Genomic DNA, 288,358 nt, shown 5'->3' on the forward strand with positions numbered 1-288,358 from the left:
ATTATCATCAGCACGCAGACGTGTCTTCAATCCCAGGACAGAATATCCTCTGAGGAGTTTACACAGCAGTTACTGATACACATGGACTGTCTGGAAACTTGTTTACAACAAGGATTACATACAAACACGACACAGGCATAAAAAGAGAAACAGTTTTTATTTTGTCTGTGTAATTAAGTCTGTATACTATAATAAAGATGGGAAAATGGCTCTAGTTTTCTCTTAATTGAACTGGGCCAGTCTTTTCCTTTCGCCTAATGCATGCTGGGATACAGGCTCCAGCTCCCAAATAACCCTGAAGAAGAGTAAAAAGGTACAGTAGACTGATAGATCAATGTGTTTGGGATGTTTCCTGTCACTCAGCTTCTGTTCCTATCAGTTCCATACATTTTCCTTCATTTAATTTAAAACATCATACTCATGACTTTTGTATAATTACTTGTGGTATTATTTAATTATCTCTCTTCGTTTTGCACATAATAGATGTAAGTCTAGTTTAATAATACATACACTCACACATCATGCTGTGGTTGGCCCAGGTGTTTCTTTCAACAGTGTGTAACAGATCATTGAACAAAAGACGAACCCAGTATACCTTACTCGCAGATTGAGTTACTTCTGTGTGTTTTTTCTTTGTAAGTGCCACCAGTGCTGACAAAACCTCCCAGACAATGTGTAGGTTATTGTTGTATAAAAGCAATCATGCCCTTAAGGATATTTCCGCTGTGATTATAGGTACTCAGTTTCATATTGCAGTTCCACTGTGGACATAATCACAGCACCAAAAGCCCTCTCAGGTGCTGTCTCCATAATACTTATTTTCCTTGTCATGTTTCCTCTTCTCAGACGAGTAATCAGCTTTTAAGAATAAAGACAACAGAATGTTCTGCTCACACAGAAAGTCTCATCAAAGCTGCCTACAGTATATTGTTACACCTGAGAAAAGAGAGCGACAGGCGAATTTACACCTCAACCTCAATATACAATCCAGCAGACAAACGTGTTTCTCTCTGGTAAATAATTCAAGCGAAATCTTGTTGTTTTTTTTTACTTTATTTTAATAGACTTAAATGTGTTATAGGATGAAATACAAAATTAAAAGAAAAAAAGCACAGACAATCATAGAGAAATAAATTGTTCCAAAAATATCAGGTTGGGTCAATGAGTCACATAGATTGCATTGTTAATGAGAAGGGGTTAAGTTGTGGAGCTGTTTTATTCTCGTCCATTTCTGTACCTTTACTATATTTCCCTGTTGGGGTGATTTGTGTCCTTATATTTAGGTTAATAAATCCACTTGTATTGTCATACAATAAACAATTAAGGTGCAATTCCAATAAAAGTCCGAAGCATAGGGCCAAGGTCCGTTTGTTGTCATCTACTGTATTCACTAGAGGGGGTCTGTTTTCTAGGGCTGTAGTCAACCAAAGAAAAGACCGAAGTCTGAAGACTGAAGTCGTACATAATCTTCAACTGATCAATTAGTCGTGGGGAAAAAAAATCTGCACGTTATTTTTACTTCTGCTGTGGTGTGTCTGTGTCACTCTACACCTCCAAAACACTAGTCGGCGGTGGAGTGCTGTGTTAAGTGCTGTAAGGTTTAGTTGATTCAAAACACACATTAAATATGGCTTAATAGAGACAATTTCAAACACAAGTACGCAAATTGGCTTTACTATAAATCGCAGCATTCACAGACAAACACTTATCTGTCTTTATCTGGACACGCTTCCCCCACAAATACAACATGCTGACATTATTAGCACAAGTCTATGGCATTTTACATTGAATAAATTAGCCTAGCGTCTAGCGATCTTTCCCTCTTCTCATATAAAGCCAGGGACAACAGCAACATTTAAGGTAATGGCACATAATTTGGCTCCATTACAGCTCACAAGGTTCACCGCCAAAACAACTGTCTTATACTAAACATGTTTCCCCACAAATACAACATGCTAACGTTATTAGCACAAGTCTATGGCATTTTACATTGTATAAATTATAAATTAGCCTAGCAGCTAGCAATCTTTCCCTTGTCTCAAAAAAGCCAGGGACAACAGCAACATTTAACAAAGATAATGGCACATAATTTGGCTCCATTACAGCTCACAAGGTTCACTGACAAAACAACTGTCTTATACTAAACACATTTCCCCACAAATACAACATGCTAACGTTATTAACGCCAGCCTATGGCATTTTACATTGTATAAATTAGCCTGGCAGCTAGCGATCTTTCCCTTGTCTCATGTAAAGCCAGGGACAACAGCAACATGTAACAAAGGTAAGGGCGCTCAATTTGGCTCCATTACAACTCAAAACATTCACCGACAAAACAACTGTCTTATACTAAACACGTTTTCTAAACAAATACAACATGCTAACATTATTAGCGCCAGCCTATGGCTTTTTACATTGTATAAATTAGCCTAGCAACGAGATTTTTTCTGTTCATATGACGCCAGGATAAATCCCAAAGTAGCCTATAAATCCCTGAAGGATAAATCACACACAAGACTTAAAATAGTATTTTAGTGGAGGCTTTACTGTCTTCACAATTTATTGTTTCTTATCTGTGAAATACAAGTAAATACAAGCTTCGTTTCCACTGAGGGAAATGGTGTCAGTATCCAAAAACTGACAGAGGTCTGTGTCACCGCGACGCTGAGTGTGAGGGTGGGCGAGTTCAACGTTCACTTCAACTTCAATGTGTAAACCATTTTCACAGGTAAATTAGCCTGATTATGACTTTGCTGCGGTATTATACACACCTGCTGACACCTATTTCTGACTCCAGTGGCCACAACCAACTCGTCAAATATCCCTGCTTTGTTAGTAGATGTCAGCGTCAGACACCAGTGCAACAGGACACTCGTTGTAACAGTAGGATACGCATCGAGCGGGAACTGCCCATTGGTTCGACAGCCCATTGGTTTGACATCCCATTGTTCCGACCATATTAAACTCACTGTTCCGAAGTCCGTTCCGAAATCATCATGATGCCCTGTGGTTAAGGTCTGGTTAGGTTTAGGCACAAAAACCACTTGGTTAGGGTCAGGAAAAGATCATGGTGTGGGTTAAAATGAAAAAGAAAGTGACAAACAAGTAAGCCGTGAGCCTGCTCCGCCTCAAGCTGGTCGCGGTGCACCATACGCCTGCCGCGAGCCGTTCAGCACCGCAGACAGTCGGACTAATGGGATGACGAACCAATGGGCTGTTGAACCAATGACATGGACCCCATCGAGCAGCGGCTTTTCAGGCCGCTAATAACTACCGTAGTATAAAAAGCGAGAAAATCCTGGGTGGGTAGGAGAGGAGGTGGTGGACAAATAAGCACCAGACTTTCACCCATGAGCCCGCTGTTTGTTTCCTGTGTGAAACCAAAAGTCTGTGTGCTAGTATGTGTAGCATGCTACAGTAAAAATGTATGTCACATGACATATGTCGCATGACGTGTAATTACATCAGTATGCACTAGACCAAACCATGATTTTTTTTTTTCTAAACCTATCTGCATGCTTTTGTTTCTTAAACCTAACCAGGGACTATTGTTGCCTAACCTAAGGAAATAAATGGAAAAGCAAAGTGTTTTACCGACATAAGTTTATTTTTAAAGTGTACATTTCCTGTAAAATGAAAATGTATTTTGAAAAGACACAATGCGTGTAACAAGCGCTGATTGAGATGCCATCCGTGAACATCCAAAACTGACGCAGGAGGCTACCCAGCACATTGTATTTTGACATTTAGGGCCACTGACAAAGAGGCACAATTTGATGCATTAATATTCAATTCAGAGTATTGAAGACCAAGTTTACTTGGCATTGTTGGAGATCATTGATTTGCAATATGTGCAGCCCAGACTATAATGGCATTGATTTGAATGTAGCAGATTTGTCAAGCGAACATTAATTCTGTGGACTCTACACCAGCATAGTATAACAAAATTAGGCTTTAAATTAGTAATGCTGTCAACGCAAAATTCCCACCCTACCTTTTATGGACTTTAAAAATAAATACAAATAAAAACAATTTTGGCTCTTTTTAGGTGGCAGGAATGAAAATTAGCCATCGTCAACACGGGTTCAGAATGATGAAGACAGTTGGAGAATAATTATACAAAATTGGATATCAGCTCTACAGGATGGTTTTTATTTCCCTTGGCAGCTATTGTGTTTTTCCAAATGATGTACAGAATCTTTGGCATTCTGTGATCCCACATGCCTTGATAATAGTGCATATAGTCGCCATAAATGGGGAAAAAATCTCCCTGTGGGAGCGTGACCCCAGACCCCCCCTAGATTTGGGCTGAGCCCAGATCATTAATAACGTCTGGCCCCGCCCCTGGTCAGGAGTTGCACATGTACAGCATGTACAGAGATTATTCAGGAACTGTTGCATAAAACCAAACTGGAAACTCAAGACCTAATGGATCAGTGTGGGTAAATTCCAAGAGCTTGTGAGCTAAAGATTATTATCATCAGGGTTAATGATTATATGACACGGCACATCAAGACAGCCCGTGGTTAAATCTGATATGAATGTAGACAGTCTGTTTGCCTAAAGGCCACATGACTGTCACAAACAAAGCTGAATAATCTTTGATTACTGACGGCTGATAATGTTATCTCTGCACTGTGGGCTTTGTTAGCTCGTGCCATGGACATGATGTACAGAGCAGAGCACAGAAGAAGAAATGTAAAAGTACAACAAATCTAAATTGTTGATACAGATAGTGAAGCACTTGGCTAAAGCTGGCCATGAGTAGCATCAGCAAATGTTAGCCAGGTTTGCTTTGTGTGTAGTAGGCCTACATACAGTATACAGTTTTTCTGAGTTTGCTACATGTCTAGAATCATCATTCACATTTGCAAACAGCAAGTCAAGTGCATGTCTTGAAACGATTTGATCAAACAGCACCACACAATGGATTGCAAAAGTAACTTGCTTAAAATCTTTTGTGTATCTCTCACAAGTATTTCTGTCTGTCAACATGCCCGTGTCATCAGCATGACAAGTCCTTGTGTTATTGTGTTTAAACAGGCTGGTAAAAATATATAGCCATGTTGTCATTGTAAATGTACTCTATAAGCACTTTATGATGTATACTGTAGCTAATATTTTGACGACAATGAATGAAAATGCACAAAGCTGCAATTTTTTCTGTATGGCTTATATCCATTTCAGCAGTAGTTACACATTACTCAGTATGGGAGAATAATTGCAAGAGATTGGACAGGACTCACATTCATGCCTTAACTGTTTGTACTGTAATTTGTTTACGGGCATGGCATTGTGATACAGAAAAGAAAAAGAGAAAACTGTTTTACAACACTGCATAGCACAAAGGAATAAATACAAAATGTTAACATAGGAAACACCTCTTGGACAACACTGTATGTGCAACCCTGAACCTGTGAGCTTTTGTAGACAGCTGGTTGATCTGTAACATGAAGAAGAACTGTACTATGAGTATTGAAGATGTTAGGTAACTGGACTGCGCTGGCCTCAGGTTATGACAGGTAACTCTAACAACATGATAATGAAGTACAGGACATCGTTAAGATAATTCATTGATTAGTCAATTGACAGAAAGTTAATCTGCAACTATTTTGATAATGAAACAAACATTTTAGAGTTTATTAAGCATAACTGCCAAATATTTATTGGTTCCAGCTTTCCAAATGTGAGCATCTGGTGCTGCATAGTGAATTGGATATCAGTGGGTTTTGAACTTGAACGAAACAAGACAATGGAAAACACAAATATTGTCATCCTTATCCTTATCCGATCCTTATCTGTCAGTTATCGTCTTAATCAAACAAATGGTAACTTATTTTATAAAATGTCAACAAATTATTCAAAAATATTGCCCATCAGAGTTTCTTTTGAGTGTTTTGCATTTTTGCTTGAAACAACTTTGCATGTCTTTGACTTTGTCATTAATATCAAATGTGGCAGGTGTTTGTCTGATCAGTCAAATTGTACGTTCTCCTCACAAAAATTAATTAATCAGAGCAGCAAGTCAAGAGATAATAACCAACTGGACTTGTCCTACAGGAGTCCATATGATATGTTTTAAATTGTGTGCTTAAACAGTCCATTATTATCAACTGCCGTCACTGCAGTCATGGAGATAACTGAGGAAAATTACTTGATGATCAAGGTAACGACTGTAAATTGATCACCACTGATGATCAGTGTTTCACAATCCTTTTTTCCTGTCCTGTGTGACTTTAGCAGTAGGTGCTTTGGAAAACCAACAGTTTTTAATCAGTCACTGCAAAAAGGATCAGATTCAGAAGGACTTCAAGGATGGAGACAGTGGTAGAGACCCTCAGCTGCCTTCCTGTACTGCTCTCTGGTGGCATGATATGATATTACTTAATAGTTCAGCACAGTGCACACACATACCTGTCTTGACAAGTTTAGGCTAGAGAAGTGTGGATGTGACTGATGCAGCTTTATTTTGCAGTGATATATATATATGTATATATATATATATATATATATATATATATATATATAAAAACTGAATAAATTGTAGTATAAGATCTGAATTGATCTCACTGATTAAGAAACAAACAAACAACTTCTATTATTTGGGACCTTCTAAAAGTCAAAACTTGTATTTGATAAATTGGTATTACCCTGAAATAAAGTAGGCGAAAGGAATAATAGTAGAAGAAGAAAAACTACAAAAGTATTTGCATCAGTGCAAAAGCATAATAATGATAGGGTTGTGTAAGTCATGTAATTATTTGATACATGCATTGATGCCTTGAGATGCACTGACAAGTGCACAGGCCCAGGGGCCCAAAGTATCAGGGGCCCCCTGGCCTTCACCTTCCAAATATTAGTCAAGTTAACACATACTGACCAGGAAGAGACACAAAACGACCACGAGGAGACACAAAGTAACTATAACAACACAGAGGACCAAAAAATATACAACCTCAAAGAGACATACAGATGCCTGAGAGACCAAAAAATGACCACAATAAGACACAAAATTATCTTAAAGAGACACAAAATTGCAACAAAATCACAGAAAACAATAACAATGAGACACAAACTTACGTCAAGGAGACATAAAGTAGCCTGAGAGACAGAAAATTACCTAAATAAGACACAGAACTACTTCAAATAGACACAAAATGACCTTTAAGAGAGACAAAATTGTGTCAGAATTCCATAAAACAACCACAAGGAGAGACAAAATGAATAGACAGACACAAAACGACCAAAAAGGATAGGCCTACAAGATGACCTCAAAGAGACACAATACTGAGTCAAATGGATAGAAAATAATGAGACACAAAATGACTACAAAGATACAGTTGATTTAAAGATGCAGCATGATGACAAGAAATAACCTAAAGGAAACTCAAAAATGACTACAAATAGACACAAAATGACCAAAAAAGACACAATATGACCTTAAAATGATGACCTCAAAAAGTCTTTATGTCTCTTTCAAAAGGTGGTGGGGCCTTATGCATATCTGTGCCCAGAGGCCCATTGTCTCATAATCTGCCTATGTCTGGATGAGAAGTAATCATTACCTCTACAAAACATTGGCAAAGAGTAAAAAAAATTCCCATCACAATATCCAAGAGCAGAACGGTGATATCAATACATGTCTTGTTTTGTCCAAGAAACAGTCTAAAACCAAAAAACTATTCATTATACCAGAATGTAGGATAAAAAAGAAGATATTTGAGAATGTGGAAAAATTGACGTTTTTGTCATTCTTGCTTGAAAACTGTCAACGCGAAGACAGAGAACACACACACATTAAAAATAAAATACAATAAAATAAAATAAATAAAAGCAAACACAATTTTTATTGTCACAAACTAACAGATGGTATTGTTCCTGCAGTGGAGGACTTGTTGATATGGACGTAATGACAACTCTGAGGTCAGACGTGTTGTTAGGACGGACCTGATGGTTCCATGGTTGCTATGTGGTCTCTAAGTGCATCTTTTCACACGTTTAATCATTTCAGTCAGAAGGAACTTTCTGTCGGAGAGACAAGCAGCAACTCAACTTTCACTCGACGTTTTTCTGGAAAACACACCACAAACTGAGACCTTTTGCTCCTGGACCTCATCTTAAGACCTGCTGTCACTGACAAACGGACTGGTTTCAGGTAGACGTGAGATTCTGACACTTTTTGGTTCACCAACTGTCTGTTTTACCTGTCCAACAAATAGCCTAGCATAAACATGCTAATAAAAATATAGCCTAGCTCAGGGGTAGGCAACCTGTGGCTCCGGAGCCACATGTGGCTCTTTAGCCCCTGTCCAATAGCTCCTTGAGCCTTTGAGAAAAGAAGTCTATGGAAATTCATTCTATGAATCCAAATGTTGCTAAACCTTGATAGCAGTGGCTGGTTAGCTATGGATGCCAAATCCCAAAAAGTAAATTGAATAAAATAGAGAATGTAGTAGTGCGTGGACAGATTTGTTTGCTCTCACTGCCAGCTCTGCAAAATTTAAGAACCAAATAATCATAAATAGTGCCATGCACAGTGTCCACCTTGTGGTAAAACATATTAATGACTGCTTATTTAGACCATAAGTATACGCTAATTTAGACTTAATAGGCTGTTTACCTTGATTATAAGGCTCAAACATGTTTTGTAGCTCCACACAGATTTTTTCAAATTATTTTTGGTCAAAAATGGCTCTTTTAATGGCAAAGGTTGCAGACCCCTGGCCTAGCTTATACATTTTTTAACTTCTTGGTAATATAGGTGATGCAAAGAGTGACACAAGCATTGAAGCCTTATTATTTGACAGTGCTCGTAATTCAACAATTTTCTCAATATTTAGGATATTGTTCATTTATGAGTATCATTTAAATATCTTTATGTCATCATACTGTGAGAGCAACAGAGAGGTGTTAACTGCAGACAGAGATTTTTGTCTTATGGTGCTGGCTTTTTCTCATTCAGCAAGAGAGCTTGAAATTGGCATATTGTTGAATACCTGGCAAAAATGTCACTCTGTAAAAGACAGATATGTCTAGTGTATGCATGGGCAGATTATGAGACAAAGGGCCCCTGGGCCCAGATATGCAAAAGTCCCTACACAGGAGCAAGACACACAGAGTCTGTGGTGGTTTTGCCTGTTTTCTTGTTGTTTGCGTCTCTCTAAGGTCATTTAGTGTCTCTTTGAGGTAATTTTGCATCTGTTTTGGCCATTTTGTGTCCCTTCGCGGTAATATTGTGTCTCTCTGAGGTCATGTTGTGTCACTCAGAGGTACTTTTCTCCTCAAGATCATTTTGTGACTTTTTAAGTCATTTTGTCTTTTTTGAGGTCATTATGTGTCTCTCTGAGGTCATTATGTGTCTCTTAAAGACCATTTTGTGTCTCTTCGGGGTGATTTAGTGTCTCTCTGAGGTATGTTTTTGTCTCTCTGAGGTAATTTTGTGTAGCTTTACGGTAATTTTGTGTCTGTTTGAGGTCAATTTGTGTCATTGTAGTTATTTTTTGTGTCTTCGAGATAATTTTGAGTCTGCAGTAGGCCTAATTATGTGTCTCTTTAAAGTCATGTTGTGTTTCTCTGAGGTAAATTTGTGCCGTTTCAATAATTTTCTGTCTCCGAGGTGACAGAGAGTAGCTTACTTAGTGTAAAATGCTGCTTTGGGGGCTTTTTCACCCTGACCAGATAAACATTGTACAAAATATTGTCAGTCTGAAGCTTAAGTAGGCTACAACAGAATCTGTATCTGCACGCTACTTTTTGACAGTCATCAGTTGTTTTTACAAGCCATGTTAGAGTCACATTATTGAAACAGTAGAAGTCAAATGTTAAATCTGCCCCCATGTGCAGGGGCGACTGTAACAACACACTTAATACTTTGATATAAATACCAAAGACAGCAATGAACATCCAAGAGTGTAGATTTTGTTAGAACAATTTAATATCCATTGAACAATTAATTCATTTTTTTCCATTTTGAGGTTAAGTGTACACTATTATGCTATTTCATTAATTTCAAATGTTTTAAAAAGTGGAAAAAAAGAGTGTAATATTAGTGTTTCGCCAGCTACATCATTAGCTATGTTTCCATCCAAAAGTGATTTGAATTATTGGAAAATGCGCATTAAAAGAAATATGAATCCTGTGGGTTTCCATTCAATGTACGGACTTTGGTGAAAACTACGAACTCGCACGAGTTTTCCGCAGAACCGGAAACAAAACAAGTTTCGCATTCTTCTTCTACGTTTTCTGGCGGTTGGCAACCAGCTTGTAAATGCATTACCGCCTTCCCGACCCGGAGCGTGGATATCACCATGGAGAGAGGTGCACTACGTCAGACTTAATTCGAACATAACTGTTTCCATCCCGTTTTGTGAATCAACATTTTTTCGAATCAACCAAAACCTGGCTAAAGCGAGCGAATTTTAGTTTGTGCGAATCAGGGGATTTTGATTCAAATTGTGGCGTTTCCATCATAATTTTCCGATGCGATACTTCTAGCTGCGCATCTAAACAGGCTGATGGAAACATGGCTAGTGTGTCCTGCCTAAAAATGATATAAAAAAGTCAGAGAAGCCATGTTTCCATCAGCCTGTTTAGATGCACATCTAGAAGTATCACAGAAGTATCAGTTTTGCTAGTATTTCCTGTTTTATTTTGAAACTTACCCTTGTCTCTTGTATCAGGCACATTACTTCCTGCCCCTGTGTGTTTCCCTCCTGTGTGATTACCTGCCCCACCCTGATTGGTCTCACCTGTCCCTCGTTACCCCTCCTCCTCTGTGTATTTAGTCCACCTGCTGCCGTTTGTGTGTGCCAGTTCATCTCAGTTGTTTGAGCACTTGTTCAAGGTGTTTCTTCCCAGTGTTTTCGATCTGTTATTTGCATTTTTGCATTCTGCTAAAGCTCCTAGCCTTTGGAGAGTTTCCTCTGTATTTTTGGACTGTGTTTCTGTGCCACAACCTTCAGTAAAGCCTTTGGATTTTTGAGTCCTGTGACTGAGTCCTCTCTGTGTTTGGTACCAGTCTGATAATTATATGTATTAATGCACAGTGCATTGTATTCCTTGCACTACCAGTGAGAAGAAGATTCCCAGCAAGCGCAAGTTTCTGACACCCAAATAATCGCTGCTACACTTACAAAGTAAGGCAACTCTACTCTTTAGTGTTTTGGTTAGATTGCTGCAGGACTTAAATGTGGGTGCTTACTTATTAGTGAGCTGAAATATGAAGCATTCATCTTAAAATCCTGCAATGAAATCTGTGAAGACTTCCATCTTGAGTGGATTAGTTCTGCACTAACAGTCCTGATAGAGTGAAGCCAATCACTGAGGGCCCATGGGCCTCATATGGTACAGTGTCATTTGACTGAATTTTCTACTGCATCTCAAGAGATTTTTTTTTTTCACCTGATTTATAAGACTGATTTCAAATGAATGAAGCTGCACCTGCAACATACAATCTGTAAATTGAAAGTGCCACAGGAAGTTGATCGTTTCAGCTCCTGCAGGGGGATTCTTTATATCAGATGCAAGCACTACAGATAAAGACATCAATGCAGACTTCTACTTGCAAGAACAATTTTTCGCCATGCTAGTGGCACGGCTGTTGGGATGGCAAGGAGTCAAGAAATATCTGAAATATCTCAACAACTGCAGAATTGATTTACATTATTTCTCTACAGACATTCATGGTCCAGAGAGGATGAAGTTTAACAACCTTGGTGATTCCCCTCCTGTTTCTGTAGCAGCACCATGAGGTTCACGTTTGTGGTTTTGAGTAAAATGCCTCAACAACTAGGCTGTTGGATGGATTGTCATGACATTTTATACACACCTTAGTTTGCCTCTCGGGGTGAAATGTACTTCAGTTTGTCACTTGCAAAACAAATCCCATTCCCATCAGCTTCAGCTGTTCTTTGTGTTTATTGCTAATTCACTAATGTTAACATGCTAGCATGCTAGACTAGCAATTAGCTCTTACACTGAAAATAAACAAAACTGGAGGTACTTCAGGTGAATACAGTTCATACTCAGTTGTTTTGTTTAAGTATGTTTAAGTAGGATGTTTTAGCGCTTTTAAGTCACAAACCTCCTTCTAAGCCTTTTGCTGCTCTCTGTAGCATATAAATGAATAAAAAAAAATCAAATGGCAAAAATATATAAACCAGAAACTGTCAAAATATTTGTTTGGCCACAGTAGTCAAAGGAGCTAACATTACGAGTGTGTTTGAGTATTTTTGTACTGTCACTATTTTTAGCCCTAAGTTTGTCACATTTTTAGCAAAATGCCTTCTGGGTTCTTCAGCTTGCAAAGGCATACATGTCAGGTTAATTGGTGTAAACCTGAGTGTGAACGTCTCTATGTGTCAGTCCTGTGATAGCCTGCAGCCTGTACCCCCGACCGTGACCCCCAGTAGGATAAGGCGGTTACAGAGAATGAATGAATGAATGAAAGAAGCACAAATACACAATAGCTCCCACCATGTAGGCGCATGCCCCCCTTTTAGCTACAGTAACTGGCATGAAAACAAATACACACCTTCACACTTGACCTCTAAATATCAGCCTCCCTGGGCAGAAACTATGGCCACCAAAGGTTGGGGAAATTTTTGTGGACTGACAAACCAACCAAACAACCAACACAGCGAGCTATTGAGCTGCTAGTCCCAGCTAATAAAAAGAAAGGTTCACATGAAAGCAAAAATAAAGGTATATTGTTGTAAATAAAGATCCAAAACCTCCTGAAAAAGACAACCAGGATGAAAAATAAAAAACTTTTAAAACATATCAGATAGCATTGCTTTCGCTGAATGGATGACCGTGTGCTGTAGATCATGTCTCACCTCTTCTTGTTAACTTCTTGTGTATCGGTGTGACTTTGCTGAGTTGTGTTTTGAGTGCTAATTGGATGTGAGAAGGAGAAACGAAAGGTAAAGTCACCGGTAATGGGAACTCACCTCCTCTGGTGTCTCATATCTTTAAGTCTCTGAGAGTGAGGACAAGCAGCATCAGTTTCCTGACTTCACACACACACTTCAGTTTATTCCTCTTATTATTGTAATCTTATTGTGGATAATAACTCCTCTTTTATGTGGAACTTTACAACCACATTGTTAATATCTTAAGTTCAAATATACAAACATTGCCTTAATGCAAATACAAAAATGTTAGTGTGATGCCTTGCAGTCGAATTTGTTATTCATTTGTATTCATTATATTTCAGGGTGTGTATTTGCCATACAATAATAACAGTGTCAACTAATGTTATTATGGCAATGTCTCTCACTTCCATTGATGAACAGTCTTTCCCATCAACCTTATAACAACCCAGCTAGCTGACACTCTTCTTCACATCCTCCTGCATCATACCAAGTCAGTCTCCATTCGTGCTGGGAACAGAAAACCTATCCTGCACCTACCTAACCTGTCCGGAGACACCTCCAGCACCTCATTCAGGCCATGGAGCTCCATGTCCAAGGTTCCACAACCCCCTCAGACCCATCAAGCCTGACAAACAACCACATTTTTCTCAGTCACACAGACAATAGGAAACCTGTCCCGACAGTGCTTTAGCAAGGACGAATACATGGGTCACAAACCTGTTCCAGCACCCGCTGCCAGTGTCTTGGACATCAGCCCGAAGCAGGATCCCCAGTTCCCACTGTTAGTGCAGCCCTGCAGGGGGGGAGGAGACAGGAGGAAAGGTGTAGGAGCAGTTCAGAGAAAGGAGCATCACTGTTTGGTGTGTGGACATGGCTGTGGCTGTTGTCCTGGCTATCTTCTCCTCACTGGAAGCTGTGTGAGCCTGCATGGCTGATCTTCAGCTGCTGTAATGTGCATGGGAAGGACGTATGACCCATGGGCTGCATATAAAGATACACATCTTCGAATTACTGTAATAAACCAGGATTAAAACAACGCATTTGCTGTGACATCTGTGAGTGTTTTTTGTGGAATACTAGAATAAATCCAGTTGCTGCCTTGAAAAAAATCTAAAACAAACATGCAGGAGATACTTTGAAGAAATGTTGCGTCATCGATTAATTATTGGAATAAAACTTATAGTATGATCCGTTGAGACAGTGGTGTATCTGTGCCTAACGTGAAATTCAGATGCCTTTCCATGTTATGTGCACCACCTAGTGGCCTCATAGTATATTTGCTCTACTGAAGCTAAATTATATGGTGCCAGTTTACTTTTTACATCCAGTTAATTGTCTACATGCTGCGGTGCTACCCAAGTCCAAAGTCTAGTGCAGGTAATTCAACTGTCAGATAATGAATTTTAATACATAGCACTGATAAAAGAGCTATACTTATGTACAATTTAGAGGTACTTGAATATTTAAATTTTTGTGCTATTTACTTATGAATTTTCAAGGGAAATATTGTACAGCACACTTACCCCAGGCTTTTAAAGTTCAATCAAGACGTTTCAATCCTACTCAAAATGTTTGAGAAGTTGAAACCACAACTATAGTTATACATAATGCACACCAATGGGCTGACAGGCTCTGTGATGGCAGGTGTGGTTACCCAGCTCCACCAAATCTACAAAATATCAGACATATACCTTAATTGATAAAACATATCGACTTCATCAGCCAATATATCAGTCTACATCACCTACGTTCAAAAGTTCGAGGCAAAACAGAACAAGTCTTAATTAATAGAAGGTGTCTAAACCCAGTGTACATGTATTTAAGTCAGTCTTTTTAGGATCGAAACATCTTGATGGAACCGACGTGGAGAAAGTGTGCAGGTGTTACTTTCTTTCCTTCATGTGCACTGTTGTTTCATAGCCTTACACCTGCATGCTGTGCATATAATTACTCTCCTTTAAAATATTGTATTGCAAACATTTTTTCCTGCAATACATTTATTTAACAGCTGTAGTTTCTAATACATTAAAAATTAAACCAGTGGTTTCCAATCTTTTAGGCTTGTGACCCCTTACTGAAAAAAGCAGTGAATAGTTGGGGCCCTTTGTCACATTCCTGATATCTGAGTCATCCAAACCAAACGCCTCAAATTTTTTAAGCGTTTGGGGCCTCAAGATGCCATAAGTTCCAGTATTTCACAAGAAAAATAAAGATTAATGAGTTAAAAATGCGAATACATATTTGTGAAGTAGAACTTTGGTTTTCTTCTTCCAACCCCTCAGATATATTGTAGCCAAGCAGCTATAACTGATTCCAGCCTGACCAGTTTAACAATGCTTATGCAACCCTATGTAAATATCAATAATGTGTCATATTTGTGTAATGATATAGGTCAGAGGTCATTTTTTCTGCATAACGAGCATTTTTACTTTTAATACTTTATGTACATATTGCTGGTGGAGTACTTTCATACTGTTATATTAGAACTTTTACGTCTGCAAAAGGAACAAAATAAAAGTGACCAAAGAAGAATCAGTCTGCATTGTGGATCAATGTTAAAGCCTGTTATTCATTGAAAACATTTATTACATTTTTTTATGATGCAAACAACAGCAAGTCCCACCCTGGTTGGAACAGCTCATCACGTGGTCATGAGGGAATGAAAGAGACACAAAGGGACAGGGACAGAAAAAGTGTATTACGCGCAATTCCATTGTTTCCGTTAAAAAAACATGACAATCAGCTCTCATTGTAAATTTTGGCATCTTTTTCCCTCCTGTTGTACTCTCTGGTATAATGGTCAATAAAAATCAAAAAGAACAAGGCATGCATAATAGTTTCTGGTAATGCACATAGATCAAAGGATACCACTTATAAGTACAAAATCCATGTACGATGTTCATGTACATTTCATATATATATATATGGTCCCTTTTTAAGAGGTGTCTTAGGCCTACCTACCTGTTCCCACTGTGGGACTGTGTCCTTATCTACGCTTGGTCACTAGATTCACCCTGTACAAAGGTCTGCGCCAGAAAATGTATCTGCAGGATGGACTTCTAACATTGGTGATTAGGCTACTAGATGTTACACCCATCTGTTTATTCCTCCCTTCATCTCTTACTGCATGTTATCATCAGGCTATTTATCCCCACATCTCATTTACTTAAATAGTTTTCTTCGCATCAGATGACCATTGTGCCATGTGCACAATTTCATCAAACCATGCCTGGGTTACGGCTCGTATTATTACCTAAAATTCTTCTCCCATCTGTTGAACTACCACCCCATGCATCTCTTTAAAAAGGGGAGTCCACTTGGATCCATTCAATGCTACTGTGCCCACAAAACAGAAGTCAGGAACAAAAGTGTTTTACCTTCCAAGAAATCTAAAGAAATTGGTCTAATTTCTGATTTGCTAAGATAAATGCACTGGTCCATTTTAATAAATGGGTGAAACAGCCACACATCTATAGTGAGGGCTGTATACGTGGCCACGCAGTTTATTTACTGAAATCATGTACAAAACAAAACAAAAAAAAACAAAAACAGGACAAATCAAATGTGATTAAATACAACATTGAATGAATGTCTTAACTGTTAAAAAAGTGTACTGCAATGTATACAACTAAGTTGCTCTCTCTCATTGCTCAAACTGAGTTGAAGAAGGGGAAGAGGCATCAGGGATTGTTGATATACCAATGGAATCATGTACAGATTTACAGTTATAATGCATCTATTGTCACACTCAACAGATGGCAGGAAGGGAGGGAAAGAGGGCAGCAAACGACAGACACAATATAGAAAAGATTCATCCGTTTGAATTTGAACACCCTTTGCTGTGGAACCAATGCTATGTTACTCTCTTAGAAAAAGACAGAGAGATGGAAACGAGTGTGCGCGCGCTCATACAGGTATGAATTCTGTAAGTGCGGAACCAAATGTTCGACCAATAAAAGTCTATTGGGATCAAGTTGTACTGGTTTCTCTGGAGGTGGAGGCAGATTTGTTTAACCAAACATGGGGCTGAGTATGATGGTACTGGTGGCAATGGTGGGCGTCTTGAGTGGTTGGGTTTAGCGCCCCCCTGATGGTGGTGGTGGTGGTGTCGGTGTGTTCCTGGGCTTGGCTGCTTTAGTCGATATACTGGGAGAGCCAGCGGAAGCCATCGCCGTAGCCCTGCCTCTTCAACACGCTGCACATGAACACTTCCAGTGGTCTTGTGTTCAGCTCCTTCATGGGAATGGTGCCCTGAGACAAAAGCAGGATAAAAGTCACACTTAAACTACTTCTTTAATTAGCAAAGTCACTTCATTCTTTATACAATGCTGTCCTCTACACACAAAAAAATCAATTAAAGCAAAACTTCCTGAAACCATTGTGGTGTGGTGAGCGTAGAGTTGTAATTTACAAAGCGATCAAGAGCGAGCTCTGAGTTTGAATGCATTTTTTTGAATATGTAAATGTGTCAAACAGGAGTTTGTGTTGCTCTTAACTTGGCAAATAAATAGAAGGAGGTAAACTCCTGCAAGATAATGCTTAACCTAGAAAACTTAAACTTGATGTTTTCCAAGCTTAAGCTGACTGATACTTTACTTCATCACCGCTACTTCAGTTTGCTTTGACACCGTTACTGAATAACTTGTATGTCAATGTAATGGGGTAGGAACTAATCTCCCCATAGTCCAACACTGGATCTTTATGCAGTCTTTTCTCTGGTCAACTACTGAAAGTGATGTTTTGCTTAACTTCTAATTCTTACGATCAGGTATTAAAAGCCAGAGTGTAGTGTCCCGACAGATCAGTACTGTTTCTACTCACCTTGCCTGTCGTCTGTCCATACAATCCAAAGATTTCCCTCAACTTCTCCTCGCTGATGGCCTCTGGTCTGTCGATCTTGTTGCCCAGGATCAGGATAGGCACGTTTCCAATAGTTTCGTCTGTCATTAATGCCTAATAGGGTAGACTCGGTATTATTATGTGGCTTTGATATTCATCCTTGAAGTCTTAAAGAAAAAAATCTACCCTTAGATACTACAATGCTACACATTTCAAACTGTGGTGATATTTAGTTCCTTCCAGAAGTGATGTTATGAGTATTTACTTCTACTTTAACTGGAAATGTCCTACATTTTCTTTAATTACACTTGGGATATTCCTAAGAAATGAAAAATGTGGACTGAGCAATATGTAAATGATAGACAAAAATTGCACAGCAAGACTTTTTAGTCAGGACAAAGTCAGACAGTAATGGGCTGTGCCTCCTTATCCATATTACAAAAGTGCTACCAAACAGGGCTTTGTATTTCATGCGCAGAGGTTTGTACCTTTGCCTCCTCTGCAACGGATTCCTCTCTGAACAATTATTTAACATTGATGGTGAAAGTTGACTGCAGAAGAAAAAACTTCTTACAGTATGGTAGGTAGGTTTTAAAACACTTGCTTTATTAAAAACATTTATCTCCCAGCGTTGTGCATGAATACCACTGTTTTAAAAAATAGTCCCACATTTTTATTGTTAAATAATTTATATGGAATTAATTATTTTTGATCTCTTCTTTTGCTTTATATACAACAGTGACTGCACATTAGTTATCATTGCAATTTTTCTAATGCAAAAACAGAAAAAATACTAATTTTGATTATGTCTTTGTAATAACTTACTTGGGTACTTTGGGGGGAATTTCATTGTAAATTCTTAAGCCAACTAACCATCAACACCAGACACTAAGCCTTTAACCAGACCTAGCAGGTACTTACGTCAAGTTCTGCTTTTGATTCAGCCAATCTGGTGAAGTCTGCACAATCCACAAGGAAGACAATGCCATTAATGGCAGGGAGGTAGTTTTTCCACACTCTGCGGGCTGTGTGAACAGACAAAAAACAAACAGAGTTTTACAGTCTGGTCTGTCTACTTATGTTAAACAAAGCATGCATTCACTGACACTGCAGTGACATATTGTATGTTAGCAGGAGTATTTGCAGAGGAGAATTTCCTTTATGCAGTGCAAATATAGCTTGGAGCACTTTTCCACAAGTGGGTCAGGTGTGTATAGAAAATTGCCAATATCACTTTTTTCCCAAGATTTATCTTAAGTGAAAAAGTGGTATTGGAGCTTCACAAACACATATCGTGACAAATGAAAACCAAAAACATTAGTATACATATTACACAAGCACACCTTGTGCGTGGCCTCCAAGGTCAAAGGTGGTGAAAGTCATGCCAGCAATCGTCAGCTCTTCCGAGGCTGGAGGAAGAAAAAAAATAATCATGAATAAATCGTACAAGTCAGTGTTTAATGTATTTACATGTGTGCCTGATGAGTGAATATTATAACCATTTTTTTTTTGGGCATGGATGGCTTTGATCACAACTGAGTGAGCATGTGTGGTTGTGCATGTGTGTGAAGGCGTAGCACCAACTCACTCGGATGTAAAGTTGGCACATGCTGTCCCATTCTGTCATCTTTGAGCATGTGCAATAGCGTCGTTTTGCCAGCATTATCCAGGCCAAGAAATACTAACTTGCCGGATTTCTTGTACAGTCCTGAAACAAAGCCAGAAGCAATTCACAAAACAAGCCCTGGACATTAGAAATTGTTTTTTTTAGACAGGCTGCATCATATTATACAATGTTAAGTCACTGGAAATGTCACACATAATAAAAGATCACATTTGAACTCAGGTGGTGAGTCTAGTAGTATTGAAAGTCTGTCACGGCTTAAGAACTTTGGTTTGCATAAAGGTGACACTTGACAAAAGAGTTGCCAAGCTCAGACTTGTTCTCAGACATGCAGTGGACATTCAGCTCATACGTCACTTTTTTTTACTGAACAAGAGGCTGCGCTCAACCTACCGATTCTGCCATTCTCTGTGCTTTATGTCACATAAAGAATGTTAATAAATTAAACAAAACTAAGGCCAAATTAAGCTATGCTCTTGCATACTGTATTGTGTGAACATGGACATTGTAAATAGCAGTTGATTTGTAATTCTATAAAGGAATAGCATTCAGTCCTATTGATAAAAACATACAAACAAACAAAAAAGGTGCTTTCTGCATTGAAGGGAAGCTGACAAGATTTTACTGATATCATCAGTTCTCTAAGACAGATGTATTATCTAACTGAACACAAGAGAAAAGGTGCGACTGAAGTCAATCCTTCCTCAACTTTCCTGACAGGATTACAAGGCTTTGTATTTACCACTCTGAGTCAGCGTAGTGATACCCAGTGGATTTGTGAAATTTCTGACTGAGTCAGCTCTAGTAGACGTCATCATTAGTCACAACGGTACTATGCTACCTGTCTGACAGGAAGAACAGGAACAACTGCTTCTCAGGAGCAGCGCTGACACTGAAACTAGAACAGCACACTTTGGGGAGAAGAGCAGCTGCTACACATGGCAAGATTTAGCACCAGATTTCAGATGGACATAACAAATCAATCAAATCATGTCACCTTTCTGTGAGATATTTCCTTTTGTATGCCTTTCATGTTCACATAAAACTAGGGTTTGGCAATAGTTTGTATTCTCATGTCGTCATTAACAGAAATCGCCTCTGGTTAAGGGAATGTTTATGAGTCTGAATCATGATCAAATTTACTCACTGCCGACGTCTGACTACTAGGGCTAAGCAATATATTGATATTATAACAATATTGTGACGTGAGACTAGATATTGTCTTAGGTTCTGGATATTATACCCATATAGTCATTATATGCACATTACTGATGATTATCAAAAATCTCATTGTATAAATATTTTGTGAGCTCAACAGTCAACTCTGCAGTATCACCGCAATACTGATATCAAGGTATGTGGTTGAAAATATTGTGATATTTGTTTTTATCATATCGCCCAGCCCCACCGACAACAGAAACAGGTCTCTCTCGTTACAAACAATAAAACCTACTTATGTTGTTTATGAGTTAAGACAAAGCCAGTATCAAATGAAATGCTTCATTAAATATTAATTTTAAGTCAACTGTCAATAATTGCAGGCATTTATATGCATTTACAAGTAAATTTCACGCTTTACAGATGCAAGCCAGTCCAGCAAAAGAAGAAGCAGGGTGTGAGGTGGATGCTATAGACACTGGTGCCTTGGTACGCATGCATATGGCGAATGGACATTGACTTTTGTTGGATTGCACAATGCACTTGTCAGGATTGGTGGATGGAAAAGGGATCGCAAACAGGTTGCTTTAAATTAAGGAGCAGAGTCACTTGTGCTGATTCACAGTGATCATGTGTGTGTGCACATGCCACTCCACCTGAAGCATCTTCTGTATGTGCACAGTAGGGAGCAGGCTTTAGATTTTATATGCTATAACAGTTTAGTTCCTTAACATCGGCAGAGAAAGAACACAATCAGCACTTGTCTCACTGATAGTCTATCTGATTGCCTATCGGCACTAGGCCATATAATATATGCCATTTGGAGGATGCTTTTAGCTGAGCCACTTCAGAAACATAAGTAGCAAGTGCGGTCCCAGTGGAAACCAAACCCATAAGCCAGCTTCTTGTGTTTGTGCTCTAACTGAGGAATAATAAGCATTTCAAACTACACAGCGGCACTTAAAGGAACGGCGGTTGCCATAGATGAAACTGGTCAATGTGAAAAAGGCCTTGTGGTGTCTTTGATTATCAAAGAAACTAATACGTTTTGCCTGACAAGGACTTTAGCTGACAAGGCGACTTTGCTACAAACGTTTTATTGCATTAACATTTGTAATGTGGATTAGCAGTTAAGGATGGGTGTCGTGGTATTTGTATTTCAGATTTGAGTTTGTGGGGGACAATAGAAACCAACAACCTGCTTCTTACTATCAACTTCTACCACAACAGGGATAGATTACTCAGGACAAAGCCCACTATTTGCACAATACACATCGCCCCCTTCTCAGTGAACACTTCAGGAGGTGTTAGACAGACCAGTAGTTATAATAATTAAAGCTGCTCCTGTGATCATTGGAGACATTAATTAGATTACACTCACACCACCATTACAGCCACCCACCATCTTACATAACATTTTGAACAATAGCTTTGTGGTTCACACTACAACAATGCCATTTTGATTAAAAACTTAAGATACCAAAGTAGTCATGACGGTTAGCAATAACCTTTTAAGCCTTTCAGCACTGAATTCATGTTAACTCTGAGTTAGTGTGTATGATCGCCAGTACTCACCTAAAAACTGTAGTACGCCATTGATACTTTGATAAAGCCATTCTATTATGCCTGACATATCCGGAGCTGTTGAATCTTGGGAAAAAAAGGAAAAAACAGAGGTAAGAGGATATATGCACACAAGAGGAGAAACATAACAGTTGGGATTTGTTATTTTGACTATAACATCCTTCATAATCATAGCAAACGTTAGCAAAAATTAAGTCATCTGATGTTTGTGCCTTTTTCCCCCATTACCTTCCTACTAATGATTTACCAATAACTTAAGTTGCATTTATTTTTGTAGGTAGTTTGTTACTGGTGTTGTCCACAAAGTCTCTATTCCTACCCATGGACACCATACCATACAGTTAGCATTGAGAAAGAAGTGTCACCATTACACTGTTAGGAGGGAAACTTTGTAAAGGTTTAGAAAGCAGCATCAAAACAGTATCCTTTATCCCCAGCACGAACAGAACACTGAGGTACAAAGAGCTGTGATTCAAAATGTTGGCAAGAGAGTAAATACAAAGATACATTTGCTAATTCCTGTACATACTTGTTAAGATGACATTTTATCCTACTGATGATGATATTGTCACAATACTGAAATTGCTACAACAGTAGCTATTTACTAAAAAATATCCAGGTCTAAAGATGACAGCATTTTTTTTTCAATAGCACAGCTCTGAACAATGACCTAATATTCATTTTCATTTCATGCCTTGAGCCTACAGGGGTAAGTACCTGAAAACACCAGGAGACAAACAGACACAATTAAGAGTATCAGACAACAGGAGACAGACAGTAAGATCAATAGGAAATACTCAGAACCTGTGACCACAAACCTAAAAGTGACACCACTCAACTCCATGAATATGCAACCTGTCTCAACCTATCACACAGATATTGGCAGCTGGTGATAAGAACAATGACTGCCTTTCTACAGCCAATGATTAGCTTGTCCCAGTGGGAGTCTTTGGACAGCAGGACAGGAGATGCAGAGCACTAATCACACGCCATCTGACAGCTCCGCAACAGGCAACATGAGTATGTTGAACAACAACCCATCTGCATGGGCCTGGAAATGAAGCCTAGTCTTTGCCTTTCATGATAAAATAGCCAGATTGTATTTCAATCAAAACAAAATGGATCTGAGGTAGGACCTGCTGTAACTGTGAAGTCAACGGCTTCCTGACTGACTACACGCAACAGCTTGTTGCTTCTGCTTAAGTGAAACTCTTGTTTTGTTCATTTCTCACTCTAGCTCACACAACCTTATTTTTTCCCTCTTGACATGTGATCAAATGTTTCAGCAATCTGAACAAGAGGGAGGTGAAAAAACTTCCACTCTCTGTAACCAAAGGAGAACCTTTAAGTTACAACCATGATGTTTAAGCTAGTACATATACAAATACATAAGCCAATACATTGTTTTTCAACTTAATCTCATTTACTCGCCTTTTCCCTGTGACTGTTAAAGAGCCATCAGAAACAGGTAACCTGCTGTCAGCCTCTTGCCGTAGTTACGTAATCTGCAAACAACTCCAGGGCTAAAGTATAAGGTAGCCAAAGGTCAAGACCACGCAAATACAGCTGAACTACACGTCAGCTGGTGCTACACTCCAATCCCATATGCTCCCATGCCTGCTACGACACTGTGGGCTGGTGTTACAGACTGATGCTCCCACGTGCGGTATTATGCAGCTGTGAATGTGAAGCAGTTTGACAGAAACTGACAACAACCACGGGCAAACACAGGCCCATATAAGACACGTGAGTTTAAAATGTGTGAGGGAAATGAAAAGGCTTTCCCGAAGGCAACAGCCTTAACCTGTTTAAAGGGATCTGGAGTCGGTGTTAACAGAGTTTAAAGGTCTAATGTGTGGGATTAAGGGGAACATAATAAGTATGTTTTCTTTAGTGTACTATCACCTAAAAATAAGAATCATTGTGTTTTCTTTTACTATAAAATGACCCTTTTATATCTACACAGTGAGCATGTCTTCCTCTACGGAGATTGCCATGTTGCACCGCCATGTCTCTACAGTACCCCACAACGGACAGACCAAACACAGGCTCTAGATAGGGCCATTCGCATTTTCACATCGGTCGCTATAGTTATATGCCCTTCCAAGATAAAAGCATCGGAAAAACACTGACTTTCTTACAGTGAAACTGCTTTATTCTGTATTTTACTGGTTTAAATCACCAAGTCCATTTGTTTTGGAGGAGAGAAAACTTGCTGAATGTCTGGATCTTACGTTTTTAGAAAAAAAAATGTGAGCCCCATCTCTGACATGCCAAACAGCATCAGAGAAACACTGATTTGTAACCTGAAACTGTTTTAAATCACTTGATCCATTTGTTTTGGAGAAGAGAAAACCTCTGCAGATATTTCAGCTCCTGGTAAAACCCTCCTGACCATCTGGATCAGAAATAAGGTGAGCACACATTATGTTATCAGGGAAAAAAGTTAAGCATTCTCTATCAGGTGCTGGGCAAATGCTCCATTTTCGACGTGACAAACGGCATAGGAGAAATACTTGTTCATAACTTGAAACTGGTTTATTCCGTGTTTTTATGTATCTTTATCACCTGGTCCATTTATTGTGACGAGGACTAGATCTCTGCGGATACTGTGCTGGTAAAAAGCCCCTGAATAAAGAACACTTGAATTCTACCAGATAAGTCTACGCTGGTTGCAATCTGCAGTCCTCACTGCTAGATTCCACCAAGTCCCCCTAAATCTTACACACTAGATCTTTAACTGTGCAAAATGATCAACAAGCATGATCAGCCACATTAAAGTGTAGTAATCAAAGATATGAGGTAAAACTGTTGGCTGCCACGTTAAGATCATTGAACATGCACAGGAGGCATCTGGATAGAATTGCCCTCAGAGCTAAACTCACCATCAATGAGACATTTGTTATGAATTACATCCATCAGATTAGTTCATGACCATTTCAAATTACACTCAGCACAAGACTGACTAAACAGAAGTGTACTCACTCAAAAATCGCCACGCTACGTTTTGACAGTTTGCCCTTTTTACTATATACCTCAATTCTTCAGTGTCTGAAAAACAACTCACAAACTCACTCACTCATTCACAGTCAGGTGATAAGTAAGACTTGCTAGTACGTTACGTGTGTAGACATAGCGGTGATATTTCAGCAATGTGTTTCAGTTCACAGATTGAGGCGATTACTGACATAAGGACACATATTTTCTTGAAAAGATATGGTCTCTACAAATTCAGCAAGATTCCAGGCAAGTGGTGTGGATCAAATAGATGTCATGAGAAAACTGTAAACTTATAATCCAATAAAAGACACGAAATGTGGTTTGACCCGGCTGTCAAGTAAGTCCAGCAGCTATCACAAGCACTGTCAACGTAGCAGCGAAGTTAGCTAACTTAGCTAACCTTTACCCTAACGGCTAATGTTACATGGATGATTGGTCTCTGGCAAGTTCTGGGTTGGCGTAAAAATTAAAAGGCTTAAATATCATAACACTAAAAATTCACATTAAAGTTAGAAGCATACATTACGTGTAATTTTATATAGATTGGGTGAGGCCGACTAATATGCTGGCTAGCAGGAAGCCACTAGCTACGTGTCATATTCTCCAACAGGCGACGTTGCATCGAGGAGTTACTGGCTACGTGAGCTAATCAGCAGTTAGCTAAAGAGATACTTCATTAATGTACTAACAACACTGGAGACTTGAATTAGTTCGAGTATTTCCCTTCCAATAACAAATCTGAATATAGAAATAAATTTAACAGCGGGTCAGCTTCAGTTTAACTTTAAATCCAACTCAAATCCTGTCGATAATAAGCGAGTTAGCTACATCGGCGTTAGCAATGCTAACATAGCATCGTTAGCAGCCGGGATAATTTGCTAGCCGAAATGCCGAACGTTCACACAGGTCTCTTTTCCTACCATCTTTGTGAAAATGCTTTTAAAACTTACCCGTTGTTTAGATGTAGATTATTTTACCGAGTGTATTTTCTCTTTTAGTCATGTAAATTGGTCTCCCGGTGGCAAAAAAGAGACAGCCTGCGGAATGCCAAGTCTTCCTCTCCCTTTTCGTGTTTTGTTACTGAGCCACGACACTGCAATGGCTGTCCAGCAACTCCCAAAACTCTGCCCAGCCGCTTCCTGTTTATGTTTCACACTCATCTTTCCGATAGGAGAACTGAAATAAACCGAGTGTCTGGTGTTCTTCTTATTTTATAATTTTTACAAACATATTTCACTGGACTTTTTTTCATATCATATTTAATTAAGGCAACGGTAACAAAGAGTAAAGTGTTCGCTATCTAGCCTGTAAAGTCATGAATATCATATTGTTAGGCACTTGCATATCACTTCATCTAGAGGTGGAAATTACTTTTCTGGTCGTTTTAAATCTACATGGTCAGATTGGCAGATATTTTGCCGTTTTTTACGTCATCAAAATAAATGAGTGAATGCTTTAAATACTGACTACATATTCAATACCAAGATTACGCTCTCTTCTCTTGTTTCCAGTACACTGTAAAACCCAGAGCACCGGAGGAAATGCCACGTGTACATACTGCGCATGCCCGACGATTTTTGCGTTGATCCTGCTGGGTGATCCCAACTTCCGGTGAAAGAGGAGAAGTGTCTCACACGATTACTCTGACAAGGCCTATCGTTACTTACCCGTAGGTAGTTGAACGGGGTTTCGGTAATAGCCATGGCTCTGTGATCGCCAATAAGCCATCTAATTAACTTTTTAAGAAATTAGGAGACGTCGCCGTAGACGCCGCTTTGACTAAACGCCACATCGTCAGAGCCACAGGTTTGAACGTTACCCCGCGACTGCCAGCTAGTTAGCTAGCTAGCTAAAGACGCAGCTAGCTATTCGCCAACCAAGCACCTCTAAATTAGGTCCTGGTGTCTATTTCAAGATGTCAACGGCGGGGTTTAACTCTCAGAATGGGACAGGGACAGGACAGACATATACGAATGGTGAGTAACATTCAAATGTAAGTAAAGTTAGGTCACGGCGAAGTAGCTAATAAGAGCTAACTCGCTTTGCGTAAGTAATATGCTAACATTAGCATCAGTTCTTGGACCCTGTTTCTGTGGCTATTTGCTAACTGTTAGCTAACTGCCTTGCTTAGTAACGCTGTAACTATAGGTAGCCAAGCAAGAGCGAGCTGTCAGGTATAGTTATGTCGGGACAGCTGCGGTTAATCTTGACCTTTGTTATCTTAGTGACATAAGATGGCAAAAATAGTGTAAATCGTAAGGTACGCTACCTGCCTTGCTAACTATTTAACCATTGCTGCCTTTGGCTTGTTGAACAGGAAGACCAACAGGTTGACAAATCGAGGGGTCAACAGGCATTATGACTTTTGAGACAAGCGTTGGGTTGTCCCATCTTCTCCCAGTAAACATAACGGGGATCATGATCACACCGCCTATCTGGGACTTGTTATATCCTCTCAAATAGCTGCTCAGTTAGCCCGGACTTCCTCTGTGATGAAGAAAACATCTAACGAGCTTTAACTTGTGTTTTCCCACCTGTCCCCATATAGTTTTTCGTGTACAGTGACATTGTCCGTTGTAAATCCCACCTGCATGTTTATTAGCTCATTCACTGTTGAGCAATACTATTCTTTAGCAGGCTAAACAGCTTGGGAAGCTTTTGCTTTCTGCGTTTCACTGTACATGTGGCAAATTGGGGATGATCCAGATATGTTGCTGCACGGCGTTGTCCAGGCTCATCCAATTACCTACAGCAGTTTGAGATTACCCACACTTTTCTATCGGATTTCCATGAATGCTAGGGAAAAACAATCCGAGCACACTCAGTAACATCTAACAAAAGTGTCATTGTGTGCAGCCTTTAGAAACGTTTTATCGCTGCATGTGAAGGAGCTCCCTTGTACTATGCAGATGAAGCAGTTGCAGCTCGAGTTTAATGCCTCAGGTGGTTTTCTAAAACTGTAGATATACTGTGTTTGTCTGAACTGTGTCTTAACTTCTAATTGCTTACCACAGTCCCCCTTGATCACATTCCTATCTCCCTTGAATCAGATTGGTCATTGACATAAAGAATGTTAATCTAGCTCTGTTCTTTGAGCTTTGAGAAGTTTGAAAACAAAGTCTCACTGACAACAGAAACAAACCATGAAAACACTTAATTAATGCTGGATGCCATGATGATAGAAGTATCTTTATGATGAATCATGAAAAAGTGATGAGTGTGTCCAGAATATGTATATTGTCAAACCAATAAATGTCTACATATCAAATGTATTTTCCACAACTGATGTGCATACAGTAATAAGAAGTGTAGCCAAAAGCATCATATATAAAGGTCACAGTTAGGGATGTCACTTGGCTGATTGATATTTTCTCACATATTCTTATCATATGCCAATTTAATGTTAATGAAGCCAGTTTTAAAATGTTCTACCTTTTAGTGGTTTGATTTTTTTGATTTGCTTAGAGGTCTATCTTCTCCTCTCAGGACGGACAACAATTTGAGGTGGATTATATGCTTTCATCTATCTTTGCTCATTGAGAAGAGTTGTTTTGTAATCCCCTCTCACTCTCACGCTCATTTAGCTCTGCTTCCAGTTATGTAGTACAAGACTAAGTGGATAGGAGTAAGTCTGTTTGCGTAATGTAATCATTTAAGGTGGAAAAAGAGATGCAATTAAAAGTGCTGCAGTTGAAGCACTGTTTCCTGTTGGATTGTTATTTAAGTAACACATTAATTAATATGAGTTGTCACTGTAACCTATTTCTTTTTTTTCCGACTGACCAGCGGATATGTGTTAAAGATGTGTTTTTATGCTGGTGTGAATTCCAAAATCTACCAGCCACTCGACAGATAACCATTGTTTTTTTGGCTGCACTTAACTTTCTTAATTTACCAGCATTTGGCTGGTTGCTGGTGCTAATTTCCAGTCTTGACACTGTAGTTCTTGGTATTAATATTTCACATCCCTGATAAAGCATTCGTAATTGTGCAAAAGTGTCTATGGTGATTAACTACGGTGGTCTGCCAAGTAAGGTCGGACCTGGCTTAGAGCCCCACACTCACTGTCACTGAGGGCAGATGATGGTGAATTAAATCCAGGTAAAGAGATTAGACCGTGAGCTGTGAGTTCATTGGCCGTTTGGTGGATCTGAGTGGTTTTCACTTGGTGTCATCGCTGCTAGTACTTTGCCATCTGCTTTTCATTTACCTTTTTGAACTGTGCTTCAGATTTATCCTGAGGGCTTGTTTGGGTTTAAGACACTTGAATGACAAACTTTTCAGACACAGAATGCATAACAATGTTGACTTTGTCTGTCTGGAAGCTCATGGCTTGGCTTTTTAAGCTTTCAAACGCAAGGCTACCTTACAGAAACTTTCCAGATTTGCTCTGGTCAAGCATAACAAAACCATAAGCCAGAGTGCAACAATCCTTGGTCAGATTTTGGCATTTGGCACAAAAGTGGGAGTGCAACAGCCCGTTGTCCTCTTGTCACAGTGGCAACACTGCTGGACAACATTTAAGGAGTGAGGTGTGTGTCTGAAAGAGCTTTGGTGTAATTTTGATTGCTAGATCTGTATTATCCTTGGTACAAGAAATGCGTAATAATCAAATAAACGTAGTCTTGTTATTTTTGAACTAGAATCTCTAAGATCCCTGGTTTTTTTCTACCTCTCTTCCTCAGGTCCATCACAGAATCCAGTTGCCCTGCAGCAGCTGCCAGGGGTCAGCTATGGCATGACTCACCAACCAACCTACAATCCAATGCAGGCCAAAGCTCCCCCACCTCCCGGCCCTGGACTTTACCCCTCTGGGCCATACCAACCTGTTCCCCCAGGCAGCTCCTACCAGCCTGGCCCACCACTCACTTCCTACCCAGCTCCTCCAGGCCAGTCGCTGTTGACCAGGCCTCTCATGGGAGGTCCTCCATCCCATACCCCTCCTCAGTCTGCCAGCCCCAGCCCTGGTCCTCGGCTGCCCCCTGCACAGGCCACACCTCCCCCTCCTGCTGTATCTTCTAGTAGCTACTACCAAAATCCCCAGCAGCCGCACCCCATGGCGCCAGCATGGCAGTACAACGCAGCTCCCCCACCAATGGGGCCACCCACTTCCATGAGCACACCTCCCCGCGGCCCCGTGGCTAATCATGTGAACCCAGCTGCAAGCTCAACAGCACCGCCACCACCACCAACATCGGCGGCTTACAGCTCTGCACCACTAGCCCATGTGTCGCATAGTGTCACCCAGCCCCCAGGTCCAGGGATCCCCCCCACCTCTCTGCATGGATATACCCAGCCAGGTAGGAACACAAAGGATCCACTGAAGTGTAAACTGTGTCATCCCTATACACAATACGATTTTATTTTCAAAGATAGGATAAGACAAATTCACAGAGATGACGTAAGCAAATGAGACTCCTAATGATGCAGGCACTCCTTGGGTCAATTCAATAAAAAGATGAATCATCCTTTCAAGTTTAAGTAAATCAGATGAGCGAACTTTAGCTCATTAATTCCAGTGTCCCCATTACCCAATCATTGTAACGTGTGTAATGTGTATTTTTTTAAAACATATATTGTTTCTTCAAGACATCCCCTGCTATCCTCTTCTAGTGACCTTTCTATAACTTTGATACTATGTCTTGTCTTTTTTCCTCATCATTGTCTTCTTTCACTGACATGTACTGTAGATATGCCTATCAAGAATGCTGATATGTTGGAGCTGGACCTTGACCTCTGTTCTTTGAACATGTTGGCTGGCAGCTCCCTCTGGCTGCCTCCCAGGCACAGAGACTCATTTACACTGAATCTGAACAAAGTTCAAATCAGAATTTTATTGTTTCAAATGTATTTCTGATGTTGCAGTGTGACGTGGCTTTCAGGACAAGTCCAAAATTTTGTTTTGGTGTCTGATGCAGGCTGTGTTGCTAAAATGTTTGCTCTCTTCTGGTGATATTAGCAGAATGCACACAGCCGAATCTTTTGGGCATTTTGAAAGCTGTAGGTAGTAGTTGAATTTCTTGTTGTGAGAGTTAAAGGGTTGTCTCTCCTGAGAAGTATTTAGCTCTCACTAAGACCACTTATTGAGAATCTCAGTAATTTTCAAGCCAACTAGTCATTCATATTTTCTGCGGAGGAAGTGGCTAAGTTGTTAAGCAATGTGACCATGAAGCTGGTTGTGGAACCGTGGCCACAGTGTCTGAGTGATTTGTCATTGCGTTTTGTAAATTAACCTTGATTTTTAAAAAGCTATTTTTAGTGCACTACTTGTACAGAGAAGCAGAGTTCACATGGTCGCCTCAGTCTCGTTTCAGTTACCAGCATTTCTCTCAATCTTATGGTTTGGCTTGAAATTGCTGTTCACATTCACACCCTTAACAAGAGAGTCTGCTTGGTTTTAGCGACCTTTCCCCCAGCAGCACCATCAGCGCATATCTTCCCCAGTACAATGGTGACAGTGAAAGAAGCAGCTAACTGGAGAAATTATGAGGTGTTTGTGGAGATGTGTGCTCTGTTGACTGGTTTCTTGCTTTAAAATGTCACACATGTCGCAAGCAATTCTCAAATGTCACCCATTTCACCACCAGCCACAATAATCTGTTGGAGAGTTTTGGCTCTGTTGAGCTGCTGAAAGCTTCATAGTCCAGTTAAACATGGTTCAGTCTTCAGTTTTAACAGTCACAAAGTATTTTTTTCAGTAAAATGTTTCAGATTAAATAAAGATGCCACAGTGCCGTTATGAAACGCCAAAAAGTACCGTGCACAATCTGCAGTAAAGAGGATTATCTTTTTAGTCATTATCGTGCAGCTTCATCTCAGTCCAATGTCTAATCAAATTAAGTTTTTATGCTCTGTTTGGCCTTGTGTCCCTGAAATTATATAATCTTTCCTATACATAATCATTTGTCAGTGTAAGAGCCACTTACCATTTTCTGTCACTACTGTAAGAATAATCCACCTGACCCATTATGCATGGTATTCATCATGCCCTCAGTGGACAGTGTCATTTATAAAAATTGCGTATACATCTTTATATACAAAAGTGAGTGCTTATTCATCAATAAGTTAATGAAACATCTGCATTGTCTGATTTATGAGAGATGGACTTGTCTCTGTTGCTGTGACTGTTCTGACTTGAGCTGGCTGTGGGTCAGTAGTGCCACCAGCTGTTGTCACCTCTAGTCAGACCTTATAATATTACACATCAGTGATGCCCCCTATTCCTTCCTCTTGATATGTGGCAATATTACAGAGTGCTCTTGATTTACATGACACAGTGATGTTGACATAATTTTCAGAGTCATAACTCTATATCCTAAATTGCTTCAGTGACAGTGCAGTTTCACCCGAGATTAGGGCTAAACTACAATACATGCACAAAAAGTCAAATTGCGATTATTTTGACAGATCATGCGGTCGCCCCATGAGTCGAAATTTTAGTAGGAATGGTCATCTTTGCATTTCATTTTCACTGAGAATTTTTTTTAAAATGATGATGCTGTGATTTTTGCTGGGGTGTGTACCAAACAAGCGTGTACCCTTATGTCCAGAATATTATTTGTAGGCCGGGGCATCCCTGTAGTACCACATTTATAATGGTTTGTTGTGGCACATTTAACCTTATCAAAAAATTGCAGCTCCTGCGATTTGGATATTGAACTTGACAATATGGTGATTTTGATAATGTTTTGATTAACTGTGCAGACCTGCCTGTGATGATGGAGGGTGTTGGCCAGTGTGTGTCTTCATCTCACAAAAATGACTGCTGAAGCAATAAGTCTATTTGAAAATTATTGAACAACTTTGAAATGAGATTAATTGTATTTATTGCTTTTTCTCTTTAGTAAATTGTGTTAAGCATTGCTCACTCTTTTGTCACATTTTATATACTAAATCTGTCATTGATGATACAGAAAGTAAAATCAAAAGATGAATCTAAATCTGCAATGACATAAAAATAATCATGAGTTGCAGCTCTAAGAAGACTCACTGTTGTTGTTTTTCACCAGGCACTGCACCACCTCCAATGACTCCCATGGCTCCCCACACATACCAACCAAGCAGAGCTCCCTATGGCCCCCCACCCACAGGCCCACCATCAACTATGAAACCCCCACCACCTCCCACTGGACCCCCAATGGCCAATGCCACACCTCCACCCCCCAAGGCAGATGGTAAGGTCTTTTAAAATCTTGACGCGTAACATTTTTGTGCTTTGTCTTTGGGTATGACCACCAATAAAGACTGCAACACACTAATGAGTGACACATCCAATTTTGTTTATACTTGACTACATCACATTGTTTATTTACATTTTGTATTGTCTGATTTAGTTTAGTTTTTAGTTTAGTGATTTAGTGCTCTCAGGCCTAGTTCATGCGTACACACAGGGATTTTTGTAACCATAGCCTTTTCTGTGTGTTTTGGCTTTTCGTCCACATACACACTGCATTTCAGGTCACTGAAAATAAACCTTTTGTTAAACTCCTTCTAGGGTGAAGACTTACAGAAACTATGTTTGCAATGTTGCCACGTACACAGGGAAAACTGAGGTTTTGGCTCGTGACATCAGAGTGTCCGTCTTTCTCTGCTTTTGTGAGGCATCACAAATGAGGCAACATCTTGTGCAATTTTGGATGTGATCAAAATAGTGCCGACTCTAACCTTGCTAACAGGATGTTTCGCATGCTTACGCACAAATGTAGAGTTACTTCTCCACTACATTAAGGGACAGAGGTATCAGAATCAGCTACAGAGGTCACTTCTCCCAGTTACCTTCCAGTGATGGCTTTATTTCAGGCATGCTCTTGACAGCACTTCCATTGTGTTATTATGTTTTCATTTGGACTTTTTAGAAATAGTGCTTGTGTGAATAGGATTTTTTTTTCTGTGAGAATGAAGGATGGAAACAGCTGTGTTAAAAAATACCCATATATGTGTGGACTAGACGTCGGAGGTGCCACCGGCCTGGTATGAACTCAGCAAGCTGAGACTAACAATATATTAGGAAAGCACTTGAATCAGCTGTGTTGGGAGAAAAAAGGAAGTGGAGCCGGTTTTCCATGAGACAGCATGACCAGTCACTTCAGTAGTTTGTATTTCATAATCAGCACAATGTCAGCGATGAGTCTGTATGTCCTTCTATAAGCCTGTCATATTTGTTCTGATCGCCCTCCATTGTTTCCCTCCCTCCCCTCCTTCCTCTACATGCCAGCTCAGTGTGGGGGTGCTGTTAACAGCACCCTGCCCCCCACTGAGCCCGACTGCCAGGAGGGGGATATTGAATGTCCAGGTGTGGCCAAATCTGTCAGTAGCTGTTTGTGTCAGTGCTATGATGCCCATCCTGTCCTCTCTGTGCTGTTGTTCATTGTATCCAGGGATGCACTCATTTTTTTTGTCCCATAAGTTGATAACAAGTATGAAGCTCCGCAGAATCAGATGATAAGGGGCTCCAATCTGTTATTTTTGCAATGTGCAGAGAATAAGTTCAAATAAACAAGATGCTTTGCTTTAATCTCAATCTGTGCTGCTTAAGCCCAGTATGTTTTTTTGCTTGTTTTTTGTATCAGTGCATCCCTGTTAACACATTTCCTGTTGGTAGATTGTTTGCTTCTCTCTGTCATCCATTCCAACCATATGAGCTCTAAATAATCATCTTAGAAGCACCAAACTACAAACATTTCTTAAAACACCGTTCATTCCCATCATCAGTATCATCACTGCTATTGTTTTGCATCAGTGCTCTTTTGTGTCCATCTGTATGTAACTTTTAGTGTAGATCAGATCCTTCCATATCCATCGCCTGTGGTTAGCGCACTGGGATAGAAATAGCAAAGAGTGTCACTAAAATTAATTCACATCACATCTGTGTTTGTTTTGAAACAGGAACTGTGGCTGGCAATGGCCCACAAGCACCAAACAGCTATAATCATGTTGACAACAAAATGGGTAAGGCCATTTTCTGCCACTTATTATATTCTTTTCACACCAACCTCATGTACAGCATAGGCTTACTAAGCAGGGTTTCAAAGCTGCTACACTCTTGCAGTAAATGGGAAAATTTCAATTTACATCACAGCTTTTGAAGGAGGCAGAGATTTTCTAAAAACAGTTTTTCTTATGTTTTTATGACACAACCTCTTATAGTAAATCCCGCCTTCACAACTCTATTAACACTTACAACTTATGACCTTTTTCATTCATTTTTCTGCACCTATTACTAAAAACACAGTGCTTAACAGTGACCATTGCCACTCTAACGACTTCTGCCATAGACTGACCTCATTTCTGTTACCCTTTCTTCCACAGCTGGCCTGCCTCAGCCTGGACCACCTGGTCGGCACTTGGGCCACTACCCCTCCCTCCCCCCTGGGTATCAGAACACCTCAGCTCCTCACAACGCCACCTCCCCCATGCACCCTGCGATGCAGGCCGCCACGCAGCCTTATACTCAAGCACCTCAGCCATACCAGCAGGTGAGTCTCCGCCGTGTGTTGACTGAGTGCTGTTAGAGCATTTTACATAAACTGTTTGTTTGCTCATTCCACTGGGTGTGGAACGATGTGCCCCGCCATTTATGTCATGCATTTGCTTTACACCACGTTCACAGGCAAAGCCCTTCTGTCAGTCCAAGGTGTATGGAAACGTTAAGCTGTCACTGAGCTATAACTTCTGAGCATTTGTAGAAAGCTGACATAAGAAGGAGCAGTATCATAGAACATACATTCAATATTATATTTGTTATGTGATGTACTTGTATTGTTTAAGGAACTAAAACACACACATTTTTAAGTTAATACCACCAAATGACTTTTTTAGGGACCAGGATAATGTGTTGGTTTGCTGATTTATTGGACTGATTGTTTCTTTGTGACATAGCAGATGGTAGTCGATGTCATCCATAACTGTAAACAATTTGTAAATATCAAATTCTATTTTTGTTGTGCTTTAGCTGGGCCGGGACAACATAAAAATGCTGGAGGAAATATTAAATCTTTGTGATGTTTTGGCTTTAGAGGGTGCGGATTTAGAGGCAGTGATTATCCACAGGTGTCTACAAAGCATGGGTGGCCCTCCATGCTAAATGATTTGGCTGTCATAACTTTTTGGTAGGTAGATCCACTGAATAGCTTGTTCCCCCTTCTCTCAGCCACCTGGTGGCCCAGGGCCAGCCCAACTGAGCCCATCCCTGGCAGCCATGAGTCTCCAGTCCAGCACCCCAGAGGCTCTGAGAGTGGTCAACCTGCTGCAGGAGAGGAACCTTCTGCCACCAAGCCCGATCCCTGCCCCAACGCCCTGTCTCCCACAGGACCTGCAGAAGATCAACTGCAACCCAGAGTAAGCCATGACAGACTAGTATTGATAGCATGTTTCTATATTTATCATCTTTCATTTGATAGTTGTTATCCTTTAAAACTGATATTACCATGATATTGACTGTTTACACTTTTTTTTTTAAGTTTTTTTAAAAATCATTATTTATACTTTGTAAAGAAAATTGTAAAATTCACCTTAAGTGGGACTTTTGCATTTTAAGTTATTGCTTAGAGTCAGCAATGAAATGTTAGCTGTTAAGCTGCCATCTCTGCAACTGTACACATTTTGCAGTAGATGAGCATAAACATTAATTTGTCTGTGCAAATGTTTCCCCATGAGGTTTTGGCTTAGATGTTCCTTGAAAACATTTATAAAGCATAAGCAGTTCTAATAACATCATGATCTGATGATGCCTTTTCAAGTACAATGAACTACTGTGTTTGTTTCTCTCCAGGGTCTTTCGTTGTACGCTGACCAGCATCCCTCAGACTCAGTCACTGCTCAATAAAGCCAAGATGCCGCTGGGCCTGCTGCTCCACCCCTTCAAAGACCTCTCGGTAACACCTCGGTTCAATATTTAATGTGCACACACATCAGTTAGTGTAAAATTAGCTTAAATAACCTTCTTACTGTTGGCTCTTTATAATAACATTGTTTATTAGATGTCATGAAACCTGTTTTACTAATTGGGGTTACTGATTAACAGGAAAGTGGTGATCACATTTCTTCCCAGCGAAACCAAATTTTCTGGCAGTGTATGGGCTTAAACAGGCTCCTTACTGGTTTCAGCATGTTAAGGAGAAAGACACGATAAGACCTTATTAAAGTATAGAAAAGTTAGTAATATACCTTTTGCTGTGGCAGCCAGTGATACCTTTGCACAAAGCACTCGGGCCATTTTTGTTGTTGAGGTGATCAATGCTGTTTCACCATTTTAGTACCAGGCATCTCATAGGGGTGTTTAATCTTTATTTATTTCACTGCATCAATGTGAAGGAAGGTGGTGCCAAGAGAAACTAGTATAAACTAGTATTTTTGCTCAACAGAGCTCTTTGCTGAATAAGTTTATAAATAATCTACAGCCTCATCCTCTGCTGTGTTCCTTAGATTTTGATAAGATAACTACATCAGACTTTTACTGATTAAACACTGAGGATCTTCTCAACCCTTTTCCTCAGAACGGGATTTGACTAAAAACACCTCTGGGCAAAATCTGTCCGAATGAATTCATGTTTGTTCCTGTGTTAATCGAGGACGCTGACAGCAGAGATGTTGCACAACTTGGACAGCAACAAGAACATCTTTATTGCAATGCCAGTTACAACGAGTTACAAGGAGGTGAGTTTGCCTGGAGGCACTTCTCACACGGTTTGCTTTTGTCCTGTCGTTTTTCTTGTAGCAGCTTCCTGTGGTGACATCCAGCACCATCGTCCGGTGTCGGTCCTGCAGAACCTACATCAATCCCTTCGTCTCTTTCCTGGACCAGAGGAGGTGGAAGTGTAACCTGTGCTATCGGGTCAATGATGGTAAGAAAGGGGGAGGATTGATGTATGCTCTTTCAAATATGATCAGCTGTAAGAGCCACTGTTAAGCAGCACAAACATAAAACATTTTGGGGATTATATTGACATCTGATAGCCAGCTACTTTTTCAAGTTAGCACAATAAGCTAAGACAAAACTACAAGGTGAACTAACTCAGGTATTTATTTCCTTCTTGATAGCATTTCCTTTTTCTGCTGAATAAATACCAGGGAAAGTTCCCTGAACCTGACACTGAGTCTCAGGGTAGATGGATTCAGTAACAGGAGAAATTTGTGTTTAAGTTATTCTAGGCAGACGAGAAGCTGCAAATGAAGACAGAGCAGAGCTGTTTACTTTTACTGAATTCAAGTTAATTATCCATCAGTTGGCAAATACCACTTCAGTCAAAGCTTTAGCTCGTAATTTATTGTTTTTACATTGTTAAAGATAGTTTGGAAATGTATACATTCTTTTGCATCTCAGATAATACCTGGATATTATTTAGAATCTTCTATATCGTGTAAAGGTTGGATTCACCTGCTGATGTTAAAAGAAAGGAGACATCTGCTTTGTAATATGATGATCTTTATATAGAGATATGATAATACTGATATAAAGGGATGCATTTCAAGTGGATGCTTTTTTTTTTACAGTAATTAAATAACTTTGCATACATAATATTTGAAATGTTGATTATAAATATTTTTGTCTTGGTATTATCTTCTCCTCTTACTTTTTCTTCACCCTTAAGATTGAACATTGAATTACACACAAAATCATACCCTATAACCTCACTGTGTGTGTCTGTGTGTAGTTCCAGAGGAGTTTATGTACAACCCAGTTAGCAGATCGTACGGAGAGCCACACAAAAGACCCGAGGTCCAGAACGCCACCATCGAATTCATTGCTCCTTCAGAATACATGGTAGGTTTCAACAGCTTTAATGACATCTGCATGCTTTTTTATTGTAAGTGAGTAGCTCATTTCCATTCATGTATTAGTGGCAAGGCATTTCTTTCTGAACAAACTAAATAAGACATTTTTTTTTTTACTAAATTACATGTATGCAAAGTGGACAGAAATATGTTTGTGTGATTATGATGGTTTGTTTTTAATTGACCTTGTGTTATGTTTCATGTGTTTGCTTTGATTCACCCAGCTGAGGCCACCACAGCCTGCTGTTTACCTCTTTGTTCTTGATGTATCCCACAACGCAGTGGAGACAGGCTACCTGAATGTGTTCTGCCAGTCACTGCTAGACAACATCAACTCGTACGTACAACATTCAACTTCCAGTTATCAGAGACAGCCGGGGCTTTTTTTAATGTAGGTCTTGTTGTGCATTTAAACTTTACAGAGGGTCGATGAAGGTATTTAGTCGTTTAGAAATACATCAGAAATATACCAGAAAGTGGCAAAATATAGGAGAGTAGTTGTTTTATTATAGCAATAATGTAAAGTAATATAATTCAAGAGATGCAGCATGACTTTTTTTAGTTTAAGTGTGGCTTTGTAAATTCACATGAAAGTAGGTAATTCCTGTCACCTTAGTGCCAGCTTCATTGAAGTGTGCCTGTGTGTGTGTCCCAGGCTTCCTGGAGACTCTCGGACAAAGGTAGGCTTCATCACCTTTGACAGCACCATCCATTTCTACAACCTCCAGGAGGGACTTTCTCAGCCTCAGATGCTCATTGTGTCTGACATCGAAGGTGAGACACAGCTGACAGCAAAGGCCACAGGCTGATTACCACAGCAACATGACACCAGGAGTAATATATAGGATATCAAGAGATCCCCTAAATGCTTTTTAAGAGTGAACTGTTGCCTTCTGCTTTGGGTGAAACTTCTGTGAAATTTCTTAAGATGGATTTAGCTGAATTTCTAAATGTCAGAAATGGTAGAGAAAAATCACCTGGATTACGTATCATCATTTTTTTAATCTACTGATGTCAAGTCAGCTACAGCACAAGCAGTGTCTCTGTTTTATGTTCTGTAAATGAATTACGTCACGGCAGCTGCACTATTAAATATAAGCCTCATCACTGTTATATCAGCGTGTATGTCTGCAGCATATTTGTTCAAATAATAACTGTTGTGCTCCACAGATATATTTTTACCAACACCAGACAGCCTTCTAGTAAACCTCAATGAATGCAAAGAGGTAGGAAATGTATTTTTATTAAAGCTACGTTTATTGAACATTATCTACATAACAGACTAACACCTTTTGGGTTCTCATTATTTCATTTTAAGCTTAGTTTTAGTTGTTTTTAAATATTTCTTGACGCTGTTTAGGAACCAACTTGTACTCACTTCCTGAATTTGTTTTTCAGCTTGTGCAGGATCTGCTGAAGAGCCTCCCAACTTTATTTGAGAAGACTATGGAGACCCAGTCTGCCCTGGGTTCAGCTCTGCAAGCAGCCTTCAAGCTGCTGTCACCCACCGGAGGGCGCATGTCCATCTTTCAGACCCAGCTGCCCAACCTCGGTGTCGGGGCGCTCCAGTCCAGAGAAGACCCCAACCAACGGGCATCTGCCAAGGTGAGAGAGACATCAGTGAGAAGTGTGCTGGACATCATACTCTAGGATGTAAGAGCTGTATACCCTACAGCAGCATTATGTTCCCTGAAAACAGATGTCATAGTAGATATTTCTATAAAATAGGACTACAAATGTTGACCCTGCTCATAATAGTAGTATCAGGCATAATGCATTTATTTAGGGAATATTCACGGCGCAATGCCCCCGAAAGAATAGTGGCATTTTTTTTTAAAAAAAAAAGTCTAAGTGTTTTTTGTTCAATTATGTTTAGGAGGAGACTGGCTTAAGAGGCTTTTTAAAATTAGTCTACCAAAGACAGTATCATGATCAGTTTACTTATGGCAAGTTCATTAGCCATTAGCCAGAGTTTTGAGGACTATATCAGAAAAGGAAAGTCCAAAAATATACAGGATTATGTTCTTTTTTTGGCAGCTTGTTTCACACTTTCATGGCAACTGAAGTCAGACTTTTACTGCATTGAATAACCACACTGACTGAGTTCATGTCGTAAAAGTGCTCTGATTTAATTATGTGAAGTAATTGAAATGTTACTGATTTTTATTTTCATTTTTTTTTCCTGGGACAAGATTTAGATGGAATAATTCAATCTTGAAAAGTGTCATTTGATTTTGACTAGTTTTATGTAGTCAACTTAGATTTGTGATTTTGAGCTCATGGTCCCACCTACTGTGTTTTCCTTTAGGACGTCCAGCACTTATCCCCAGCGACAGACTTCTACAAGAAGCTGGCTCTGGACTGCTCCGGCCAGCAGGTGGCAGTTGATCTGTTCCTGCTCAGCTCTCGATACTGCGACCTGGCATCGCTCGGTAAGTCCCGCACTAAATGGATGGGAAAGTCTAGATGCATATAGAGGGAGGGTTTATTGGACTCTTTACGGTTTACATGTCTAGTGCTCAATAAAGAGTAAAATTTCATAATTTAGGTTCTTGTTAAGTTTTAGTCACATTAAACCAAAGGGGGAGATCATTTTACATTATTGTAGGATAGCTTTATACTTATTTTAGATGTACAGCAACAACAGGCCTTAATTTACAGATACATCAGAAAACCTCTGGGAAAAGAAAAGCTTTGGAAATTTAGTGATCGAACCTGGAGCTCAAAAATACCAACTTGTTTGTGCTGAAAGCATGAATAATCAGTCCGTGAAAAAGGTGAACAACATAGCTTATTTATGAATCATCAGTTATGGCAAAAAGCCAGATACAGAAAGTTTTTCGTAATACCAGATGCAAACACAGGAGCAGTGTGTGGGAAATTAAGCGTTACTCTATTTTTATCCTGTCAGAAACGAGACAATCAGCATCACTTCTCTTGTGTTCCTTCTCTCTCCCAGGCTGCATATCAAGATACTCTGCAGGGAGCGTTTACTACTACCCCTCCTACCACCACCAGCACAACCCTGCTCAGGTGGAGTGCTTCCAGAAGGATCTAAAGAGATACTTAACCAGGAAGATCGGCTTCGAGGCCGTTATGAGGATACGCTGTACCAAAGGTCCGTTGGCACACAAGCTGGTCCTTGATTGAACTTTGACCTGAACATGCATTCCTAGATGTTACTTTGAGAATTTCAAATTGTTCTAAGATGTTTACCTTTTATTAACTTCTAAATGATAAATGCAATGGGAAGAGGAACCCCTTACTTTTCATCTCATCATGTTTAATCATGAAGCATTAGGATTGGGCTATGTGTGGTCTTCCCTGTTGATTGATTTGTCTCTCACTGTCTCTCTGCAGGTCTGTCCATCCACACGTTCCACGGAAACTTCTTTGTGCGCTCCACAGATCTGTTGTCACTTCCCAACGTGAACCCAGACGCTGGCTTTGCAGTTCAGATGTCCATCGAGGAAAATCTGGATGACATGCAAGTTGTTTCATTCCAGGCTGCGCTGCTTTACACGTCCAGCAAAGGTACACACTCACACACACATACACCACCAAGGTTTTGTTTTTTCAAAGCCATTGTTAAAAATGAAAATAATTCATCTCTGCCTCTTTTGTTTAAATAACACGTGTTTTCTCAAACAGGCGAGAGGAGGATCCGTGTCCACACCTTGTGTCTCCCTGTGGTTAATTCTCTGTCAGACATCTTTGCTGGTGCTGATGTTCAAGCCATCAGTGGACTACTGGCTTGCATGGGTAGGTACTAACTATCCAACATCTTTTTAGGATCTCCTCCAGACCTTTATGACATGTTTAAATACTTATTTTGAAATAATTGTTGTTAAAAATTCTTACACTTTGCATCATCCTCTTCTTCATAATTCAAAAGTCTATAATCTGTGAACATGCAAATATTGTTCATTTCGAAAGTTTAATAACTGGACAAGGGATGTCTTCTTCACTGAAAAGTTTGTTCTCAGTATATGCACAGCAGAGGTTTCAAGTTTCTATATCACACTTGTGTAAGTTAGTGGACAACAATTGTTTTTAAAAGAATATCACAGATCTTGCTCTTATGTGCACATGTCAAGCTGAGATTCAGAGTGAGCACAGAGAATCTTTCCTCTTTGAGCAGTTAAATGTGAAGACAGATTGAGAAACAAGATGTTCTGGTGCTGTGTATAATAATTGAATGTCACATTGGATGATTTGCTTTTATTCAGATTATGCATAACTGCAATGACATCTAATTGTCTTACCCCCTAATTTTAACATGAGCCGAAAAAGATTGTGCATCGTAAAACATTTGCCTGTGTATCAGAACTTGTTCTTTAACTTATTTCGTCGATTTATACTGCACTAGTTCTCTCCTGATGTTTGTTTTAACACAGTGTTTGAGTTTACAAGTTACAGCTGCATCACCCTGTGTGTGGTAACTTTAAGCAGGAGTGTGATAAAGTGAAACATACAGATGTCAGTTTTGTGTTTGATGGCTGTGATCATTTTCTGAATACTTGATTACATCACATGAAGTTGGTTGTGTGTGTGTATGTATAATATTATAGACTTGGATTTGTATAAAGCACCATTCACGCAAATTATTCCCCATTGTTGCGGTAAATAGTCTTTTGATTGGCTAGATACTAAATCATGGCAGGGGACTCATCCACTTCACTGTTATTAGAACTGACAGATGGAGATGAGTGGCGACAGCTGTGGTCACCTAGCAACCATCACATGCTGAGCATTTAGATCCGTGCTGGCTCATCTCATAGTCACTCAGAGAGCAGACGCTGATATTTTTGCTTTCTTTAAAATATGACACAAAATGTCACTAGCACTGTTGTTTGCTTCTTATTTCCACTGAGCCCACAGCTGTTCTAAACTGCTCATTAATGTGCACCATGGTACAAGTCTTAAAGTTGCATTTACTTTAAATTTATCAGAATTTTCAAATAATATTTTTTGTTAAATTTTTTTTACAATGGGGACCATCAAAGTCAGAATTTTTAAAGTCCCACACATGTTGGCTTGAAAGAACGGGATTTCTCCTCCTCGTTACAACTGCGAATGTGTCCCTCTCTCTTCAGCTGTGGACCGCTCGGTGACGGCCAGTATGAGTGATGCCAGAGATGCGATGACCAACGCTGCCATTGACTCGCTGACGTCATACCGGCAGTCTGTGTTGACCATCCAGCAGCCCGGCCTGCTGTCCCCAGCCTGCCTCAGACTCTTCCCCCTCTACATCCTCGCCCTGCTCAAACAGGTCAGCCTCTTCCCAAGATGCAGTCGTTACGCAACAGCTGCACTGTCAAACGCTGCTACACTTTAAACTACTTAAATCTTAATATGTCAAGTGTTAGAGGAAATCACAACACTAAAGTTAATCTGTTCAGCATTTTTCAGCACTTATGAAACTGCTTTTACTCCCAGGATTTTGTGTTTTAAACCACTCCTTTAAAGATTTATCGATCCAACTGGTGTGTGTGTGTGTGTGTGTGTGTGTGTGTGTGTGTGTGTGTGTGTGTGTGTGTGTGTGTGTGTACGTGTGTGTGTACGTGTGTATGTGTGTACGTGTGTACGTACTCTGCAGAAAGCCTTCAGGACAGGGACCAGCACCAGGCTGGATGACCGGGTGTTTGCCATGTGTCAGCTGAAGTACCAGCCGCTGGCCTACGCAATGCTGATGATACATCCTGCCCTGTACCGTGTGGACAATCTGACAGATGAGGTGAGGAGGGTGAAAATTTTGCATAGAGTTTCCTTGAAATCATAAGTTTCAGAAAAGGCATGATGAATGACCTTTTTTTTTTTTTTTTTTTTTTTTTTAATCTTTCAGCGTTTTGCATATGGTTAAGATTATGACTGGAATGAAAATGAAAAATCACATTTTTACTGTTTTGAATGGGAAGCTGAGTCATATTTTAGCTGTGAGCAGTGGGCTGAACCTGAAATGTCATCCCAGTACTTAAGTGTCTCCTTGTTACTGACTAATCTTCTCTTATCTTTTGTTTCCTGCATCCTCAGGGAGCTTTGAACATCAATGAGCGGACCATCCCTCAGCCCAGAGTGCTGCAGCTGTCTGTGGAGAAGCTCAGCAGGGACGGAGCTTTCCTCATGGATGCTGGAACGGTACGAAGCTTTACGTGGTGGTTTTAGAATTAGCACTTATAACAAGCCAGCGGAAATTCAAAGCTGCTGTCTCAAACCTGGCTAAATCTGCTCTGAGATGAACCCCTAAGGTGCTTTGGTTGAAGCTTCTCTCTATAGCTGTGGGTTGTAGGATGTTAAAAGAGTGGTAATAATAGCATAGTCAGAATGAGAGATTTCTTCTTCGGAAAAAGTAAAAACCAATGCAGTGTTCATAGTGTGTGAAATTACATTTTGGGCTGTTGATGCTACCGTGTGTCATTATCCGTCTCTGTGCTTTTATGATGGTAAACATTGGCGCTAAGTGGTAGCTCTGTAATAAGGCCTTGACATTTCTACAGCACACTGGAGAAGAGTGTGTAAAATTAACATTTTACATAATGAAGTAACACAGTTATTCAATGGGGCTTTGAATAGAAACATCTGTACAAGCTTTCAGCTTTTATCTTTTATACTTCAGTCTCCCAATAATGAGATGCGACAGTGGTCACAGTGATAGCTCTCACTTACTACAATAAAAGGAAAATAGGAATCTGTACTACACCCACTATTATTTTGTGATTGTATTTAATATATAACATATTTGTGTTCCCTAAAGGTGATGTTTCTGTGGATCGGACGGAACTGCCACCCCAACTTCCTCACACAAGTCCTGGGAGTTCCCAGTTACGCTGCTGTGCCTGATAACCTGGTAGGAAAACTCATGTTGCACCAGGATTGTCCCACAAAACTGGCTTGATGCCACGGTAACAAACAAATATTGGATGATTGGACAGTTGGGTAAAAAGTGACACTTTTGGCCATCAGATAAAGATGCCACATATGCAGCACTCAGGGCAGAATAGACGTGTGGCGTGTCATCACCCTCCTGCTGTCTGTAGCACAGAGTCAATATGCAATGCTGTCATTGCATAGAATTAACAGAATACACAGACCCCAGGCCTTTCTTTTTAACAAGTCGAGACGGAGCTGTCGCTGTCTTCACTGTGTTGTTCTTCTGTGCTGTTAGGTGTTGTCTAACGGCAGACTAGAACACGTGTAGGTGTATTTGTTGTCCTGTCAAGTAAGACTTCCATCCTGGTATCTACGGTATTTGAGAAAAATGAGTACCCTACACATTTTCAGAATTCTGGCATCTAGAAGTGTCCGTTCTCGTGACATCCCTTCTTGAGGATGGCATAATGGCCACATCTGTTATTACACATACAGCATAGCTACACGTTCACTCATCGCATCCTCCTCCCACTCTCTCCTCTCACAGTATCTGCTCCCCGAGCTGGACACTGCCGAGTCGCAGAGAACCAGAGCTTTCATCGGTTGGCTCAGAGACCAGAGGCCGTTCTTCCCCTCCCTGCATGTCATCAGGTGGGCAACAGACAACATCCTGTATAAGAGAGTTGAGAATCAAGTTGGAACAATGTGGGAAATTAAATCAGCCAAAAGCTGCTGGTAGATTTTTGTTTTGGCAGTTAATGAACCGTCATTTGAAGGTCACCTTCTGTTGTACTCGGTGAACCCTGGAGAACCTTGTTGGCTGATAAAATCTTGAAAATTGTGACTGAACAGATCAATTTACAGTTAATATGACAACTGATAAATAAACTCAACTGAAAAATCAGAAAACTGAGCAGCAGTGAGGTTACTCAAGCTTTTGTTTAACTGGAACAGAATTTGGAGGTCATTTATTACAAAAATCGGTAACTTAGAAAACCGTTAAAGGCTGCAAAAGCAGTCTCATAGATTTGAAAGGGATGAACTGAGTTTGTAAGTGTGCAAAAGTTCAGAAGTTTTCATAGTAAAACCAAACACTTGAATTACCTTTGCCATCACTTTGACAATTTCAACAACTACATCTGATGTCTCGACTTTTTTTTTCACTCTTCACCCTTTGACTTTCTCAGGGACGAGAGCCAGCTGAAACCCACCTTTATGCAGAACATGATCGAAGACCGAACAGAGTCGGCCCTGTCATACTACGAGTTCCTGCTCCACCTCCAACAGCAAATCTCCAAATAATTTTCAGTGGGACTGTGGAGAACAGGGAACACTCAAGTGAGGATGTGCATCAGTGTATGTGTGTGTATGTATGTACATTGTGTGTGTGTGTGTGTGTGTGTGTGTGTGTGTGTGTGTGTGTGTGTGTGTGTGAAAGCAGTGGAAGTCAGACTCAAGGATGCCTCTTGCTCAGTCTTCGGCTATGGCCCGCCATCTCTCTGAGGAAAAGCTGAACTGATGTGACGTGTCGCTCAAATCAAACTATGTGACGGACAGTGTGAGGACAAAGAGACGAAGAATCGAATCTGATGCTTATTTGGCACTTTTTACCCAGCTGAAGCAGTGCGTTGGAAGAAGAAAAAAGAAGCAAGAAATCCAAGATGATGATGATTGTGATTATATATGTCAATGATCGAATGAATCAGTGTTTATTCTCAGAGAACAATGCTGTCTAACTGATCGTTCTGATACAGTTCAGGCAAACGGATGTGTGAAGTGTTTTTGTTCAAAAAGCACAGTCGTCTTTACTAAAACAAGTCAAACGTATGTTTGTGTGTGCTTAAGACTAGGTTTATGAGGAAGGTTAGTGTGTCTGCGCTCAAAGACTGTTATTGAGTGTCACCAGGAGTATTTGTACACAGAACACCTGAGCTCTAACAACACTCTTACTATCGTACCTGAAGGACAGAACGTGTGCTTTTTTTTTTAATTTCCCACTCATTATAATTGTGTGTCGAACAAATGCGTAGACTCTGTTGTAAAAGGCAGGAATGTTTAAGGTGTTTGAAGGCGGATCGACCTCGCCGTCATCGCTGCCTTGAATGTGTGGACTCGGCAGTGGAAAGTCTATTTCATTGGTCTGATCTGTCCTTCAGCAACTCTCTGTCATACTTTCTCTCTCTGGACATTCAGAACACCCCTGACAACATCGCTGTTCTGTTTGTTTGTTTCTTCTTTTTTTGTTTCCAGTTATCTAATAATTTATGAGACTCCCAATCTGATTAAATTCTATAATTGCCTTGTATGGGAAGTCACTTTTTATTATTAAACCTCTGTTTAAATACAGACTCTATATATGAAATATTTTAATATAATAGGATATGGGAAATTCTTTAACACAGACATAACAAAGCCATTGTGATCTTTTAATCATGCTTATTGATACTTGTATATTGAAAATACTGCATTATATAAAGGTAAAGAAATGCTGATGGTTTTAGTATAAACAATAAGGTGAAATGACGCTAAGGAAATAAAATGTTTGGGACTTTTTAAATGTAGTTTTGTGTGTTGGTGGGTGAACTGTTGATTCAATGAAAGCAAAGACTACAAAACAGTATGGACCAATAATAGTCAAGTTTTCTCTTGACTCGGCGTGAGTTTTTTTGATTTGGTCTGATTTCATACGGTTTGTAATGTATGTATTATATAAGCAAACATGTATTTAGGAACAGACAGATGTTTTGGTCTTGCACAAAATTGTCTTTCATAAAAAAAAACTGATGAAAATAAAAATAGCCTGTGTTTGTACAGAGTAAATTGCAGAAGTGTGGACTCAAGTCACATGACTTGGACATGAGTCCTAAATGATGTTATAACAAAAAAGTGTGCTGGGTATCCTGACAGAAGATGTGCTTTGAATCAATTCAGTAGCCATTCACTTTGCGTGAGCTGAATGGAAAGGTTTCTAACATGTAACTGTCGCAGGGAAAACAGACCAAAGCATGCCTGCTCATTTTGCATTGAAAGCAATAAATACAGATTCTAAATTGCATTCATTATCTAGGAAAATGAACTAAATGCCGCTCTGTTAAATGGCATTCAATTTGATGATGGTGCACATAATTACCTGTTCAGGACTTGGACTGCAGCTTGACTTTTAATTTGCAAAACTGGCTTTGTCCCTCCTCTGGTAAATTGTGAATAACTGTAGTTCCAGACGGAGAATGACCAAAAAAATGATGCATCAACACAGCTTCTGATGTTAATAACAGTAATCAACATTTTCCCAACCCTATCTGTGAATACCATGTGTACATTTGTAAATCTTTGCGCATGCTAAACAGATAAAGTCAACTGTGAGACCCATGATACGTTTATACTTACACTTAATTAAAGATTCATATTATTAATACAACATATGAATCAGCCAATAAATTATTTTGTATTTTATGGACTGGGATACAGCAGTGTATAAAGCTGCATCACTAATTATAATTTTGTATGTCTGAAATGGACCATACTGCATAATGACAACTTTAAATTTTGATGCTAATACTTTTGTACACTCGGGAGGATAGTGAATGCATGTCTTTTATGTGTCATAAATTATTTTAACACTTATATTTTAATTTTTATGAATGAACTTTTACAATACAGTGTGGTCTGGAACATATCTTAACAGAGTAATACACATACAAATGAATCATCAAGAAAGCAAAAAACAAAACAAAAACAGCACCAAACAGGAAATGACAACAAAAGTAAAACAAATGTAACATAAATTAAAATTAAGATAAAAACGAGAGTGCATGTTGCAGGAGGTTCACTTGAGTAGTGGTCCACCTCCTTCATCAATACAGAAAAAGATGTTTGTGAATATGAAATCTGGTGAGAGGCAAAATTAGATAACTAAGGAAAGAAGCATTAATATCTTTGTAACAGTAATCACAGCACCCATTTCTGCAGTTAATAGTAAAATAATGGAGATAATCAGCTTTACATTTAGCAGTCACAGTCTTCCCATAATGCATTATGTAAAAGTAGAAGACCAAATTAAATGGGAGCACGTTTCAGGATATAATTTACAAAAATCACTGCGTATTATCACAAAGCATCTACCACCATCTAGGCGTCATCGGGCCTGTTTCCTGGCAGTCAGCACTGAGGGCTGTAAAAACCTGCCAAAACTACACTGTCATTCTCTGTGGTTACGTCATCACCGCGCGTCCTCTGCTCAACCAGCGCACTGTCCATTGCGTTGTGTTGTAGCGTTTAATTGATTCAGCGGGGCGGTTTGTGTTGCCGTTGAATCGCTATTGTTTGTATGTATCGTGAATATACTTTGTAGTCGACGCTAACTTATTTCAACATGGAGTCCGGAGAGGCCAACGAGGGGGAGAAGGGAGGCTCTCTGTCGGCGGCGCAGAGGAGGGCAGAGATCCGGAGGAGAAAGCTGCTCATGAATTCAGAGGACAGGATGAACAGAATCGTAGGCTTCGCTAAAAACGAGTCTGAAAACAACGGTATGTTGTTATGAATGATCCGGTGCACACTACGGCGCTGTTAGGCGAGTCTCCTCTATTGAAACGTGTTATATTGACACCTGCTTCATCTCACTGCTGCTGTTTGAGTCAACAAATTACCTTCATCCACAGACACTATCTTTGTTTCATTAATCATATGCAGATAAAACAGAGGGGGGATGTAACTAAGTACATTTACTCAAGTGCTGTACCAAATTACATATTCATAGCCTTCCTGACCTGCCAAAAAATCTTCAAATATAGTGATCTTGAATTTCTATTTTACTTAAAACTGAAGGATGAAGTGTTGATGTAGGGGCTGAGAAAATGCTCCTGCTTCTTCAGCTAAATAAACCAAATAGGACCCTCCTGTGTGAGGTGGAAAATGCATCGTCACTGAGCTGAAAACAGAGCTGTTTACCTGACACCATCAAAAGTTAAATTTTAAGAGATGAGTGGCTCTCCTAAGTAGAACACATAGGAAATGATGCATTATATTAAACTGCCAAACAATACATAAAGGAGTTAAAATCAGTACATCCTTAAAGAGGAACTTCACCCATGGCAAAATTAATATATTTTACTCTTTTGGTCTAAAATAAAATATTAGTAAAAATGAAAAAGTCTCTCAAATCTGAAAATTAGAGTGTTAAAAATCTAATTTGTGTTGTCACTGAGTATAAAGTCTGGAGCTGCTCCACAGACAATGAATGATGTCAGATGTTATAGATGACACTGACAGCACCCAGGCGAATGTTACGAGTGCATGGGTGCATTTTCTGCGTCAGAACTGAGAACACTGCAGTAGGATGAAGCTCATTCTGGTACAAGAAAGAAAACAATCTGCCAGAAGTTTGGCTCCCATTCATTATCTAGGGAGAAGCTCCAGACGTCACTAGTTTGAGCCTTACTTCTCTGGTTTCTGGCTTTAAGAGAAAGTCACAAATATTGATTGATCTTCCCTCGGCCATGGAAATAACATATTGGAATTCTTAATTTAGGTGGTGTTCCCCTTTAAACATCTACAGAAGTAAAATGCAACATACACATGAATGCAGCACTAACATTAATCCAAAAACATTACATGTAATAGTAAAATACAGACAGAAAACATTTTATTACACAGGGAGTACTTTTACTTTTAAAACAGGGCTTTTACTTGAAGTGGTGAATTTCAGCAGTGTGAATTTTGTACTTAAGTCAAGGTTCTGAATATGTCATCCACCACTGAGTATAAACGTGGCACATTATCTCAAGCTGGGATTCAAACCCGCAACAACCAGGTCCCACTGCAGCCGGGCCACTTACAGAAATGGCTGGGCCCCTGAAAAGGTCCAGTGAATAGACCCTCCCCGGATCTGCTTTACTCACATTAATGCATGCGCTTGCTATCTCTCTCTTAATTTAGATCAGCTAATTTCCCAGATCATGTGGCCGGCCACTAATGACTCATGCTATTTTCAGGAGAGGACGTTTTATAATGAAACAGGCTACGTTTTTCTATAGCAACAATTAATACAATGTTTATATTTGTTGTTTAATAAGTCATGGTGAATATTTCGTAACTTAAATATGGTTAACATCACTTATATTTAGGTGTGTGTGTGGGGGGGGGCATAATATGATATAATGATATAAATAATTAATATTACAAATACTAAAAATAATAATACAAATATATTTAACTTTAGGTAATCTACTAGAATAATATAATCAATTGCTTTTCAGTCCAGCAGATACATTTTGCTGCTGCAAAAAAGTTTATCTTATTCGATAAAACAGATGTTGACAAAGTTTTTCTTCTGAGACATAATTTACAGTTGGAAAAAGGTAATAAATCGCAATATATTTTATTGCAATACTCAGCATATTGCAACATATTTTAAATGGCAATAACATTGTATCATGGATCTTCTGGTGATTCCCGCCCCTACTTATATTTAGGATGAACAAGATCTATCGCTCCTAGAAAGCATTCCCCTTTTTACCTTCCCATGGGCAGTCCTGTCCCTCTGTGACTCCAGTGACTCAAGATGGCACTGAGTGGAAACAATCAGTCAAAAATTAATGTTAAGTTTTTACAGTTGATTAACCATCTTTAAGTATTTTATTTAAAGCAAAGTTGCCAGAAATGATCTGGGTTCACCTTCTCAAATGTTGTCAGTGTGCGTGTTTCTTCATCTTTTATGATAGAAAATTTGATATCTCAATCTAATATCTTTTTGGGGTTTTGGACTGTTGGTTCGGACAAAACAAATGATTTAGAATATGTCATCTTGGATTATAAATAAACGATTTACTAGTTGATCAAGACATGGCAGATATTATGGAAAGATATTATCTATGGCAACAAGTTTCCATAGATAATATCTGTCCATTGAAGTTCTTTGTACTACGCCTGTAGCTCAGGGGCAGAAAGGATAGATCCATCTCAAATTGAGCCAAACCAATACAGGAACTTGATTGATATTTTATGGTTAAAGGCCCTGAACTTATTGACTTATAGTACAGTTTCCCATTCATCTGATGTCAAGTCAAGTCAGTTTATTTATATAGCACATAAAAACAACAGGTGTTGACCAAAGTGCTTTGTCACTGATGTTGTCTCCCATCTTCAGCCGGAGCGCTCCGGCGTCCGACAGAACCCCGCTTTCACCTCGACCTCGACAGGACGGAGCCATGGTCGTCGTCCTCATCCTCCCCGAGACCATCTCCCTTCATGTCAGAGGCCTCAGCGCTCGGCAGCCGCTCCCACAGTGCCACCCCAGAGAGGAGGGGCTCACCCCTGCCAGACTGCAGTGAGCCACTCGGAGGCTCTCTGGGAAGCTCTTTGGACGACGACATGGGAGGGATCCGACCGAGACCAAGGGGGGAACGGGCATCAGACGACATCAGCGGTTCCCCACGTCGAGGCCTCCAGAAGTACCTGTCACGTTTTGATGACGCCATGAAACTGCGGGGTCAGCTGGCCAGCGAGAAGCCGGCTCAGGACGGAGGGTCTGACTCAGAGGATTTTGATCCCTTCAGAATCTTCCGACTCATTGGCAGCATCCTCCTGGCTGTTTTTGTTCGAATTTTTGTCTGCAAGTTTCTGGTGAGTGTACTATCATGTCATGTCATTTTGACATGTTTGTGGCTTTGGGTCTTATTTTATCTCTGAGCACTTACTTTTAAATTAGTGCTCAGAAATACTTTTAGTGGCAGTGTCACATATTATATGTAACTAGGGTCTGATATCAGCCCACATTTAATAATAGTGCATCTCACTACCAGAGAAATGACATTGTTCTGTAATTTTTCTTTTGAAATTCTAGTCGATATTTGCTCCGTTTCTGACCCTCGAACTGGCCTACATGGGGTTGTCCAAATACTTTCCAAAGGTGAGTTTGTATCAAATATTTTATAATCCCTTTTCTACTGTTAAAGACTCAAAATTATCATGTATGCAAACAGTGTTGCCTTAGATTTCCAAGAAGTAGTATTGTAATTTTTTATTTTATTATTTTTTGTTTACCCTTTGTTTAACCGGGAGTAGACGACTCACTAAGATTGAAAATCTCTTTGTTGTGATTGTTGTGGCCTAGACTGGCACTAGTGCAAAGAACACAGTGGCAGACATAAAACAAACATATAACAATTTAAAATAAAAACAAAGAACAAATTGCAGAATCCACCGTTTGTCAAGACCTGCCCATGGTCCCAGCCTTGGTTACTGTTGCTGGGTTCAAAAAGCCAAGCCTGGGGGGCGTTCATTCCCACAGGAAACAATGGAAAATACCGGGAGATTTAACTTTCTCGTAATTCGAATTGAATCCATCATTCTGTCCAAAACGCGGTGTCAGTGATACAGAACAAACGTGGCTACAGTTGAGTGAATGGGCATTATATGACATATCCGAAAACTTGTGAAAATTGTTGTTTTGTCCTGATGTCTGACAGTAGCCATGGCCACTAACGTGAGCTACTCTGGGAATATGTTCTGGATATCTCGAGTCACTGTTGCAGACACCCCAAGCACACCTTTTAACCATGTTAAAATAATATAACTCACTGATTTATCCGCGTTTGCCAGCTAGAAAGCTCTGCGTTTCCCCGTGACGCCATTAACAACGAGCCTGGGAGAACACAGCCTGGGGCGGTGTTTGACAAACCCCAGTAAGTTAGCAACTGTTGCTATGGGGAGGAGCACTCTGGTTGGTGGGTCAGCAGACCAATCAGAAGGCCAACAAAGGGTCAACATTCAGAACATCTACAGCCAGATCTGCCTGATTCACAGTCAGTTAAAATCATTTTAGCTGCATCCACTGAAACCAGCCACTGAAGATTTAGATAATTTTGCAACTGATTCCAAGCTGAGGGAACAGCACACTGAAACACCCTGTTTCCCAGTTCAATATTGACTTTAGGGACCGTTAGTATTAATAAGTCCTGGGAGCAAAGACCGTAACTCCCTATACTTTTTGTAGGATGTAGATCCATAGGTAAGAAGGAAGCAGTCCTGGAACACCCTTACCAATTATCGATGTTAAGAGATACTTTGACGGTTTTGATAAAAGTTATACAAGGTTTGATTTGGTTGGTTAATATTCCACTTTTCCTTTTTATACTTAGCAGCAGTGATAGCCAAGGCCAGAGACATTATGTTTTCAGGTTGTCCGTTCCATTCTTGTGACTGCAGCATCTCAAGAACGCCTTGAGGGAATTTCTTCAAATTTGGCACAATGAAGTGATAATCTTTTTAGTGTCATTCTGGTTAACGTGAACATGATATCTCAAGAACACCTTTAGGGAATGTTTTCAGTTCAGTCAGGACCACCTTAGTCAAAGAAAACTTTATCTACATTTGCAGTATTATATTTGGCGGTATGGCTCTGTCCTGGGGCCTCTCTGCCTCTCCTAGGCCCACGTGGAAAGAGAGCACACCTCTCCGCCAGTGTGTTTGCATACGTGGACAGCCTAAGGCAGAGAAATCACACCTCTCCGCCCATCTGTGTGCATATGTGGACAGCCTAGGGCAGAGAGAGCAAACCTCTCTGCCCTTCCATGTGCAAACAAGGAAAGCCTAAGGCAGGGAGAGCAGTGGCAAAGACCCCCCCAGTAACAGTACAGAGCAGCATCAATGACAAACAGAAATGATAAGTCAGACACAACATAAAGAGGAGTGGTGGAGGCAGGTTGGAGGTTGTAGGCAGACCAAAGCAGTTTCAATAGGGTGCTCTGAATGAGATTTGCTAATTGGTTGCATAGAAAGGAATCATGTGATCTGTCAGCAGACTCCCTTCCATCAATCATCTTCTCCATCAGTTGATTTGGGCTGCTTGAGATCAGCTGATGTAGCTGGGATGTGAGCTGAGCTTGACATCATGTCCTGCCTGAACTAACACCAGGCTCAATATTTGGCACAAACGTCTACTTGGAGTCAGTGATGTTATGTGTCAGATTTTGGCATTGAAATGTCAGGGTCTCTGTCACCTCACGTTTGTCTTATTCTCGTGAATATTTCTAGAAGGCCTTGAGGTAACTTCCGCCAATTTGGCACAAACGTCACGAACAATAACTCAGGAATAGAAGGGAAGACATTTGGTCAGAATTGGTGACACTAATTTTGGATGCTCACTTTGAAACTGCTGATTGTGTAGATCTGTGCTGCCAGGTTGAAGATGTGTGTGAAGAATCCATGTTGTAGAATTTTTAGCTTCTGTGCAGCAACATACATATGTGAAACATTGTCTACTGTCATGGCTACATGTGACTCTGGAGAGACACGGATTTAAACTGTAATTGCAACTTGACTGGTTCGCAGAGGCATACAACTGCAAGGCGATAACTATGGAGACTGTGCATTGGTTTTGATAGAAGTTGGGTTCCATCCAGACATGACCTATTGCTCTGACTTCCTTGTGCTCTGGCTGAAAGCCGTGTCTTTGTAGCCACAAACATCTTACTGCTGGCTACACCCACACCAAGTATCACTGGAAGTTTACCAGTAACTTCTTTTAACACAATTTTTGTATGTTTGTATTATGTCTATCACAATTATCTGACATTTTATTGACTAAAGAATTGATGTTATTGAGAATATATTCCAGCCAGGTGTTTCAGTGTCTTTGCATTATACTCCTGTTCCTCCAGGTAGAGAAGAAGACCCAGACCACTGTGCTGACCGCTGCCCTGTTGCTGTCCGGCATCCCCGCTGAGGTCATCAACCGCTCCATGGACACCTACAGGAGGATGGGGGACGTCTTCGCCGACCTCTGTGTTTACTTCTTCACCTTTATCCTCTCGCACGAGATCCTGACGCTCATTGGCTCAGAGACTCCCTGATGGACCCTGATGGAGGTTCACCCCGACCCCCTTCTTGTTTTCCCCTCCCTCTGTCCCCCATAGCAACAAGGCTTGGTCGTATTTGTCGGCTGACATGTTTGTTGTTGACAGTCTGGAAACGAGTCCTCGCTGCCTTATGATCAGGGTCGCGCGTCAGCTTCAGGATTCCACTAATGCTAAGCTACATGTGACCACAGAGTCCAGTGTTTGTTACAGATCTCCAAGTCATTTTTGCTCTGGACTGAACCTGAGAAACAGAAAGGCTTTGAAGAATGTACAGTGGCATTTATCGTACTGAATGATATTTATTTGTCAGGTCGAGCACAGAAAATAGAAAACGTTATACTCAAGAGTGAACACCAGTTTCAGTTCATCATCAGTCTGGCAGCCACAGATTCCATTTAATTCATGAATGGGAAACACTGGAGTTCCTCAGTTTCTGAACCTGACATAACATCATTAACTTGAAAATTCTGATATTGATGCGTATGCAAGTGTTTACCAAATCATACAAAATAGTCAAAAACAATCTGGTGTTCAATGCAATGAGCTGTCTTCCAGTGTTATGCATTACATCAGAAAAACCCTTCACATGCTTAAAACAGGACCTGTAAAGAGTAACTCTCAGTGTTCTGCTGCCCTCTCTGGTTGAACATTTAAAGTGTGTCGCACCTGTCACCACACCAGTAGTGACATCACAGTGTACTCATGCTGCAATCCATTGCAAGTCAAGCGTTAATAAGTCCAACTCAGTATTCCCGACTTCCCATGTGCCTTCACAAGCATCTACAGAAGACCTACGTCAAATACTACAGCGCCGCTAGCAAAGACAAACAGCATATGAAATAAGTCAACAGTCTCGCTCTTCTTTGCTCATTAAAATAGCGTAGAGTGTGTAAACGGATGTCGAGCTAATTGTGTGAACCACAGGCAATAGCGTAAACCTGTTTTATGAAGATGGAGATACATTTGCCTTCAGAGACTTCGGCGAAGAACAGTCAACTTAATGGAAATGGAAATGGCAGCTGCATTGATGTTACAGCGGTTTCACAACAGTAAAAACACTTACTTAAAACTCTACAAAAAGTAAAATAAATGATAAAGATGTCATTCCTCTCGGTTCACTATGTGCTCTGCCATTTTGCTGCGACGTCAGGTTTGTTTATGTTGGCAAACTTGGTCTAGATGAAAAAGTTTCCGACTTATAATTCCGACTTGAATGGCCGCTCCATTGCACTTTTCATTGTTGGAGGCTGTTTTTTATCAAGTTCCGCGTACAATGGATTGCAGCATATCACATCCTGAGTGCACCTCTATACCACTGCAGCAAGGTGAGAAGTTAAACCAATAGAGGGCGGCAAAAACATCTTTTCAGCTGCTGTTAAGTTGTACTTCAAAAACTCAAACTGTTTGAATGAACCCATTAATTTAAAGTGAGATTATGTAACTTTTGCTAAACAGCGGCCTCTATGGCTGCAAGCGGCAATTACAGGAGCATGGTCTATGCTAAAATGTAGTGCAGCAGTAGCACAGGTTAAGGAATAAATAAGTTAGTGAACTCATTCGGTAATACCTGTTATAAAATGAGCCACAATAAGACTGCAGATCCCCTCGGTTTGCTTTATAATATATGAAGTCAGCTTTTCATTTGTGAGAAAATGAATGTGTTATTTATTCTTTAAAAATTACATAGTCTTGCTTTAAAGAACAGATTTACTGTAAGCCGCCCTGAGTCCTTCTCTGTCCTAATAATCTCCAAAGATGTTGCATAACTGGGCAGGGTGTCATATTCTCAGCTAATACGCAGCACACTCCTCAGCAGGCTTTGGAGGTAGTTGATGTCCTACCTCCAAATGATGTTGATATACAGCACTATGAGTATGTTTTTCCTGTAAGTCAGCCTTGCAGTGCATCAGACAAGGTTGGAGCTGGTGCATTTTCAGGTCATGCTATTTCAAAACCTTAATCTAACCTTCATGTAACTCTGATAGCCTGCCAGATAAAGGCAACCTTGTAAGCATACTCATTAATAAGGAAAAAAATTCCACTTCTTTATTGAAATGTTAGTAAACCGAGGACAACTTTGGAGGGAAGGGGTTTGGCTGGAGCTCTCGTTCCGTTATGATTGATAGTCGATGACTGATTAGAGCAGAAAGCTTAAGACGGATTATCATCAGGACTGACAGAGGCAGGTGCTTTCTTTTTTCCCCCTCGTACATAATATCATCTTCTCTGCACCTCAAGCGGCAGATGACCTTGAGGCTTTGCAGTTGCGTCCCAAATGGCAATCATCACGAAGGTCCAACAAAAAGTTTCCTTTGAAAAGTGTTTACATGGAAGTTTAACACCATTTTTTTTTAAAAAAAAACGTGAGATTAGTGTCTGACTTTATTCTCAGGATTCTGACTTAAATCTGTGAATCTTTTTTTTGCATGAATTCTGTGATAAAACTCAAGAGATTTGACTTTTTTTTTTCTCCACATATAGCCCTCCTCTCTGCCATGTAAACATAAACTAGCAAGAAAAGTAGAGTACTCCTTTTTTTTTCGAGATTGTCAAGTTATTTTTAGGTCACAAAACATGAGGAACAGTTACACACATGACCCTGCAGCCGTAGTTTAAATACTTAATAGTATCCAGCTCCTGATGATTTTAAGTGTCTTAAAGGAATACTTCACCAACACATTGACCCTGTGTATATCAGTTATTCTTGTTGTGTTACCTTCAATTCTTGAAGAAAACCTGAATTTCCTCTCACGCCTCCACAGAAAACAGCGAAGATATTGATTGATTGATTGATTGATTGATTGGGGTCCGCGTTTAACAGCAGCAAAACTATATATCAAAACAGTGGTTTACAAACTCACACACAACTCCTGCAGTATAATCTAAGTCTGTAATTAATCTATGGCCATATTGTGGGTGACGTATTCCTTTAAGAACCTGAACTCCTGTTTAATTGGTGGATTCAAATCGTGTGTTTGTGTTGCGACAGATTTCCTCGTAGGCATGCTTTAAGTCCTATCTTCTTTTGCGATCTGTCATCCAGTGTTCAGAAGGGTCCACCCATGTTATGATCAAGTTTTCCTCCTTAGTTCTCAGCTGTGAGAAGAAGCATTTAGTCCTTGAATGTGGAGTATATTATTTTGCACGGCTGTGAGCTTAAAAACACAGTAAACTTCATACAGTGTAACGGAACGTGTGTTAGACAAGAGCGTCTTGGCTTTTACTGGAAAGTGCTGTCACTGCAAATATATGTGGGACAGTGGGAGTTTGTGCGGTTATTTGTGTTGAGTAATTCTGGTGATGTGTCCCGCTTTGCTTTGTTTGGAGCCACATCCATAAATCCTTCATATACTGTATACTCTCTACTTCTGTGCTGTAATGTCCTCTCTCCATACTTTTGATTTCATCCAAATTAATTTATTAATGTGAATTTCTTGTTTTCATGTAAATAATTTGGTGATTTATCCTACGACTTGTCTGACCTACTTGATTGTTTTTGATAACGTTTACAGAATAACTGTTTATAATGGCTCTTACAGTGTCTTACTTCAGTAACAAAGTCAGTGTTGACATGATGTAAAAACTCTCTGATTTAAAACATACAGGAATGAAAAAACTGACAATTCATACCAAATAAATACTACTTGTGTGACATTCTCTGTTTGTCTTTCTTTCTTCAGTACAGCCCATACACAGATTTCAGTATCACTATATTCCAATGCATTATCAATCATATTCCTATTTAGAGGGGACAGCTGGATCTGGGCAGTTATTCTGTATTATGGTTTGTAAATGTCTTATCGGATGAACGTCAATTTGATTACTGGACAACATTTTGCATACATGATACTTATCAACATATGTATATATACTATAAAAATATTCATTAATTCTCCTTTAACATTGTTGTACTGATGTCAGCCATGTCACCCAGCCATATCTTAAGGAAGACAAGAGTGTTAGATTTCACTGTAATCATAATTTTGCTTTCATTTTTTAATTGAGCAAACAGTGGGATTTACAGCTGATAAATGTGTGATATTGGGCTATATGCTCGAATGTGGAGGTTCATGCACACCTTCATTAGCTTGTTGACAGGTACATTGGAGGAAGAGAATTTCTGCACACTGTCCTATTACTGACAATAAACTCTACGTTTCAGTCCTCAGATCTTCATCAGGTAAAGTGAAGGAACAAAGAACATTCCAAAATGCATATAGATAACACCTTTTTAGGTGAGGCCATTGAAAAACCATAAGCTGACACTGAAATCAGTCCCACAGTATGTGTGAATTAGCCTGTAAGGCACCTCCCACTGTCAAAGATGGAGACTGTGGGCAACAACTACATCAATATAAACTGAATAACACAGTTTTAAAAACAATATATCCAAAAACATGTCCAACATGTCAAATCTCAGGGCAAAATCATAACAATTACACATTTTTGGCCATCCCACATACAAGTGACCCACGCTTTTGGGGTAATGCTGGAGTGGGAGAAATAAGTAGACTCCAAGCTGCACAAAATAAGGCTGCAAGAATTATTCTTAGATGTCCAAATGATACTCCTATTGAAGAGCGATACAAAATACTAGAGTGGTCGTATATCAGGTGATATAATAGCTAGAAATGTTCTTCACTTATTTCATAACTTACATGTTAAAAAGAAGCCAAGACTGCTGATAAGCAGGCTCCAGCAGGTGAAAGACAGACATTTAGTCAGCACAAGAGCAGAAGCACAAGCGATTATGTTTTACCCAGAACTAGGCTTGCAACTGGTATAGGATGTTTTGTTTTCGTGCTGTGAAGTTATGGAATGGTTTACCTGATCTCATTAGGAATTTACCAGAAAAATATTTTAAACAAAACATTAGGGGTATTTTTTAAGGAGTATTTGAAGTTTTATTGTAACTGTATGACTGTGATTGAGGGTATAGCTTCTATGTAATATTATCTGTATAGGCTTTGTTGTGTGTGTATAATAACATCCATGTGTTGTATGTATGTTTTTGGTTTGTGTCTGTTCTATATTGTATTGTATTTCAGTTATACTGTATGGTGTTTCTATTAACAAACAAACATACAAATGGGAGGCAGGCAATCACAATATAATTACCAAACAGTTATAATTAATCATATACTAGAGACAGCATAATAGAAAAAATATTTATTAAATAAATAAATAAAAATAAATAATACATATATAAATAATAAAAACATATATATAGATAAAAAAAAGTCAATTTGCAAAATAAGTACTAGTAAACACCATGCAGACAATGTGTACTATTTGTGTTTATAAATAAAACTGACTTGACTTAAAAGCTTTGAAAGTTGAAATTACATTTGGAAGAGACAAAACAAAGCAATGAAAAAAAATCAGAAGGTGTGAGTAATCACTGAGTTTGTATTCAATGCATAACATGAAATACTAGAGTAACAGAGCATGTTATGTTCCACCTATTTATTCTCCAAATGTCTTAGTCATCACTGTTTTCTAGTAAATGTGACAAAGTAAAAATACAGTTCCCTCTGATATTTGATGGAGGAAAAATATAGATATTAAAATACATATTCTGTATGAGTAATAAAGAAAAATACTTATGCAACCTAACATTTGGCACCTCCTGTCAGCTCAGTACAGTGCTGTAGTACTGACCTCCTGCCACGCGGTGGCGCACTATGCTGCCATCCCACGAGTTTGTGAATTTAGCTGTCGCAGTTTTCTGACGTGCAGGTTCAAAGACACAAACAACCGTCCATCGCATGAGAGTGGTTTGTGTCTGTGAACTCATTTATATATTTTTCAAAACATAACTTCGTGGAATAAACATGGGACGTGAGTCAAGGTATGTCAGAATTTCCGAGTTTATGTGGTGTTTTAATTTCCGGTTGAATCCGTTGTGACTAACTCCTGTGGCTGCTAAACTGTAAACGTTTGAATCTCCGTGGCTAATTTCGATTAGCATGCTAGCTAAAACGCACAGATGTGTATGTACATTAAACAACAGTTAATCTCATTTAGTCGTGGATTGTGAATTAAATAATGTTTTTATCGATTAAGTTTGTCATCAGAAGTTTGTCAGCTATTGTGGTAATTATGCTGTTTGGCCCTCAGACATTACAGAAAGCGCTCCGCGTCGCGGGGACGGTCAGGCAGCCGATCAAAGAGCCGCTCTCCGGACAAACGCTCCAAGAAAGACGACCGGAGCAGGAGGGAGCGGTCACGGAGCCGGGACCGCCGCAGGTCCCGGTCCAGGGACAGAAAACGAGCCAGGTGGGTGTTCTCTGTTTAACTGTTGACTACGCGAGTGTTAAAGAGAGAGACCACAGCTATTACACTTAAAGAAACCAAACAGAACTAAAAGAGACGTAGAGGAGAATATTTTGCAGTGCATGGAGCTTGCTGTATCTGTGACATTACGATATCATGATCACCTGTAGCGTCCTTTGAGATGCTGATGTTCATTGCTTCGAAATTATAGAGGCAAAACACACAGTGGGCCGTGTCTGTGTTGTGTTCAATCAAAACAAAGTCATATTAAACCAACTTTAGTGTATTTTAAGAGACTATAAATTTATTTAATGCGCTCTAAAAAGTCCAGGATGTCTGCCACTGTGACAGAGACAATGGACAGTGTGAAAATGTTTTTAGAAGTGACAGTGACTGATGTTATCTTCTTCTTGTCTTATGTGTTTTCATGTTATATGCTTGTCTTTGATGGCCAGGCGCTCCAGGAGCAGAGAGAGGAGGAGGTCCAGAAGCCGAGAAAGGAGGAGGTCGGGCAGCAGGAACCGAGCCAGAAGGTCCCGATCTGGTAGCCCTGGCAAGGGCAGGAGACCAGATGAAAAGTGAGACTTGAAATAAAAATAAATCACACATTTCAAGACATAACTGACAGCGCTCGTAACTAAAACCATGCTACTGCTTTTCTTTTCCTCTTTCTTGTTTCCTGCAGGTCAAGGAGCAAGGAGAAAGACAACATTGATCCTTTATCTGACAAGAAAAAGATTAAAGAGGAGAAAGAGGACGACAAGGTTGAGGATGTAAGTTGCAGAAATGAAGTTCTTGCTGATCTCTAAAAGGTCACTATATAGTAGATGGGAAATATTTCTGATCTTTCCTCTGTGTCCATGCAGCAAGACTTTGACCAGAACAAGCTTGAGGAGGAGATGAGGAAGAGGAAGGAGCGTGTGGAGAAGTGGAGGGAAGAGCAGAGGAAGAAGGCAATCGAAAACATCGGAGAGATCAAGAAAGAACTGGAGGAGATGAAGCAGGGCAAAAAGTGGAGCTTGGAGGATGATGATGGTAAGAAAGCACTGATAAAGATAACCGACACAGTTTAATCCCCCATGTGTTGTTTCAGTGTTGATCACTTCACTAGTACAGACCTTAGCTTTAGCGCTGCAGAGTCTTATTATTGAATCTTCATTTCAGACGATGACGAGGATGTTTCCGCGCCGATGGAGGGAGATGATGATGACGATGGGGATGGAAAAGGGGACAGAAAAGACAGGGACATAAAGGAAGAGGACAAAGAGGGTGAGAAGGAGAAGGAGACTCCCATGGAGCAGCAGGCCGAGGAGGACGATGTGGATCCTCTGGACGCCTACATGGAGGAGGTGAAACAGGAGGTGAAGAAGTTCAACATGGGAGGCATGAAAGGAAACGATAAGGTGAGTTTGGGGGGAGAATACTGCATCACTTTGGCTCAGAGTCCTGCAAGGGTCTCATTTTCAAGACCCACTCCTAAACTGGAATTCTAACATGCAATACTGCACCCGCCCATATGACCAGTTAGTTCCCCACCCTGGTCTGTCCCACTGACACAAGATCCACAGCCCGACCCATAACCATGAATTCTATCATAACCATGCACTGTAAATAATTTGGTCAGGTGGCACGTTCAAAGTGATCATTTTGGGACATTTCATTTGTGTTTAATGCTGTCAGGGTTATGAAAAAATATTTTGATGTTAAAGGACAATATCTAGTTCTTGTTAATTGTTAAAGGGGCTTCGAATAATGTCTTACTTTAGTTAATTTCTATTATAAATCAGTAGGAACTGCAACAAGATTGACAACCACCTCCTGTCAGTTGTCAGCCTCAGTTTGCCTACTAGTGTTGGACTAGATGTCATCTTTGTGAATGTTTTCTTTTCCAGTTTTGCTAGATGACATGCGAGTTGTTTTCCTCTTCAACAGAAAGGAGCAATGACAGTGACCAAAGTGGTGACAGTTGTTAAAACCAAGAAAGGGCCCCACACTCACAAGAAGAAGGGTGAGCTGATGGAGAATGACCAGGATGCTATGGAAGTGAGTTATTTTTATGTTTAATTTATTTTGTAACCACTATAAAACTTTTGTTTGTGATGGAGGTCACATACTCACCTGCTTTTTTTTTCAATACCGATGACTCATTTTATCCCAGAGCAAAATTAATCTTCCCTCAGATTTAAATCACATAACCATCAAATAATAATACAGTTTTTCTGGAGAATAAATGCAGATCTTGATTTAGACTAGTTTCTCCTGATGGAACGCACTGCTAACTATCCAAAATGTAACTGATGTGTTTGACAGTACTCATCAGAGGAGGAGGAGGTGGATCTGCAGACGGCTCTGACGGGCTTCCAGACAAAACAGAGGAAGATCCTCGAGCCTGTTGACCATGGGAAGATTCAGTATGAGCAGTATCGCAAAAACTTCTACGTGGAGGTCCCTGAGCTCGCCCGGATGACTCCAGAAGGTCAGTGCACTGACAGGAGATGGAGATTTTAGTTATAATGACCTCTTAATCCACATCTGAGGTTTTTAATATGGAAACTGCCACATATCCCCTGCCACTGTACACTAATGATGTGAACTGAGAGGCTGCCCATTTTTCATCTGAGCTGTAAAAATGTAACTAAGGCTGTAGACATCCAAATACGAGCTTCTGCTGTCAGGTTTAGCAGTGATATGCCTGCAAGCTTCGCACTTTAGTTTACTATTTGGGCTGGGGATGAAACTGCTAACCAACATGTGTATGTAGCATTGAATATTGAAGGTCAAGTAATTAAAAACGTCACATTTTAATTAAATACAATGTAAGTTTAATGCTTAACGAGGCGCCTTAAAAAGTCTTTAAATGTCTTACACTCTATTTTATACATGTTAGGCCTTAAAAGTCATTAAACTGTCTTAGATTTAAATTCTCGAGGTCTAAATTGCCACAACCATTTTTTCTAATTTCATTTATCCATCTTTAAATTTCTTTTTGTTAAAATACTTTCAGCTCTGCTGCATGAAAGTCCATATATCTGATCTTACTCACTGTTACTTTATACTTACACTTACCTGTTAAATAAATGAAGATAAACTTTAGTCACGCTTTATATTTACCTGCATCTCTTGAATAAGAAAAAGATGATTTGTCTTAAATATGGTTAAGAATGATCCTAAAATTGTCTTAAAAGCATTAAATACAAGTGTCTGATACCTGCAAACACCCTGCTTGAAGAAATGGTTAAACTTGTTTCCTTACTTTTTGTCATAGTCAGCCTTAAAATAAACATTATTAAGGGTAAAAAGAAGTCTGTTTTGAAAGGATAGTATTAAATTATTTGCAACAGAAGCCATCAAGCCTGTATATTTCCGGGATCAGTTAAAGTGACTCCATGCTGATTAAACAAATATAAATGAGTTATCTCAACATAGGTGTGAACAAAATGTGCAAAATGCTCTCCTTCCAGCACATAAACTAGCAATTACTATATATATATATATATATATATTGAGAAACATCTCTTGGTGCCTTTTAGTACTCAGAAGTTGTGTCTTTGTAAACCTTCTCTTCCCATCTAACATCTCTCTATTTGGTTGGTTTTAATCAATACAGAGGTGAACACATACAGGCTGGAATTGGAGGGCATCACTGTTAAAGGGAAGGGCTGTCCCAAACCCATCAAGACCTGGGTGCAGTGCGGAGTGTCTATGAAGATCCTCAGCGCAATGAAGAAGTGAGTCTGACCGATTGTGACTGCTGATGTGACAGACTGTGCAGATTGTTAAGGACAGTGTAGTAATTCTACAATGACCTTAGTAATGATACATGAAAAAAGAAGATGATCAGTTTCATGAAAAGATAGCTAGGCAGTCAGCTTGTGTGTAAATGGCTCGAGCAGTGATGTAGCTTGATGTGTAGTTTGAGAGAAGCTACAGTTTTTAAATGTGAATTAAATAAATTTAGATTCAGCTGGGCATGAAGTTTCAGGTAAAGCAGGAATATCAAAACATTTCTTTTGTTAAAACACTATTAAAGAACATTCAGCTTCTTTAACTATTTAGAAAGTATAACCACTCATATCCAATTTAGTCTGTCTTTGATCTGTATATTAAACTTTATAGCATTTTTTTCTCTGACATCAGCCAAAAGTCATATTCAGATTGTACATGACACTTGTTTTATTCTGACCAGACACTAACACTTGTTATTCGTATTGATTTCTTTTCCCCAAATGCACACAGGCACAGCTACGAGAAGCCCACCCCCATCCAGGCCCAGGCCATCCCTGCCATCATGTCGGGCCGAGACCTCATTGGCATCGCTAAGACCGGCAGTGGGAAAACCATAGCCTACCTGCTGCCCATGTTCCGACACATCATGGACCAGAGGCCCCTGGAGGAGTCTGAGGGACCAATCTGTAAGGAATAGATTGCTTGATACTTTCTTTAGTCACAGTCTGACATTAACAGATATGTTTTCTGTTTCTGTTGAATATATATAAAAAATTAATGAATAAAAATGAATAACTGAAGAAAGTAAGAATTTGTAATATGGTAGGTGGAGTTGTGACGTGCTGCTCCTGTGCGTTGCATAGACTTGGCTGAAATGTAGGTCAAAGGAAGACTAAAATAGAATATCCACTTTGGGATAATAACCCACCAGCTGTTAGGCTTCCACAGCATTTCTAATATTCCCTATATTAACCTTCCTAATTAACCTTGCTGTTAGTTTTCTGAGCAAATCTATTGCATCAGATCTTAGACACTGTGAAAATGTGAGTGCTCCAAATAGTAAAATAGAAAGTATGTTCTTTATCCTCATCCTGTTTTTCTCCCTCTCCCACAGCTGTTATCATGACTCCAACCCGAGAGTTGGCTCTGCAGATCACCAAGGAGTGTAAGAAGTTCTCCAAACCACTGGGACTCAGGGTGGTGTGTGTTTACGGAGGCACAGGCATCAGCGAACAGGTAAGATACGCACACTGGTATTACCTGTTCATTATATTTTTTCCAAGGGCTTTAATTGCCTTACAGTGATTAGATTTTTCAGCAGCAGCAAAGTCAAGGTAAATGCTGAACAATGACACATAATATCGTAGTCGTGGTGCAGGACAGTCCTGTAAATTGTTTGATCTAACCAGAAAGCTTTAGTTGAACATTGTGCCTGTTGTGCTATTTTATAGCAGGGGTTATCAGTCTTTTGTAACTTGAGGCCCACTTGTGATTGTTAAAAAATTCTGAGGAGCACCTTTCCAAATAAATTATAAAAAAATGTAACATGATAAAAAGAAAGGAGAAAAATTAAATGGGCTGTACATATGTGTTATGCCATTGTCAGTTAATAATGTTGTAGTGAGTTGCGGGTAACAGTGTTTGGCTTTGCGACACATCCCGGATGCTTTGTCTTTAAGTGTCCCTGGAGCTTTGATGGTTTTAGTGCCTTATTTGACAGGATTTCACCCCATTAAATACGCCCGCTCAGCATCACTTTCTGCCAATATGTATCCAAATTTAGTGCATTTGCAGTCATGTATCCTCACCATGTGCTGTGGAGCTTTGGGCTGTCTCCCACATCACGACCCATTTAGTTGTCGTGGCATCCAAGGGAACATTAGCTCGCTAAAAGTGATGATGTGTCGTGATTGATGTGGTGATAATCACACATAACTGGTCATCAAATTATGTGTTTTAATTTGACATTTGTAATTTGTGACGTCTTGAGCACATGTAGATATTAAAAAAAAAAAAAAAATTAAAAAAAATCTAATTAATTTGAACTAACCACCTGGCAGTACCTCTGTGGCCCACTAGATAGCACTCTGAAGCCCACTAGCAGGCTGTGGCCCACGAGATTAGAATAGCTGATTTATAAAACACTACAGGACTTCATGTTCCCCATTTATATGCCTATTTTGACCTCCTGCCCATTATAGTTTTATTAACAGTGTTAAAGATCAACTCCACTCTTGGCAGAAAAATGAAACTCAGAGAGTGTTCTCTTATCTTCTTATTTTTATTTCCTATCATTAAATGCAGTTCTTAAAATTTCCTCAATTACAATTTGGCTGCACCTGAGAGGGGCAAACACGTGTGAGTGTACGTTTCAGAATACCTTAAAGGAAAAGCATGACATTTTGGGAAATATGCTTTTTCACTTTCTTGCTGAGAGTTAGATGAGAAGATTGTAAATATTAAGCTACTGCCAGCAGCTGGCTCACTTAGTCAGTTAGTTAATTAATCCATTAATAAAGAGCAGCCCCAACTGATTTATCTGATGACAATAATAATTGGCTGCAGCCCTTGCCTTTGTAGCAGTGAATTTGATTATATAAACTGTAACTCTGTCTCTAAGATAAGTTAGCTCTGCTACTTTTCGTCAGCTGTTATATTTAAACTCTGAACGTTGCATTAATACTTTGACTTGTTGTTGGCTTCCAGATTGCTGAGCTGAAGAGAGGAGCTGAGATCATCGTGTGCACACCGGGAAGAATGATTGACATGTTGGGGGCCAACAGCGGTGAGTTCAAACACCGTGACCCTCTCACTTCTTATTGTTATAGGATGTCAATGCAAGTAAGGATTTGTGATGCCTTGTGAGGCTTTTGTTTATTACCTTGCATGTGATAAATGTTACAATATGATAAAGTATATAATTACTAAGTCAGTACCACTTACTAAACTGTTGACATTATTTGACCACCCTTGGGATCAGTCATATCTACGAGACAGTGGTGTGTTTCCTGAAGATCAGGGCAAGTACAGGTAGGTGGACTTGGTGCTGCCTCCGTGGTTCTTCGACCTTCCAAGCCAGAGATGATCAAAATGTTTAAAAAGAGTATTGTGACGTTGGTGTAAACAGGATGTGTAAATATGTTATATTTCAAAAGAGTAGCCTGAATGCTCAGTCAGGGTTCTACTGTGTTGTTGTTTTAGTACATATACTCATAAATAAATTCATTCATCAAAAGCCACATGTTCATTTTGATATTCAAAGCCATTTGTTTTCACAGATCACACATCTGTAATGTCTCACCTGCCTCCCTAATTATTTCTAATTAGGAGCGCATGTGGCTTCTGGGAATAAATATCACTGTGGAGCCCTGTACAGCACTGAGCATGTGCATACAAATGTGAAGAAATGTGTTTAGGAAGCAGTATTTATTGTATTTGCTGACTCTGAATTGTAAATTGTTTAAGTCTTTCTCAGCAGTTACTATGATAGAAGGGTTTTTGTTGTTTCCACACATGCGAGGTAATCTGTAATATGTTTCCCTTGTAGGTGAAAAGGCGTTTGGTCAGATAATGCTTGATCGGGCTCCGTCTCTTGTATTGTATCTTGAGGCTGTTTTCTGACTTTTACAGGTCCCTCATGCCCATGAGATGGTACGCAAGACCAGAGACAACCAAAAAAAACAACAATTTTGATTATAATAAATAAAATAAAATCCTGGTCACTTGAAGCTAGTCCACAGAAGAATGTGCTGAAATTAGGATGCCTTGCTTTTGAATGTCAAGTAATGTCATGTAGTCTTACCCTGACAAACGTTCTCTCTGTGTTTGTTAGATTAATTTAATGTTTTTTGAAGAAGGCAGAATGCGTGTGAGGACTGGCTTTTCTCGAAGTTAACTGTTTTTTCTCATGCTCCTCTACTTTGGTTTGTAGGTCGAGTCACCAACCTGCGCAGAGTTACATATGTGGTGATGGATGAAGCAGACAGGATGTTTGACATGGGCTTCGAGCCACAGGTGGGTGTCACCCGCATTTATATGTTAGCATCTGTGTTTTATTTTGCACCACTGGAAGATATTTAGAGCGTCCGCTGACACAAGAAGGGCTTTTAACACATTTGTACACCATTGTAGGTGTCATATTACATTTGATAAAATGCTTCCAGTACCCCATATACATTTACAATCACTTTGCACGTGGGTGCAGATGAAACATCATACATCTACTGTTTTAATCAGTGTTGTGACTCTAACATTGCTTGTAAAAACAACTGATGACTGTTAACAAGTAGAGCACAGGCACAAGTTACATACATAAATATTGTATCCAAATAGTTTAAGAGGTTTTTAAGTAATGACATCAAAACCAAAAATTGTTATAATGGCCTCCAGTCTCCCCTAATCCACTCTGCATTTCCAGTCGCAGAATAAAAATGACTGCTCGCTTATCGCTTATCCACCCTGGGGTTGAGAGCCTTCAGCCGCTCGGCCCCCCCGCCTCTGCAACTCTCTACCGCAGGACATAAAACACTCGGACTCTGTCACCTCCTTTGAATCCCGCCTCAAAACTCACCTTTTCAGACAGGCATACTCCGTTTAATCTGGACTGGAATGACCTCGCTGTAGCACTTTACTGCTGTTTTATGGATTGCGTTTTTTGACTGTCATGTTTTATTGATTGTTTTATTACTGTCTTTTGTACGGTGACCTTGAGTGTCCTGAAAGGAGCCTATAAATAAAATGTATTATTATTATTATTATTATTATTAAGAAAGAGCTGGTATACATTAAGATGCCATGTCGTCAGGGCACAATGCAGGACAAACCAAAGCTAAATGTAAACACAGTCAGAAAACATGCATCGCAGCTTCTACAGTAGCGTTCAGTGCTGTGTGTGTGTGTGTGTGTGTGTTGAGAAGAGAGAGACGGTGTGTCTGCCGGCGAGCTGTCAGCTGTGAGCTAGATGTCATGTTAGCGGCAAACTATGAATGTTCAGTGTGAGCTACAGTTTGGCTGGTAGTGATCTGAGCATTCTTATATGGGGGTATCTGATTTATTATCCCTGCTCGTCCCCGACTCTGGCTGCTTAAAATAAAGACGGCAAGTTAATCGCATATGGGGAGATTTTTATATTTTTACAGCGACGGTTCCAAACATCTGCATTTAGGAGCACCATGCCACTGCTTCCCAAATAGTTGAAAACACTGTGTATATATAGTTTCCCATAATTTTTTAATGCCTAATGCTGCAGTTGTCCATTCAGCATGTTTTGCAGCTCCAGAAAGGAAGCAGAAACAGTTGTAAGTTGCTGTCAAAAACAATTATGTAAACAATTATCTCACATAGTCGCAACTAGATGTATAATGGCACATCAGAATCAGCAAAAATGAAAAAATTGAATTGTTGAAAAGTAATTTTTGATAATAAAAATAGTGTTACAACAGGGCAGCTTTCCTCTTTTACCTGGGATCTTATGCTTCCAAAGCAAAGAAACATAACATGAAAAAAAACAGTCTAAAATGAGAATGTATAGACCAAATTCACTAACCTCTAGATGTCATCTGGTTCCTCTTCCAGGTGATGCGTATTGTAGACAACGTGCGTCCAGACCGTCAGACGGTCATGTTTTCGGCCACCTTCCCCAGAGCCATGGAGGCGCTGGCCCGTAGGATTCTGTCCAAGCCCATTGAGGTCCAGGTGGGAGGCCGCAGTATCGTCTGCTCTGATGTGGAACAACACGTGGTAAATCATCTCTATATCATCTCTCTCATTTAATTTTTTTTTTTATATAGGAGGACCATTTGGTCTCTTTGTTCAGTATTTCGACAGACGCCAGTATTCTACTTTAGTTTTTGTTGTTAAAATCAGACCCCTCACTGTGTCTCCACTCCTTTTCTTATTGCACTTGATCCTGTAGCTGGTGATTGAGGAGGACAAGAAGTTCCTGAAGCTGCTGGAGATTCTGGGTCATTACCAGGAGAAGGGCTCTGTCATCATCTTTGTGGACAAACAGGAGCATGCGGACGGACTGTTAAAAGACCTGATGAAAGCCTCGTACCCCTGCATGTCGCTGCACGGAGGTGAGCAGTCACACTTGGGGTTCGCTGATTACAACTCAGTGATAGTTGGATATTGATAATGTTAGATTCAAGATACCTTTGTGACAGTAAATTCTACAGAAATGTAAATGTGTTAGTAAATATATTAATCACAGTGTGAGGAATTAAGAATAACCTGATTATACAGCTGTACTTTTGCTGGAGCAATGGCAGAGCGACAGCTGATTTCTTAGCATCTTTAGCTTGGCAGCATTACCGTATGCTTGATTTTGGAAACAGCTTGATGGAGTATGACAGTATCACAGTAACCGTACTGATCAGATCACATGTAACCTTGGGTTTTGAAGAGCATTTTCCTGCTCTGCTAACAGGAATATAAGATCAGCTATGACAGAATGACATTTTGTGATATTAAAAGTGTACACTATATAGATTGTAATGTAAAGGTCACTGTCAGCCAAATAGGGTAAGTTTGTCCTTGTACTAGATTTCTAGTAAAACTACCGCTGCGTAGAGAATAAATCCTTTCACCATCAAAGGCTCTGATTCCTGCCTTTCTGTGACTCATATATTCCTTTCTTTGCGTCCTCTTAGGAATTGACCAGTACGACAGAGACAGCATTATCAACGACTTCAAGAATGGAGCATGCCGTCTGATGGTGGCCACCTCTGTGGCAGCTAGAGGCCTGGACGTCAAGCAGCTGATCTTAGTGATCAACTACAACTGTCCCAACCACTATGAGGACTATGTCCACAGGGCCGGACGCACTGGCCGAGCAGGCAACAAGGTCAGTTACTTAAAACTGAATTTGCATCGAGTCAAGTGTGTTTCTGGTGTTTATTTGTAGCGTATAAAATTGACCAGTTAACTCCCAGTCAATGGCTTTAACATCCTATGAAAGATTTTATCTTTACATGTCTCTTGTTTTTTCTTCTAGGGCTTTGCCTACACCTTCATCACAGAGGATCAGGCTCGCTATGCTGGGGATATCCTCAAAGCCTTGGAGCTGTCTGGCTCTCCTGTCCCGCCTGAACTGGAGCAGCTTTGGACCTCCTTCAAAGACCAACAGAAAGCGGTAAGATGAGGAAACATTTGAGAACGTGTGGTGTCTCAATTAGCAAGTAAACCCACCGAGGTCATCCAGGAACTTTTGAAAAAAGAAATTCTTGCACTGCTTTGAAAATGGTCGATGTGAGAATTAAATCTATATTTTCTTCTTCCTCTTTTTTCTCTCCCTTCCTTCATCCTTGCAGGAGGGCAAGACCATTAAGAGCAGCAGCGGCTTCTCAGGAAAAGGCTTCAAGTTTGACGAGACAGAACACGCCTTGGCCAATGAGAGGAAGAAGCTGCAGAAAGCTGCTCTTGGACTGCAGGACTCTGACGATGAAGATGGAGCCCTGGACGTGAGTAACGTTTGAATATCGCTCCTAATTACATGATTTAAAGTTCTCTTGATTCTGGTAAAATGTTTATTGAACAAAATGCAGTCATACTAATAATAATTTTGCCGTTCCAACCCATCTTAACCACCTCTCCTTTTGCCCCTCCTCAGATCGAAGAGCAAATCGAGAGCATGTTCAACTCCAAGAAGAGGGTGAAGGACCTGTCTGCTCCCGGGGCAGCTGCCGGTCCCACAGGAACAACTACAACCACAACAACTGTCCCCGGAGGGCTGCCAGGCCTCGGACCCACATCTGCTGGAAACATCCAGAAACTGGAGATGGCCAAGAGGCTGGCGCTCAAGATCAATGCTCAGAAGAACCTGGGTGCCGAGGCACAGGTATGTTTGTGTGTGTTTTTAAAACCAGAGGAAAAACAGAGAGGAATTTTTATCTCCAAATGGTACATCTGTAAATTACCACATATTGCACTTACAGAATAATGACTTTAAATGCAGTTGTGTGTCAATTAGCAAGTTGACCTTTTGTTATTTAAATGCCAGCATTTAGACTCGTGCTGTGGAAAACATGTTCAATCCGAGACATGAGCCAAAATTAAACATTAAGTAAATAAGTCATTAATTAATTTTTACCATTTCTATTTGTACATATATCAGTAACTACTTAAGTAATATGCAAGTCAACTGAAACTGTACTGTAACTGTATTTTTCATCTTGATATACAGTCACTGATTATTGTCCAATCAGTGGTCACTGCCCTCAGGTTGGTGATCCAGGTAGCCATTAACTTATGTAAAGAGACCTTAAGTTCTTACTTTTTCCTCTTAAACTTTAAAAATGCAGAAGCTTTTCACCCAGTGCCTCTTTCCTTTGGTCGTTTCTTGCTGTTCATTTTGTGTTTCTTTGTTCTCTGGTCAGTTTATGTTTCATGTGTCAAATTCGTTTCCCCCCACACAGACCAAATAAAGTTCAGCTGTTTTTTCTTGATGTACAGGATGTGATGCAGCAGGCCACCAACGCCATCCTGCGCGGCGGCACCATTATGACACCCTCGGTGTCAGCCAAGACCATCGCGGAGCAGCTGGCGGAGAAGATCAATGCCAAGCTGAACTACACCCCTGTGGAGAAGCTGGAGGAGGAGCGGCAGGCGGCTGAACAGGCCGAGACCATCAAGAGATACGAAGAGGAGCTGGAGATCAATGACTTCCCTCAGGTCAGCAGCACGCGGTGCAGGGCTGCGCTGAGGAATTCAGCTGATTCCTGTTTTATTTTCGGTCTTTGTTTTTGGATTTATTTCTGTGCCTGGTGAGGATCAATTATCACTAGCTGTAGTTTTCTTTAAACTTGCTTTTGTAGGTGTCAGGGAACAACAGAAAAACACTCTTTAGTATTTATAAAGAGATAAGCACTCTTGAAGTGGTGGCAACACAAGAAAACGATCTCAGAGCTGTCACTATACTTTGATTCAAATGTTGGTAAATAATGATTGGTACTCTGATGTAACATCATCTTTTTTCAGCTGAGCCTCAGCCACTTGAAATCAGTAAGAAGAGCAAAGATAAGGCCAGTTCAGGGCCTTTAATGTTGAATACCTTTGTTTTGGTAGCAGTTATTTAAGGAACTGCTGTGTGTGCATCTCATAGAATATTTTATTCAGAACTTTTGTTTTGTTTTGTTTAATATGAGGAATTGAATTGGTTTCATTTTGCTGTTTTCTACTGTGATGGAAACTAGTGCAACCTAAAAAGGAAAACGTATTTATTTTGTTCCTCCCTAGACGGCCAGGTGGAAGGTGACCTCTAAAGAAGCTCTGCAGAGGATCGGTGAATACTCTGAAGCTGCCATCACCATCAGAGGAACCTATTTCCCTCCAGGCAAAGAGCCCAAGGAAGGAGAGCGCAAGATCTACCTGGCTATTGAAAGTATGTGTCAGGGAAATTATTTATCAGTGTTAGTGTTTTTTTTATTTTTTTACACTGAAACATTTAAAGTGCAGCTCCAGCTTTTATTTAAGCATCCTTTTAACTGCCCCTGGACTTTGTATTCCCTCCTGTTCTGTTGTCTCTGATTGAACTCTACACTGTATAAAACTGTAAATTTGTTTTCTAGGTGCAAATGAACTTGCTGTGCAGAAAGCCAAAACAGAGATTACGCGGTTAATCAAAGAAGAGCTCATCAGATTAGTAAGTATCCTCTGCCTCTTGAAATCAATAAACAGTTCTGGATGTCATGCTGATTTTGTCTGGCACTAGATTTTTAGAACAGAAACATAAAACATGGCAGATTGTTATTCAGCAGGTATCTGTGAAAGATGTCACTTATTGTCCTTTTTTTCTCTCCAGCAAAATTCCTACCAGCCGACGAGCAAAGGCCGGTACAAAGTGTTGTAGAGGAGGAACAAAGGCTCCATGGAGGAGTTTCCATCTTTCAGCAATCCCTTGTCATCTCTACAGTGTCATCAAAGTGGTTGAAGAATATTTTAGTCTATATTTTTTAATAATGCTCCCTTTGATTACCTAAGTTTAGTGTCTGGTTTTGTTTAAAGTTTCATCTTTTTTTGCCTTAGTTTCATCTGTGCTTCTCTCGAGTTTCCTGTAATTTTATACCCAAAAACCCAAAATGTCTGTTGCAGTTTTGACCTGCAGCGTCATCAAACCATCACAATCTGCAATATGTCTTTAAATGTAAGACACATTTTCTTTTAATGTTGTTTTTGGGCTCAGATTTCACCCTGTTGTATGTACAAGTAACATCCCAAACATTGTCTTTATGAAGAAATCGTAAGATGAAAGATGTTTTTACTTTTCTGCACAATAAAACAATGTGTTGTTAAGGAAATAAATTTGTCCAGCTGTTTGCGTTAACAAATCTGGTAGAATAAATACTGTGTACTAGATAGTGTATGGAATTCCATTTAAGTCAATATTAAATAAATAAATAAATATGCCCATTCAAAAAATAAATCCTGAAATACATAAATGAGGAAAATAACATAAAAATAAATGTAGTTCTAAATATATGAATTATTAAAAATATTCAAATAAAACAGAGGTAGTGTTAAAAGGACATTTTTCAAATGAATTTTACTTCAGAATTCCATATTTATTTATTTCAGGGGCCTTTTATTTCCTAATGCCACGTTTGTTTTTCAAAGTCTCCATACTTTATAGCTCTTTTTACTTCAATCTGTTATATTCAAATAAACGGGGTGTGGTTAGTTCACAGATTCAGACCAATGCAACAGCACCAAGTCACAAGCTCAATTTTGCAACTTTTTTGCCAGATTTAGCTGCTTTTTAGACCCTCTTAGCAACTTAATTTATAAAAAGCAACTAGTTCATGTTCAGACCATCAGGGAAAAAGAGGAATATATTAAAATCTATCGTAATTCATTTCTGGGCATGCTGCTCAGAGAAATCGTAGTCCATGTTTTCTCTGCCAACAGTGCCAAGTCTCTCCATCGCTTCATCTGGGCAGCAGCACTGCGCAGGCCATCAGAGGGATGGGGCTGAGTCTGCGGCAGGCAGGAGGACGTCGATCGCCTCAGAAGTGGGGATTCAGTTGAGTTTCTAACCAAAAACACACCAAGCAGCGGCAAACAGCTTTGGCAATTCGGCGTGCTCATGTGTTTCAGGCTGGAAGAGGTTTTTTGTAACATAGGTCAACATGTCACAGGAGCTACAGGACTCTATTTACTGACTGGCTGAGAATATTCTCTGGCTACCATAAGTTTAGTATGAGTGGGCAGAAGTTCGCTACATAGATCAGCCTCTCATTGGGCGGAACGAGCCACCCGCTGAAGTCCCGCCCTACCACCTCCGTTTGTGTAGCAGTTTTCAGCAGTTTTCAAGACGTCCTTTACTAACTTTTGCGGTGTTTGATCTTGCGGGGATGTAGCCGTTTTTCTGCCATGGTTCGCGTCCTGTAGGCGATATTTTTGTGGGTGTGTTACACCAAAACCTATTTCCCCCTGGCAATATTTTTACAAGCGCACCGTTGCTGTGGCACCGCCCAGAACGATTGTGATTGGTTGAAAGAAATACAAGCAGCCCGGGCGTTTTTTCCTCCAATCTCAAAGTGAAAGTCGGCCCAGCCAGACCTTTCTTCTCTTGAGAAAGGTCTGGTGAGCGAGACTACCATAAGTTAAACCATTCCCAACTTTTAGTTTGGCCACATATCGGCAATGGCTTTCCATAGACATTGCATGGCAGCTTGCTGAAAGCCGCAGTTCGCTGCTGTTTGATGTATTTTCGGCGCAAGGATACATTCACGCTCTCCCTGAAGCTTTTCGAAACGCGAAACTGGTGCACTACAATACAAGTACCATAGCTCCCATACGTAGCTAACATTTAAGATGCTACTTTCAGAGTATAACTTAGAATGTAACATAACACATCTGTCAAAGTTTATTTGTAAAGCACTGTTTACAAAATTTTAAAAAAAGAAAGAAAAGAAAAATGTTGGCACAGTGGTGCAGTGGTTAGCACTGTCGCCTCACAGCAAGAGGGTACCCGGTTTAAACCCTGGGGTGGGGGAGCCCTTCGGCGTGGAGCTTACATGTTCTCCCTGTGTCAGCGTGGGTTTCCTCCAGGTGCTCTGGCTTCCTCCCACAGTCCAAAGACACGCAGGTTAATTGGTGACTCTAAATTGTCCGTAGGTGTGAATGTGAGTGTGAATGGTTGTCTGTCTCTACAGTGGGGAGAACAAGTATTTGATACACTGCAGATTTTGCAGGTTTTCCCACTTACAAATCATGTAGAGGTCTGTAATTTTTATCATAGGTACACTTCAACTGTGAGAGACGGAATCTAAAACAAAAATCCAGAAAATCACATTGTATGATTTTTAAGTAATTAATTTGCATTTTATTGCATGACATAAGTATTTGATACATCAGAAAAACAGAACTTTATATTTGGTAAAGAAACCTTTGTTTGCAATTACAGAGATCAGACGTTTCCTGTAGTTCTTGACCAGGTTTGCACACACTGCAGCAGGGATTTTGGACCACTCCTCCATACAGATCTTCTCCAGATCCTTCAGGTTTCGAGGCTGTCGCTTGGCAACACGGACTTTCAGCTCCCTCCAAAGATTTTCTATTGGGTTCAGGTCTGGAGACTGGCTAGGCCACTCCAGGACCTTGAGATGCTTCTTACAGAGCCATTCCTTAGTTGCCCTGGCTGTGTGTTTCGGGTCGTTGTCATGCTGGAAGACCCAGCCACGACCCATTTTCAATGCTCTTATTGAGGGAAGGAGGTTGTTGGCCAAGATCTCGCGATACATGGCCCCATCCATCCTCCCCTCAATACGGTGCAGTCGTCCTGTCCCCTTTGCAGAAAAGCATCCCCAAAGAATGATGTTTCCACCTCCATGCTTCACAGTAGGGATGGTGTTCTTGGGGTTGTACTCATCCTTCTTCCTCCAAACACGATGAGTGGAGTTTATACCAAAAAGCTCTATTTTGGTCTCATCAGACCACATGACCTTCTCCCATTCCTCGTCTGGATCATCCAGATGGTCATTGGCAAACTTCAGACGGGCCTGGACATGCGCTGGCTTGAGCAGGGGGACCTTGCGTGCGCTGCAGGATTTTAATCCATGACGGCATAGTGTGTTACTAATGGTTTTCTTTGAGACTGTGGTCCCAGCTCTCTTCAGGTCATTGACCAGGTCCTGCTGTGTAGTTCTGGGCTCATCCCTCACCTTCCTCATGATCATTGATGCCCCATGAGGTGAGATCTTGCATGGAGCCCCAGACCGAGGGAGATTGACCGTCATCCTGAACTTCTTCCATGTTCTAATAATTGCGCCAACAGTTGTTGCCTTCTCACCAAGCTGCTTGCCTGTTGTCCTGTAGCCCATCCCAGCCTTGTGCAGGTCTACAATTTTGTCCCTGATGTCCTTACACAGCTCTCTGGTCTTGGCCATTGTGGAGAGGTTGGAGTCTGTTTGATTGAGTGTGTGGACAGGTGTCTTTTATACAGGTAACGAGTTCAAACAGGTGCAGTTAATACAGGTAATGAGTGGAGAACAGGAGGGCTTCTTAAAGAAAAACTAACAGGTCTGTGAGAGCCGGAATTCTTACTGGTTGGTAGGTGATCAAATACTTATGTCATGCAAAAAAATGCAAATTAATTATTTAAAAATCATACAATATGATTTTCTGGATTTTTTGTTTTAGATTCCGTTTCTCACAGTTGAAGTGTACCTATGATAAAAATTACAGACCTCTACATGCTTTGTAAGTGGGAAAACCTGCAAAATCGGCAGTATATCAAACACTTGTTCTCCTCACTGTATGTGTCAGCCCTGTGATAGTCTGGTGACCTGTCCAGGGCGTACCCCGCCTCTCGCCCAATGTCAGCAGAGATAAGCTCCGGGGCCCATGACCCCTAGCAGGATAAGAGGTTACCGCAAATAAATAAATAAATGAATGAATGAATGAATGTTTACAAAATTGCATGGTCACACCACCATTCCCTCCTTCCTTTTACATCTGTCACCCACATAGGCTACCGCTGTGTCCCGACTAAAATTTTTGAGTGTGGACAGAGATTTGGATTCAGTGCTGTTGTAGTGCTGCTGCTTTGGTCTGAATGAAATATGAAATAAGAAGAGCTGGGAAATAAACCTGGCATTTGAAAATAAAAGTCCCCTGAAAGAAATAAATGTAATCCTTTGAAAAACGTCCTTATTTAAATAAAAACCTATTTATTTATTTGTCAAATCCTGTTGGCTAATTCATATATTTATATTTACATTTATATATATTCATGACCTAATTTATTTATCTGTTTATATATTTATTTAATATTGACTCAAATGGCATTCCATATGCTCCTGCCGACTGTTTTAATTATTCAATAGCCTCTCCTTTGTATATTATTCATCAGCAGTGGAGTGCTGTCAGAGCAGTGACACTGCATTATGGCTCAGTTTCAGGACAGTGACATTAAAAAGAATAAAGCAGGGTTTTGCAGCTTTATAGGGTCCAAGATAACACAACGTTTGGATGTGAAAGTGGCTCAGGAGGGGAAGGAGACAAACCTCTTCACATCCCCTGCTTGGTGCTCTGCGCATGCTCAGACTGCGCTCCCGTCTTATTAATTTTTAATGGAAAATGGCTGCGTTTCTTATCCAAACCTCTGGAGCTGGGCAATAAAACCCTCGTCTGCGCTGAAGCATCTCGCGTCTCGTTCACGTCCACACCGAAAACAATCAGATGTTGTGATTATATGGCAGCTATCCGACGTCCTGTGGTGCGAAAACATTTGGGGAAAATGGATCGACTCACGCTTTGAGGGATGAAAGATCATTTTTCTCCTTAACCCTTTCTGCACCGAGATCTGCGAACAATCGAGGTACAGTAACCTTAGCTCATGTTGGTGGCAAGAGGGTGTATTCAGATGAATTATATATCTTAGATGAAAGCGGTCACGTCGGATATCTGCGTACTTTTCCGCTCTTAAGTTAAAATGTTAAACCATTTTCTTGAAAACCGTTATTCGGGCCAAACCGAGGCTGAATTCAGCCCTCAGTGTTATAACGTTACACAGGAGCAAAGTGGCAGGGAGAGGATGAGGTTCTTGTCGTCAAAGATGCGGAATCCATGTGCATATTTTTTGTGAATGAATATTACTACAGACAGACAGTGGAGTGTTTGTGATAGTAAAGTCCACACCTCCTCGCATCCTGTGTGTCCTCTGCGGGAGACAGAAACCTCACCAGCTGCAGAATGTCCTTTTGCCTTTAAGTACTTACAGCCTCATAATTAGGAGCATTGCAAACCGTCAGAATATTAACTTGTTGTTTATAGTAGGTTATTGATTATATGACACTAATAATGAAAGTGAAAGTTGTCCTTTCGCTGCCCCCTCCACAAGGAGGTCAGGGTCAGCTGCAGACCACCAGCTGGGAGGCATTCAAAGGCACTTCAACATCACTGTGAGGTTTATACCTGTTCTCAAGGTCTTAAGGGGTAACTTAGGTATTATTCAACATAGACCTTATTTTTCCATGTTTTGTGTCTAAGTGACTTATGGAGACAGCAATTTTTGAAATTGGTCCAGTATTGAGCGAGAGAGCGCTGCAGCCGGCATCCTTGAAACAGGCTGCAATGTAACCGCTGGGGGCATTTGTGCACCCTCAATTTACATCCGCTCAAAGTGGTTGTTTTTGCCACTGACATGCTCAGACTGTTATTAAAAGTGTCAGACAACATTACAGAAAGGCCTCACAGAGATAAACCCTTTTGTTAAAGAGTAAGATCCTCTTCTTTAACCAGAAACAGCCCCAAAAACGCAATTGGCAAATGCACCAGACCCCATTTGAATTAGTAGTAATTTAAGCACGCATAGAGCTAGCATATTTTCACATTTAACTGGGTAGATTAAGTTTTTTTTTCCTACTAAATCAGAGTTGTTGATTGTTGGAAAAGTGTAAAGATGAACCGAAACAACATTTGATAGTTTTATTTTGTTTCTATCAACTTTGAATGAAGTGTGTTTTACAATGATAAAAATACTGTTTTTTAAATGAGGTCTGGTGGGTTTGACGACAGCCATTTCAGGCAGTTTCTGGTTCAACAAAAGTATCTTTCGTTTTAACAAAAAAGGTCTATATCTGTAGGGATCCTTTCAATAATGTTGTCAGACACATAATAATCATAATAATTATGTCTCAGTTGCAAAAACAAGCATTTTTAGTGAATGTAAATTGACAGTCACCATTGGCTGCAGCGCTCTTGCTCAATACTGGACCAGATTCAAAACTTATTGCCTCCGTTAGTCACTTAGACACAAAACATGGGGAAATTATCACCATAATCATTACCCCAAGCATACATCACATTGATATAACATTTATATTCATAATTTGGGTGTTTCTTTTTTTTTTCAAAATCTGGACATTTTTTCCTGGCCAAGTTAAAACAAGACAATTTGGACTCTTTGACCTCTGAACTATGTTTATTTTAAATTATTGTTTTTTGCTAGGAAGGAGTCAGAATGGAAAACAAACCAACAAAAGAAAACAGACATATTTTAAGGGTTTAGACATGAGGAAAAACTCAGCATAACACAATAGACTAAGCGTGAACTTGGAAGATCAATGTATCTTCGACACACAGGCACACATCCAGACAGCCTGACAGAACAATACAATGACAAGGGAAATATCATGTAACGCTAAAGTTATAAGAATCAGATTCAGTGCTGTTTTGATGAACTCCTGACACCAAAAAACTGCAACAAAGCAGAGTGACAATGACATGAAACCACATTCAGAAAGTAACCTATTTGTGACAAGCACAAGTTAATTCATAAGATAAATGTTAATCCAAAGGAAAAAAATGCTTCAGATAGAAAAGCTCAGGACGGCGTCTGTGCAACAATTCTTATCAGAGGTGGGGAAGTTAACTACAGGCTTCATTGCAGAAAAGTATCTTAGCTGTCTGTCCAATCTTAAGTTTCCAAACCATATCTTCCTATTACATAAACAATTTCTAAACTTATGGCTTTGTTCTATCTTATCTCAGACCTCCTATCTTATTTAACAAACATCCTGACAACTGTAAATTTGATTCTTCAGTCAGCACTTGTCCTGTCATTCCTGTATCTATATTTAGAATCTACACAAACTTCCTGTATCCCGTACCACTAGGCTACTCAAGATGGACAAGCCATAATCTAAACAGCTCTTACATGTCACTGGCTAGCTAGCTTGCATGGACTTAAAGTGACGTGCCTTTAACTTAAGCTATGAGGTGCTGGAGGCACTGATCGCATGGAGGAGAGTTAACCCCACAAAACTGATCAAATTCAAAATTAATCGTCTTGGCAGTTGACAAATACGAATTAACAATTGCCATTGTGCGTTTGAGTTGCCTTTCAATCATTTGGCCTGTATTTTGTTGTTCATGTTGTTGCCCATCTTCATTGTCACTGCCATACAGACCTAACAACAGTGCTGCTGCCATTTTGGGAACGAAATCCCAAAGTTAGGCCAGTTTTAGTAGCAGCTAAATTACTATCCTAAGATAAGCAGGGTTCCCATGGTCATGGAAAACCTGTAAAAGTCATGGAATTTCACAATCACGCTTTCCAGACCTGGAAAAGTCACCGATTTAGTAAAAATCATTGAAAGTTTTGTAGAAGTCATGGAATTCTGTTGTGTGTAATGAAATTGTTACAGTTACTTCCATGGATAACCTGACTTGACTTAATGTAGCTCTAATATGCGTCCATGTCTGACGTTTTGTTTACTCTCGTGTTGCTTCTTAATTATCTCCCGGCGTTTTGTCTCTCCCGTTGTGTATGCCAGCAAACTGAAATTATGTTTAAATAGAGTTTGAATCTGATATGTTTGAAAAATGTCGGAAAATTTTTGAAATGTTGTCCCTAAAAGTGTGTGGGACCCTAGCCTGGAAATCCAGACCCAAATCTAGAAAGATTTAGGGTCTGGCCATGAGTAATGCAAATGGCCCAACTCGAGGGGCGGCACCAAGCATGCATTTGTAAATATCACTGCACGCAATTGGATAACACTACGACCAATCAGAACAATACACGGGGTGACGTATACGCTTAGCTAATAGGGGTGTAAATCACCAGCTTAATCACGATACGATATTATATCGATTTGTTTGGATGATGATACGATGTTTGCCGATATCACAAAGTCTGTCTTTATGATTTTGATTCGATTCAGGAGCCTGCGATCGATATGACGCGATATCATATGCCCATCTAACACAATCATTTACATCAACTCACAAAAACAACAACTAGAATATGAGTTGACCATTTTATTTCTGAGCTCTGCCGAGGCGCACTTGCCCAGAAATGGTGACACAGACGTGCTATGTGAATTTCAAAATAAATGTGTATCTTTAAGATGACGATATGGATCGATGTTTTCATTTTGCATCGATATAATCAGATCGTTAATCAATGAATTGATGTATCGATGTGGATCGATGTATCGTTACACCCCTATTAGCTACCAGCGGAGCTAACTGGCAGATTAGATTCTTGCCGTATCCGGTTGGCAAAATTTCGGACTCCGGACTTCGTCGTCGCAGCACTGTCGTCATCTGTTTAACTCGCCTCTGGCCCGCCTATATCAGATACACCGATGTGATTGGTGCAGCTCGGCTTCAACGGCATGGGCAATGAGCATCATTACTGATTGCCAGAGTGACTCACTGAGCAAATTCAAATTGTGATCTCGCGAGAACTCTGGATTTCCAGGGTAGTGGGACCCCTGGACAAGGAAGGATTTTTTCTTGCATTTGCCAAACCAAGCAGTTAGTCTTCTCTTAATGCTTAAAGTCTTTTCTTTTGTAGAACTGAAAAATACCACTTGAGAAAACTTCAGATAAAGCAGAAATCTCCCCTCACCCAAAGCAAAGATTTGTGCTTCATCTGAAGTGTTGTCAAACTGTATTTTTTGGGTTTGACAAGAGAAAATATTTCAAGGTTGAAGACTAACTGGTTGGTAACTGGCACATGCTCGAGGGCTAAAGCCTTCTTTTGACTAGGTTTTAGGTTTAGTGATATGAGGGTCTAACTGTAAAGCTCTAAATGTGTTCCACTCTCTATTCGTTTTGTTGATATCAACCTTTATTGTGAAGTTGAAGATGTTCTGTAGTTTGTCAGCATGATCCCTTCAGTTTCATTTTATTTTTACCTGGCATCGTCCTACCCAGACAGCAGCACTGACTCCACACAGAGATATTAGTACTTTTATCTGAAATAATAACATAGTTCAACTTGTTTCCGACCCCCAGCAGAAGATGATGCGCCAGGTGACAACCAGTGACTTCTGCATGAATAGCAGGCCGTCATGCCTAGCAGAGGACAGCCACCACCCTGCCTCCCACTTTGACCTGTGCACCCAGGCCAACAAGTTCTACCCTCCTCCTCCTCCATCGGCTCTACAGATGACGCTGGCTCCCATGGCCTTACCTGCCCAGAGCCACAAGCCCATGGTGTGCCAGAGACAGGAAGTGCTCGGGGGCTCGCCCACAAAAATACCCGGCATTAAAAGCACTGATCAAGCGCCGGAAGATGGTAAGAAGAAGAGTAAGGCTGCCGGGAAGACAGGGAGACGCGGGAGGCCTTTGGGAACCACCAAGCTAGCCGGATACAGAACCAGCACAGGGAGACCCCTCGGCACCACCAGAGCTGCTGGGTTCAAGACGAGCCCGGGAAGGCCGCTGGGTACAACCAGAGCGGCGGGGTACAAGGTCAGCCCCGGACGGCCTCCTGGCAGCATCAAGGGCCTCTCTCGCCTCAATAAACTGGCTTATGGTAGCACCTGCAGCGGAGCGGCTTTCCCCTATCCGCTACCACACAAGGAAATCCTCTGTGAACCTTCCTGCAAAGAGAAGACGGCTAATGAGTAAAAGGCTCTACTCTGTTTCCACTCATCCTCCATCAGTTGAATAAGAGACGCATGTGTACAGGTTTCCTGCCAGATACTGGGGGTGATTGTAATCTCTCCCAGTCTGCTGTGAGGCTGAGAGGAGGAGATTTTCTATTATTCGTGTTGGTGTCATCTGTGTGCCTGCCACCTGATATAATACTGTTAGTTTTTCAGTGCTACTGCTGGAGATCTATAGTGTGTGGAAGATTTCACTCCACACTGCTCTGTCTGTTTTGTTGGGGAAAAAATAATATCAGATGTTCATTGAGAAAGGGGCTTTTATCTTTTTATCAACTGTAATGTTAGGTCAAGTTAAATTTTTAGTGTGCTTTATGTAGCATTTTAACGCCACTGAAGGATCGAAGCATTAATTTTAAAATGTTTTATTACTGTAAACAAAGGAGACCATCATGAGAAGACTGATACAATCGTGTGAAATTTGTCGTGCTGCTTTACAGCACAAACAACGACTTTTTTACTTTGTATGTTCATCATACAGTTTAATTACACATTAGCTAATGTTGCTGGATACTTGCTCTTATTATTGTTATTTACACAAACCCATGCAAAGAAAGGAAGGAGAAAAGAGAGGGACAACATTGTCTTTGCAACATGAAAGTTTGTTGGAAATATGGTCTTTAATTTAAAAAACCAAAATGCTATATGTAGCACCTTTCCTGTGTCACATTTGTAAAATAGGACGCATCTCACTCCGGATTCAAACAGATGGGGGTCAAGTGCCTTGCTCAGCGGCACTTCAAAGACAGATGTACAGATAATCCTCCAGGCTACCAGCACCCCGAAACTGAAATCCAAATAATCCGACTTTCTCCACTCAGCTCCAGAATTAACACTAAAAAACTCCCGCTAATGATGTCGTACTGTTCACTCTCTTAATGTCACCTCGGGAAATGTCTACATATTATCTGCATGCAAGTGTCATCAGAGCAACTGAGTCGACTTACAGATTGTTGTGAGAAATAACAGTTAACCAAGTTTTTTTTTGTTAACAAAAAATGTAGAACAAAAAATTGACAGCACCTCAGTTCACCTTCTGCTTTTCTTGTAACCTGCTAATAATGAACCAATGTGGACTGCGGCTGATCACCTCAGAAAAGTTGTCTGTGGGTAGACGTTTTGATGAACGTTGTTTGTATGTTCTGCTCGGTACTGCAGTAAAAATTGAAGTAGTTCATCTTGTCAACTAGACAGTTCAAACTCCTGTTCACTGGTATACTCACTGCAGAAACTGGATACTTGTGTGCTTCCTCCTGTTAGCAATGGTTTCTCTATACTGTTTTTTGTCAGTGAGGGTTGGGTGTCATTTAAGATGTTTCAATACCAGTAGGCTATAATGAGCTCTGTGTCAGATATCAAAATTGTACAGTTATAACTTACTTTGTTTTTCTACAAAACCCCATTTATTTCTCTTTTACAAAATACCCAAATTTCTCAAAAGCATTAATGTTCAATTTTGTCTCGACACAAAGCAGCTTATGAATTTTGCCGACTTAAAATGAGCAAAATTCTGAATTAAATCAGGAAATATCTGATCAAAGTAAACAAAACTCTGACTGAGCATTCACTTCTTTGACACCTTACAGTTTTTGACTCCCATTGCTGTAAACACATTTTGTTTTGATCTCCAAAACACTTGCATTGTGACACCCAGCTCCATCTCTTACCATTATTTCTCAAAGGTTTAGTTAGAAATCATCAAATCTGACCATAATGGACTGCTTCAATATACAACTAAACGGTAAAGAGAATTTGCTTTCTTTAAAGAGTTAACAGATAGGATTCGTTTTTTTTTTTGTTTTTTTTTTATCTTGGCACCACCTAGTGTCAGTGGTGTTGCGTCGCTTTGTCACAACGACCAAATTGAGCGTGGGGATCAGATAATCAATAAAATGTAGGCTTTAAAGCCACCAGTATACCTCTATGTATATGTAGAATGAGAAGGTGTGTGGACACTATACAAAATAAATGAGTAAAGAGACTGAGCAACAATTATCAGATTTATCTGAAGAAAAAACAAATAGTAATGCAAAATAATTATGCCTCTGTGAGAAGAGAACAGAAGGAAGGGAGGGGGGCATCACTGTTCGAGCGCTGCCGTTGAATGGCAACGAGGATGTCAGCCGACCAACACTCACTACCCGCTCCCTGGTTGCGGCGATTTGCGATGCTGGCCAGCTAGGAATGAACTAGCAGCCAGTACAGTCCAGTCCTCTCTGGTCTAGCTAACATTTAGCCGTGTTACTTACTGATCCATCAGAAAGAAAGCTAGCTGGACTGGTTTTGAAGCCTCTTTGGTCACGGAGCTCCCTCCATCTCTTGAACGCCTGACTGAGGTTTACTCTTGTTTTCCTCTTCTTTTATCACTCTCTTCTTTGCCTCCTCACACAGATGAGCTCCTTTTCTTTTGCTAGGCTGTTTTTCACGTCTCCAAACTTTGTCCGTCTGCCATTGTGCTCGTGACTCAACTATCTTATGCCCAACTCCTCATAAGGACTCGCTCCAGTCCCTGATTGGCTGTCCGACCAATTTCGCAATACATGACGCGTTTCCTGCCGTAAAGCAGATTTTTTTTCCACGAAAGTTCGGCACTGGTGGCAGAAGCTTATTACAAAGATTGCAAAGCCACTAAGTAACCTATGTAAACGCTGATAGTCTGATTTTACTGTGGCCACTACCCTGTGCAACCCACGTTATTTTCATAATGACATATATAGGCAAAGATGCAATCTGTTGCCTCTTTAAAAGGGACACCTTTAATATTGTTTTGTCAGATTGTTGGGAGAGTCTGCCACCCAAAGATTTACATGTATTTATCCATCCAAACCAATGGCGGCATCATCTGGACGATACGAACTTAGCAAACAAGAAAAATTCAAGTACAAATACATTCATTTTTTTTTTTGCTTTAATGTTGCATTTGTCCCGAGAAAGTGAGTCGATTGATATTCAAAATATCATCTAATCTCAAACATGAATGTGTTGCTGAATGCACTGACTATGATTGATATGGCAGTTAACATTGTAGTTATAAAACTTGTATACACAAATCTTTTAAAAAAGAAAAAGCATTTGTTTTATGAGACATTTGTGTGACAGACATTCACTCCCAACTAAAACCTTAAATCTCTTATTTGTATTTTTGCTCACAGATAAAAACAAAACATTTTTTGATTTGCATTTTAATGATGAATCATAAACAAATGAGACCATCACTGACGAGCCACTGCTGGCCTATAATCTGCGTTTCTACCAACCCAGTCACCGGAGTAAACGTTGGCATTGTACATGTCTGTATCGGATGTGTTACATTTCTAGGTTTCATACTGTGAAACTTCAATTAAAGGCCCTTTTACCAGCCCAATTTGGCTACACATTTTGATGAATAAACGCCTGCCTCAAGTAGAGGCCTGGTCTGGTTGCCAAGCAGTTAATTTTTTTTATTGAAGTTCTTTGGATGCATAAAACCAGGTTGCTGGCTACCTCAAATTATGTGTCCACTCCTCAGTTACCCTTTAAGTTATTCATATGACCTTTGTCTGCAAGGGTGCTCAGATTGAAAGAATCAAGGGGTTTTTTCTTGAATATGAATAATGTATTTAATTGTCGGTATGCAGGGTGCCGTAATCCTCGAGTGCCATAACTCTTTCTCTCCCTCTGATGCACTAGATGTCGGAGCATGATCAGATAAATGAATCATAATTGATATATTATCTGAAGCCTAATTTTATACAAGTAATATTCATATTGGTTTAAATAAACAATCAATGTATTTGTATATAGGCCCATTCATTTCAGTGATTTAAGCAAATAATAGCCCGGGCTATTAATTGAATCTTTACAGTATGTAGTGAATATGTTGAAACTTTACATTTCTTAATTTAAATTGTATGCTTTGACAACACTGTGGTTAATGTGTGGGTAGGTTTAGGCACAAAAAACACTTGGGTAAAGTGGACAAACTTGTCCCTCACTTAAAAAAACCTCACTTTTGTTGGTCTCAAACAGCAGTCTGCTGCTGTCACACCATCTAACATCCCGTCCTCCTCCTCATGAGGAACTCAGCTCATAAACATTCAATCTGAACTCCATCATACGTAACACACAAATGATCCATATCTGTGCAGAAACACACAATGCCAATGTTTTACTCTGGTGACATATCTGATTTTTACACTGTGAGCCACCAGGTTATAGTTGGTGGGAAATCTTAGAGGGAATCAGTGAAATCACTTCCATGACAGTCATCACCTTAAATGAATCCGAAGAGAACAGAACATCTAACATTTGTTGAACCTTATGGAGCACTTACAACCACTATCACAGCTGTGAGAGATCATCTCCATCATGGTCTCACTTGTTTACAACAACCACACTAAAGTATAAGATCTTAAGAATTCTGTAATGATGTTTTCATTTCTAAATGCTAAACTGACCTTTCAAGTTTTGATTTTCACAATGAGGTCAAATGATGTCTGTTTTTTATGTTGCTATTTATTATGTTGTTTTAGGTACATTACCATAGCCGTGTAGATCACTTGAATCTGACTGTTAGGGAAGCTGGTATTTTTGTGAAATGTAAAGTAACTGAGTGCAAACAGACAGAATTGAAAGATGCAGTCGTTTTACTGGTTTAATATTTGTCATTTCACAACATGCCTGATGCATCGTAAATACAGTAGATCACATATAGTTGAATATGATTAAGATCCAATACGACTGATTGGCTGTTTGACTATGTGTCACGGTATTGTATTCAAGTTTTTATCATTTGAATCTTTGGTATTATTCATATAAAGACATTTAAAATCCTGAGAGTGAAGAAATAGCGTAGCTTCACTGAGTCGCTCTCTCGTGACGAAACATAAAATTGTTAAATTTTGGTGCAATAATCTGTTGTATGTATGTATTGTACTGTGGAAACTTTGATACTATCACTTTTTATTATGGTTGTATTTTTATACTCGTGTACAAGGCCTTCTATCACTTGTTTTGTTGATGTGTGTCGTGTTAACAGAGATTACTGAAATGTCACATACAAACATCCTTCTCACCCTCCTTTACCAAAGAATATGATGTTATCTAACTGTAGGCATTTATGCTCTTTGATTTTTTAAGAAATATTCCAACATCTCACAAAATAACCTTAGCATGAAAGTTACTGTGTAAAATGTAAATGAAAAAGCACTTGGAGACCACTAACCCTTTTAAAGATAAAACAATTAGTAAAAAAAGAAAAATTTAAATTACTCTTACTTAAAGGAGCAATAAGCGAAATTCATCATTTCTAGATTGAAGGAATTAAAAAATTGCTATGTGAAGAACTAGAGGTGTAATTTCATCTGGAGTATAGCATGACCTCACACACCCTCTCTCTGTGTTGATCTCCAGCCCATTGTTTACAAGCCGGTCCGGCTGCACGTTCATGTACGTTCATGTGACAACAATCCGGAGCTAGCTGGGAGCGGCTGGCGAGGAGTTAGCCGCAGCATGACCGGTGGGAAGCACAGCCAGTTAGCCTCCGCTAGCTTCCCAACTAGCCCCGGCTCTCTGTTTGGATCCAACTGGAGCACCGAGCCCTGGTTTGTTATTCAGGTTAATGTGGGAAAAAGCAGCGGGTTTATCGGGCAGCTGAGTGAAGCTGGGTGAAGTGGAGGCTGCGGAGGAAACACCGGGATGGGTTAATGTCTGGAGCTTGAGTTATTAGTGGCTTGGTCCCAGCAGTGGGTCAGGCGTTACGGTTGTGTTAAGTGAGTAAGTTAGCCCGGCAGCCCAGCTAACATTTTCAATTAGCACTGTAAAATGTAGCCTCCCCGCGAGGCTACATTTTTGTAATATATTTGCTGAGATGGAGGCGAGGCTCAGTGACTAGAAGAGCTGATAGAAGCGCTCCATAGCTGTAAGTTACTCCAGTAGCCGGTGGCAGCCGACTTGGCTAGTGCTAGCACCGGGAGCTAACGCTAACGTTTCTCCTCTTCTCCGTGAGTGAGAGCGATGTTTTAGTCTAGCGGGCAGCTGGCTCACGGGCTGCCCACTAGGCTAAAACATCGCTTCAGGTTAAAGTGGGAAGAAGCAGCGGGATTATCAGGCAGCTGAGTGAAGCTGGGTGAAGTGGAGGCTGTGGAGGAAACACCGGGATGGGTTAATGTCCGCAAGCCAGGCGGGCAGCCTGGCGGGCTCTAGCCGACTCGGATCCCGGCTAGTGCTAACACCGGGAGCTAACGCTAACGTTCCTACTCTTCTCCGTGAGTGAGAGCGATGTTTTAGCCTAGCAGGCAGCCCACGAGCCTGGCGGGCAGCCTGGCGGGCGGCAGCAAACCTAGCGGTGAAACGATTTCGCTTTTTGCCCCTTTAACTTAAATTGTCGCACCTGAAGCGATTAAAATGCCACTCTGTTGAATGCATTGTAAATTGCTATACACTGATGATGTAAACTTTGTTTCTTACATCTTATCGTATTTCTATCTTCTGTTATTCTACTTTGATAGTAGTTCTCTTTTTATATATAATTCTTATGTAGCCATGTTTGAATATTTAACTAATATTTTTTGTTGATGTGGCTGACACGACGCCTGGCTGTCTCACATTCTGAAGTTGTGTTTTTTTTAATATATATATATATTTTTTGTCTCAATATTTTTTTTTTTATTCCTCATTTTGTTTTTCAGGCTTTAGATGCATTTGATGAGGTGGAGCCTGATGGGATAAACATGCTAGCAGGATGTGCCCTTAACCCCCTTTTCACACATGACACTTTGACATGTCACGGTAGGATAAAGCACAGTCACTGTCACACTGTCATGGCACGCTGAGACATTTGAATAGACTGTTAACATTACTAACACCTGCCCTCCTCTTATGACAAGTCAAACTGTCTGCTGTGAAAAGCTGAAACATCCATATTCTAGTACAACTGGGTTAGATTTGGGTTATGAGGTGAGCTGAACAGTGGCTAGCCTCTCTGCCACTAACTTCTGTGAATCCAGTTAATCAGTTTAACAGTATAAGACAAGTGGGTACAACATCTTGGACTTGTGGTAAATGGCGTTTGGTAAAGGCAGCTACAAACAGAAAGATATTACAGTTATCACTGTTATCTGGACATATGGAGTGACAACATCCTGTGGAGCAATGCTGTTTTTTAAGGGCTGGATTTTTAATCATTTGTGTTACAACAAATACGATTTTGACTGAGCTTTTCGTACCTCTAGTGAAAAATGGAAAGTATCCCCAGCAGCATGTTTCAGCTTTTTAGAAAGCAAAATTAAAGAAAACCCATTCAGTTTGCAATATGAATGGCCGTGAGGCTAGCGAGGACAGGAGGAGCGGTCCATGTCATCTGATGGGAATCTTAAGGCTTCTTAAACCTTAAGATGGTTACATTTTGGTATGAAGCAGAAAACGGTTGAGACTACGATTAGAGAAGGCTCAGGTTAAATAAGGGTTTGACATGGTAAGAATTTAAGCAGGATTTAGGGACAACTTTGTGTCATATTATCTCAGATATCTGGCTTTCTGCACTGTTAACAGCCTTGTTTTTAATGGTAAAAATCAAATACGTTGACATGATAACAGTGTAACCACTGATGTATTTGCCAGCCTGTGAACCTCACAGCACCCTGAAGATCTGTGTAAAGCTGTTTCACTATGTAGCTCTGAGCTTGTGTCTAAAATACTGGTGTAACAACGTCTGTGTTACAAAATTCTTTTCCTGTCTTGAATTTTGTTGGCTTGATGGAAGGCACTGACGTTTTTGATCTGGACTGTCCAAGGAGGACATGACAGAAGGGCTAAGAGATGAAGGGATGATTATGGAATGTGGAGTAGACTCAATAATATGGATAATATTGATATTCCCGTCAGTTTTAGCTGTAATATTTCAAGTTAAGTCAGTGCACGGGGAATGATAGTTTATATTTCTTTTTTCTTTCCTTTTTGTTTATTGAGTGATTTTCTTCTCCCACCATCATCAGCATCAAGTCAACACATGGTCTGTTGTCAGTAGGTGATGATTTCAAAAAATATTACCTCACATTTCGAGTGTTTTCAAGGCGGCGTGAAGCCCAGTTATTCCTACAGTGTGACTGGCGAAGCCTGTAAAGCTTTGTATAATTCCCATTTTATTCCTGCATGATTGTTGTGGAATGTTCAAAAGTTGTGTAATAAATCTGAAAGTAACAAATTCTGCTGAAATAATATGCTGTAATGTTTTCCTTTGCAGAGGAGTCAACATTTTACAAACTTAAAATCATTGTGTGATTGTGCTTTTGGTGGTGAATTTTAACATCACTATCATAAAGTGGAGTTTTTCTCCTCGTGTGTTTGTCTGTTATCAAAGTATCTTTAAAAAAATCATTGATTGGAAAGAAACAAATGACTACAATATATTACAAGTCAACTTTTTTTTATTTATTTATTTGGGTTATTTTGAACACTGACATTTCATAAAGGTTTTCTAAAATGTTATCACTCAAAGACATTTGAAATAACTCTTAAAAATATTATTAGCAAACTATTTTTTCAAGAGACTGCAGTTAAATTTAAAGCAGTTTTTCTTTTTGGCTACAAAAAAAGTATTGTGATTATGTCATATCATTACAACAGTGGAGTATGCAGTATGAAGAGCACTAAAAAATAAACTTTAAATTATACAAATTGTGTTCATGAAGATATAGTACAGCTAAAGTGAAATCAACTTAAAACTGTATAAAGCATTCAAAATATTTTCCATGCATAGTATATAATGAAAATATATATACAAGTTAATATAAGAATTACATTTCAACAATAAAGACATTTTAATCCCCATCTGGCAAATTAAAAAAGAAATTTCAATGAACGTCTGTGACACAAACAAAACAGCATAAAATCCAACAAAAAAACATCACAGTCCCACACACACTGATCTCTGAAGTGCAAACACACCTCAACATTTACTGTACAGAGATCCCTCACTCTTTAAACTCCTGTCTACTTGAGCTCACACAGCTCAGCAGTGCTTCCAACAGGATATGAAAGCCAAAATCCAGCATAGAGAGGCTGAGTGAACGTGGTCTGGACTCTGTGGAGGAGAGTCATGGTTTCAGAGACGCTGTAGTAAGACAGAGTACCTGCCCTGTGATCCAGATATACTCCTATTGTGGAGGACTGAGGGCCTGAGATGGAAGTAACAATGTTGTTATGGCTGAATGTATAACTATCACTGTTACATTTTAATGACCAAGACTTCTTGTTACAACCAAATCTACATTCATACAGAGTCCCTGTTCTGCTAATATCCTTGTATGCAACTGCTATAGAAATGTTCCCGCTCCACTTCACCTCCCAGTAACAACGTCCAGTCAGACCCTCTCCACTCAGGACCTGCCACCTTTCATCAAATCTGTCTGGGTGATCCAAGAAGAACTGTTCTACCGCCATTGATTTTACTTTTCTGTTTCTGTCACTCAATGACAAACGCCTGTGTGCTGTATTTGGATCCAGTGTGATTTGACAAGAATATCTCATAAATTCAGCTCTGGTTCTGGGCTCTGCTTGAGGCAGTAAAACATCCACTTCACTCACTGCCAGTGAGATCTTTGTCCACTCCTCACTCAGAAGAGCCTGCAGTTTATCTCTGGCCTTTGACACTGCTGCTGTCACATCCTTAAAAGAGCACAGAGGACTGATATCCATGCTGGGTAAGTCTTCAGACTCACTCAGACGTGACAGTGAGGGGTAGTTGTTGAGGAAATGCAGGTGATCCTCTGTGTGTGAGAGCTTCTCCAGCTCAGTGTCTTTCCTCTGCAGCTCAGTGATCTCCTGCTGCAGCTTCTCCTTGAGCTCTTTAGCTCGACTCACTTGAGTTTTCTGCTGGGATCTGATCTGCTGCTTCACCTCAGAGCTCCTTTTCTCAATGAGACGGATCAAATCAGTGAAGATCTTCTCACTGTCCCTCACAGGCTTCATCAGCAGAGAGATTGATAGCCTCCACCTCTCTGCTGAAGCACCTTGACATCTTTTTCTCTGTCCTGGACTCTCTGTTGGATTCTTTGGCGACTCACCCGAGCTCCGTCTGCCTCTCAGCCCTCTCTGCTGCAGCAGAGACTGTGTCATGGCCTTTATGATCATCCATGAGGCAGAGATAACAGATACACTGCTGATCAGTGCGGCAGAAGATCTTCATCACCTCGTCGTGGCGAGCAGATGTTCTCCTCCAGCTTTGAAGTGGCTTCAACCAGCTTGTGTTTCTTCAGAGCTACATTGTAGTGAGGCTGCAGGTGTTGCTCACAGTAAGAGGCCATACACACCAGACAGGACTTGAAGGCTTTACCTTTATCCCAGAGCAGAAATCACAGGCCACGTCTTCAGGTCCTGCAAAGGACTGATCAGGTGAAACAGCATGAAGTCCAACTTTCTTCTGTTCCTCCACTAACTCTGCTAACATGGTGTACTTTGCACCAGGCCAGGCCTCAGTGTGAAGCTCTGCCTGCACTGAGGGCAGCTGTATATTTCATTCTCCCCATTTTCCTCATCCCAGCAGTGTTCAATACAGCTCATGCAGTAGCTGTGTCCACAGGGAATAGTCACTGGATCCTTCAGTAGATCCAGACAGATTGAACAGCTCAGTTTTTCTCGAAAGAACACTTGCTGCGCCATTTCTCCTCTAGACGACAGTGAATGTCAGTTAGTTTCACTCTCTGTTTCCAGATAAAAGCTCAGCTCATTTCCCTGATGTTCATTCACTGATCTGCAGTGTATTGGCTTTCAGCTCTTACATTTGATCACATGATGTTTACACCCATCTTCTAACTGGCAGATCTGTGAAAGGGGAGGGAACAACTAATGACTGAGCTGAATGACTTTGAGCAGGAGGAGCCTGACTAGCCAGTAAATAAAGTCTGGGATGAGTCATAAAGTTTTGTGTCATTCCAGGAAGAGGAGCAGCTGGAGAGATGTCTGCCTTTCTCCTAACTGTAAAATAAAAATGGAATATTTGCTCTGGAGACAAGTGTTCCCAACAGAATATACCATCACTACTACTACTACTTTGTCATCCATTACTACTGTTATGTGGTACTAAGAAGTAAACACTGATACACAGTTAAGTTAATGGATATATCATATAACTAAAATGAACTATTTTTTAAAATTCTAAATTACATTTATTTTGCAGATGCTCAAAAGTCCAAATCCATTCAAACATTTTTACATGCACAACTCTTTTATTCATTTTGTAGCGTTTCTTAAATAATCAAGCCAATTTATATATTAACCAAATTTGATATTAAGTAGGACAAAAAAGTTATTTTTCACTTTATATTGTAAATGCAATAATTTATGTAAGGTAGTGTATAAAACATGTTCACTAAATATAACTTTAGAATCAAGTTTTAAGAAACCACAGTTAGATCCTCAACTAGCACGTAGTGACTAAGTGATTTAATTTCGTCTCACCATCAGCAGCATTAAATCAACACATGTTGTCTGTAGATAGAAGTGGAGCTTATTTGATTGTCTTCAGTAATCTTCCTGTGTTCATTTATTTATTTATTTATTTTTACTGTATTGTCTCAAAAAATGTATTGGAAAGAACTTAAGTCTGAAACAAATGATTTTAGCGATGCTCAAACAGTGAAAGGAAGAATACAGTCTTTTGTAAGTGCATTTAAAAAAAAGTTGTTTGTGGGTGAAATATTGAAACATCAGCTATTCATTTATTTGTAGAAATTTTAACATTGACTTATTCTTTTCATAGTTGTCATGCACTCTTTCAAAAATGATTAGCAAAAGACTTCCACAAGGTTACATTCAAGTTCTTCATGTTCTTTCTAATGTGAGTTTGCAAAATCATGACTATGTGTCCTTTAAATTGTTACAATGTAAAGACACTTGAATTCCCTATTAATAAGATAATAAGCAAGCTAATTGTCAGAGGGTTACGTTTTTAAAATTTTACCAGTTTTCTGGTACTAGAACTTTTTTGCTGCATTTTAAAAAGAAATAAAAGGGTAATGTGATTGTATAATATCAGTACAACAGCAGCACAGTACGCAGCATAGACGGCAGTAGGCCGTGTAGACAAAAATAAACATTACATTTTACAAATTGCAATAATGAAAATATGGTACAAGTAAAAGAAAATAAATAAATTAATTAAACTTTATATCACAACATTCAGCATGCTCATAAACCCAAATCCACATAGACTTAACCATACACAAAAAAATAGATCTTATCAGACATTTTGCACATGCAAAATTTTCCAAGCACGGTACATAACGAAATACAACATACAAGCATATTAAGAATAAAATATAAATAAAAGAGATAGTTTTAATCCCTATATATCCCTATATGTAGCACAAAAGATTTCTTTTTCATTTCACCATTTCATTGAATTGACACATCACAGTCTCACACACTATGTTTGATCTCTGCACTGCAGACACACCTTAACATTTACCATACAGCAACACAGATCACTCACTCTTTAAACTCCTGTCTACTTGAGCTCACACAACTCAGCTGTGCTTCCAGCAGTATATGGAAGCCAAAATCCAGCATAGAGAGGCTGAGTGAACGTGGTCTGGACTCTGTGGAGGAGAGTCATGGTTTCAGAGACACTGTAGTAAGACAGAGTACCTGCCCTGTGATCCAGATACACTCCTATTGTGGAGGACTGAGGGCCTGAGATGGAAGTAACAATGTTGTTATGTCTGAATGTATAACTTGCTCTGTTACATTCTAATGACCAGGACTTGTCATTATATCCAAATCCACATTCATACGCAGTCCCTGTTCTGCCAATGTCCCTGTATGCAATTGCAATAGAAATGTCCCCGCTCCACTTCACCTCCCAGTAACAACGTCCAGTCAGACCCTCTCCACTCAGGATCTGCCACCATTTTACAAATCTGTCTGAGTGATCTGAATATTTCTGGTCTATTGCCATCAACGTTGCTTTTCTGTTCCTGTCACTTAATGACAAACGCCTGTGTGCTGTATCTGGATCCAGTGTGATTTGATGTGAATATTTCATAAATTCAGCTCTGGTTCTGGGCTCTGCTTGAGGCAGTGAAACATCCACTTCAGTCACTGCCAGTGAGATCTTTGTCCACTCCTCACTCAGAACAGCCTGCAGTTTATCTCTGGCCTTTGACACCGCTGCTGTCACATCCTCAAAAGAGCATTGAGGACAGATATCAATGCTGGGTAAGTCTTTAGACCTACTCAGACGTGACAGTGAGGGGTAGTTGTTGAGGAAATGCAGGTGATCCTCTGTGTGTGAGAGCTTCTCCAGCTCAGTGTCTTTCCTCTGCAGCTCAGTGATCTCCTGCTGCAGCTTCTCCTCGAGCTCTTTAGCTCGACTCACTTGAGTTTTCTGCTGGGATCTGATCTGCTGCTTCACCTCAGAGCTCCTTTTCTCAATGAGACGGATCAGATCAGTGAAGATCTTCTCACTGTCCCTCACAGCTTCATCAGCAGAGAGATTGATAGCCTCCACCCTCTGCTGAAGCACCTTGACATCTTTTTCTCTGTCCTGGACTCTCTGTTGGATTCTTTGACGACTCACCCCGAGCTCCGTCTGCCTCTCAGCCCTCTCTGCTGCAGCAGAGACTGTGTCATGGCCTTTATGATCATCCATGAGGCAGAGATAACAGATACACTGCTGATCAGCGCGGCAGAAGATCTTCATCACCTCGTCGTGGCGAGAGCAGATGTTCTCCTCCAGCTTTGAAGTGGCTTCAACCAGCTTGTGTTTCTTAAACAGAGCTACATTGTAGTGAGGCTGCAGGTGCTGCTCACAGTAAGAGGCCATACACACCAGACAGGACTTGAAGGCTTTTACCTTTATCCCAGAGCAGAAATCACAGGCCACGTCTTCAGGTCCTGCAAAGGACTGATCAGGTGAAACAGCATGAAGTCCAACTGTCTTCAGTTTCTCCACTAACTCTGCTAACATGGTGTTTTTCACCAGGTCAGGCCTCAGTGTGAAGCTCTGCCTACACTGAGGGCAGCTGTGTGCTTTCTTCTTCTCATTCTCCTCATCCCAGCAGTGTTCAATACAGCTCATGCAGTAGCTGTGTCCACAGGGAATAGTCACTGGATCCTTTAGTAGATCCAGACAGATTGAACAGCTCAGGTTTTCTCGATCCAAAAACACTTGCTGCGCCATTTCTCCTCTAGACGACAGTGAATGTCAGTTAGTTTCACTCTCTGTTTCCAGATAAAAGCTCAGCTCATTTCCTTGATGTTTATTCACTGATCTGCAGTGTATTGGCTTTCAGCTCTTACATTTGATCACATGGTGTTTACCCCCATCTGCTAACTGGCAGATCTGTGAAAGGGGAGGGAACAACTAATGTCTGAGCTGACTAGACTTTGAGCAGGAGGAGCCTGACTAGCCAGTAAATAAAGTCTGGGTGGAGTCATAAAGGTGTGTGTCATTCCAGGAAGAGGAGCAGCTGGAGAGATGTCTGCCTTTCTCCTAACTGTAAAATAAAAATGGAATATTTGCTCTGGAGACAAGTGTTCCCTACAGAATATACCATCACTACCACTACTTTATCATCCATTCCTACTGTTATGTGGTACTAAGAATTAAACATTGATACACAGTTAAGTTAATGGATATATTATATAACTAAAATGAACTATTTTTTGTATTTACATATATCTTGATTAGTCCATACCCATTGAGTGCACAGTTGCCCATGTACAGTTTCACATGGTGTGTGTTTGGGATACAGGTCATAGGAAATTGCAGATTAAATAGTCAACTGAACCCATTAAAAAGAGCAATGTGTTCAGACAGAGTTTTTGAAAAACGTGGGACAGACAGAATGACACACTGACAGTTTCCATGATTATGTACAGCATACCATACCATGACTTAGTCATACCAAAAATTAGAACAAAAAAACCCCAAACATTGGTCCACAGGGGGAGCCACAGCGATCGGTCACATTTTAGCCATTTCTAAGCATTTTTCTGTTGTTATAGCGCCACCCAGTTGCCAATTAGAGTTAAATTTCTCCAGTCACCTTGAGGCGTCCTGTTCTACATATCTACCAAGTTCAGTAAAAATCCATATGGCGGTTAGGCCTAGATAAGAAATGAGCTCTCTAGCGCCCCCATTTTGTTTGATGGGGTCAATAATGGAGGGGTCCCCTCAGATTATGTGTGGTCATATGCCTACAAAGTTGCGTGGTGATGGGTGAAACCCTTGAGATGTTCTACACCTTTATGTGATGAGCCACGCCCTCCGCAATATTCATTGCCTTATAGAAGCTCAGTTTTAGTAAGTTTTCCAACTTTTGCCAAGAGGGAACTTTAGATATTGGTCCCTAGATTATGTTCACCCAGTTTCATGCAGATCGCTCAAAGTTCCTAGGAAGAGATTCATTTGAAGTGTTTTTCAAAAAATTCAAAATGGTGGAAAATCTGTATAAGCGGAAGTTATGGGTTCTTGAGATAAATGTGTTCCTCATGAGGAGAGGCATCTCTGTGCAAAGTTTCATGTCTCTACGACATACGGGGCATGAGATATGCCCATTCAAAGTTTGCAATTTCAGTTTGTTGCTATAGCGCCCCCCTTTGGCCAATTGATGTAATATTGCTTCATTTGCATCCTCCCATGACCCTCTACCACTGTGCCAAATTTCACATGGATTGACCATGTCAGTGAGGAGAAAAATGTGGAACAGACACACACACAGACACAGACACAGACACACACACACACACACACACACACACACACACACACACACACAGAGTTTTGGTCATTATATAGTCAGATTAAACATTAAATCACACAGTCATGTTCATGGAGACATGGTGCTAAAACTACTTACTTTTTAAACTTTATATCACATTTATTTGGCAGATGCTCAAAAATCCATTTCCATTCATACATTTTACAGACCTGTAATTTTTTAATAGCATAATTAAGACCATTTATGTGATAACCAAATTTGATATTAAGTAGAGCATAAAACTTATTTTTCAGCAGACATTTTACATATATACAATATTTCCCATGCACAGTGTACCATGTCAGTGTTTAGAAAATACACCATTATAATCACATGCTAACAAAAAACAGAGTTTGATCCCCATCTAGCAAATAGGTCGAGTGAATGAGTGATTTTATTTCCTTCTCACCAGCAGCATTAAATCAGCGCTTGATCTGTTGTTTGTAAAGTTGAGCTTATTGATTGTCTTCATTAATCTGCCTGTGTGTTTGTTACCAAAATATCTTTTAAAAAACTGACTGATTCGAGAAATTTAGAAGGAAATGAATGATTTTTGTGATACTCAAACAGTGAAAGGAAGAACACAGCATTTTGTGAATGTGATGTTTTTTAAAGAATAGAGATTTGCTGTTACATTTAGACAAATCGACTATTCATTTATTTTTTGTGGGATTCTGAACATCAGCTTTTCATAATATTACCTAAAAATTGTTCCCCTGTAAATACACGTGAATTTATTCTTAAAAGGATGATTGGCAAACTATTTTTCTGAAGGTTACATTCAGAATTAAACCAGTTTTGACATGATAACAGTGTAACCACTGATGTATTTGCCAGCCTGTGAACCTCACAGCACCCTGAAGATCTGTGTAAAGCTGTTTCACTATGTAGCTCTGAGCTTGTGTCTAAAATACTGGTGTAACAACGTCTGTGTTACAAAATTCTTTTCCTGTCTTGAATTTTGTTGGCTTGATGGAAGGCACTGACGTTTTTGATCTGGACTGTCCAAGGAGGACATGACAGAAGGGCTAAGAGATGAAGGGATGATTATGGAATGTGGAGTAGACTCAATAATATGGATAATATTGATATTCCCGTCAGTTTTAGCTGTAATATTTCAAGTTAAGTCAGTGCACGGGGAATGATAGTTTATATTTCTTTTTTCTTTCCTTTTTGTTTATTGAGTGATTTTCTTCTCCCACCATCATCAGCATCAAGTCAACACATGGTCTGTTGTCAGTAGGTGATGATTTCAAAAAATATTACCTCACATTTCGAGTGTTTTTGAGATGGCGTGAAGCCCAGTTATTCCTACAGTGTGACTGGCGAAGCCTGTAAAGCTTTGTATAATTCCCATTTTATTCCTGCATGATTGTTGTGGAATGTTCAAAAGTTGTGTAATAAATCTGAAAGTAACAAATTCTGCTGAAATAATATGCTGTAATGTTTTCCTTTGCAGAGGAGTCAACATTTTACAAACTTAAAATCATTGTGTGATTGTGCTTTTGGTGGTGAATTTTAACATCACTATCATAAAGTGGAGTTTTTCTCCTCGTGTGTTTGTCTGTTATCAAAGTATCTTTAAAAAAATCATTGATTGGAAAGAAACAAATGACTACAATATATTACAAGTCAATCTTTATTTATTTATTTGGGTTATTTTGAACACTGACATTTCATAAAGGTTTTCTAAAATGTTATCACTCAAAGACATTTGAAATAACTCTTAAAAATATGATTAGCAAACTATTTTTTCAAGAGATTGCAGTTAAATTTAAACCAGTTTTTCTTTTTGGCTACAAAAAAAAGTATTGCAATTTTGTCATATCATTACAACAGTGGAGTATGCAGTATGAAGAGCACTAAAAATAAACTTTTAATCATACAAATTGTGTTCATGAAGATATAATACAGCTAAAGTGAAATCTTCCCAAAACTATATACAGCATTTTTTTCATGCACAGTATATAACGTTAATGTTTGGAAAATATAAGAATTACATTTCAACAATAAAGACATTTTAATCCCCATCTGGCAAATTAAAAAAGAAATTTCATTGAACGTCTGTGACACAAACGAAACAACATAAAATCAAAGAAAAAACATCACAGTCCCACACACACTGATCTCTGAAGTGCAAACACACCTCAACATTTACTGTACAGAGATCCCTCACTCTTTAAACTCCTGTCTACTTGAGCTCACACAACTCAGCAGTATCTCCAGGGCTATCTGAAAGCCAAAATCCAGCATAGAGAGGCTGAGTGAACGTGGTCTGGACTCTGTGGAGGAGAGTCATGGTTTCAGAGACACTGTAGTAAGACAGAGTACCTGCCCTGTGATCCAGATACACTCCTATTGTGGAGGACTGAGGGCCTGAGATGGAAGTATCAATGTTGTTATGTCTGAATGTATAACTATCACTGTTACATTCTAATGACCAGGATTTGTTGTTATATCCAAATCCACATTCATCTCCGGTCCCTGTTCTGCTAATATCTCTGTGTGCAACTGCTATATCAACTGTCCCGCTCCACTTCACCTCCCAGTAACAACATCCAGTCAGACCCTCTCTACTCAGGACCTGCCATCTTTCATCAAATCTGTCTGAGTGATCCAAGTATTTCTGGTCTGCTGCCATTAATGTTGCTTTTCTGTTACTCAATGACAAACGCCTGTGTGCTGTATTTGGATCCAGTGTGATTTGACAAGAATATCTCATAAATTCAGCTCTGGTTCTGGGCTCTGCTCGAGGCATTAAAACATTCACTTCAGTCACTGCCAGTGAGATCTTTGCACACGCATCTTTCAGAACAGCCTGCAGTTTATCTCTGGCCTTTGACACTGCTGCTGTCACATCCTTAAAAGAGCGCAGAGGACAGATATCCATGCTGGTTAAGTCTTCAGACCCACTCAGATGTGACAGTGAGGGGTAGTTGTTGAGGAAATGCAAGTGATCCTCTGTGTGTGAGAGCTTCTCCAGCTCAGTGTCTTTCCTCTGCAGCTCAGTGATCTCCTGCTGCAGCTTCTCCTCGAGCTCTTTAGCTCGACTCATGAAGTTTTCTGCTGGGATCTGATCTGCTGCTTCACCTCAGAGCTCCTTTTCTCAATGAGACGGACCAAATCAGTGAAGATCTTCTCACTGTCCCTCACAGCTTCATCAGCAGAGAGATTGATAGCCTCCACCCTCTGCTGAAGCACCTTGACATCTTTTTCTCTGTCCTGGACTCTCTGTTGGATTCTTTGGCGACTCACCCCGAGCTCCGTCTGCCTCTCAGCCCTCTCTGCTGCAGCAGAGACTGTGTCATGGCCTTTATGATCATCCATGAGGCAGAGATAACAGATACACTGCTGATCAGTGCGGCAGAAGATCTTCATTACCTCGTCGTGGCGAGAGCAGATGTTCTCCTCCAGCTCTGAAGTGGCTTCAACCAGCTTGTGTTTCTTCAGCGGAGCTACATTGTAGTGAGGCTGCAGGTGTTGCTCACAGTAAGAGGCCATACACACCAGACAGGACTTGAAGGCTTTTACCTTTATCCCAGAGCAGAAATCACAGGCCACGTCTTCAGGTCCTGCAAAGGACTGATCAGGTGAAACAGCATGAAGTCCAACTTTCTTCTGTTCCTCCACCAACTCTGCTAACAGGGTACTTTGCACCAGGCCAGGCCTCGGTATGAAGCTTTGCGTACACTGAGGGCAGCTGTATATTTCATTCTCCCCATTTTCCTCATCCCAGCAGTGTTCAATACAGCTCATGCAGTAGCTGTGTCCACAGGGAATAGTCACCGGATCCTTCAGTAGATCCAGACAGATTGAACAGCTCAGTTTTTCTCGAAAGAACACTTGCTGCGCCATTTCTCCTCTAGACGACAGTGAATGTCAGTTAGTTTCACTCTCTGTTTCCAGATAAAAGCTCAGCTCATTTCCCTGATGTTCATTCACTGATCTGCAGTGTATTGGCTTTCAGCTCTTACATTTGATCACATGATGTTTACACCCATCTTCGAACTGGCAGATCTGTGAAAGGGGAGGGAACAACTAATGTCTGAGCTGAATGACTTTGAGCAGGAGGAGCCTGACTAGCCAGTAAATAAAGTCTGGGTGGAGTCATAAAGTTTTGTGTCATTCCAGGAAGAGGAGCAGTTGGAGAGATGTCTGCCTTTCTCCTAACTGTAAAATAAAAATGGAATATTTGCTCTGGAGACAAGTGTTCCCAACAGAATACACCATCACTACTACTACTTTATCATCCATTCCTACTGTTATGTGGTACTAAGAAGTAAACAATGACACACAGTTAAGTTAATGGATATATTATATAACTAAAATGAACTATTTTTTAAAATTCTAAATTACATTTATTTTGCAGATGCTCAAAAGTCCAAATCCATTCGAACATTTTTACATGCACAACTCTTTTGTTCATTTTGTAGCGTTTCTTAAATAATCAAGCCAATTTATATATTAACCAAATTTGATATTAAGTAGGACAAAAAAGTTATTTTTCACTTTATATTGTAAATGCAATAATTTATGTAAGGTAGTGTATAAAACATGTTCACTAAATATAACTTTAAAATCAAGTTTTAAGAAACCACAGTTAGATCCCCAACTAGCACGTAGTGACTAAGTGATTTAATTTCGTCTCACCATCAGCAGCATTAAATCAACACATGTTGTCTGTAGATAGAAGTGGAGCTTATTTGATTGTCTTCAGTAATCTTCCTGTGTTCATTTATTTATTTATTTATTTTTACTGTATTGTCTCAAAAAATGTATTGGAAAGAACTTAAGTCTGAAACAAATGATTTTAGCGATGCTCAAACAGTGAAAGGAAGAATACAGTCTTTTGTAAGTGCATTTAAAAAAAAGATGTTTGTGGGTGAAATATTGAAACATCAGCTATTCATTTATTTGTAGAAATTTTCATTGAATTCTTTTCATAGTTGTCATGCACTCTTTCAAAATGATTAGCAAAAGACTTCCACAAGGTTACATTCAAGTTCTTCATGTTCTTTCTAATGTGAGTTTGCAAAATCATGACTATGTGTCCTTTAAATTGTTACAATGTAAAGACACTTGAATTCCCTATTAATAAGATAATAAGCAAGCTAATTGTCAGAGGGTTACGTTTTTAAAATTTTACCAGTTTTCTGGTACTAGAACTTTTTTGCTGCATTTTAAAAAGAAATAAAAGGGTAATGTGATTGTATAATATCAGTACAACAGCAGCACAGTACGCAGCATAGACGGCAGTAGGCCGTGTAGACAAAAAATAAACATTACATTTTACAAATTGCAATAATGAAAATATGGTACAAGTAAAAGAAAATAAATAAATTAATTAAACTTTATATCACAACATTCAGCATGCTCATAAACCCAAATCCACATAGACTTAACCATACACAAAAAAATAGATCTTATCAGACATTTTGCACATGCAAAATTTTCCAAGCACAGTACACAACGAAATACAACATACAAGCATATTAAGAATAAAATATCAATAAAAGAGATAGTTTTAATCCCTATATATCCCTATATGTAGCATAAAAGATTTTTTTTTTTAATTTCACCATTTCATTGAATTGACACATCACAGTCTCACACACTGTGTTTGATCTCTGCACTGCAGACACACCTTAACATTTACCATACAGCAACACAGATCACTCACTCTTTAAACTCCTGTCTACTTGAGCTCACACAACTCAGCTGTGCTTCCAGCAGTATATGGAAGCCAAAATCCAGCATAGAGAGGCTGAGTGAACGTGGTCTGGACTCTGTGGAGGAGAGTCATGGTTTCAGAGACGCTGTAGTAAGACAGAGTACCTGCCCTGTGATCCAGATACACTCCTATTGTGGAGGACTGAGGGCCTGAGATGGAAGTAACAATGTTGTTATGTCTGAATGTATAACTTGCTACTGTAACATTCTAATGACCAGGATTTGTCATTATATCCAAATCCACATTCATACGCAGTCCCTGTTCTCTTAATATTCCCTTGTATGCAACTGCAAATAAACTGTACCACTCCACTTCACCTCCCAGTAACAACGTCCAGTCAGACCCTCTCTACTCAGGACCTGCCACCATTCAACAAATCTGTCTGAGTGATCTAAGTATTTCTGGTCTGCTGCCATTAATTTTACTTTTCTGTTTCTGTCACTCAATGACAAACGCCTGTGTGCTGTATTTGGATCCAGTGTGATTTGATGTGAATATCTCATAAATTCAGCTCTGGTTCTGGGCTCTGCTTGAGGCAGTAAAACATCCTCTTCAGTCACTGCCAGTGAGATCTTTGTCCACTCCTCACTCAGAACAGCCTGCAGTTTATCTCTGGCCTCTGATACCGCTGCTGTCACATCCTCAAAAGAGCACAGAGGACTGATATCCATGCTGGGTAAGTCTTTAGACTCACTCAGATGTGACAGTGAGGGGTAGTTGTTGAGGAAATGCAGGTGATCCTCTGTGCGTGAGAGCTTCTCCAGCTCAGTGTCTTTCCTCTGCAGCTCAGTGATCTCCTGCTGCAGCTTCTCCTTGAGCTCTTTAGCTCGACTCACTTGAGTTTTCTGCTGGGATCTGATCTGCTGCTTCACCTCAGAGCTCCTTTTCTCAATGAGACGGATCAAATCAGTGAAGATCTTCTCACTGTCCCTCACAGCTTCATCAGCAGAGAGATTGATAGCCTCCATCCTCTGCTGAAGCACCTTGACATCTTTTTCTCTGTCCTGGACTCTCTGTTGGATTCTTTGGCGACTCACCCGAGCTCCGTCTGCCTCTCAGCCCTCTCTGCTGCAGCAGAGACTGTGTCATGGCCTTTATGATCATCCATGAGGCAGAGATAACAGATACACTGCTGATCAGTGCGGCAGAAGATCTTCATTACCTCGTCGTGGTGAGAGCAGATGTTCTCCTCCAGCTTTGAAGTGGCTTCAACCAGCTTGTGTTTCTTTAACGGAGCTACATTGTAGTGAGGCTGCAGGTGTTGCTCACAGTAAGAGGCCATACACACCAGACAGGACTTGAAGGCTCTCAGCTTCATCCCAGAGCAGAAATCACAGGTCACGTCTTCAGGTCCTGCAAAGGACTGATCAGGTGAAACAGCATGAAGTCCAACTGTCTTCAGTTTCTCCACTAACTCTGCTAACATGGTGTTTTTCACCAGGTCAGGCCTCAGTGTGAAGCTCTGCCTACACTGAGGGCAGCTGTGCGCTTTCTTCTTCTCATTCTCCTCATCCCAGCAGTGTTCAATACAGCTCATGCAGTAGCTGTGTCCACAGGGAATAGTCACTGGATCCTTTAGTAGATCCAGACAGATTGAACAGCTCAGGTTTTCTCTAAAGAACACTTGCTGCGCCATTTCTCCTCTAGACGACAGTGAATGTCAGTAAGTTTCACTTTCTATTTCCAGATAAAAGCTCAGCTCATTTCCCTGATGTTTATTCACTGATCTGCAGTGTATTGGCTTTCAGCTCTTACATTTGATCACATGATGTTTACACCCATCTTCTAACTGGCAGATCTGTGAAAGGGGAGGGAACAACTAATGTCTGAGCTGACTAGACTTTGAGCAGGAGGAGCCTGACTAGCCAGTAAATAAAGTCTGGGTGGAGTCATAAAGATGTGTGTCATTCCAGGAAGAGGAGCAGCTGGAGAGATGTCTGCCTTTCTCCTAACTGTAAAATAAAAATGGAATATTTGCTCTGGAGACAAGTGTTCCCAACAGAATATACCATCACTACTACTACTTTATCATCCATTCCTACTGTTATGTGGTACTAAGAATTAAACATTGATACACAGTTAAGTTAATGGATATATCATATAACTAAAATGAACTATTTTTTGTATTTACATATATCTTGATTAGTCCATACCCATTGAGTGCACAGTTGCCCATGTACAGTTTCACATGGTGTGTGTTTGGGATACAGGTCATAGGAAATTGCAGATTAAATAGTCAACTGAACCCATTAAAAAGAGCAATGTGTTCAGACAGAGTTTTTGAAAACGTGGGACAGACAGAATGACACACTGACAGTTTCCATGATTATGTACAGCATACCATACCATGACTTAGTCATACCAAAAATTAGAACAAAAAAACCCCAAACATTGGTCCACAGGGGGAGCCACAGCGATCGGTCACATTTTAGCCATTTCTAAGCATTTTTCTGTTGTTATAGCGCCACCCAGTTGCCAATTAGAGTTAAATTTCTCCAGTCACCTTGAGGCGTCCTGTTCTACATATCTACCAAGTTCAGTAAAAATCCATATGGCGGTTAGGCCTAGATAAGAAATGAGCTCTCTAGCGCCCCCATTTTGTTTGATGGGGTCAATAATGGAGGGGTCCCCTCAGATTATGTGTGGTCATATGCCTACAAAGTTGCGTGGTGATGGGTGAAACCCTTGAGATGTTCTACACCTTTATGTGATGAGCCACGCCCTCCACAATATTCATTGCCTTATAGAAGCTCAGTTTTAGTAAGTTTTCCAACTTTTGCCAAGAGGGAACTTTAGATATTGGTCCCTAGATTATGTTCACCCAGTTTCATGCAGATCGCTCAAACTTCCTAGGAAGAGATCCATTTGAAGTGTTTTTCAAAAAATTCAAAATGGTGGAAAATCCATATAACCGGAAGTTATAGGTTCTTGAGGTCAATTTGTTCCTCATGAGGAGAGGCATCTCTGTGCAAAGTTTCATGTCTCTACGACATACGGGGCATGAGATATGCCCATTCAAAGTTTGCAATATCAATCGGTTGCAATAGCGCCCCCCTTTGGCCAGTTGATGTAATATTGCTTCATTGGCATCCTCCCATGACCCTCTACCACTGTGCCAAATTTCACATGGATTGACCAAGTCAGTGAGGAGAAAAACGTGGAACACACACACACACACACACACACACACACACACACACACACACACACACACACACACACACACACACACACACACAGAGTTTTGGTCATTATATAGTCAGATTAAACATTAAATCACACAGTCATGTTCATGGAGACATGGTGCTAAAACTACTTACTTTTTAAACTTTATATCACATTTATTCGGCAGATGCTCAAAAATCAGTTCCATTCATACATTTTACAGACATAACTCCTTTATTCATTTTGTATTTTTTAATAGCATAATTAAGACCATTTATGTGATAACCAAATTTGATATTAAGTAGAGCATAAAACTTATTTTTCAGCAGATATTTTACATATATACAATATTTCCCATGCACAGTGTACCATGTCAGTGTTTAGAAAATACACCATTATAATCACATGCTAACAAAAAACAGAGTTTGATCCCCATCTAGCAAATAGGTCTAGTGAATGAGTGATTTTATTTCCTTCTCACCAGCAGCATTAAATCAGCGCTTGATCTGTTGTTTGTAAAGTTGAGCTTATTGATTGTCTTCATTAATCTGCCTGTGTGTTTGTTACCAAAATATCTTTTAAAAAACTGACTGATTCGAGAAATTTAGAAGGAAATGAATGATTTTTGTGATACTCAAACAGTGAAAGGAAGAACACAGAGCATTTTGTGAATGTGATGTTTTTTAAAAAATAGAGATTTGCTGTTACATTTAGACAAATCGACTATTTATTTAATTTTTGTAGGATTCTGAACATTAACTTTTCATAATATTACCTACAAATTGTTTCCCTGTAAATACATGTGAATTTATTCTTAAAAGGATGATTGGCAAACTATTTTTCTGAAGGTTACATTCAGAATTAAACCAGTTTTGAATGTACTCTTTGGGTACATTAAAAAAGAAGTAATGTGAGCTTGCTATATCAGTATGTTTTCTTAAAATGTTAGTGAAGTATTCTTCAGAAGGTTAGAGTTATAACTTTACCCCTTTTCTAGTACGAGTGCTTTTTGGGTGAATTGATAAAAAAAGTAATAAAAAAGTAATGTGATTTTGCAGTATCAGTACAACAGCAGCACAGTATGCAATACACACAGCAGTATGTGAAGTACTAAAGAGAAAACAATTACAGCTTAAATAACCAAAATAAACTAAACCTAACAGTCTTCTTTTTTTACTTTATAATGCATTCATTGTGCATATGCAATATTTTCCATGCATAGTGCATTAAAAAATGTTTAGTAAATATAACATTAGACTTGAATTGAAGCAATCAAGATTGTTTAACCCTTATATCAAGGTGAAAGTATTTCTGTTGCATTTCACCATTTCATTTGATTGACACAAGCAAAACAACATTACAAAACAAGTCCAAGAACAAACATCACAGTCTGCAGTGCAGACACACCTCAACATTTACTGTAAAGACATGAATCCCTCAGTCTACTTGAGCTCACACAACTCAGCATTGCCTCCAGGACTTTGTGTAAACCAAAATCCAGCATAGAGAGGCTGAGTGAACGTGGTCTGGACTCTGTGGAGGAGAGTCATGGTTTCAGAGACGCTGTAGTAAGACAGAGTACCTGCCCTGTGATCCAGATACACTCCTATTGTGGAGGACTGAGGGCCTGAGATGGAATTGGAAATATTGTTGTGTCTGAATTTAAAACTACCATTGTAACATTCTAATGCCCAAGATTTGTTGTTTATTTGTTAATTTATGTAAGGTAGTGTATAAAACATGTTCACTAAATATAACTTTAAAATCAAGTTTTAAGAAACCACAGTTAGATCCCCAACTAGCACGTAGTGACTAAGTGATTTAATTTCGTCTCACCATCAGCAGCATTAAATCAACACATGTTGTCTGTAGATAGAAGTGGAGCTTATTTGATTGTCTTCAGTAATCTTCCTGTGTTCATTTATTTATTTATTTATTTTTACTGTATTGTCTCAAAAAATGTATTGGAAAGAACTTAAGTCTGAAACAAATGATTTTAGCGATGCTCAAACAGTGAAAGGAAGAATACAGTCTTTTGTAAGTGCATTTAAAAAAAAGATGTTTGTGGGTGAAATATTGAAACATCAGCTATTCATTTATTTGTAGAAATTTTTTTCATTGAATTCTTTTCATAGTTGTCATGCACTCTTTCAAAAATGATTAGCAAAAGACTTCCACAAGGTTACATTCAAGTTCTTCATGTTCTTTCTAATGTGAGTTTGCAAAATCATGACTATGTGTCCTTTAAATTGTTACAATGTAAAGACACTTGAATTCCCTATTAATAAGATAATAAGCAAGCTAATTGTCAGAGGGTTACGTTTTTAAAATTTTACCAGTTTTCTGGTACTAGAACTTTTTTGCTGCATTTTAAAAGAAATAAAAGGGTAATGTGATTGTATAATATCAGTACAACAGCAGCACAGGACGCAGCATAGACGGCAGTAGGCCGTGTAGACAAAAAATAAACATTACATTTTACAAATTGCAATAATGAAAATATGGTACAAGTAAAAGAAAATAAATAAATTAATTAAACTTTATATCACAACATTCAGCATGCTCATAAACCCAAATCCACATAGACTTAACCATACACAAAAAAATAGATCTTATCAGACATTTTGCACATGCAAAATTTTCCAAGCACAGTACATAACAAAATACAACATACAAGCATATTAAGAATAAAATATAAATAAAAGAGATAGTTTTAATCCCTATATATCCCTATATGTAGCACAAAAGATTTATTTTTCATTTCACCATTTCATTGAATTGACACATCACAGTCTCACACACTGTGTTTGATCTCTGCACTGCAGACACACCTTAACATTTACCATACAGCAACACAGATCACTCACTCTTTAAACTCCTGTCTACTTAAGCTCACACAACTCAGCTGTGCTTCCAGCAATATATGGAAGCCAAAATCCAGCATAGAGAGGCTGAGTGAACGTGGTCTGGACTCTGTGGAGGAGAGTCATGGTTTCAGAAACGCTGTAGTAAGACAGAGTACCTGCCCTGTGATCCAGATACACTCCTATTGTGGAGGACTGAGGGCCTGAGATGGAAGTAACAATGTTGTTATGTCTGAATGTATAACTTTTACTGTAACATTCTAATGACCAGGATTTGTCATTATATCCAAATCCACATTCATACGCAGTCCCTGTTCTCTTAATATTCTTGTATGCAACTGCTAAATAAACTGTACCACTCCACTTCACCTCCCAGTAACAACGTCCAGTCAGACCCTCTCTACTCAGGACCTGCCACCATTCAACAAATCTGTCTGAGTGATCTAAGTATTTCTGGTCTGCTGCCATTAATTTTACTTTTCTGTTTCTGTCACTCAATGACAAACGCCTGTGTGCTGTATTTGGATCCAGTGTGATTTGATGTGAATATCTCATAAATTCAGCTCTGGTTCTGGGCTCTGCTTGAGGCAGTAAAACATCCTCTTCAGTCACTGCCAGTGAGATCTTTGTCCACTCCTCATTCAGAACAGCCTGCAGTTTATCTCTGGCCTTTGACACTGCTGCTGTCACATTCTTAAAAGAGCACAGAGACTTAACCATGCTGGGTAAGTCTCTAGACTTTCTCAGACGTGACAGTGAGGGGTAGTTGTTTAGGAAATGCAGGTGATCCTCTGTGTGTGAGAGCTTCTCCAGCTCAGTGTCTTTCCTCTGCAGCTCAGTGATCTCCTGCTGCAGCTTCTCAGCTCTTTAGCTCGACTCACTTGAGTTTTCTGCTGGGATCTGATCTGCTGCTTCACCTCAGAGCTCCTTTTCTCAATGAGACGGATCAAATCAGTGAAGATCTTCTCACTGTCCCTCACAGCTTCATCAGCAGAGAGATTGATAGCCTCCATCCTCTGCTGAAGCACCTTGACATCTTTTTCTCTGTCCTGGACTCTCTGTTGGATTCTTTGGCGACTCACCCCGAGCTCCGTCTGCCTCTCAGCCCTCTCTGCTGCAGCAGAGACTGTGTCATGGCCTTTATGATCATCCATGAGGCAGAGATAACAGATACACTGCTGATCAGTGCGGCAGAAGATCTTCATTACCTCGTCGTGGTGAGAGCAGATGTTCTCCTCCAGCTTTGAAGTGGCTTCAACCAGCTTGTGTTTCTTTAACGGAGCTACATTGTAGTGAGGCTGCAGGTGTTGCTCACAGTAAGAGGCCATACACACCAGACAGGACTTGAAGGCTCTCAGCTTCATCCCAGAGCAGAAATCACAGGTCACGTCTTCAGGTCCTGCAAAGGACTGATCAGGTGAAACAGCATGAAGTCCAACTGTCTTCAGTTTCTCCACTAACTCTGCTAACATGGTGTTTTTCACCAGGTCAGGCCTCAGTGTGAAGCTCTGCCTACACTGAGGGCAGCTGTATGCTTTCTTCTTCTCATTCTCCTCATCCCAGCAGTCTTTAATACAGCTCATGCAGTAGCTGTGTCCACAGGGAATAGTCACTGGATCCTTTAGTAGATCCAGACAGATTGAACAGCTCAGGTTTTCTCTAAAGAACACTTGCTGCGCCATTTCTCCTCTAGACGACAGTGAATGTCAGTAAGTTTCACTTTCTATTTCCAGATAAAAGCTCAGCTCATTTCCCTGATGTTTATTCACTGATCTGCAGTGTATCTGCTGAAGCACCTTGACATCTTTTTCTCTGTCCTGGACTCTCTGTTGGATTCTTTGGCGACTCACCCCGAGCCCGTCTGCCTCTCAGCCCATTCTGCTGCAGCAGAGACTGTGTCATGGCCTTTATGATCATCCATGAGGCAGAGATAACAGATACACTGCTGATCAGTGCGGCAGAAGATCTTCATCACCTCGTCGTGGGAGAGCAGATGTTCTCCTCCAGCTTTGAAGTGGCTTCAACTAGCACTTGTGTTTCTTTAACAGAGCTACATTGTAGTGAGGCTGCAGGTGTTGCTCACAGTAAGAGGCCATACACACCAGACAGGACTTGAAGGCTTTTACCTTTATCCCAGAGCAGAAATCACAGGCCACGTCTTCAGGTCCTGCAAAGGACTGATCAGGTGAAACAGCGAGAAGTCCAACTTTCTTCAGTTCCTCCACTAACTCTGCTAACATGGTGTTTTTCACCAGGTCAGGCCTCAGTGTGAAGCTCTGCCTGCACTGAGGGCAGCTGTGTGTTTTCTTCTTGTCATTCTCCTCATCCCAGCAGTCTTCAATACAGCTCATGCAGTAGCTGTGTCCACAGGGAATAGTCACCGGATCCTTCAGCAGATCCAGACAGATTGAACAGCTCAGTTTTTCTCGATCCAAAAACACTTGCTGCGCCATTTCTCCTCTAGACGATAGTGAGTGTCAGTAAGTTTCACTCTCTGTTTCCAGATAAAAGCTCAGCTCATGTCCCTGATGTTTATTCACTGATCTGCAGTGTATTGGCTTTCAGCTCTTACATTTGATCACATGTTTTTACCCCATCTTCAACTGGCAGATCTGTGAAAGGAGGGAACAACTAATGTCTGAGCTGACTAGACTTTGAGCAGGAGGAGCCTGACTAGCCAGTAAATAAAGTCTGGGTGAGCCCATTCATGAAGCTGTGTGTCATTCCAGGAAGAGGAGTGGTTTGAGAGATGTCTGCCTCTTCTCTAACTGTAAAATAAAAATGGAACACACACATTTGCTCTGGACACACACACACACACACACACACACACACACACACACACACACACACAGAGTTTTGGGTACATATAGTCAGATTAAACATTAAATCACACAGTCATGTTCAATGGATACATGGATAACTAAAATGAACTATTTACTTTTTAAACTTTATATTACATTTATTTTGCAGATGCTCAAAAATCAGTTCCATTCATACATTTTACAGACATAACTCTTTATTCATTTTGTATTTTTAATAGCATAATTAAGACCAATTTATGTGATAACCAAATTTGATATTAAGTAGAGCATAAAACTTATTTTTCAGCAGATATTTTACATATATACAATAATTTCCCATGCACAGTGTACCATGTCAGTGTTTAGAAAATATAACTTATAATCAAGTTTTAACAAAAACCACAGTTTGATCCCCATCTAGCAAATAGGTGACTAAGTGATTTTAATTTCCTTCTCACCATCAGCAGCATTAAATCAGCGCTTGATCATGTTGTCTGTAGATAGAAGTTGAGCTTATTGATTGTCTTCATTAATCTTCCTGTGTTCATTTATTTATTTAAATATCTTTTCAAAAACTGTGATTGGAGAACTTAGAGTCTGAAATGAATGATTTTTGTGATACTCAAACAGTGAAAGGAAGAACACAGCATTTTGTGAATGTGATGTTTTTTAAAAAATAGAGATTTGCTGTTACATTTAGACAAATCGACTATTTATTTATGTTTTGTGGGATTCTGAACGTAAACTTTTCATAATATTACCTACAAATTGTTTCCCTGTAAATACATGTGAATTTATTCTTAAAAGGATGATTGGCAAACTATTTTTCTGAAGGTTACATTCAGAATTAAACCAGTTTTGAATGTACTCTTTGGGTACATTAAAAAAGAAGTAATGTGAGCTTGCTATATCAGTATGTTTTCTTAAAATGTTAGTGAAGTATTCTTCAGAAGGTTAGAGTTATAACTTTACCACTTTTCTAGTACGAGTGCTTTTTGGGTGAATTGATAAAAAAAGTAATAAAAAAGTAATGTGATTTTGCAGTATCAGTACAACAGCAAAAAATAAACATTACATTTACAAATTGCAATAATGAAAATATTACAAGTAAAGAAAATAAATAAATTAATTAAACTTTATATCACAACATTCAGCATGCTCATAAACCCAAATCCACATAGACTTAACCATACACAAAAAATAGATCTTATCAGACATTTTGCACATGCAAAATTTTTTACAGTAAATACAACATACAAGCATATTGAATAAAATATCAATAAAAAGATTGTTTTAATCCCTATATATCCTATATGTAGCATAATGATTTTTTCTGTTGCATTTCACCATTTCATTTTATTGACACAAGCAAAACAACATTACAAAACAAGTCCAAGAACAAACATCACAGTCTGCAGTGCAGACACACCTCAACATTTACTGTAAAGACATGAATCCCTCAGTCTACTTGAGCTCACACAACTCAGCATTGCCTCCAGGACTTTGTGTAAACCAAAATCCAGCATAGAGAGGCTGAGTGAACGTGGTCTGGACTCTGTGGAGGAGAGTCATGGTTTCAGAGACGCTGTAGTAAGACAGAGTACCTGCCCTGTGATCCAGATACACTCCTATTGTGGAGGACTGAGGGCCTGAGATGGAATTGGAAATATTGTTGTGTCTGAATTTAAAACTACCATTGTTACATTCTAATGCCCAAGATTTGTTGTTATTTCCAAATCCACATTCATCTCTGGTCCCTGTTCTGCTAATATCTTTGTATGCAACTGCTATATTAACCTTCCCGCTCCACTTCACCTCCCAGTAACAATGTCCAGTCAGACTCTCTCTACTCAGGACCTGCCATCTTTCAACAAATCTGTCTGGGTGATCTGAATATAACTGGTCTACTGCTATTAATGATGCTTTTCTGTTACTGTGACTCAGTGACAAATATATGTGTGCTGTATTTGGATCCAGTGTGATTTGATGTGAATATTTCATAAATTCAGCTCTGGTTCTGGGCTCTGCTTGAGGCAGTAAAACATCCACTTCACTCACTGCCAGTGAGATCTTTGTCCACTCCTCACTCAGAACAGCCTGCAGTTTATCTCTGGCCTTTGACACTGCTGCTGTCACATCCTCAAAAGAGCACAGAGGACCGATACCAATGCTGGGTAAGTCTTCAGACCCACTCAGACGTGACAGTGAGGGGTAGTTGTTTAGGAAATGCAGGTGATCCTCTGTGTGTGAGAGCTTCTCCAGCTCAGTGTCTTTCCTCTGCAGCTCAGTGATCTCCTGCTGCAGCTTGTCCACGAGCTCTTTAGCTCGACTCACTTGAGTTTTCTGCTGGGATCTGATCTGCTGCTTCACCTCAGAGCTCCTTTTCTCAATGAGACGGATCAAATCAGTGAAGATCTTCTCACTGTCCCTCACAGCTTCATCAGCAGAGAGATTGATAGCCTCCACCCTCTGCTGAAGCACCTTGACATCTTTTTCTCTGTCCTGGACTCTCTGTTGGATTCTTTGGCGACTCACCCCGAGCTCCGTCTGCCTCTCAGCCCATTCTGCTGCAGCAGAGACTGTGTCATGGCCTTTATGATCATCCATGAGGCAGAGATAACAGATACACTGCTGATCAGTGCGGCAGAAGATCTTCATCACCTCGTCGTGGCGAGAGCAGATGTTCTCCTCCAGCTTTGAAGTGGCTTCAACCAGCTTGTGTTTCTTTAACAGAGCTACATTGTAGTGAGGCTGCAGGTGTTGCTCACAGTAAGAGGCCATACACACCAGACAGGACTTGAAGGCTTTCAGCTTTATCCCAGAGCAGAAATCACAGGCCACGTCTTCAGGTCCTGCAAAGGACTGATCAGGTGAAGCAGCATGAAGTCCAACTGTCTTCAGTTTCTCCACTAACTCTGCTAACATGGTGTTTTTCACCAGGTCAGGCCTCTGTGTGAAGCTCTGCCTGCACTGAGGGCAGCTGTGTGTTTTCTTCTTTTCATTTCCCTCATCCCAGCAGTCTTTAATACAGCTCATGCAGTAGCTGTGTCCACAGGGAATAGTCACCGGATCCTTCAGTAGATCCAGACAGATTGAACAGCTCAGGTTTTCTTGAAAGAACACTTGCTGCGCCATTTCTCCTCTAGACGACAGTGAATGTCAGTGTCACTCTCTGTTTCCAGATAAAAGCTCAGCTCATTTCCTTGATGTTTATTCACTGATCTGCAGTGTATTGGCTTTCAGCTCTTACATTTGATCACATGATGTTTACCCCCATCTTCTAACTGGCAGATCTGTGAAAGGGGAGGGAACAACTAATGTCTGAGCTGACTAGACTTTGAGCAGGAGGAGCCTGACTAGCCAGTAAATAAAGTCTGGGTGGAGTCATGAAGCTGTGTGTCATTCCAGGAAGAGGAGTGGTTGGAGAGATGTCTGCCTTTCTCCTAACTGTAAAATAAAAATGGAATATTTGCTCTGGAGACAAGTGTTCCCAACAGAATATACCATCAGTACTACTCCTTTATCATCCATTCCTACTGTTATGTGGTACTAAGAAGTAAACAATGACACACAGTTAAGTTAATGGATATATCATATAACTAAAATGAACTATTTTTTAAAATTCTAAATTACATTTATTTTGCAGATGCTCAAAAGTCCAAATCCATTCAAACATTTTTACATGCACAACTCTTTTATTCATTTTGTATCTTTTCTTAAATAATCAAGCCAATTTATAAAATTAACCAAATTTGATATTAAGTAGGACAAAAAAGTTATTTTTCACTTTATATTGTAAATGCAATAATTTATGTAAGGTAGTGTATAAAACATGTTCACTAAATATAACTTTAAAATCAAGTTTTAAGAAACCACAGTTAGATCCCCAACTAGCACGTAGTGACTAAGTGATTTAATTTCGTCTCACCATCAGCAGCATTAAATCAACACATGTTGTCTGTAGATAGAAGTGGAGCTTATTTGATTGTCTTCAGTAATCTTCCTGTGTTCATTTATTTATTTATTTATTTTTACTGTATTGTCTCAAAAAATGTATTGGAAAGAACTTAAGTCTGAAACACATGATTTTAGCGATGCTCAAACAGTGAAAGGAAGAATACAGTCTTTTGTAAGTGCATTTAAAAAAAAGATGTTTGTGGGTGAAATATTGAAACATCAGCTATTCATTTATTTGTAGAAATTTTAACATTGACTTATTCTTTTCATAGTTGTCATGCACTCTTTCAAAAATGATTAGCAAAAGACTTCCACAAGGTTACATTCAAGTTCTTCATGTTCTTTCTAATGTGAGTTTGCAAAATCATGACTATGTTTCCTTTAAATTGTTACAATGTAAAGACACTTGAATTCCCTATTAATAAGATAATAAGCAAGCTAATTGTCAGAGGGTTACGTTTTTAAAATTTTACCAGTTTTCTGGTACTAGAACTGTTTGCTGCATTTTAAAAAGAAATAAAGGGTAATGTGATTGTATGATATCAGTACAACAGCAGCACAGTATGCAGTATAGACGGCAGTAGGCCGTGTAGAGTAAAAAAATAAACATTACATTTTACAAATTGCAATAATGAAAATATGGTACAAGTAAAAGAAAATAAATAAATTAATTAAACTTTATATCACAACATTCAGATGCTCATAAACCCAAATCCATAGACTTAACCATACACAAAAATAGATCTTATCAGACATTTTGTATATCAGTTGAAAATTTTCCAAGCACAGTACATAGCAAATACAACATACAAGCATATTAAGAATAAAATATCAACAAAAGAGATAGTTTTAATCTCTATGTAACAACAAAAAGATTTTTTTCATTTCACCATTTCATTGAATTGACACATACAGTCCCACACACTGTGTTTGATCTCTGCAGTGCAGACACATTTGCTGCATAGAGATCACTCACTCTTCAAACTCCTGTCTACATCTAACACAACTCAGCAGTGTGCTCCTGCAGTCAATTATGGCGAAGCCAAAATCCAGCATAGAGAGGCTGAGTGAACGTGGTCTGGACTCTGTGGAGGAGAGTCATGGTTTCAGAGACGCTGTAGTAAGACAGAGTACCTGCCCTGTGATCCAGATACACTCCTATTGTGGAGGACTGAGGGCCTGAGATGGAAGTAACAATGTTGTTATGTCTGAATTCATAACTATCACTGTTACATTCTAATGACCAGGACTTGTCATTATATCCAAATCCACATTCATACACAGTCCCTGTTCTGCTAATATCCTTGTATGCAACTGCTATGAAAACTCTCCCGCTCCACTTCACCTCCCAGTAACAACGTTCAGTCAGACCCTCTCTACTCAGGACCTGCCAACTTTCAAGAAATCTAACCGAATCAAACTTGCGTCCTGCTGTTAATGTTGCTTTTCTGTTACTGTCACTCAGTGACAAAAGTGTGTGTGCTGTATTTGGATCCAGTGTGATTTGATGTGAATATCTCATAAATTCAGCTCTGGTTCTGGGCTCTGCTTGAGGCAGTAAAACATCCTCTTCAGTCACTGCCAGTGAGATCTTTGTCCACTCCTCATTCAGAACAGCCTGCAGTTGACACTGCTGTCACATGTTCTTAAACAAGCACAGGGTACAGACTATCCATGCTGGGTAAGTCTCTAGACTTTCTCAGACGTGACAGTGAGGGGTAGTTGTTTAGGAAATGCAGGTGATCCTCTGTGTGTGAGAGCTTCTCCAGCTCAGTGTCTTTCCTCTGCAGCTCAGTGATCTCCTGCTGCAGCTTCTCCTCAAGTTTTTTAGCTCGACTCACTTGAGTTTTCTGCTGGGATCTGATCTGCTGCTTCACCTCAGAGCTCCTTTCCTCAATGAGACGGATCAAATCAGTGAAGATCTTCTCACTGTCCCTCACAGCTTCATCAGCAGAGAGATTGATAGCCTCCACCCTCTGCTGAAGCACCTTGACATCTTTTTCTCTGTCCTGGACTCTCTGTTGGATTCTTTGGCGACTCACCCCGAGCTCCGTCTGCCTCTCAGCCCTCTCTGCTGCAGCAGAGACTGTGTCATGGCCTTTATGATCATCCATGAGGCAGAGATAACAGATACACTGCTGATCAGTGCGGCAGAAGATCTTCATCACCTCGTCGTGGTGAGAGCAGATGTTCTCCTGCAGCTTTGAAGTGGCTTCAACCAGCTTGTGTTTCTTCAACGGAGCTACATCATAGTGAGGCTGCAGGTGTTGCTCACAGTAAGAGGCCATACACACCAGACAGGACTTCAAAGCTCTCAGCTTTATCCCAGAGCAGAAATCACAGGCCACATCCCCAGGTCCTGCAAAGGACTGATCAGGTGAAACAGCATGAAGTCCAACTTTCTTCAGTTCCTCCACTAACTCTGCTAACATGGTACTTTTCACCAGTTCAGGCCTCGGTGTGAAGCTCTGCCTGCACTGAAGGCAGCTGTGTGTTTTCTTCTTCTCATTCTCCTCATCCCAGCAGTCTTCAATACAGCTCATGCAGTAGCTGTGTCCACAGGGAATAGTCACCGGATCCTTCAGAAGATCCAGACAGATTAAACACCTCAGTTTTTCTGGATCCAGCTGAATCACCTGCTGCGCCATTTCTCCTCTAGACGACAGTGAATGTCAATAAGTTTCACTCTCTGTTTCCAGATAAAAGCTCAGCTCATGTCCCTGATGTTTATTCACTGATCTGCAGTGTATTGGCTTTCAGCTCTTACATTTGATCACATGGTATTTACACCCATCTTCGAACTGGCAGATCTGTGAAAGGGGAGGGAACAACTAATGTCTGAGCTGAATGACTCTGAGCAGGAGGAGCCTTAGCTTGCCAGTAAATAAAGTCTGGGTGGAGTCATAAAGGTGTGTGTCATTCCAGGAAGAGGAGTGGTTTGAGAGGTGCATTGTGTCTTTCGACCTCAGTTATTAATACCCAGTCTGGAAACCACTATTCCCAACGGATTACTACTACTATTATATAGAGCACTCATTAGGCAGCATTGAATTATACAAATTATGTTCATAGATATATGGTTTAACTACAATGAACATTTCTTTTAAACATTATATTACATTTATTTTGCAGATGCTCAAAAAAAAATCCACATTCATGAATCCATTTTTACACAACTCTTTTATTCATTCTGTCTTTTTATTCTCACATATTACACCCATTTATAAAATCACCAAATGCAAGTTTAAGTTGAACAAAAACACATTCTTCAGCAGAAAATTTGCATATATGCAAAAAATCTTCTATGTGCAGTATATCATGTCAATGTTGAGTAAATATGCCATCAGAATACATTTTTTAAAAAGAGAGTTAAATCCCCGTCTCGCAAGTATGTGAATGAGTGATTTTTCTTTTTTAATTCTCACCATAAGCAGCATTAAATCAACACATGGTCTATCGGTAGAAAGTGAAGGTTATTTGATTGTTTTCATTAACCTTTTGTGATTCTCAAACAGCGACAGAAAAACATATTGTGTATATGCATTTTTTTAAAGAATAGGGGTCATCTGTTAAAATATTGACAAGATAACTATTTATATGTATGACTTTGACCACTGATTTTCCATACATATTTTCTAAAAATTGTTATCATGTAAAGACACTTAAATTCGCTCTTTAAAAGATGTTAACAAGCTTTTTTTCCCAGAAGGTCATATTTAAAATTATACCATTTTTCTGGATTGGTACTTTTTAGTAAAAAAAGATTTTTCAATATCAGTACAACAGCAGCACAGTATGCAGTATAGACATCAGTAAATATGTAGAGTAAAAGAAATAAATATTGAATTATAGAAAATTATGATAATGAAGATATAGTGTGACTAAAATAATGTGTTTTTAAAATTTATATGACATTAATTTGGCAGATGCTCAAAAATCCAAATCAAGGTAGAAAAAAAAACACAAAAAAGCGTATTATCAGACATTTTGTATATCAGTTGAAAATGTTCAGTAAATACAACATACACAGTCTATATATTAAGAATGACATTTCAGCAAACAAGATAGTTTTAATCTCTATGTAACAACAACAAAATCTTATTCATTTCACCATATCATTGAACTGACACAACTAAACAACATAAAATCCAAGAGCAAAATATTATAGTCCCACCCACTATGTTTGATCTCTGCAGTGCAGACACATTTGCTGCATAGAGATCACTCACTCTTCAAACTCCTGTCTACATCTAACACAACTCAGCAGTGTCTCCTGCAGTCTGGCGAAACCTAAATCCAGCATAGAGAGGCTGAGTGAACGTGGTCTGGACTCTGTGGAGGAGAGTCATGGATTTAGAGACGCTGTAGTAAGACAGAGTACCTGCCCTGTGATCCAGGTAAACTCCAATTCTGGAGGAGAGACGGCCTGAGATGGAAGTGGAAACACTGTTATGTCTGAATTTATATCCATCACTGTTACATTCTAATAACCAAGACTTGTTATTTCCAAATCCACATTCATACATGGTCCCTGTTCTGCCAATATCCTTGTATGCAACTGCTATAGAAACGTTCCCGCTCCACTTCACCTCCCAGTAACAACGTCCAGTCAGACCCTCTCTACTCAGGACCTGCCATCTTTCAACAAATCTGTCTGGGTGATCCAAGTAGAACTGTTCAACTGCAGTTAATGTTGCTTTTCTGTTCCTGTCACTCAGTGACAAACACCTGTGTGCTGTATTTGGATCCAGTGTGATTTGATGTGAATATTTCATAAATTCAGCTCTGGTTCTGGGCTCTGCTTGAGGCAGTAAAACATCCACTTCACTCACTGCCAGTGAGATCTTTGTCCACTCCTCACTCAGAAGAGCCGCTGTCATGTTCTCAAACAAGCTCAGGGTACAGATATCCATGCTGGGTAAGTCTTCAGACCCACTCAGACGTGACAGTGAGGGGTAGTTGTTGAGGAAATGCAGGTGATCCTCTGTGCGTGAGAGCTTCTCCAGCTCAGTGTCTTTCCTCTGCAGCTCAGTGATCTCCTGCTGCAGCTTCTCCTCGAGCTCTTTAGCTCGACTCACTTGAGTTTTCTGCTGGGATCTGATCTGCTGCTTCACCTCAGAGCGCCTTTCCTCAATGAAACGGATCAAATCAGTGAAGATCTTCTCACTGTCCCTCACAGCTTCATCAGCAGAGAGATTGATAGCCTCCACCCTCTGCTGAAGCACCTTGACATCTTTTTCTCTGTCCTGGACTCTCTGTTGGATTCTTTGGCGACTCACCCCGAGCTCCGTCTGCCTCTCAGCCCTCTCTGCTGCAGCAGAGACTGTGTCATGGCCTTTATGATCATCCATGAGGCAGAGATAACAGATACACTGCTGATCAGTGCGGCAGAAGATCTTCATCACCTCGTCGTGGCGAGAGCAGATGTTCTCCTCCAGCTTTGAAGTGGCTTCAACCAGCTTGTGTTTCTTCAACGGAGCTACATTGTAGTGAGGCTGCAGGTGTTGCTCACAGTAAGAGGCCATACACACCAGACAGGACTTGAAGGCTTTTACCTTTATCCCAGAGCAGAAATCACAGGCCACGTCTTCAGGTCCTGCAAAGGACTGATCAGGTGAAACAGCATGAAGTCCAACTTTCTTCTGTTCCTCCACTAACTCTGCTAACATGGTACTTTTCATCATGACAGGCCTCGGTGTGAAGCTCTGCCTGCACTGAGGGCAGCTGTATGTTTCATGTTGTCCATGCTCCTCATCCCAGCAGTGTTCAATACAGCTCATGCAGTAGCTGTGTCCACAGGGAATAGTCACCGGATCCTTCAGAAGATCCAGACAGATTAAACAGCTTAGTTTTTCTGAATCCAGCTGAATCACCTGCTGTGCCATTTCTCCTCTAGACGACAGTGAATGTCAGTTAGTTTCACTCTCTGTTTCCAGATAAAAGCTCAGCTCATGTCCCTGATGTTTATTCACTGATCTGCAGTGTATTGGCTTTCAGCTCTTACATTTGATCACATGGTGTTGACACCCATCTTCTAACTGGCAGATCTGTGAAAGGGGAGGGAACAACTAATGTCTGAGCTGAATGACTCTGAGCAGGTGAAGCATCCCTTATCCAGTAAATAAAGTCTGGGTGGAGTCATAAAGGTGTGTGTCATTCCAGGAAGAGGAGTGGTTTGAGCGGTGCATTGTGTCTTTCGACCTCAGTTATTAATACCCAGTCTGGAAACCACTATTCCCAACGGATTACTACTACTATTATATAGAGCACTCATTAGGCAGCATTGAATTATACAAATTATGTTCATAGATATATGGTTTAACTACAATGAACATTTCTTTTAAACTTTATATTACATTTATTTTGCAGATACTCAAAAAAAAAATCCACATTCATGAATCCATTTTTACACACACAACTCTTTTATTCATTCTGTCTTTTTATTCTCACATATTACACCCATTTATAAAATCACCAAATGCAATTTTAAGTTGAACAAAAACACATTCTTCAGCAGAAAATTTGCATATATGCAAAAAATCTTCTATGTGCAGTATATCATGTCAATGTTGAGTAAATATGCCATCAGAATACATTTTTTAAAAAGAGAGTTAAATCCTCATCTCACAAGTATGTGAATGAGTGAATTTTCTTTTTTAACTCTCACCATAAGCAGCATTAAATCAACACATGGTCTATCGGTAGAAAGTGAAGGTTAAATGTTTGTTTTCATTAACCTTGCTGTGTTTTTTTTTTTACTTGATTATCTTGGAAAAAGATTGATTGGAATTAACTTTAGAAGGAAAACAACAGATTTGTGTGATACTCAAACAGTGAAAGAAAGATATATTGTGTAGATGCATTTTTTTTAAGAATAGGGGTAATCTGTTAAAATATTGACAAGATAACTATTTATATGTATGACTTTGACCACTGATTTTCCATACATATTTTCTAAAAATTGTTATCATGTAAAGACACTTAAATTCACTCTTTAAAAGATGTTAACAAGCTTTTTTTCCCAGAAGGTCATATTTAAAATTCTTACCATTTTTCTGGATTGGTACTTTTTAGTAAAAAAAGATTTTTCAGTATCAGTACAACAGCAGCACAGTATGCAGTATAGACATCAAGTAAAAGAAATAAACATTGAATTATACAAATTATGAAAATGAAGACATGGTGTGACTACAATAATGTGTTTTTAAACTTTATATGACATTAATTTGGCAGATGCTCAAAAATCCAAATCAAGGTAGAAAAAAACAAACACAAAAAAGCGTTTCATCGGGGTGCTGGTGGTTTAGTGGCAGAGCAGGCGCCCCATGTACAAGGCTGTTGCCGCAGCGGCCCGGGTTTGACTCCAGCCTGTGGCCCTTTGCTGCATGTCACTCCCTCTCTCTCTCTCCCCCTTTCACGCTTGTCTGTCCTATCAATTAAAGGCTAAAAAGCCCCAAAAAATATCTTAAAAAAAAAAAGTGTTTCATCAGACATTTTGTATATCAGTTGAAAATGTTTAGTAAATACAACATACACAGTCTATATATTAAGAATGACATTTCAACACATTCCTGCTCTGGGAACCAGTGTTGCCAATAAAATATACTGTTACTACTTCTCCCACTACTACAGCTACAACTACAACTACAGCTACAACTACAACTACAGCTACTACCACTACTACTATATACAGTATGTAGAGTAACAATAAGCCAACATTAAATTATACAAGTTATGTTCATAGAGATTTAGTATGATAAAAAATACGTAATTTTAAAACTGTATGTTACATTTATTTGCTCAAAAACCATTCATTCATTTTTATATAAATGACTCTTTAATTAATTTTGTAGTTTTTTGTACATAATTAAGCCACTTTATGTCATAACTATATTCAAGTTTAAGTAGAACAAAATACATAGTTTTCAGGAGACATTTTGCATATATGTAATATTTTCCATAATCATGTCAACGTTTAGTAAATTTAATATACTAATCCAATAAGAAAAAAACTGAACAAAAAAATTGTTTTAATCCCTGTGTAGAAAAAAATATTTCTTCTTCATTTCACCATTTCATTGAATTGACACAAACAAAACCACATACTCCCCCTCCACTAAACCACCCCCAATGAAGAAAAAAAACCAAAACACATCACTGTCCCATTCTGTTTGATCTGTGCAGTGCAAACACACCTCGACATTTACTATACAGAGATAAATCACTCTTTAAACTCCTGTCTACTTGAGCTCACACAACTCAGCTGTGCCTCCAGAGCTTAGTGGAAGCCAAAATCCAGCATGGTGAGGCTGAGTGAACGTGGTCTGGACTCTGTGGAGGAGAGTCATGGTTTCAGAGACGCTGTAGTAAGACAGAGTACCTGCCCTGTGATCCAGATACACTCCTATTGTGGAGGACTGAGGGCCTGAGATGTAAATGTTGAGTAAATATGCGATCAGAATACATTTTTTAAAAAGAGAGTTAAATCCCCGTCTCGCAAGTATGTGAATGAGTGATTTTTCTTTTTTAATTCTCACCATAAGCAGCATTAAATCAGCACATGGTCTATCGGTAGAAAGTGAAGGTTATTTGATTGTTTTCATTAACCTTTTCTGATTCTCAAACAGTGACAGAAAAACATATTGTGTAGATGCATTAGAAAAAAACAAACACAAAAAAGCGTATTATCAGACATTTTGTATATCAGTTGAAAATGTTTAGTAAATACAACATACACAGTCTATATATTAAGAATGACATTTCAACAAACAAGATAGTTTTAATCTCTATGTAACAACAAAAAAATCTTTTTCATTTCACCATATCATTGAACTGACACAACTAAACAACATAAAATCCAAGAGCAAAATATTATAGTCCCACCCACTATGTTTGATCTCTGCAGTGCAGACACATTTGCTGCATAGAGATCACTCACTCTTCAAACTCCTGTCTACATCTAACACAACTCAGCAGTGTCTCCTGCAGTCTGGCGAAACCTAAATCCAGCATAGAGAGGCTGAGTGAACGTGGTCTGGACTCTGTGGAGGAGAGTCATGGATTTAGAGACGCTGTAGTAAGACAGAGTACCTGCCCTGTGATCCAGGTAAACTCCAATTCTGGAGGAGAGACGGCCTGAGATGGAAGTGGAAACACTGTTATGTCTGAATTTATATCCATCACTGTTACATTCTAATAACCAAGACTTGTTATTTCCAAATCCACATTCATACATGGTCCCTGTTCTGCCAATATTCTTGTATGCAACTGCAATAGAAACGTTCCCGCTCCACTTCACCTCCCAGTAACAACGTCCAGTCAGACCCTCTCTACTCAGGACCTGCCATCTTTCAGCAAATCTGTCTGGGTGATCCAAGTAGAACTGTTCAACTGCAGTTAATGTTGCTTTTCTGTTCCTGTCACTCAGTGACAAACACCTGTGTGCTGTATTTGGATCCAGTGTGATTTGATGTGAATATTTCATAAATTCAGCTCTGGTTCTGGGCTCTGCTTGAGGCAGTAAAACATCCACTTCACTCACTGCCAGTGAGATCTTTGCCCACTCCTCACTCAGAAGAGCCGCTGTCATGTTCTCAAACAAGCTCAGGGTACAGATATCAATGCTGGGTAAGTCTTCAGACGCACTCAGACGTGACAGTGAGGGGTAGTTGTTGAGGAAATGTAGGTGATCCTCTGTGCGTGAGAGCTTCTCCAGCTCAGTGTCTTTCCTCTGCAGCTCAGTGATCTCCTGCTGCAGCTTCTCCTCGAGCTCTTTAGCTCGACTCACTTGAGTTTTCTGCTGGGATCTGATCTGCTGCTTCACCTCAGAGCGCCTTTCCTCAATGAAACGGATCAAATCAGTGAAGATCTTCTCACTGTCCCTCACAGCTTCATCAGCAGAGAGATTGATAGCCTCCACCCTCTGCTGAAGCACCTTGACATCTTTTTCTCTGTCCTGGACTCTCTGTTGGATTCTTTGGCGACTCACCCGAGCTCCGTCTGCCTCTCAGCCCTCTCTGCTGCAGCAGAGACTGTGTCATGGCCTTTATGATCATCCATGAGGCAGAGATAACAGATACACTGCTGATCAGTGCGGCAGAAGATCTTCATCACCTCGTCGTGGCGAGAGCAGATGTTCTCCTCCAGCTCTGAAGTGGCTTCAACCAGCTTGTGTTTCTTCAACGGAGCTACATTGTAGTGAGGCTGCAGGTGTTGCTCACAGTAAGAGGCCATACACACCAGACAGGACTTGAAGGCTTTTACCTTTATCCCAGAGCAGAAATCACAGGCCACGTCTTCAGGTCCTGCAAAGGACTGATCAGGTGAAACAGCATGAAGTCCAACTTTCTTCTGTTCCTCCACCAACTCTGCTAACAGGGTACTTTGCACCAGGCCAGGCCTCGGTGTGAAGCTTTGCCTACACTGAAGGCAGCTGTATATTTCATTCTCCCCATTCTCCTCATCCCAGCAGTGTTCAATACAGCTCATGCAGTAGCTGTGTCCACAGGGAATAGTCACCGGATCCTTCAGAAGATCCAGACAGATTGAACAGCTCAGTCTTTCTCGATCCAGCTGAATCACCTGCTGCGCCATTTCTCCTCTAGACGACAGTGAATGTCAGTTAGTTTCACTCTCTGTTTCCAGATAAAAGCTCAGCTCATTTCCCTGATGTTTATTCACTGATCTGCAGTGTATTGGCTTTCAGCTCTTACATTTGATCACATGGTGTTTACACTCATCTTCTAACTGGCAGATGTGTGAAAGGGGAGGGAACAACTAATGTCTGAGCTGAATGACTCTGAGCAGGTGAAGCATCCCTTATCCAGTAAATAAAGTCTGGGTGGAGTCATAAAGGTGTGCATCATTCCAGGAAGAGGAGTGGTTTGAGAGGTGCAGTGTGTCTTTTGACCACAGCTACTGTCTACCTTTTACATAACTATAGAATTAAAATGGAATATCCAATACTACCATGACTACTACTACAATTTCTGATAATTTAACAAACTTTAACTTTTGGGGAAATGAACAGCAGAAAGTTTAGGGATCTAAGGATTCTATCAAGACACATCTTTGTATTGTGTCCATGAATACAGAGTATGCCAACTCCAGACAAGACCAGGATGATATGAAGCAATAATACTTTCATAAAACCGGCATTATACATATTTAAATAGAGATTCTGGCGACTAATCACAAAGAAATCAATGAAATTTCACATATCAGTACTATTTCTGCCTAAAAATCAGCACAGATCATTTGATGTTAATTGAATTAAATATCACTTACATAAGCAAGACAAGGCAAGCCAACTTTATTTACATAGCAAATACAGGGGCATTGAAAGAGCTTTACATAAGCAAATAAAAGCTTTAGAAATACATTTAAAAGCAATAAGCAATACAGAGTCAATAACCAACTAAGAACTAGCAAGATATTAGGGATGCACCGAATATTCGCTAACTGAATATATTCAGCCGAATATTGCAAAAAAACACACATTCTGTATTCGGTGGAATAAGTGCAAAGCAAGGCCGAATAATAGCAGCTTGTTTTGATAACGCAATCAAACAGCATGCGGTGACGGATGGAGTAAAATGTCGGCAGTGTGGCGATATTTTACTCCGTCCGTCACGCACTCGCATTTGCGACTAAAGATAGTTTTGTGCAAGCAAAATAAACCATTCAGCACATTGTGTGAGTACAGATTTCAACCAGCAGAAATGAAAGGCGAATCCCGCCGGCTGTGGGTTGAACGGGGGTCACAGACACAGACAGGAATGTCTTCCTGTCAAATACGGCAGCCAGTGCTCCGCAGCGCAAGATAACGGCTTACCAGCGACAGAGAAGTCTGGCTCCAATAATGTCCTTTTCTTGGTGTCACGATTATCCAAAAGTACCTGGACAGCCAAGCCGTGGCGGCACACAGGTATGTGACGTGTCAGAGGAGAAACGAGCCGTTCACATTTCTCTCTGTGTGGCAGGTAACGGTCCACAAACCTCACTGCACTTTAGGGACTGTTCTTTACTTGTGAAGGGAGGAGGGTGGCTGGTTGATTTTTATCTTATTTATTTATTTTATTTTGATCCCCTCTATGTTAATCACTTATTGATGCTGTTTTTGAAGTATGAATAAGTCAATATGTAATTTATTCCATTGAAATATCATTGATGTATTATAGAAAAGTGATTTATCTTTTTATAAATGACAAAAGGCACATCTGCCTCATTTTTGCTGTGGTATCCTGATACTACTCAGAACCATAATATTTTCACTGGTATCGTACCGTGGGTCCCAATTTTGGTACCATGACAACACTAATCTGGAGGGGGTTCATCTGCAAAAACTAATGAAAAACTAAACAACGGTAGGCTATTCGGCCAAGCGTTTAATTTTATTCAGCTTTGGCCACAAATTTTCATTTCGGTGCATCCCTACAAGATATCATAAAATAAGATTTTTTTTTTTTAATCTGATGAAATGAAATGAAAAATATAAAATTAAATAAGATCCAAATGGAATAGATCAGAAATATACAGGAAACCCAGCCTTCCTTACACCTTGTTCCAATAATTTTTCAATCCAATAGACCTAATTTCAACTACTATTTTCCTCTCTAACCCTTCCTATCTGCCTGCTTGGTAGATGTAGCCAACAAATAAAGAGTGATAAAGAAAAAAAAATAAAGTCGGTTAATAGCATAGACTGTAAGGTCAATAGCCTCCAGTGTACAATATTTCACTTGTTAAATCTGGATTTCCCTGTTCCTGCTTCAGCATAAAGACAAGATAACTATATTTGAAGTTTTTATTTTCTGGCTAGAATAACAAAAGCACAATAAAAGACAAAATAGCAATTATTTTCAACTCATTATTTTTGCATTTGGTCCCTCCGGAAGTCGGAATAATGTCCGGAAGCAGAATTCGGTGGTGTAACATTTATTTTCTTCCGCCACAGCTCGAAATATTCTTTCCTATGAACTGACCACCTCATATCTCAACATGTCGTGATAACCGTTCATTATTGCATCTAGCTAAATTCACAAAAATATGACGGGGATTTTCAGTAAATGTCACATCTCGTTTGTTTTATTTTTTACGCTCTATTATTCTGACGTTTTGATATTTTCGGCCGCGACCGCCCAAGGTAAGAGTCTGACAGTAGCTTGTTAGCTAAACAGTCCTAGCTCAACACTGCGACACGACAGTTAACGTTATCAGCTTGGTAACCGGTTAGCGTACTAACTGCTAATTGTTTTAAATGTCAGGAAGCTAGCTAGTCGTCTTGATGTCGTGTTCACGTATAAACCACATCGTTTTGACAGTTAGCTTTAACAAACGAGCCCTGTCCATTGCTTCAGAGTTGTGGCTGTTATCACAAGTCAGTAGAGCTATTGTAACGCTAACATTACACTCATAATCAGACGTTTGTAAACACAATTCGTGTAGCATATTAGTTTAAAAGGTAGCGATGCACTCACGTTAAATAACGTGCACATTTTATTTAAAACATACTGGTAAAGAAGAGCAACAATTTGGAGAGTTTTATGACTTGATTTTATTGGAGAGATCTAGCTCGAGCTAATGTGATATTAGTTAGATCATATTAATATCACCTTTTGCAAACATTTTACACAGAAAACTTAATGAAGATAGGCATTAATGCAAGGCTTCTGCATTACTCTTAGGTAGGTGTACATTTTATTAATGGTTAACTGAATATTCATAACTGGTTGACCTCTTCTCACCTGGTAATCAGACCAAGTTACCATTTAAATTAACCTCAGTTGAATTACTTCTCTTTGACTCACTGGACAAATTGATGATATGATTTGTGATGTAGAGATCTGGAACCAGTCCATACTTATTCAGTGCACCTCTTTTAGACTGACTCACTCACACAGCAGTTCACATGGGAGGACACTGTCAGCTTATGGCAAAGAAAAAGAGGGCTGTAATTAGAAGTAAGAGATAATCTTCAGACAAACTGCCAAAAAGCATGTCTTAAGCTGGAAGGACAGCCACAAGAGAAATGTCTTTTGTACTGAAGTTGATCTTCATGATCTATAATTGACTTTTTTTTCCCAGAGAATGATGAGTCACTGGAGCTCATGCTGCCAGAAGATGCAGTGTCCGACTTGGAGAACAGCCCCAAGTTCGTGGAGTCAGAAGACCTGGATTCTCTGCCGAAGAGGCAGTTCAAGACAGCTGAGATCGCAGATGCTGTGATGGGAACCGAAGCGCCCATCGATCCATCTGACATTGAATCCCTATTCCCTAAAAATGTGAAAGACTTCCAGTCAGGCTTTTCCCCGCCTTGTGATGAGAACAGTGCCCAGTGCGGTTCACCTGCTGTGGATGCTAAAGGAGAGTCACAGGAGGACATGAGTGCCGAATCATCACAGCAGGTAACTTGCTAGGAGCACTATAACATGAGTACGAGTTGTGAATTGCAGCAAAGTGTAGGCAGAGGTATGAACACCTGGCTCCAGGGCAGCCTTGGTAAAGATTCGCTGGTATCTCCATATTCTCTACCAATTCTTCTGATGATAAACAACAACTGGGTGTAATGAATAGCAAAATAGTTAAGAAATACATAGTTACTACGACATGTGAGCTTTTGGGACGTCAAACAGTGATTTCAAGATAGTAGAAAATACATATCCATTATGCAGTATTAACTGTATAAATAAAATATTTGTCTCTTAACATCTGTTAGTTAATTTAATCAGGTAATCCTGCCCAAAAATGCATAAAATGTCAGAAGCTACAATCATGCAGAACATGTCTAAGCTTTGTCTGGGTTTAGATAAGAGCTGAAACAATTAGTTGATAATCAATTATTTGATCAATAGAGAATTTATCTGCACTACCATACTGATAATTGATCAACTATTTAAGTAAGTTTTGAAGCAAAAACACTGATTATTCTTTGGTTACAGCTTCTCCAATGTGAAGATTAGCTGCTTTTCTTTGTCTTATATGATGATAAACTGAATGTATTTGGGTCTTTGACTTCTGGTTGAGCAAAACAAGACATTTGAAGATGTCACCATGGGCAAAACACTTCTGTTATCTGACATATAAACCATACAGCTAATCAATAAATAGAGAAAATGTTCGGTAGATAATTCAGTAATTATATAATTGTCTCACTAGTTATGATTTCTAATTTTGATTTCACTTTGAATTTGCTTATTTTCAAGAAGCATGCATCAGCTGACATCAGTCAAAATAAATAGTGATGAGTGCAGTAGTCGTAGCAGTAGTGCAAAAGGTGACCTCTCTTTTGATGTCTACCTCCAGATCACTCTTGACATAGTGCGTGCGGACATCACGCCAACTGAGGAGCAGAACAACACAGAGACTGCCAAGACGTACAAGGTGAACTGTGATAAGAGGAACGTCACAGGAATGGACAATTTCACTGTGCAGGTCCTCAACGCTTCACAGGTAATCATGCTGCCCTCTGAGGCTCACTGGTTGAGAAGTGCCATCAACACTGTTCACATCTGAACGCTTATATTGGTAGCCTAGAAACCCAGTTGTGTATTGTTGTGTCAGCCCTAATAAACCTCATATTTTGTTTCATTGTAATAAGCCTAAGACTGTTGGTGTTAAAGGGACAGTTCACCCCAAAATAAGAATGAGCAGAAGTCTTTCGTCCATGAGTAGATGCACGCTTCCTTCTTCATGGTGATGCAGTTGTTTGGTTTAGTTCAGTAGAGAGAAAATAGTTCGTACAGCAAACTGCTCACAACAAGGTGTGTGGATTATCTTCAGTAACCTGATTTCTAGATAGAGACATTGCTGTTGAGATTTATAAATGTTTTTTTCTTGGCGCTTTGAGCACCCAAGCCGAGTGCCATCTAGTTTCATTATATTTGAGAGAAGGCAGACATCTTGATTTACCTTTTTTTGTCTTTCATTTTAGCTTTTCTGCAGTATTTCCTCAGTCCCACCACCACCTACTTTGTAAATGACATGATCTGACTGTGCTGATGATTCCCATAATCACAGTCTGTTTCTGTTTGTCAAATAAAATGTGAGAGGAGAAGAATCCATCCGTCTGTCTCTTTGTTCTTGATTCTCTCAGGACCTGATGGAGTTCCTGAATACTAACAGCACAGAGTGCTCTGTGGTCCTGTTCTTCACCGCCTGGTGCCAATTCTCAGCCAGCCTGGCACCTCACTTCAACGCCCTGCCCCGAGTCTTTCCCAGCATGCACTTCCTGGCACTGGATGCGTCTCAGCACAGCAGGTGAATGGTCATGTTCTCCGGTGTTATTGTGTCTCATCCCTCCTTTTGTAAAATCCCACTTTAAAGGGGCATTAGGAGACTTCTGATTTGTATTATTTTTTGTGGCCTGTGGCTCAGGTAATGTTACCCTGTACGTGCTAGAAATATAACTCAGTGTCATTAGCAACGGAAACTAGCTTATTAGATTAGGTATCCATTAAAAAGTGTAGAGATATTGAAAGTATGCATGTGTGTCGGTTAGACTTGCACCGATTACAATTTTTTGGGCCGATACCAATTTCCGATTTGCAGAGTGTTTGGATGGCCGATTCCGATTTTATTTTTTTCAAACCACTTTACAGCACACAAGATATTGCAATATTTTCTATCTTTGCTTTAATAGAACATTTTAACCAAGATACAACCAGCTTTTCAATAATCATCTCAAACAAACAAACAAAAACAGTGACACAGGTTAAGAAACATTTTCCTTTTTGCTCAAATATAACTTCAGGTACAGTATTAAAATAAATAAGTCAAAAGGCATACATAAATAAAAACATAGATAAATAAAACAATAATTCTTGGTGTATAGCATTTGTGGGTAATTTCTTGAATAGACAAAAAAGTAAAAATATTTCCTGTGGAAAATTCACACAGGTCATAAGGACGCGCCCGCCAGTAAGCGCACGGACACGTGAATCTTCGGCACGCAGACACACGCCTCGTCAGTTTCAAGTGGCACAGTGCAGCAGTGAGAGCTCCACAGTTCAGTTTAACACGGACAATTAACAGCTTTCTTCTTCACTCTTTTGATGCGTGTGCCTGAATGATTAAGTTGAGAAGCAGCCCAGGTTTCACTTCCTCACATCACCCAAGCAGTGAGTTGCACATGTGCGTGTGTGTGCGCTGCTGATGTTACACGATGTCAATCATGTGGCGCGCCGGGAATTTGACCGGCGTTTTAAATCAGCATATTTTAGACTGAGCGGCTGGTCGCAGGTCATGGCCGATCACGTGAAAACTGGCCCGATTCCGAGCACTGCCGATAAATCGGTGCAAGTCTAGTGTCGGTGCATGTGAGCAAAATTTCAAACTGTAAAATAAGGTTGTCTTCATGCTTTAGGGGGATTAAAACTTAAATACTTAAATCATCCATTATAGACTGTACATTTAGGCCAGTGGTTCCCGTCTTTTCAGCTTGTGACCCCCTGAAACAAAGCAATGTCTACTTGTGACCCCTCATCACAGGTCATGTGGGTTGCGAGCAGTTCAACAAAAGGCAAATGTTTTTCTTTTTGGATTCATGTAATTTTCTAGAGTACCCTAGGAGGTGAAAGTATTCCAGTTTTTGACAAGTTAAATGCAAAAAAATAGAGAAAAGAACAAAAAAAAAACAATATTTTGTATCATCATTTGCTTTTTCCCTTGAACCGTTTGGTGAACCTTCAGGTTTGTCTTGGTTGGGAACCATTGCCTTAGACAGTGCCTACATTTGTGCTTTGCCTAAAACAAATATCAGAACATATGAAGGCGTTTTGTTTAGATCAAACCATATCCACAACTCAGTTGAATATCTAAAACTGAATCATCATTTTTCTTTTTTTTTTTTTGTCTTATCCATCTTCATCTTCCACCCACCAGCCTCTCCACCAGGTTTGGGACCGTGGCAGTGCCCAACATCCTGCTGTTCCAGGGGGCCAAACCCATGGCTCGCTTCAACCACACAGACAGAACGCTGGAGACGCTCACCTCCTTCATCGCTAACCAAACAGGTACAAACTGAGTAGAAGCAGTCCCAAATAATGCAGTTAAAATAATACCTTTTGCTGCTAAACCTGGATATCTAACACCTGACTTCCTAGAATCCTCCACAAATCAGTAAATGATGATTAATCACAATAAAATGTATCAAGCGTTTGTTTATATATTGTCACTTATATGGTTCTTGGTCTTTGGCTCGCTTTTGGAACAAGTAAAAATAGATTCTCTTGCATGTCTGTTTTTTGCCGGGGGTCATCAGTTGCCATCAAAAACGACCTTCATGTGTATCCCCTCCCTGCTCATCAATCCTGCTGCAGTTAGTGATGAAGTGTTAATGTGTTCCAGGGTTTGAGGTCAGCCCTGACAAAAACGTGACAGATTTAGACCGTCTCGGACCTCTCCCCAGCGTCCCGGTGAAGAGCATCGACTGGCTGCTGGTCTTCTCGGTCCTCTTCATCACAGGTTTCACCTTGTACGCCATCCTACGGACAGACAGCATCCGCTGGCTCATACCGGGACAGGAGCACGAGCATCAGGACTGAAAACAAATGGACTGCAAGACACTGGATGTGAACAATTATTTGATAAACCATTTCATTTCTTATTAAATTAACAGTTGCTAATTTGCCTTTATTGTAAGTGTTTCATGAATAAAATAAACTTATGTGAAACATTGTCATTTATAATGAAGATTAATGATGATTTGTAGCTGTTGATTAACATTTGAAGGAGTGAACAGGCATGTGTCTTCTGCGCTTTTTGTTAGATATTCCCTTGGTAAGGTAGGAACGGGGTCACAGAAATGCTGCAGTCCACTAATTTCATTCACTTTTTTAAACACAAGTTTTTCAACCTTTCTTGACGGTAAAATTAATCATATATAAATACTTAATTCAAGGTTGTTTTCAGGAACAATATATCCATTAATATGCGACAGGAAGTATCCTCCAGAGACCCTGTGTCCTCAAATGATGACATCGCATTTTGGGTTTATTTGACCTTATACTTCTTCTACTGAACTTAGACTTGCTGTCCTTGTTTGTGGACTCTTTTTTTTGTGCCATCCAGTGGTAGTAACACCATGATGCACTACTCCATGTAAAAACAAGATGGTAGCCATCTCTGCCAAGTCAGTGTGCAGCCGAAACCCAGACACAAAGGTGGATAAGGCCCAAAACATGATCACGTTTTATGGTTGAAACTCGTTTATTTATGATTACTTATGTTTGTAGGTTGATATGGCAACAAAATAAACCAATTTTAGCAACAGTACCAAGCTAAGACACTCAATTAGGAAGTCCTTGCTTGAAGACATTGAGACTTAATTGTCGTGTTGTTTGAGGTCACTGGGACTTAATTAGTGTTGACAATACTTCAGGTCATATTGATATAACTAGGAGGAATTGAATATGCATACCAAACTAAAGTTCTGATCTCAGGAGGATATAATAAGTAAGTAATTGGAAGACCTCCATTTATCACTGCATGAAACACACTTGGAGGAATACCTTTGCCATAACCAGACTCCCATTAAAAATGTTGGATTTTAATCAGGCAGGAAGCTGAACAGCCATGGTAAAGTGTGTGTGGACAGGAGAGGACACTTCTGAGCAGAAGAGGTGGCAGTGGAGAGGGCTAACAGCTCACAAAGCGCTGGTTATGTCTGGGTTAATGTTTACCCTGAGGAGGACAAGCAGCTCATGGCCCTGCCACCGCCTGTTGAGGCTGAGCAGTCTGCTGCTGCCTCCGCTCTCCAGGAACCACTCGTCCAAAATGGTGAGTGCTGCAGTGACAGTCTGTTAGCATTAGCATGGATAAACATATGAAGCTGGATTTATGTAGCCACGTTTGAGAGTTATCTGATAAGACACACAGGAACTGCACACACTTGAAGGCTCTGAAGTAGCAGGTGGCGATTGTCCCAGGGAAGACGCGCCGTTGGCGTATGCAGAAATATGTACGCCAAACTCAATTCAAAATGCGCTTAATTAAATGTATTCATGCACATTCATAAAATGACACTCGTTTCAAGCAGCATTTTGGCATTTACGGATTAGGTCAGAGCTATTCTTCTATTCGGCGTAAATAGTTTGATGTATATACCTCATTAGACAATATTAGCTGAGATTATGTGTGCTCTTTCTCCCTCATGTGGGACTTCAATTCTGAGGATTTGCAGTGTCACAAAGTTGAATATTTCGACATTAAATTCTGATCTATAGATTATTAAGTTGCCGAATTGAAGAGTGGGTTATAAAAGGACAGACAAGCGTTATGTTTTTATAACTGTGAGTGTGACGTTGCAAATAATTAAGCAAATATTAAACAGATCCTAAAATAATAATGAAATTTGGTGTGTTCTTTTTTTAATGTACAGATGGAGAATTCACGCTCAGTGATTGCATTCATATGTCTGTGATATTCATATTTAACTGAATAACTCTTGTTCTCTTTATACATCCTGAGTATAACTTTATTTTCATGTGTGGCTATTGCTTCTTTGGTTGCTTGGCCAGCGTCAGTACTCATTATCGGTGCTATGCTGCCACCTTGTGGACGCAGCATTGATAGCACTCAGGTAACCACTACAATGAATTGGTCATCTGAATCACCTAAAACCTGTGGTGCCACACTAGTAGAAATCTAAAGACTCGATCAGCATGTCTAGATCAAGGTGGCGTTTAGGCTAGAAGAGTGAATGTGATGTTCTATAATAATAAAAACAATACTGTTCCACAACTGAAACAAAAGCAGCATTTACTACAGCCTCTAGAGCACACTACAACAGATTGAGAAAAGAGAATAAACACAATAACTGCTTATTATTATTATTAGGAGTTTTGTTTGTGTTTCTCTCTAGTCGTCAGACTCCCACTGGCTCTCCCCTGCAGACCGGGATCAACAGGTGATGGAGCTCAGGGCCACAGGATGGGTGGAGGTGGAGGACCGCGATGCCATCTTCAAAGAGCTTCACTTCAAAACCTTTAATCAGGTGTGTGTCTGTGTGTTTATATTTTGATGTACCTTCTGACAGGTTAGAGTCAGTGTTAGTTCACGTCTGTAACATTTTTGTAAAGTGAGGTTATTTTATCACTCGATGCACAAGTGTAGCAGGTCATTGTTTCAAATAGAAGTTGCGTTGGTGTGATGTTGCTGCTCTAAAACAGAGCTGTCAGTATTGCTGCTGTCATTAGAAACATCAGTCTACAGCTGGGTGTAAGTAGCTTAAAGATGAAGTAAATAAATTCTTGTCCCTTAAATTATTGAGATTACAAGTCATAACTTAACACTGAGAGCACAATATTGGACCAAAGCTGCATCACTGTGCAGCTGGTTACAGTGCACATGGGCTTCTATTCGGTTTGTCATGGAAGAAAGAACACACACACACACACAAGCAGCTGACATCTGCTTCAGTCTCTAGGTTTTTATTCCAGATGGCCAGTAGAGTCTGCATTGAAACTCTTTTTTTTTTTGGTAAAGAAAAGGGGTTCTGCTGTGGTCTTCAGGGGGCTGTTGTAGGCTGTCTGGAGGTTGTTTGATGGGGATCAGGACGCAGACCGCCAGACACTCGACCGTCTCACTAACCATCGGAAACACAGATATTCATCTGTGTTTATACGCTGATTGGTTGCAGGTGCAGCAGGGGGCAGGTTCCTCTTTCACTGGATTTCTTTCTTGGTTCCTACCTGCAAAGACTGCACGTGAACAACCTGTTTATGAGGCTTATCCTGGGTCTGATTAAATTCGGTATATGGTGTTTACATGCTCAAACACATACATGGGATACTTCAAAAACCCAAATATAAACGGGTTATTCATGTCTGTGTTAACGCATTTACTGGTGACTCCTGCAAAGTTGTTGTTTATGAGAGAGGGCAATATTCTTACTCATTGTCTTTGTCAATGGGGCAAGCGTGTTGCTCTAAGACGGAACATGCTGTGCTCCACATGCATAACTGTGGAAATGATTGAAAGCCATAATAAAGTAGTACATGTGAAGCTTGTGGCTATGAGTCGATAGTCAACTAGTGTTTAGTTAAAGCTGTGTTTGTTTAAAGCACCCGGACAACCCAAAGGGGCAGGTTTGTCACATGTAGGGCTGGGCCTCCTCTCGTGTTTTTCTATACTGGTGCCAATACAATACTGGTACAGTAAAGAAAAGCAAGTGCATTCTGAAAATGTTCATATGAGAAATAAGTGCAAATTTAACAATAATTCTCATCTTTTCAACAATCACTGAGTCTACTACTCACTGTTATTACATGTGCATGTTTCTATACATTTCCACTCCTGTGTAGTAACGCTGGCATCACCACACCAAACTTAATAGAGAACTGTATTCTGGTCACAGTGGAAAAGCCTCTGAAGCAGAATTTTACAACCCCAGTACCAAAAAAGTTGTGAAATTGTTTAAAACCTAAGTAAAAACATAAAACAATGATTTGCAAATCATTTGGACCTAAATTCAACTGATTTCAGTACAAAAACAACATATTATTATTTCCATATTGGAAACTTTTTTAGGTAAATATTCACTCATTCTGAATTTGATGCCCGCAACACGTTCCTAAAACGTTGGGACAGTCAGGGGCACAGCTGTGTTACATCACCTGTTCTTTCAGCAACACTCAGTAAGTGTTCGGGGACTGAGGACACTAATTGTTGAAGTTTTGAAAGTAACTTTTTTATTCTATACAACTTTAGTTGCTCAACTGTCCGGGGTCTCCGTTGCTGATTTTGCACTTTATGATGTGCCACACATGTGCAGTGGGAGTCAGGTTTGGACTGCAGTCTATGATCCACACTCTTTTACGATGAAGCCACGCTGTTAGAACGCTTGCAGAATGTGTCTCATTGTCTCGCTGGAATAAGCAGGGACATCCCTGTAAAAGGTGTCATCTAGATGGCAGCATGTTGCTCCAAAACCGTTATGTACCTTTCAGCATTCATGGTGCCTTCACAGATGTGCAGGTTACCCATGATGCTATGAGCAGTAACACGCCCCCCACACCATCACAGATGCTGGCTTTGAACTTTGTGCTGGTAGCAATCTGGATGGTCCTTTTCGTTTTTAGCCCTGAGGACACAACGCCAGGGATTTCCGAAAAAAAGATTTTTGAACTTGTCAGACTACAGCACACTTTTCGTTGGTGTAGTATTGTTGATGTTTGGCTTTTGCTCTGCATGTAGAGCCTTATTTGCAATTGTAGATACAGCGACAAACTGTATTTACCGATGATGATTTTCCAAAGTGCTCCCGAGCCCATGTAGCAGTGTCCTTAACGCAATTATGTCAGTTTTTAATGCAGCACCATCAGAGGGGTCAAAGGTCACAAGCATTAAATGTTGGTTTTCAGCCATGCCCCTTACATCCACAGATTTCTCTGGATTCTCTGAATCCTTTGATGATATTATGAACTGTAAATGGCGAAATCACTAAATTCCTTGCAACTGTGTGCTAAGAAAGGTCGTTGTCAAACTGTAGGATGGTTTGCCCTCAGTTTTTCACAAAGTTAACATTCTTGATGGCGAACAACAAAGCCCTCCGTGCCCTCTTGCTCCTTGTCCAATCTTTTTTGGAACATGTTTAAGGCATCAAATTTAGAATAAGTGCATATTTCACAAGCAACAATACAGTTTATCAGCTTGTACATCGGCTATCTTGTCTCTGTACTGTACTAAATTGAATATAGGTCAAAAGAGATTTGCAAATCATTGCATTCTGTTTTTATTTACGTTTTACACAACGTCCCAACTTTTTTGGAATTGGGGTTGCACATGACGTAGGCTTCTCACTGTTAAACATGTTCCTGAAACCTGGCACTCTTTTAGCCTTCACAAGTGCATTGTTATTAGGTGTGCAAAGCCATCCAGTGGGCCGGATTGGACCCTTTGTTGAGCCAGTTCTGGCCCACGGGCCGCATGTTTGACACACCTGGTTTCGAAGATGTCAGTCATTTTGGTACCTAGTGTTGCTGAGGTCGTTGCCTCATGTGCAATTCGACATAATATCGAGGACACTACATCAGTTATTTGAATTATAGAAACAAAAGTGAAACAATAATAGAAGCACTATAAAAAATAGATACAAACTGTGTGTGTTTTTAGTTGGTTTATATTTTATGATGTCCTGTTCTGAGGAATTGTGATAGAAATTTGAAGTCTTAAAGTCTTTGAACAACAATCTGCACTTGTGTACAACTCACAGAAGTTTCTGCAATAAAGAAAATATTTCGCATTTCTGTAAAATAGACAACAATCAAGGTTCATGTACTCGCTTTTTCTGGAGATTTCAACTGTATCCCACAGCCCTCTAACAAATGGAACTTGCTCAGGTGTTATTGTGACCCCAGTACACAGTTGGGTCACCTGATAACAAGTGGTAATACGAAGTCCTAGAAAAGAAACAGGTGCTGCGATCTTCCCTTCATTTACAGCCAACTGTTAAAGCCATGGGATATGATTGAAAGCTCCAGAAAATAAGCCAGTAAGTGGACCTTGAGATCAGTATATTTTACCGCACATCAGAGTTCCCACAGATATGTATTTGTACTGTGTTTTTGTTGTGAAAAGGATTTTTCCTGAGCACATTTTTCAGGGTCGACCTGCCTCGAGTAGCTCTGCAAACAACTTGAAGTGTTTAATGTAACGTGCTTGTTGTACCAGACAGGTGCGGTTTATCACAGCACAGGAAGCAGGAAAATATTACTTTACGTTTTTTAGTGACTGTCTCAATAATATCACACTAAAAAAGAAACACTAAAAGTTATGTATGAATGTTTTTTGGCAGAGCATCGCGAGGCAGCTTGCTGCTTTGCCTCAGCCCTGTGTTGGGTGAGGTAAACTACAACATCTCAAGGCCACTTAGCGGACTTCCTCTAATCCTGTCGTTAGTTGTTTTAGCCCCTAAAATAGTCTGTTTTTACACTTCCCCGTGTTTGAAGTCGGGGGGCGAGCACTGACCTCCCCCATCTGCTCCTCCTGGCTCTAAAGCCTCTCCTCTTACCCTGACACGTCAGGCTGCATTACCCTGAGACACGCCAGGCGGCCAGTTGGCAGCAATTGGGGTTTCGATCAGAATGATTTCTTTCACAAACAATCAAATTGGTTAAAATGTTTCATCTGGCTCACAAACCACTAACAACCCCATCATTCCTTCTGGTAGATGTGCGTTGCTTTCTGTTTTTTTCTGTCATGCTCGTTGCCACCCTCCTTTCCCCATCTCTGTCTTTGTCTGTGTCTCATTCCCACTCTGTGCCCCATGTTATTGGGGAATGAGCTCATGTTGTTCCAATTTTACATGTTGGCAACTCTCTCCGTCTGTCCTTCTTTTTTGCTCTCTTTTATTCTCTCTCCAGCCACCCCTCCAGTTCTCTGATGCATTTTCGCAAACTCTCTAGCTCGTTTTTCATGGCTGTTCTTAAAGGGCTTTTACCAGAGGGGAATGGAGATGAGGAGCGACACGCTGGCTGATTTCCATTCGCCACTTATCTGCGAGTGATGGGCTTGAGGAAATCAGATCCCCGAGAGTTTATAATGAGAATAACAAATCCCCTTTCTGTGAGTTAAAAGACTTTGTCTTGTGGTCTCTAGGGGGCGGTAGAGGTGTGTCTATGACTGTGTAAATCCACAGTGGCAGTCTGTTGAAGTGGAGCTGAATACTTGAGGCACAGAGCCACTCGTGGCTGCAAATGAATTCAAAAAGAACATGACAGCTGGATTTGCTTTCTTTTTTTTTTTTTTTAACTTTATTTTTCTTTGATTAGGGCAAGTGGAAAGTGTTATGATGCTGTTGCAGCTCGGTAATTTATCTGCGGCATGTGGGCAAACTGTGCGTAGATAGTGGCAGTAGTCTGAGAAGTGACTGTGAGTTATTTTCCTCATCAAGTCCGGTGACGTTTAATCAGGTTTGAGAGGTGAAATCCTCTGTCTGGAGTTGCTTTGGTCAGTGAGAATCCCTGCAATCATATGTGGAAACATCTGTGTGTGTGTCTTTAATACTGTAAATTTTGGTTGGAAATTGTGCTTGTTTTTAAGTTGCAGTCACTGATATTGTTTACGCATCAAGCCATATGTTATGCATGTTTACAGACGAGCATCTGCTTCACGTTTCGGAAGATGAAGTGGAAACATTCATGCGACACAAGTGAAATGGGTAGCCTTAAGATGCAGTTTGTATAGGAGAGGTGAGCTGTGCATGCTCAACTGTTGTGTTACGTTAGCTGAAGTTGACAACGGTGGCATTCCATCTCCTCCCCACAAATACCAAAGTCGTGCAGCGATGGGAAGAAAATCACTCGAAAGCTGCATTTGGGATGGAAAAATGGCTCGTTTTTATCTCGACTCTCTCCTGCAAAGTAAATAACCCTCCCTTTAATAAGGGAGAGAAACGTTTAACCAGGTGTATATCTTGGTTCAGAGTGAACTGTTTTTATTTGCTGATTAACTATAGGTAGATTTAGGGTGTCTACCAGGGGATCACATGTGTTTTTTATAGGTGATTTTTAAGACAACTGTTGAAATGATTAGTCTGTCCGTCAAAAGAATAGATGGACTACAGCTTTGACAATAAAGCTTCAGTGTGTAGGATTTAGGCAGATATATTGGCTGAAATGGAATATAATATAAACAGTATGACTGAAAGTCACCTGAAATAAATAAGAATTGTTGTGTTTTTGTTACCATAGAATTAGAGTGAGTCCTTGTCCATGGACATGGCCGTGTTGTTCCCCCGTGGTTCTACACGAGCTTAGAACAGACAAACCAGACACTGGCTCTAGATTGGGCCTTTTGCATTGTTTGCGTTGGCCACCATATAGCAGTCCCTCTTCGACGAGAGTGTTGGAAAAACACTGTTATATTTTTAAACGTGAACTCTATTTACTACTTTAAATCACGGGGTCCGTTTGTTTTGGAGAGGAGGAGACGTCTGTGGATAATTTGGCTCCTGGTGAAAACCTCCTGAATGTCAGGAAGTTTTTAATAAAAGAGGTGAGCACACATTAGCAGGTGCTGGGCCACTGGCCTGTCGCTGACATGCCGAGCAGTGTCGGAGAAACACTGGCTTGTGACGTGAAACTGCTTTATTCAGTGTTTTTACCATTTTAAATCACTGTGTCCGTTTGTTTTGGAGAGGAGGAGGCCTATGTGGAAAGTTCAGCTAATGGTAAAAACTTCCTGAATGTCTGGATCAGAAACAAGATAAGCACACATTAAGTTATCAGAGAAAATAGTTTAGCACACATCAACTCTTGGTTTCAGCTGGTTGCAATCTGCAATCCTCACCACTAGATGCCACTAAATCCCCCCAAATCTTACACACTGTTCCTTTAAGTATTTGGGAAAAAATGCTAGATTTTGCTGCTTTTTTGTTTGTATATAATTGTAAATTGAATATTGGGTTTTAAATATTGGGATGGGATGATTTTTCACTATTTTCTGACATTTTTAAGACTAAATGATAGATCCATTAATTAGCCAATCATTCAAGAGACTCAGAGATAATGAGACTTTAGGTTTAACCCTATTTAGGGTGCTTCACCAACTGAGGTCACCTAGTTAGTTTAGAATTGTCAGCTAAAGGGTTGAGATTAAATATGCCAGAGACATTATTGTCTGTAAAGGTTACATTTTTGAGTTACAAATATAAATCCTTAGTGCTGGCCATTTTCAAGAATTAGACAGCATTTCCTTGCAAGTCCACGTCACATTAGAATTCATGAAAAGTATTTCGAATGAAAGGGGTGCAGGGATTCACGACACTGGTGATTTTGTTGGACATAAATGTATTAACCAATATGTTGATAGTATGGCTATATTTTTAGTGAGTACCTACAGTATTCGCTCAGCAGTATCCTCTTAGTAGGGCTATATTGCTGCAGGTATGTTCTCCTAACCTTTCAGTGACTTCTGCACGTGTCCACGTGTGACATGAAAAAACGTCTTGTTGAAAATAAGTTTGAAAGGGTCAGTGACCAGGCCTTCACATATTTAAAGGACAGGGAGGTGTGTTAGTTGGCCACGTTCAACCTCATAATGAGCACATAAATGTCACGGACTGATGCCGTGATGCAGTAAAACTCTTCAAAGCTGCTTTGAGGTCATATTAGAAAAAGCTATTCTGTGTCAAAAGGTTTTCCAGAGTAATAAAAAATAGCAAGTGATATATAAATTCACAACATTTACAGTCATATTTGTGCAAAAAAACAATGCCAAAAAGAATACGACACAAACTTTGAGACAAACAACACGCCAAAGTTGTGGTTAACCACAGACGATAACCGCATTACAAGCACCGGAAAAAGCTGAGACGTCCACACAGCTTCTGGACTTAAGTTCCAATTTTGAGACTGAGGAGAGCACTGCAGTGTTCCGACAGCTCCCTCCGCTCCGCTCGCCGAGGCTGATCCCCCTTTTTATATTCAGTCGGGGGCTCCCTCTCCACCAAAGCTCCCTCAAGCCTCTGCCTCTCGTTACGGGCCTTGCTCTGCTTGTGTTGAATAAGTTGTCCTACAACTAAAACTGAGCCCCTGGGTAAACCAAACTCTCAGAGCCATCCCCCTCCTGCTTTACACAGACACACACACGTGCACACACACACACACACACACACACACACACACACGCTCCCACAGTTTGCATACATTGATATCACCCTGTTGTTGTGCTTCCTGTCCATGAATATGATTTACAAAACTGACAATTTAATAGTATTTTCTGCACAATTAAACACTGAATTCCTGTTTTTGTTGAGTGTGTGTTGATTGACATATATGTAGAATTATGATATACAGTTATAATTTTGGTCCATTATCTAAAAAAAAACACTTGCTGAATTCAGCACTAAAAATATATGACTAGCATGATTTTCTTTTTGTCATAGTTTTTATTAAATACCAAATACTTTTGAATACGGATAAAATAAATAATTGAAAAACTCAGGATTCTATATTTGTTAATATAGGAAATAATCAGCCCTAACTCAATTAATTATGTAATTAAATATTTGTATGTTGTATTCCAGAGTTTCTTAACTATGGGAATATAGTGGTCAGTTATAGTGTCATAAATTAACAGTTTCAGCAGCTTTGCCACTGACAAATAAAATTCTGTCAGAAACACACACAAAAAAGTTTATTTACTGGCTTTGAAATGTTTGAAATTGTTAAGATATTTGAAATACATTAAACATCATTCCACCGTCCTTCAAAATTCCATACCTAACCCTTGTGTTTACACACACATGTATACATAATCACCCTACACAAGCGCTCACACCGTATCCCTTACTCACAGCGAGAGGCAGGTTAATCGGCTCAGCGGTGTTCAGTTCCCACCTCCGTCTCCAAAATGGAACTTTCCCTGGGAACTGGAGGCATCACGCATTCACCTCATCTTGTGAAAATGGCTGCAGGGAAGCAGCAAGGTGTGGCGCCCGAGCGGTTAGATAATCTGGCTATCAGTCCTTGGGTAAGCTAAGATGTCCCTGACGTCTGCTGTCTTTTGACGAGCCCAATGTCTTTTTAAGCCCTTGCTGGTAACGCTGCAGTTAATGAGGGGGTTTGCATAAGTTGGCCTTAACGCCATGCCTGAGCATTACATGACACTCTTTACATAAATAGGAGCTGACTTGCGTGAACATTTGTTACACGGGATATTAGTCACTTAATGAGTGTTCACAGCGTGCATCACCTCTGTCAGGGTGTCAAATTGGAGCTCGTCTGTGTTTCTCAACTTTAAGAATGTGAACTTGAGAAGATTATGATGTTACACATGCCCAGCAGAGCTCCGTGCGCTACATGAGAGCTACATGAGAGAACTTCAGCGCTTGGCAGCTTTGCTTCATAATTATTCAATATTTTGCTTTAAGTTACATGTCAACTTAGTGGGCAGCCTTGTCCGGCCAGCTGGAAGCTTGTGAAGAGCTGTTTGGGAAAGGAGAGAAATGAGACATAAGAGGTGTGGTCATCATCATCATCATCACCACCACCACCACCGTGCAATTCAGTGTTCTTGCCTTTCACTGTAGAGGAGCGAAGGTTTTCCAGGGGGCTGATGCTGACGCGGGTGATGATGGGGCTCGCAGGGGTAATCATCGGGTAGTCATGGTGGTGTGTAATGGAGGAGAGCGGCTTGTCTTCATGTGTGTGTCGACACATGCTTGTGTGTGTGCTGAGGAGGTGTGCATATGTGCATTCGAACACGCATCAGTGTGCATGTGTGTGTGTCTGTCAGAGGCTAGTAAGAGTATAGGCACAATCTGCATGCACTTAGTCCTGGCAAGACAGAGCAGGCGTTTCTAAGCCCCTGGACCGCGCGGCGGTGGAAAACCGATCTGTAAATAACAGACACATGTGTTTGAAACTGAGTCCTGTATTCCAGCCCACGGCCGCAATGAGAGAGAGAACACCACTCTGCTCCGACGTCAAATTGTCTCATCCAGTGTTGTATGACAATCATGCCGTAATAGCACCAAATCGGCTCCTCAAAAGCGAGTGCATGGGGGAAAGGGGCATAGCGGGGGTCTGCCGTCGGGTGTTTCTGATTATTTGAGACGGGGGCCTGCATAATGTCATGTCAAATTATCTGACTCTGACAGCTACAGCTTGTTGGGCCAGTTGGAGAGAACGGCTGGCTGGCTAAATGGATGAACAGCCGACTGGCTGGCTGACCTGTTGGCTCAAGAAGTGTGGCCCGGACAATACAAATGGGGTAAACAAAGCACTCTGAGAGGGAGAGTCCTTGACCTCTGTTGACATAAGACCTCAGCTGGGAGTTGAGGGTTGGTTTTATTTCCTTGTTTGGCCCAAGTGGAGGGCGTTGAGTTGACCTACAGGTGACAGACAGCCGTAGCACCGCCACTTCGCCAGTATTGTGTCCTGCTACTCTCCTTACTGCCCCCGAGGGACCACCTCCTGGGAGAGAAGGCCAATGTAGGGCGAAATTTTTCAGGCCTTTTCAGGATTTCAGGTTATTTGGACATTCAACTCCAATTCATTTGTAGTGGGAGATTACGGCTTTCCTTGCCGTTTTCTCGCCTCATTTTTGTCTTCCTGCTACATGAAGAGTCATCTCTCAGGGCTCATGTTGCATACAGGCTGAACTTGTCATCTTCTGTTTCACATTTTGCTGTCCTCCGAATTACATTTTGCTCTGTGGTTCTTTGCACATCAATGAGGTTTAAATGTGGACATGTAACTGTTTGGGAAGTGTGACACTTTGTTTGATAAAGACAGTGCGGCCCGTGCATTGTGCAGCACTTTGAAGTTTGGATAATGAGTATAATCTCTGGTTGGGGTTGGTTCACTGTCAACTCAATTGATTCAAAATGAAAATAAAAAACACACTTAGAATACAGCATTTGTTGTTAATCATTGGAGAACTTCAGCATGCCATGAGCTGGCTTTGGAAGACAAATATACTTCTTGAATTAAAACTAAATTGAAGTGACCAATTATTCGTCCAGACTACGAGTTCCTTACTCTGCCAAGTTTGGAAATCTGTGGAAACCTATTGTACAGATGTGACTGCAGATGTTTGCAGTTGCAGACCCGTCGTAATGTCAATGAATCTACAACTGCGTTATTGTGATGATGTTGCCTTAAAGTGGTGTGACACAGTTGGCAGAGATGTAGTGTTAAAAGGGATCCTCCCTGTATTAAAGAGGGAAGTGCACTCGTTATTCACACATGCTGATCAAGGCCACGAGCCTGAAAACAGTTCATCTCCAGCGGGAATAAATTTGAAACTGTTCCAGTAAAATGCAACCCTATACTCTCACAGTCATGAGCACAGTAATAATCAGCATACAGCATTTGGACTGCTGACCAAAACCCTCAAATCTAGCCAACAAATGTAACAGGCATTAAGTCGAGCCCGACTGGATTTTTTAGGCTAATACTGACATTGGTATTTTTCTGAATACAATTTACAGTTGTTACAGTTGTAATGCCATACATATAAATGTCATAATCTGCCAGTAATATTGATCTAGCTCTAGCATGGATGTACAAAGAAAACTGGATACAGTGTCGAGGGCGAGGCTTCGCTCATTCCTACGAAAGTTGCTCAGTGGTGCATGAAGCAGAAAAGGCTTGATTTCTGTGGTATGAAATTTCCTGGATCTTCCGGATCATTGGGCCCACAGAACAAGCTTACTAGAGACTTACAGTGGTCGAGCAGCTAAATTTTGGCGATTGCTGCGTTCACATGGAATCAGGCAGAAGGTAGACGGCATTCGGAAAACACCTTCTGAATGGCACAGGAAAAACAAACAAACTCTGACAGAATGGACGATAAAATGAAACATGCATGATGAAATGGTAACGCTGTATTGTTTAAATAATTATTTAATGGAGATTATTTTATAAAGCTTTTCCAGTAATGTCCGGTAATTGTCCAGATTGCCCATGTTTTAGCCTTGTGTGAGGGAGCCATCTAATATTTGGTTGTAAATTCCATTGCAAAAGATGGCAAAAAGTTAAAATATTTTAACTTTGAATGGCAATGCCATCTACCATTACAGCTACCAGTATTCTCTGCCGCTCTCACTTAATTCTACCGTACTGCTCTCATCAGCTAAAATGACATCCAGTTTACCATCTGCTGGATTACATGTGAACGCAGCATTAGCCCTCTGCTAATTTGAATGGGGATAAAAATAATTTAATGGTTGGGTCGTCTAGACTTGTGAATATTTTAAGACCAAACTGATCATATTCTTCAGACATCTCTTTCTGCAGTGTAAGTCAAAGGGAAAAAGTCTTTTTGTGCCCTGCAGCATCACATGACAGACCCAGAAGTTGTAATTCCATGTTTGGCCACAATTTAAAATTGGCTTAAAAAAAGTGGTTTCTGTCATTTTTGGGAGTTCCTGTTACACTGATGTATGTTCAAGTGTTCATCTTTCTGATAAGTTTGTTTGTATTTATTTATTTTTTGCGATGAAATTCGGGTGTGACTTCATGATTGACGGCATGCGTCATTCGATGTGCCTGTGATCAATGCCACTGCTTGTGATTGGGTCTGATAGGTGTATTGGTGGGACCTCGATACCGCAGCTCCACCTACCGATCAGGAAGTGGCTCCGAAAGGGCAACGTGGCAGTGCCCATATCTGGGATGATCATTTTTGTACCATGGGGGAAGTTAAGAAACCATCTTTATATGCAGTGTATGATGTGAACGAGCATAATTAAAATCTGCAGCTCAAAGGTCTAGAGTGTGCAGATCCACCACAGCAACACGTGTCTTGTGCCTATGAGGGTAACAAAAAGAAAAGAATGAAAATGTAAATTTGAATGCTCGTGTAAAAACTGTCTTCATGCATATTCTTACACCAACTCTGGCCAGTCTGGAGTGTGTTGAAATGCCAAGGGGACGAGTTTTTGTTCCGTAACAGAGTCCAGGCTGGAAAGTGAGTTTTTGAAAGAACATGGTGTTTTGAAACGGGACAATGTGCAGGAACCCTTAAGTGTTCACACAGAATCCTTTTACCTGTCACTCAATGTTCCTCGGCAGCAGATTAGCCTGAGCTCGGCCCTGAGAGAGAGAGAGGACATGTTTGGACAACACCTGACATGACAGGCTGCTTAGCCATCTCCATTAGAGCCAATGAGAGCTGAGAAAAAGCAGACCGCCTCAGTCTCCAAATTGGTGCCAGTGGGGTCAAGTTGCAGGAATATGCCAATTACTTAAATTGATCAGGAGACGGTTTCCTTGATAACCAATTTGATCAAGCTGCCGATCGTGTTACACGTGTCGTGCTGCACGGGCACTGAACAGGACGTCTCAGAAATTGGTTACAACGCACTAAAAAGGCTAAACGCAATTCCTTCTGTGAGAGTAATTCTGTTTCGTCATGTCAGGTGGTGGACGGAGCCGCAGCCATGGTCTGTAAACAATGGCGTTTCAGTTGATTTAATTAGGCAGGGAGGAAGTATTTAGGGGCTTAATTGAGATTGCAGTGGGAAATTGCTCTGAAATAGGTCTACCTGATTTTTTTTCTCCTCTCCTCACAGTGGGCATGACGAGGGATTTCACTCTCCTCTTTGTAGATAATTAGAATAACCATAATCACTCCCTGGATGGCCTGTGATTGGAGGGAGCCACATGCCGAACTCAAAATATGAAGAGTGTGTATGTTTCCGAGTGTGTGCCTGCGTGCTGTCTGCTCCTTACGTGGGTGTGGAAGTATGCACATACATGCCTTCACGAGGGTTTTCTACATGCACAGAGTCTTTTCTGTGCCTCAGATGGCAGCATTGCTCCTTGTGCTGTGTATGTCCACTGCTATGTTTTGCTCATTTCTTTTCCAGCTGCAACAATAAGTCGAAAATGATTAGCAACTATTTTGATAATCATTCAATTGTCTTGAGTCGTTTTATAAAAGGAAAAAAATCCCCAAATTCTTGGGATACAGCTTTTAAAATATGAATATTTTCTGCTTTATTTAGTTTTCTGTAATTGTAAACTGAATATCTGTGGATATTATACTATTTGTCAGACCAAACACGATACTTGAAAGTGCAGAGGTGTGGACTTGAGTCAAAGCACAAATTTGGTGACTTTAGTATGAACTGGACAAAATTAAAAATAGATTGCAAACTGACTTGGACTTAAACACCTATGAGTGCTGACTTCACTTGTAATGGAGCCTTTTAACTTGAAAATATTTGGTACTTTCCCCCAAATCCAAAGATTAAAAGGTGTTGTTTTTTTTTTAAAGATCAATTAGTTTCACTTGATTTTTGTTGTTGTTGTTGTTGACATTTTTCATTTTATTTCATTTTCGACATTAAACATGCAACCACATGCAATAGCACATTAAAGGACAAACAGTCTTACAGAAAAAGTCTCACAAATATGGAGAAAGAAAAAAATGATTTTTCATTTTTCCAATATGAGATGAGATTAATACAGCAAGACCAAAGAGAAACATACAAATTTAATTCTGATTCATGTTGCTGTATGATATGAAAGTGCAATGTCAGCACTACTTTTTAAAAATGATTAAGTTCACTCGCACTTGTTTTAACAAATAAATACAAATTTTAAAAAGCATTCATAATTTTTGTAAATGTAATATATTGTAAACCTGTTGTTAAAATGGAACTACATTTAGTAAAGAGCATATTATGACTTGTTTCAGACTCGAATCTCAAAGTTAAGGACTTGGGTCTCAACTCAGGACTTGCTTGTCTTGACTTGGGACTTGAGTGCAAAAACTCAAGGCTTACTTGTGACTTGCCAAGCAATAACTTGGTCCAACCTCTGCGAGGTTGCCATCTTGGGGTTTGGGAAATTGTGACGTGGATTTTCCCCCATTGTCTGTCAATTTTATTGACTAAATAACCTGCAGATTAATCTGGAAAATAATTGACTGATTAATTTATATCGGAAATAATAGTTGTTGCACCTTTTTTTCATCCTGGGTGTATTGATTCTGACCCTATTAGCAAAGTTAAATTAATGCTGCAACACATTTCTGGGTACAGTGCCATTTTTTGTGATGGAACATTATAATTTTACAAGATCTCTGTCAGGAGCCTTTTATGTATGTTTTTAATAGTTTCACAAACTGATTGCATTTATATTTTTTTAGGAATGGCATTTTTATAGCTAACTATATGTTTTCAAATATGTGCACTATTTTGGAGGCTGTAGTTTGTGATGCTGTCTAACTGCTTTGCATTGTACTGGAAGTTGTTTCTAATATTCTGTCCAGCCCAATTATATCAATGAGAGTAAAAAGGCATGCAAAGATGCAGTTTTTTTGTAGAGGAGAAATCCACTTCCTGATGTGTGTTTGACTGACAGACAATTGTTTCTTCCTAACCAGGCATTTGGCTTCATGTCACGAGTGGCTCTGCAGGCAGAGAAGATGAACCATCACCCAGAATGGTTCAACGTTTATAATAAGGTAATGACTTTCTCCACATTATGGCCCAAATCACAATTTGTAATAGTGATTGAGGAGTCACTTACAGTGCTGAATTTGTTTAGTATCCATTACAGAAATCACGGCCTGCAGACTCAAACAGTGTTATCACGGCTACGTGTTTGAGTTACTGCCATATTTGCAATGCTACGGTTGGCTTATGACAAATTACAGACACACCGAGATCAATCAAACCCGGATAAAGTCAGATTTTTTCATGTCAAACAATCCTCGCTGGTTCTGGAGAGCTCTCCACTCAAAGCCTGAAACACACTCCGTTAGTCAGAACGACGAAAAAGCGCAGTAGCTTCACACTCTAATCCCATCGTTTTTCTTGTGAAAAGCTCTGCAAATATCTCTACCTCCCCTCCACAGCCCCAACACTCACGCACACTCTCACTTTCCTTGCCTCAGAAATAAAGTAGTGGTTGATATGACAAACCCAGTCCCTGAAAATCTCTCAGCATTAGGCTGTAGCCACTGAGTTACTGTGTGGTGGACCGGGCCGCTCTGACAGGAATGCTGCTCCTAATCCACTCTTTATTAAAGTGGCTGTAGAATGGTGCTACAGGTCTCTGGGCCCCCACAGCACTTTCCACCAGACACTTACACATAAATCCCACTCTGACTGAGCTTCAGCCTCGACAAAATAGATGCAGTGTATACTGAGCTACTGCTAATGTTCTATTAATATTCATTCATGCTCTGCTCTGTTTTATCGGCTCTCAGTATTAAGATGGGAGTTTACAAACATTTCTCTCTGGGCCGGAGCTGCTCTCCAGGCAGTAACCTCATGGGCTGAGTCAGATGCAGCCTGCTGGACGTGGAATTGGAAGTGCGTTGAATTTATCACAGTTTCTGTCAAGTAACAGGACAATATCTGTAACTCTATGTGGATCAAGGCTTAAAGAAATAATTCAACATTTGGGAAACACGCTAATTCACTTTCATTCCAAAACTGAGATCAGGAGATCGGTCTGGTGTCTGCGCATTAAGTACAGAGTAGGGGCTGGCACAGTTTTTCACTACATGATTATTGTTGCCAAAAGAGTTTATGATAATGACATTATTGTGATTTCTATTGATTTTTTAAATTTATAATAACAATGCTATCAGTCATATTCATCTGACTGATAGTTCAGTTTTTTATTTTTTCCTATTTTGTTTTTTTTGGCAAGTGTGGGAGGTGGAGAACGAGTCTGTAACCATAACTATATAAAAGTGCACAAAAATAGCACTTTAGTGTACATAAAGGAACTTAATGTATTGTGAAAAGGCAACCAGATGGTGTTGGAGAAGGGAGACAAAACAAGTACTGAAAGAAATGGAGATCATTTAAGAGAAGCTGGATTATTTACACAATATCATCATTATTATTAACATAATATTAGTATTTCATTTTTGAATATCATGGTTATTGTCAATACTGGTATATTGGAACACCCCTAATACAGGGTCAGGATGTGGCTAGCCTAGCTTAGCATAAAGACCGGAAACAGGGCAAATATCTAGCCTGGTTCTCTCCAAAGTAAAAAAAAATATACATACCTAATAACTCCTAAAGCGTTTTAGCAACAACAGCGGGGTGCAGTGCTTGTTCGCAACTCCCTTAAGTCCCGTCTTCCCATCATCTAAAATATACCAAAACCTGGGCTCACTGGCAGAATCTGGCAACCAACAATGTAACTAGCAATGCAACACAGAAGTACTGCATCAGCGAATAAACTGTTATTAGTAGAGAATTAACTCCATCACCTCACTCACCATGAGGGTGGCTCAGGCTCAGGAGGTAGAGTGTTGACTACTATTTGGGCAGTCAGAGGTTCGATCCAGTCCACATGTTATCAGAATGTCCTTGGGCAAAATACCGAACTCTGAATTTCTCTCCAAGGCTTTGCCATCGGTGTGCAAATGTACGTGTGAATGGGTGAATGTGGCGTGTAGTGTAAAGCGCTTTGAGTGGACAGAAGACTAGAAAGGCACTAAATGCAAGTCCAATTATAAAAGTTAGCTTTTAAGTCAACAGGAAAAAAAGAGGTACAGTTATACTCACCGATGCTTATGCTGTTACAGGAATACTCTACCATAAAACTGTGTTATGATGAGCAAATACTCAACTCTAGGACTCTTATAAAGTGGCTCTGACAGTAGCAGCGGTTACAAGGGAGCCCAATTGTGGATAGTCACGGCCAAAAAAAAATGCATATATAAAAACGTACAAAGAAACCACTCTGCCAACATAATCCACTTCTCCTTGATTCACACGACTTCCTGAGTGAAGTATTTATTTTGACCAGACATCCCCTTTGTCATACAAATTTGTCAATTACATAACTTGCAATCTGAAATGTTTGGATTTTACCAACATTGTTTATTTATTTCATAGTAAAACTGTGATTACAGCCCCAATTTTCTGTTTGGTCGACATGCTATTGCTTTGTAATTGCAAACAATGTGTATGTGTGCTCACAGGTCCAGATTACATTGACTACACACGACTGTGGAGGACTGTCAAAACGGGACATCAAAATGGCCAAGTTTATCGACAAAATTGCACTTTCAATGTAAAAGTCTTAAATCAGAAGTCCACCTTGTTTCTCCGCTTTCAGTCACACCTCTGCTCAGTCAAAGAATTATTCCTCATATTGATCCACAGACCTCTGGTTGATCTTAAATAAAATCTGTAACAGAGTTTCTATTTTTGTGTTTTTATGTTGTTTGCAGCACATTTTGTACAAGCTTTCTGCAAGAATAAAACTTTGATTTTGTGAAGCGGTGTTGTCTCTGTAAACTGATTTACGGCAGTGTAGCTCTGCACTGACTCTTGAACAGGATGACATTTCTAAGGCTTTGGAGAAAACCTTGCTCTGTGGTTTAGATTCCACCTCTAACTGATTCTGGCAGATTTAATTTCGCTGTGTGTGTCACTGTGTGGTTTTCTTGTTTTCAGCAGTGTTTATTTTCACACATGGAATTAAAATGGAGCGTAATTGCTCTGCAGTACTCTGTCCGGTACTTGCCAGCGATCCAGAGGATACTTTTCCCTGTCAGTCCTCCACCAGACCACATGTTCTCCTTTTGGCCATGGAGAGTGGAGCGAAATGAGGAAGGGGGTCAAAGTCAGTAGGAAGGGGATTTATGTGATTTACGGTTTGGTAAGGGATGAGTCAGATAGGGCTGCTGTGTTTTCCTGACTGGATCGCCATCAGGAGAAGATCAGCAAAGAGAAAAGAGTGCAATAAAAGCCAATTCAGTAGAACTATGTTCATGCTGCCAACCTGTGTAGCAAAAAGTCTCTTTCTCTGTCCTCTCTGCACCTTTAGCCTGGAGAAGGGAAGCTAATGTGTGTAGCTCTTGTTCCCCTCAAGAATTAAGTAGGTGGTGTTATTACCTGAGGCAAGGTGCCGAACACCTAGAGTGCTCTGTTGGATGATCATGATTGCTTAAATTAGTTTAGTGTTCCTAAACAATGAGTAATTATGTGTGCTCAGCATTTCCAGATCAGGTCAAGGTGTAAGAATACAGGTACAATAGCATTAAAGAAATAGTTCCACATTTTGGGATGTACATTTTTCACTTTCTTGCTGAGGTTTAGATGAGAAGATCGATACCACTCTCATGGCGGTATGGTAGATGTGAAGCTAAGGGCAGCAGGCTGTTAGCTTAGCTTAGCACAAAGACTGGAAGCAGGGGGAAACAGCTAGCCTGGCTCTGTCCAAAGATATTACAATCCGCCTGCCAGCATCTCTAAAGACTAGCCTACTCTCAGATCCTGTTTATACCTGGTATTAACATGCATTTCGGTGAGCCGAACATAAGTGGACAGCTGAGATTCGTTGCCGTTCACACCTATCATGCCTCTCCAGCTGACCACTTATGTTTGGATTTTGTCAACGCCTGCGTCACCTACAATAAAAGGTCAAAGTCAAAGGTATTGCTAGCAGTTGTGTCGGTATAGCTGGAGATAGCGTTCTCAGCCGAATTCAGAATGTCTTCCTCCAGAAGGCAAAATGTTGAACGGTCATGCAACACTTTGTCCAGCTTGTTGTTGACAGCACGCTGTCACCAAACAACCACCATGTCCTGCACTCATGACATTGTCTTTGTTGGGGACACATCAGGATGCACTAAAAGATATGTGGTCAAATGTGTCCCAGACCACCTCAGCAAGTGGTTTGAGCAATCAGATCACAATGCATCTTGGGGGTTGTTTGTACTTGTATTTAGGGATGTCCACTTCTGATCAGAAACCCAAGACATGTTCATACCAGGTATAAACAAGCTCTGGAAAACTCTGTCAGAGCTGGTGTCCCTGTCATCTCATCGTGTTTCTCCTTACTTTTACTTGTGCCCAACCTTACCCTAACCCCAGGCAGTTATTTCTGCTTTACCTAACCATAGTGGATGTCATTTAACTCATTTACATTCGGGCGATTGCTACCCCTCAACAACTTTATGCAGGATTCAAACAGATGAGCTGAGCTGAGGACACTAACATCGACTTTTCTAGTACAGAAAGTAAAAAGCAAAGTGTTAAAATGTGGTAAGACGGCAATTTGACACAGCCCAGTCTGCAGTGGGTGTATATCATCATATCGTGTGTGTGTGTGTGTGTGATATAAAGGAGAAGAGGTGCCTCCACCACGATTAGGAGCATGCTCGCCGGAAACAGTAAGATGCTAAGCAGAGACGGTCATTACAGTTAAAGCGAAATAGAATGGCCTTTATCTGCACTTTGATGATTCAGATGAATGTGCCACTCTCAACTCACTAATGCGTTGTGAAAATGTTAAAATTAGGTGCACTTGTAATTCCTTAAATGAAAATGTCTCAACTTAAATGTTCCAATCACACGCCACATGTCACAAAGTGCAGCGGCAGCAGAAAAGAGCATCCTGTCCTTCCTACATGAGTTGCTGTAACTCAGGTGTCAGAGTAGTTGGAAAATTTACAGAGAACAAAATCCGCCATCCCTTTGGTGTAAAGCATCACAGATTGACTTGGTCAGATGAATGTTCAGTGTAGTTCACCTTCAAATCACCTTGTGTTGAGATAGGTCATTTGAAAAGCTGGTGTGTAACAGCTCTGTTCAAACACAGAAAAGTCAGTATGTAACCTGTGCTTGACTGTTGCTGTTAAAGCTCAGTTTTCCCTCTTTCTGTTAGGCCTCGACCAACAGGGTAACTTGAACCTCATGGACTATAGACTGCCTAGATTAAATAATTTGTCAAAAATTCACAGTTTCGGCTTTTTACAGTGAAGGCCATCCAGGCCCACACACATGCTGGTGAGGTTAAAGCACATAGAGATATATATCATATTGCAGATATGATTTGTGAGCATTTAACCCCATGTTCATTCATCTGTATAGTCAAGTTCATACTAAATTTAGAGAAAAGTTGCATCTGTTGTGTATTAAACTGCACAACACTGACCCACGCAGCCATCCGGCTAAGTGCTTTCTGCACTGGAAGAAAACTGCAAGGCTGGAAACAATACGAGACCAACCTGGAAACCAACTTGCCTCTTGCATGAAATATACTGGGTATGTCTTGTCTCAGGTGGACACACCAGCATGTCAACACCTTCATCTGCAGCAGCTCCTCCTTTGATGTTTGTTGGATCCGTGTTGGAACGCTGTCGGCAGAAGTACTCAGATACTTTATCTAAAATTACTCCAGTACAAATATAAGTTCAGCATTCCAAATCCTGTTGAAGTAAAAGTAAATCAGTAAAAATAGCATGCAGCAAGTTTAGTTCACTGGTTCCCAACCTCAGGCTCCGACTCACACCTGAGAGTCATAACATACATCTGAAGGGTCATAAGAACATTAATGGGGCAGGAAAGGGAAGAAATCAAAGTAAAGCAATCTGAGTGGTTTAAAGGGGAAAGCTTGCTTTGGTGGACTTGCTAACAGCTTCTCCTAGACTTGGCTGCCAGCTGTAGCCTTATATTTTACAGACAGATGTAAGAGAGGTTTGATCTTATCATGTAACGCTTCTGTGAATAGGTCTATTTCCCAAAATTTGTACTTCCTGTAGGTCCAGAAAACATAACAAAAAAGAAAAACACTATTATGCATTTTGATGTCAAGTCCTTGATTTGGGCAAAATAACTGAATCTACTAGATCTATGAGAGGATGATGCTCTATTCTTTCTAGATACAATTGACGCTCAGGTGTCAGCAGATGCAGTTTTGAAAAGTTATACAAAGCAAAAATACTCAGCCCATTGACGCTCACTTCCATTGTTACTTCTACGTTTGTGTTTTCGGTTAATGCCAACTCGTCAAATTCTGACATTTGGTCAGTGGCTCTACATGTCAAAGTATGATGCTCAAGGTTCCCCTTTCAGCGTCAGTTTTGGACGTTAAGGGACGGCATGTCAGTTTACTCTTGCTATATGCAGTGTACCTTTTCAAAATACACTTCTGTTTTCAAAGAAAATGTACAGTTAAATGCATACGGCCTTTCAACATAGGTGAAACATTGTTTTTAGATTCACTTCCTTAAAGTTATGGCAACTAAAGTACACGGTTAGTTTTGCTGAAAATAACTACGGTCGTTACTAAGATAATGTTATGTCACGTGACATATGACATGTGACATACATGTTGTTATTAAAATAACTCGATTGACTTTTGATTTCACATGGGACACACACAACGGGCTCCCAGGTTCAAGTCTGGAGTTTGTTTGATCCACCCTATGCAGACGTTCTTGCTCTTTATACTATGGTTCCTACTTGCTTACAGCATCTTAAATTGCTGCCACCCAGTGTGTATGATACTGCTACTGAAAGCGCCTCTGTGCTTCAGTGTCTGCCACCAAGGGCCAAGGTCCAAGTGTCGGTATTTGATGAGTTGGGAGTGAGACCAGGCTGTAATCATGGATGTATAAAGAGATCTGGATACAGTGTTGGAGGCAGGCTCCTTTCATAATAATTACTAGGTGGTGCGTGAAGCCAAAATGTTTCAACTTTTAGGCAATTCTGAGCAACAAGCAGAAGAATTGGAAGACATTTAGGAATTTAGCAACACGATCTGCCTTTTGCATCAGCTGAGGCTTGAACTCACGACCTCTATCTCACTGAACTAATTAGTCAGTGACAATTCATGTGTAGCTTCACAAATTGACTAAGCCAGACGTGCAGGTTTAGCAGCCGTCCATGCATGGAAAAGCAGATTTCAAACCACTGTAAAAAATTCAGTTATGGAAACAAAAATCTGAAAATACACATATTGCATCTAGACAGCATGGAGATGTTGGTAATTTATTAACAATGATTGATTTACTCCATCAGTGAAAAACTGATGTTTAAAATTGCCATTTTTACATTGACTCCAATTGTTCACATTAGAGCAAAATTCAAAATGCTGTCAAAAATTCAGTTTTTGAGATAAAATTCTGAAATTTGCCACACATCATCTACCATGACTCTAGAATTTTGTCATTTTTTCATGAACATTGAAGATTTATTTAGCAAGAATTTGCATGTATATGTTTACAGTACCGTTTACAGTCAAACATTTTGATGCACTGTAGGCTCAATTTTTGATAAATCAAAAATCTGAGAAACATAGTTTTTGTAGGACAGTCTGAAGATGCTCTGTAGCAAGTTTGGTGTCAATTGAGCAAAAATTGTGGGAGGAGATAGGTTTAAGAAGTTTTACAGTTTTTGAAAAAAACAGAGTGATGAACTTCATAATTTTTAATAGGTTTGAATGTACAAAAGTTTCTTCAGTATTGGGGCTACAGTTTGATGAAAGTTGTGAAGTTGTAGCACGTATATTTGATTTGTTATGACTTTTCAAAGTTTTGAACTTTAGACGCTTGCTGTAGCGCCGCCATCGGGACTATTGGCTTGAGTTTACAGCTGAGGATATCTGGCATGAGACTGGACCTTTGTGCAAAGTTTGGTGAGTTTTCACCCATGGGAAGTATGATTTCCTCAGAAGAAGAAAGAAGAAGCAGAAGAAGAATACCTAGGATTACAATAGTGTCCTGCCAGCTTAGCTGCCCGGACACTAATTAGTGATTTCAGAAAAAAATGTATCCACTAATTTTCAGATCTTTCTTGCACCATGTATGTCAATGGGAAAAAAAGTTGGTTTACTTACACTGTTTGTCCACCATGAAAATTGGCTTCAAAGCCTGGTTCACTTCCTGGGGGCTGTTCATGTGGGGAGCTGGAACCAGCTGGAAAATGTTCCTTGATACATGACTTAAATGATTATCATGGTGTTTGTTGATTAATTAATTTCCGTCAGTCGACTACTGGATTAATTGAGTGATCGTTTCAGCCCTACAAGCCTCTCTAACTGCTTGGCCACCATCATCTGTCCTCTGAGGAGCAGCAGGAGGAGGATGGGGAGACTTTTAAGTGACCAGACAGCAGTTCCTACAAGGCCAAGCTGGGCCAGACCAGGCCAGATGTGGCCCCTTCAGATAATTGGCCTCAGCTGATGGCCAGAAGCAGCAGGCAGCCAAGCCAGCCCTCCCATTAGTGAACTCCCTGGATTCTGGCTCCCTAATCCGTTTTCAGCTTCACCTACTAATTCTGCACCGCCAGCAGTCCACAGCCTGCACTCACAGACACACACATACACACACACTCACACACCAGTAGAACCAGAGGGAGACCGGCAAGGGAAGGAATGAGGAAGAAAGAAGAGGCTGTGAAAGTGGGGAGGGCAGTGGAGGGGGGGGGGGGGGGGGGGGTAAGAGATTGCAGAGGTGGAAGGGAGTAAAAGACAGACGGAGAGAGAAGAATGGAAAAGAATAGAGTCAAGAATAGATGAGTGGGACAAGGCAGGTGAGGGATGCCTTTTTCCCTTTTTTCTGTGCAGACCTTGAGATGGAAAAATAATAATTCTCCCCGGTGTAAAGCGGCAGAAGGGTAAAGAGAGAGATGGAGTGGGGGTTTCATCAGTGAGTGAGAGAAGAAACCACAAGCAGGAGAGAGGCTTTCTGGGCTTTTTCCAAGTAGCGGCTGTGCGTGATAGCGGCCCATATTTCTCCTCTAGTGTGTGAATCACAGTTTCACTCCCTGGCCATGTGGGGAAGAGCTGGGGGACCAGTAGTTGCAATCTGATACTGCCAAATAAAGATAACAAGGTCATAGAAAGTCAATCTTGACTTAAGTCTACTTTTGGAGTCTCCAGGGGGAGTGCACAGGCCAGCGTTTAGCATGTGGGCTCGTCTGTTGTGGGATTCGCTGCAGACGCACCACTGATAGTAATCACAGTGTGCGCTTGATGCCAAAAAGCAACCAGGAGCTTAACATATGCCGAGACATTTGTATGGCAATTGTTAGCCTATTTGATCAAATGCACCCCGTTTGTCCTACATTTCCCATGTGGTGCGGCAGTAACTACTGGTCAATCACTGGCTGCTCTCATCTGTGTGAACAGAAACATATTGTTTTCTGTTTTGCTGATAAATGGCAGTTTCACGCTGTCTTCTCCCATTTAAAAGGCTAGTTGTCATTTGTCCTATTTTTTTGTGAAAAGGAAAACACATTTTCTGTGGGATATGAGGGATCACAGTAATGGTTGTCAAGTTGATTCCAGAGTGAAGTAAAGTACCAGGAACAGAGAAGCTCCATAACACAGACATCCATTACAATCATCGACTTTTCATGAGCTAAGGAAAACACCGTTTTTAGCTTTGTGGCAATCCATTTTTGAGACAGTCCAATGAGATTTTAAAGAGTTTTTCTGACGCAAGAAGTACAAGAATTTCCCCAGCCCATAAAGGGACATTTAATTCTTAAGTTTATCTCAAAAAATGTAAAAAAATTCGAGATACATGTTTTTTTTCCGCTTCTGGAAGCCACAATTCATAATGTGGCTGTCTAGTAGTGTCAGATTCTGTCTGTAAGCGTATATACACTGTTAACAAGACCATACAAGAGGTTACAGCCATGCTAGCAGCTCTGTGAGGCTGTTCTTATAGGCACAGCGATGCTTTGAAGTAAATGCTACACAGGTATACTGTTGACCATGTTGACCATCTTAGTGTTAACATTTAATGTAGCACAATTGTCTGTCCATGGGAGAGGGATCCTTCCTCAGCAACACATTCTCACTCCAACATGCTTGGTCATGGACTTACATCCACATATGGCGTACAAGGTATCCTGGGTGTGTTGGTTGTTGATGTTCTGGGACACTGTGTCAAGTTCTGGGTGTTACCTGCATTGTCTTCTTTCAAAATACACTTCAGTTTTCACAGGAGATTTAACGTTTTCATACAGTCTCTTTCAAAATAAGGGCACTACATTGGTACAACACCGCAAATTGATTTTTTTTCCTTCAACAACAAACACACATGGTTAGGTTTAGGCAACAAAAACATGCCTTGGCTTTACAATCTTCCTGGACACAAACACTGCTCTCTTGGGTGAAAGTCGTCCACCTCACTTGGATGTTCGCTAGCTTAACTTTCGTCCTTGTTCCGCCGCATGTCCCCCTAACACTGCTGGGCACCGTTAAACTATAAAGGCAACCGGCCGACATTGAAGGATGCCTTTTTTCATTGGTTTCTGATTCCGCAAGTCACTGCCCGAACACCAGATTTCGTCGACTTCGGAGTGAGACCGGTTTCTCCTCAATTGCTCTTCCTGTTAAATGTTTTTTTTGGGGGGAGATTTTCCTTATTAGCTGTGAGGGTCCAAGGACAGAGGGTGTCATACGTTGTACAGATTGTGAAGCCCCCGGAGGCAAATTGTGATTTGAGATATTGGGCTATATAAATAAAATTGAACTGACAGGTAATGAGATAATTCAGTCTGGACCAAAGCGGTGGAGGAACCAACTGACATCTTGTAACAGTTCGGGGAGGGCCCTTTCCTGTTTTAACATTACAATGCTCCTGTGGACAAAACCAGGTCCATGAGAAAATCTCTGCGCCAGTTTTGTCAGGATCTCAACTGACCTGCACAGAGCCTTGACCTCAACCCCATCCAACACCTTTGGGATGAACTGGACTGAGCCAGGCCTTTTCGCCCAGGATCAGTGGGAGAGTGGGAAAGCTGAGAGCGAATCCCTGCAGACATGTTCCAAACTCTGGAGCCTGTAGTTGAGTGGAGGTTATTCTAACAGCATACAAATACCCATAGTTTTAATGAAATGTTCAACAATCAAATATGAATGTAGTGTTCTCATGTCCACATACTTTTGACCATGTAGAGCACATTCCACAAGTTGTCATTATTATTTTTTTTTGTATAGCCACTTTCTGCCATGCCCAGTTTGCAGTAGCAATTTCCTACATCTCCCAGAATTCCCTATGCCATGTGGGTGTTTCAAAGAGAGTGACAGTAAAGCTCAGGGTTTTTATTTCTCATCCCTACCCATGAAGTACACACCACCGCTGCTCAGAAGTTTTGATGAGTTAAGTCGGATAACTGGCTTCCTTCAAAATAAATAAAGCATATTGAACCAGATGCTTCGTACAGTAGGCTTCATTCTTTACTCAGCCACCCACAGCTCTCCTTAGTGTGTTTTAAGCACAGACACACACAAAAACACTTGGCCGTGAAGTCACTGCAGTTCGACTCAGCACCGTCACTAATCCCAAAATGACTGTCATGTGTCAGCTTTGTCAGAATTACTGCGGTACTGAGACAGAGTCTTGGCGGTAATTACATCATTTTCTCAGGACACATATAATTATAGTAATTCATGCTGTTGTACTTTGGCTTGCTACAGCATGCAGTTATTGGCCTAATGCTCTTTTGACAATGTGATCCAGTATTTTGTAATAAAGCTTCAGCTCCGTAAATCAAAGTGCGTTTCTTTGCAGGACAGCATAAATGTTGGCTTGTAATAGTGGTTAATATCTGTCAAGATAACATATTCAGCTTTGGATTTATGCTGAACGTGGATAAATACAGCTCATCAGATTTAGGTTAGATTGTTAATGAATGAAATGCAGTAAAATATTGGAGGAGAGAGAAAGTAAAATAAGCAGCAACTGGGCAGTTTGACACATTTGGCTGATGCCCTTATCCAAGAGGATTTTAGCAAAGTGTTGGTGTTTTGTCTAACATTTTGTTGGAAACAACAAGAGTTACACAGATAATTCAGCATACTTTTTGGTCAAGCTGCAGGAATTACATTCACATACTAACTTTGTTATTTTATTCAGTGTAAAATTGCCTTGTTTGACCATGCTGCAGTTAAGGAACACTCATTCTTGGAACCCATCGGCTGTATTCGGCGTCTGACTTCCAGCAGACGGCGATACAGCTTCTGGGGACAGACCCCCGATTTTTTGGCATTCCGGTTTGATTTGGGCAGAGGAGGCGAATTTCCATTTCCGACTTCCGTTTATATATCAGTAAATATGCTGAAACATTGCGATGGATTCAGAGTTTGCAGTGACGCCAATTATGTTCTGCCTCGTTGGTTCATTGCACGGACTGTTTAACCTGGCAACAACTGCAGCCGGCTCAAACGTGATTGGTTAATATCATGCGGACTACAAACAGCCTACAACTGGAAACCAGGGCTCTTCCGCTCTTCTTCCGGAGGCAAGATCTCCAGGGTTTGCCTACAGACAGTATATACAGCACAGTACATAGAGACTAAGGAATACTCACCTCACCATGGGGGATCCAGTACAAAAGATACACTGAAAAGCATCAAGCCTGTTTCATACTTTCATATTTCATACTTTAAAGTTCTACATTTTTCTTATTGTCAACTAAATCCATGAAAAGACCAAATCCAACAATGTGTTAATCCATCTTCCCTACTCTGTCTATGGGTCTTGGGCCTTGGCCCCAACAAATTTTGGTTCCTACTGATGATGAAGCTTGTGAATATACATTTTTATATATATAAAAAAACATCTGGGCACTGTATCTTTTAGCACATGTCACTCAAACTGGAGTAGGCAAAATTTTGGGGGATTATTTTAAGCAGTGGATTGATACACAGTTCGAGCTCTACTACGTATTTCCAGCAGCCAGGCTGTAAATATGGGAGCAACTCAAATAAACTACAGTGCAAAGTGTTCATAGTAATGAAGGAACATGTCAGCCAGTACAATTTTCTATGGCACAGAGGAATGTGATAGATCAGGCCACACTACCTCCACACTCTCTGGTGTCTACTCACCCTATTTCTGCAACTGTGGAATCATATCCTGGCTATCTACTGTACATTTTCTGCATATTATATAGATATACATCATCACAACAGTCTGTCTCACCACAATAAAAAAATGTCTGCTTATTATTACGTGCTCTTTCCCCTTTGTTTCCCTACTTCTCATCATACATGCTCTATTTGGACTGAGAGATGACCTCCTCCTTTTACGGTGTTCTCCTCACTGCTGCCACTGCTGCTTTATTTTCTCCACACTATGCTTTTCATCTCCAGCTGCAAACATTCAGTATGAATTTCAGCATTTCATTTTTTGATCACTTGTCAGTTTGTCTTCTCTTTCATTCCCAAAATGTACAGGGGCCCATATGAACGTGACATTTTTGCTTGATTTACTATTCTGTTCTTTAACTATTCTTGAAATGGTGAACATGATCTCACAAATACGACGACTGGATGTACTTGTTCATTGATGCTTGTGAGTGCTGACACAGAAATCTTCCCACATCTTCTTCTTTGGGTTTTATTGGCAGGTGGCAAACCAGTTTATAGAGGCATTACCGCCACCCACTGGACTGGAGTATGGCACAGCCCTCCAACACCTCATACAACCACCCCTTATATTCCCTCCAAGTGACTTATTGTAGTGGACTATACCACCAGTGGGGGAGCTCACCATAAACATACACATACAGACAATTAGGCCACATAGATATTACCAGTTTTCCAGTTTTCTTCACAAATAACCAAGAAGTTACAGTGTTAAATATATATCTAACTACCAGCTTTTAAAAAACTCCTTAAAAACAAACAAACAAACATGTGTCTTCCACCTCCTTTTTTCAAACATGGTTGAACCAGGAAGTATACAAAGATATGAGATTCTTCTCAGATCCTTTTGCTGGAGAGAACCAAAAAGAACATCAGTAACAAAGGTAAGACATTGCATTCATTGATATTGCAAAAATGAAAGCAACACTTAGCTTACTATTGAACACTGACAACAAACCTGCCATTTTGTAGTTGTGGCCCACCTGGTGGTTTGTTTCATACTTTGTGTAGCACTGACTTCCATGGCTGCCAAGAACTGCAGTTTGATGAATCCTCCTGTGTTGCACAAACAAACATTAACGCACACGGTGCATAGACATGTTTTGTCTGCAATAGAACAATCACTTCCCACATCCAAGCAACAGTTGCTAAAGTTGTCACTGATGTAGCTTGTTAGTATAGCATTGGACAACAAGCCTCCGTGTTTTAAAATAAGTATGTGCTCTTTTTTTGTTTTTTTTTCTGTCTGCTAATGTATCAAAATGGTTAAATATCATGTGACAGTGGTGCTGGTACATTCTGTAAATGAAAAGGCTATGGGAAACATGAGGTGAAACTGTTTTGTCCTCACACCTGACATATGAGGCTTTACTCACCTCATGTGCTCTGCTCTGTTTTGTCTGAGAGCATCACAACATAATTCTTCTAAAATCAAGAGATTCCAGTGAAATCAGAGCTGCTTTGTGGGTCTGAGTAATGCTGAATTGAAAAATGTCTCCTTTAATTTGATGAAAGCTTAGTCATGTGCTGCTGAGGATGTGTGTCTGCCAGTAGAGTTGACCACTGTAAAATTGGTAGATCTTTAAATGGAGCTTGGTGTGAAATGCAAGATGGAACACTGTGTTCGTGCTACAATCACTTAAGTGTATGGTTGTATTCACCTAGTTGTGACTTGTGGTTACAAATACAGACAGCAAATACTTCACCTCTCAAATAAAATAATTCATCTGTGTTCACAGGACCAAATACAAAACTCAGAGACAGTCTAAAGTTTGGGGATGGCTGAGAATGTCCAGCAGACATGGATAAAGTGTGTGTCACTTATCACATGAAAGACATGAGACCCAGCCCTATGAAATTTGTGAATAAGGGAAATTCTTGCTGAAGTTGAACAGGTAAAATTAATAATCTCTTTTGCAGCACTTGTAGGAATTTTAAAGATTCCACTGACACCAACACCAGCTGTTTTTACACACAAATAAAAGCTCTCACAGGATGACTTTAGGTTTAAATGGGGACTAGTGAGTACACCATTATCTGTATCTGTATCTGTATTTGTGCAACCAACTAAATTATCTGTATTCACATCTGTTCTTGGAATGGGCAGAGTCTGAACCGGAAGTGGGTGTGGTTTAAACTTGAAATCGATGGGACCAAAACAGAAGTTATTTTAAGTCTGAAACTGATATGGGTTGATTACAAGAGTACAAATACAAATGAGTACAAATGAGGATTTTACTTCATCATGAGTACAAATATTGACACTTTTAACTCTGATGACACCCATAAAAAGTACTATTCATTCATCTTCATCTTCTCCCGCGACCTCTTGAGGGTCACGGGAGGGCTGGAGCCTATCCCAGCTGACATCGGGCGAGAGGCAGGGTACACCCTGGACAGGTCGCCAGACACATATGTGCCAGGGACACATAGAGACAAACAACCATTCACACCTATGGACAATTTAGAGTTATCAATTAACCTAGTCCCCAATCTGCATGTCTTTGGACTGTGGGAGGAAGCCGGAGTGCCCGGAGAGAACCCACGCTGACACGGGGAGAACATGCAAACTCCGCACAGAAGGGCTCCCACCCCTGGGATCGAACCGGCAACCCTCTTGCTGTGAGGCGACAGTGCTAACCACCACACCACCGTGCCGCCCAAAAAGTATTATATTCATCCAAATACTATGTTTAATCCTATTAAACAGTCTCTCTATACAACACAGATTAACAGCACCGCCAACTACGTCCTCGAAAATGACTATTAAGATGACTAATCTGTCTAAAATGCACTTCACTCAGGCAGAATAATCTGGTATAGAAAATTATACCACTGAATTTCAGTGTATCCATTATGTGCTTACGGGAAATAAGCCTTTTATGCGAATGGTTTTGATGTATGGTATGATACATGTATCAATGCATGCGTGGCCAAGACCGAACAAAGTCTGTGGACACTGAAACTTTACAGCCTTATAGCTGTTGAACCTCTTGTTCCAAAACCACGGTCATTATTGTACTGCTAGATTGGGCTCCACTCCTCTGGGAAGACTTTCCACTAGATTTTGGAACCTGGCTGGAAGTTCTTCCACGCCAAACTGGGAAAATACTCCTTATGGACCTGGCTTTTTGCAGGTCAAGTTGAAACAGGAAAAGCTCTGCTCCAAACTGTTGCTGTGTGCTGTAGCATTGAGATTTCCATGATTAGGATAAAGTTGCCAATAGCTCCAAAATATGAAAAATTAGCCCCGGAGAAAAGAAAAGAAAGGAATGGACACAGTGTCCACATACTTTTGGCCATCTCATGATCAAGTCAGATTCTTGGATGCTGTAAATGTTCAGCTGCAATGGTCTTACTGTACCTTCCTGCTATATTTGTAATGCAATATGTTGTTTTTAGCTTACATTACACTCAATGCAGCATTATATACTGTACTGGCCTTTAAATTAGGAAAATACGCATCCAGAGGCATGCAACTTGTGGTATATGGGGCTTGTATTTAAATATTTAAGTCAGAATTGGTCAGTCTTGTGTCACTCACCTGTGGCAGTTGCCATAAGTTTACAACCCACGACAGTTTGGTTGAGCTGCGGTTGGCTTGCACCGCAGTGACACACACGACACGAGACAGAGAGCCAAACAGTGACTTCATGGTGTGTGGTGTCTGCTCAGTGAGAACTGAAATGGTGAGATACAATAATCCAAAACTGCGTCTGAAAGAAGCAAAAGCAAAACATGCAACATCTTGAGTTACTGTTTGTGATGCGAGTTTCATGGCAACATTAATCCAAAAGCAATCACACGTGAGCAGCGGTTCAGGATTCAGCGTGTTGGTGCACTTTCTTGTGAAGGTGTTTTTTGTTCTCTGCAAGTCTGAGTTTTTAAAAACCTCCATGAGACTGGAAAAATGATGATTATGTCCTTCAGGATGACATTGTGCAGCTGCACTGTCAACCTTTTTTTTCAAAGCATTTGTACTGAAGGTACTTGTCCCCGACTCCAAGCAGCCATTACTTTTGATTGATATCAGTATGGTATCAAAATCAATCTGCAAGGACTTGAAACACACTGAAAATATGGTCTATATATCTATAAATAAGTAGACATACACTGGTAGTTTTGATTTTCAAACCATATAAAGTAATGGAAACAAAATGGCTCCCTGGAAGACTGAAAACACATCAATAATACTCAAAACCAACTGGTATGCTGTAGAAAATGGTCAGCAGTAATGTAAAGCACACACACCTGATCTGTGTGGGCTGCTGTCTTGTTTTCGGCGTGCAGCAGCTGCCTTTACACCCAGAGAGATAAACGTCACTCTGCAGTCTAATAGACCCCTGCTGCTATTGTTTGATTACAGGCTCAGTATTGTTATATTATAGAGTCTAGGTGGTGCCTCTGAATAAACTACAGGTTCGGATCTAAACAGGGACTCGATGTGTTTATAGGATGCAGCAGCTGTAGTGCAGGTTTCAGGATCAGACGAGCTGCTGCAGGGAGCTGGCAGCAGCAGCAGCAGCAGAAAACAGAAGCTGAGCAGCACTGTTGTCAGCTGAGGGAGGGCTTTGGTTTAGCGGTGCTTGTTTTGTTAATTAGGGTACACGAGATGGGCGGGGTTGTAGGGACTATTCAGCTGTCAGCCACAGAAATGTAGTGACATCCAAATCATGGCTTCAAATACACATTTCTGCCTTTTAATTGTGCCGTGGTGGAATTTTGCTAAATTGTGCCTATCAAACACTTTGATGAAATATGTCGCTGTGGCTAAATGCTGTATCACCCTAATGAAGACATCTTTAATTTTTGAAAGCAGGGTAGGTGCTGCATCCTTTATGCAAGCATTAAGCATTCTCGCAAATATGATTTGACTCTGTTTCTTTATTTGAGTTTCATTATAGCCCACTACCTCAGCCATGGCCGTATTAACCTCTTAGAGGGCCTCAGGGCAAAAGACAAGCTGTTGGGCCCCCATTGACTCCAACACCTAAAGGCCCAGACACACCAAACCACAATCAAATAACTAGTGGTGACGAAGGCTGACTTGAACACACTGCAAAGACTACAGCCAAAGGCCCACTAGCACGTCTATGGCTGCTGAGAGGACATAACTCTCCATACCAGCAGGGGGCAGTAGTCTGAAGAGCGACAGCTCAGATTCAAGGCTGGTTGGGCAGTCGGCAGTGTTGGAAAAACAAAGCATATTTCCAGTGTGTCAGCAAACAATAACACAAACAATTATGAACTGTTTCTGCTAAAGTGCTAAATGGCTAAAAAATAATCGTAGGCCTACCTAAAAAATCAAGTCTGTTTTGATTGCCTCTTGACTTAAGCCATTTTGTTTACATTCCTCACTTCCACGTCTCTTCTTGTGTGCTGAGCTGAACTGCCAATCAGATTGATTTCATTCATGGATGGGCTCCACCATCTTTGATGCTATCTCAACGTGCGGAATCGGCTGAAAAAGATAAGATTCTACGAGGGTGTGGGACACATTTAAAAGAGGGGGATAGATGCTCACTGACGGCACCACATTGACCAACGCCCAATTTGGTGTGTCTCAATGCTCTCAGCTTCAGAGTGGGTTAGTTTGCTGTCATTTTATTCACCAAAAACAATTTTAATGAGGAATGTGCAGCAGCATGTGAGCACAATGCAAATTACAAAATATAAAAGTCTCAAGACTACATTTATAATAATAATGTAGGACCAGCCTTATAGTTTACATTCAGTGGTGCAAATTTATAAAATAAAAAACAAAAAACAAATTTGCAGTTAATCAAATTTCCAAAATCCAGGGTACAGTTGGGGACTTTCGGGCAGTTGCCTGCTTTGCCCAGCTGATAATTCAGACTTGCCTCAGTACACTGATGTCAGGAGGAACACACTTCTAAAGAGGCCTCCTAGAAAGCTAGTATTGTTATTTCAAAAATAGAAATACAAAATGAAATATAATGTAGTTAAACCTAAGCTTGCTAGCTGAGTTTTCTTTGAGTTACAAGACTAATAATAAAATCTCTGTGAGATTTTTTAATTTCTGCATTATTTCCTCTTCAAGCTGTCTTGATTTCAATTAAACTGCTGTGATCGTGAGGCCAGTGTGACTGCAGTCCTCCCATCATGATGCTGTAACCTTAAATTGTGGCTCTGCAGATTATTTTCTTTAATGATGAATCTCCTAATTATTTCCTCAAGTTATCAGTTAATCTTTTTTATTATTAAATGGCAGAAATCGGTGGAAAAATAGCCATTCTAATTTCCGAGAGACCAAGGTCTTCAAAAACTGTTTTAACTTTTTTTTTTTTTTGGTCCAACCAAGAGAACCAGAGAAGATCGGCAAATCTTCAACATCTGCATGTTTGCCATTTGCTTCAATTAGGGTTATCTGATTATCAAAATAGCTGCTGGTTATTGTACAACTTCTCTTTTTTCACCTTAAATTTTTTTACACTCTGTATCAGTGGTGTGTGTGTGTGTGTGTGTGTGTGTGTGCGTGCATGAGAGAGAAAGAGCTGAACTTCACAGGAAACACGCGATATTACCTCTGTGTACTCAGTTAAGTCATTTGTATGCGAGCGAAATAATCCTGACTTGCACCCTTCAACACACACACACACACACACACACACACACACACACACACACACACACACACACACACACAGGCTCATCAACACAACACACGTGATTACATGTCGCAGATTGTATTCTATTTAAACCTATTCATACACTGCATCTCTAATAATCCAGGAGAAGTGGGAACTAGAGAAACACTAGTTCAAATATTTACCGGCAATAAAGCGGCGTGTTGAACTTTGCCCTCCAGGTTCAGGCGCGTTCACGTTGCCGCGCGCTCTTATTTATAACCGGAAACGAGTATTATGGGTAACATTTACTACGGCGTGCGCGCTTTGTTTTTGTTACGAATCACTATGCGCTTCCAGTGCGCTTTGTCCTCTCGTCAAACATTTCCAAATCAAAGCGGACAGTTGCAATTACAGCCGGTGCGCATGCCCGCCCTGAGTAAACGCTCTGCCCCTCCGTGCACGTGGGCGCGCCCAAGGAAAGAATTCGAAGCCGCGCGCGCTGCTGATGTTACTGTTGTGACTTGTCATGAATGGTGAACCTCAACGACAATGGGGCTTCAGTGAGCCGGTGACGGGGTTAGTGTTGCAGAAATAGCAACAGCAGTGTGTCTAATAAAAGTTATACGAAAATATTATCACCCTATATGATCATATTGTATTATTCTGATATTATAGGCTATATATCTTGTGTGGGACATAAAATCCCCCAAACGCAGCTAGGGTCTACATAAAATCACCTTAGGCGTTACAGGCTCCTCACGTGAAGGTAAAAATGTAGGAATATTATAGGAGATAAATTCACAAACAAAGCACGACAATGACATGAAACTTTTGAGCGTCAGAAACACTATGGAAAATATTAAAGGGATAAAATAATACAGGTCAAAATAAAAGATTAGCCCATATGAATAGTATTGAGGTAGGACTAGAGGAAGATGACTACAAAATAGCCACCATAAAGAAAACCAGATTGACACACACTGGTAAAAATGTTATAGGAATATTAAAGTGCCATCTGAGGGAAATACATGCTAAATGTTAGGGAAAAATATTAAATTATAATCCCTATAGGAGACTTTTTTTCCTAACCGGTGCCTTAATATCTTATTGAAATATTAAAGAGTACAATTACAAAAAGCCTACATAAGATCCAAAAAGTTACCTTTTGAGTGTCAGACACACTGTGTGAAATATTATAGGAATAGATTTGTTTCCATAAAGGCATCATATTATAACATAAATTCACTTTAGAGTATCACACACACACTACAAGCCAAGATAAATTATCATAGGAATATAATTTTTCTAAAAAAAAAAAAAAAAAAGGCTGCATATTTTAACATAAACTCACTTTATAGTATCAGAGACACACTAAAAGTCAAGGTGAAATATTTTAGGAATAATATAGAAGTACAGGAAGTTACCAGAAAGCCATTCTAACATATTTTGGGACTCCATAAACTCACTTTCAATAGTTAAGATAAGAGATCAATTATTTTAAAGCCACCATAAGGTCAAGAGAGATTCAGAGTGTTGAGATCTGATACAAACAGGCACCATAAGGTCGAGATAAACGACTTTTAACTGCCCTATATAGCCCAACAATGGGTATGTTGAAGGAATCTGTGTGTCAAAAATTAAAAAGTTAATCTCACTATGTCTGCAGACAGTGGTTTACATAATAGGGTTTGCTGACTTGTAACTGTAGGTCTAAATCAGTGTCATATAATTCAAGTGTCATTAGGCTGTTGCTATTAGTCATTAAAAGCCTGTTTTACATTGGAGAGTTTATTCAAGTGTTGCCTCTAATCCCAACATCCTCCCCGCACAGAGCACTATCAGTTAAAACACACACTCATTACTGCTTCATTTCTGCTGCGCGCTAATATCAGTCTGAGCTGTGAGTAATATAGATATGGGGATTTCTGCAGGTGTCAGGAAACAAGATATGGTATTGATTGAATTCATTTTGTTTGCGCGTGGACAGACTTGGCGCGGAGTTGTCGCCAAAGAAAGATGCGTTTTGTTCTAGGAAGTGTTGGACGTATTTTGGCACTCAGTCTGTTTCGGAGTTTCGCATTTGTGCAAGTAAAAAAAGCAGAATAAAGTGGCTTTAACTCGCATATGTTTACTTTTTTCTGCGATTAGTGTAAAATATACAAGTTGGTTATACCTGAAGAGGACACGCACCATGTTCCATTAAAAAGGAGTCTGTTATAGGCTTGTATGCATAGGTGAAGGCGCGTGCCAAACCTCAGCCTGAGTGCCTCTAAATTAAATCTTGTGTTAAAATGAGAGCAAAAAATAAATCTATTTGCACTTATATTACAAAACAAAACGGATGCAGGACTATGTACTGTATTTAATATACTCACCCAATAACAATAGCGCATAATAATAATTGAGGTTTTACACAGAGATCCTGTTAATTCCTAGAAATGTAGGTTTTAAAGCCCGGAAATTTGTAAGATGCGTAAAAACGCCGGTGGATTTATTTCCCTCTGCTGAGAAAGTGCAATTAGATGTGCAATAAAGTAAGGAAAAATCAGTAATGCAGGAGTAAGCTTCAAAATGAGCAAAGTAAAAAATTAAACATGGAGGTTAAAGCCCAGATAACTACAGGCTTGTCCCATTAATCCTGCGAAATCTTAATATTTTTTAGATAATCCCTTTAAAGTGAGTGGATCAACAGGCCACGGAGATTTAGCCAAGGTCTTCATTTTGCTCCTCTCTGGGGGGGGAAGCTGCGGTTTGTCTCGTTAAACAAAGACTCCTCTAAAACATACTTGAAATAAACCTCTCTTTTCCTGGAGTTTATTCAAACAAACATGTTACCATAAACACATGAGGACTTTGAATCACCTTTTGTATACAGTTTAGGCTAATGAACTTACTTCTGCAAAGTCTTACATTATCGTACAAAACACGTTGCACTCAAGTTTAAACATGCGGGGTTTTCTATTTCAGCAAACAAAAATGCAAAACAAACAAAAAAACATTTCAGAGTCACTGAACGGGAGGCGTCATGGGGTCAAACGGGCCGGTGGCACCCTGCATAGACGGTAAATAGAAAGCACACAGAAGCAGTATAAAATATCTACAATATAGGCTAGATTTCTTTTCTCTTATTGAGTCTGGATTCATGATAAACTCGACACTTTATTTTTTTTTTCTTCTTGCAAATCCTTGTTGAGGTCGAGAACCCTTCCCAGCCAGTCTTCAAAAGCAAGCAAGCACAAAAAAAGAAAAAAAAAAATCCCATTGTCTGTTTCATATGTTAGGCCTGTATATATTTACATTTATATATGTACAATGCAGCAATGTAACACGTCTTCATCATTTAAAAAAAAATCCAAAAAACCTGGACATTTCAATTGCTGTGCAAGTTCATTGGTAAACACACATATAACCCGCATAATCCATTTTTCTTTTTTTTCTTTTTTGAAAAATGATTGCAACTAATCCAGTTTAGTTGTCTTTGACTTTTTTTCCCATCCGCAGGTAGCCTGTAAGCTCTGACACCGTGTCCGTTTATCACATATATATTTATTTATAACTGTAACATTCAGGCCGCGCGTCTGGCCCGTCAGCTGTTGTACTGACAGGCGTTCAGGCTCGAGCCGGGGCTCTGCAGGCCGCTGTATCCAAAAGTTGGATGCTGTTTGGATTTCAGTCTGAGCGTGGCCAGGCTAGAGTTGCAAGTGTCCCGGTAAACGCTGTACGGAGAGCCGGGAGGCCCGTACGGACACGCGGACGACGACATTGCTGAGTTGATGCCGGACGTGCCGATCCCGTTCAGGTTGCTGATGTTGTTAAGGCCTGGGGTGGGCATCCCCGGCACGGCGGAGTGACCCATCCCGGAGGCCATGGTCATGGAGGAGATGGAGTTGGGCGCAGAGAACATGGACTGAGAGGTGAGGGGGCTCATGGAGTTGAAGAAGGTGAAGTTCTTGGTGGACAGCGGCGCTGGGGTGAGGCCCTTGTTGGTCCAGTTGTTGTAGGTGTAAGCCGGGTACATGTCGTCATAAGGCTGCATGAGGCCGCTGAACTGCGGCAGGTAGCTGTTCTTGCACAGGTCCATCTGCTGGTTCCGCTCGCGCTTCCTCCACTTGGCCCGGCGGTTTTTGAACCACACCTGGAAGAGACACACACACACACACACACACACACACACACACACACACACACACACACACACACACACGGTGTGAGCACTGTGGATAGGAGCTGAGTCACCCGAGGAGTGAGCGGGTTCCCGGAATAGTCAAACACTTCTTGATTTTATTTCTGCCATAAAATTAAGTTCACTTCTTTAACTTTTTCTCTTATAGCCCCAAAATCTTTCAGAACCCCAAAAGATTTGTTTATAGCAATTTGTAAACACAAAAAAGGCCCAGTCTCAGTTTTGCTCATTTGTGGAACACACACACACACACACACACACACACACACACACACACACACACACACACACACACACACAGGTTTAATTTTTTTCCGCCATAGTCTCCATACAAATGTTTTATGGTCACAAAATGCTGCCTTTCTAATACAGAAAATTACACTTTTTTTTCCAAGTGAAATGTGACAGTTTTAAAATAGGAATTATGTCAGAGCTGTTTTTTTCTTCCCCTCAGTGAATATCTCAAACTGGACTTATCGTTATTGTTTTTTTCCTAAAAATCCTCATAATCAGTCCGTTTTTTTCTGCACCGGGATAAATTAGATGAGCAGCTGCTGCAGTCTCAATACTTCACAGACTTAAACTTTAAATTCATCCAGTAAAATTCACATTGAATTTGCTCCAAATAACCAGAAGTGAATATGGCTGCAGTTGGAGGTGAAACAGTCACTGCTGCTTTTTGTTTGCATAATATTTGACTTCATTTTGAGTTGTTATTTACGCAGGAGGTGTTGCATGAGCTCTGATGAGTGTGTGTAAGGATAGAAACACAATTAAATGACTCATTTTTGTCCACAATTATCGCATGTATATATTTTTTAAATGAAATATTCTGCAGGAGAAAATCCGTCTTGTAGTGAATTTATTTTCTGCTATTTAATTCCTTTAAAAATGCACACGGGTTAAAGCAAATGAGTCAGATGAAGTTTGTTGTTTAAAAAGAAAATGACATCATCTAGCCTAAATAAAACAATAGCAACAACATAAATGTGTGTGTGTGACTAAAGCCAGAGCCAAGCGTGTGTTCAAACTACTAATTATTCAGAGTATTTGTTTTAATTTGCATTACTACACGTCTAGCAATGGAATGTATCAGTATGTAGGTCAGACATCCCAAAAATAAAACCAACAGGTTTACAGCATGAATCAAACAGGCGCAGGAGATGACTGTAAATGAATCAGAAAACGCGCCTCTGGATATCCTCACGCCTTATCGAAACCTGACAAAATATCCGTTAGTCGGCACTCTGCGAGTCATTTTTAATTCACAGTAGAAACAGTTTACAAGTGGAGATCATCAGACGGCCCCGCGGAGGCTATTTATAGTGGTGCAGGGAACAGGGTGCTGCGGACAAATTGTCCACAAAGACATGAGCGATGGGACGCGGAGCTGAGGAGGAAACAAGCAATGTGAGGCTTCAGTTTCCTGCACAAAGCGGGAAAAAAAACTTTGGTTGTTTAACTGTGGCATGTTAAAGAGAAGCCTCGTTAGAGCTGGATAAAAGACGTTTAAAAACAAGAGCTGAGCCCACACATGTCATTCAGCCTCTATATATTATCTGCCAATCTCACCTGAACGCTGATGACCTTAAAAGGTCAAGTCCAGACACTTTGAAATGCCAAAACATTTTAATAAACGCTCAGATATGAATCAGAAATATTCCGGCTGTGCTGTGTGACGCCACGCGCTTTACAATGTTTTCTTTTGACCCCGCCAAAATAAAAGACTGCACTGTTTGAAATGCACCCTGCCTGGCTCCATAAATCCAACATTCTAAACTTGTTATGAAAAAGTTTTTCCTCTGCACTTTAAATAGCTGTATGCATTTTTTTAATGCAATTTGAGACGGTGGATTTTGCAAGGACGGGCCGCCAGGCGCCAGTTGCTGTAAATGAAAACCAACTGCAATTGTTTTGTGTTTAACACACGCTTCTTGCATCCGCTTTTTTTTCCTCAGAGAAAAGGGCAGCCAGTGTGAATACCTATGTGTAAAAACCAACCGCGTATACTGATGAATCCAACATGTTTTAGTCACCCGGAGAAAAAAAGCAGCTTATGGGGTCGGTTATTTTCTACTTTAAAGGGGAGCTATTATTATAAGAATTCAAATACAAGGATTACTACAGATTAAAGTAGGTTATATGAGACTGATATTTATCAAATATTCCCCCCATGTTGTTAAATGTATTGTCCTGATGCTTAAACATTATCCCTGAATAAAAATAATCACACGCTGTTCCTATTTGTCGCACAGCTCCAGGTAGATTTAGCTGCCTGAAGCGTCTCCTCCACGAGGACAAATAAGGGTCCAGACTGGTGATGATGTCATCAAAAGACAAATCCTCCATTGGCTCCATTAGCAGCGCGGATACACACTCAAAAAAGAGATGTCATTTCCAACAGATCCAAATACTTAACGACAGCTTGCATTTCTGCTAAATTTTCAACATGAGATGTGTCGACACGAACGTGCCGTTTTGGTCCTGCGTGTGTCAGAAATGCGCGCGGTGTTGAGAATTACGCACGTGTTTTAATATTGGAAGACTTAAGTTTTGGATGCACCGCAGCAGTCAGGGATGACTGCAACTTAATATGTGTTAACGCTAGAAAATCTCCCAGCTTTTTTTGTGAGCGGCTTTTCTGCAGCGTGTCTCTGAATTATACCACACTTTATTTCTAGCCATCTGAGCTGTTAAAAGTCACTGCAGTAATTTAGATGGAGTGTTATAAGGCTGGATTTTCACTTTTTCATGCAGCGTAGCACCACGGAGGAAAGGCGCACGGGGAAAAGTGACACTGCGTAGACCTTAATATGATATATGATAAGGACTTTGTCCTGATATTAAAAGGAAATACTGGGAGAATGAGTCTGTGTTGACGTCATCAATGGATAGTTTTATAGTGTCTTTCAAAATAGCTCAGGTTTAGGCAAAGCAGTGGTCAGTTTTGCATCCAAATGTTAGTTGGAGCAAGACGTAATTGTGACCCTGACATTAAGCCATAAATTCCTATTTTTTTTTAGGAGTGTTTTATTTTTTTTAGTGTTAGAATTAATCTTTGCTTTGTTAATTTTCTTAAAATGATTTAAGTATCTAGTTTCATTATTTCTTTGTTTCATAAGTATTTGAGTTGTGTCATTTATTTAGGTAACTGCTTTAGAATTCTCTCACCCACAAATGCTGTTATTTCTTTGTCAAATCATCTTTACGCACACATTACGCACGGCCGGCTGGCCTCTTACCCGGACTCTGGCCTCGGTGAGGTTGGTCCACACGGCGATCTCCTCCCTGGTGCTCATGTCCGGGTAGCGGTTCCTTTGGAAAGTGGCTTCCAGCTCCTGCAGCTGCTGGCTGGTGAAGTGAGTCCGCTGTCGCCGCTGCTTCTTCTTCTTGGGATCATCCGCGTTCCCGTCATCGCTCCTGTGTTCAGCGTTCCTCTCCTTTTCTGTGGGTCATAAATCGGGTCGAAGTCATTGTAAGTTACAGATATAGTGCTTTGAATAACATGCACACAAGGGGCATTTTTGCATTTTTTTAAAAATGAGCATTTTCACATTAAAAGTAAAACGTTTTAGACTGAAATTAGGCGCACCAACGTGCAAACAAAAAAAAAAAGACAAAAGCGAAAGCTTTGTGTCAGCTATAAAAGAAACGGCCTGTCAGAATGAAATAAGCAACACCATGGCTATAAATAAATTATTTACAGAGCTGTTCATGAAAAATAAGCCTCAGAAGAGAAGTGACAGATTAAAGCCAAATATTTACAAACATGTCTGAGAGTTTTGTATTGATTCTGTCAAACACACTTAGATGTGCCTCACTTTACGCTGACAGATCAATATTACTTTCTTTACGACTGCCCACTCTTATCTCCCAAATGCTATCTTGCATTCGTGTTCTCACAACATTGCCTCATTAAACTAAAAGGTCAACACGTGCAAAGGTTAAACACAAAAAGGGGGAATAGTTATTTAAATGTTTGCCAAAAATAAAAAGCAACCTAAATCTTAAAGCCACGACATCATATTTAATCCAAGCCCCATAAATAATTTCAACAAAGGAAATAAATGACATTCAACCATGTTTGCTATTTCTTCCTCATATGGAGTGAGACAGAGGAAAATTTTTTTCTTAAAATGTGGCCAAGTTGAAAAACAAAAAGCTTCTCCAAGAATTGTTAATAGAGACCTTCTGGCTTTCAGTTTAGATTGGTGGATGGGCTCAATATTTATAGTTTGTTTTAATGCATTTACTGACAGCAAGCCAGGCTGCTCTGCACATTTTTCCCTGACAGCCCTCGGGATCCTGCCAAGTGTTTGGTTCAGCCAGCGCAATAAACAAAAATGGGGTGTAACTGCACCAAAAACTGGACTATTTCCTCTGTTCTGATGTATTTATGCATATAAAACTGGAGAGCAGAAACACACTAAACTAAGATTTACTGCAAATGTGTTTAGGTGTATTTTATCCATGTGCATGTTGCATCGTCACACACGGAAATAAATCGTCATTTCAGTGAGAATAAGCAAACACTGGGACACAAGTTAAGCAAAATATTGTCTCCTTTCCCTCGTGGCGTTACACTGCCGAGATGCCTCTGTGACAGCCCACCGCAAAATAAACTGTTATTGCACTTAGAAGAAGGAATCGAGTTGCTAAAAGCACTCTGACTGTGTACCTGCCAACTCTGTGTCTGAAGACTCGCTGCTTGAGTTCTCTAAAGTTTCTCGACTGCTGTTTGAAGTTCTCGGTAAATGAAACGCGGGGGCCACGTCGCGGGGCGGCGGTGCTCTCACTGCCTCTGCGATTCTGTCCAAATTCATCCCACCTTGAAGAGAAGGATGCGTACAAAGAGGAAACGGGGTGAATCCTTGGGGTGCACAAAGCTTCCCTCAACAGCTAAAAATCCACCCGCTGCCAGACACACACCACGACATGAGAGGATGAATCATACAGGGAGAACTTCCACGAGAGTTTTGTTCTTCCACGAAGAAAAGACTTAGAGGGAAGAAAAAAAACCACACAGCCCCCTTTCCTTCCTATACAGCAGTGACGGCCCAGTGCGCTCTCCTTCTCTCCGCTGCAGGGGAAAGCTTCTGCCCGCTGTGACCGACAGGAAGCTCCGGCTCTCCAACCCACACATGAGACCCACCCATCTGCTGCGTTTAACCTCCCCAAAATGAGCGAGTCCCACCCACTAAGCCTGCCCGCTGCAAGAAAACATCCACCCAAACAAGTCTGACGTCAGGCTAAAACAGATTTATTTTTTTTTTAAAGTGCTATTCATTTATCAGACGTTTGGATTTGTCACAAATCAACAAGTGTATTCAGTCAAAGGAAGGTGGAGTAAAAACGTTAAAGGCGTCCGATCTGAACAAAACACACTATTCCAGTTTGTGAATTTACACTTTAGAGTTGTACATTGTTAACAGACTCACACAGCTCAACAATTAAACCGAACGGCTGGTTTACGCAGACATTTTTTGCAGCGTTCAATTTCTTTTTTCAGTTGTCGGGAGCGCGCAGTGCAGCGCTTTGCTCTTTAGGAGTAAAATGGGCCTTTTATTCGTGCAGGCATGTTTGAAATGTGTCCAGCGCGGCGCAGCTGGGTGCGCTTACACACACACGCACCCACACAATGTATACCTCGGATATCTACTGAGCTGAATAAACATTTGCCATCCAACGCGGACCTGCCCAGTTACTGTTTCCTCAGTTTGAAAAGTGCATGGCGATATGGTGATCATTGTGTGTATGAATAACGACACGCACTGTAAACTGACAAGTGTCGCTCTATCAGCTCATTGTTTCGCTTTGACAAATAAACAATCAGGACTATTAAAAGGCAGACCAGAGCTTCCATTGCTCAACGCACGGGCTGCAGTGTGTTTCTGTTGCAGGACAAACATCAGGCTGTTTTCTACCAAATAAATTAGGGAATAATAATCTGCTGACTGCAGCCGATCTGTCTGCGCTGCGCTCCCCGACAATATAATCAAACATTAATAACAACTTCTTCTAAACCCAGTGGTCTGACTGCTCTGGAGGATCCCAACCTCTCAGCATAAACTCCCACTATGATTGATGGTCCGCCAATAATGATCTAATTACAGATAACCTGAATGTGGCTACTGATGGCGACACGTTTGCCTTCGGCTCGTTTTGTTGACGCTGGCGCACAAATGGCACCCAGAGGTGGCCAGTTGCGGGCGCGCGGTCATCACTGAATAGGCGGCATTGCGCTTTTGGAGACTGACCATAGGCTGATAGAGGCCACTTCAGATCCAACCCAAATCAAGCTCTGTGGTATAATTTGGATGGAGTTGTGAAAGAGCCGTAAGTAAATTTGAAAATCAAAACTTCAATCAGATGTTATCATTTCAAGGTGTTTTCTGGTCCGATTAGCATCTGTCATCCTTCACACGCATGCACGGCGCGCGCACTGACTCACAGCGCAGTTAGAGTGAACTGTAACCCCCTGAACATTCATAGGCCTGTGTGGCTCTCCACAGAGCTCCGTCCAGATGTTGATCTCAGTGTGTGCTGCAGTGGAGTAAAACGTGCAGTAAAACTCATAGTAATAGACTACAACAGCTGCAGCAGAAATTAGACCTTTTTTGTAAACAAACTTCTTTCTTTGTTAGAAAAATGCAGCAGCGCCTGCTGGTCACAACACACCGAGGCCAAAAGTCTTAATTTTTAATTAGGCTAAAGACAGGTTGGCGCCAGGTGAGGCCTCATTGTAATGGTTTAAGAGCTAAGTAGATGTGGTGCATCTTTGCAGCCTGGGAACTCAGGAATGGGATTTGTTCTTATTTCAGAGCAATAAAAGGCAGTCATTTAGGCTGTGATTTTTACGCAATGTTATTTGGATATCTACGTGTTTGTAGTAAACCTGACCTGATCTCATTTCAGTCTGATTGCGCATGTGTAGACCAACAGAATAATTTCAGGCTTGAATCGTTTACTGCAGATGTATATAGTCTTTGAATAATGTTTCTTCCACTCAAAAGAAGGCAACCATTTACCAAATGAGTCACAAACTTGTTCCCATTACATCTATGTTTTTCTTGAATTAAGTATTTTTTTTTGCAAACTAATGAAACAAGACAAACTGTCCAAACAAAACGGCAAAATTAATCTTTTGGGGGATTTGAGTGACTGAACCGCCAACCAGGAAAAGACATATTTTATGGTGTCTCTGTTATGCCTAAACAGAAAACCAAGTGCAAAACACAAATCACATTAATTTCTAATACACGCTGGTAGCTTTAAGTTTCTCCTGCAATATGAGACCGGCTGACCTGCTGACTTGCTGTGGCTCGGCCTGCACACTACATGTGTCGGGTAAATGCGCACCGGCTAGGGCCTCACCGTCTGAGACCCGGACTGTCACCGGCGCCAGTCTCGAGCATTTTCGGCCTTTGTATGACAGTGACTTCTGACATGAGATCCCCGTCCGACCGGAAAACTCCCCCGAAGGCCCTTTCAAAAGACAATTGTGCAAGCTCTCAACAATCACTTGGCTTTTTCCATGTATATTTGTTCAGCCTCTCTGCACAGAGCGTGTTGTGAAGAGAATGGGGCTCATACAAGGGCCTGTATTATTTTCCTGCATATTATTTAAAGGCATGCCACATTAGGGAATTTGAATATCTAAAAACTGAATAAACCAATCCAGTGATTTTTATTTTTCTATCAGAATTATGCCATCATTACACTGCTCCAGCATGCGCCATCGTGGCCTGTTGTGTGCAGCAATAGGCCTGTAACTAGTTCCTCCCTCCACATATAGCCTATTGAAGTGCCCTTGGGCAGGAAACCGCGCTTCCCTACCTGCTTTTTCACTTTCTGAGCTGCAGCCAAGTGCGTAAAATGGTTTGGAGACGATACTTGGCCCAGAAAACGTCAAATTCAGCTGCAGCTGGTGACCCGAGCACGAGAGTAAGCGGAAGCGGGTTGCGCTGTGTAGGGTAAGAGATGCATTTTGTATAAAGTGACCTTGAGGACCAGGTGATCCCATTGTGTCAGCAGGTGGTATTTACTATGCAGGCTGGGAAGACTGAATGAACTGAAACTCTAAATCGGTGCGTGTTAGTTGGGGGTAAGTGGGTACATTGCGTATCTGGGAGGTGTATGCGTATATGGTGATTTAAAGAGCAGCACTGCAACTGTATCATCAAAAAAGAGCTGAAGTCCTTCTTACTAAGTTTAGTGAGAAACTGAAGTAAAATACTGGAAATCCCGCAGACCTGTTAGGGAAATCATAATTTGGATAGTGTTGTTCAAAAAGTCCTTTCCCTAATATTATATTAATATAACAGCAACACTACAGCAGAGCAAAATTCACAATAAACCCACTGACCCTTAAACTCCCCACAGGAATATTAAAGGATTTACAGCACATGGAGATTTTCCATGGAGAGGCTCCTGTGATTCTACCTTCCTCTGTCCTCCAGCAGATATTACAGGCTGATAGATGGGGGTAATCTAAATACCCAGCCTCCTCAGCCTGCGTCCCTGCCCGCGTCCTGCTCCTCCTCTGCTCTGGAGGGCACTTGCGTGTGATGGATGAGTTAAAAAGCCTTTCCATCCGGCAGGACAGGTTAAAGGCCAGTGGAAATGCAAACACTCATATTTTTCCTCCAAGAAGTGAAAATAAACTCGGCGACCGCCGTTAATCACACACCAAACACACGTAAAAATACAGCCTTGGTGTATTTTCTTTTAAACTCTCTTTACAGTAAGGCAACCAAACAGAGTGAAGCTGGAACCACGGGGGGCAAAAAACAAAGCATATAGAAAATTAAAGCAGGCGAGGAGGCTCAAAGGGAGGACAGCAGTGGAGATGTAACCGGACACGGTGGGTAACTGGAGAAGGACAGAGCTGATTATTTCCTTGGTGATGGGTTCTCTGCTTGGTCCAAGGCCTGTTTGACCTGGAGCCTGACAACCAGCAGACAACCTGGCAGAAGGGATGCAGGTGTAAATAAAACAACAACCTATAATGGCCATCACAGGGAAGACTCAGAGGAAGAAGCTTAAAAAATGCTGTAAAATGTCGGATTTTTTTCGGGTTTCCAATTAAGCCAGCTCAGCATACTGTACGTCACAGTGTGTTTACTGTATGTTTCCCCAGGAAAGCAGTAGGTTACTGTGGTTTTATTGACAAAAAAAAAAAAAAAAGTTGGTGACTTGCGGTGCAATTAGTCCTCAAAAATATATCTGTCACACACGAAAAGGAGATTCTTAGTCACGAATCACGACTACTTGGAAAAAAGATCAATAAAACTCACATATGTTTATTACCAACATAGATTCCACTGTAACTTTAATGAAGGTCCCTTTAGCCTGACTTTCCTCCCCCAGCACAAACAGACCCAACCTCTGTCAGCCATAGTCTTTATAATAATTATGCTTCCAGCCTTTAAATTGAGGCTGCTTCATTATTATAAATGATTATTTACTGAAAGAATTTAAAAGGATTGTGCACAGCTATGTCTCCGCCTCACGTGCATGTCTGGCATTTTAATGTCCTTAAAACAGCGGATATTTTCCAGAGTTCTCACGTCTCCATTTTTTGACGCTCTCTGGTCTGTGATTAAATCCAGGTTCACAAAGAGCCCTCTTTTTTGTTTTTATAATATAAGAACTTTTTTTTTTTTTTGCTTGCTGTATTTCTGGCTTGATGTTTTTCTACTTTTTTGTGTTCTCCAAATGCAAAAAACGACTCACCAGGAAATCATTATCCTCCAAAACCAGACGCACAAAGTAAAGCAGAAGACAAAATAAATATATATCTCATGTATAGGCTACATTGTTGAAAATGTTGTTTCAGTCTGCTTTCATTTCATTTCCGCACGCTTACATTTGCATCTCATTATCCGATATTTCCGCACATCATCATGTCGTAAATGCCCTGCGCATTAATTCAATGCATATCAGACATACTGCGTCTAAAAGCAGATGCCTGTGCACATGCACAAGAGCAAGGTCTGACCCTGCGCCAAAACAAGAGTAGGTTTCGACATAGACTGCAGCATCATTTTGCTTTACGTCGGTTTCTAGTTTTGTAACTCAAATGTTCTTAAAGGCAATATCATTATTTAACAGCTGTGAGGAGGCATACCTGGGTCCCCACAAGAAATCACATTCTTCGACAGATTCAGTTCCATTCCAGTTACCTGGAAAACACAAGAAGAAAGTTGCATCAGGAGAAAAAAATGCATATCAGACTTTAAAAAAAAGCAGTCAAATACATTGCATTCCCTCTCTGCCACCCTCTTTAACCAAGCAGTATTATAATTATAATCTATATTTTTTGGTAATACACTTGATAGATTAAATTTAGTTCAAAACCAGCAGCCAATAATCCAGTAATATGACGTTTCTCGCAGGAAACTTAAAATATAAGTTGAATTATTTTTGCATTATTTTCTGAATTCTCACTTTTATTTTAAGAAAATTGAAATAATAATAATAATGATAGTAATAATCATTACTATTATTATACAAGAAAAAATCAAGGGCATCGCAGCCAAAACAAAACAATTCAAAATAACTTTACAAAGCAACAACCCCAACCCTTCACACATTTACACTGTCACTCTATTTTATTATGAAACGTCTCCACGCAGACCTTCATGTTTTGGGCCCTCTGTAACATCCCTAAGCCAACATCACAAAGTTTACCTTTGCCATGATGGTGTGTACACACACACACACACACACACACACACACACACACAGAGCCCCCTCTTATCTGCAGGAATCCATTTGCCGCTTCTATGTCCTCAGTAAATCTTTGCTCAGCTCCCCTTTGTCCCTCCATGTTCACACGCTTCAGTGACGCGCACCCGCCGGCACTTTATATTCATTTGGTTCATTTAAGGAGTGAGTCAGAGATTAATTCAGAAGTGCACTTGCAAATAATAAAGTGGTCTTAATGCTACATCTGGCTGACACTGACGCTCAGCCACCTTAAATAGCACTGACTCTATTTCAGCTGCTAGAATCTGATGATTCTCCAGAAGTCACTGCTGCTGTGCGTAAAGCTGCATCCCCTCAGCCGCCGGCCTCTCTTCGGCCACTACAACTGCTCTGACCCCATCTAGCCGACAACATGCATTTCTCAATGGATTCTCCACTTGTCAACATTTAATTTTCTCCATCATTCTTAACACGGACTCGTGTGTGACTCATATTTGCACCATCCGAAGCGTAAAACGGCCAAGAGCGGGATGCCAGCCTTCTGAGCGATCCTCTGAGCTAAAATGAAGCAACCCGACAGCCCAGGTGTGTTTTACTCACCAGTTGGTCCCCAGTAGAGGCAGAAGACAGAAAAAAAGGAATAAAGCCTCAGAGTTTCCCCATGCAGGTGTTCGGTAAATCCACTTTATGCGTCGGCTGCGCGTAAACGCTGCGTCCGCGATAATCAGCGCTTTGGTTGCATCTCTGCGGCGCTGCTTTGGTTTTCTTCGCCAGCGCTCTGCAGCACGCCTCGCGGTGACGTCACGACACCTCAACCCCCCCCTCTCCCCCTCCGCCGCCACCACCACCTCACCTCCCACCTACCCCGTTGTCATCCTCCTCATCCTCCGGTACCTTCAATCTCCTCTTCATCACAGTGTTTTTTATTTGGTCTTTATCATGTTTTAACCCTCATCATATTCCACAATTTTATCCTCATCTGAGTCATTCTCATCTTCATCATTATCCTCATTATCTTCTTACCAAAATGTATCCTCCATTCTCAGTTTCTGATTTTCCTTTTTGTAATCTATTTTCATCCTCATCCTCATTTCTAAACTCCAATATGTGAGCAACGATCAGAGAGAGAAAAATTAAAATATAATAATTTATACTTTGAATATGACGATGATGGTCCTGGTGATAGTAGTATTGGCATTAATAATATTAATAATAATGATGATGATAATTTTATTAATAACAACGCCATTTATATTTATATTTTACGCCACTATACTTTTAGAAACAATCCGTCTTATGCAATATTTCCTTTATTATTTGTATATGTGAAATGTGACAACGGCTGATGTAAGGTTGAGAGTTTTATGAGCTCGTCATTTTCAGTCCATTTTTTTAAACCGCTTTTCTGTAAATTCACAGAGGTCGTTGGACCTCAAAAAACTGTTCGGCGTCTTAAAAAATAAATTTGATCTGTGCCGTCTTATTTGCGTTTAACAATAAAACACACAGCCGACATTTTATTTAATTATTTTACTGCTGTAGATTTAATTTTTTTTTCATTTGATTAATTTGAGCTAATTTTTGAATGTGATTTTCACGCACAAAAAAATCACATTTACTCGTGCAGCTGGCGGCAGTCCAAATCTATAAATAGCCTAATTCACTTACAGCCGGTTGTTTTTACAGATTAGTTGGGTGCGGCGCTAATAATGTTTGTCTTCTCCACAATTAATTGATTCGGCAAACAACATGCCGTCTGATTACACTCTAAAGCCCTTGTTAATGGGTGATTATTTAAACAATCAATTGTTCATATCCTAATATTTACATGCAGGGTTAAGCAACGTTTTGTTCTGCTGTTGGTTTGACATACATCAAAACATTTTTGATTGCGCCAATATTTTATTTGTTCTGTGGCTTAAATGCTGGGAACGCGGCTGAAATTATAGATTTTGCATTTAAATAAAATTAAATCAAATATAGTCACTCAGAAAATAATGAATGTTTCCAAGAGAAAGGATGCTCTAATGGAAACATCCAGGCCTTTGTGCGTCTTTGAGCTGTTGTGGCGCAGCGGCGGAGAGACTAAGACGCAAAACACAACCAAAACGAAGGAGACAAAACATTGTTATAAATCCTTTGGCTAACGCAAATAAACTGCTGATTCGGGTCAGGCCTTAGGCGCTGCAGGGCGGGTGTATTAATAGATAAAGGCCTAAAAAGGCAAGTAACACAGTGGGCCACAAGTTACCGAGATTAAAGTAGGTTTAGACTGTAAGCAGTGGGCGCACTGGATCACTGGTTAAGACTTTTAATAAATAAAATGGAAATCAAACAATATAATATTAAAAGATAATTTAATTTAATGTCACTGAAAAGCCATCATAAGTGGGGTTTTTATCATCATCCTTAAGGCAGAGCTGATCTTTAAACAGAGACAAAAACACGCTCTCAGGCTGCATTTTAAACGTCCACGACCAAGATGTACAGCCCACGCACAGCAGTCCCACCACTAAACCACCACAGCGTCTGTGTGGCAAAGAATATTTCCAGCTCCACATACTTGGTTTACGAGCTCCTTCTTTTGGCCTGAGACATGGGAGAAAGTGTGAAATTTGTCCCACCCTTATACTTTCCTTTTTAACTCGGCCAAGAGCTGCGCACGAAGCAAAGCCCGGCTCTGAGAGAGGGATCCTGGAGGGATTAAAGGGGAGCTGCGGGCCTCCCTCCAGGACACGGACAGACCTCCTTCCCATGGTGCCTCTCGGAGACACCGAGGGCTCTCTCACCTATCCTCACGTCAGCTGTTCTTCTTTCCAGGAGTACATCAGGTTGCTCCTGTATCAAAATGGAAGCGTAAGTATGTGTACTGCACGTATGTGTGAGATGCAGTGATGCAATAGCAGGACTTGAATCTGTGCAGAAAAAATCTGAGCAGGCCAGGAGCAACTTTTGCTTGATTTATCTGCCAAATAAATTAAATTAACTAAATAAATTTCCCTAAATAACACCAACAGAGTGTTAAAACAACTTGCAATTCCTAAAAGTTAACATTAACATCTAGATTTCCACAAATTGTGTGAATTTTTCCATTGCTGCAACTGCAAATAGTCTGCACCCAAGCTTTAACATACAGGTCATCCTGCTTAATTGGAGCCACAATACAGGTGTGTTCTTGTGACTCTCATTATAGGCCACAATACTGACCCCAACGCCTCGGCATGCAACTGTATCAACAAAATAGTAATAATATTATGCAAAATCAGCCTGTGTAATTGTCTACCTGTGAGGCCTGCATTGCTAAATAATGAGTCTTTCACACACACACACACACACACACACACACACTCTATAATTAGGCAGTAGGCAGGCAGGTAGGAGAATGCTGTGATTACTCAACGAGTGACTCGAGGAGTTAAGTACTGCCCTGCAGGTGAGGCCGTGGCCTCATCTCTCCTGTGTAAATAGGTGGAGGGATTATTTAGTCCGTTTAGAGTGTGTGTGTGTGTGTGTGTGTGTGAGAGAGAGGGGGGGGAGGGGGGGTGTGTGTGTCTGTGGCCAGGGCCTGTCTGATGGTCACCCACCCCACAGCGTAAATAGTTATTCCTAAATAACAGAAGGGCTGATGCACACTGGAAAGGTGGGAAAACAAGCTCACACCCCTCCAAGAGAAGGGTTTGGATGTGTGTGTGTGTGTGTGTGTGTGTTACATTTGACACACACAATCATCACACACACTTGCAGACTCATGTGTGTTTTCCTGAATTATGTTCCTAGCAGAATCAGCTGTTTTAATCTGGTCCAACCCACAGAAAAGAGGACTTGTTCTTCTTCCTCATCCCATCCCATGCAGGACAATCATAATAAAGAGGAGCTGGTGGCATTAGTATGTAAGGCCTGCTTCCGCTGAGCGAAGAGCAGAGAAGTGCTTTTGAAACGTATGTCGTCCAGACTCTGTAGAATCAATCAGGAGGGTTTTGTGAACTTGACGCTGGGCAGCTCGACAGGATGGAAAGCCTCTTTGTAACATTGCAGCCGCTTTTCTAACTCGGAGCAGAGCCGGAGAGTCCGCCTGCATGTCAACAAGCCAAACACTCAACCAGCCTGCCTGCCCAGACAGACACACAACAGTCTGTTAGACAGACAGCCCTGATATTTACTGCATAAAGTTTCCACTATGGATATCCATCCACTTCAAAACATGTGAGCGGACGAGGATGAAGTCACCCTCTCATCACTGGAGCTATTATGAGGAATGGATGCTTCCCAGTTGCCTCTTTTTTTTTTCTTTGAAGCAGTCCCCCTTGAAGTGTGTTGAAAACGCAGATGTCACAGTTTCCAATCGGCAGTGAAATTAGTGATGTTTTGATTGCGCAGGGCTCGGAGATTACCAACGTAAACAGGTCTGGTGCATAGATCATCATTTCAAGAGGAGGCATCATCCCTTTTTTCCACTTTATCCAAACTCGGCGGGCCTCTTTGGCTTAGTACTGATGAGAAGCGGACGTCCAGCTTCCAGTTTTTCATCTGAGCATAAACCTAATGCTGGCTAAAGTGATATTTCCTTTTGGTAGAACATTTAAATGGATGACCACCAAAACTGGCAGCTTGAGCACCAAACTTGGACTGAAGTTGTCTTAAAAAACATCTTTCCATCAGTTTATTTGGCTAGATGTTGAACATCTCCTCAGGAAAGTCTTCCTGTTGTCAGGTTTGGTGAATCAAGGAGGTGTTTGGCGGTTGAACATTCCTGAACTCAACACTAAATCTAACGACCTCACTCCACTCATTGATTATTGACTGCTGGTGCGAAAACACAGCACGTCCTGGGTTGGAGTTGAAGCTTAGAGTCGTCTCTTGGGACATCTGATCCTGAAAGAATTCACTGTTTGATGATAAATTCACATTTTATCCATCTTCATACACTGCAGACCCATCGGTGGCACCATTTTTTCAGAATCGAGTCAGCGGAGGCACCAAAGTCTCCAAAGATACAAAATATTCAAGAGCAAATTTGGAGCAAATGTCTATAAAATGATACCCAAGACTCCTAGAATATTTCCATTTGTTGTGACACTGTCTCAACAAAATCAATGTGGAATATTAAAGGGAAAGCAAAGTGTCCACGAGATGAAGGATCAAGTCATATGCAAGACAAAAATCACATAACCTCAAATTCTTTGGCTAATAAACATAGAATCCAAGATCAAACTACATAATTTCGGTAATTTAGTCTTTTCCTGTGTTTGCAGGAAGTTGGGTTCAGTAAAAACTCTCCAACAAAGACAAAAATCAGAAAACTATCTGCTGGACCTGCCTGAGATTTTTTTAACCACAAAAATATTACTGCATGTACCAATGCTTGAAATGAAAACCAGAGCTGCACCAACCTATTGTGCACTGTGGCGGCTCCAAATGGCAGCAACAGGTAACTGTCTGTGAACCTCAATACCCAGAAATCCCTAAAACCCTGAAATATTCGTCAACCTAGACCAAAGCAAAGAGTGAACGCACTTAATTTTCCACTTCCTGTCACTTGATTTACCTCAACAGATCAAACCTGATGTCCATTTGGGCAGATTAAGTGAATCTGTTGTGCAATTTTCATCTTAGACCAAGGTGAGATAAAGTAAGTGTTCATGTGTGTTGTTGTGTAAAAATCCCTACTACAGTATCTGTCAATCCACCAGTGCTTTGTTTCCTCTGTGGCACAGCATGGCAATTCAAAAGCTTCAAGATTAAACTGCTTTGTTGGAATCTGAGTAGTCTGCTTCCTTTGCCATGTTTTGTTTATCACGCCAACTGAAAGCTGAGAAAGACACAACAGCGGCAGGGACACGGGATACAAATAGGTCCTCCAGGATTCAGTCCCAGGCCAGCAGGAGTTCATGTCCAGAGGCAGAGGTCTTAAACAATAAACCATCGCTATGCTCAGCACAATGAGATTTTAAGCCGCGGATAGTTTTTCCACAATGAGGTTTCCATATCTGTTTATCCCTTCAATCCACCTGCATCTATAAATGATAAAAACTAATCCAGAGGAACAGGCCTGTTTTGTATTCAGGAACACCTTGAGCTGCATGGAGCGCATGCTGCTGCAATATCTGTGTTGTCCCAATTGGGATTAAAGTACTGATTCCACTCACTGAGGGAGTTTGTATTGGACACAACCTCGTTAATAATTGCTTAAAACAGATTTCCAATATCAGTTGCAGAACACCCCTCCCCCCCGGCTTTTTTTTTCTTTTTGGTTCTTCAGTTTTGATAGATTGTTTTATTTACTGTCTCTCCCCAACATCTGGATTCTGGCCTCTGGAGCGGCACACAGCACTGAACAAGCTTGGCTGTGGCTCGGCGAGCTCGGAGATTTATGGCGGAGGCTTATAGCACTCTGCTGTGTTTGGGATAGCGTTGCCCTGCGCCGTCCCACTAAGATCACCATACTCTCCCCTCCCCTGCTTCCCCGCTTTCATTCCAGCCTCTGGCTCATCGAGGAAAACTGTCCGCCCCCCCCCTTCCCCTTTCAGTCTGCATCTGTCACCAACGAGGGACAATAAAAACCACAAGGTCATGTGGCTGTTCTGATTACAAGAAACTGTTGAATGTTTGGTTTGTAGCAAAGGGGCTCAATTAGGCCTCGCGGTTCTTCACATTTGGGTGATTTAGGAGATCTTTAAGCAGTAATAACAGTAAAGTAGATGGATTTCTACACCTTACCCAACTATTGATTGTCTTCTAACAGATTAAACCCATTCAACAAAGGCCTACATCCAACAAAAATAATCAGAAAAATCCCTCAGCCCTTGGTGTCATTCAGAGAGCATTAGTCGATTGGTCAAACACCTAAATGACCCATTTTTACGTTTCACTGTCATTGACGACTTGCCACCACACAAATGACGACCGTTGTCTGTGAGGAGCGAAGATGAAAGTAGTGAGACATTGCTGTCGATTTCGTCTTCTAAAACTGACCAGGATATTTTCCCGAACCTTATGGAAATAGTTTGACTTTTTGTTAAATATGCTTATTCAGTTTCTGGTGGAAAGTTACAAGAAGATCGATATTGCTCTCATGTCTGTCTGTTAAATATGAATCTTCAGCCAGCAGTTGCTTAGCTTAGCCAAACAGACTGAAAACAGAGGGAAACTGCTAGCCTGGCTCTGAGGTAACAAATTCTGCCTGAAGCTCACCAATAAACTTGTTGTATCGTGTTTAACTTGCACAGAAACCCCATGTGAAACGGTGGCACGGTGGTGTGGTGGTTAGCACTCTCACCTCACAGCAAGAGGGTTGCCGGTTTGATCCCGGGTGTGGGAGCCCTTCTGTGCGGAGTTTGCATCTTCTCCCCGTGTCAGCATGGGTTCTCTCTGGGCACTCCGGCTTCCTCCCACAGTCCAAAGACATGCAGATTGGGGACTAGGTTAATTGGTAACTCTCTGTGAGTGTGAATGGTTGTCTGTCTCTATGTGTCAGCCCTGCGATAGTCTGGCGACCTGTCCAGGGTGTACCCTGCCTCTCGCCCGATGTCAGCTGGGATAGGCTCCAGCCCCCCCGCGACCCTCAAGAGGATGAAGCGGTTAGAAGATGAATGAATGAATATCGTATCAATTATTTGCTGATATCACAAAGCCTGCCGTGGTACGATTTTGATTAAATTCTGCGATCAATATGAGACGATATCAGTGGATGCCCTCACTGTCTTTTTTTGGCTGCTTACTATTATCTGGCTGGTGCTAGGCCACTAGGCCTGTTTTATGTTTGGGAAGGAGGTACGCTTGGAGGGACTGGTGACACAGACGAGACATATCTTAGAGGCGTATCTTAAAGATTATGATATGTATCTGTGTTTTCGTTTGCACCTGTTATATCGGACTGTTGATCATTCAATCAGTATATCAATCCACAGTGATGCATCATTACACCCCTAGTTGCTGACTAAAGCCAAGATATTGTTCAACACATGATTCCAAATCATTAGTTTTAACATTAATGTTTTCGTAGGGATTAATGAACAAGACATATTGTATTTGTTAGTGAACTTTACATGTGCAATAGATGGATTTTGTCGCCTTTGGACAGAACCAGGCTAGCTGTTCACCCCAGGTTCCAACATTTGTGCTAGACTAAGTTAACTGTTTGCTGACTGTAGACTTATATTTAACTGACAGTTATATGAGTGGTATCAATCTTCTCCTCTAACTCTCTGCCAGGAGGCAAACAAGCATATTTCTGAAAATGTCAGGTTTTTTTTTTGCTTTGATCAAGTAGGCTTATTTGCTGAAACCTAACTAAGCCTTAACCTTAACTTAGTGGTGAAAGATCAGAAGATTGATCAAGGAAATGGTTTGATATTTTGGAAAAAGCACCAACAATCTACCTGTTTTGTAGGTCGGATAACTTGTTGATAATTCCTTTTGAATGGAAGCCATTTGATGCAAAGTTTTTTTGTAGACGTCCAACTCATCTTTGTAGATTCTCATTAAAATGGAGTTAGCATCAAACGGACAGAAAAAACTGAAAAGAAAAGGGTTCAAATTAACATTGGTTTAAGCCTATTTCAGTAAAGCTGATGTTTATATTGGTGCTGAAGGTCAAAGTGACTTTTTGACTATTGCTGCCAGTGAGGATCTTGTACTTGTTTTCTGGCTAAAATCTCTCAGTTTCTCTGGCCTCTGTCAATTGTTGCTGCTCCACTTCCTTATTTTTGGGCTGAGAAAAGGGAGCACATCCAATTTTCCTTCATTTGAGGTGCATTACCTCTCCTCCCCTCTTTGTCTCTTTGACTCAGCTTCACCAGGGCTGCCCAGGGTGTCTGTTAAAATCCCTTTGGCCTTTTGTGAAGGGTTCCCATAATAAGCGATCAGTTTGAATGTAATGGAATTGTACTTGAGGAGTGATTTCTAGATAAGTTGTTTTGGCACAGGGACCAAGAGCTTGCAGCTTACTCAGCACATAGCTTTATAATTGGATTTTTTGGCGCATAGCCACGACTAATATTAGATTCACAGGTGTTGAATCATGACAGAAATGTGACAACAAAATGTTCATAGCATGTGGATGCTCTCTGTAGCATGTATCTCTGCAGATTCTCAGCAACTTGCTCTCACTGGGCATGTGAAGGTAGCAGAGCTTAGGGCATGAGAACAGCCAAAGGTTACTCAGAGAAGGCAGCTCCAGCCTCTGCACCGGGCCTGATACATGTCTATATAAACCTACTGACAGCAGACTGGAAAAACAACCTGGCAGAGAGAGAGAATGGAAAGTAGAGTGAAGAGTAAATGAGGAAAAGAGAGAGAGAGTGTCCAATCCGACCCACCCAGGTTTCGACCTATAGCTCTCTTTGTATTCCCCTGACACAAAGATTTATTATGCAAACATTACCGTTCCCAAAAATACATATTGAAACAATTTTTGGACAAACACAGGAGACAAAGTGAGCGTCCTGCGCTGTCACGGGAGTTTGGAGCTCAGGGCGAGGCGGAGAGGCTGCAAGGAGAGCAGCAAGTGCATTAGTAGTCTCGCTTCAGGAGCCCTGAAAAGGGAAGCAGGCCGGGGTGGCAATGTGGGCCGTCACACAAGAGTGAAGGACTGTCAAAAGAGAAACAAAAAGGAGGGAGAAATGATTAAGAAGCTGCCACGGCCTCCCTGCCTGTCAGTGTGTACCTGCCTGTTCAGTGGAACCAGGCTGAGCAAAGGCTTGAACCCGCAGAGTGTAAACAGTTATAAACACACTCCCATATACGTGTGCATGGACTCACACACACACATACTCACACAGTCGTACAGCTGTATGTCCTCAAAGCACATGCACTCACACACATATGCATCACTGCAGCTTTGAGGTCATTCACTGCAGGCTCTGCTGATTTATACTTCTGAACTGAATCACTGTGGTACCTGTTCCACAGGTGGCTGTGGTGGCTCTGCAGGTATGATGAATAATTGTGATCCACCTTTTCAAAAATAGGTTATTCAAGCTATGCAAACACTGGAAAAAAATGTGATTGGTCTGCTTCTGCTGATTCATGTCACCCCCATACTTCCTCTAATGGTCACACCATAAAGTGACCGAGTGAGGTTCCATCAGGTTTAAAATAGGAAGTACTTAACACTTGTTAGCTTTCTGGCTAAATTACTGGCAAATTGACCTAGCTAGGTCAACAACGGAAAGCAAAACACATGTAAGAAACACATAGTTCACACTAGGTACTCAACAGTGTGTCACAAGTGATGGCAAATAGGCAAAAAATCTTTGGCACGGCAATTTTTATTTAGCAAGAACTGAAGTAAGCTAAAAGGATAGCTTTTACCTTTTTTTGGGTGTGTGGCATCGGTCCCTCAGAAGTCAACAGTTTATCTAAAGATCTTGAGCTGCGTATTTGAGTCTAGTTGCAGTGACAGGAAGGTAGCGCTGGTTTAATTGCCCACGTCCTCCAGCTCCTTCTGGAGGATCTCGAGGTGTTCCCAGGCCAGATGGGATAATCTCTCCTGCTTGTTTTGGTTCTGCCCCCGAGTCTTCTTCCAGTGTCAAAACAGTTTGCTGTTTTTTGATGTCGCAAATTTGTAGGTTTCACTAAACTCGATGCTAAACCACAAATTTTTCAGGTGAAATTAGCGAACAGACTGTCGCCTTAGCCAGTGTTACCCCATTCCCAATAATGCTAGGCAAAACAGCTCTTCCAAATCTATCTAACCTATTTTCATGCCTCACCAAACGTAGAGAAATGTAAACCCCCTGGTCTTTGACTGAATGCACAGCACTGCCACATAGAGTTGAAGATGTCTTTGATGGGCAGTGGGCAAAATTACAGAACTACAAGTGACTCCCTTTCTGGTTCACAGAAATATAATTAATGCTGACTCCAAAACCTTTCACTTTCTGTAGCGTAAACCTGAACCCTTGAGCCTTCTTCACAACAGACAAGATTCAGCCACATTTCTTTAGTCTATGGGAATGAAATGCTTTGGTTGTCGTCAAAACTGCTCTTTCCTGGTCTCGCTATTTCTCCCTTCAGTTCCATGACATATCTCTGAAACCTGACGTGGCCTCATGTATGCTTTGTATTTTCAGCTAAGTTATTTAAATCTTATTTTGTACTTTACCAAAACACTTTTAAAAATGCAACATAATTTCTTGTTGAGAGTTTAATTAGATGATCTATACCACTTTCATATCTATCTGCTAAATATGAAGCTGCAGCCAGGAGACAGTTAGCTTTACTTAGCACAACAACTGGGAACAAGGGGAAACAGCTAGCCTGGCTCTACCTAAAGGTAAAAATAATCCACCTACCCACTCCTCTTAAGCCTACTTATGAACACAAGATATCTTATTTGTTTAATCCAAACAAAAATCAAACTCTTAAAACATACATTTTTGGGATTTTCAAGGGGTTATGTGCAGGACTATTTCTTGACCCACTGGAGTTTTGCCAACATAGCAACTGGGCATACTTCCCAAAATACTGAACTATTTCTTTAGCTGTAGGGACATTGTTGGGGGAATTATAGGGCTGTTGCTTTTGTGATTAATAGACAAAATGTTTGTACTGAAAAGTCCAGCGTGCCTCTTGTTAGAACTCTCACTTGCAGCAGGTTTGCTGCATTATTACTTGAGTTATGAAGATGAGAAAACCTGAAACACTTTCAGATTAAAGTGACTTTTATGGACTTAAATGTGGTCCTCAGATCCAATAATGAATGCATACGGCGCATTGACTTACACCTCAGCTTTCAGAGAGCTGACATATAACGTCCTGAATTGACCACAGCAGCCCTTTACAAAACCACTGGTGGATTTCGTTTCTTTCTGAGAGGCTGATACATCAAAACAGCTTTCTGGATGTTAGCCAGTTGAGGTGACATGTTCTTGGCGAGGTTTGAACTTCTCTGTGGCATGTGAGCGTCATATATTGATCAAGAGAAACCAACCAAAGTTGAGTGAGCCTCCTTTACATATTTGCTCAGGAGCTTCAGCCGTGTTTGTCCATCAACAAAATGTCAACCACGTATTTTATTTCTCACAAAGTACCGCGCTCTCTATTCACTCGAGCTGGGAAATCGTTGGACCTGAGAAAGTCGTGGACTGAGTGCGTTCAAGCACATATTTACATGCACTCACGCACACATTGCTCCACCTCAGGCTTACATCCTCCCTTAAAAAAAAAAAAAAAAAAAAAGTGATGTATGTGTTTTTAGAAAGGACACGTAGGTGAAACTCAACATGCCTCCTCTCTTGTCTCTTTTTCTCAGAGTCGAAGGTATTCAGGAGGGAGAGGACAACGTCGCCCCGCCGGACAATTTACTGCCCTTCTCTGGGAATTCCACATGATCCAGGTATGGGAATGGAGAGTGGGAAAAGCTGGAGCAGTGAACTCACCCTGGCAGTTTTATCTTGATTGTCAGATAAAACAGTATGTGCTGCTCTAAAGCTGTACACCAGAGTCTTTAGCAAGGAGCACTTTAGCTCTGATAAAAATCGCACAAACACGGTGTCATTAGCAAGGCCAATAAAAATGCACAGAGGCCTGGAGCTTCTTCTGAAGACAGCAGCATGCTTGTGGAGAAATAAAAACCTTTCTTTCAAGTTCATCAATCAAAATCTCTTAAATACTGAACTTCTGTAAAAGGGATATCGGCTCTGTGTCTTTCTCTGTAAAGTATTTTGAATATGAGCACTGCAGAGTAAGAGTAAGATGATTAAATTGTCCATGAAGATTTAGGACTGTCCCGTTAAAAGGTTTCATCCATGGCTGGGTTCGTGCCAGATGCTTATTTTAAAAATATGTCAGATAATGACTGAAACCAACACCAGAAATCAATGATCAGCATCTTTTCACACACTAAATGCTGGTTTAAAATTATGAAAACAGTTTTGAAGCCCCACAGAATATCAGAAATATGTCGATTTTGGCATCAAGATCATATTTTTCACTGGCTGAGATCGGCTCTTAAGCCCAAATGTTCTTCATTAGGAGCTTCTATAAATTTTAGCTCTAAAGGGAGCAACTTGTTTCCTCCTTCGCTCTATTTTCTCTTCCCCATTTTTTCCCATGCTGCGTACTCAGCCAGACACGCAGACACAGGTATGGATTAACACAGGTATATGCACACACACTAATGCAAACACATACACACAGTAGCCTGACCGAGCAGGCTAGGTTAAAGAGGAGTTAGGGAGGAGGAGGAGGAACTGCTGGGACTCTGGTTATCCTCAGTCAGGAAAGAGTGTTTTCCCACAGCAGCGCACGCAAACGGCCTCACATGGCTTCTTGTGTAACGCAACGTTCAACTCTTCTGTCTTTACTGCTCCTCCTCTGTCAGTCTTATCTGATGATGTAGTTTCTAATAAAAAGAGTGACCTATGACCTCTTGCCGGTGATCATCATGAAGCACAGACACTGTCTAAATACTGTATGGCCGAAAATCTATTATGTTTTCTCCCTTGTTACATTTATTTTCAATATACTTTACAACAGTTTGAGCTTATGAATAATACTATACTTTAAATTCATCTCAGAAATTCATGAAAAGGCATCCATGCTTTACAAACAACGCTGAGCATAGTTACATACTGACTTCACTTCAGTGGCTCCCAGTGCCATGCACATACAACTGTAAATGGCTTTCTGCTACAATTCTAACCTGCAATTGAATAAATAAATATATTATTGTCCTGAAGAACAACATTATGCCCCCATAAACAGGATGACACTGTCTGTTTTTCCTCCAATCTGTTACAAATCATAGATATTCAGACTTTTATGATTTAAAGCCAGAGTATGGGATTTTACATATTCAACCCATTGCCCAACGAGTTCATACAATGCTGATTAAGCCTGTCATTGTCAGGGAAAAGGAATGGAGCAGCATCTATAGGAGCGTGGCGCAATCTTTGGTGGAAATTTTTAAGACGGCATCCTAGACAGTTTCTAACGGGAATGCTCCAGATAAAAAAGACACTCAGTGTTTAGAGGAAGGATTAAAGTAAAACAAAGACTTGAAGAGAACGCTCCTGGGGGCGGTGGAGATGCAGCGAGCTCAGCTGCAGGCATGCGTAGACAGTGTTTGTATAATAACTCTCACCGCCAGAGGGGGAGACAAAAGTTCTGCACTGCGTCTGTAAAGTATACAGCATGTTTTCTAACATAACCTAAACCACCTGTATGATATTTTAACCGCGATGATGCTCCATTAACAAGGTAGTTATTTTAATCCAAGCAGCTATCATTTCCTAGAACTAACCGAGTCATTATTGTGGGTAAACCTAACTTAAGAGTGTTACGTTATGTAGGCCTATTTAGAAGGTACAGACAAATTATGTTCTGACAATAGAAGCTTCAGATCAGAAAACACAATGTAAACAAGCTACAAATTTTGTCATTTAATTTGCAGGACTCGTGACAATAGGGTGATAAATGCTAAACAGTGCCCTCAAGACTGCAAACTGACTCAGTAATATTTTATTAGCTAATATTGTATTAGGTTGTAGCAGAACTCCTGTGTGTATTGGACTCAGGGCCGCCCCTCCCTAAACACAGAACACGCGCTGTGCGTAGGGCCTCATCTTCCATGGGGGGGCCACATTTTGCGCGAGGGGACGCATTTGCGCATATGCGCAATGGATGCGCACATGCGCTACCATGAGGCACGCGTAGAATCAGCTCGAGGAAGGAGAGAAGAGACCTGACCGCCCATGCATCGCTGCAATGATTGACAGCACTCGACATCTGAACAATAAGAGGGGTACGCTGGCAGGCACTTGCAGAGCTGCAGCAGGTGAAGAGTTGTCGACATGTCGTCCAAAAGAGCCTCAGGACTATGTGCGGGGACGGAAGGGTGGACGGGCTCCACGGAGGGGGAGACCCGAGCCTCGGGGGTACGTGCGGGGCCGGGAGGTCGGATGCTCCCAGAGAGGGTGGGAGATTGAGGTGGTGGAAGTTACTTTCTTTTGATGAGTAATTGATGGCTATTTGTGACTCAGATTTGTTTATTTATTTATTTCAGTTTGAAGTTATTTTTATTTAATATTTATTTATTTAATTATTTCAGGTTGAATTTTTTATTTTATTTGACTCATACAGCCAAACTACTGTATCTACAGTACATTTGTTATTGCCAGTAAAGGTTGTCAAGTTAAATGGCAAGTTGTTGTATGGTCATTTTGTACCTATGATACATTTGGCATGGGGGCCTCCAAATAAAATTTCGCTTAGGGCCCCAGTTTGGTCAGGGGCAGCCCTGATTGAACTGAGCAAGGGTGCATTTTATTGCTTATAAATGAACCTTTTAATCTGTAAGAGAAAGGCCGTGTAATATCTGTTATATCATTTCATATCATCTCTCCACCAGTATCTCTGTCTTAGCCTCTTTTTTCTGTCCACTCCTCATTTGTGTTTCATTGTCTGTTTTTTTCAGTTGTATCTCTTCCTCCCTCCCTCTCTGTCCCTGTGGTCGTGATCTCCCACCATCTGACATCTGCTGTGCAGAATGAACAAACTGGTTCCCAATGTTTAGTTGGAGGGGAGCACTAGAAATACACTCCAGTGATAAAGCAGGTGTGGGTGGCTTTTGTTAGACTCTTGTCTTACGAGACTTAATTCCCAAATGTTTTGAATTGTTTGGAAAGGCTGGAGTTGGCAGGGATTTGCTTCTTCTGTGTGTGTGTGTGTGTGTGTGTGTGTGTGTGTATGTGCGTGTGCATCTTTGCGCACTTAAGATAGCTGTGTGTGAGGTGTGTTATACACATATCAAACCAAATGTCATTGGCCTAATGCTCTGATAATTTAGGTTTGACCAATATTTGTTAACCAGGATGACACATTTCAGATTCCATACCAAAACTGACAAACATTCCCAAGAATTGTGAAGCCCATTATAATAAGAATAATGAAGATTTGATCAATATGGAAACATGATGCTGCTAATGTCTGGTCTGAATTTGCTGGCAAAAATATCCATACCTTCAGCAGTGCAGTGGAAATGTTATTCTTGGGTAGAAAAACCTCTGAAGCAGCATTTAAATACTATGCTCTGTGGTCTGGAGGTGCATTATGGTGCATTAAAGCCTTTGACATAACCCCAATTTTAAAAGGGCCATTAAGTCATCTACGACATTTATTAACCTCTATTACCAACCATGTATAATCTTCAAGTCACTTTGTATGACATTGTGCACAAATACTTGCAGTTTAGCAAGTCAGCCTGGCCACATCGTCACATTTCTTGCTCTTTTTCTGTCTTGTGAAACATATCTTTATTGCCTGTTGTACTGGAGCCAGTGAGGAAAAATTCTGCACCTTGCTGTGGTGTGTCATACAGTGAACAAATTCAAATTTTGGCTGTTGTGAAAGCGTCAAGCACCATCTTGTCTTACCCAGTCTGCACGTAGCAAAGCTTTGCATCATTTACCGACACCTGTTGCACACATCGGACACACCATAAAGATGAAGCTGTCAAGGCATATTCCAAAACATGATAACTGTTCTTAATGCATTATGAACATGCAACAAATACCTTCAGTTAATCAAAAATAAATGCAGTGGAGTAAGATGTGCAGTATTTCCCTCTGATCTGAATCAATCAAAAGTTGCAGAAAATGAAGTACAAAACCTTAAATTTGCATTTATGTAGTGTACTTTAGTGAATGTGCTTACCCTCTACCACAGGCTACTAACTCTACATAGCTGCAGAATAACCACTACGCTAATCAGATATACAGGACACAGTCACTTTTAGCTTTCATTTTAGTTAGCTAACATTGCAGGTAAGTAGTATTGGCTGAACTAGTGAGTAAATGGCCAGTTTTAGCTCAGGAATTGCACATATTTTGTCACATTGTGGAATTTTATTTACAAGTTATGTGTTCATTAATACAATCTGGAGCTATAAACATCCAATATGGCTGCCACACAGTATGTTATATCACCTGACAGGCCTCGGATTTGCAACCCAGCTATGATTTCACATGAGAGTTTGACATTTCTGTTCAGGTTTACAAAGTTAAACATGGGGGTGGGGGTGGGGGGGGGGGGGTGAGTGTAAAGATTGGGAAAAAGACTTAAACTAGGAGACACAGGGAGAAACTTCGGGGAAGAAAAGCCGCAGACTGGAGCCGGTGACGGTGGGAGGAGGGTGTGTCGGGTGAGGCTGAGAAGGGTGAGAGCCCTTCTCAGGTAGGTCTGCCCAAACATGACGGCTTGTTTACCTGTCAGGTTGTTGCTTTTGTCTGGGCCTCCCATGAGAGACAAAGAGAGACAGAGCTTTAGCTCTTCTCCAAGCAGGACCACCAGTGTAGTGTGGGTGTGTGTGTGTGTGTGTGTGTGTGTGTGTGAGTGTTACAGGGGGAGTGCGTGCGGATATTGGCGTGCATGTCTTCGTGTGTGTTTGTTTAAACATCCTCACATGTTTCTGTGTGTGTAGTTATGTACATGCATGTTATGTGGTTGTGTTCATGCACGTGTGTGTGTGTGTTTGTGAATGTGTGTATGACCCTGAGCGCCTGTTGTGTTTGTTGCTGGGCGGGTTTGTGTACAAATGCAAACATGTGTGACTAATTCGTTTTCGGGAGCAGCAGACAATGTACGCTGTAGACGGCTGTGGAATTGGGTTAGGGTGAGGGGTGTGTGTGTGTGTGTGTGTGTGTGTGTACATGTAAGGGTGTGTGTGCGTGTTTCTTTGTCTGTCTACATATGTTGAGGTATGTGTGTGTTGTAATTTGAGCACTGTCACTCAAACAAGCACATTTATAATGGAGTCTTCCCATTGACTTACTGTAGCCGACAGTGTACGGTGTCATGCAGCCATAATGGACATAATGATCTGAAGGTAAATTCAACTGGGAGACAGTTTGACAAACAAATCTCAACATAAAGTAGAGCATATCCGCTGTTTCCAAAGCTTTTACCCACATTTCTATATGGATTATCAATCATGTTCCCCCAGGTGGAGATCAATAGATGTACCTCTTATCTTAATCTTAATCTAACAGATAACAGGTGGTCGTCTACAACTGGAAGAAACATCAAGGAGGCCATCCACATTCAATACCAAAAGCCATATTTGAACAAAGAGCCTCTAACATGTATGGCCACCTCCTTCATTGGTCATGTGATAACAAACAAACAGTTGGTAAAAAATACAAATTGGTAGATGGTGTAAATTCATACCCAATTTACTGTACAGATGTTTAGGAAATTTCTGGCAAGGGATGCTTTTATCATTGCGGGCATTATTTTCTTGACTATCCGTTTTGTAACCATCGTTTTCGCTCTTGAGTAAAATATGTTTAAAATGTAAAAAATTCTGTTTTGCGTCAATTACAGTAAGTTCCATTGACTTCCTATAAAAAATATCATTATCCATTAAATCAAATAAGGTGTTTGTTCTAACACAAGATACAATAAATAGGAATCAACCAGGGAAAAGTGAAGTGGCCAAGATATATTGGAATCACAAGATATACAGTATAACACACTACAGGAGCAACAGAGGCTTCAGGAACATACAAAGTGATATTAAACTTTTATTTGTTTATTTTTCACACCTTTTTTTAAAGGTATTCTTTTGCACTGTAACTATGTCTGCTAGTGTAATATGTTTAAAGCATATAAAACCCAAAATTTGGCAAGATAATTTACAGTTAATTTATTTATTTTATACTTTAATGTTTTTTGCAGGTTGCACTGAGAAGGTGGTTTAATTTAATTTAATATAATTTCAGCAAAAAATATATTAATGAAATGATTGTTATCATTTAATTAACCGATAAGTAATTAATTAGTAATTTTTTTTTTTTTTTTTTTATTGGGGGATGTGACAGCTGATACACATAATGCTTCCTATTATGTTTTGTACCATGTATCAGTGTAATCTTAACCATCATGCCAGCTATTCCAGAGCTATTATTTCCTCCAGGTGTTTATTGTCGTTGGGGCGGCAACAGCTCTGAAATAACACTGAGATCATCTCGGGACACTAAAACTCTCCTTTAAAACCCAGACTAATAAAAATCTCATCAGTAAGGCAGGGTGACCCCACCTCTCCAATATATGGAGATGCTCTGGGGTGATGCAGTACAGTCTTTAATGAAGACTTAATTTATAAGACATTACTCAACCATGAAAAGAACGAGTTAAATGTGCATCGTGATATGTCATCAGGTTTTACAGACTGTTACATGAAGCTGTTGGGTAGGAATGTTAAACAATTTCTAACACCGCCTGCTCTGCCAAAACAATTTTTATTCTCTTTCTTCACTCTTTTCATTGATTCATGTTTTAAATACTACATGTTCATTTCTTGTTGCAGGGAAACCTGTGCAGGTTTGTTTTTAGCACTATGTAGGACGGGAACAAGCCATTAAATGTATCACATATATGTATGCTTATGGTACACTGTCTTGTCTTTATCATATATAACAACTTCCTAGAAACAATTAATCAGACTCCAAAGGCTTAGAAATGCTCATTTTGAAATACAGACCTCTTGCTCAAGCTGCAGACGTTTATGTAAACCACATAGTTGCACAATGCTTTTCATGACAATTAAGAACATAGCTACATTTTTCACTGATGCATCTTTGGAAGTGATGCAAAGGCTGAATTCAACTCAAACAACACCTTTAATTCTGATCGGCGAAGCAGCAGAATTTACTGTTTCCTCTTCAAATTACAACAGTACTGGATCCGCTTTCCTGCCTTTGTTGCTTGTCTTTAATTGTGTGTATCTTTCAGCTTTAGCTCCTGTCTTCTGCTATGTGTGTGTGTGTCCTTGTGTGTCATGCATGTGTGTTTGACAGAGTGTCTACCTGTGTGGCGGTAGGTAAGCCCAATAATCTCTGTTTGTCTCAGTCTGAGAAGTATAATGCCGTGACTCATTCCCAGAACGGGTGTGCTAAAACCCAAAGCACTCTATCTATCATAGAAATCAACAGTCGCCACTGTAATTTACCAAGCTAATCCTCAAATGCCAAATTAATATGTTGAGTATAGATGTGATTAAATGATGTGAAGGATGCCTGTAGACTCCAAATGTTTAGTCAGTGTTCACGTCTGTGGTGAGTGAGGGTGAGTTTAATGTGGTAATCCCAGAGATCTCTGCCTTTTCTTTCATTCAGGGCTGCGTGGGCGATGCTGCGCTGTCTCTTTTCTTGGAATTAGTGTTGATGAGAGGTGGCGCTCTCTTCTCTCCAGCCATGATAGTTGTTGTTGGCAGCACTAACAATGTAGTTTGTCTTCTGTTTGAACTAAACAAACCGCTTGTTCTGCCGCCCGAGGAGGAGCACTTGGCTTCAACCCCGTTGCCTGTTTCTATCTGCACATCTCAGCCACTTATCCTCTCTCTTATCTCCGTCTCAGTGTGTGCTTGATTTCTGCATGTCAGAAGCTCTAATGAATATTTTAGGTTTTTCCAACAAACTATAGACAAAGTGTGCAACTTCCTGTGTGTCTGGGAAACAGCAGGAGCACCAGAAGTAGAGTAGAACTGATGCAAACCCAGAAATTACTGTTATATACTGCTAATTTATGGCAGCAAATTTAGAGGGAAATATAACAACGACCCACACACATTTTGTATTAACATATAGAGGAAATGTTAATAAATGTATTCTGCCCAATCACCAGAACAACATGTTGGCATTTTACATGTCTGCAGATCACAAATATGTTAGAAAAGTACATTTCATATGTATTGTACAAAGATTTCTAAAGTGATGTTTAAATTTCATAGGAGCTGAGTTTCTCCTCAGGAGGAGGTTATGGTGGGTAGTGTGACACAATGCGACATGACTGTTTGAGACCAGCAAACAACAAATACAGGTTTTTAGCGACATGTCGGGACATTTTCAGCCATGTTTGCGGTGTCTGGGTATTTAAAGCCAAAACATGATGTTTTCGTCACCCAACTCAAGTAGTTTGTGTGCTTGAATCTAACCGAACATTAACCACAGCATTGTCACTTTATAAAATTGAAATATGATATGTAAATAAAAGTGAAGTTTCAACATATATGCTATGAAACATACTAGGGCTGACACAATGTCAGATTTTCATTGCAAGATTATTGTGGCCAAAAGTGTTCATTTTTACTTTGGTTATTTTTTTGTCAAATGAATTACACTCAAAATATAAGTGTAAGGAGGTGGAGACATTGTACAAAAAGAGCAGCCATGCCTAATGGATAGTGAAACGGGTATCAGATGGCGTTAGAGGGAAGAAGATAAAGTGAGAATGGAAAGAAAAAAATGATTTAAGAGGTGCTGGATATTTACAAAATATTATTGTATGTGTATTGTTAACATAATATCAATATATCATTTCTTAATATCACAAATATTGCCAATACCTGTGTACTGGGACATCCCCTGAAACATACAAATTTGGGGCACAAAAGGCTTTGTCCCTTTGTCCCAGGTTTGATTCCAACACATGGCCCATTACCGCTCACTCGTTCACGCTATTTCTGTCCCATCAAATAAAGGCAAAAAGCCCCCCAAAAATATCTTTAAAAAAAAAACCCAATACAAATTTAGCAGACGAAACATACAAATGTAACACACCCATTGTTTGCGGGAAAATAATGCCAACATTTATTCTGGCAATCGGTTTGGCAAGTTGCAAAATGTTAGAAGTAAACATATCAGCACCTGTTCCCTGAAAAATATTTCATTTGTTTTCTGTTAAATACGTGATCTTGCAATACAATATCCTCTGACATCACAGCATAAATGAAAAAAAAAAAACAAATTAGCTGTATACAAGCATGTTTTCAGTATTTCTTGTTTCCTAGAAATTATGTTTATACACCACTAATGGGCCTTTGTCACAGCAGCCATTTTGACTTGTCATGGTTTGAAAAGTGCAGGTGTGATGAGATGAAAGCTGTGTTGTATTCATCTGTTCCTTTAAGCCGTGACAGGTCCCTGAAACCAAGGCAGCTAAATCAGAATTAGATTAAGAAAAGATGGTCGTCTTGGTTTAATCTAGATCAGATGCATTAGCAGACAGGTTGTGAATTTGTGTGTTTTTGAAAATCAAACTTTTTCAATTTGAAATATTCCTTGGATAAAAACAGTGATTTAGTGATCCTGTAAATCTCTGTCCCATCACCAGACAAAGTGTTGATATTAAACAATCCTGCCAAACCCCAGATTGTGTCCAATGGTCTTTACATCTAGTTTTTATGTTTTAAAACTTTATTTTATCTGCACATGGCAATTATTTGAACGTTCATGGTAAGGTGTAGAGCCATGTAGTGTGGACGTGATTCTTACAGTCTGGTACTGGTCTGAAATCTGCCTTCAAATTATCCCACATCAGCAAATCTCTTTTGTTACTCTACTTTTCCCCTCTCCGTCCATTGTCTCCCCCATCTCCCACTCTTCCCCCGTCACCTCCTCCCATATTTCTTTATCTCTCACTCCCCATATCTCTTCTCCCATCTACCTCCTTGACCCCCCCCCCCGAAATCCCCCATCCATCCATCCCTTCCTCTTGTTGTGTAAAACCAGCTGCTTCTCTTTCCCTCTCTCTTGGGCTGGTGAGCTGAGTGCTGAGGAGGAAGAAGCGCAATCCAGCTGGACATATTTCACAAGGACAGACGGAGAGACACGGAGCTAAAAGAGGGAGAAAGGGGAAGGGGAGAACAAAAATAAGAGATTTGGGGACAGAGGAGATAAAGGATGAGAGGGCAAGAAATGAAGGAGAAAGCGAAAGATGAGGAGAAATGGCAAAAAAATGAGAAAAAGAGGCCCAGAGACATATTTCAGTGTGTAGTGGGGGTCTGTGGAGGCTGTCAGGCTTTGATCTGGCCTACACATTGTGTGTGTAAGTGTGTGTTTGTGTGTGTCTGGCCTGTGAGAGGAGCTGATTGCCAGAGGCCAGGACTGCAGGATTAGGGAGCTGCTCTCCTCTTCTGGCACAAAAAGCAAAAAGACATGAGAGAAAAAACAATGAGAGAAACAACTGTGTGTTTGACGAGGTGAGTGAAATATATTAATGCCTCAAAATGACGGAGAAGAGTCAAGTGGAAATGACTGGATAGTTTTCCTCCAGGTGTGTCCTCCGCTGTGTTTCCTGCCTGGCCACTGGGTCCAACCTTCTGTTTTAATCAGGTAAAGTAGAGCCTCAATAATCCACTGTTTGCATCTGCACTGTGGGGTGGATATTAGTCTGTGTGTGTGTGTGTGTGTGTGTGGGTGTGTGCGTGCTAGTCAGACTTGTAGAGATTGGAGTGGCCTTGAGGTCAAAGGTCAGATAAACACAGCTGGCACTCTCCTCCTGGCTGGCTTAGAGAAGCTGTTTTCTCCTTTTTTCTCCTCCAATCTCCCTCTTTCTTTATCGCCCCCTCCCTCGTCTATCTGTGTCAGTCCTATTTTGTCTCACTTCTGTCTCCCTTGTGATCTTTCTTTCTCCCTCTGTCTCTTCTTTCTTTTGCTTTTGCAACTGTTTCTGCCCTCTCCCTAATCCCTCCTCTCTTCTCTCAGTCATCCCTCTCTTCCCAGCCTTGTATCCCTTCTGTCTTCTTCTTTTTGCAACTTTTTCTGTCTCTCGTTTGCCCCTTTATCTCATCTATCATCAGTCTATTTGTTGGTCTTCTTTCCAATAATTTTCTCACTTTCTCACTCAGCATTTGCTCTGATTTACATGTTTGTCTGTCTCCTGTTTCCTTTCTTGTTCTGCTGTTCACCACATCTCTGTTTCTCTCTCTGTGTCTCTCCATCACGTCTGCTCGGGGAGGAATGCTCCCTCGATGCCCAGATCCATCACGTCTCCACATTGTTATCAATAAATCAGCCTCTTCTGTCTCTTTTGTCTGCCTTTTCATCTGTGACCTTGTCAGAGGTCTGTCTATCTGCACTATGTGGTCAAAAGTATGTGGACACCTGAACTTTACACCCATGTGTGCTTGTTGAACAAGTCATTTCAAATCTGGGTGTGTTAATATGCTGCTATACCAGCCTCCACTCTGCTCGTGGTCAACCCCAGGACTAGCTGTGGGCTGTGATGTGACTTTGGCACAGTTAACACAATCAGCATTGCAGGTCATGCATCTTTTCGGAAAAAGAAGAGTTATCCATGCACTGAAATTTGTAAGCTCTGAGAAACTGTATTGATGCAATTTTGAGCTGCAAGGTCTTCACAGGTAGACATCCATGTGAACAATCAGCCCAAATGCTAATCACTAACATCACTATGCTACAACAAGTCCTCCAAACCATACAGACACATAGGTTATTTGTTCCTACCCTTTAGTATGACCCACATGAGCGTTTCCTAAATAACTGTCCTTTACCAGTGGCAGGAGATCAACATATCCCCACACCTTTTTAGGCAACAAAACTGCTTTGTTAGGTTTAGAAAAAAGATCTTGGTTTGCCTTAAAATAAGTATGGTGGTTACAAATGTAGCTTACTACATTATGTAGTTAAAATAACTCAACATTGATTTTTGGTTTTACACAGAAAAAAGTCCTGGGTGAAAGTCCTGTGTTTGCTTTTTGAACCACCCCTTCTGGTTAGGTTAGGTTTAGGAAACTAATCATAGTTTGGGTATGAAATAAGTGTTTGTTATGTCATAGTGTAAGGTGATTACAAAACATTAAGTACATAACATGATGTTTAATTATAATAACTCAACGTTGACTTTTGGTTTCATACAGGACTCGAATATTGGTCTCCCAGGTGAAGTCCTGTGTCTGTTTGACCCTTCCATCCACCCCGACCTCCTCTCCGTCTTTCTTGTTCTTTATACTACATCACCTGACTTCCTCTTTTGCTCACATCGTGATTACTGGCCATTAGAGCTTGCTGCCTATAAACAACAATAAACATAAATATGGATTGCAGTGGAGGAGGACAGTCTTACATGCTGCCATCCTCACAAACACATTGTTGACATGCTGATGTTTAGCAGGTATGATGATTATCATGTTCACTGTCTTACGCTGGAATTCCACTACATGCGTGTCCGTTGTGGAACGGCTGCACTGGTTATCTGCTACGTCCTCCGCCATCCATCAACACCCACTGGCTGCGTTTGCTGTGCTGAGCGGTGCAGCTCCGCCGGACAGTGGGAGTTACGAGATCTCGCGAATTCACGCATAATTGTGCAATATAGCAAGATGTAGTTTCTATAAACAGAACCGCAAAACCAGAGGAGTAGTAGGAAGACATCTCGGTGCACCTCCATGATTAACATCTCCTCGTCCATGGTGTCAGTGGGGTGAAATGACATCTGAAAATCTCTGACCTGTTGACTTCAGGCCTGCCTCCACCCATTATGACGTTTTCAAGGTGTAGTGCAGGGAAATATGATCCGCTGTGAACACTGTATTTTATTTTGAAAATTAACCGGATGTTTTATTTTGTTTCTGTGCACGACTTCCTGCCCCGCACGCTCTGCTCTGTGCTGAATTGCTGGGTTGTGCTTCGGTGTCCGGCAAAAATAGTCCATTTCCTTGTCTTCCTGTGTAGGCTATTCTGTATGAAAAATATTTGTAGTTTTTCTGATATTGCTAGTTCCTAAGCACATGAGCTAATGCTGGAAAAGCCAGAAAGTTGTATTCCCAGTGTCTTTAACTTGATCCCCAAGAGCTGCTTTGGCCAAAATGATTCCAGCCCGTTCTCAATCCCATGTTGTCATATACCAACACTTTGTCAGGCCCACTTGGTGAGTGATACCCATCCACAGAAATATTTGGCGCTGGTAACAACTGAGATAGTAAAAAGAGCAAGAAACTCTGTGTACAGCAGGAGGAGTTGTGATGAATAGGTCAAACAAACATGGACTTCAACCCAGGTGTGAAACCAAAAGTCAAAGTCGTTTCAATGTAGCATTATGCAACTCACGTAGGTGCTTATTTTAACCCAAAACATGATGTTTTTTTCTAAACCTAACCAAGTATTTTTGTTGCCTGAACCTAACCGATTGACAACATTAAACCTGTGTTACAACATGACTCATCCAGTAGACTGCTGTCCGTCACATGGAGGCACCAAAGGATCCCTTGTGTGTTGGTATTTGATGACCTGGTTATGTAAATGGGTTTCAGATTCATATGTTTAACCCTGCTCAATGTTGGCCTCTCTTAAACCCTCAACCCAAGGTTACTCTGACAGTCTCCACTTAAAACCAAACACACACTTGTACTCTAAAATAGAACCTAAAGACCCACTCCGTTTCCCACAAATCTCTTTGCTCTTAAGTTCAGATCTCGGACTGGTTCTGTAATGAACAGAAGTACACACCTTGGACAGTCAATCAAAGTGTTCTTTTCAAGGGTTCTCCCTTCAGCCTAGAAGATTATGATGTCAATTCACATGATGTATGTGTGTAGTGTGTATGTGTGCATAAGAAATACTTACTCTTATATTTATTTGTGTGCATGTCTGTGAGTGTCTGTTTCATCTGAAATACACACTGGAGTATATTTCTGCTCTGGTGGAGGAGACTCCAGTTATGCCCTCTGGTATCCTCTTCCCTGGTCCAGTCAGACACCTCCTCCTGTTGATGAAAATGTCTTCTTCAGTTTTGTCAGTTGCTCGGACTCCATCCATCAGCGCTTCCTCCTTTAAGTGTCAGAGGGCAAGTTATACATCCACAAAAATCTGGGGGAAGCCTCAGCAGGGCAGATGAGACGAGGTGTTATGTCAGTATGTTTGTGCTGTTTCAGCAAGCCAATTGGAGGTTTGGAGGGTTTGAGAAGTGGGGCTGTGACTGGAAGATGGGGTGTGAACCCCCCACCTTGACTGGGAAAACCATGGCAGGAGAAGGGAAAGTGTAAATCCCTCTCCTCCCTTTATAAACATCATGAAGGTGCCCTTGAACAAAGCCTGTGCGCTCAGCTGCTCAGCGGTCAGCAGTGCACTACTGTGGTTTTATTGATGTGAGGAAAAAAATAGATGTGTATAAATCAAATGTCAGCACAGAACCGTAGAAAACAAGGGGCTTATGTTGAAGACTGTAATGTTGAGGCAGTTCAGTGTGGGGACAGCACACCCTTCTCTGAATAAAATAAAGGTTAACAAAAGGTCAGCGCTCCACATATCCTTTTTGTTAATGTTGCGGTTCAATTGACTAAAGCAAATGCGGATGTGGAGATTGTTCTCAGAGACATTGCTACAGTAGGTGTGCACTTTTTCTTCCTCTGGGCGTATTCATCAGAAGGTGTAATGAATTGTTGCTCTTTTGTCAGCTTTCCAAACCCTTTCTGTCGTTTTTCAAGCTCACAGGATGTGTCACCTTAATGGTGTGTTTTTTGTTGTTGCCGTGCCTGATCTTTGGCACTGTCAGTGGTTTCGGGGCATTTTTTCAAATACACACTCTCACCTTGCTGTCCACCTGTCTTTGTAGCTGCTCTGGGCTGGTCTGATTGCATTGTTGTATGCAGATATCAACACTGTTCAGAAGCACAGTTGGAATAATTCATGCTCACCCCTCCCTTTCCTACCGCCACAACTAGCTTTACACCTCCATTACTGATTGTCTCCAACCAGCTCTACCTGCTTAATATGAAGACTGGCCCGATGCAAGGTATGCTGGGACGTTCGCATCGCATGCAAAGGAGTTGGTCGGCTCCTGACAAGAGGCCACAGCTGCCAAATGAGAGACAGCTTCATCATTGTCTTCATGTTACAGATGGATGGCAGTGCTGACAGACAGGCAGAATAAATTGGCGGGGATATCAAGGACAGACGAGCTTACATTTCAGGGCTTCTCTTTTTCTCTCTCCGCTCTTGTTCTTTCAGCATCAAGGTGCATTTTTATTCAAATGCAGGGAGAGGATGAGAGACCGTTGGCCTAGTGCGCATGTTTTGTTAAGGTGATTTGATGCAAAGCAAAGCATTTGCGTTTATCAGTTGCCTGTGTATACAAAAGATCCCCCTTTGCATAACTGGGTAGCCGTGTGGGGCAGAATAGATATGCACAAAGGAAACGGCTTGAATCAAAATAAGGTGTTTACAGCTCCATGGTAAACCACAAATCATGGTTTAATGCAGAAATGATCTGCTCAGAGTGATGTGCAACATGTACAACACACCAACAAATATTAAGTTTCCTTTCATTTCAGAATTAGATGTTTTCTCGTTCTGTAAAAGCTGGTGTACTATCAGTGCCAGACCTTCACTCTCAATAGATCTGCTGTGATCTGCAGTGTTTGAGGAATTACTTGACCTATGACGACATGTTAAATGTACAGCTTTCAACTCCTATGTCCACTTAGCAATTGTATTTAGAGGTAAGTAGTGCGGAATGACTGTAAAAGTATGCATGCAGTTACCTCATAACAATTATGTAACTATGAGAATATAAATCCAGACTTTGTGTTCACTAAGATGGCAGCTGAAGCAAGTTTCAAGGTTTTTATATCGTGCAGAAATGAATGGAATTGAGGGAGGCTAGATTTGTAGAATAAATACGCTGTTGCTAAGTGTGTTAACCTCCACTTTTTAGCATTTGAATGCAGTGTATAAACCCTTCCTATGAATGGTTTATAATGCAGTATAATGAAGTTTCAATCGAATATAGGGATGATTGTTTATCAATGTGTTTGTAGGTCAAAGGTAACCCTTCCTATGAAGCATCTATTACAGGTTTTTAAAGATTGTCCTCTCCCATAAAACGACACCATAGGTTGTTTGTTCAAGCAGCTCATTAAGAACCATATTTAAGTTTACTGGTGACAACCTCTGTTGTGCATAGTAATTATGATGGGAGTGTGTGGGCGGGTCAAACAAACACAGGACTTTGACCCAGGAGACCACTGTTCATGTCCCATGTAAAACTTATTTGAACCCAAACTATCATTCTTTTCCTAAACCTAACCTTAGCGGAAGGAGTGCTTATCTAGGAAGCGCTCTGTTGGTGTGATGAATACTTGACAACACAGTGTAACATAGCTGTAAACATATATGATTACACACATGAACAAGCCCTAAAGGGAAATATACACCAGAGTCTCATCGTGTCAGTGTACAGCATTGAATTTCCCAGTGTCAATGTACATAAACGCCACTGAAAAGCTGAAATGTTTACCACATTCTCTCCTTGAGCACATCCTAGATATTGTATCCTGATTACTGCTTCTGCCTGTATGACAGTCTGTGTCCAGTGTGCGCTGTTAGTGTGTGTTATAAAACATTTATTAACTGTTTTACACACGTATACAAATTATTCACAGGTTGGAGTGCACTATTGCTTTTATAAAATGGCTACCAATGGCAATATAAAAGTTATAGACACTTAAACTGTTTTTATTAACATGTTCATAAAGCATTTATAAAGCATTCTTTTTACAAAGAAATAGGCTCTCCTGGCTGCCTGCACATATCCAAGGTGATTGCTAAGCTATGTACCAGCTTATTGTCTTGACGTCTCACCCTCTGCCACTAGTTGGCTACTTTGCCTGGAGAGGAGTGGACAGGAGGTCTGTAGATGTACCTTCAGTTAACGGTCATAGCAACTATAATTCAGCCAGGTGATTTTTGCCCTGCACCTATGCACCACTTAGGCCACTCCTCCATATACTCTGCAGTTAAGCAACCATGGAGGACAGAGATGTACTTAACTGTTCCCATTTTGTAGCAGTTTGTTAGCTCACTAACTAGTTGTAAGGCTAACCCTCCACCCTCCTCTCCCTTAAGCATGAGTTTTTGTAATTCACTTTATAAAGCATTCATTTATTGTTCATACACCAGGTGGTTCATGTGAGAAGTTATAAAGGGAGAGTTTTTTGACAAATGTATTTAAGCAAATATCACACTGCTGTGATTTGATTGTAGACACGAGGCCACAGGCCTACTTCACTAACTTCTGTGTAGGTCGACATGTTACCACAGGCCAGCTATGTCTGTGTGTTTCAATTTATTTTGCAACTGCGGAAATAACTCTGTTGACAGTTGCTTTGGCAGCGTAAGTGTGATGCTGATGAGTAAACAGCTTAATCAGCATGAGGCATCATCTACTGATGTCAAACGAGCATACCTGGAGATTTACAGTGAAGTATTCAGGCTCCTTTCCATCCCTTCGTCGTTTTCTGATGACCATTCATTATTTAACTCAATGTTTTTTGTGGAAATATGTTCCTCTTTGCGGTGAAGTGTTTGTTATGACAATGCCAGATAATTAATGGCTAAATCTTAATTAGGGGATGAAAACATAGTGCTGCCAAAGGTTTTGTTGATAGCCCACTTTTGGCCCCTTCAGCTGTTCAGTATCCTGCTCTCACACCTGCTAATCAACTTCATGCGCTGTCTGCAACTGTGTCTGCACTCTGCACTGCAAACAATGCAGTTCAGAACTTGACAGCTCTTTGCAAAACTGTAAAAAGATGAGTTCTCATAAAGTAGGCATCCACTGACACCACACTTTCCTGGAATGAAACACTGTAGCTCACGTGCTCTTCAGCTGTTTCATGTTAGAGACATGACTGTACCTGTGTGTTTGTACTGGCCTTGTTGGCTTCATATTTAGCTTTCACACTCACTGGACTTGCTTTACTTTAACTGACTGACTGTTGGAGGGACTTCCCTGCAGCAATCACTATCATCAACCACAGACACAAACTAACAATGTTTAATTACCACTCTCCAAAATACATCTCGCTTCATGCTCTGTTGCATGTTTTATACCAAAGTCCAATCTTTTTCTTCTTAATATGAAATCCAAATATGATTTTTCACATGCAGATAATAATGTGGTTATTTGGAATGCTCTGTGAAGCCATCTCCTCATTTGTTGCAGCAGTAGACAAAATCAAATCCCTGATTTTGAAGGGCTTTTTGAAGTAAGGTGCTCATTTGCATAAAGTAGGACTGTGCTTAAACTCCCGACTCTCTCTGGTAAGATCTCAGCTGTGTTGACAATGCACAACCTGCTGGAAACATCCTGACACACTTACATTTTTACATCTTAAAATGCATCCTCATTTGTTTTGAAGCCAGACGTCACATCACATTTTTCAGTCCCGGTTTCAGCCAAACACCTTTACTGGTGAATTACGTTCCCAAACTCAGAGGGGCTGTTAAGGTACTCGGGGAGAAAGGGGCAAGCAGTATATTAAGACCAATTTCCATAAGCCTGGCCTTAAATTAGACGTTTGGTGGTGCTTTAAGTAAAACCTGAAGGTAGCAGAGGCCAGAGTGGAGCCAGAGAGATCAGGAAGATATATTGTTGACATCAAAGCTGTTCTTTGCACCCCACAAAAGCTCAACAGAATCAGAAAAATCCACCCAACTTAGAAGTGGAAGAGGGAGCACGTGAAATCTGGTTCTGCTCTTCATGCATGTGTGTTTGTGGCGTGAGTATTTGTATCTGTGGATTCTGTTAGATGGATAGAGACAGAAAAATTGAGTGTATGCTGGCAAGTAAGGGCGTTTTTCATTTTTTGCGTGCATGTTAAACTGTAACAGGAACAGAATAAGTTGTAGTAAGTACGCTCTGTGTGTGAGCACATGAGTAGTGTTGGAAAGTAACTTGGGACATTTATCCTTGTACTGTACTTTAATGCAATTTTGGGGTACATCTAAAATATTGATCACATTATAAATATGCTGCATTGCTAGATATAAACTACCCAACACTATATAAAGTAAAGTTAAAAATGCTTCAGTTTCGACCAGCTACAATGTTTACAACACTGCTTAATGCATCAGTAATGTTAATCTCATTTAAGTGTGAAGTGTTAAGGTAGGCACCACTTGATGTCAAAGATATTTACAGACATGAATATAAAATATTCAAATATTTCAAATATATCACATTAATATTAGATGAAATGACTGTATGAATCATACATGAATCACCAAAAAATGATCACCAACTCTGCAGCTCCCTTCAATTCCGCAGAGCTTTTTAGCTTCATGTAGATGAATAAACTTACTGTCTGCTACCTGCCCAGAACCAAACAAGAGACAAACAAAGGCTACATCCTCACTAAAATGATTTTATTTTAAAACACATAACTTTTGCTATTTTCTATGCCTAGCGTCCACACTACTTTGGCAATTCCAGACCCCTTTAATTGAGACTTTTGAAAATGCTGTTGGCCTTGTTTTAGTTTGAAAACTCTGGAATTGGGTTTTAGTCTGGACAGGCAGAAACAGAGACTTTTGAAAATGATGACACAGACAGGGGTGTACACGTAGACAGTGCAGGTGGTGCAGTTGCACTGGGGCCTGTGAGGTGCACAGGGCAATAGAGAGTGGCCCTCCAGCGACATGTTGGGCAGAGAATGGGCCCTTATGAAGCACTATCACCTTGGTAATATACCTGTGTTAAAAGATTTATGCCACTTGCTATTTATGCCCATGAAAAAGGTCAACCCGTCATCTCTCACATTTTTTTTTTTTGTAAAATAGTCAGTAGCATCTACAACAAAATGAATGTTTATTCTGCATAAACTAAAAATCATAAAATTAAATGAATAAATTTAATAATTTCTTATTTTCTCTGGTATTTTTTGTCATATACAAATATGAAATAATGATTGCTCTAACTTGTATGTTGACGTTGTCCAATGTCATGCCTCTGTTTGATCATGTGACGAGATGACACACGCATGATAGCATGTACTGGGGCCCGTCATACTGGGGCCCATCATAACTATGTTACACCACTGGACACAGACAACCACATTCGCTTTTCAATTGGGATTTATCAATCATGACGTGTCAAGCTAAAACATTATAGTTAGGTCTACTTTTGTGATTTCATCCTTCCTGTGGGTACTCTTTTTGCCTAGAGGAAAAAAGCAATGCACACTCACTCCATGCCACAAGTTTAATGAAGACAATGTTTCAACCCTACTTGAATCTTCAGATCCAATTAGGGTTGAACTTAACTTTAAACTGTGATGCATGGAGTAAGTGTGCAGGCGTTACTTTTTTTCTCAATGTATGACATTTTTTAATAGCCTTGCACCTACAAGATGTGGGTATAATTATTCTTTCTCAACTCCTTTTCCACTGTTCCTCTGATGATGAATAATGCTTCCATTAATATGTCACCTTATTTGCTTTGCAATGACTCCCAGTCGATGTTTGCCTGCTGCCTTGACTGCCTTATACTCATGCGTTCCTCTCAGTAACAGTTCCACCTCATCGTCTGTCCAAGCAAAGACATTTCTGGTCTGATATTATTCCGTAGTATTTTCTGTAAGAAACCAACTACAGAGTGGACAATCCACTTCCTGTTTACATCAGCATGTGCATGCTCGGTGTGCATGAAGGGTCATGTGATGTGCATTTTCAGGGATGTTAGCACAGTTGGAGATTATTTCTGAAATGTTGCTCTGAGATCATTTTATTTTAAAACAGCATTTTAAAATGAAAATGTGTTATTAACAGAGCTCCAACTGAAAGCTGAAATCACTCTTTATCTGCTAACACATAGACCATATCAACTTTATGAAGTGATAATATGTCAGTGCTGTGTTAACAGTTTCAAGTTTCCAAGGATTTTTGTTGGCACTTTGCTGATAGTATAGTTTTAGTCAAGGTAACAAGTGAAATAAGACACTGAAGTAAAGTCTTTAAAAGAAAAGTGGGGTAAAAGAATAATGGGGTATTTTAGTTTGCAGTATTTGTAGTGGAGTAAAGTATCAGGATACTTCTTTCATTTCTGGACATGGGTTCCTGTGGATGATTAATATTCACTCTCGAGTTTGTGACATTAGATAAATGGCTTTCCATGGGTCCTACATATAGTTATCAAGATTAATGACTAACAACTTGAGTTAGCAGTGTCATATGAAATATGTCTGCATGCCTGAAGTGAAATTGAAAGTAAATTTGTCATGAAATCCAGGCACCAGAGAGAGAGAGAGCGGTGGTTCTCCAGTCTAGAGGCCAGGTGTTGGACAAAAGAGCAAATTTGTATCCATTCTGCAGGATTTCTTTTGAGCTTTTTGGTTTAAACAAGCAAAAAATATAAAGCACATGCCTAGGGGAGACATATATGTATGTAGCATGTGTAAAGCTGCACTTGTCAGACCTAAAGAGCCAACACGCGGATTGCGACAGGTTTTGGTAGGCCAGAAAAATAAAACGAGAGGGAAAGCTTAATTGTATTGGGAGTTTTTAGCAGTTTGACGGTTGACGTTGTGTGTGCCGGAGAATAACTTCTTTGTTTTCTTCATGGCTTACAAAAATTAGAAAGAGGTTCTCTGTCCCACATGACACCTCAAATTACCTCTGTGAGAAAATTGGTGTGATCTGGTTCTTTTAAATCACACTGTATTTATGTGCCATTAAGGAACGATAACCTTAAACCCGCTCGCCGAACCTGAACTTCACGAAGAGGTTATACTTTGATTTCCTGTGCCAACAATTCGCGGGCCGCAGGAGATGGTTGCCTCAAGACAGTTATTCTCCACCACACATATAATTAAAACTGATTATATACCTGTATCATTAGCTCTGCCTTTCCCTGTGACTTCTCGCTTTCTTTTGATGTTGCACTCTGCAGGCTTTTGAGAGCCATGAGTGTGTGACTTGATCTTGCTTAGGTTGATTTTCTCTCCTAAAGAGAAAATTGTATGTGATTAAAGAGAAATGTCAACATTTGCTGCTAGCTGGTAACCCTGCCCCACATCTTGGGCACTATAACCCTGATAAAAAAGAAAACAGAAATTATGATCTAAAAAGATTGCTCTACAATAGAAATTAGAAGAGAAATTATATCTTAAAAAGACACTACACAACATCTCACACCATTAGCTCCTGTGGTTCCTCAACACCAGTTATTTCTGACATCATTTTTGATGTTTTACTCAGGAAAGAGAGTATATTTTTATAGGCTGTAGCAGGGGGTGGGAAGTTTTGATTACGAACTGTACTCAGACACAATCTTAAAGTACTTGTACTTTATTTGAGTATTTCAGTTTTGTTACCCTACACTTCCACTTCTACTTACTACATTTTAGATGCAAATATTACGCTGGAATTCCACTGGATGCGTGTCCGTTGCGGAACGGCTGCGCTGGTTATCCGCTGCGTGCTCCGCCGTCCATCAAAACCCACCGGTTGTGTTTGCTGTGCGGAGTGTTGCAGCTCCGCCGGACATCGGGAGTCACGAGGACCCACGAGATCTCGCGAATTCACGCATAATCGTGCGATATAACAAGATGTAGTTTCTATAAACAGAACCACAAAACCAGAGGAGTAGTAGGAAGACATCTGGGTGCACCTCCATGATTAACATCTCCTCGTCCATGGTGTTAACGGAGTGAAATGACATCTGAAAATCTCTGACCTGTTGGCTTCAGGCCTGTCTCCGCCCATTATGACGTTTTCAAGGTGTAGTGCAGGGAAATATGATCCGCCTTGAACACTGTGTATTTTATTCTGAAAATTAACCAGATGTTTATTTTGTTTCTGTGCACGACTTCCTGCCCCGCACGATCTGCTCCGTGCTGAATTGCTGCATTGTGCTTCGGTGTCCAGCAAAAATAGAAGTCCTGTGTATCTGTTGCGGAGGGCTCCGGAGCGCCGCAGCTGTGACAGAGCCAGAACGCAGCACAGTCGCAGCCGGTCGAAGCACACACATTGACTAGAAATGAAACGTATCGGCTCTGCTGCCGTTCCGGAGCGCAGACGCAACCAACACGCATCTGGTGGAATTTGGGGGTACTGGACCTTCCACGTCCAAATACGATGAGAAAGGTACCCTGGGTGTGTTGGTTCTTGACATTCTGGGATGCTGTGTCAAGTTCTGCCTGTTACATGCATTGTCTTCTTTCAAAACACACTTCCGTTTTCACAGGAAATTTAACGTTTACATACATCGTCTCTTTCAAAATAAATGGACTATGTCAGTACAACAACACGCATTGATGTTTTTCTTCCCTCCAACAACAAACACACGTGGCTGGGTTTGGGCAACAAAAGCAAGGGTTGGGTTTTAAGAAAAAAGAACAGGGTTTGGCTTCATAATCTTACAGGATGCAAACACCACTCTCCCAGATGAAAGTCAGTGTTTGTTTGACCCATCCAACACTCCTCTCTTCCACCCTACCTGGACTTTCGTCCCCTTAACTTTCGTTCCTGTCCCACCATGTTTCCTCTGACACCACTGAGTGCTGTTAAACTAAAACAGCAACCAGCCATGTATCATGCCGATGTTAAAGGACGGCCTTTTTTGTCAGCGTCCAATGCTGCAAGTCACTGCCCAAGCGCTGGATTTCGATGACTTTGAAGTGAGACCAGGTTGCTGCGCCATGTTTCTACAGTAGCCCAGAACGGTTAGCAAACAGTAAGTATTTAGATACTTTACTCCAGTAGAAATACTGCAAACTAAAATACCCCATTATTCTTTTAAAGTGTTTTCTTCAGTATCTTATTTTAGTTTTTATCTTGCCAAAATCTACTATCAGCAAAATACCAACAAAAGCCCTTGGAAACTTGGAATTGGTTTAGACACTTGGGGGCAGTGCAACAAACTGTTAACATAAGACTGACATATTATCACTCAATAAAACTGATATAGTCAATGTGTTAGCAATCAGTTGTCTATTTACACATCCAGCAGATACAGAGTAATCTCATCTTTCATTTTGAGCCATTTTAACAAAACATTTTCATGTTAAAATGCTGTTTTAAAACAAAAACAATGGCTCTGGACAGGACCTCTCTGGTTTTCACGTCGGCCACCATCGCTAGCAGCCCCTCTATGACAAACAATGTTGGAAAAACACTGATTGTAAACACAAAAATTTCTATTTTTTCTGGTTTAAGCCACTGGATCCATTCAGTTTGGAGAGGAGGAGACCTTTGCGGCTAATTCGGCTCCTAGTAAAAACCTCTAGAACATCTCGATCATAAGTTGTCAGAGAAAAAAGATGAGCACACATTAGCAAGCACTGGGCCTGCCTGCGGTGTGCCAAACAGCAACAAAGAAACACTGCTTTGTAAAGTGAAACTGCTTTAATCAATGTTTTTACTGGTTTTAATCACCTGGTCTGTTTGTTTTGGGGAGGAAGTGACCTACAGATAATTTGGCTCCTGGTAAAAACCTCCAGAACCATGAACACTGAAGGAGGAAGAACCTTCAACAGGTTGCAATCTGCAACCCCCAATACTAGATGCCTTTAAACTGATCTAAATCTTACACAGTGTTTCTTTAAAGCATAATGTTGTGCTTACATGTTAGTTCATCAATGCTGCGTCCGTTCGGCATATGGCTACTTTTACTTTTTTTGCTGATAATAATTCTATACTTTTGGACATTTATTTATAAAAGAGTATTTTTACAGTGTGGTATTACTGTTATTTAAGTAAATGATGGGAATGCTTCTTTTCCCACTGGTTCGAACACGGTAATAGGTGTTAGGCAAATGAGCAAATGTTTTTCATTTTTCATGGCTGTTGTGTGTCTATGGTAAATATCTTAATCCTAACAACACAAAATCGTCAGTTTTTTTAAAGGTAAACAACAGATAAGTAAAAAGAAAACATTACATTTTCATATACTGCCTGTTTGTTTAAATGGATGTTGTTTTAAATCAATTGTTTTTGTCTATATGCAGTCATTCCCTGTAAACTTTCCTCCTCTGCGTCTTATTTATTAACAAATTCAGAAATGTTGTGACAGAATGATTGTGGAGTAAATCCAGGGGGGATACAGGTGTGACAGCGACACCATTGTTTTGACAGCATTTTAAGGTGAAGTCCCACCTGAATTATTCAGACGTGGCCACTGAGGTCATTGCACACAGACCCCCTATGAGCCCTTTGTAAGCCCTGACTGGAGAGGGGGGGGAGGGAAACAAAGAGTTCAAGAGAGAATACGTGAACAAAAAAATCAAGTAAGAAGGTGACAGAGATGGTGAGGAACAATTGGAAAAATCAGAAAAAAGGAAAGAAGAAAGAGATAGAATGATACAGAGACAGAGACAGCAAGAGAGCAAGGACTTACAGTGGACTTACTGTAAGACCTCACCCTGTCACTCTGCTATCTAAGCCTAATGCTGACACCTAAGTGGCCCTCATTAGTCCGTTAGGAGCCACCCTGGTCAGCATGTGTGAGTGAGGTGGAAGCAGATACAGGAGAGGAGGGGGTGTGGGGAGGTTAAAGTGGGGATTGGCTGGATTTGGTGCAGTGCAGATGTAATCCGGTCTCCTCGCTGCTTGAGATTCGACCTCTGTTTACGAATCTATGCGGAGATTTGTTTCCAGACCTGGAGATGCTGCATCTTTGAATGTGTTTCAAAAACCGTGCCGCCAATTTGCCACAGGACGGAGACACGGTGTGTTGCGGAAGATAGAGTTTACATCTGTGTCTCTGTTGAATCCTTCCAACTCCCTCTGGGGAGATTTTGGTTTCTTCACTGCTCAGCTTGAGGTCCTGGCTGTGTGTTTAAAGCAGCAGCAGCAGCAAACACACAGCATCACTGTCTTAGCAGCCTTCACACAGAGAGACACACACACACAAAGTGCAGACAAAAGCCTGAGCTTACACCTGTAAATGTGCCTCACTGAAACTGCCTGTTGTAATCCTGTGAGCCTCCACAATCCGCCAGTACAAAGGGAATTGATGATAGGGTATTATGGCATGATAGTAAATATGGCCCACCCTTAGAAGTCCCTGAGATGATACATTAACACTGTTCCCCGAACTGCAACTGTACCAACACTGAGCTGCTTTTAGTTTGTAATTAGATGATGGATTTTGAGATCAATGGCCAGATGAAACAAAGTTGCGTTTAGGGTTCTTTGTCTAGATTTGAGGAGCTTAAAGAATAATTAGTGTTTAGCCAAAATAGTTTTGATTCATTTTTATCATGCAGTGTCATTTAAAATAGTGATGTTCTGCAAAATTGCATTCTTGAAAAAGTACAGTAATGATGCCGGTATTACTTTGTAATACCTGCTCATCATGTCCCAGGGGTTTTTAAAATATAGGTTGCAACAGCATGATTATCACCATCACTGATGTCAAACAGTGCTTCCTCATTTTCCTCAACAAACCATGTCTTAATATGACATTCAGCTAGTTTTATACTAGTTACAATGGTACTTGTGATGAGTTTACACCATCAAAGTTTACATCAGCCAGTAAAAGTGTGTGGTTTATCAGCTAAATCAGTGATTTACTGTTCAGCCACATCCCTGGTTACAGTACAGTACATCCCTGCAGTGGGAAGCTCAGAGCTTTTGGAAACATGGTTAATTTAGTTTGAAATGAAGTCAGACTGAGAATCCCCAAAGGCAATACACACTGGAAATGTGTATCAAAATTCCTGCACCTATTGTTTTCAATATGAGTCCACACACCAGAATTAAAGGCGCTGTATGTAAGAATGTGGCCAAAACGGTTACTGCACTCAAATTCAAAATACTGCCGCGAGTCGTGTCCGCCCCCCCTCCCCTACAGATTCGAGGTTGCTGGACAGCGGCACGCTGGAGGCTGATTTGTTAGCCCACGGGCGGCTGCCGTGGCAGGGCCGCGTCACCACATCCGTGATCTTCGGATTTCCAAGGGACCGTTCGAGCAAGTCCGGCTTCTCTGCTGCTAACGCTGCTGCCGGGATACAGCTGAGGAGACTGCTAATGCTATGTACTGGGACACTGCTAACGCTGCTGCCGGGATACAGCGGTGGAGGAGCTGGCTGCTAATGCTATGTAACGGGACACTGCTAATGCTGCTTGCTGTGCTGCTGTAGCTCAGTCGTAACTGTAACTGATGCTGAGACTCTACTGACTGTGTGACTGGTAGACAGCGGTGGGTGGCGCAACAGGCCAAAACACAAATTCAAAACATAAACATGATTTGCGGACCGTAAAATATTTTTTTAAATGCGAATATTCTGGCTGTACTATTGTTGTCGGTGAGATCAGTATGTTGTATGAACATTATTCCTTAGTCTCTGTGACATATTAGGAGGATTTTACGACTATTTGCTTTAGATTTCTTACATATAGCTCCTTTAAAGTCCTGATGTCATCTATAGCTGCTGTTTCACTAGCTTCTGTAACTAAATGGAAAACTCTTGTTGAGCATTTTTATCATCTGTCTTTCTAAAGAAATTAAATATGTTCTTGGGGTTTACCATCCATATTTGAAGATGAATGAGATTCTACCACAGCAAATGCTTTCAAGGGTTGAAACTGTTCTTAAACAGAGAGAAATAATGATTCCACATTCAAATTTACTGACACAGTTTTCCTTTTAGTTCTATATTTTACAAAGAAATATAGTATCTTTAACTTCACTGAATTTGTTTGACAGTCAGTAATTAATCAGATTGTAAATATGATGCATTGCTAAAGATTAAACAACTCAACACCATTTAAAGTAACTAAAATTGGTTCAACTTCAACCAGCTACAAAATTAACAATAAATACTGCTGACACGTTAAAGGAGCTATATGTAAGAAATCTAAAGCAAATAGTCGTAAAATCATCCTAGTATGTCACAGAGACTAAGGAATAATGTTCATATAACATACTGATCTCACCGACAACAACAGTACAGCCAGAATATTCGCATTTAAAAAAATATTTTATGGCCCGCAAATCATGTTTATGTTTTGAATTTGTGTTTTGGCCTGTTGCGCCACCCACCGCCGTCTACCAGTCACGCAGTCAGTAGAGTATCAGCATCCGGGTTGCCAGTAGTTACGACTGAGCTACAATGGCTGACAGTGCAACTAAACCCAAACGACCTCGTTATGATTCCCAAAAACACCAAGACAAAACTCGAGGCAAAGCGAGGGTCTATATCATAGACCGCAGAACCGGGGGGGCCAGGGGGGCCATGGACCGGGTAACTTTTGTACTCTGACATAGAGGGCTGCATTGGGATTGGGTCCCGCCGGGTCCCGTGGGTCCCCATTAAACAGTAGAAGAAGAAGAAAAAGAAGAAGAAGAAGATGTAGCCTAGCGACAGGATGTCAACACAGGAACTTGGTGCACATGCATGAGCGTTTCCACTCCATATTTATTCATAAATGGACAAATATGCTCTGAACCAGCTTTCATACCAATTTGCCTTTTGTGCCACCTGTCTGTTTGTCTGTCTGTCAGCTCCATCTGTCATGAGACAAACATGAAAGAAGACGTGCAGTTTATTGTGTTTCACCGGCGACGAGCTGTCATTACGCGCGACTATTACGCACGTCTGCGCGCTCTTTATAACTCACTGTGTGAACCTATGTTGTATCATAAAGATTTGCCCCCTCGTAATTTTTAACCGTCCCCTCAGTAACTTCATCCTGGCACCGGGCTTGCCTTAACCTCAATCACTGCGTGATTATATAAACGTAGAAAAAAAATAAATACAGAGGAGGAGAATAGAATATGAAACAGCCTTTATTTCATTAAAAACTAAATGAAAACAACGAAATAGGAGCGCTATTCCTGACCAGTGCCTCAAAAGACATGCAGGCCATCATGATTTAGATTCAAGGCAGCAAGATGAGTTTTGGTTGTGGTTGTAGACTGGATGTACTTTGTTGTTTGCTATAGTTTCATCTGTGCGTTTAGCCTATGTGTAAATAGGCTTGGCCTGTTGTGGGTGAATGTTAGAGTGGGATCAGAGGGGTTAATCTGAGCAAGCATGTGTTTGTGTTCATGCGTGTACTGTAGATGTGACTGTGTGGCGTCGGAATAAAAAAAGTGCTCCGCAACGTTACTTAATACATCAGTAATATTGTCTGTTTCAATGCATATGCCCCCCCTACCACCTCCGCGTGACTTGAAATTATGGCCCCCCCTTGTTCAGATGCGTACCGTGGTCCATGGTCTATATAGGAGCTGCTTTTGAACGGTGGAGACGGTTGAAAGCGGAGAAGAATTTGAAATCAGATGTCGAAGTGGCTACTCTTCTCCTCGACAGGTAAGCTTTAGCTAAAGTTGGCTAACTAGCATCATAGCTAGACGGGGATGGACATTTCGAATACTTTCAACAGTTATTCATTTTCGATCATACATTGTAGCCCATGTGCAGGTGGGTCATCGACCCGACTGATTTTTTTGAGAAACAAACGTTAGCAGCACGGCGAGCAGCATTAGCAGTGTCCCGGTACATAGCATTAGCAGCCGGCTCCTCCCCCGCTGTATCCCAGCAGCAGCGTTAGCAGCAGAGAAGCCGGACTTGCTCGAACGGGGGGCGGACACGACTCGTGGCAGTATTTTGAATTTGAGTGCAGTAACCATTTTGGCCACATTCTTACATACGGCGCCTTTAATGCACCAGTAACAATAATCATAATAATTTCATTTAAGCCCTGGTGAAGATGATGCCACTGTCATTAAAACCAGATCCACAATCCTATTGAAGCGCTGACATCTCAAGTGTAAAACTCTTCATAAATGATAACTAAAAATATTTAAATTGAACTCATTCAGATTTATCAAAAACAACAGCACATTTTTGGTTTCTTCAGTAGCTATAATAGATTACCCATACACTATTCTAATATAATTTTTCCATCTGTTTGTGCAGTAATACCCACAGTATCTGCAAAAATGTAGACACTGTTCTGCCGTCTTTGTCCTAATGTCCTGAATCGACCTGCCTGTTCAACTTGACTCTTTTGTGGAGCAGTTGACATTTAACCTGCATTTGTCTCAGGCTGCTGAAAAGAGAAATATCGAAGAAATAACTCTATTAGATACATGTATATTTTTCTAAATTAACGTCCGTATCTATACCAATGAAGTCAACCACAGAACATACTGTTGAATAAGGCTCTGTTCCAAAGAGGGATTGTTTTATTATTTGCATCTTTAAAAATGTTGGCACATCCCGACTACTTGAATGCCTCAGTCTGTATGACATGTTCCAGAGTGTGCTATGGAGGTCAAATTGTACGATGTTGCATTTTAAAATGGCCTGTATTCAGAGAGAATATAATCTTTTTGATTTAGGAAACAACACAACTTTTTTTCTGCCGACTAAATGAGCAATTTTTATTTATTTTTTGCTCCACTAGTGGTAATAATCTGAGAATAATAAAGTCATCGCTCCATTTTCTGTCCAACCAACAGCAATGCTTTCTATTTTCTAGTGCATAATGAGAATTAGGACTTCATAAGTCCGCTGGCGTGGTCACACACTTTCAGGCTTACAGAAAGTAAGTCGACTCAAGAGTGGATTTATTAAAGATCAACATTGCTTTAGTGTTACTCATTCAGATTCTCCCAGCTGGGCCTGACAAATCAGTCACTAAGTGGCTTTGCTTTACTAACACTGACTGACAAGGCTCATGCAAATTACGCCAAATTTCATTAAAATAACGGCAACATTAAACAAATGTTGACTCTTTTGTGCGTATCAGCTGAGCTCATCTGGAGTCCGACAACAGCAGCACAACTCATGTCAGTAATAACTTCCCAAACTATTTAGTACGAGTTCAGTGACTTCGAATGGCAGGCAAATCCAAGTTACACAAGCACAATGGAGGCATCGCTCAGTGACATCACAGCCTCGGGTCAAATGTTTCGACTGTTTGTCACAAAGTCACGCTGACAAGGAAAGGTCACACACACAACATGACAACGCACCACAGACTACATGTACATAGGCATGTGCATACAAAGAAATGGACCCAGAATACACACATGAACACACATGCTTACACACACTCTCTGTCTCTCTTTCTCTTCCTCGTCGCGGCACAATTGGAGTGTCAAAGTGTCAGAGGAGCATTTGAAAAGCTGCAGTAATAACAGTTAAGGCAGGGCAACAGCGAGACGCAACACTGACACTCTTAACCTGCCTCCATCAACACACACGAACTGCCTCACTGGCAGAGCAACAATTCTCTCACGGCGCTAGTCAAAACAAAGTGCACTGTTCACACACTCTGCACTGGCCAAAAAGCTCTCCTTCTCAACACACAATGCTTATTTGTTGTATCTACACAGAGAGCACAAAAACAACATGCTGTTCTCATGAAATCAAAAGACCCCTGAATCCAGGTGAAAGCCCTTATTTCCTATTGATTTCACCTGTTAAATCCACTTCCAGCGTGAAGGGAAGGAGACAAAAAAATAAGGTTTACAAAAGGATTTTCAAGCCCTAAGAAGATTTGGATGGGGCCTGTGAAGAGGCTGCAACTCAATATTGGAAAAGATGGTCTTGATAGTTTGTAAATTTGTTGTAAAGTATAGCAGTGTTTTTCTAAATCTGGGCTGCGGCCCAGAGGTGAGTCAGGGGGAGATTAAAATGGGCTTTATGAATCAATCTTGGGGATACTGATATTACAAAATATTGGCTGTATGATGTCGCAAAGCTTTTTAGATTCTCCTCAAGTGTACAGAGCGCTGGATGAAGTATCATGGCATAAAATCAGGGTAAATTATCAAAATAAGCCTTCTGGCTGCAAGTAGGAAAACATAGATTCTTGGAGAACAAATTCAATGTGTTGAATTGAGGTTGAATCTCCTCATTCGCTCTTGCTGAGCAGAAAAGATTTACGACCTCTAATCATTGTAGTGACTCCTGCTTGTGGTTCACCTCAATCAGCCACCATGTTGTTTTCTCGCCCTAGACAAGTCAAAACAAAACTAACTCTGCCCCCTTTTTTTTTTTTTAAAAAAAAAACAAAACGTTAGAAGAAATCTGCCCTACAGATACCCTGCGTAATTTCCACTCTGAAAGATTCATAGGGTTATTTTACACCCTCATTGTCTTTACAGTAAGAAAGTGGGAGTAAATGTAGCATGCTGGTGAATGTTTAATGAATCTGTATCCCTTCGCTGAGCTGCACGTGGTAAACTACACGCTGCAAGGATGTAATGAGGGATGATGATAGCCTGGACAAGTCAGAAGAAGGTAATGAGTTCTGGCTGGGTCGGGAAGGCTTTGCCTAAAGGTTAGGACAGGAGTGCTTGTGTAAAACACAGAAGAATTAAGCTGATGCTGAAAAGTCTCTAAAGTCAAAACTGCTGATATATGCCAGTGATTTGAATAGTATTAAACTGTTTGCTGCTGTCATATCGTACCCATTTTGTATGTAAGTGGACTTTTTTAACTCGGTCTCGTATTAATTTAAGGAAAGGACATTCTAGGTCTTGGAATGAGAAAATAATCTTACTTCAAGATTCACTTAGTAGCAGTTCTTTTGAGCATAATACATGGTCTTCATCAGCAGATGGAGTTTGTTCAGTAGATTTTCGATTTTCCGGTGTTTGGAGCCCTTAAAGGACTTCTCATCCATGTTGGCTTGAAATCCATGTAAAGTTAGGTGTGAGATCTCTTTCTGAAACACATTATACATGTCAGGAAATACTTGTTGAAAAGACTACCCAGAACTGCAGTGTGGAGCTAGCATTTTTGTGTCAGGACGTTTTGGTTGGGCCTGAAATCACGACTTTGTGACACTCACTGACACCATCCTTATCACAACCCCTTCTCTAGTACATGAAAACTAATAGAGCACATAACATCAGTGTGGTTTCATGCACCCCTTGTGTGTTAGTGGTGATGTTGCTACGTTCCACAAGCTCTCTTAGCTCTTTCAGTCAAATACACATCTTTATTAATTCTTACAATCATGAAACGCAAGCAAAATAGTCATCAGGAACATACCTTTCAGTCTGTCAGCCTGAATCAGCAACCCAGCCTGCTGAAAGTTCCAACTTACTGCTGTGAGTGTGTGCTTTGTGCTAATGTTAGCTGCTGAACCAGAGTCTGTAGCCGCGCGGCAGCTCAAGGGATGTGCATGTTACTGTACTACAGGGTTAGCTGCTGAGCACCTGAGCATCTGTCACTGCACAATGGCTCGTTCTTTGTCTCAAGTGTTTCAAAGCAGAGAATACTGCTTATTTATTCATGATTTTGAAACTTAATTTTATATGTGAGGTGATTTTTTTGTTAGACATTCAAATTTGGCTGGGTGACAAATTCACAACACATATTTATCTTTGTTTTACCCATCGGCTCGAATTTGGTTCTTGGCGTTTGAAACAGCAAACCATTTTTTCAGTTTAATAATTTAATAAGTCAAAATTTTAAGTTGTCTGTAAACTAGTAAAATGTATATTTATAAGTTAATGATAAAAGATAATAAAGTATGATAGTGTAGGGAAGGGGGCATATTAGTAAATTAACTTTACGACACTATCATGGCCAGTGTTAGCACTCCTTTTACACTATAGGTCAATCTCCTGTGATGAAGTTTTAACCATCATTACCTCTCAGAAAGTGCTTCCTGTAGAGCGGCAGGAATGATTTCGATCTCCATCTTGTCAAGGTTAAGTGGAGGAGGTGAAGGACGGTGTAATTATCACTGCGCACGTTTTCCCTCCAGTCCTCTTCGCTGTCTCTCTCGCTGTCTGCGTTTCCTTTCTCAGCTTGACAGAAAACCCTGCAGGGTGACCTGTCAATCTCGGCTGTCACAGTAACACGCACACAGCCACACACATGGAAGAGAGTCATTATGTACAAATGTGCACGTGAGTAAAATGCTGCATTGACATGAAAAGAGGTGGGAATCATGGTCACACACGCAGATAAACACACTGATTTGTGTCTTTACTTGTTTTTCTATAAAATATGCACACAGTCAAATGGAAATGTGCAGGAACAAGCATGTGCAACACAAAGCACAGCGCTTGACTTTGAACTTTATTTTCTTGTGAAGCAACGGAAATAAAAACACACCCCGATGACTCATCATGACATGGCCCTTAAAGGAAACTTTTAATGTTTTTTTTTCAGTTTGCTGCAGCCTGAGGAGATCGTAGCTGGAAATGAAAGTTTCTTAGAAGGAGTGGGAAGCCTGTCAAGCTCAGATGGAGTTCAACGGTCTCTGGAACTGTGCCATGCTCCACCTATGTACAATCTATATTAGACAAATGAGCAAAAATAGCTGGAGTAATAAAGGAGCAGAGTGGTGTAATGTTGGGGCGGGACATAACGCACCAATAAGATATGAGTTGGACAGAGAAAGGTGGTTTTATTTAATGGGAGGAAGAGAAAGCGAGGACTGTTCAAGCTGTAGCATGAGGTCACTTTTGAAGAAGGAAGTGAGAGTTTTCCAGGAATTGAAAGATTCTATTTTATGGAAATGGGGGGAAAAAGCTATTCAGTGCATTTCAATATGATTCATTAACAATCTAGATGTCATCTGCCGTACATTTTTGATAGATTCTCTACCTTCAAAAAGCCATCATTTCTATTAATTTCTGTGCCAACCTGTAGAGACTTGATGTTTATTTGAGCTTCAGTGAACAGATGCAGGTAATCAAACATGGTCATGGCCTCTTTGCATTGGCTTCCTGTCCGCTGGGGGATTGATTTTAAGATTTTGATGTTTGTTTTTAAGATATTGAATGGTCTGGCCCCCCAGTACTTAGTTGAACTCATCCATGTTCACACACCAGCTAGAGCTCTGAGGTCATCAAATGAGTTGCTTCTAGATGTCCCGATATCTAGGCTAAAAACTAAAGGCGACCGAGCCTTCGCGGTGGCTGCCCCAAAATTGTGGAACAGCTTACCACTGTATATTAGATCTGCCCAGACTCTTGAGATATTTAAGTCGTTGCTAAAGACCCATCTTTTCTCGTTAGCATTTGACGCATGTTGAGCCGAACATTGCCAATGTATGGACTGTTTTTATTGAATTTTGTGCCTATTGTGCACTTTATTTTGTTTTCTATTGTTACTCTTAATATCTCTATGTACTGTGTGCTCTAATACTGTATTTTTCTATTTCTATAGTTGTATTTTAATACTTTAGTGCTTTCTAGATTGTACAGCACTTTGGCAAACCTCGGTTGTTTTAAATGTGCAATATAAATAAATTTGACCTTGACCTTTGACCTTGTCAATGCAGTTAGCAGAACAGACTATTAAACTATTCCTTGTTCTTCAAGAGCCTTTAAGAACCGGCCACATATAATGCGGACATTAAAGACCGCCTTTTTCCTGTTGGTTTCTAACGCTGCAAGTCACTGCCCAAACGCCAGATTTTGACAACTTCAGAGTGAGACTGGGCTCCACAATTTTGATTAATAGATGGAGTTTGCCCAGTTCTCATTGAATTGTAATGTTACATTTTTAATTTTGATTTTATTTTTTGCTCCAGCATCTGGGATTTGAAATATTTTTCGAACATGATTATTATCGTTTTTTTTTTTTTTATGTACATCACTTTTAATGATCCAAGTGCAATGTTTTTTCACGGAGTAGTTTTTAAATGCATTGTAGTGGATTTTTTTTTAAACATTCCTGGATTGACAGCTAAAAAATGCTGACATTATGTAATTATTGATCAAAGTTTTATGGATTCCAGTTGGATGGATTTATGGAAGCCACAGTGTGTAGGAATTTCTCCCATCTAACGTTCAAATCATATATTGCATTCAAATGGATAGCGCGCTCTAGCGCCTCACTGTTTCAAATGTGTATTGCAACAACGGTAGCTGCTGTGTACCAAAAAGTTATGTACTGTGCTGCTGACAGTGGTGCTGGCCTGTGATTGCATTACCTTTCTCCTTCAGCAGCTCTTTCCACCTGGGAAATGGCTACCTCAATGTTGACCCTCGTTTTTTAAATTTGCTGGTCACATTGCCTTTTTGATTCCCTTTTGCGCTTTCTTGGCAACGAGGATTCCATCTCTCATGATGCTGCATATGCACGATCCTTCATTATGCTCAAAGAGTGGGACTTTGTTATGCTGCAGTAGTGCAGGCTTTCAAATTTGCCGGGGTAGTAGCGAAGCGCCTCTTGCTCCTCTCCTTCGGCTTCTCAGTCATGCAGCGTTGACCTGGCTCTCAATGACAACGCCCAAGGTGGGGCTGTATGTCCCTTGCTGGGGGATGTATTTTCAAGATGGCGAAACGTTATGGAACCCCCCAGATGACTTACCCGCCCAATGTACAAACAAGTCCGAAATTCTCCTTTTACGAGAAGAAGTCAGATAGTGGTGGAGGTAATAATACACCAATGATGACATATTTATGAATGCAGACATCAATTTTTGCCAATAAACAACTGAAAATGCTACACAATGTCCCTTTAAGCAAGTTTAATGCATTTGCAAGACTATTTTCATATGAACTTAAAGCAACGTAGCATTATCTCTCAAGCAATGAAGCATATTTGGAAGATCAAGCTTTGAAAATCATCTCTGTGACTTTTAATAAACACATGCATGCATACTCCTTGTATAGACTGCCCTGCAGGTTCTCTACAGGTTTAACCTGCTTCTGTTTTCTGCCTGTGACATGGACAGTAGCCTGTCAGCTATTCACAGAGACGCCATCTGCACTTCATCAGACAGACAGATTCTTGTAATAACCCCTCTCAAATATCATCCTCCATTTTCTTTTTCTTTTTTGCTTTTTTTTTTTTCTAACATAACACCATGCGGCTCTTACACAGCTGTACTACAAGCAGATGTAGTGGCTGAGTGGAATGTGCAGCTTAAAATCAGCATTTGTGTTGAACCCACACAAGGAGCGTACTACGTCAGAGAAAATGGTATAATTTAGTTGGCTGCTTTTATAGTAATAGTCTGTTTATTGTTTTTGTTTGTTTGTTTGTTTGTTTTTTGTATTCAAATGACTTAATTCTGCGTTGCAAAATATATGAATATAAATTAACGTTAACACAACTGCATTATGATTCCAGTCACTACTGCAGGGATCAGGTATATATAAACATAGAAAGTCATATCAAAATTGAAAACAGCAATGATGCAAAAGCAGCTACCTTTTACCTTTTGACCAATGATGTTCATAAAGGCAATTTTCATCATCACATATTTCCCTGAAAAGAAAGTCTTCAGTTGAGCTGCTGAGAATTGTTAGTAAGCTGATGAGTTTCCTTGCTAGCTCGCTGTCTAACAAACGAACAAACCAGCTGACAACAAATGATCTTTGTAAACCTTAAAAGTTTTGTTCCAATCACTTCCTTGCAGTAAAGAATACTAATAGAGACAACTATGCTAGCTGCTCAGTAAGGCTGAGTGCATGCTAGCATGCTACCATTTGCCAGTTAGCAGTAAATGCAAACTACAGCTGAAGCTGATAGGAATGTCACTGGTTTTGTTTGTATTTGTTCATAAACAAAGGTAACAGACAAAGTGAAATTTTGGTCCCATGATGGCACTAGACAAAGTTAGCAGCTCATCAAAGACCAACGGTGCAATCCAAATGTGCAAGATTAATTTGATGTCCTAAGCTGCTGACAGATGCATGATGTATCAAAGAGCTATCATAGTTATGAATACAGACCATGAGCTGTCAAACAAACCCTCCCACGTCGTTACATAAAATAGTTCAGGCCAGTTCTGTGAGTTACTTTACTGGACATGCATGGTTGACATCTGCCTCTCAGACTCTCTATGAGTCATACGTCTGTCAATACACGCTGTCAGAGCCACACAACTGTAGCACTTTAACAAGTAGTGCCAAGTATGTTGTCCAGGTCAGCTCATTGGTTCCCATGTTGTTCATACTGCATGTTTTCAGGTGTTTGTTGTGACTTGCTGCTTTTCAGGACTTTGAAGTCTCAGTTTTACCTTCAGTTTCCAGTGAACTTTGGGTTTATTTTTCATAAATGTTCCTCATTGTCACAAATAGGCTACACTGACATGATCCAGTGATGATCACCAGCATGATCAACAATGGTGTTGCCAAGGGGTGGCCAGGCAGGGCCACAGCCACTCTGATACAATTGCTGCACGTCAAACTATGATACTCAAGGAACCCCTCCGGCATCAGTTTTGGACATTCAAAGACAGCATGTCAATTTACATGTGTTATATGCATTGTGTCTTTTTAAAATAAACTTTCACAGGAAATGTTCAGTTTCCGCTCATTAAATGCACATGTTCTTTTTTAAAAAAAAAACAAGAACATAGATTTGTTTTTTAGGTTTACTTTCTGAGGTTTAGGCAACAAAAACATGTGGTTAGGTTTAGATAAAAAAGGTGGTTTGTTACTAATGTAATGTAACGTCACGATAGATACGTCTTATTTGTCACGTGGCACAGTCACTTGCAGAGTATTCGACACAAACTAGTGCACTACGTTGTTACTTAAATAACTCCATTGACATTTGGTTTCCCAGAGGACACAAATAGTGGGCTTCTGGGGTCCAGAGTTTTCTTGACCCATCCACCTCCCTTCCCAGCTCCCTTAGTGGACTTCGTTGCTCTTTATACTACGGCAGTTGCTCAAAGGAAAAAACAAAACAATGCCTGTGCCCTGTGCATCTCATTAAGCCATTAAAGGCTCTGTGCGTTGGTGTCTAACACCGAAGGCCACAGACCACGCATCTGTATTTGACGAGTTGGGAGTGAGACAGGGTTGGTAAAATAAGAAACCAAAGTGTATCAGTATGAGATTTTTCAGTATGAGAGTAGTTTTCAACTAGCCTATGCAACAGCATAACCGTAAAATTGAATTATGGCTTTTGGTTTTGGTGTGACAACCTGAGATGTTCAGTGGCCTCATCTGGCCACTACTATGAAGGATCTCTGGGGGCACCAATGATGATCAAACTGCACCAGACACTGACTTACAGATCCTTCTCCTCCACTGTTAGTTGACTATCAGTGTTCGGATCATAACGCAACCCAAAACTGAACAACTACCATCATATTTCAGCTACAGCAGCCTTGTGAATGCTGAGTGACATCCTAAATCACTACATCATGGCGTTAACAGAGATCAATGTTAGTCTGACGTATAGATTTGGATCAATTTGACCTCCTTTACAACTGGGGATAGTTTCGTGATGAGTTTATGTATCGATCTAGTAGGGGTGTCCCTGACTAAGAATTTTCCTAGTTGACCAATAGGGCCATCAGTCGACTTGTCGACCACAAGTTTGCGATATTAATCTAATTATTAAATTCTATATTTTGGGCAGGGCGACACAGTGGCTTGAGTTCAAGATCTGAGAAAAAAAATATAGTGTAGTAACACTGCTATAGGCCTATGTTTTATCTACAAGTGTACGTCACACACTGAGCGAGTTTACATATCACCTTGGTTTCATCCTTCACCTTCTCAAAATTATCACACACTTTGGATTTCCTATCTATCTATCTATCTATCTATCTATCTATCTATCTATCTATCTATCTATCTATCTATCTATCTGAAAAAACGTAACTATCACAAACGAGTTCAGGTAAATGTCACCTTGTGACTGAACAGATTTTGCTTCTGTCCAACTACACTTGTCAAAATACAGTTCTGTAATCTACACACGGAGGTTGTCAGTCAGTAGTAGGCTATTTCAAGTAAAGCTGCCTGAGGCCAAGTAGATATTAAACACATTAACCTGTGACAGCTTACACCAAGTAGAACCGACACCTGTGGATTTTCAGATATCAAAACATTTAAAGTCTTTGTGAAGGTGAATCTCGGGCAGGGCAGCCTCGGGACATGAAAGTTTGTTTTGGTTTTTGATCGGTGGAATTTATCTGCATTTTTTTCCTCATTTGTCTCACCAGCTGTTGTTTATTCTGTGTTGACCTGAATCATCAGGACAAGAGCCAAGCATATGATACACATATCACACTAAATGAAAATACACACATCACCTCACTCTCTAACATCTTGAAATGCATCGTCCATCTGGAGCTTTCTGTTAGGCACATCAAGCTTAAAGGATAACTTTGGTATTTTTCCCCATGTGTATGTGTGTGTATGATTCATAGGTACAGCTCGTTTTAAATGAAAGCTGTGCGGGGTGTTGCACGACATCCTGTTCTTGCAATTCTGATAAGCACAAACACGAACCATTGTTTTCAATCGATGCAGTAAAACTCTCAACTGTACTCCGGGACAACCAGTGCCACTCTGAGCGGCACTCAGCATGGCTCCTCTGTTTTCTTCCGGCAACAAGCAAAGCTCTCGCGAGATGACGTCACAATTTTAAAACGAGTTGTACCTGTGTGAATCATACGCACACATACACATGGGGAAATAGGGCCCAGGTTGAAAAATACCTAAGTTATCCTTTAACAGGTGACACTCATCACGCTCAAATGAATGATGTGTGACAAGTTTGTCCAGATAAGAGAGTCTGGTAAATCCTAACATTTGCATAGCAGTCATCACTAAATAAGTAAGAGAGATTTGGGACAAAAAATAGAAAAATATTCTTGCACCATGTCATTTCTGTCCACATCTCTAATGAGGACAGGTCCAGTCCAAATAGACTACAGGCTAGTAGTCTCGCCACCAGACAATCAGCAATCTCCGCCTTCTGATAGTCTGGGGACACTCCTTTCTAAAGTGTGTTTAACACACCGGCGAAAACGGACGGCAACAAAGCAACGCCTCTTGCATTTTCGAAAAGGACACGCCCTCCCGGAAATGCATGTTCCTCTTTTTCTTGTCCGCAAGGAAACAAACACACAGAGAGCTTGAAAATGGATGCTGAGAGATTTAACCCCCGTTTTATCAAATGTGTGCTCAGTCCACAAGATTGTGGAAATGAAGGACTTACAGCGACTTTGTTTAAAACTTTTAATGCAGTCGGACTATGTTTATGAGCACAAGAGTTCAGCGAGCCACCGAAGGACCGCCCTGCAGATTTACTAATGGTTCTGCAACGTAGGGAGTTTTTTTAAACTCTGAAATTGTATCCGCCCATCTAAACACAAAATCAGGAAGAAAGACATCAGTCTTTAGTTAAGCAAAGCGTCCAAAGACTGACTTGTGAGTCTAACAGGCTAACAGAAAACAAAGTACCGTGGTTGCAGTTTGTAGGGACTGAATTAAGCTTTCCCTGAAGTGACTTACTGGAAATTGTGAGAACTACTAAAGTTCAAAGCTTTATCCACAAGGACAACTGCATTGCCTTTATCCTGACGAGTTAAAGGGATACTTTGCCAATTGTAAACCAGCTCTATATCATAATAAACAATGAGGGCAGTATCTGTAAAAAAAAAAAAAAAAAAAATACTGTGTACTTCTCTCCATCTTACCAGCACCCAGATCTCTGCGCATCTCCTAGATCAAATCTGCCAGATGACTCTTTAGTGGACTTCTGGTGGCTCTGGGCTGTTGCTTAAACCACAGATTTTACTTATGCATTTTCAAATTCTCACCACCATGGACACAAAGACTATAGAAGTGGATCAAATATAAACCAACATTTTGTTACTACATTGTTTATTTCTCACCTAAAATGCCTTTAGTCACATATTTTGGTGCACTCTTAAGCAGACTTTGTGAACAGGAAGTGGGCATCGTACTGTTTCCTGGATTGGGAAAATGGAGGCTAAAAAACGTGAGATTGTAACCGGCCAATGGGAGCGTTCATTGGTCTGATGCGGCATACATTCAGGTAGTTGTAGGTTTTCTACTTCTTGACCAAAAATCAATGTGATAGCCCTTAGTCTCTGGTTTCTCTAGTCATGTAGCACCAGTTTCAGAAGTATTTGCTTCTTTCTACTGCACAGACACCCCAGTTTTATGAAAAGACCATCTTTCAAGCAGTGAAATATTTCTTTAATGGCTAATTTTGTCCATGTGCCAAAAATGTGAAAGAGTGAATGTGAAAACTTTACTCCAGTGTGATAATTTGTCGGGTCCAGGAAACTCTAACAACTCCAATAACAAATGGCAAGGTCTCCATTTAACAAGTGTTTTTTTTTCTCTTCACATTCACTTCCAACTCTCTGGTGTCAAACTTGTCCTTTAATTTCCCTGAAAACATATATGTCTATATGCATCTTTCACCCTTAAAAAAGTTCGAGTCTCCTTTAATTGACCCGTCTACAAGGCGGGCTGTCACGTCTGTCTCTCTTAACAACCACATCCCCCAATTCACCCACTGGAGGATAATGGCCAGGAGGAAAGGTGCCTTTAGGTGCCTCCAAGCTCTCTCTTTCCTGCTACCTTGGTCTGATTAAAACAATTGAGGGGGAACACGCGGGGTACTTGACCCAAACGGTGTATCGTACCAAATTGCTTTTGTTAGGTGAACCCAGCGCTACGCCTGGTCTGCCTATCTGCCCGTGTCCAGAGGGGATTTGAGATGCATATACATGAGCGCTGCAGGCTGGGAGGGGAGTCAGGTGGAGTTCTGGAGGCCAATTTAGGCCTGGCAGGAGAGGTGAGGAGGACAAAGGAGAACGGAGAAGAGGGCAGGAGGCGAACCTAATAGAGCTTCCTGCTAACAAGCCCCATCTCTGGGCTTTAAGTATGATGTCACCACATCTTCTCCTCGTCCTCCTCTTCCAGGAACGCTCACTGCTTGCCTCTGCATAATTTCCCACACTCTTTTTTTTTTTTTTTTGCGCTGTTATGCTGCTTCCTCGTCTTTTCTCCTTTCACACCAATTTGGATGGGCAGCAGTGAGTTAAAGACTTTTTCTCTTTCTGCCTCATTTGTGGAGGTAGGACAGGTTCTGGTGTTTGTTTGCATGTTTGTGTGTGTTGTCTATCTGTCTTTGTCAGACAGGTGCTTTGTTAAGCTGCTGCCAATCATCGTCTGGGTTGAATTCTCCTCCCGAGGGCCTGAGTTTTTTTCCCCTCCATGCACTGTTTGTTTGCAAGTGTGTAACCAAAAAGCAGCAGACAGGTTCAGGAGGAAAGATTACATCTCTAAGTTTTCTTTCCTTTTTGACATTTCTCATGCTCTATGCTCCAGACAGTTCCTCATTGCAGCGTGGTAGGTAACAGGTCAAAAAGTTTCACAAAGACAAGTCTTTTACAGGTGTTTTAGCCTATTTGACTAAAGGAAGCAAAGTCACATTTCTTTGTCTGTGGGTGGAAACTTTTGGTTTGGTTTACTCTTAGGTTTGAAATACCACAGCAGCAGAGCAGAAAGAAAGCACTACATAGGCTATTTGTTAGCCTTTCAGACATATTCAAAAGCCATGTTAAAATTAAGATGTTACATAACTATTCTTATGTGGATTGGTAGCAAGCTGTCATGCTTCTTCCTGCTTGGATACTGCAAATAAACTGAGTTTGTTTTTTGAACAAAAGATCAACTGTTGTTTTTCCAGTGAGGACCCGCACACTAGACCAGTGACTTTATTAATCATTATTTAATAATTTATTCTTATTCTTTATGGGGATTCACTCTGCACCAAATCGAACTTTGGAGTATGGAGTATTGGAGTATTCCTCTCTGCTCAGAGAAAAAAAAAATATTAACAAGAGTCTACAGTCATGCTAGTGGCTCAGTGAGGCTGTACTTTAGCACTGTAAAGCTAAATGCTAACATCAACGTGCTAACTCGCAAATGTGTCAAGTTTGGAAAAAAAACACTTTATTTTTTAGAACAGTAACTTTCCAGCACAGAGCTTTTATTTTGGAGTGCCATTTTCTATTATAGAGTGAGTGACTAACGGTCAGCTACTTGACAGAGACGACAAACTAGCTCAACGATATGTCCAGACGCAAGTTTAACACTGAACATATGAAACTGTGGGACCTTGAACTAGTGACTAAGGACAAATCTGGGCTATGTGACCTGACCAGTTGGGTTTACCAGGTTTACCATCTCAGTTTAGCATGTTAGCATGCTAGTATTTGGTTACTGGCACCAAACACAATGTATGATAGGAATGTCGTTGGTTTTGCGGATATGCCTAAGTATAAGGCAGTCTGAAATTTTTACCAAGTACAAATATCTACATGCAGACTTAGTCCATTTAATAGTTAGCTTCTTTGCATTTGAGGTCAGACAATGGTGTGCTGCCCAGAATTAAGGGGCAGGCAACTGGAGGTAAAGACTACCAACACTGCACAAATGCCTGTTTCAATAGATAAGATTGGGAGAAACAAATGTTCCAAAAATAGTAGGATGTAAAGAGAATAAGTAAAAAGAAAACGCACTGAGAAACAGAGGCAGTCTTACGGGGCAGAGTCAACTGATGTCAAACGTTAATGTTGAAGCGTTGTGTTGAACATGGTATGAGTTGGATGCAATTACAATTCTCAGCCACGACCCAGATTTTTTACAGTGTTTCACCAAATGTCTGGGAGTGGTTAGTAGAAAATAGGGGTCCATGTCATTGGTTCAACAGCCCATTGGTTCGACATCCCATTAGTCCGACCGTCCGTGGTGCTGAACGGCTCACGGCGGGCACATGGTGCGCCGCTACTGGCTTGAGGCGGAGAAGGCTCACGGCTTATGTGTTTGTCACTTTCTTTTTCATTTTAACCCACACCATGATCTTTCCCTAACCCTAACCAAGTGGTTTTTGTGCCTAAACCTAACCAGACCTTAACCACAGGGCATCATAATGATTTCGGAACGGACTTTGGAACAATGAGTTTAATATGGTCGGAACAATGGGATGTCGAACCAATGGGCAGTTCCCGAAAATAGTGACTAAAGTAAGGAAACGTTAGCTAGTAATGTTAGCCTGACAGCTGCACATTCATGTACAAAGTTGAAATATAAAAGACAGTTATACTCAAGCACATTTACTCATCAAAAACAAGAGGGAAGTCATGGACCAACCACACACAAAATAGTTACAGTCCACCAGACTCTTGTATGCTTTCATCATCTCACCATGTAACATCAATGGCATTAGTAGGTCTGGAGGATGATGTAATTTGCAACGATGATCATGTGATCCTACAGGTTCACCCACACCTTTTATATAGGCCATTCATTTTCTTCTTTTTACAATTCATGCAGTATATGGATTTATCACTCCCTGCTCTCTGTCTGCATTTCGTGCCATAATAGTCACATGGTTGCAAACCAGCTGTAGTAGATATTTCTGTCTGGACCAAAGGGGCGGACCAACCAAACGGCCGATGTTGCCATCCTTAGAGCCAATATACAAAGGGCAAGGACGTGACACTTCATGTAGGCTGGGTAGAGCATTTTTTTGTTTTATTTTTCCAGCTATACAAACTCAGTCTTTGTTGGGTGTGGTTGTGTGCCAGCTTACTGTAAGTGTATTGAGTTGTGCCAAGTGATAGTGCAGTAGGTTATGCAGGGTTTGGAGGCTATGTTAACAAGTACGGAATTCATTAACTGGATTGTTTTAACTACAGGATGCATTGGTTTGATTGATTTATTTTAATATGAAATGTACAAACACCTAGTGAGGTATTTATTTGAATACTTTTTTTAACAGATCACACTCATGTTTTTAACACAGTACTATGTAGTTATTACATGTTGTAGGGCCACGGAGCCGCCTGTATCGAAGAAAAAAAACCCAGCTGCTGTAAAATAGAAATGAGCCAGCGTGCAGTGTGATTAGCAGCGTGATGCCCATGCATGTATTTGCGGCTTCTATGGTCAGCGTCACAGCTTCAGTTGATTATAATGACCGCCCTGCGCATGCTGTGTTAGACGTGTCACGTAGCATCCATGCTCCATGTACTTCAGTCATTAGAGCCATGCTGCTTGCATGGCTAAAAATTCCCAGCATGCACTTCAGCCTGCCAAGCCAGAGGGACAATGAAAATTGTGGCAAATTCAAATGCAAAACCCCCTTTGACCCCGTGAAACCTCTTGAACATGAACAGCTGCTTAAATTGAGTTGTTACCACTTGATCATTCAGGAGATGTCTTGTCAGACATGGAGGGTTAAACTGAGGGCTTGTCTCCTTGTCAATCAAAGCAGCATGAGACGAACATCTCTGTCAAAAATCAACTTCATCCCCCTCCCATCGACCCACCATGCTGCGCCGCTCTCATTTTGACATCTGTGTTAAACAGGGCCGCCGACAAATCCTCCCTCTGCAGGCTTAGTGCGGCTACCTGGGGAAATCACAGCTGTCTGGGTGTGTGATTGTGTGTACGCATGTGTCATACATATCCATGATGCCACTGCTCTTCTGCCAACATGCAAGCATGGGTGTGTGCATGTGTGTGTTAGCAGCATCCGATATGCTTTGGTATACTGACTCCTGGGGGTAATTGACAGGCTCAGCCTCCCTTGTTTAGGCCGGTCTCAGGGGGGGCAGTTAGGCTGCCTGTGCTCAGAGCTGCGGACCTCCACTCATGGAGAATGCATAGAGGGATCTCTGGTGTATCTGCGGATTAGCTGTGTTGTTAAGGGCAAGGGGGCAAATAAGGCCACAGCAGGTGAAGTTATTTGTCATGTTTTAAGTGTGCGTGTGTGTCTGTAAGTAAGATTTGTAAGAAGTCATTACTTTTGGATGATATTACCTGAGTATTTTCAAATGAATTAAGCAATATTGGGCAGGATATTTCCTTTCTCATGTCTGCATTCTACTGATGTTTGTCCTGATTAATTACAGTCTGAGTGCCAAACAATTTGCATCTTCTGAACTGGACTTTGGGCTGACTGGTCAGTTGAACCCCTGCTTCGATCATTCAGTACGTTTACATGCAGTTTGAGAAAATCGAATTATTGGCTTAGTCCAGACTTTTAAATGCATGTAAAAAGCTCATCCAACTCAAACTGGACTATCTGTAGCTTGACTAACACACCAAGATAATTCGATTGAAAATCAAACTGTGGCTGCATGTATCAACTTAGTCCGACTGGAGTTGTACTCGGCGTTCCGCGCATGCACCACTTTTTCTTTCGTGGGCATTCACCTGGAAGAAGAAGGAGATGGTGTAGCAGCAGTGCAGTAATTCCCAGAAAAACAAACACCATGGCGACTGAGATGCAGAAGAGGCACTTCTGGACTGACGAGGAAACTACATCCATTTCCGCCATCTTCATTCGTCATTAGCTTCCTCTTCGGATCAACCAGAACTAGTTAAATATGCATTATATTTAAAAGGACACAGCGCCGCCCATCAAGGCGGAGTCAGACGTATTTGGCCAGAAATTCGATTTGTCTTCTGCATGTATACTCAGACAAGATGAGAAGTGCGACTTGACTGATTGGCCGAGCTATGAGCTTAGTTTGACAACTGCGTGCATGTAAATGTACTGATTGACTGTAATAATAATGGACGTAGCTACCATGATGTCACCCCTTGGTTGGTGGACTGCCGTTCTGAAGTCTTTAAGTTTGGTATTTTGGCCATCGTCATATTGTTTCTTTGGAGCCAGAAGTGACCATATTTGGGTAAGAGGCTGGCACTGTGGAGGAGCGAGGGTTGAATCTGACTGAGAAGCCAAGGACACATTTGACAGACAGCCTGTCACTCAAAGTGACCCGCACTTAATTATGTGTAAATATAAGCCTTGATAAAATGTAAATGGGTGAGTTATATTAAAACAAACACTCCTTGTACGGTTGTCATGGATATTGAAATTAGTTGTAGAGACCAAAGCTGTTTTTTGTACCAGGCTGTAAACATGTTTATTTCTGCTGTAAAGACAGAGAGCCTCAAGTGGTCATTTAAAGAACTGCAATTTTTGGCACTTTGGTGTTGGCTTCATTTTTCGCCACTTGGGTTCAGTGTCATTGGTCATACACAGCTTAGTTCTGACTATTAATTAAAGGCAAAATGAGGTACGAGTAAATTAAGTTTGATAAGAGAGTCACAATATCTATGATATGATAAACAAGGTTTATTGTACAGTCTTATTAATATCGGTAGCTGTTATGACTTTGGAAGCATTAACAACAGTTGAGTAGTGACAGTTTAAGCAGGACTAGTGGTATAGTACTAGTCAGATATTCTGTTAAGATGGAAGGAAGCTTCAACTGCGTCATATCCTAACTGGTTCAATGGTTTAATGTCATGTCAGAGTCTTGAGAAGATTTGTTGGACCATCCGTGTATTAGCTGAAAACTTTTACGAGATACGGTATAGCCTTTTTGAATATCTCAAGTAACATTTACTATAGCTGCTAGGTAACAAAAAAATACTAATAAGACTGTATTTTTGTATCAATATCATAGTGTGGTACCAAAGTTAGTATTATGAGACATAATCGCAGAAGTGGGAGTGTTGGCTGTCATAGAGTTCATGGTTAGATCGCTGCACAGCTCCTCATTCACATGTCAAACTGTCCTCAGTTTACACAAAATACAAAGTGAATGTAATGTACAAGCAGTATAAACAGTATCATTGGCAGGAACAGGTAGTGACGTCTGCAGAAGCAGAAATATTAGTCTCATTAGCAGCAGAATTATTTAGTATCATAATAAACACAAAGAGCACCACACTAAACAGAGAATATCCTTCTTCTCTATGCAGGTATTTCCTCAGTGATGCTTCCCACCCACATGACAGACATGACCCAACCTGCGGCAGCACTGACTTGGTGGGTCTCTGCCTGCGGTGGCAACATTAACAAACACTACCTCTCATCCAGAACATCAAACAGGGCAGGGCCTGCAGGAGTCACCAGGGGAGAGGTTAGTAAGCATTACGGATGTTGTGTTAATAATGTTAGAATTAACATTTGATGAGCACTTGTATCCACAATGATTCCCGGCACAACATTTTTATTTTCACAGCACAGTGTTGTACTCATTGAGGCATACAGGGCTAATTTATACAGCCTTGATTCAGCTAGTAGTAGTTACAACAGTGCTAATACGGAGGTTAGAAAACATAACACAAAGATAAAGGACTTTATTTTTGAAGCACTACATTATTGATGCAAACTCCAGTTTAGCAACTGTATAACAGCAGTTTGATATTTGGTTTGTTTAAAAGCAGCACCAGACATCTGTGGCCAAACAGGTGCACAGGTTAAATAACAGCTCAAGGAATTAACACGTCAAGGGGAACAACGTTCACTGGGTACAACTGTCTGACATGGACATCACAGATAGATGCACTGTACATAGGGCTGACCTTACATTGTAGTAATGCTTGTATTTTTGATTTAGTTCATTTAATTGTTCATTTTCATGCAGTTTTCATTTTCTGCGCCATGAATACTTGGCAGTAATACTGCTAATGATGCAGGGATGGAAATACTAACATTTGAATTAATATTATCATTATTTGTGTAGTGATACACGAGGTGCATTCTCGGAACCCACTGGCTGTATTCGGCACCTGACTTCCAGCAGATGGCGATACAGCCTCTGGGGGCAGACCCCCGATTTTTTTGGCATTCTGGTTTGATTTGGGCAGAGGAGGAAAATTTCCGTTTCCGACTTCCGTTTATATATCAGTAAATATGCTGAACCACTGCGATGGATTCAGAGTTTGCAGTGATGCCAATTATGTTCCGCCTCATTAGTTCACCGCACGGACGGTTTAACCTGGCAACAACTGCAGCCAGCTCAAACGTGATTGGTCAATATCACGCAGACTACAAACAGCCTACAACTGGAAACCAGGGCTCTTCCGCTCTTCTTACGGAGGCAAGCTCTGCGGGGTTTGCCTACAGACTCTACATTCACTGAATGTCTGTATATAGAGACTACACGAGTTGCAACCCAACATCCCGAGGACTTTCATCTACGTTGGCCAATCCTGCACCTCATAATTAATGTTCAGTGCCATGGAGGGCAAAGTCTGCATCCCATCACAGACTTGGAATTCACTTTTGCTGTTTTATTAACTGTAACAACGATCTTTCCCATGCCATGCACAAATAGTGAAGAAAGCAAAACTTGAAATTGAATGTAAAAAAAAATGTTGTCAGTGACTCTCTGCTGATCAGATTGCATGGCAGCCAGTGATTTTCTTGGTTCTTCATCCGACTGACTGTAAACATGCAGGAATAATTCGACTCCCAGTCACATTATCTGGGTGTGTTAGTCCGACTTGTCCGACTTGAAATTTGATTTAGCTCAATTTCAGTCGATTTTCTCTTATGTCATGTTAACGTACTGACTGTAGTGCCCAGTCTGCCCCCAGTCCAACATGAGAGGACAAAGAAGTCAAGTCCAGTATTCGTTTTTTGTTTTGAGATACCTGCAGTCTCTCCAGACATTTAGTCAGCTATCTTTTTATGTCTTCAACTTCCTCTTCCATTATTGACAATCTGTCAATCAGACAATCCAAAGTCCGACATTCACACTACTGGTGAGGTTAGGTCAGCCTCCACATGCAGGTATATGGCCAAGCTAAGAAAGCTAGGCTAAGCTAGCTTGCAGGCTTACCGTTCATAGCTTGATCAAGTCTGTGATCTTAAACAGTTGTCTCAAGCCAGGCGTTGGTCAAAGCAGAAATGTCCGGAGCCAGAAAACCCAAGGTCTGAAACCTTAGGCAAATACTGTCAAAAAGCAGAGAGACACACGAAGCACAGACAGTTCAGCTAATGGCACCACAAACTATACCAAAAAACATTCTCGACAGCAAGACAGTAGTCGTCTAATTTTGACTGGCTTCTAGAGTTTCAGCAGTTTGGTCAAATTTTTCGTCATCTTGCCCTGCTGTCAGCGAGCTTGAAGGTGAAATGCAGCCCCTCATTAGTTTGGAGCATGCACTGATCACATTGCACCTTAAAACAAGACTGATGCTGGTTCATAAATTTCAGTTGGAATCTTTTGGAAGATATTGTATAGTCATATGAAGCATCCATTTCTATATTTGCATGCATTGCCATGGTGATATTATGTCTTTAGGTTGTTTACATTAGATGTGGAGTCACAGTGACACAAACCCTCAGTTTAGTGTTATGCAGAAAGACTAATTAATCTCCCTTTTTTATGATCAGACCTCACACCGCTCTCTGCTCCCTTAAAACATGACACCAACCATAACCAGAAAGACATGAGACGCAATTAACCGTTCATCAAATAGCAACTGTGCTCACAAAACCCCACCTGACCTGCTGACAGAGCAGCAGAGCGACACATCATCAGCACTATCATCAAAAGTCGGTATCTCATGCTCCACTGGATTCCACATCTGCTGCGAGATAAAACTATCTGATGATTGTGTGAAATACGGCATGTTGTCAGTGATATTAACCAGGCGTGAGAGATCACACAGGAGGTGTTTATTTTCTCTGTCTGAGCTTGGCAGTCACGCTTGGCTTTACTGAACCTCCTTAAGCAGAACGCGCTCTCATTAGACATGCGTGATAAATTGATTATTATCTGACAGTGCGTGGATCCATAGAAACGGCTGACAGACGCGTGAGTCATCATCTAAAGGGAGATGCTGCAGGTTTTTGATGTGATTGTCTGTGCTTTTATTGTACCTTTTTTTGGGCAGTTTAAACTGTGTTTTAGTTTGTTTTATGCAGGTGTGGCAGTGCAGATAATCCCCTCCTTTAACCTTTGCATTGCTCCACTGCACAGATCGGTAGATCTAATAATCACTGACTGTGACAGGTTGGAGGTGTGATTCACAGTTCTGTTACAAACACAGGAGCTCATGACGTTGTAAGGCATTTGGATTAAAAATCAAAATAAAATTGCAGTACATGCTCATACAGTCTTCTTACATACAACGTAATGTTTGAAATAGCTGTAATACACAATTCAATATGATTATTTCATCACATACAAATCGAAATGGCTGCAAATGAACACAAATGAGCAAATAAACAATTTCTGTAACATGTGTTGTAATGGCAGCAGGTGGTTCATTTTCAGAGTTCAGGTTTGGTTCAGGTCGGATTATTAGTTGTAAAACCTTTTAATTTACATTTGATAAACAGCTTTAGAGATGCTTTAGAAACCTTGGCTCAGATTATATTTGAGTTAAATTACAATTCATCAATTTGGGTCAGAGCTGCTACTTCCACAGAAATAACTTTTTTCATATTTGCTGAAACTGTTCACTTACTGTGTCTTAATGAAAACAACCAATTAGAGCCAAGACGTCTATAACCCAGCTGTCATTCATGTCAGTCACAGCTTGTGAACTGTGGTCAAACTGTCAAACTATAGGCAACACTGATCAGATATACATCAAGATTGTGTTCCTTTGTTGCCTATTTCCTGCCTCAAATGCTGTCAGAAACATATTTTAGTGTACTGTTTAGCTGTGAAATGAGAAAGTTTGTGACCCGATTACCATGTTGGTAGTCTCTATATACAGACTCTACATTCAGTGAATGTAGAGTCTGTAGGCAAACCCCGGAGATCTTGCCTCTGGAAGAAGAGCGGAAGAGCCCTGGTTTTCGGTTGTAGGCTGTTTGTAGTCTGCATCATATTGACCAATCACGTTTGAGCCGGCTGCAGTTGTTGCCAGGTTAAACGGTCCATGCGGTGAACTAACGAGGTGGAACATAATTGGCGTCACTGCAAACTCTGAATCCATCGCAATGGTTCAGCATATTAACTTATATATAAACGGAAGTCAGAAATGGAAATTCACCTCCTCCGCCCAAATCAAACCGCAATGCCAAAATCGGGGGTCTGCCCCCAGAGGCTGTATCGCCGCCTGCCGGAAGTCAGATGCCGAATACAGCCGATCGGTTCCAAGAATGCCATGTTGGACACAGCTGACCAGAGAAGCAAGCACTGACTGACCACTGGCTGGACCAACTTCCTAATTTTACAGCTAAACAGTACACTAAAATATATTTGTGGAAATATTTGAGATGAAGCAGTGCAGCAACAGCATCTTTAATTCACATGTTATAAGGCAGCTGTGTTAGAGACACCTTGGCTCTGATTGGTTCTTGCTGAATGCGTTGCGGTCTGATTCTAGTGACTTGACATAGAGGCAGTAGGAGGGAGAAGGGGCATGATTTCTTTCATAGACTGACTGTCTCATGTACTTCTCTCAGAATATAGTGATAGTTTTCAATATGACACAAACTTGTTTTCATAAAAATTACCAACTGTAGCACACACATAACAAAACTGACAGTAATTTCAGTAACATATACAGTAATTATATTATTAACTGTGAGTATGCAGACACAGAAACAGTAGTGCAGCCCTTGGGAGTGTTTTCACATCCAAGACAAACCTGGGTTGAAACAGGGATGGGCAAAATAAATGTGTACACTAGAACAAGAGGCTTTAATTTTTCTTTGTATGTTCATACATCAGGGTAAACAAAGACATAATCTCTTCCAGGACATTAATCTTAATCATTTGATTGTACACTGTAATATCAAACATGGTGGTTTCTCTCTAAGGCCGCACGCTGACAAACCCTAAGTGTGTGGGTGTAGTCACCTCCGCTCCAAATGGCTGTTTGGTTGGTGTTTTGGCTAGCTGACAATTTGGTGACCTGATTGAGGGTTTGGTTTGCAGTCTGTTGAGCTGATTGACTGTTGGAGGCCTGCTGTGTTTCTCTCCGCTTCAGATGACTGTTTTTTAATTTAGTATCATAACTGTTTGGTCACTGTTTTGTTGCTTGAGTCACTGTTTGGGTTGGTATGTTGGCTGATAGAAGTTTTGGTAGATCTTTTTTTGTTGGATGGTGTACTGGTTCATAGCTAATGGTAATAATAATAATGCTCAAACTCCAACAATAAGACAGTGATTTTAAAAAATACAAAATAATACTTATGCGTTCCCTGTGTTGGCTGCAAGAATTGAGCTAGAGCTGAACTGAATGGAAAAAAATGTTCTCTTAAAAAATACACAATGTAGAACATAATAGTTATTCTGACGATTTGGTTTCTAATGGGTGATTTGGTGGTGAAAATAATTAAGGAGAAATTATCTATCTATCCCTCTTAAATTTCTCTTTCAGTAACTTTAACAAAGGAAAAAAAAAATCATCTTACTCAGACACTGTGGAAAATGGCCTAGTGCATCATTTTACACATATTTTCAAAAAAAAAAATAAAAAATCAGCCCATCATAACTAGCCTAGTATCTTATCTTTTTTTTTCTTTTTACTAGAATTTAAAATAAAGTTCTGTATGTTTAAACTATTTGTGGCTGCACTGAGCCAATAATGCCCATGTTTATATTATATTTCTGCTGACCAGTTGGCCATTTATCTATATGCAACCCTACCGTCCCTATGGTAACCTGATTTTGGCATAATATATATATATATTATGTTTGGAATACACTTCATTTGAGCCTTACTGTTATCTTGGGTTTTTACATTTTTAGTTGTTTGGTTTTGCACCTTATTTAAAGGGATAGTTTGACATTTTGGCAAATTTGCCTATTGCCGTAATCCCTATAGTCATATGAGTAGGTACATTACCTTTAATTGTCAGTGCGTGCTGTTCTGAGATCGGTGGGACAGAGCTGCCTGCTGAAATGGAGGTGAACGGTACAGGTCCCTCTCTCCCTCAAAACTAATCAAATACACCATCAAATGACTCCAAAACGCTCTTGTGGACAAGTTGTAGCTTACACATTCACCACACTATTAATATTAATGTAATATTGCAAGACAGAGTTGTTTTGAAGCCAAATGCAGAGCTGGAACTACATTTTAGACATACAGTACTTGCTGGGCGGAGTGATTTCAGACAGCGTATGTTTAGTGCAGTTACTCCCGTCATCAAAACAACAAGTTTGTTGATTAGAAGCCAGAATATACAGAGGAAGAGTTACAGGTTTTGGAAGAAGAGAGAGCAAGAAGAGAGGTTGAGGCTGCCGAGCAACCAGGGGCTGAGGGGAGACCCAGAGCCAGTGGTGTAAATGTGGGGCTTACTGGCCACTTTATTAGGTACACCTGTGCAATATAAATATAGAGTACACCTCAAAATTATCACCGGAACACGGGGAGAACATGCTAACTCCACACTCATAAATCGCCACAACTCCTGAAGGAACAACAACATAAAATGTTCCCTAGCAGTCTGTTTATTCCCAACAATGAGAAGTAATGCCAGTCACTTCACTATATGCTCTGGGCAAGAACTTATCCATAACATAACCATTACCATGCTTGGGTTGTAGGCTAATGTTACTCAACATGGAGGTAACATTACAGCAGAGAGATTGCTGAGCAAAATACACAACGATTACTTACCACGTCTGCTCGTTTAGTGATGCCAACAGATGATATGACAGTATCTTTCAAGAAAAGCGCTTGAACCATTCCTGAGCTTCTGCGCTCCATCCTTTCACTGTCGTCCTCCAGTAAAAAATGGTTGGAGCAAACAAACATTTTCCGGACCATTTCCAAAGGCGTGTTGGGGTCGATGTCCAGCACAAATAGCCATTGTTTCATCCTGTCCGTATTTTTGGTTGGTACTACGTGAAACTTCACTCTGCTCCATGTCTTCGGCTTGTTACTGCAACCTTTTACAATGTATGTGTAAACCATGATTTACAACAACACTCTGTAAACTATTCTCAAACTTTCTGGTGCGTCCAGCTGACGATACCGCAAATGCAAGGCTGCAAGCAATAACTACGGCACTGTCTCAGGTGCGCACTATGTCATTCCGCTCAGTGGTTTACTCAAGAAAGTAGTTCCGAGTATTTGCTTCATGTGTCGTAATGTTACTTAATTAAACATTATTATTTCATAGCGTGGGGAATGCGCAAGCCATGTGTTGTCCACTAGGGCGTTTTGGAGTCATTTGATGGTGTATTTGATTAGTTTTGAGGGAGAGAGGGACCTGTACCATTCACCTCCATTTCAGCAGGCAGCTCTGTCCCACCGATCTCAGAACAGCACACACTGACAATTAAAGGTAATGTACCTACTCATATGACTATAGGGATTACGGCAATAGGCGAATTTGCCAAAATGTTGAACTATCCCTTTAAGTCTTGAGCCCAGTCTCACTCTGAAGTCACTGGAATTCGGTGCTTGGGCAGTGACTTGTGGCGTCAGAAACCAACGCAAAAAGGCGTCCTTTAGTGTCGGCAGTTTAACAGCGCCCAGTGGTATCAGGGGGACAAGGACAAAAGTCAAGGCAGCAAAAGTCTGACTAGGGCAGGTGGGAGAGGTGGTGGATGGGTCCAGCAAACACCGACTTTCACCCAAGAGAGCAGTGTTCACGTACCATAAGATTATAAAGCCAAACCCTGTTCTTTTTTCCTAAACCTAACTACGTGCTTTTGTTGCCTAAACCCAACCATGTGTGTTTGTTGTTGAAGGAAAAAACACGTCAATTCGCAGTGTTTTACATTTATTTTGAAAGAGACAGTATGTAGACGTTAAATTTCCTGTGAAAACAGAAGTGTATCTAGAAAGAAGACGATGCATGTAACAGGCAGAACTTGACACAGTGTCCCAGAACATCAAATAGGGTACCTTGCTGTGGACGTGGAAAGTCCATGACCAAACGTCAGTATGTGACGAGGCTGGAGTGAGAATGTGTTGTAGTCTTTTGTATATTTACACTTTTTTGTAACAGCACCCTTCATAGTTTGTATTGCAAGTGCTGCACAGCAATTTCCCTCGTGATAGATAAAGTTTCATCTCATCTCATCTCATCTCATCTCATCTCGTTCTCTGGTTAGGAAATAGTTTGCAGAATGGTTTGCTGGTTAGTTGGTTGGTCTTTTGACTCTTTGGTTAGTTGACTGTCTGCATCACCACAGACAACAATGCAGCTCCCTCCAGGCATCCACTCATGCACTTTAAAACTTAAAACACAAGCAACAGTTGGCTCTGGTGATGTGAACCACATCTGCTTATACACAGGAAAACTAAACCATAAGCAGCCAAGCAAAATAATACACAAACTTGGTAATTTGTAATCTCTGTCAACATACACAGGAGACAGGCAACAGATCAAGATAATGTTTTATGATCTGGAAGCGTATTGGCTGGTTTATCCCATCCTCCTGAAGACAGAGAGGCAGAGAGAGAGAGAGAGGAGGAGGAAGAGAAGGAAAGACAGATGTTGTTTAAAAAGTATAATCCTCGGGTCTGTGATGGGATATGTGGCTCTGCTGTGTGTCTCTGCTCAGGCTCTAACAGTGTATGGCAGCTTCATTGAGGCTCAGCCACAGACGTCTTTTTATTTGATTTTATTCTTTGTTGTAGAACTCTATTTACATGTTTGTTCGTGTAGCATTCCTGCCAGCAAAATAACACTGACTAAATAAGACTGAAATAAAGAAAGAAGGCAAGAAGTAACTCAAACTACACCATCTAGAAGATTATTTTTACTTGTGCTATTTTTGTCTGCATCTGTGATCCTGTGCGTAGGCTACACGTGTGAGAGAAAGTATTAGTTTCTTTGCATGCATTAATGCTAATATAAGCTAAGATACAGGACAAGGTGTGCATATATATATTTCACAACAGCAACAGGAGTGCAAAAGAAGACATAAGAAGCATACAGTATCACATACAACATCCAGTACCTACTGCAAAGAATATAAGAAATATAAAACCCCTCTGTATACACACTCCACACATGTACGCCCATGTATGAACATACACACACATACACTCAACTAAACACAGAAAATTCAAGATAAGGAAAATAATAATTAAAAAAAAACAGCTTATGAAGATCATTGATTGTGAATTATGATAGAAAAACACAGTAAAACTAACCAAAGTGTGAGAATTTGGAGAATAGTAAAAAAAAGAAAAAAAAAGAAAAGAAAAGTTTTCTTTAGTTGAGATCAATTTATTTGACATGTTTTGGTATATCAGCAAAAGCAGAATCCCTTTTTTGTTCCTGCATGTTTGGTTTCATTTTTAGTCAACTGATTCCTAGTTTAAAGTTGAATTCGATATTTGCTGCTCCGACAGCTTCCTTGACACTTCTTCATAGCACAGGTGAGTAAAACACGTTACTCAGCGAAACAGAAAAGACACTCTGTATCAGTTATGACTCATCCCGGTAAGCCCAACTTTCATGGATCATCAGCAGCCTCTTTAGTTGATCCAACATCAGTCATGAAGTTCATGGGTGGGTTGCTGTCAATCGCCACCATGTAGCTTTAGCTGCTCCCATTAGCACAACAGAAAAGCCAACGCATTTACTGCAGTCATGTAAAGGTTTATATGACATGAAGTCACAGTACGAAACAAAACTGTGGTTAAACACAAAAGGCTTCAGTGCTTATAGTGAAGGATTTCAGATGGCCTTCTGAAATCATTTCAAGGCAAGAAATGTTTCTTATATAGTATGTTACTGCTTCGCCTCAGTTTTCACTAAAACAAAATCTCATATGGGATGCAAGATGAAAAACAACTGTATAAATTAGATAATAAACCATCCGTTAACTTTATCAACCATCTTAATGTTGTTTTTGCTCATCATTAAATTATCAGATGATGCTGTCAGAAAATAATTCATTCTCATAGGCTGTTACTTGTCACTTTAGAAGAAATTATACCTAATGAATAGTTAGGGAAAATGTTCTACGTACACGTTGGTATTTAAAAATGATACAGAGTAAGACATCCACCCGAAAACCATTAAATTATGCTTTTATTATTATTATTATGCTTTTATTATTATCTTATTTTATTTTATTTATTTTTTGGTCATGTAGGCTACTTTAACTCTTGTCTGTTTAGTGCATATGTGTGTAGGATATGCATGTACTTAGATTTTTATGAGTGTATTTTATCTAAATGTGAAGCATTTGTATGTTTTACGAAATGCTGTATAAATTCAATTTTTAGTATTAAATTTAATCTCATGCGCACTGTTGAGCAAATTTTTTTTAGCAATATGCACACTATATTTGTACCATATACAGTATATCTTTTTCCACAGTATATCTGCTTAATGTTTAATAAATGTACATAGGTTTCTGAGGTCTGCAATCCCTAAAAATACAAACTGTATAATTACGGTATTTGTGTATTTGGTGTTTAATGAGCCTGTGTTCTCAGTCCTGGCAGCACTATTGTCAGACATTTCATTGTCGCTATTGAGCAAACCATTCATCCATTAATCTTACTATTCTCAATCAAGTGTTTGTTCAGACAGAATACAGGATGAAGGTGTGTGTAGTCTGGTGTTATTTCCTGTCCTATTGTGTGTTGTCATACAGCGAAATGGTGGGAACCATCGCGAACGCTCACTCGTCTTTTCACAGGACTGTCTGTGTTTCTGTGTGTCTGGCTGGCTGTGGTTTCACACACAAACTAGTTTCTGCTTGCCTTGCGGCCACATCTGAGGTAGGGAGTGTGTGGGTGTCAGTGTGTGTGTGTGAAATGTGTACATGTGTATGTGTGTGGTATGAAGTCTCAAAGCGTCAATCAAATTTAAACCCAGAGATAAAAGGAAGGGGATGCCCTTCCCTGTCTTTTAATTATAGAGTTTTGGGTGAAGGAGTCAGGAAACTCAGATGCTAATGTAGCGTACAGTAGCCACTGTTCTGCTTACCTGCTCAGGTAGATGATATTATTCCCTCACTGGGAACTGAGTCTCATGCTTAATGAATCATTCACATTATAGGGAGAGTGTGAGAGGGAGGCAGTGGAGATGAAGCTGGGCAGAGCCGGAGAAAGAGAAGCAACAAAACGCTGGTGACTTCATTGTTTTATATTTTTTTAATGTGATGGGGCCGCAGGGAGGAAAGGGGGTTAAAGGGAGAGAGGGCAGTTGCCATGGTAACACAGGTATATAGTATATTGTTTAAGGTAGAAGGGAGAGGCTGGAGGCAGACAGGTTAATCCTCTCCTGGCAACCAATTACAGACTTCCATCTCCCATCCTTCCTCCCCTGTATAATCTCACTGACTCACCCTCACACTCCCTTCCCTCCTCTCTACCTGACTTTTATCCCCACCACCATGTCCTCCTCTTTGCTCTTTCTTTTTCTCTCAGTGTTTGGAATTATGTCCATATTGGATTGTGCAACTCATGATTTACATCCAGTGCCAACGCAGGAAGAAGTGTCTGTTATGAAAGAAGGCAGAAAGGTGGGGATGGGCGTGTAGCACATTTGCACAGCATCTGTCAGTTAATGCTGTGATCATGTGTAGCAACTGCGGCAGGATTCACACCTGGAGTCCTGTGAGTGGTTGGGTTTAGGCAACGAAAGACCTTAAGGTTAAGGTTAGGGAAAGATGGTGCTTTGTTCTTATGGATAAATGTTAAGTAAAATATGTTCTGTCCAAGCTGCAATCTCCATGGCTGAAAAATGGAGCCGAGCGCGAATGTGTCAAAACTGCAGTTCCTCCAGTGGCCACCTGAGGCTGGCGCTTTAAGTGTCCAATTTTGTCTACATGTTTACAGTCTAATACAAAAACATGGTTTGGCCTCTATAGCTAATATCCCTTTTAATGACTGTTTAAGGGGTAGAATTTTTATATAACTCATCTGTTTAAATTCACACAAATATGGATACTTCTGACTCCAGAAATCCAACTTGCTCAAGACCAAAATTCCAAACTCACAACAGGAATCCACAAACCCATGGGTGACATCACGGTAGCTACGTCCGTTAATTGTTATACAGTCTGTGGTTCTGTCCCATGCTTCAAATCACTCTCGACTTTCTTATGCCTCAGATCCACTGGTGTCACTGAGAATCATTGCCGGACGCGACGCCTACCCTGAAAAGGACGCTTTGGAGGCGGAGCCTGAAAATATGTGGAAAGATGGATGCAGCTACTATAGGAAAGCTCTCGCCACTACTACGATTAGCTTAACTTCCATTGCCATGTTGTTCCAGAGAGGGAAAGTAAACGAAACGTCACGACAGACCACCACCGAGCTTGCTTCCCATTGGATAGTGTCCTCGCGTCTGACAGGTTAATTTGCATAAAGTTGAGTCGCGGTCAACTTTTGGGACATCAGCAACGGTTTGACGCGATCCATAGGAAATGAATAGGCATAAGCGTCACAGCGGACACAAAAAACGCCAGGCATTAGTGTTCAATCAAGACGATTTTTCCCTCATAGTGAAAAAGTTTTATCATGCTTTAGTTGCTAACCAGAGACTGTAAAAACAATTGGATGTAGCTACCACTGTTTGTGAACTGCCGTTTGGAAGCCTTGAGTTTGGAATTATGGCAGTCGCCATCTTGGTTTTTGGCCAGAAGTGACCATATTTGGGAGAGAGGCTGGCGCTGTGGAACAGTGAGGAGTGGATCTGACTGAGAAGCCGAAGACCCTATCAGCAGACATCTTGTCACTCAAACCGGCCCATCTTTAATTATGCCTATCTGTAAGCCTTAATAAAACGCCAATGGGTGAGTTATTTAAAAATTTAACCCCGGTACAGTTGTCATGAAGGGGGAAATTGGCTATAGAGACAAAAACAATTTTTTGTACCAGGGTGTAAACGTGTTTATTACTGCTGTGGAGTTGGGCATTTTAACATGGGGGCCTATAAGGATTGACTAACTTTTGGGGCCAGCCTCAAGTGGCCATTCAAAGAACTGCAGGTTTTGATATTTCTGTGTTGGCTTCATTTTTCAGCTCAAATGTTGTATAAACATTTTGCAATTTGGCAGGTATGATCATTAAAAGCATTCCCTCATTTTGATTTAAAAAACAAAACAATTCAAGCTTGTATTTGTTAGAACAATTTAGTCGTACATGAATACAGTTTATGGGAGATCTCAAAGTGTCATCAATGACATAATTTCTTTTACGCGGAGTGTAACTGGCCTGTTAAACAAAATGTTTCTTCATTCTGCTGTTATCATCATGGACTGACCTTATTTCAGTCGCATCATAAAACAATGTGAAGCAGGAGAGGCGACGTGCTGAAGTGGACAAGGTAGGTTTGGAAGGCTTTGATCTACGGAGCAGCAGAATATCTAATCCTTTAATGGGTGGATGCTGACGTTTGTCATACTGAGTACCATCTGTCTCACACACACACACACACACACACACACACAGTTTTGAATCACATTATGCATAAATGTGATAACCACTGACTTCAACAGTATCATGTTTTCTTATGTGGTTATTCCACTAAATCCTACAGTTTATAAATCTTTTTTCAGTTCAATCTAAAAGCGACTTTCCATTTTTAGTCGCTGTCTGTTGTTGGTCCCTCATGTGGATGTCATTTCTTTAGGTTTTAAGTTAACTATGTCCAGCCACAGTGCCAAACCCACACATTTTGGTTCTGGGTCGTGAATTAACATGTTTCGCCAAATTGTGTTTGTTTTCGCACTTAGAAAACAAAACACTTTATTCAACAAGTCCCCATGAAGTGCTGCCAAATAAGACACAGACTCCAAACACAATAAGCTTTCACTTTGTGCAGCTGCTTTATGAACCAACATCCCCTCAGACGCGTCGCCAGTGGTCCCACTCAGGGTTTTATTGTGGCAACTCTCAGCCTTTATGCCAACACTGATGAATGACAAATGGCATCTTAAAGGCATTAAGCAAATCTGGTCCCATTACACTTTTAGAGTCATTGTTGATGTAACTTTAAAAACTTGCAGGGGTTGTGCATGATATTGGTTTGATTAAAATCAAATTGGAGCAATACTCCAGTTATTGCTGCCATGCTCCTAAAAACCTGATTGTTCAAGTTGAAGTAGATTGGTTTCAATATCTTATGACAAATATTTGATTTGTTGTTGTGTGTACTGTAAATACATTCAATTATTATTTTAAATTTCAGTTTATTTCAACCTGTCTCCTGTCGTCCTAAATTCGTTTCAAGTGACTAGTGACATAAAAATAATAGTTAGCATGTTAGCCGTTAGCCTAGATACAGCCGGGGCGCATAGTCGCGTCAGACCTTATAAAATGTAAGTGAACGGGCAACCTTCAAGTGCAAAGTTAGTCCACTAAACAAGCTTTTTTTCCACAAAGACCACCTCATATCGTTAGGATAAATGTCAGAGAACATATAGAAAACCACATGTAAACGTGTTGTCTTACCTTACCGGTGTGCTGCCGTGTTTGTTTAACATCTACCTCTGCTTTCCAAAGCGCAGCCGAAATCTCGCGAGAACAAGCAGCATCTAGGCTAACGGCTAACATGCTAACTATTATTTTTATGTCACTAGTGCCCCCTAGGGACAGCAATGTCAGTCAGTCAGTCCACCCCTTTGTTTGAGACTAAAAGTGTTAATTATCAAATGTTAGCATGCTAATATGTGAAACTAAATTGGTGAGCATGGTAAACATTATACTTGCCTAACATCAGCATGTTTGCCTTGTTCTTGTGATCATGTTAGCATGCTGACATTAGCATTTAGCTCAAAGCTCTGCCATCGCAAGTGCAGCTTCATTTAGCTGCTACCATGGCTATAGACTCTCAGTTTTGTCTGGTTATTCACAGTTATATTTTGCATTATAACATAGTGAATAGGAAGGCACTTGGTTGGTAGTGAGTAAAGACCATGATAGATGTTTTTAAAATAGTTAAGCATGTTTATAATTTCTCTTAATTTTGGAAGAAATGTAACTAACTGATTCTATTAAATCTGTGAATTACAATTATTGAAGTTCAGGTTAAAACCTATTTTACAGTTCAATCGTCTGTCCCAGATACGTTCATACAGTATGTTATGATACTGGACATGTGGCAGCAAGGCACCACATGAAATAATTTTGCATTGCAATAAAATAAATGTTAGAAGTAGATCCAAACAAACCTACCAAGTTAGAATAGATCTGAAAAGAGCAGTTTCCCCTTTTAGGACTGTTTGCAGATGTTGTGGCAGACACCCTACGCAGCTCCAATTAGGCCACTGCTCCTGGGGTGAGAGTACCTCAGGGAGGCCCACGCCCTAGAGACACCCTCCCTTCCTCCCCTGCTCACTACCTAAATCCCTGTGCAGGGATTAAAGATAGCTGGGCTGCAGAAAAAAAAAGATGATTCATAAAGCTCGATGTCCTTTTTGGTTCTTGTGTGAGAGAGTGGGTGTTGGGTTGGTGGGGGAGGGATGGAGGTACTGAAGGTGTGTGTGGATGAATGCTCTCAGAAGGGTTAGTATATCTGTTCCATTTGTGTCTGCTGATGTGTTGTACTGCTTTAAAAACATCCCTTCCTGTCTGCCTGCTTACCTGCTGAGGTGTGTATAGGTGTGTGTGTGTTATCGCCTGAAGGAGGTATTAGTGCACAATGGGTTAGAGGCACTAAAATGGCAGCCTGCTGCGCTGAAGTAATTTGTCCTTCCTGGCTTGTACCACACTGCAGCGTGCACACAGGGTGTTTCTAAAATGGCCTGAGTGACGCTGATGTTTAGACACATTTCACTGTAAAAACAGGCGGTCCATTCATAAAGCTGCCATCATCACACAACCAGGATTAAGGAGCTTCCATCTCCCACTATTTCCCATGCAGGATGACACTGACACCTCCAGGGGCGGCACTTCAAAGGGTTCCCCCTCTCTTTGAGGCTCTGTGCATCACGGCATCCAACAAAATGATTATAGGTGCTGTAAAAGGACGGAAGATGAAAAATAGAGCTAAGTGAACCCCTACTGTATAGTTAGAACATAAAATGCTAAAGCGCTCATGAGGTCTGAAAAAAAAAAAAACCTGCTACTTAAAGGAGCAGTTTCTGGGGTTTACTGGCATCTAGCGCTGAGGAGTGCAGATTGCAACCAGCTGAAACTTCTCCCACGTGCCAAGCATGAACTCTCACTTAAGATTCCTTCAGTGTTCATCGCTCAGGTTTTTACCAGAAGCTGGATTATCTGCAGTGGTCTCCTCCTCTCCAACACAAACAGACCAGGTGGTTAAAACCTGTAAAAATACTGAATAAAGCAATTTCATGTTTCTCTGACACTGTTGGGCTCATCGCAGACTGGTCCGGTAGCCCAACAACTGCTGATATACGCTCACCTTTGTCCCTCTGATAACTTAAGATCCAGAAATTTAGAAGGTTCTTACCAGGAGCAAGTTTTCCACAGAGGTCTCTTCCTCTCCAAAAAACAACAGACCTGGTGACCACTAAACCACACCAGGGGTGGCAGTAGGTCAGTCCGTAGGGACTTGGCTTAGGAACTGGAGGGTACCCAGTTTAAATTCCAGTACGGACCAAGTATGGAGCGTGGAATCGTAGCTGGAGAGATATCACTTTGTCCCTTGGCACTGCCAAGGTGCCCTTTAGCATGGCATCGAACCCCCCAACTGCTCCAGGCACCTGTCCAAGGCAGCCCCCTCACTCTGACATCTTTCCATTTAATGTGTGCATGCATGTGCATGTGTGTGTATTTCAGGCCTGTGTGTATATGACAACAAGATGAAAAAAACAAAGAATTTTCCCTCAGGGATTAATAAAGTCTTTCTTCTTCCTAAAACACTCAATAAAGCTTTCACATTAAAAAAGATCTGTGTTTTTCTGATGCTCTCATTACAGAGGGGCTACGAACTACTGAGGCTGACGCAAAACATGCGAATGGTTTTATCTAAAGCTTGTGTTTGGTCTGTCGACTCTGGGATGCTGTAGACACATGGCGTGCAGCATAGAGGATGTCATGGAAGATGATCTACTCCCCCTGTAGACATAAACAGCTCTTTCTAAGGTGATGAAAACACAACAATTCATATATTATACACAAAAATAATCACTTATTATTATTATTACTTATTATTCTTCCAATATATCCTCCACACACTAGACCTTCAAAGAACTAAATTATATTAAAAAGGTATCTGAATATTATTATATTTTAGCACTCTGTTCCTCTTTGCTTGCAGATTTTTAACACAACCATCCATCTCTTCAAACAAAAACGTATAAATATTTCTACATATACAGTAGTCATGTGTGCACTAAGTTTCCAGCAGGGTTGATTGTCAGATTTGCTTCCCTTCATGATTTTTGAACCTTGTTCTTCAGATAAATCCATCCTTTCTGTCTGGCTGTCTTCTTCACAGACATTTCTGTCTTCAGCCCCTTTCAGATATGACATCTTTAACATTGTTTGCTTTATATTTTATAGCAATGCCCTCGTGGCTTTTACATTTATGTGATCATTATGGAAAAAGCAATAGGCAAAACAAGAGCAAATACTGACAGTAAATAATAAATTCAGTCAGTTCGTTATTATGTGCACATATTTTTGATAAAACACAGTTGAATTATTGAGATTTTTTTTCTGTTCAATATTACATATTTATTTTAATGTTTGGATAAAAAGTCCATATTTTTAAAAAGGTGGATGAGAAAATGAACTCAGTCAGCCGAGCTAGTGGTGGAACAAAATAGTTTTTTGACTATAAAAGAGCATCAATAAACTGAGGAAGACAGGTTGGATATATTTATCTCAGTGGGATTTACTTTGTGGATGAAAATCTTGACCGGATATAAAGGATGTCAATAAAAAGTCAAAACCAGACGGATCTCAGCCCTGGTTTGGAGTTGTAAGTTGTTGACAAATTTAATGAGAGAATCAGTAAATATATCTGAATCAGGGTAAGTTTCCCCTTTCTGTGGAGTTTTGTGATTTAAGTTTCCTCTTCTCTCTATACAGGAGCTTCTAATGTACAAGGTGAAAGACTGTCTGTCTTGTCTTCAGGGCTGTGGGACAGTTTTCCAAATTTAACTCCAGACCAGTTCTAGCTATCTTTACAAACATAGTTCAGAAGTAGCCTCCAAAAGTTCCTCTTCAGAGTCACTTCCTCTTGTCCCACACTTGGTTTGTAAATGCCGAAAACCAGCCATACTGTTACCTCATGAGTGTCTTCGCTGCCAATGTGTTCTACTGTTGATACACGTAGAAACTGCCTTTCAGGTGAATTTGATCAGACTGTTCTCTCCCAGTCCCTGTTTTAGATGTAAAGCTGAAGGCTTTTCTCTCCGCTTCAAATGTTATATAAATATATCTTCTCTCTCCCTTGGTTTCAATCAAATCTTCCACTGCCCTCAGCCCCCTTTTGTATTGGCACACTGTTGGAGCAGACTCAAGACATGAAACACACACACACACACATTGAGGTTTGTTAGGCACTGACAGAAAAGGAAAAAAACCTGAGGTAGCAAAAGGGGGGAAAGAAAGAAAAAAACCATCCCTGAGGTAGCTTGTAAATTGCGCTGGAATGCCGATGCAGCCAATCAAATGGCAGGAGACAGAGCCAGATTGGGAGGGGCGGGCGTACGGCAATGATGATGCTAATGCAGCCAATTAGAGCTGGGCTGGCCACGCTCCGTTTTCCCCCTCCACAATGTCAATGGCAACATTTATCCCCCAATAAAACAGACATGATCTCAGGAGCCTGGGCCCTGCCAGGGCTTTCCGTTCCTGCAAATTTCAGTTGATTGTACAGTGCTGGGCCTGGAAGCACTTCGAGGCATGATTACTGAGCTTGTATTACATGTTTAAAGGGAGATTCCACGTGTTTGTTTCTTTTTGTGGGGTTTTCTCTCTGCAAGTTGGAGTTCTTGACTGAAATATTAAGACTCAAACACAGTGTTGTGGCTTATCCCTGACACATAGAAAAAGATAAAGTAGATGTGTGTACTACACAAACACACACACGTAACCACACAGGCAGCAGGATTAACCTCCTCAGGCTGGAAACAGTAGGAAGGAATCAACAACCTAAAACAATTAACAACAATGGGCTGAAATCAGGACTCTTAATCTCTTTAAGTGTCACGAGACGAGTTTAGGTGATTACTGTTGCTGTCAGGCGGAAATGTCAAATCTCCAAGATCTCATTCTGAAGTAAATTAATCTCTGTTTTCAGCTTCAACATTATAAATTTGACTTTACAGTTAAAGTTCGATCAAGAGTGACGGAGTGTACTGGCACAATAGGGGAGTGTAAAAGCCTTCAACTTAATTTTAAAGATAAAGAATCACTTATCACTGATAACAATGAAACACATTAACAGAATTACTGTAACATAACTTCTATATGAATATGAGTACATATGTATCCCTTCATAATTACAATATCTAGAGTATGTGCATATTATTTTCCAAAGCTTGGTTCAGAAAGGCAAACATAAAGCAGACACTTTAAGCAAAACAGCAAACTTTAAATGTGTGTTTCATATTAAATAAGATTGTGACCTATTGTAATTACTTGATTGATATGTTTCATCATTGTTTTATATTGTGGAAGTCATGGTTTAATTTTAAATTCATTTTTAAAATCTACATAGTTAGTTTCCCAGCATGTCTTAAAATCTACACAAACTTTTCAGAGGGTCCTTTATATGCACAAAGTTAAACTAAAGCTATATAACCAACCAAATCCTGCACAGTGAACGCGAAGCTCACTATAATCCTGAAGCTTACATACGTGAATTTTTATTTTCCTCATTGCATGTTCAGCGCTGATCACAGACACCGTTTCCATCAACACCTGCAGATGAGTTCTGATGCGTCGCAGCAGGGAGACTTGAAATTATTTTGAAGTTTGACACACTTTATTCCTCAGGTTTAGCTTAGGGATCCTTTTCCTTTTACTCAGCCTGCTTATGTGGACGAAGAATCTGACAAAAACTGACACTTTAAAATCTATTTTTTGATTTGTTTCCTGCATTTGCACAACAAGGAGTGCCTACATTTCTTGTGTGTGTGTGTGTGTGTGTGTGTGTGTGTGTGTGTGTGTGTGTGTGTGTGTGTGTGTATTCATTGAGCTGCACAGGCACAGCAGTAAAACCCTCATAAAGGATTTCACTGTTAAGGGCAAATTTTGTTTAAGTAGTTCCTGATAATCCTGGGCTCTAAAGATATTCTTTCTCTGTTGTTGGTTGCTGTACAGAAGCTTTTACTGCCTGTCATTAGCCAAAGTTCACATATGTACACTTTATAGCAGAAGCTCATCACACACACTCACATCCCCACTGCTGCAGTGTGTGTCCTAGATTTATTAAACATATTAATGTCAAAAGACTAAACGGTAAATGATTAGTCAAGATATTATCCAACAGTGCATCACCAGGTTACTTTGTACGTGCAGGATGGTGTGGAAATGTTGCAGGTAATCTTGTTGATGCATCTAAAAACCATTATGTTGTGATCCACATGACAATGGTCCCTTAAGCCTCAGAGAGCCTGTTGAATTAGCAACTTAGTTGTTAGTGTTAGTTTCTGGATGAGGTGTAAGTGCACATGTGGACACTGTAGATATACTTTCATTTTCTCTGCAGAGGACTTTTTGCATACGGTTGCCTGTATGTGTCCATGAATGTTTTTTTTAACCCACAGTGTGTCACATGTGAAATCATGTTTTCTGTATGTGATTTTAATTTTAAATGCAATAAACATGCAGATGTAACGTGCTTACCTTGCAGAATGCAAGATTACACAACAGTATGCTCCACTTCTCCACGTTTCACCATTGAATCTTTGTTCACAGCCTGTAAGAGATTCATGCTGCAATATAAACTTAAAGTTTAAAAAGCTCGGTGTAGTGTGCTACACATCTGTTGATCCTGAAAAACAGAGCATTTATATAGCAAATCTGATCTACTGGGAATTTTATACTCATTTTTTAAAAAGTAAAAACACACTTTTTTGGATTATATGTACAAAAATGATGGACTTTATTAACTTTTTACTCTTCAAAATAAGTCAGACCCTTGAACAAAACAAATGAAAGACATGCAGCTCTTACTTTAAGTATTCTAACTTTACCTTAGTTACAATAAATTGAGCCAAAACTAAAATGCTGGATAAGTGTGGTGGCTTTTTTTACAGTACTATACTATACAGGAATCGAAGGCTGTGAGAGTACACTTATTGTACCTTTAAGTTTAAGTTTAACAAGATCGGTCAAACAGTATGCAGCAGAGGTTTCCAGACCTCTTTCTTACCATCGCACAATGTTCTTTATTTTATTCTGCATATGCTCCAGGCAGACAGGGTGTTCAGCCTTATCCAGCAGTGATCCCCACCTCTCCCTTGTCATTAGCAGCACCACTTAGCAGCTCTGTTATCTTCCTGAGACAATGCTTCATCACTGGATTAGACTTTAATTGTCTGCATTAGCTGCCTGCCTCCCCCAGCTCTACAGTGGCTGTGATCTTAAAGGCCCCGTCCCAGAGTCCGACACACACTGAGGGCTTTGCCCTGCCAGCGACGGTTAGCAGGTAGGAATGGAAACATGTTTCGGAAACTAGTGGACTTTAGATAGATAATACAATCCAGCATTTTCTTGTAATTACAGTGCTGTGTTTTACTTAGGTATTATGCCTGAATATAGGGGGGACACAAAGGCTGAGGCAGCGTGAGAGATAAGGAACAAAGTAGTAGGGTTAGGGCCCCTCAGCCACTGCGGGGCCTCTAAAACCAACTGTGAATGTGAGTTTTCTTTGGTTCCTCAATTATTTATTTATGTTGGTCCAATTTAAGTCCCTCAAGAAGCATTGCCTCATTTCGTATAGTGCTCAGTTGTGCCCCTAACCCCAAAAATGTTCTCAAAGCTCAGGAAAACTCAACAGGATTTGGGTACGCTTTAAAAAAATCTTGCGGATAGGTGCCTGAAAAGACTCGGGCTGCTTGTTTATGTCGGTGTCCTGAAGCTGTAAAGTGTTTTGCTTTTTATTCCCTCGCATTAAAAAAAAACGACCAAGTTAAAATGCACGAACAAACATGTTCTCCCTCTTCATGCAAAGCTCCTCACACATATTCCACGTGGCCTTCTCCCACATACATCTGCTAATCTCTGAGATTTTTCAGAAATCGCACTAAGACTCTCTGGCTGAATTGGGATTAATTTATAATTGTTGCTTTAATTGATAACTCATTAAACAATCTAAAAGGATCCAGAGTGAGGCTTTAATGCAGTAAAAGTTTCAGCCTGGCTCAGCCAAGGCCTTATGTGAGGCCCTGCAGGGCTGACCCCACATCTGCTGCACAAGCCTCCCTATCGAGGCCAGGCGAAGCTTTAATGTGTGTGTGTGTGTGTGTGTGTGTGTGTGTGTGTGTGTGTGTGTGTGTGTGTGTGTGTGTGTGTGTGTGTGTGTGATTGAGAGACAGAAAGATAGAGGGGGAGAAATGGAGAGAGGCTTATGGCTCTGCTGGCTCAGAGAACAGCCTGCCAGGCTTTATAAGACAGTAAGGACTCTATTATAAAGCACTGTGCCTGCCTGTTTGGAGGTAACTCTGTGTGTTCTCGCTGTAGGAGGCTTTAAACCCCATAATACATTATTTAAACTCCTCCTTTTTTATTTTTGTTGTTGTTTGTTTTCTGTCTGGTGACTGCTCTGTAAGGTACTTTGTGCAACTCTTGGGTTTAGAGGTATTTTAACAACTTATTATCTCCTGTAAAATCATGTTTCCTGGCAATTATCACAGCTTTATATAAGTGATCCACAGTCGTGTTGTCTGCGTGTTCATAGTCATATTCAAGTCTGAACAATACATGGTTGGACTTTCAAGTTGAAGTCAGAGTGATTTATTTTTAATTTTGAATAATATGTTCAGACATGACCAATGGACAAAAGAAGGTAGATGGATAGATGGATAGATAGCATGCAGTAAAAATATGATTAAAAATAAATAATTAGTACAATATTACAACATTACAAGATTAGATTTAATTAATTATTACACTTTTAGTTATGTTACACTTATATTAAATGTGATTAAATGTGTATTTTTATTTCAGCATTTTTTTAAAAATTTAATTAATTAAATAATGGGGAAAATAAATTATTGTTACGGGCCTGATTGTGGATTTTATTACACATCAGTTTTTTTTAATTATATATTTATTTTTTTTTTTTTTCTTGTGATTTTCACAGCTCAAATTAAACAAATAAAGCATGATTTTAAGCTGTTATAAGCATGAAGCACGACATATTTGTCCCTGCACTGTAAATGATGTATCTGGAGCACGAGCAGACTTTTGTAATGATCATAATCATTGCAACACACATCCATGATTTACAGGCAACATTGTTTTGGCAGAATCATTTTTACAAATGAAGAGCATCAGTTAAGATGCTTCAATTCAGATGTCAACATGTGTACGAGGAATCAAATATTAGAGCAGTCACACACACACACACACACACACACACACACACACACACACACACACACACACACACTGGGAGGTGATGATTCATGTCTATTAGGCGTCCTCAGCTGGAGACAGCGGTCTAAAGGCTGGAAATCGATCTGCGTCCATCAGATCAGGTGACGTTTTCTGGCTCCTGTTAGATGATCACTTCTGATATTTTTTCACTCTTTTTCTGTTTTTTTGTCCTTTTTCTGGCCCCGTGTTATCCCACCGTAATCTCTCTGCTCCTCTTTCTGTGAGAACCAATAACCTGAAGGTTTCTGTTCCTGGGCATTTTTTTCTTTATTGTCTTTCTGCATTTTTAAACCCATTTCTTAGTTGTCATTTTTAGACTATTGAAGCATCAAGATGTGTGTTTTAGGTTCTTTGACATCAGCCAAGATTAGATTATGTGAATGTGTCTGCTTTTGTGAAGGAAGGAGGAAGTTCGTGATGCTTACATTAATATATTTCTGTGATATTGCGGAATATGTCAGAGTGTGTCCTGGCAATTTTCCGTTTCCAGTTCTTTTCATGAGGGGAAAATATGCATATTTATGTTTTCATTTATTTATTTATTTATTTATTTATTTTGTATTCTACTGTTGTATTTCTATTGTTTCCTTACGTTTTCTGGTGTCGGGAGGCTGAGGGAGCAGTTTTAGGTAACACTGGAGGATCTTCGTCTCTGAGAGGCTCAAGTGTGGAACAGTAAGGGGGGTAAGTCCCCTTCCTCAGGGGCCAACACAACAAAGTAACACAACACACGAGAAAAAAAAAACAAAACAAAAAAACACACACACTTTTTCATAAGAACTCCTTTAACTTTCTATATTTTTATTTATTTGTGAACATTTAATTTTCGTTTTTCAGATATTCTACAACTTATTTTACAGTTTTAACGCATTGTTAAATATATTTTAGAGACTTTTCTGTCTATTAAACAGCTTAATTATTTTTTTTAAACACATATAATCAATAATAGATGCGGAATATTATCATTCTATCATAATAAACCAATATAAATTAAAACATTTCTTGACATTTATTTTATTATTTCATTTTTTCCCCAGGCTAATCGGATTTTTACAGTTTGCTCTTACGGTTTCGGCTCATGGTTTAAAATTACATTATGTTGCTTTTAACATTTGAAAACGGTTTAAATTTAACGTAAATAGTAAAACTTAATAGCAGCCTCATTTGTCGGAATAGTTGGGTATAGCTTTCAATTTAAATTACGCCCAATTTAGCCTGAATGTGTTTATTTTTTTTCTCACTTTCTTTCCCTTTTCTGCCCGTTTTTAAACTTTAACTCCGCTTTGATCCTTCTTCATCCTCTCACTTTATTTAAACCATCAACCTAAATGTGTTCCCAACACTGAGGTCTCCTCTGCTTATATATAAAGTGTTAAAGCCTCTCGGCCGTGACAGAAAATTAACCAGCGGAGTCTAGCCTAAATGAACGTGGGATTTCACTCCTCTGCGCGTTTCATCCATTTCAATTACATTTTTTATGCAAAGCAAATGTGCTCATAAGCTTTGACTCGTGTCAACGTCGCTTGCGGTTTTTTAAAGTTTACTAAAGCCTATTAAAACGGATGAAGACGCGTACGAAGCGTCGTTTGTGACACAAATAGTTTTCAGCCTTCAGTAGTGGCTTCGCAATTAAAGGTTAAATAACTGCGCTGTCACGGAGAAGTGAGCAGGCTCCGTGGGCAGACTGCGTGCAGGGAAATAAACCAATATTTATTAGTCTTACTCCAAACTAAAACATTGCTTTTTTAATTCTTAAAAGAATCACAATGAGTCAAACCAAACAGGCTGCTGGCACCAATACAATGTATGATTCTGACAATATATTAAATGAACTTCACCTTAAGACTTTGAAATGATTAATTATTCATGAGCTGTTAAAATTGGAAATAATCAGATGTGTTTTGGTGCAGGAGGTTTGACTCTGCAGCAGTGCACCTGACTTTGTTTTCTGCACATTTCAGTCTCTTTCCACAAACACAGCCAAGTCCCTTTTTTTTCTTCTAAAAGGGCGGTAAATTCTTCTCCCCTCCATTTTTTTTTACCAACCGGTCTGTTTTTGATTGAGGCCTAAAGGTCAGCTTTGCAGTTTTTCTTTTAAAGCATCTCTTACTCCAGCTTTGTGGCCAAAAGCTAACAATAAAGCCCTCAACTCCCCTTGAAATAACGGAGATTTTTTTATCAAGCCTCTGAACACCCTTTTTCCTTCTGAGGGCTTAAGTGCTTTCATGTCTGTAATAACTTTGTATACAGTGTATGTATACACACTAAGCTACAACAAGGTGATAATAAACCGGCTGCTAACTGCTCATGGTGAGGCTAAAGCCCAGCAGAATTAGCACTGGCCCTGCCACACATTTCATAAAAAACAGAAAATTGACAGCACGTCCATAGGTTTTGATTTAGCGTTGCTGTGGTCAGTTCAGCCGAGTGGAGCACAAAACCAGACAATTTTAATCAAATTCCTCGACTTGTTGGGGTGCAGTTGTGCAGCAGCTTCACTGTAATGGAGCAGTGCGGGATTTCACTGTCATCAAGGGGGGAAAAAGCTCTGATTGATGCCTCAGATGTTTTTCTTTTTAATTTTGTCTCGATTTACAGCAACATGACCTTCAGTTCCTTTTATTTCTCAGTCTGCAGTTGATTTGCCGGAATTTTTCACATTCTAAAAGCTCCAAAAAGGTAAATATAAAGTCTGCACTGGCTTGTAATGTAGCAACATATACATTTAATATTTGGTATCATGCTGGTATCACACAGAGACACAGATGGATGGCACAAACTCACCAGCACTGTCTTTATTGGAGCCATATTTTTAACACATTTTCCAAATATTTCTGCTCTCTTACAGCCAAAAACTGATCTTGTGAACAAATATGCAGTCATGAAAACCCACAAACTTAAAGACAAATTCCTCCTGAGTCATATTTCTTAAACATGTCCGTCAGCCATGAGCTGTAAGTCTCCTTTTTGGGTTTAGCTCGAACCCCTGCACCTCTTCCAAGTCCAGGTGCCTGCCTCAAAAATAGAATATTATTTTGGTTTGTAGTGAGTTTTTAAAGGTCACATGATGGCCTATACATTGTCTCGCAGGCTTATTCATGCCAGCAAAGATTGAACACAGAAAACCTCAATAAAAATCACTTAAACTTGCTGTTATTAATACAAATACATACCTCCATCAAAGGCAAAAACAGACCTGAAAACACAAACCTGAAAACAAATTGACCTTATTTCTTCCACACGCCCGTCCACCAGCAGCTCGGCGTCCCTCCTCTGCACCCAGAGCCAGCGTCTGAACCACCCTATACTTGATACGGCTGCAGGGATCCTTCTTATCCAGTCCTCAATGGCCTGTGCAAGTGCTTTTCATCAGGCCTCAAGTGCTCTTCATGCATGAGTATCGTTGATAACATGAAGCTCACACACACACACACACACACACACAAGAACATGAGCGTGTGAACGTGTTGTCTCCTTTAGGGTTTGACGTATTTGTTTTTACTAAATATCAGATATCCACCTGTCACAGTGATGGATCAGGTTCAGCTCCGGAGGATCAGTGCGTAAAAGCTGCTGTTTTCAATGCACCATTATTATTCTTTTAATCAGTCAGTGAGGTTTGAGTACGTTCATTTAACATCTCCCAGAGTGTCTGACATCACATAGGTGTTGTGAGTCAGCCTGCTTTAAAGATAATTTAACCATTATGGGTTTCTATTAGTTTTTTTAAATGTCCCGTAATGGTTCACATGCTGTTTCTACGGCTTTTCTACCCCGCCAGTAATTCAAATCCAACACAAGAAACTTTAAACTTTGAGGCTTTTGAATTTAAACTGTTTAATAACTCAGCGTCCATCGGTCAGATTCTAATAGCCTTAATACTGTATGCTGTTAGCATTTTTGCTTTCTTCCATCTCTCACTCAAAGGTTAGAAGACAGCTGTTGTGGGGAATTAGGAAGTGTCTCGTGTACTGGAAGTAGATAGGGAGCCTTGAGGCTCTGTGTGTGTGTGTGTGTGTGTGTGTGTGTGTATTGCTCTAATATTTGCTTGCTGATTTTTTTTCTCCATGTCAAATTGATCTTGCTGTATTAGTAAGAATCAATTCAACTAGAAAAGGGGGCTGTATGTCAATCCTAAAATGTATTTGTTGTTTTTCTCTGCAGGGCTAAAAGACATTAAAATTATTATCTGAATATCATATTGCCGCTCAAACAAATCTCATGTACTAAGACACATGTGTGCAAAACTTATTTTGAGGTAAAGTGCTCCACATTTTTCCTTATGTTTTACTTTAAGGAACAACACTGAAGTTAATGGAAACAAAAGTGTCACTCCAATCACCAAGACTCAAAAGATAAACACTACAAAAACAAAATGTGCACACATGCATTTCACATGTTTATTACATGTTAAACACCATTTATATGTAATATTTTGTCACATTAAGGCACACCTAGTCTTCGGTGAATTGCAAATTTACACATTGTTTGTAAGAAATCACACAGAAAACATCAATTTTACATTTTTTTTTCCACATGATTTATTTACATATATTCACACATGCTTTCCTGACAGTTTACATGTGAAAAAATGCAACATTCACATGCTTTTTTTTTCTATAAGCCAAACTTAGATTTAACAACCAACAGCTATATCTAGTGGAATCTTTTACTGACTGTGAATGCAGCAGTAGAGTTAGCAACTTATCATGACGTGTCAAGAAAAGAAGTGTCAAACTCTTTAAAATATGCAGAGTGTACGCAAATATACCTGTGATTTATATGGTCTAAAAAATGACAGATTGGGTCTTTAAGTGTGATTTTGTCTCAGGGGTAAAATTCCCCACGCAGCTCTGAAAACACTTGAACCAGTGAAGGAGTGGATATCTACTCTGTGTCTGTATCTGCCTGCTGTTAGTCATGCAGAGGCCTCCTGTCCTCTGGTAGACACAGAGGCACTTTCTCAGGGCTGCAGCTCGGCTCTGCTGTTCCGTGATAATGATAAGGCCTTAAATCCCTCTGTAGATTTGACCTTTGTCCCCCCCCCCGTTATTTTTAAACTGTCTTGTGCGTTCATGAGTTGCGTTCTGGCCGATGCTGGGAGGATTAGGTGTATGTTTGGGCAGAGGTGACTCCAGGAGCCCCCCTCTGTTTGGTTTGGCAACCCCGCAACCACCACACAGCTGCCGGCAAAACCCCGCTTGATCTACCAGATACCCAAAATCATTATGTGGTGTTTGTTATGGAGGGGGAGAAAAAGTGAGGAGAAAAGAAAGGAGAAAAAAAGAAAGGTTTACTTTTGTTTGAGGAGGACTTTGAGGGTTTGAAGTTTGGTCACTCAGACATGTTACAGACGTCCTTTCAAACTTGACTGAGATGTTTACATTTGACTTCCCCCTTTAAAGTGTTATCAGCAGCCTGTTGACTGAGATCATGTTATACTGCATCACATATTCAAACAATATTTGTCTTAAAGAGCGATCAGAAGCATGCGGCGTGCAAAAGGGTCTGAGAATGTATTTATAACACGCAGGACATAGTGACTATAACTGCCAAGCTTTTGCATGCAATAGGCCGCAGTTGAAGAGGTATTCAGAGTTGCTGAATATTTGCTGAAGTAAAAGTCTCAAATACATGCCACATTTTCCAAATATTCCTTTACATATAAAAAATCTCACATTAAAAATTATACTTTATTAGCAGAAAAATTAGCTATATGTTAAAAGTAAACTCTGCAGGATAGTCCCTTTCAGAGTGCCACATTATTTAACTATCAGATTATTATCACTGATGCATTGAGGTGGAAGCAGCTTTGCTATGTTGTAGCTGGAGATGGAGCCAATTTTAACTACTTAATGTGCTCTTTGGTAGTTTAAACTATAACAATATTTTTAGATGACAACCTTAAACTGGTGTTTATGGCTGACAAATAAATGTAGTGGAGTAAAAAGTACAATTAGTCCGAATAAAATTCAATGAAGTTCAAGAGCGTGAAGTAGCACACAATAGAAATACTTGAGTCAAGTGCAGGTACCTCAAAACTGGACTCAAGTATTATATATGACTAAATATAATTGGTACTTTTCATCACTGAGATCTGGAATTCCAAATTCAATCAAATCACAAAACAAGTTTTGTTCAAAATTTAAAAATATTTGAACATTTAAGGTTCCCAACGTCTGATCTGCGAAGGACCACAAAGGATAAAGACTCTGGAATAAAGGTTCAGATTCAAACGCGCTTTTTCTCGAAGCAGCCTGATGCTTTTGAGCAGTCCAGCAGTCCGTCATTCTTACAAAGACAAACTCGTCTCTCGCCTGACAGTTAATGGGTTTGGCCCACTGATTAATTGTGATGAATGGGATCTCATTCATAACCCATTGTGCAGTTGGCCCGGTGTGCTGTCAGTGTTGCTGGATACAAAAGCTGCAGAGACAGGGTCCAGTCAGTGTTTCTACAGCAGAGAGAGGCAAACTACTGCCCCCTGTTGGCCAGAGGCGTTCACTTATAAAACAACACTGCATTAAAAAGATGTATTTTTGGCTGCAGGGCTCCCAAAAAGTAAAATTCAGTATGTGATTTGTGATATTTTCAGGACAGATAAACAGGAAGGCACACAAGGCTGTGAATTAAAAAATAAGATATTTATCTCCTGTGTCAATTCTTGTAGTAATATGAAAAACACATGAAAAATGTAGCTGCGAGCAGCGATCAGGGGGTTTAAACCCATATGGGAATGTTAATAATTTAAGGCTTTCAGGGGTCAAGAGCTACATGGGAATGTTGGGAATGCTGAGAGCAGAGTCTCTGGCAATCACGGACATAATGATATGGAAACCATCCACACAGGAGAGGTTGTTTTTATTATTATTATTAAAATGTTTATCCAATTTTATAACAGGGTTGTTGTCCTGATGGGTTCACTGCTACCTTCCTGTTTTAGGAGTGAATCCTGAGTGATGTATGTTTCAGTAGAAGGGCTTTGTGTGCACGACGTGTTTGTCTAGGAGTGTATAAATCTACGGTGAGTTATCGTAAGACACACCCACACGTACAGACCAGGAGTATAACGAGATATTCAAGAATCTAGATCCAAACATTTTGTTATATGTCATTATCGATGCCAAAGTTGTTATTTTAAAAACATTTTTGAAGGACGGCATTTTAGAGTCCTCGATGAGTTTGTTTCCTGAATGAGATGTCATTGAGGAAAAACACTTGACTCCTGCTTCCACTACTGGTCTCTCATGACCTGTTCTTACAAAGTGCTGCTCTATTGGAGGATAAAACCATCTGCTTCCACCGTTCAATTTCAGGTAGCAGCTTTCTTTTTTCCCTTTCTCCTGCACTAACTATCAGTAACTTACGGCCAATTTCTGTGAGCTGTATATGTTGATGTGGATGGACGGTACATTTTTGAACATGTTTGGTGGTCATTGGTTATAAAAATGAAAGAAAAAAAAGTCTCAAAAATTGCTGTTTCACCACATTAAAAGTCCGTCACAGAGCTCAACAGACCCAGATGTCAGATTTGGACCGAAACTGGATACGTTGGCCAAGTTTCATTAGACAAGAAGAGACGAACTGTGTTGGAGATGGTGCCTTCTAATTTTGCTGTTCACTTTCTTGTTCCTATAGTTTAAAAATGCCAGCCAAAATTAACCGTCATTTCTTAATTTTTGTTGATAGCTCACGTTGCAGTGTTTCTGCACTTCAACAGACAATGACATCATCTGTCAGTCAAACAGTGTGGACTCTTCTTCCTTTAATCTCACTGGTTTGGGGGGAGTTGGAGTTTCTGAGAGAGCTGCTCCTCTCTGTGGTAACTTCACTGCTCATGCTAATCCTGGGTTCAATTATAGACTAGGCGCCAAATCAAAAGTGCGGGACACGCCATCTCTGAACTCTTTACATGTGACATACCAAGGTGGTAAGAGCATTGATATCTGCAGTAAAATTTAAGTGGCAATGATTAATATTTTTATATCGACAAAGCTGAAATTACCGTAATGCGAAATGTTAAAGAAGTCGCTCAAAGTAACAAACCCACAGAGGATAATCACCCCAGACTTTGCAGTTCTCCTCTATGGAACATCTTTGTGTTTTTCAGCTCACTGTTTAGGTTTTCTGGTCTGATTCGGTTCACTCTCACATCTCTCATGGTGTCATTTTCCATCCTTGGCTCTAAAAACCTGATGTACACAAGCACAGCAGCAGCAGATAGATTAAGTTGGAGGCTAGCTGGTGGGGCAGCTAAAGAGCCAGGTATTTCCCTCAGGAGTTGGTGGAGACCAAAAACAGGGGTAAAAGAGAGTTGATACTAGGGCATTAACGACTTTGATTTTTTTCAGGTCAACTTATCTGTCAATAAAGTCGAGTCGAGTCGACAAGTCATTTGATGACGTCATCACATTGACACGTGGAGGAAAGTGAAGTATCTCCACACATGTGATGTGTGTCTGTCAAGGCCCGAACATACTCGGGCGGAACGTACGCAGAACCAACTCTGTGGAGGTCCGCACGGACTCAAAGCAGACAACCGCAAGCCCTGTGCACGCAAAGCTCAGATTTTACGACCGCGCGGACTCCGCTCCGCGCACCAGTGACTGCTCGGCATGTATTTTTCACATTGTGGGGATTTTTCACGGACATTTTTACAGGAAACTACAACGCGGAAGTGCGCTTGACTATGAAAGCCCGAATGACTGTGGACATTCCTCGCGGAATCTGCTCTGCTTATAATACACCGTCAAGGATAAAGTATCAGTGTAATCAGAGGCAGTGATTGCATTCCGTACACAAGCACACACAGAGTGAGAGAGAGAGGGAAAAAACACACGACTTGTCGACTCCTCCCGGGGGGCGTCGACTTGTGCCACTGACGTCGACACATCGACAAATCGACTTTTCTGTTAATGCCTTAGTTGACACTAAACTTACTTTGAGCAGATGGACACAAACCTGACTTAAAAAGATAGCCTTGTCTCCCAGAAATTAGGTTCCTATACAACTAATTTTCAAATGCAAATTACATTTTCTGTTAATATAATGAGGAAATGCTGCTAACTAACTGTATACTGTAAAAATAATTGACACAGCCACTGTGATGTCACTCACTGGTTTGTTGACTTTGGCATTTTGGCCATCGCCATCTTGTTTTTTGTTTGTTTGTGTTTGGGGGGTTTTGGAGCCAGAAGCACACTGGAGAAGTTTTCCTTAGGCTTTCTCCCAGAATGCCTTTTCTGACAGAAATCTATTCATTTTAACCCAAACCATGACTTTTTTTCCTAACCTTAACCAAGAGATCCCTTTCTGGTAGAATGGTCTCGAGGCAAATTTTTCTCCAACTGCAAGCCAGAAGCGACCATATTTGGATGAGGGGTGAGCGGTAGATCTGACTGAGACCGAACACACCACATAAGACACCCTTATTATTCGTAACTTTGAGACTTCGTAAAATTTAAATGGCTCGAGTTATATCCCCTATACAGTTGCCATGGGGCATATTAGCTTTAGAGACCAAAATCATTTTTGTACCAGGCTGTAAACATGTTTATTTCTGCTGTAAAGTTGGACATTTTAACATGGGGTTCTATGAGATATACTAGCTTCTGGAATCAGCCTCAAGTGGGCATTAAAAGAACTGCAGTTTTTGGCACTTCTGTGTCTATTTCATTTTTCAGTAACAGAGGTTGGCGTTTGTAATTAATGCACCTGGCAAGTCACAAAAATCTTGATACCAAACATTGCAGCAAAATGTTCACCAAAACCAACCACCAACCAGTTATTTTCTACCAGAACAAGCAATCTTGCAATACATCCACTCTGAAAAACGAACACACAAGTGCCAGAAACTGCAGTTCTCTGAATGGCCACTTGAGGCTGGCTCCAAAATCAACTCAATCCCCAGAGACCCCATGTTTAACTGCCCAACTTTACAGCAGAAACATATTTACAGCCTGGTACAAAAATAGTTTGGGTGTCTGTAGCTAATTTCCCCTTTCATGACAGCTGAACAGGGGGGTGATTTTTTTTTTTTATAACTCACTGGTTTACATTTTATTAAGGCTTATACATATTTCAGGGCAGGGCCGCTTGAGTGACAGGTTTTCAGTGAGCCGTTGCTACAGTCTATGAGCCAGATCCACCTCTCGCTCTAACACAGCACTATCTTCTCTTCCAAATATGTTCACTTCACACTGTGATATTAACGTGGTGTTTCTGACGTCTGCTATCTTCTGTCCTCAAGTGGCCAAAAAAAACTGTTGAAAGGGTTAATGGGCTGGAATAATGCAATACTGAAAGGAAACTTAGAAATGTTTTTAAAACTCCTGTCTTTATTTTTCTTGCTTTTTTTTAACTTTATTACTTTTATCATTTCATTCTCTGTGTTATGTCTTTCACTCTCTGAGGCTCACATAGCCTTTATCATTCTCTTCCTCCCTCTCTTTCTCTCTCTCACACACACACATACACACACTGCACTGTGCACCGAGCAGCTCGACAAGATCTGAGGCCAGATATTTGATTTACACCGGCAGGGTCAAAGAGAATGCATTAGGGCCTTTTGCAGCAGAGGCACAGGGAACAGCCAAGAGTTATAAAGTGGTCGGATGGATGCTGACACATGGCCCTTCATAACAATCAGTAGAAGAGTTAGATGCACTGGCCCTGACCTCCCCCTCACTAACACCATGATCTATACACTCCAGCCCCCAGCTCCTACTCGCCACACCCCGCCAAAAACACCAACTCCCATGTCAGAAATCTGCCTGAAAGCGTGTTTTTATTCTCCCCTTTTTCTTCAAGTTGAGTTTTTAACACTTTTGTGGGCTGAAAGTATTTTATCTTTCTGTTTTATTTCTAAATTTCTAAATTGTTATGATTAATTGTCACCTCACGCCATGATATATATTGTCTCTTTTTATACATATATCTAACCCGGCGGTGAAGACACAGAGCAGAGGCCGAGTAACTCCCATTTTAATGTGTTATCTGAAGGTCTTTTGTGGTTTTTATGTCTGTCGTAACTGCTCTTTATCTTTGTTTGAGCTGATTACACAGTGAAAGGATCCCCTGGTGTATTTAACACATGTGCGAGCTGTAAAACAAGAAAAATAGCACTTGGTTTAGGTATTAAGACGTCCTTTTACACCATCATATATTAAGTCAGTTGATAGTTGTGGGACTATTTGAAATTTAATGTTTACATGTGTAGAATATGTCACGTGCCATTTGCAGGACTCTTTAAGTAAAACTCTTTACAGTGTCATACAGTTTATGCAAAGGAATAAACACATGGGTATTATTGTTGTAAAATTTGCTGTGTTAGTGCCATTGTATGAATATATCATGTTAAGAAATGCATTATGAAATCCATTTGGTAAATAAATAAAACAATACACTTTTAGCTCAAAAAATATATTTACCATTTATATTTAAATATTTAGCTTTTTTTTATTATGATAAAAAATTTTTCCAACTAAGTTAATTAATGAGATCTGGGAACAAGATGCCATTACTACAACTCTAGGCCAAGAAACAGGAGCAGTCAGACAGGTTGAGAACACTTTACCCAGATTTTCTAAACCCATTTTTTGGGGGGTAAAACTAAAAGTGGGGAGACCCTAAAATGTTGTTAATAATCCCTGATTATTGGATTATTTGCAGGAATCTGTCTTTGTGCACAAGTACAGTACGTACAGTAAATCAACGTGGGACTAGAAAGTCTTTGTGATCTGTGTTTGATGATTAAAAATGTTAAAGTGATTCTTCGTCGTAATTTTTTTTCCAATTAAGTTTGGCTAACCTATGCGGGAATTGTCGATTACTGTCTAAAAACACGCTCGCCATTAAAAGTAAAAGCCAACCTTTCTTTGGAACAAGCTTTGTCCGCTTGCCATTTCACCTCACATTTGCGTTTTGTTCTGCACTGTGTCTCTTGGTTGCGTGCTGCTTATGGTCTGGCACGTGGTTGCTGTGTTTTTATGAAGTCCTGACCTCACCTGGGCGCTGTGCACAACTTCCCAACCACAGCAAAATGAGAAGAAATAAGAAAATACAGGCAGAAGGTGGGGTCTCTGTATATAACTACACCACCACACTCTTCTGGATCATAAGTGATGGTTGAGAGGGATTACTTTTGTGTGGGTCTATTATTGTTTTTTTATTAGGAAAATTCTGCATAGTGTACCTTTAATAACCGGTCTGCTTGTACTTGTTGCTGCATCTGACTTCTTTTAGGTGATGTTTACACGTTCCCACATCTCAGTCAATTTCAAACTCAGTTAACTTGTTGGGTATGGGTATTATTACTGCTAGAAATAATGACCAGTACAGACATACATGTAGCATGTGACTTCACTGACTCAGGAGCAGAGTAAAGTGATATTATCATCATGTTTTCTACATTGCTGTCATTCATCTGGGGATTGACTGACATTTTGATTTTCTCATCTTGTTGCACCCTTATCTTTGGTTTAATGGCAGCCAAATACAGAATTAGCACCACCAGGTGTTTATCTTTATGCGCCTAACTCCATATTTGCA

At 40.4% G+C, this 288,358-nt stretch overlaps 9 protein-coding genes, 1 long non-coding RNA gene and 4 pseudogenes across 19 annotated transcripts; 7 read left to right on the top strand and 7 right to left on the bottom strand.

The window, feature by feature from the left end:
* Positions 1-15,417: 15,417 nt before the first annotated feature.
* On the bottom strand, positions 15,418-26,204 carry sar1b (secretion associated, Ras related GTPase 1B). The gene is made up of 7 exons (XM_049591996.1): positions 26,031-26,204; positions 22,072-22,146; positions 19,303-19,422; positions 19,058-19,123; positions 18,636-18,739; positions 17,697-17,828; positions 15,418-17,126 (listed from the first exon to the last, which is right to left on the bottom strand). The coding sequence occupies exons 2-7, from the start codon at positions 22,127-22,129 to the stop codon at positions 17,010-17,012; spliced, it is 597 nt and encodes a 198-aa protein (XP_049447953.1). The 5' UTR covers positions 22,130-22,146; positions 26,031-26,204; the 3' UTR covers positions 15,418-17,009.
* Positions 26,205-26,677: 473 nt separating this feature from the next.
* Positions 26,678-48,280, top strand: sec24a (SEC24 homolog A, COPII coat complex component). Of its 2 annotated transcripts, none has more exons than XM_049592072.1 (23): positions 26,678-27,056; positions 29,766-30,380; positions 33,090-33,254; positions 34,966-35,028; positions 35,389-35,555; positions 36,230-36,417; positions 36,851-36,953; positions 37,796-37,922; positions 38,733-38,842; positions 39,078-39,190; positions 39,509-39,627; positions 40,024-40,079; positions 40,252-40,458; positions 41,162-41,285; positions 41,813-41,971; positions 42,214-42,387; positions 42,505-42,615; positions 43,950-44,125; positions 44,453-44,590; positions 44,887-44,991; positions 45,608-45,700; positions 46,271-46,374; positions 46,911-48,280. In XM_049592072.1, the coding sequence occupies exons 1-23, from the start codon at positions 26,996-26,998 to the stop codon at positions 47,023-47,025; spliced, it is 3,393 nt and encodes a 1,130-aa protein (XP_049448029.1). In that variant the 5' UTR covers positions 26,678-26,995; the 3' UTR covers positions 47,026-48,280. The 2 variants fall into 2 exon arrangements, with proteins under 2 accessions (XP_049448029.1, XP_049448030.1); XM_049592073.1 differs by having other exon boundaries at positions 37,799-37,922.
* A 1,669-nt stretch (positions 48,281-49,949) lies between these two features.
* camlg (calcium modulating ligand) lies at positions 49,950-60,235 on the top strand. Its single transcript, XM_049592514.1, has 4 exons — positions 49,950-50,249; positions 52,868-53,343; positions 53,564-53,629; positions 56,382-60,235. The coding sequence occupies exons 1-4, from the start codon at positions 50,096-50,098 to the stop codon at positions 56,571-56,573; spliced, it is 888 nt and encodes a 295-aa protein (XP_049448471.1). The 5' UTR covers positions 49,950-50,095; the 3' UTR covers positions 56,574-60,235.
* A 2,065-nt stretch (positions 60,236-62,300) lies between these two features.
* ddx46 (DEAD (Asp-Glu-Ala-Asp) box polypeptide 46) lies at positions 62,301-76,869 on the top strand. Its single transcript, XM_049592187.1, has 23 exons — positions 62,301-62,430; positions 62,700-62,858; positions 63,311-63,433; positions 63,541-63,628; positions 63,722-63,890; positions 64,020-64,258; positions 64,788-64,898; positions 65,166-65,331; positions 66,463-66,583; positions 67,092-67,267; positions 67,696-67,817; positions 69,288-69,366; positions 70,513-70,595; positions 72,156-72,320; positions 72,496-72,658; positions 73,232-73,425; positions 73,576-73,713; positions 73,892-74,041; positions 74,191-74,418; positions 75,033-75,251; positions 75,816-75,960; positions 76,148-76,221; positions 76,381-76,869. The coding sequence occupies exons 1-23, from the start codon at positions 62,414-62,416 to the stop codon at positions 76,426-76,428; spliced, it is 3,177 nt and encodes a 1,058-aa protein (XP_049448144.1). The 5' UTR covers positions 62,301-62,413; the 3' UTR covers positions 76,429-76,869.
* A 4,277-nt stretch (positions 76,870-81,146) lies between these two features.
* Positions 81,147-88,290, top strand: lg12h5orf24 (linkage group 12 C5orf24 homolog). 2 transcript variants are annotated; one of them, XM_049593007.1, is made up of 2 exons: positions 81,147-81,399; positions 85,827-88,290. In XM_049593007.1, the coding sequence occupies exon 2, from the start codon at positions 85,833-85,835 to the stop codon at positions 86,442-86,444; it is 612 nt and encodes a 203-aa protein (XP_049448964.1). In that variant the 5' UTR covers positions 81,147-81,399; positions 85,827-85,832; the 3' UTR covers positions 86,445-88,290. The 2 variants fall into 2 exon arrangements, with proteins under 2 accessions (XP_049448964.1, XP_049448965.1); XM_049593008.1 differs by having other exon boundaries at positions 85,830-88,290.
* A 6,590-nt stretch (positions 88,291-94,880) lies between these two features.
* LOC125898932 (tripartite motif-containing protein 16-like) lies at positions 94,881-97,293 on the bottom strand (annotated as a pseudogene).
* Positions 97,294-98,151: 858 nt separating this feature from the next.
* Positions 98,152-126,646, bottom strand: LOC125898931 (tripartite motif-containing protein 16-like). 6 transcript variants are annotated; one of them, XM_049593003.1, is made up of 3 exons: positions 119,448-119,960; positions 105,313-105,603; positions 98,152-99,872 (listed from the first exon to the last, which is right to left on the bottom strand). In XM_049593003.1, the coding sequence occupies exons 1-3, from the start codon at positions 119,919-119,921 to the stop codon at positions 98,967-98,969; spliced, it is 1,671 nt and encodes a 556-aa protein (XP_049448960.1). In that variant the 5' UTR covers positions 119,922-119,960; the 3' UTR covers positions 98,152-98,966. The 6 variants fall into 6 exon arrangements, with proteins under 6 accessions (XP_049448960.1, XP_049448957.1, XP_049448962.1 ...); XM_049593000.1 differs by lacking the exons at positions 105,313-105,603; positions 119,448-119,960 and adding an exon at positions 125,676-126,646 and having other exon boundaries at positions 98,152-99,690; XM_049593005.1 differs by lacking the exons at positions 105,313-105,603; positions 119,448-119,960 and adding an exon at positions 109,116-109,559 and having other exon boundaries at positions 98,152-100,163.
* LOC125898936 (uncharacterized) lies at positions 100,143-109,430 on the top strand. Its single transcript, XR_007450669.1, has 3 exons — positions 100,143-100,259; positions 105,700-105,791; positions 109,304-109,430. It is a non-coding gene; the product is annotated as an uncharacterized LOC125898936 (long non-coding RNA).
* LOC125898930 (tripartite motif-containing protein 16-like) lies at positions 107,174-123,453 on the bottom strand (annotated as a pseudogene).
* LOC125898933 (tripartite motif-containing protein 16-like) lies at positions 113,493-115,721 on the bottom strand (annotated as a pseudogene).
* Positions 126,647-129,566: 2,920 nt separating the features above from the next.
* Positions 129,567-131,368, bottom strand: LOC125898934 (tripartite motif-containing protein 16-like; annotated as a pseudogene).
* Positions 131,369-133,668: 2,300 nt separating this feature from the next.
* txndc15 (thioredoxin domain containing 15) lies at positions 133,669-139,418 on the top strand. The gene is made up of 6 exons (XM_049592596.1): positions 133,669-133,887; positions 134,829-135,148; positions 136,047-136,193; positions 136,837-137,000; positions 138,624-138,754; positions 139,089-139,418. Exons 1-6 carry the CDS (start codon positions 133,791-133,793, stop codon positions 139,283-139,285), a joined length of 1,056 nt encoding a protein of 351 aa, XP_049448553.1. The 5' UTR covers positions 133,669-133,790; the 3' UTR covers positions 139,286-139,418.
* An 821-nt stretch (positions 139,419-140,239) lies between these two features.
* LOC125898715 (pterin-4-alpha-carbinolamine dehydratase 2-like) lies at positions 140,240-159,455 on the top strand. Its single transcript, XM_049592597.1, has 4 exons — positions 140,240-140,519; positions 141,604-141,735; positions 156,585-156,665; positions 159,156-159,455. Exons 1-4 carry the CDS (start codon positions 140,316-140,318, stop codon positions 159,249-159,251), a joined length of 513 nt encoding a protein of 170 aa, XP_049448554.1. The 5' UTR covers positions 140,240-140,315; the 3' UTR covers positions 159,252-159,455.
* A 19,789-nt stretch (positions 159,456-179,244) lies between these two features.
* pitx1 (paired-like homeodomain 1) lies at positions 179,245-192,084 on the bottom strand. Of its 3 annotated transcripts, XM_049592873.1 has the most exons (5): positions 191,933-192,083; positions 190,752-190,806; positions 185,301-185,450; positions 183,865-184,067; positions 179,245-180,574 (listed from the first exon to the last, which is right to left on the bottom strand). In XM_049592873.1, exons 2-5 carry the CDS (start codon positions 190,795-190,797, stop codon positions 180,026-180,028), a joined length of 948 nt encoding a protein of 315 aa, XP_049448830.1. In that variant the 5' UTR covers positions 190,798-190,806; positions 191,933-192,083; the 3' UTR covers positions 179,245-180,025. The 3 variants fall into 3 exon arrangements, with proteins under 3 accessions (XP_049448830.1, XP_049448832.1, XP_049448831.1); XM_049592875.1 differs by lacking the exon at positions 185,301-185,450 and having other exon boundaries at positions 191,933-192,084; XM_049592874.1 differs by lacking the exons at positions 190,752-190,806; positions 191,933-192,083 and adding an exon at positions 185,552-185,743.
* Positions 192,085-288,358: the final 96,274 nt, after the last annotated feature.

Source organism: Epinephelus fuscoguttatus, linkage group LG12 (genome assembly GCF_011397635.1).
Source record: "Epinephelus fuscoguttatus linkage group LG12, E.fuscoguttatus.final_Chr_v1".
NCBI classification, from domain to species: Eukaryota; Metazoa; Chordata; class Actinopteri; order Perciformes; family Serranidae; genus Epinephelus; species Epinephelus fuscoguttatus.

Coding starts and splice junctions, on each gene's coding strand:
- ddx46 (XM_049592187.1), top strand. Junction 63,434..63,540: donor GGCAGGAGACCAGATGAAAA/GTGAGACTTGAA, acceptor TGTTTCCTGCAG/GTCAAGGAGCAAGGAGAAAG. Junction 63,891..64,019: donor GAGCTTGGAGGATGATGATG/GTAAGAAAGCAC, acceptor TCTTCATTTCAG/ACGATGACGAGGATGTTTCC.
- camlg (XM_049592514.1), top strand. CDS start 50,096: ATGGAGTCCGGAGAGGCCAACGAGGGGGAGAAGGGAGGCTCTCTGTCG. Junction 50,250..52,867: donor AAACGAGTCTGAAAACAACG/GTATGTTGTTAT, acceptor TCCCATCTTCAG/CCGGAGCGCTCCGGCGTCCG. Junction 53,344..53,563: donor TTTTTGTCTGCAAGTTTCTG/GTGAGTGTACTA, acceptor TTGAAATTCTAG/TCGATATTTGCTCCGTTTCT.
- txndc15 (XM_049592596.1), top strand. CDS start 133,791: ATGACGGGGATTTTCAGTAAATGTCACATCTCGTTTGTTTTATTTTTT. Junction 133,888..134,828: donor TTCGGCCGCGACCGCCCAAG/GTAAGAGTCTGA, acceptor TTTTTTTCCCAG/AGAATGATGAGTCACTGGAG. Junction 137,001..138,623: donor GATGCGTCTCAGCACAGCAG/GTGAATGGTCAT, acceptor TCCACCCACCAG/CCTCTCCACCAGGTTTGGGA.
- lg12h5orf24 (XM_049593007.1), top strand. CDS start 85,833: ATGATGCGCCAGGTGACAACCAGTGACTTCTGCATGAATAGCAGGCCG.
- LOC125898931 (XM_049593000.1), bottom strand. CDS start 126,628: ATGGCACAGCAGGTGATTCAGCTGGATTCAGAAAAACTAAGCTGTTTA. Junction 99,691..125,675: donor TCACTGTCACGTCTGAGTGG/GTCTGAAGACTT, acceptor ACGTCTGAGTAG/GTCTAAAGACTTACCCAGCA.
- pitx1 (XM_049592873.1), bottom strand. CDS start 190,797: ATGGAACTGAATCTGTCGAAGAATGTGATTTCTTGTGGGGACCCAG. Junction 185,451..190,751: donor GATTTCTTGTGGGGACCCAG/GTATGCCTCCTC, acceptor CTTCTCTTCAAG/GTGGGATGAATTTGGACAGA. Junction 180,575..183,864: donor TCACCGAGGCCAGAGTCCGG/GTAAGAGGCCAG, acceptor TGTCTCTTCCAG/GTGTGGTTCAAAAACCGCCG.
- sar1b (XM_049591996.1), bottom strand. CDS start 22,129: ATGTCAGGCATAATAGAATGGCTTTATCAAAGTATCAATGGCGTACTA. Junction 19,423..22,071: donor TGGCGTACTACAGTTTTTAG/GTGAGTACTGGC, acceptor GCTTTGTTTCAG/GACTGTACAAGAAATCCGGC. Junction 17,829..18,635: donor AATCAAAAGCAGAACTTGAC/GTAAGTACCTGC, acceptor CTACCCTATTAG/GCATTAATGACAGACGAAAC.
- sec24a (XM_049592072.1), top strand. CDS start 26,996: ATGTCAACGGCGGGGTTTAACTCTCAGAATGGGACAGGGACAGGACAG. Junction 30,381..33,089: donor GCATGGATATACCCAGCCAG/GTAGGAACACAA, acceptor GTTTTTCACCAG/GCACTGCACCACCTCCAATG. Junction 36,954..37,795: donor ACCCCTTCAAAGACCTCTCG/GTAACACCTCGG, acceptor TTTTTCTTGTAG/CAGCTTCCTGTGGTGACATC.
- LOC125898715 (XM_049592597.1), top strand. CDS start 140,316: ATGGTAAAGTGTGTGTGGACAGGAGAGGACACTTCTGAGCAGAAGAGG. Junction 141,736..156,584: donor ACTTCAAAACCTTTAATCAG/GTGTGTGTCTGT, acceptor CTTCCTAACCAG/GCATTTGGCTTCATGTCACG. Junction 156,666..159,155: donor GGTTCAACGTTTATAATAAG/GTAATGACTTTC, acceptor GTGTGCTCACAG/GTCCAGATTACATTGACTAC.